At 32.0% G+C, this 243,438-nt stretch overlaps 4 protein-coding genes and 1 long non-coding RNA gene across 30 annotated transcripts; 3 read left to right on the top strand and 2 right to left on the bottom strand.

The window, feature by feature from the left end:
- The first annotated feature begins 9,076 nt into the window (after window positions 1-9,076).
- LOC134711717 (hemicentin-1-like) lies at window positions 9,077-55,007 on the top strand. 3 transcript variants are annotated; one of them, XM_063572528.1, is made up of 15 exons: window positions 9,077-9,145; window positions 15,141-15,197; window positions 15,928-16,043; window positions 30,038-30,337; window positions 30,995-31,300; window positions 33,085-33,384; window positions 34,289-34,591; window positions 38,305-38,610; window positions 38,915-39,214; window positions 40,257-40,556; window positions 40,894-41,199; window positions 51,082-51,372; window positions 53,137-53,313; window positions 54,100-54,416; window positions 54,721-55,007. In XM_063572528.1, exons 3-14 carry the CDS (start codon window positions 15,971-15,973, stop codon window positions 54,126-54,128), a joined length of 2,991 nt encoding a protein of 996 aa, XP_063428598.1. In that variant the 5' UTR covers window positions 9,077-9,145; window positions 15,141-15,197; window positions 15,928-15,970; the 3' UTR covers window positions 54,129-54,416; window positions 54,721-55,007. The 3 variants fall into 3 exon arrangements, with proteins under 3 accessions (XP_063428598.1, XP_063428599.1, XP_063428600.1); XM_063572530.1 differs by lacking the exon at window positions 40,894-41,199 and having other exon boundaries at window positions 9,079-9,145; window positions 54,721-55,000; XM_063572529.1 differs by lacking the exons at window positions 54,100-54,416; window positions 54,721-55,007 and having other exon boundaries at window positions 9,078-9,145; window positions 52,358-53,250.
- Window positions 55,008-88,162: 33,155 nt separating this feature from the next.
- Window positions 88,163-170,050, top strand: LOC134711713 (hemicentin-1-like). Of its 19 annotated transcripts, XM_063572507.1 has the most exons (59): window positions 88,163-88,307; window positions 94,025-94,157; window positions 98,172-98,474; window positions 102,317-102,625; window positions 103,940-104,251; window positions 104,912-105,223; window positions 105,884-106,195; window positions 108,058-108,375; window positions 111,272-111,577; window positions 114,406-114,711; window positions 119,295-119,600; window positions 121,751-122,056; window positions 123,447-123,752; window positions 124,060-124,362; window positions 124,624-124,929; window positions 125,761-126,066; window positions 126,370-126,669; window positions 127,710-128,009; window positions 128,347-128,652; window positions 130,045-130,350; window positions 131,471-131,776; window positions 133,565-133,870; window positions 135,027-135,332; window positions 136,489-136,794; window positions 137,951-138,256; window positions 139,412-139,717; window positions 140,773-141,072; window positions 141,818-142,120; window positions 142,890-143,189; window positions 143,749-144,051; window positions 144,641-144,940; window positions 145,535-145,840; window positions 146,650-146,949; window positions 147,390-147,695; window positions 147,999-148,301; window positions 149,668-149,973; window positions 150,718-151,020; window positions 151,547-151,852; window positions 152,453-152,755; window positions 153,816-154,115; window positions 154,623-154,919; window positions 155,605-155,907; window positions 156,506-156,811; window positions 157,360-157,662; window positions 157,859-158,155; window positions 158,653-158,958; window positions 159,266-159,568; window positions 160,131-160,436; window positions 161,122-161,421; window positions 161,919-162,218; window positions 162,837-163,091; window positions 164,194-164,502; window positions 165,030-165,278; window positions 165,754-166,017; window positions 166,327-166,449; window positions 166,864-166,936; window positions 167,647-167,697; window positions 168,342-168,377; window positions 168,744-170,050. In XM_063572507.1, the coding sequence occupies exons 2-59, from the start codon at window positions 94,082-94,084 to the stop codon at window positions 168,976-168,978; spliced, it is 16,290 nt and encodes a 5,429-aa protein (XP_063428577.1). In that variant the 5' UTR covers window positions 88,163-88,307; window positions 94,025-94,081; the 3' UTR covers window positions 168,979-170,050. The 19 variants fall into 19 exon arrangements, with proteins under 19 accessions (XP_063428577.1, XP_063428585.1, XP_063428580.1 ...); XM_063572515.1 differs by lacking the exon at window positions 108,058-108,375; XM_063572510.1 differs by lacking the exon at window positions 114,406-114,711.
- Window positions 170,051-180,174: 10,124 nt separating this feature from the next.
- On the bottom strand, window positions 180,175-222,153 carry LOC134711711 (uncharacterized). Of its 4 annotated transcripts, none has more exons than XM_063572504.1 (6): window positions 222,080-222,153; window positions 191,039-191,155; window positions 190,043-190,238; window positions 188,963-189,096; window positions 187,794-187,897; window positions 180,175-185,748 (listed from the first exon to the last, which is right to left on the bottom strand). In XM_063572504.1, the coding sequence occupies exons 2-6, from the start codon at window positions 191,045-191,047 to the stop codon at window positions 185,553-185,555; spliced, it is 639 nt and encodes a 212-aa protein (XP_063428574.1). In that variant the 5' UTR covers window positions 191,048-191,155; window positions 222,080-222,153; the 3' UTR covers window positions 180,175-185,552. The 4 variants fall into 4 exon arrangements, with proteins under 4 accessions (XP_063428574.1, XP_063428575.1, XP_063428573.1 ...); XM_063572505.1 differs by having other exon boundaries at window positions 222,110-222,142; XM_063572503.1 differs by lacking the exon at window positions 222,080-222,153 and adding an exon at window positions 194,486-194,561.
- LOC134711709 (uncharacterized) lies at window positions 210,328-219,389 on the bottom strand. Of its 3 annotated transcripts, none has more exons than XR_010106224.1 (5): window positions 219,248-219,389; window positions 217,450-217,668; window positions 216,980-217,025; window positions 216,297-216,386; window positions 210,332-211,724 (listed from the first exon to the last, which is right to left on the bottom strand). It is a non-coding gene; the product is annotated as an uncharacterized LOC134711709 (long non-coding RNA). The 3 variants fall into 3 exon arrangements; XR_010106223.1 differs by having other exon boundaries at window positions 216,297-216,350; XR_010106222.1 differs by having other exon boundaries at window positions 210,328-211,724; window positions 216,297-217,025.
- Window positions 219,776-238,159, top strand: LOC134711710 (mitochondrial import inner membrane translocase subunit TIM50-C-like). Its single transcript, XM_063572502.1, has 10 exons — window positions 219,776-220,172; window positions 222,721-222,752; window positions 223,554-223,575; window positions 223,943-224,001; window positions 225,137-225,256; window positions 227,996-228,103; window positions 228,731-228,829; window positions 229,572-229,728; window positions 234,654-234,757; window positions 235,373-238,159. The coding sequence occupies exons 1-10, from the start codon at window positions 219,788-219,790 to the stop codon at window positions 235,460-235,462; spliced, it is 1,176 nt and encodes a 391-aa protein (XP_063428572.1). The 5' UTR covers window positions 219,776-219,787; the 3' UTR covers window positions 235,463-238,159.
- Window positions 238,160-243,438: the final 5,279 nt, after the last annotated feature.

The raw sequence follows: 243,438 nt of genomic DNA, 5'->3' as shown, positions 1-243,438 counted from the left end.
GAAAGATACCAATTGGATTAAATCGGATTGAGAACGGGATTATCGGGATAAATTCGCTTGAAAACGGTTGAATATCGACGCTTCCTGAACAATATCTGATTGTTGTCGTGATTAAATTATTTGTTTTACAAAGGATAAGGTCCGGTAAGGACCGATTTAGGCCTCAAATTTTAGGTTCATCTGATGAATGATTTTGACCACTTTTTAAACACTTAAGTGTCTATTTTATTTGATTCAATTATTTTATGTGAAAGAATTTAACTGATTTAGTCATAATAAACGACCCGATTCAAGCTCAAATATGAAAATTCTACCAAATATGCCGAAAAATGTCACTTTTCAGATGATTTTTGTCAAAAATGAAAGTGACCGCATCCGTGTTCATCCTCAACTTTTATATATGTTATGTATTATCATCAAATACAATTTACATTTCGATATCAATGATGAACTTGAATGCGGCCACTTTCGTTTTACACGGAAACAATCTAAAATTCAACTAAAATGCCAGAATTGTGGAGATTTAAGTAATTTAGCATGACTTAATGGTGCCAGTACCCGATATATGTGTATTGTATTATCGAAAAAAGCCCATATTCATGGAGTAGAAGCATTCTACTGCCCAATAAATAACTAATAGTTTACATTTTCACAATTTTGTAAAACTGCTATATTTTGGGTCCAAAAAGAGGTCTTATTGAACCTATTCCTTTTACTTAAAGTTTGAATTGCCATCCACGATTCACAGGATATTGATCAGACTTTTGACAAAGGATTAGTCCGGTAAGACCCATTTTTGGCCCCAAAATAAAGCAGTTTTACAAATGTGTTAAAATATAAACTTTTATCTATTTATTGGAACGTATAATGCTTCTTAGCATCATCAAGTCATGATAAATTACTGAAATCTTCACAATTTTAGCATTTGAGTTATATTTTAGACGATTTCCGTCTCAAATGAAAGTGGACGCATTTGTGTTCATTCTTTATTTTGAAATGTAAGTTGTACTTAATGATAATACATAACATATACAAAAGTTGAGTATGAAGACGGATGCGGCCACCTTCATTTTTGACAAAAACATTTAAAAAAGTGATTTTTTTTGGCATATTTGATAGATTTTTATATCTATGCTTGAATCGGAGCGTTTATTATGGGTAACTCAGTTAAAATCTTTCACATAAACTAATTGAATCAACTTGAATAAACACTTATGTGTTTAAAAAGTGTTCAAAATCTTTCGTCAGATGAACCTGAAATTTGAGGCCAAAATCGTCCCTTACCGGACTTACTCGTTTCAATCGGGAATGGTCTTGTCAAAGACGACAGTAAAAATCGTTAATGTGTGACCCAGCTTAAGTCATTTAAATTTGTTAATATTACTTATCATTTTTTAATTTTCATAACTCGATTGTTTTATATCTCTCTATTGACATCTATTGGTGTTGCCGTTAACTGTTGGTTTTTTTTCCAAAGCAACGGAAATTCTTTTGAAAGTTGATCAAAAATTTGAAAAGACGAAGCGACAACCACAGCCACATTTTATGCATTTATGTGCGTACCGACAATAGAGAGTTACACATTTCTCTTTGTTAAAACAAAAACCAAAATTATAATCAGATTTGAACTTGGTTGATATTCGGTGGTAAAAAGCTGTTCATGTACAACTGCCGGAGTTTGTGATCAACGATGCTCCACGAACTGGTATGACATATCTTTTTTAATCTATGCTGTTGGTCAGAATATCTCCAGCTAATATCATGACTTTAACAAGCCCCCAATATAACTTTATACATATATTTTAATTACCTGAAGTAATCTAAAAATAAATGCTTGTGTGTATAAGAATATGTCTATCCACATATTAATGCCAAATATATTGTACTTGTTCTAACATGTGATCTGACGATCCCCTGTCAAAGTTCCGAACCAGCTGTTTTATTTCTGAATCAGCTGACTCTTCTTGATATAAGTTAGTAATGATGTTAGAGTGTAGAATTATCTCCCTTAAAAAAACACCGTTTCATCTTCTTTTGTAGTATCATTTCCCTCTTTGTCCTCCCAGGTCTCTCTTACGTTGCATGGGTTGCTGACTTTGGTTATGTTGACATCTAATCAACCGTTGTATGTTTGCGACTACTATCATGTGCATTCCCCGATTTATCATTCGACATTCCCGAGTCTTTTCCATATTTAACAGGTTTTTTTTACAAATTAAAGCACTCAATCTACATAATATATTTAAAATAACTACTTATACAATTATTAGTTTTAACTGGAATATAAAAGAGGGACGAAAGATATTTAAGGGAAACTCATACATCTAAAATAAACTGGCAACGCCATGGCTAAAAATGAAAAAAGACAAACAGACAAAAAATGGTACACATGACACAACATAGAAAACTAAAAGAATAAACAACATGATCGCCATCAAAAACTAGGGGTGATCTTAGGTGCTCAGGAAGGGTAGGCAGATCCTGCTCCACCTGTGGCACCCTTCGTGTTGCTTATGTGATAACAAATCCAGAAAATAACCTAATTCGGTAGGTCACATTCAGGAAAGGGAAGGGGATTGTAGTTACGACGTAAGGAACATATCCGATATCATTTGTGAAACGGTTATTCCGTAACGATCAACCAACTCGTGATGGTGTCCATAAAATTAACGAAGGTATGATTTCAACTTCACCATATGGAACTCTTGGTTTTATAGCTTCCTTATGAGTAGCAACTATCTATCAAGTAAATCATGATAGGAAATGCTACTTAGAAATGAAAAGTTCACAATTGGAAAGCTGAAATCATCTCTTTTGTCGTAAAGTTTTGTTTTCAACCGACCTTCAGTGTCAATTTCTAGATGTAAGTCAAGATATGAGGCCGACTTAACTGTATCTGTAGTATCCTTTATCTCTAGTTCGATGGGATAAATACGTTCCACATAGCCACCAAATTTTTAATTATTTAGCGAAAGGACATCATCTATATAGCGGAAAGTAGAGTTAAAGAATATTGCTAAGTTTTTGTCTTTCTTCCTAATGAAGTTAGACTCATAATAATAAAGAAACAAGTCTGCGATTAGGGGGACACAGTTTTTTCCAATAGTTATGCCGACAGTCTGTTGAAAAACACGTCCTCCGAACGTAACAAATATGGTGTCAATCAAAAAATCAAGCATCTTGATTAGATCAGTTTCAGAGAATGTTTTGTTTGAATCAGATTGATCCTTTACAAAGATTCCTCCCTAAGGCAAGAAACTTGTATCGACGTTGGCCATTCTTTTTTATGAAGCAAAGCAATACCAACTTTGTCAATTTGTCTTTTAGTTTGGAATGTTGATTAGTTGTGTAAAGAGAAGAAACGTATATCAACAAGCAGTAAATTTTGCATATTTATGAAAACAAAGAATATAATAAACATGAATCGCATGAAATCTTGTTAGAGTTCCTACAGGGCAAACCTGTCATTAACCACGTGATGATGTAAAATTTTCAACGGAATTATATGTAAAATGAAAACTTCTAGATTGTTGCTTTCAATATATTGGTTGTCTCAATGTTATCGAAATATTAAATTATAACTCAAGAAGATATACTAGCGTAGTTATGAGCACTTTTTGTCGAGATGTCGACTACGTTACAGATAAATGCTTCAACATGCTTGTAGTGGTCGATTTCATTTTTTAAAACTTTTAAATATATATATCCGCAATATTGCTATATCTTTACTCCAATAATAGCAACAATATTGACTTAAAACTATAGCCCTTTAAATAAAATGTGCTCCCGTTTTCTTCAGACATGCAAGTTAAAAAGGCAGGGTTTCGTTTAATGATTTGTGAATGGTACATCTACTGTTGATGTGATACATAAAATTGAGTGAATGAATATGTGTTACCATGGTTAAAGCGGGATAAGTCCTATGACATGATTATCAGTTCCTAGAATGATTTCAGTAAATATGTCACGAGATTTTATCAAATAATCTTTACAATTTTTAGCAATCATAGTCTTTTTGGTCATATTTCATGATGGTTTCAATAGAGTAAGCTAATTAATAGGTGTAACAAAAAATCAGGTCACTTTGCCTGGAATGCGTAAACCTTATTATATAAGTGGAGATTAAGGTCAAAGTTTACGTGAAAGACCTGGAAAAGCCAACCATTTATTAATCATATAAGTATCAAACAGATTACGTTTCCCAATCGCCAATTGAAGTAATATGAAATTATATGGATTTTCAGGCACTTTTAAAGGGCACTAGCTACGAGATATTTGAAAAACCTAATATATTATTTTTTGGCTCAATCATTATGAAATGCAAATAATGAAATAATAATTCCTTTTTAGAGGCCAATAAGGTTCAATTTTGTCAAAATAAGCAAAAAAAACATTGATTATGAATTATTCACTTTGCAAGTGAATAATTGTACCTCCTTAAAATCTATATTCATATGAACTTTAATTTAACCCCATAGCTGTAGATGGATAACACGTGCATTATATGTGTAAAGTTATTTAAAGGAAGAGTATGCACCGCGTTGAACGCCACATGCGGGGTGTCAGCTATGTATGACACGGGTGACACGGGGTGGCAATTTCGAAGCGAAGAAAAACTCAAAGAAAGTTCAAGTATCAAAATGTCTTTTTTAAGTCTTTTTTTTTTTTTTTTATCCCAGCCCATCAACTGGAAAAAGAATTTCAATTTCTGATGGAGCTGAGGACTATGCAAGAAAATGGGTAAAGCGCGAATCAGACGAACCCGAACTGGACACTTTGTCTGAATGGATCAAAGCTATTCGATCATGCATTTAGAGGTGCATACAAAAACTACGATGTAATATGCGTACTAGAGTTTCTAACCCTTTCAAGAATCCGGAGGTTGTGGATGCTTTATCCTCTTTGCATGACAAAGATGTCGTTGCTCCAGCAGATAAAGCCTCCAATAATATTGTCTTCATATGTAAAAAAACATTATTTGCAATGTCTCACTACAGAGCTTTGAATTGATAAAACTACTGGTAATCCTACATATTCTTTAACATCATTTACCACGGATGAAATTTTACAAAATCATAAATCTGTCCTTCTTTCTTTTTGGTATCAATATCAAAGAAAACGAAGAAAACTTGCCCTCATTATACTGGATACCTAAATTACACAAAACTCCATATAATGAACGATACATAGCTGGGTCTACAAAATGTTCGACTAAACATCTTTCTTAAGTACTGACTATTATTTTTTCTACAGTTAATGATGGGCTTCAAAAATATATTCTACCAGTGGTGTTAACCAGATGTGGATTCTCAAAAATTCAAAAGATCTACTGTTTAACCTTAGATCACAATCTTTGCAATTATGCAGCAACATAAAAACTTTTGATTTTTCTACGCTATATACTACTATTCCCTATGCTAATTTGAAAGATCGGCTTCATCATCTCATAAAACAGAGCTTTTTCTATAAAAATGGGAATCGTAGATATAAATTTCTTGTTTTGGGATACAATAATTCATATTTTGTGAAGAATCACACTGAATCTTCCAGAAAATATACTGAAGATGATGTTATCAAAATGCTGGACTTTTTGATCGACAATATATTAGTTGAGTTTGGAGGATTCATATTTCAACAGACAGTCGGTATTCCAATGGGTACTAATTGTGCACCCCTGCTGGCTGATTTGTTTTTGTACTCGTATGAAGCAGAATTTATTCAGAACCTTCTAAAAGACAAAAAGAAAAAGCACCTTGCGAAATTCTTTAATTTTACTTTCCGATATATTGATGATGTTCTATCATTGAATAACCCATACTTCAGCCAATACTAACATCTCACATATGCCAGTGAACTTGAAATTAAGGATACTGCTGATACTAGAAGGACTGCTTCATACCTTGATCTTTTCCTCAATATTGACGTAGATGGACGACTTCACACGTAAATCTATGATAAACGGGACTATTTCAACTTCCCAATTATCAATTTCCCATTTCTCAGCAGTAACATACCCTCTGCCCCTTCGTATGGTGTTTACATATCACAATTGATACATTATTCACGTGCTTGTTCACACTATACGGACTTCATATACAGGAGTGTGCTCCTTACGCAGAAACTGCTACAACAAAGTTATGAGGAGGACAGATTAAAATTGACACTCCGTAAATTTTATGGACACCATCACGAATTGGTGGGTCCATACGATGTGTCTTTAACAAAACTAGCTAAGAATATTTTTACCACTTGATAGATTGTGGTTTGTTATTATGTCGTCTAATCTTCAAATTACCAAACGTGACTTATTCCCGATTGTGACTGTTTTGCTGAATGTGAATTCGCATTACTATAAGACGTGTAACGGTACTTGTCTATCCCAAATTCATGTATTTAGTTTAAATGTTTAATGTTATATTTGTAATTCTCATCGGATTTTGTCAAATGTGTTGACATCTTTTTTATTATATTTATATGTTATGGAAAGAAAAAATAATCACCGCCTTCATTTATTAAATTTAATTGTGTACGATAATTTACGTTTGAAGTTGGATTCATAACAACCTAGACATAAATATATTATAGTTAATTGCTATTAATAAGTATTGCAATATGCATTGTGTTTAACTGTATTATCAGGGTTTAGTTCTAATATAATCTTAAATCAATCCTAATTCTATCTTAATTTTGAATTATAGTTTTTCATATGTGACGTCATGCTGTTTCTAAATTTCATAAAACCAAATGTGACGTACTGTTTGTGCCTTTTCGCCATCGTATGTGACGTCATTTTATTATTTATTGCGTTGAGGCCTGGACTGAATCGGGTGTGTCTATTCCGTGTTGGTCTTACATTATGTATTTGGGTTTTGTTTTCTGTAATTAGTTAATACTTCAGTTTCATTATGTATATCTCTTTCATATTCATTTGATTAAATTTACTGTTTGCAATAGCATTAATTGTTGTAAATAATAAGGATGTTCTTATCCCAGGCATAAAAACAACGCCGTATTTGGCACAACCCTTTTCAACTTTTGATCTTCAGTGCTGTACAACTTTGTACTTTTTTTCACTTTCGATCTTTTATATCTGGGCGTCACTGGTGAGTCTTGTGTGAACGAGGCGCGTTTTTGGCGTATTGAATTTTAAACCTGATGCTTTTTGTTATCTATTTATCATGTGTTTCTTTGTCTAATATGATCTCCTATTTATTTGTACTGTAGTCCTGTAATATTATGTTGTTATTTCAATGTTATATTTAAAATTGCAATTAAAGGGCGAGGTTTGGCATGCCATAAAACCAGGTTCAACCCACCGTTTTTTCCCTTTAGAAATGTCCTGCACCAAGTCAGGGAGATGGCCGTTGTTATATTATTGTTCGTTTCTGTGTGTGTTATATTTTAACGTTGCGTCGGTTGTTTTCTCTTCTTTTTGAGATATTAAGATAAGACGTGGCACGGTACTTGTCTATCCCAAATTCATGTATTTGGTTTAGATGTTATATTTGTTATTTTCGTGGGATTTTGTCTGATGCTTGGTCCGTTTCTGTGTATGGGTTAAATTTCAGTGTTGTGTCGTTTTTCTCCTCTTATATTTAATGCGTTTCCCTCGGTTTTAGTTTGATACCCCGACTTTGTTTTTTGTCCATGGATTTATGAGTTTTGAACATCGGTAAACTACTGTTGCCTTAATTTGTACCATATAATGTACGGAATGCACGGAAGGAACTTAAAAATAATCTATTTCCTGCAAGTAGAAGCAGTCGTTTTCATTGTTCTGTTTTCTCAAACACCTCTCCCTTGTTTTCTGTGTTGCAAATTTTTAGGCTCTATATGCAAACTGCTAGATAACAAACTACTTTAGACGTCTTCCTCACGTATTTTTTATATAGAATTGAATGCCTATCTTGGAATTAAACCAAATACATTTTTACTTCTTTTTCGTTGAAATATAAAGTGTCACTCGGGTTGTCAGATTTTCCGTCTCAAGGGGTAGAGACTTTTGATAAAATTAGAATGGATTTGCATATAAATCGGTCTTTATCTGAAACATGGAGGAAAATCACAGATGGCAGACCTTCATAAAAGATTTGCTGGAAGCCACCAAAAGTCGAACTCCATCAAAGTTCATCACTAGGTTCCTCTCAAAGCACCCATGAACACCGCAAAAAGAACTCACTCCAAAACAAACCTGATAACTCTCTCCAATGAAACACTCACCTGCATCTTTAATAACAATGACACAACAGCTTCAATGTAACATGAATACGATGACCCAACTATCCTTAACAATTTGAAAAAACCTTCTTCGTTTCAAAATTGCCAACCCGTGTTAAACATAGCCGACAACCCGCATGTGGCGTTCGACACGGTGGAATGTCACCATTGAAAATGAAACATTTGATTGACTGATTTGATCCACAAATAACACTTCTTATACAGGTAAAAACGATGATGAATATTTATTTTTTATCTGTAAAATGAAATTTAATAGACCTAGAATAATTCAACAGCACGTGTTTGCTTAATCTATTTATATCTATATTTATTTTTACATCGCTTATATGGGTCATCGGATGACTATAGAAGTCATTTTTATAAATAACTAGATGCCGTCTAAACTCAAATACACACAAAACGAAGCTACGTATTTGAATGCCTTTACCTTGTTTATTGTTTTGTTTAGACTTCTTAAGATAGTTTGGAGAAATATCTTACACTGTTATAAATCAAATATGAGAATTGATCAGAATCAGTGAACATGAATTATACAGCTAGTGCCCCTTTTACGTGATTTTTTCCTCGCTCTTTTGGTTCTGTTCAAAAACAGATTTTTGGATATTTTTTTCTACAATATAACAAGACAGAGATTTATTGAATGGAAAATAATTAAATGTAGCTTATATAATTGATAACACTAAGTTGAAAACATTGCATGCAAAAAGGCATTTAAAAACCTCTATAAATATATACATTTCAGATTTGAAGCGAGTCTGACATATCGGTTAATTATTTTAAAACTAACGTTTCTTTTGTAAACCGGTATTGGATCCAGCACAGTACGTCGACATTTGACCAATTGTTCGATAAAGGTAAAGGGGCGTACATAGTCACTTTTAGGTATGCAGGTGGCTAGATCTAAGCAGTAAGTTTTGTTTATATTTTTGCAATATTTGTTTTACAGCGAATTTACATTTTTTACATTTATATTTAAGAGTGAGTGATTAAAGATGAGCATCGTAGAATATTATTTGTTTTAAATTAAAACCTGACCATTTTGTTATCAAGTTTATTATGATAAGATACTGTCTCAAAGAAATATCTGCTGAACGTTAAATAAAAAGGAAGCCGATTTTTACGATTCAAAAGAAATTGGAAACAATGAAGCTGAAAAATTCTAGATCGAATAGCCTGAATGCTGGAAAAAACACTATATTCGTCTAAAAACTGTCATGCAATGCGTGTAATAAAATCGTATTACTTCAACAGAGTCAAAACTTATAAATGATAAAGTTATGTGCATTCAACATCAGCAATATGACAAACAAGATATACGATTATCTGGTAATCAGTTTGGTTTGGTATCAGGTATTAACTGACTGATATGGAAAAATCGTCTGTAACACCAATACTTTTATGTGCATATTTATAAAAGGTCTTTCCTCGTCTTAATGGTTTTTCTAATGATTTGTTAAGGTCTTTCCACTACGTTAGAAAAGACCTTATTGTTTTTCTAATGTTTTTTAAGGTCTTTCCACTACGTTAGTTTTTCTAGTGTATTTTTCTCTTTTTAAGGTCTTTCCTCTACGCGAGGAAAGACCTTATTGTTTTTCTTATGTTTTTTTTTCTTTTTCTTCCAGCCTTTTTTTTTGCACACCCTCCCACCGCTTCTATTTGAGTTATCATTACAAAATTTTAACCATCGATAGACCTAATCATAAAGTTTTACCAGATGAACTTTTGTAGGATTTCATCATCCCCTTTAGAAGTTATTTTCCTTTTTTTAAAACACTTCCCCCCTCGTTGTTTTTTTAAGATATCATGACCTTATTTTAACAATAGGTAGATCTCATCATGATGTATTACCATATAAGGCTGCATATGATTTCATCATCCATTTTGAGAGTTATACCCCCTTGAAGCAATTACTTATATTTGCATTTTTCTCAAAAAGTATCAGAGATAGAATTTAATTGAAAAGGTCACTGAGTGCAAAAAAAAATTACGCTGCAATTTCAAGCTGACATAAAAAGAAAACCATAACAATCTGCTGCATACATACAGCGTATACAATGTTCCTCTCGACGAGCTCTACATTTTATACATTAAACTAAAAAGTGTCCGACCGTCTGTTCAAAAGTTACGTCAACATAATTCTTAAAACTATAGTAACATGTGTATATCTTTTAAAAGGTAACAGACATCACCCAACTATAAACTGTAAATATGATCAGTAATTCAAGATTTTCAATTGTAAAGTTTAAGTGGTCCTGAGTTGAATTGTTTTTCTACAGTGTTGTCAATAAACTGCATATCATTTATCATTTAGCAGATTTAGGATATCTACTATAGTTACAGAGATAATTCAGTTTGAAGTTTTGCGAGCGAAGGCATGTGTTTCTGAACCAACAACAACTTTAAATTTAATGAAATTAAAGGATTTAACATGGTTATAAGTTTGACCAAATACCAAAATCATTCAATGAATAAAATACCCAATAAAATGAATTTGAAATTTTTATGTTTTGCATTGACTTTGTAAGTTTCATAAGTTTTATTCATATAATTGATATTGCATCATTTTTGACGATGTTGGGGGAATGGGGTCATCTGATTTATCAAATTGAAGGTTTTAATATACTCTATGTAAAAATGAAAATTTTAAACCCATCTTTCATCCGAGGGGGAAGGGCGAGGTCATTTAGTGCAAACATAAAATTTCTAAGGAGGTAAGGTTTTCGCATATCAAATGAAAGAACATAAAGCGTACATTTCAAATTTCCGATTGGCGTCCCCAAAAATGGATTAGATGGGGTCATTGAGTGTAAAAAAAATATCTTCTTTTTAGATAAGATTGTTGTATATCAAATGAAAGGTCATGATGTGCACATTTGAAATATCAAAGTTATGACCTCCAAAAATGAGTTAGATAGTGTTATTTAGTGCAAAAATCAAACTTTCCAGAACATGACGTTGTCGCATATTAAATGAAATATCATCAATTCTATGTTACATTAACCATACTTCCGATCTGGAATGTAGGCGAATGATGTCATTAAGTGTAAACAACGAAAAGTTTCATATGGTACACCTGTCGCCTATCAAACGGAAGGTCGTACAAAGTACATTACGAAAACATCACTTTTACAGGAAAGACCTTTAGTTGTTTTACAAACAATTGAGATATAAGTTTCTTTTTTGTTCCTTCCAGCATTATTTTAGGCACGCCCTCCTAGCGCTTCTATTGGAGTTACCAATACCATTTGAACCATCGATAGACCTCATCATGACCTTTTACCAGATGAACTTTTGTAGGATTTCATCATCCCCTTTATAAGTTATCGCCCTATTATTAATTTTTTTCAACATGCCCCCTCTAAATGTTTTAAAAGAGGGACGAAAGATACCAAAGGGACAGTCAAACTCGTAAATCTAAAACAAACTGACAACGCCATGGCTAAAAATGAAAAAGACAAACAGAAAAACAATAGTACACATGACACAACATAGAAAACTAAAGAATAAACAACACGAACCCCACCAAAAACTAGGGGTGATCTCAGGTGCTCCGGAAGGGTAAGCAGAAAGATATCAGGACTTTATTTGTACAATAGGATGATATCATTTTGATGTATTAACCATATGAGGCTGCATAGGATTCGTTATCCCGTATGAGAGATATATCCACTTCAAGCAATTTATTTAATTGCATTTGTTTTTTAAATATAGAACCGAATTGAAAACGGCAACATTTACAGGAATATATGGCAATGTTAAAGTCATAAGAAACCTCAACTTAGAAAAAATAATGCATATATTTTTATTAGCTCAATGGATAGTTTTCATTATAAAACTTATGTACATATACTTATTTCTGAAGAAAATTTCTTTATTTGTTCATATTTAGAAGACGTTTAATTTATTTCCCCCCGACATATTTTCCGTATGCAAAGTGACCTCAATGTGACCCATCTCGTAAAAATACGATGATCGCAATACGCATGGATGTCCTTAAAATAAACTATTATCTGAGTGTACATGTTAAAACACGTACTGAATATCCATGCTTTTTTGTAAATGTTGACAAATAGGTGACAATCGTTAAAATTCGGCCTAAAAACATGCACTTTAATTACCTGCCATATTTTCACAACAACACTGACCGATTGAAAAAAAAATTGACGATTATACGAAATTTATGTGGAAAAAATGATAGAATCGTGCACAGAAGACTAAGTTTATGATGAATGTATGCATTGGTTTAAGAATTGGAATAACATTTTTTTTTATCGGTCACTCGTTTCTTATGACTTTAATAAACATAAACAATTATTTTGTTTTCAACCCTTATATGGAGTTATTTCTCTTGAAAGATCATACATAAATTTTGAAAAAATCTAATTCGGGGACTGGAATTCGTAGAGACTTGAGACCTTCACCAATAATTTTTAATTCATGTGACCTTTGATAAACACCCAAGGTAAAAGGTCACTGAGTGCAAAACAAAATTACACTGCAATTTCAAGCTGACATATTAAGAAAACGATAAGAGTTTGATGCATACATATTCTGTATAAAATGTTCCTCTCGACGAACTCTACATTTTATACATAAAGCATAAAAATGTCAAAAGTTACGTCGAGATAATTCTTCAAAGTATAGATATATATGTATATCTTTTTAATGATAAAAAATATCAGCCTACTATAAACTGCAAAAATAATCAGTATTTTAAGGCCTTTAATTTGAGGTCAATGTCAGGTCATAATGAAATTAAACCTTGCCCTTTTAAGTGAATCATGACCGTGACCTTCTGATATTTAAAAGGTCAAGTGGTGCTGAGTTGAATGGTGGTAGTCCCATGTCTCTACGACTCCCGGTACTCAAGTTTTGTATTGCATCATATATTTGATGATGAATTGTGACCTTGGTGAAATTTGGAATTGTCTTATTTTGTTTCTACCAAGTTGTCCTTCAAGTGCAGATAATTTATCACTTAACAGATTTGAGATATCTATTGCCATTTTAGAGATAATGTAATTTGAAATTTGGCGAGCGGAGGCATGTATTTCTGAATCAACAACAGCTTACCACCTGCAGTTTTCAAAAATTAAAGAGTTTGACATGATTATATGTTTGATCAAATACCAAAAACATTCAATGAAAAATATACCCAAAAAAATCATTTACAATTTTCATGTTTTGCATTGACTTTATGAGGTTCATAAGTTCTATAATATTTTTTATATAATTGATATTGCTTTATTTTTGGCACTTTCCCGAATGGGAATATCAATTGAAGTTCTTAATGAGCTGTACTAGAAAATGAAAAATTTAAACCCCTTTTTCTTCCCAGTTGGAAGAGTGAGGTAATTTAGTGCAAAAAATTCTCAGATGGTTGGGTTGTCGCATATCAAATGAAAGTCCATAAAGCGTACATTACAAATATCAAATTGACGTCCCTAAAAAATGGATAGGGTGGGTAGGGTGGGTCATGTAGTGCAAAAAAATAAATTTCATTCAAGTTATGGTCGCATATCTCATGAAAGATCACCAAGTCTACATTTCATATATCATATTTCCAACCTCGAAAATGTAAGCGGATGGGGTCATTAAGTGTAAGAAGCGAAAAGTTTCAGAAGGTATACTTGTCGTTATATCAATCTAAAGGTCGTGCAAAGTACATTAGGAAAACATCACTTTAACAAAAAATACCTTTCAATTGTTTTTACAAACAATTGAGATACTAGTTATACATTGAATTCAATGAAACGACAATAAAAGGAAAACAATCCCTTTAAATATTCGACTTTATTCATATTCCGACATTCGGACTTTCAGCTATGTATAACTTTAAGTCACCACATATTTAAAATTTCAATCCAAACTTTTTAATATATCAAAATTGAACTCGTGATAACACGATAACATTAATGAAACAAACCCATTTAATAATGAAAAGAGTTTGGTACTGTACACGGAAACAGTTTTGATTTTACGCAATAGGTGGGGCCAGTTTACAACCAAAAAGTATCAACCTTTACAACGTTATCAAGTTCATCTAAACATGATAAACAGCTCGATTTTTGACAATGAGGTCTATCACGTGAGAAAATCATTGTTGTGAAAAAAAAAGTGAAATATATTTATTCTAGCGTCGAAAGTGTATAATTATATTTTTGTAATAGTTGTAAAAGAACGTTTTCTTTGTGACGTAGTGTTTTACCTGAAATCAAAATTCTATTAATCTTCAATAGAAATTTCGAAACATGGCTTAATTTTGTACTATCAAACAAAAAACTTTTACTTTATTATCTCTTTCCCATTTCTCCTTAATCACTGCCTCCCTTTACTTTGTCCAAACCTCCAAACAGTGCTGCATACTGACAAAAGTAAAAAATAGATGTATTAATGTAGATGTTCGTTTATGTCATACATGATTTAAAGCAGATTTCACGTGGCGGTAAAGTGTTTCATGTAACGGTGTGACTGAACGAAAATACCTGTTATCAAGTTAAGTTTAACTTGTTATTCTTAACTGGTCATAATTGAAAATTAAGTTTGGTACATGACTTTATCGTAGTAGAAGATTCATAAGTGCTAGGGGATGGGAGGGCATTTTTTGCATTTGTTTTTAGTATAACCTACATACCTTAAGCAATTGAAATCCGTGTCTTTTTTTGAGTCATAATATCATGATGTAGCAAATCCGATTGACAAATTATCGAAATATTCGCTTGACTGAAACAAACTGTAATCAATCAAAAGTTTTAAACTTGACGACTTATATGGAATATTTGACTTTGAGTTATAAATTTTCGTTGTAGTTCGGCATTTTTGTTATTTTACTGTCTATAGAATCGCTTCTGAAAGTTATTGTGGACGTTGATGAATTAAGTCAGATATATTTTCCTTTTTAGGATTGAAATATAATACCTTTGACAGAAGCGATACAGATCTATTCATTGGCATTTGATGTAAGAGTTACTTTGAATTTAAAAGTTTGAACATTTGTATCCCTAAAAGGGCTAATTGATGCTTAAAATAAGATTGTCTTTCGTCGATTTTTTAAGTTTTAATTGCAAGACAGTTTTAGTAATCAGATTGCTCCTATGTATCATAATGTAAGTATATGAATACAAGAACTTGTGGTATGAGACGAGTCTCCATCCAATTCACAATTTGTAACCATTAAAGGTTAAAGTATGGTCTTCAACACGTAGCCTTGGCTCACACCGAACAGCAAGCTTTGAAAGGCACCAAAAGTGACTAGTGTAAAACCATTCAAACGGGAAAACCAACGGTTTTATCGATAAAAAACCAAAAAGAACGACACTTATGAACAACACCAACAAACGAAATCTAATGAACATCAGATTCCTGACTTATGACAGATACAAAAAAATGCAGCGGATTAAAACATTTTAATAGGTACCAACCTTCGTCCTTATCTGAAACAATAGTGTAACACTACAACATAGAAAAACACACTATAAAAGATCAATTAAAATGGCTTTACTAAATCAAAATATATACAATCACAATTAAACACTGAACAAACAAATTCGATCTATTACTCATTGTAAACATGAGGGGTTAATAATTAAAGGCAACAGTGGTATACCACTGTGAGATGTTAAACAATTTCAGAAAAAAAACCTTGAACAAAATGCCGCCAAATATGTATAAATTTATTATTATTTCTAGATTTAAAACAATCAGAAATTGCCAGTTTTGGTAGTCTGACACAATGATGTGCACTACAAAGATGCTACCACTTATGATGTTAACAGAGATGTTCTTACAACCATCATATGCCCAAGGTTTGTTAGTATAAAACATATCAGGTTTAGTGTGTTTGTGTGTCAATATATAGGGAAAAGATTTTGTATTGATTACATGTTTTACTACTTTTCAACGAAAAATTTAAAGTCATGAAGCAGCCAGTTTTTATCAACGGAGGAGGCATGAGTGCCCACAAAGGACGGTCGATCATCGGTAATATAAATTAGAATGATATCGAACCTATTGTCACATGTGGGATTCGAGCTCACAAACTTGTGTTGACAAAACTAGTGATACAAATTAGATAACTTCTTTTCAATGTTATCAGACACAAACAGTTATTTTCTGACATCGGACTCTTGAACTGAATTTAAATGTGCGTATTGTTATGCGTCTACTTTTCTACATTGGCTAGGGGTATAGGGGAGGGTTCAGATCTCATAAACATGTTTAACCCCGCCGCAATGTTGCGCCTGTACCAAGTCAGGAGCCTTTGGCCTTTGTTTGTCTTGTATGATTTTTATTTCAGTTTCTTGTGTATAATTAGAAGTTTAGTATGACGTCCATTATTACTGTACTATTATACATATTTTTTACATATTAGGTGAAGGACGCCTACGGGTGCGGGAGTTTCTCGCTACATTGAATACCCATTGGTGGCTTTCGGCTGTTGTCTGCTCATTGGTCGGGTTGTTGTCGCCTTGATACATTCCCCATTTCCCTTTTTCAATTGTATTGTAAAAAGCTATTCCTCTGACAAAATACCAGTTACATTCGCAATTTTTAAATCATGTTGTAGTTCTTATCTTCATTTGTGACTCATCTGATTATGTACATCACTGTTTTCCCAGGCGTGTTGCTGACTATCATTTAATGACATACAAAATCTTCTTGAAACTGATAAAAATTCCAAGTACATCTTGCAGGGGAAATCAAAGATACCAATTGTGAAGGATTTTTGTTGAAACATAACACAAATTTAATGTTCAACGAGGTTCAAATTGTCTAAAGGCTAGTAGCCTATGCCAACTTTGAAAAAAAACATGAATTCCAAAATCTACGAAAATGAAACTTTTCCTAAATCTATGAAATTGAAAATAAATAAGTTACCCTTTTCTTGTTTACAAGATGCTGCTGAGTGCCACCTGTACACACCAATTATTATATCATATACATAATTAAAGAAAAAATATTGTATAAATTGTTATCAATGAATGACACAAAATCACTTCACACATGCACAAACAAGCAAAGGAACAGTGATCTTTATTGCTGTTATTCATCTCAAATCAACATGCCGGGGCTCCTTTAAGGGAACATAGAGGGAACACTCTCAACTCACTTAAATTCCACGCATTTCCTTGAAACTTAAGGTTACTTTAATTTGGCTGAAAACGTATACGTATGTGAAATATTTGCCTTTAAGCAAATGACGGTCAATTTAACTGTGCTTATCCAAGTTTGAGCTGTAATCTTTGTTGATTATTTGTCTCATTGTTATTGCATCTTTTCTTCACTGGAAATACATATTATTTCAATTTGTAAGAAGAGTAGTTTTTTTATGTATTGTTTTTGGAAAAGGGGTATGTTTATAACTCAACCAATAGCTTGTGTTAAACACACCATTCAACCATCTTATTACCTGAGAGACCTTCGGGTTTAAAGGAGGTACATGAAGTGTTCTGTAATATTTTCAAAATTTATCATCTTTTTAGATGTAAAAATGAACATTTATCTGTAAACCTTTAAAACTTTATTCAGAAACTTTGATTAAAATCCCATTTACGCCATCATAATGTTGGGAAATTCTTGTGTATGCATGACCTTTCTGCGAAAAGGTGGTGTAAGTTCTTCTTGTCAGTGTGTCCCCAAAAGAAAGGCATCCTTTATGTCACTACTTGAAAGATGATACATTCAAATTTTTGAGAAATTAAAAACTCTAGCCTTTAAATTTTAATTGAATCTAGAATGCAAAATTACCAGGATAAGGGAAATTTGAATATAAATTATTACAAAAGTAGTTTAGCATATATGTGATTTTCTTTTCTATTGGATATTGAATTTCTCATCCAGTTTGTCAGAAATAACAAAAGTTGTATACCTCCTTGTGAAAGTATCTGTTTCAATGATTAATATTACCAAAAGAAATAATATTAACCATCTCTAAAGAAAGCTCATGTACTGTGAAACCGTTTATGGTTATCTTGAGGAAATATTTGCAAGAAGTTTAAGCCTTCATATATTTGTGATCCACGTGAATATAAACATTAGGTTTTTTTTTATTACTTCATATTTAGATTGAGGTAAAAATAATAGAATAAACCAAATCAAATTTATACTATGATTCCTGTGAAAAAGGACACGTTGTGGTATAATTTTCAGGTCTGTTTAATAATAACTCTTATTTTTAGCTCACCTGGCCCTTTTTCTAAACACTTTGCGTCCGTCGTCCGTCGTCGTCGTCGTCCGTCGTCGTTGACTTTTACAAACATCTTCTCCTCTGAAACTACTGGGCCAAATTAAACCAAACTTGGCCACAACTATCATTGGGGTATCTAGTTTAAAATACCCGATAACCCGGTCAATCAACTAAGATGGCCGCCATGGCTAAAAATAGAACATAGGGGGAAAATGCAGTTATTGGCTTATAACTCAAAAACCAAACCATTTAGAGCAAATCTGACATAGGTTAAATTGTTTATCAGGTCAAGATCTATCTGCACTGCAAATTTTAGATGAATTGAACAACACGTTGTTGGGTTGCTGACCCTGAATTAGTAATTTAAATGAAATTTTGCTGTTTTTGGTTATAATCTTGAATAATATATAAGATATAGATACACTGTAAACAGTAATGATGTTCAGCAAAATAAGATTTACAAATAAGTCAGCACGACCGAAATGGTCAATTGACCACTTTAGGAGTTATTGCCCTTTATAGTCATTTTAACCATTTTTCGTAAATCTTAGTAATCTTTTACAAAATCTCCCCTCTGAAACTACGAGGCCAAATTAAACCAAACTCGGCAACAATCATCATTGGGGTTTTTAGTTTGAAATTTGTTTCCGATGACACGGCCATCCAACCAAGATGGCCGCCATAGTTAAAAATAGAATATAGGGGTAAAATGCATTTTTTGGCTTATAACTCAAAAACCAAAGCATTTAGAGCAAATATGGCACCAGTTAAAGTGTTGATCAGGTGAAGATCTATCTGCCCTGCAAATTTAAGATGAATCGAACAACACGTTGTTAGGTTACTACCCTGAATTGGTAATTTTAAGGAAATTTTGCGGTTTTTGGTTATTATCTTGAATAATATTATAGATAGAGATAAACAGTAAACAGCAATAATGTTCAGCAAAGTAAGATTTACAAATAAGTCAACACGACCGATATGGTCAGTTGATCCCTTAAGAAGTTATTGCCCTTTATAGTCATTTTTTTACATTTTTCATAAATTTTTGTAGAGTTTTAGAAAATATTTTCCAATGTAATTACTTGGCCAAGTTCATTATAGTTAGAGATTATTGTAGCAAAAAGAATGTTCAGTAAAGAAAGATCTAAAAACACATCACCATCACCAAAACACAATTTTGTTATCAATTTGTCTGTGTCCATTCTTTAATATGCACATAGACCAAGGTGAGCGACACAGGCTCTTGAGAGCCTCTAGTTTCTAGAAGTAACGTCACAGTCAATCGGTTCGTTTGAAAATTAAGCCTTAAAATTGAGAATGGAAATGGGGAATGTGTCAAAGAGACAACAACCCGACCAAATAAAAAAACAACAGCAGAAGGTCACCAACAGGTCTTCAATGTAGCGAGAAATTCCCGCACCCGGAGGCGTCCTTCAGCTGGCCCCTAAACAAATATATACTAGTTCAGTGATAATGAACGCCATACTTATTTCCAAATTGTACACAAGAAACTAAAATTAAAATAATACAAGACTAACAAAGGCCAGAGGCTCCTGACTTGGGACAGGCGCAAAAATGCGGCGGGGTTAAACATGTTTGTGAGATCTCAACCCCCCCCCCCCCTATACCTCTAACCAATGTAGAAAAATAAAAGCATATCAATACGCACATTAAAATTCAGTTCAAGAGAAGTCCGAGTCTGATGTCAGAAGATGTAACCAAAGAAAATAAACAAAATGACAATAATACATAAATAACAACAGACTACTAGCAATTAACTGACATGCCAGCTCCAGACTTCAATTAAACTGACTGAAAGATTATGATTTCATCATATGAACATCAGGCACAATCCTTCCCGTTAGGGGTTTAGTATCATACCATCATAACATATATGAGAAGAACATAACCCGTGTCATGCAAACAACTGTTTTTAGAATAAATGTCTTTAGTTCCGACGCAAAGACCTTATCAGTGACTCAATATTAACGCTAAAATATGCTATCTTTAATGACTTGACAACAGTATCGTAATTATATCCCTTCTTAATCAGTCTATTTAAAGGTTTTGTAAGTTTCTGAGGTGAATACTGACACCTTTGTGCTTTATAAAGAATATTTCCATAAAAAATTGGATGTGAAATACCTGAACGTATAAAAAGTCTGCATGTTGAGCTATATTTACGAATGGTGTCTTTATACCGATGATAAAATTTAGAAAATGTTTTGACTAATTTGTGATATCGAAAACCCTGTTGTAATAATTTTTCAGTAATACATAAATTTATCTCGTTAAAATCTAAAAGATTGTTACAAACACGAGCGAATCGTACAAGTTGAGATATATAAACACCGTAAGATGGTGACAAGGGAACGTCACCATCTAAAAATGGATAATTAACGATAGGAAATGAAAAATCATCCCTTTTATCATAAATTTTAGTATTCAGCTTTCCGTTAGTGATATAGATATCAAGATCGAGGAAAGGGCAGTGGTCATTATTAGTATTAGCTTTATTTAAAGTAAGTTCAGCAGGATAAATTTCATTAATAAACATACTGAAGTCGTCATTATTGAGAGCCAAAATATCATCCAAATATCTAAAAGTATTATTAAAATAAAATTTGTTTATCAGATGTTGTTTTGATGGGTCTTTGCTTATTTTTGTCATAAATTGTAACTCACAACAATACAAAAACAGGTCCGCAATAAGTGGTGCACAGTTAGTCCCCATTGGAATTCCGATAATCTGACGATATACGGAATCCCCAAAGCGAACAAAAATGTTATCTAGTAAAAATTCAAGGGCATATATAGTATCAAAGCATGTCCAATTAACATAGTTTTTTTGTTTATTGCTACTAAAAAAGGACCTAAAAGAGTTTGAACATATATATTCACATTCTGATTTTTTGAATGCCCATTTAATTAGGTGTGTGATTTTTTTCTTAATGAGAATGTGAGGCAATGTGGTATACAGGGTAGAAAAATCAAAACTTCAAAATCACCAATATGAGCATGCAATTTATCAAGTACTTCCAACGAGTTCTTGACACTCCAAAAGTAATTTATTCCACTATTTTCGAAGGCCTTATTTGAACAATTTATTATAAGGTTTTTAATTGTACCAAGTGTGCTGTCAAGAAAGAAAATAGGGAGGTTCATTGGGCAAACCAATTATCATGAGTAGAATTTTTTTTTTTTTTTTTTTTATTTACTTGCACACTTACTGTTGCGAAATAAATTGGGACATTTGATTATAGTTCAGTGGTACTGCAAACAGTGTGATTACTTTCCTGAGTAAATAAGTTTATCAAAAAACTTTCGGGAACTTCCCTGTACATCTCTTCTATGAAATTAATATTGTTAACTGAACAATATCCGAAACAAAATAATACCATGCTATATACTCTAATTAATCACAGAATCCATTTTTAGGCAAAAACATAACAAACAAATAACTATTGTGGAAATAACGGCCACAGTTCACTTAGAATGACGAGGTCTGACATGATTACAGAATGCCGACATGCTAGTTTTAACTGACAAATCTGTGCACCATTGGTAGCAATGGATGCTCAAGTTCCTCCAGGTTAAATTCTAAAGAGAACGAGGGTTATGATCCCCAAATACGTCGGGTCTTATTCGCACCACCCCCTGGTTTCAGGGGAGTAAAGATTAACATTTTTTATATTATAAAACACTGAATACATAGGCCATACTATGTATCATTAACAGTCAAGCTCGAACTGGTACCAATTCAGAACCGGCCACTCAGGGTAGACATGAGATGGTCTCAACAGAACTTCCTGCGGTACCGCAGGAAAGTAAAAACCTAATATGATCCGACGTACAATTACGGGAAACGATCATAACCCCTTAATCTTGCCACTTGAGTGTGTCTATACACACTCACCAGAATCCCCCCCCTTTCCTACAACCTAAAGGTCCATTTTGGTGAACTAGCTAAGAAGGCATTATTCTTTGTTAATATGTTTGAATCTTAGACAATCATATTTTTCCTTTTGTAATAGCTTTGTTATAAAGGTGCTGTTTTTGAAGATATCACTTCTTTCGTTGTATTAACCATGTTATATATATATATATATATTTATCATCATAAAACGCATTGTTTTAGCAGTAATACATCCATTGATAAACCGATCATGAATTACCAATGGGTTTACTAAAAGAGTTATCTCGCCTTAACCGGCTTAGTTGAACAAAATGTATTCTAAAGCACATATGTTTGGAACTTGTTAAATATTTCTAAGAGATATAATGCGATAAATCAGGAAGTTTCTTCATAAAAATAAACAGTATAATCAATAAAACTGAACATCTGTGTATACATTCGGAGATTTGGGTAATAACTAGATTGATTGGTCACTGCAAAAGTACAATGCAAGATGGTGGTAAGCCATGAATCTACTCAATTGCTTTGTTAATCTGTAATATGCACTAATATTAGTTTTCCATTTTCAATTTTATTATCCTCTACAAAGTTTACGAAATACATTACCTGTATATATAATAAGTGCTATCCTAGGCACTCCTTCAAAGTCGTGTACATTTGTATAGGCTAATCTATATACTAATTTTAAACAAGTAACGTGACCAATATTTTAGAAACCAAGGGAGTAGAACGTACACAAAAAACAACAAAAAATAAAAAATCATATCAATCAATACATAGAAAGTACCACATATCGTGTACTAACATGACTAAAATTGGCAATCACATGCATTCCTAGTAGTACTTAAAATTCGGATACAGCTAAGCAGTATGTGCCGCTTTTTTGGAAAGTTCAAACTTGAATAGTTTTACGTCGAATATATTTTGTGACCTAAAAGAACTAGGCGTTTCCTGTACTAAATTGGCTACCCCATGCATTCCTTGTAGTACTTAAAAATTCGAATACATGTTTTTGGAAATTTCTATCTTGAATAGTTTTGCGTCGAATATATTTTGTGACCTAAAAGAACGAGGTGCTAGAGTAAAATTCCATAGTATTACTTTAAGTAATGGGTAGTTGATTTATTCCGACTAGAATTAAAAAGATTGTGTCCATCAGCTTCTAGATAAGAATGCTAAATGTTCCCTTTGATAGAAGGAAATAGATCAAGAGTATTTGAAATAAATTTAAAAATTCATCGAGTTTCCCATCTGGATAATATGCGTGTTCGTTTGTAAAAGTCCTTAACAGTAACTTATATACCGCATATTTGTTTTGTTTCTAAAAATAGATGTGGGGAAGCCCATAGTTCGTGCCGACATGTAAAATAAATATGATAGTAAAATACAAACGTATTAAAACATCAATGTTCACATATCTGAGTAAGATAAGACAATCAAAAATAATCTAAACAATACATGTACATGTATCATGTGTATATATACAATTACATTATCGCACTTCAAAGTATAGAGGATGTTGTGTACCATGCTCTGTCTGCTGCTTCGTGAGTTATAAAGTAATTTGATAATTGTGTGAAAAGTGCACATAATTCTCTTATTTTCTCTAAGTTGACTTGTTGGTCAACTAATTGTCCTGTCCATGAGCATGAGTAAGCTATTTGAAACCTATACAGACTATTGCTTGTATAACTATATTTGCTTGTATCACTATATGAACTATATTTACGCAAGTCAGAAAATTTAGGGTCTGGCTTCACGCTTGGTATGTAGGATTCAACAACGTAAACATGAGCTCTGCAAATCTCTCACAAGTTCAACTGACGTGATATTTCATATCAAAATCAAATATCAAATTTAATATAAGCATATTTTACAACAGGAACACATGCATAATGTAAATAGCTAGACAAACATGCAAAAATTAAAACAAGCAAGCTAACAAGAAAATAAACGCAAATTGAAAAGTATAAATATATACATGTAACTGAGAAGCTCCCTCGTGTAAATAGAATTGGTATGATTCAATTAGACAACTCTTCACAGTAGAACAAACGGCAAATAAAATAATAACAAAAAGTCATTTCACTGCCTTCAACGATGAGCAGAGCCCATGCCACATTAACTATAATTATTAGTTGTCACTTTTCTGCCTTCATTTATGAGCAGAGCCCATGCCACATTAACTATAATTAGTCACTTTTCTGCCTTCATTTATGAGCAGGGCCCATAACTGCATTAATATCAATAAGTCAGTGTACTGCCGTCAACCATGAGCAAAGCCCAAGTCGCATTAATAACATTTAGTCACTTTTCTGCCTACAACAATGAGCAGTGCCCATACTGCATTAAACGAAGTCAATGTACTGCATTCAACAATGAGCAGAGCCCATGATACTGCATTAAAGAGTAATTAAAAACCAAATAGAAAAATGTAAAACAAGTCAAACGAGAAAACAGTAGGCATAATTTATGTACATTTTTTTTTATATAGTAATGCCGATTTAAGTGTATCAAACAGTTTAGGAAATATTTAAGACTACATGTTCAAAGGATTTCCACTTGTAAATATTTTAATCTAAGCCATCGACTCTGATGGATTTAATCTAAAACTATCGCGTCATCCGCCACAAAATTTCTCTTCTAACTCTCATATAGTGTATTTCATCTATTACACGTCAGCTGAGCCATCTAACACATAGTGTAAAATTGTGTATAATAGTGGTAGAATCTATAAAGTAAATGACGATGAGGAATTTGCACTTATAGCCCTCGTGTGTATCTTGTGTGTAATAAGGTGCGTCTTCAAAACGACTGCATGGTTATATAATTTATGTACATTAAAGCAGACATGTAAAAAAGGCCACGAATTAAATATATGACATCAAATTATAATAATAAATAATCCTTTCAGTAATCTTATCTTATCACCATCAGATTATCTTATTCCTAATGATAGAATAATTATACACCACAAAACATCAACTTTTTTTTTTTTTTTTTTTTTTTTTATATATTTATAGATTATCGTTGATCATCTCAACGAGATTGATTTTCTCGCTTGAGCTGGAACAGCGAAAGTGAGAAAAGCAATCGAGTTGAGATGACCAATGATAATCTATTTATCGCTATTTTACCTATGACGACGTTGTCAATTTCATGTCAATTTCGTTAGTAACGCCACGTGCCTGCTTAGTTTCTAGTGATAATTTTTCCATCTCAAGCGAGAAGCATGATATGAAAATTATCACAAAAAAAGATCTAAAGAAAAATGCACAAAATAGCGATAAATATAAATTCAACATACCGAGGTTTAAGCTTGACGAAATCTGCAAACCGCTGGAAACAGGTAGTGAATTCTTTGGATCAGTGGTTTTCCTTCTTTTAAATCGTGTTTCCTTACAAGTGCATCTTGTGCTGTGTGGAATTCTAAACGGGAGCTCCTGGTGTGAAGATCTTGTTCTGCCATTAAATTGATCACCGGTCAATGAGCCACTGACAAATTGGAAGCTGTCCCTGTCATTCGAGCATTGTATAACTTTTATGGCGAAGATACATTATTAAATTGTTCTAATAATCTCACAAACATAAACATGTCGAAAGAAGCTGGATGTGTTCCTCGTGTTGATGACTCGGTTGATGGCATCGGATCGTGTGGTGACAGTTCGGTTTACCTTTTAATATCGTCGTTTGCTGACCCTTGCAAATGAAAATCCTTTCTTGGAGAATTGTCTTGTCTCTACGATAGTTTCATTTCAAAATATTAGAATATGATATGCGGATGTCAAAGATATTTTACGATTAAATTTTTTGAAACTTTTACATATCTACAAGATTGGCTAGTGCAATGTAATGCTGACGAGTCATGTGACGTTGATTGGCGGGAAACAAGAACCGGATCCGAATGAGGCAATAATCATTTCTCTTTAATTAAATTGGTTTATCTTATAAAAGCGATAAACCGTATTAAAAACACTGTTAGCATCCGTTTCCCGGATATTTCTAACGTGTTATAAGTTCACCATGACAAGCGTAAGCTGTTGTTCCCATGTCATCTATTATCATATAACCTTTACACGCTTCTTTAAAATATGTCTGATTACCCGCCTTCCAACCAACATGTAACAAAATGGAACATGAAGGTAAAGTCATGTATTTTTAAGATTGAATATTAATACAGATAGAGGAAATCTGTCGCGGCAGAAAACAAAAAGAAAATGAGATCTACCGACACACTGTTTACACCAAAACTGTCATAAGTCTTTGTAAAGGAGTTTACATTACCCTGAAAGCACAATTGTTTTCCAAATTTGCCAATATAAATCTTTAAAACTATGCTAGAAAGAGACACACTTTAAATGTCGAAAGTTATAAGAAAAACAAAATCTACAAGTCTCATAGGAGAAATTGTTGGTCTACTTCTTGTATGAATAATCTAAATACAATTATTTCCATTTTTGGGAGCATTTTAGTTTAAAATTTCATGTGAAAGATTTTAACTGATTCAGTCATTAAAAACGCTTCGATTCAGGCTAAAATATTGAAAAAATCTTTCAAATATGCAAAAAATGTCACTTTTCAGATGGTTTTTGTCAAAAATGAAAATGACCGCATCCGTGTACATTCTCAACCTTCATATACATGTTTGTTATGTATTATCATCAAATACAACTTACATTTAAATATTAATAATAAACACAAATGCGGCTATTTTCATTTAAGACGGAAACCGTCTAAAATTTAACTAAAATGCTAAAATTGTGAAGATTTCAGTAATTTAGCTAGTACCCGACATATGTGCATTGTTTTGTCAAAAACAGTCCATATGTATGAAGGAGAAGCATTCTACTATCCAATAAATAACTAAAAGTTTACATTTCAACAATTTTGTAAAACTGCCATATTTTTGGGCCAAAAGGATGAGTTACTGAACTTTCTCCTTTATTAGTAGGACAAGTTCTTAAAATTTGCCAAAGTATGTAAAATCATCAGTAGATTCTATATAGGGGATCAAAACCTGCAAAAAAACATAAGCAAGAGAAGACTTGAATCATGTTAACACACTTTAAATTGTCAGTAACTCTAATAGGAGTTGTTCGGTGTGAGCCAAGGCTCCGTGTTGAAGGTCGTACTTTAACCCATAATGGTTTACTTTTTAAATTGTTATTTGGATGGAGAGATGTCTCATTGGAACTCACACCACATCTTCCTATATCTAAGTTCCCTTTGATAATGGTTTTCACTCATTTTGCCTATTTTCTTTAAAACCAAGACAAGCAATGTACATGCAACATTTAAAAAAATAAAAGCAAAAACAAAAACAAAAACAAAAACAATATCAGATAATAAGTAATGTTCATTGAACAATATTACACAAAACTAAAATGATTCCTCAAAAAAGTAACTAATGGACATACTTTGAAATTGATGAAGAAATTATTTTATTCATTGTTACATTTGCTATAAATTTCAGAAAAGTTTTGTTGAGATTATTAAATCTTCTTGCAACAACTGAAGTTATTAAGTATCTTTAATCGCACATCTGGCGTTTATGTCTTACTTGGTATTCAGAAGTTACATAACACCTTTTATTTTGTGTTAATAATTGAATCAAATGTTTACAGACACACCTTTGTACTTACAATATGTTTCCAGATTCACCAATTGTAACCATACTCAACGATGCCATTAATGTGATGCAAGGAAACTCTGTAACACTTGATTGCACTGTATCCTCCCTTACCGAAAAAAAAACCAGCCTCCTGCAAATAGTTGCTGCAGGTCTGCTGCGAACTTGCATCAGACTTGCAGCGAACACAGAGCTTGTGTTTGCAGCATGTTTGCTGCAAATACGCTGCAGGTCTGCTGCAAACAATTTACCTTGCAAATGAGTGTTTGCTGCAGACCTGCTGCAAACATTTTTATGCAAATATTCTTTTTCCTGCGTGTTTGCAGCAGACCTGCTGCGTGTTTGCTGCAGACCTGCTGTAAACATTTTTATGCAAATTTATCTTTCTCCTGCATGTTTGCAGCAGACCTGCTGCAAACATTTATATTCAAATTTATTTTTTCTCCGGCGTGTTTGCTGCAAACTTGCAGAAACTACATAAATGATTATACAATATTAACCAATTAAGGCCGTGTTCACACCAAACGCCGTGTAGAGTAAACATGTTTACAATTAGTTTAGTGTAGTGTACACTGGTTTCCCATTACATTTGTTCACATCTATACACCTTGTTTAGCTACCTGTACATAGGATTTGTTCCCACTTGTAAACTATATGTCATTTAAATGTTCATTACGTAGAACTGAATTCAAAATTTTTGGAAAATATTTCTAGCGGTAAGGGAACAACCATTTGACTTCAAAAGGGGGGTGGGGGGTGGGAATGGAAATATTCCGATCCCCAATTTGATAATAAAAAAAAATGATCATACAGATGATAAAAAAAATTTATTCTGAATCAAGAGTTTCCCCATACATTATAGTGTTGAATATTGATAAAAAAGTATTTGGTCACCAGCATCGAAAAAAAAGGAATAAAAACGTATGCGCGAAAAAAAATGGGACTTAGATAAAAAAAAAAAAAATAACCCTCCCCCTTTTTTTAAGTCAAATGGTTGCTACTTTATGAAAGCCATTTTTATAATTTGCAGTAGTTTGGATATACTAGGGATGTCTCGATAACGCATTCGAAAACGATAGCTGCAACAGCGTGCTTACAGCCGAAAAAAAAAAGGATTGAGATATTAGGGATCACTACATTTTAACTTTTCTGTTCGTTTCAAATGGTTTTTCTTCTCCAAGGAGTATTTGGTAAAGGAATAGGGTAACGTTTTTTTTAATTTATTTTACGTGTCATTTAACGGATCAAAGATACTAGACAAACATATCATTTACCTCACACTTTTTTAGTCATGCATTTATGCGTGAATCGTTTTTTGAGTAAAGACCAGTGGCGAATATTTCTGTGTACGTCAAGTCGGTTCTGGAAGACCTTTTCAAATGAATTAGGCAGCAATTATTTACTTCATTTTTTGTGGAGGGGGAGGGGGCGTGAGCTATTGATTTTTTTCAGGACAAATTTTGGTGACAAGTCGAAATCAATTTTAGCATTATATATAGTGGCAGCTGAGGGTGCAACAAACAAAAAAAAATTTAGGGCCAAAAAACTGGAAACATATTTTGTTTCCAAAACAAAATCCATAGCTCACCAACCCACCCCTTGTCTTTATGTTTTATACTCAACTATAATAGCCCCCCCCCCCCCCCCCCGAAAATGCCTTATGCGTTCGGCAATGATGCTGCTTTGAGTCTTGATTAGGGGTTAATAAAGTACGTTAATTTTTTTTTTAACAAAAAAAAAATCTGTAAAATTTAGACAACTAATAATTATCAAAAATATCAATTTTACTCAAAAATAGTTTCCTCCAAAAATATATACACGATAAAACTAATGTCCTAAATGTCTAGTTTTGTGTACACTTAACCTACACAAGGCCTACATTGACTATCGACTGTGTGTAGGTAAAACATGATTTAAACTACATGTAAACATTGAGTTTTATCAATGGGAACGCAATTGTGTTTAGTTTACGTGTGAGTTACACTAACACAACACCGAATTTAGGTCAATGTGAACACGGCCTCAGATAATGATTTTAATGATACACATTTATTTATTTTTTTCACAGGTATCCCAGTAGTACAAATTTTACAATCTTCATACCAAGTAAATTTTGGCAGTTCTAGAGTTTTGGAGTGTACAGTTAGTTCAAACCCCGCCCACTCAACTGTACAGTGGCAGAAATTAGTCAACAATCAATTTCAGCCAATCAACTTTGCCAATAATAAATATGAGGGATCTTCTGTTTCCATTCCATCTTTAACAGTTAATTCAGCTGACTTAAATGATGAAGGATTTTACATTTGCACAGCTACTAATAGCTTAGGAATTGGACAGAGTTCCCAGACCTTCTTAGATGTCATTGGAAGTATGATATCCTTTATAAACTTTCATGTAGAAATTATTACATGTATTTAATGTTGCAATAATTAAAATGTCACAAAAATTTCAGAATTATGTAAAATTGAGAAAACATTCCACTAGAGACAGAAACCTGATCATGTCTGGCATGGCGTAGTTAAATTAATTTACGTCTAAGGTAGATTTCAGGAAGCTTTTTTATTTGGTCCAAAAGAAATATCTTTACACGATTATAATGTTTAGAATTACCGTGTACTTTAGGTTAATAACAATATTTGGTGAAATAACAATAGAACTTTAACGCCTTTTTTAGAACATTTTATTCTTTTAATAAAAAATAACTAGTTTTGATGATAAGATGCATTACAAGTGTTCTGTATTTCAAGAGTTGTTTGTGTTCCTTGATTATTTGGATATCATGACAGTTCACAAATTGGATATTATGTGCTCAGCCTTTGTAATGTTGTCAGAGCATTATACATACCAGATCATAATCATATTTAGTTGTCAACATGATGTAGTTATCTTCTGAAAATGATGAACATGTGTATATATTTAAAACAAAAATCAAAAGTAGGGCAGTTATTCATATTTTATAACTTCTTAAGACTTTTCCAGCTTATTTTAAATGTCAAATTATTTTGTTTTTATTTATACTTTTCAGATATTTTAACTGTTACAATTCAGCAGTCACAATATTCTGTTACGATTGGTCAGACAGTAACCCTGGGATGCACCGTGACTGGTTCCCCTGCTGCTACCAATGTCTATTGGCAGAAAACAGTAAATAATGTTGTTACAACCATTAGTAGTAACACCAACACAAATAAGTATAGTGGCTCCATTGTAAGCACACCATCACTGACCATTGTCAATGCTGACCAGAGTGATGAAGCAACCTACGTCTGCTTTGCTACCAATGGTGTTGGACTTGGTCAGAGTACACAAACTTTCTTGGACGTTACTGGAAGTAAGCTATATTTCTTGATTGTTCTAAAAAATGTTTTTGAATTTTTTCAAATATTCTTATTATAAAAATTTAAACTTAATACATGTGATGTAAGATATGGTTTGTTAATATTTGGTTTTTAACAATGGCTACAAGCCATGTCTAAAGAAAAAACAATGTTAAACCCACTTGATCTATGGCTATAGAATAATATCTTCAGACATTTATCAGCCTCTCTACAATTTTGTGAAAAAAAATATGAATGAAATAACTTGGAATAGTTTTTTTGACAGATGAAAAACTAAATATTGGAGGAATCTCACAATAGTAAAGTACCAGTAAAAGACAAAAAAGAAGACAAAATTTCTAACTTTCACCTGCATTAATTAAATTCACTATTTCGGAAAGATTGCTCATAGGATTTTGTATTAGTTCATGATATACATGATTGATATTATAAAACCTAATTTAAAAAAAAAAGAGAGTTATCTCCCTTGTGTGCATTTTTAGCAATTAAGGCATACAAACTTTTTTGATAATTAATTCTATACAAAAGCAGCAATGTCATTTCATTTGATTTAAGTACAACTTTTTTAAGGCTATAGCTATGTTTTAAACTATTTTAGAGGGTTTTAGTTGTTTCTTGTTAACTGGGTTAAAGACAGCAGTTTGTTTGATTGATTGATTGATTATTGCTATAGTGTCTACAAGATTTTGTGAAGTAGATGAAAATTGACCTTAAAACGATCATATTGACTTTTTGCTCCAAAAATAGGTAGATCGGACATATTTTGACTTTATTTAATGACTTCCTTAGTTTGAGATTAATTGTAATTATTATGTGCCTATAAGACTGAAAAATGTTGTTTTTTTTGTAAGAAAAATAATAACTTTACCTGGCAAAGCCGTGTGTTAAGTGTATTTCGGCATTTCTCTCCAAAAATGCCTTGTTGAATTAAATGAAATGTCTTATATGTAAACTTTTTCTGTTTTCGACACAATTGACTATTAAGAAATGATCTATTTTCTGTGAAATTGGAAAATTTTATGAAAATAGAAAATTGGCAATTCTTACCTTTCATGCCTATACTTTCATTGATAAAACATAAAATGGACTCATCCAGTGTCCAGTTTGAAGGTCATTTTAGTTACTGTCACATTTATGCACGTTCTGATTTAATCAATAGTCATGTATGAAAAGCATAAACAGTTTGAAGGTAAACTAATAATAACTTAACCCAATCAAATTGCGTAATATTCAATAACAATGACTGGTCCACATAATAATAAGTAATATGGGTAAGCTGGGTAGGGAGAAAATGTAAGGTTTTCAAATTATTTTTTTTGCAATAACAAATAAAAATTTGTCAACCAAAAGTTTTGCTATAATTTCATAAACATGTCGTTCTGTATTGGTACAGTTGTTGGATATTTCATTTATGTATTTAAGGCCATACAAAGTTTGGGCTTCAAAAGTCCACTTAATTATTGACTTTATACAGAATATTTGTCCTTTTAAAACATAACATGTTTCCTAAACAATACGTTACTACAAAGTAAAATTATTTCTCAAAACACTGCAAAAATTTTCATTTTAATTGGTACAGAGGTATTGTCATAAAGTGCGTTGAAATAAACAGTAGTATAGCAAACATCGAATTCCCTCACAAAATCTTGTTAGGCACGATAATGTCAGATCAGTGGAAAGCAATATGAGAATGTAAATATTAAACCTGAAAGAAAGCTAAATAAATCGAAAAATAAACTCTTAGTTTATATTAGATAATCTATTTTGTTTTATTTAGATGCACCATCTGTACAAGTTCAGCAGCCTCAGTACAATTCAAACTTTGGTTCAACTGTCACTTTGGTATGTACTGTTACCGCCAACCCTGCTCATACAACTGTACAATGGCAGCGTGTCATCAATAGCCAGAGAAGTAACATCAATGTAGGTCTTGCCAAATACACAGGATCTACAGTCGGTACGCCATCACTGACCATCAACAATGTGGAACTTAGTGATGAAGGCAACTACGTCTGTACAGCCACTAATAGTATTGGTACAGGAGAGAGCACACAAACATTCTTGGATGTTGTTGGCAGTAAGTTTTTTAAGTTAAAACAAATGGAATCGTAACAAAAAAGAGTTCATTATATACATATCTATTATAACTTGTCTGACTTGAATATTTAGAATGTTGACTTCTGTTCTCTATTTTTTCAAATCCTTAATTAGATGGAAATCAGTGCGATTTTGTCCAATTTCGCAAAGTCAAAATGTAAAAATCAATACATTCAAAAGACCTTTGTTGAACATATTAAAATTTTTTTTTTTAGCTTATAACAATGAACTTAATAATTGGGGCCAAGTATAACCCTCACCTATCTTTCTCCTTTTAAATGAACTTTATAAATTAAATAAATTATCACATTAGAAAATATTAGAAGTTTGACATACTGTTTCTGACACAAGATAATACACACATTTTATGATAGATATTGTATACAGCAATAGACTCTAATTATACTGGTTTATATTACAGACACCTTAACTGTAAAGATCGTAAAATGGTGTTTCCATTCACGTTGTTGCATTTACTCACGAAACCATTCAATCTAAGCTTTTCAAATTTTAATATGTTGATACTGATGACAAAATAGAGGTCAAATTTGATATTTACTATTTTCACTTTCACCAATCATCAGTAATGGTTCTTGTGATATTGCCAGGACACAAATAAATGCTAATAAATCCAGTTTGCTGTCGTTGTGACAGCCTCTTGTTGTAATTGATTTGTTGTTAATCACTGCTGAGAGAAGACCATACCGAAATTTTGTTACACTTAATTTCCTGAAATATTCATTCAACTTTTTGTACAGTCTCTAAGATGATTGTAGTATCTCAGAAGGTTATGTTTGGGTGAAATTTTTTTTTTAAATTGTTTTTAAATAGATGTTGATAATTGAGTAAAGATGAATATTTGATTATTTATAACATTTTTATAGATTTACCAAATGTGGTTGTTACTCTGCAACAATATAATGTTGATATTGGATCCACTGTCACACTTGGATGCACAGTAACCGCCAGTCCTACTCACACCGTGGTGTATTGGCAGAGAATTGGTAATAATAATGTAGGAACCACTGTTGACATGAACAATATTAAGTACAGTGGTTCTACTGTCAACAGTCCATCACTGACAATCAATAATGCTGCTTTAAGTGACGAAGGAAGCTACAGATGTTATGCCACTAACAGTATTGGTCTTGGACAGAGTCAAAATACTTTCTTAGATGTTGTTGGCAGTAAGTTTTTTTACTAACAATTTTTGAATGTGCATTTGTTTGATGTTACCTATCGTAGATTTGCTGAGTATAATTTTGCTGTGAAACCATATTTCATCAACTATTTTTTTACATAAGAAAATGCCTGTTCCATGTCAGGAGTACAGTTGTTCTCCATTTGTTTGATGTGTTTGAGCTTTTGATTTTGCCATTTGATTGGAGACTTTCTGTTTTGAATTTTCTAGGAGTTCAGTATTTTTGTGATATTACTTTTTACTATAATTGATTATTGTAGAATTACAAAGTATTGAGAAACTTTTCTTATGCAATAAATTGTCAAGACTAGAACCAAATTTTGGGAAAAGAAACATGCCCTTTTGTCACTTTTAACTTTAGGTCACCGTCATTCACTAGTATCTGAGATTTCTTTTTATTCAGACAAGTTTTGTATCTAGTAATCTGGGGTCTTGGCCAAACAGTTCATATACTGTATAACTAGCCTGTTAACACTAAGGTTCTGAGTTCGAAACCATGCATGTGAAAGTTGTTTCATTGGCGCTCATACCACATCTTCTAACATTAATGTGGTAGATGTTTTCTATTCCAATTTCAATTGACTTAATGATTGATAGTTTTCCTGCCAAATGTTATTATTCTCTCTGCGAACTCTAGTTTCTCCAACAATTAAACTGACCACCAATTGTACTGAAAGTGGCTTTTAAAACCAGCAATCTATCCCAATCAATCATTTAGTAATCTAATTTTTATCAATTATAAGACATTCACAATAATAGAGGGGCTAAAGGGATAAAAGTTTTATTATTGTTATTGGATATAACATTTTCTGTATGCAAAATGTTTGGAAATGGGATAAGTCAGACTTGGTCCTAACAACTGGAAAACAAAGGTTTCTAATGGTAAAAGGAGAGGGGGTATTTAATGTTTACTCCTTGATCGGTAAGCACTATAATTATACCCCCGCTTTAAAAAAGGGGGGTATACTGTTTTACCTCTGTCTGTCCGTCCGTCAGTCCGTCCGTCAGTCAGTCCGTCCCATGAAACTTTCGTCACATAATGGTATACACATCACCTTATCTTTATTACACAGTAAATTCTGAAAAGTTTGGTTACATACATACATACAATAATTCGAATAATTTATCATTTGTATAATTATCATAGCAAAGGTTTATCCCTATAAAAAATGATTTAAAGATTTCTTGTTGTTCAAGTATGTGCTCAAATGAATTGCATGCATTATCTAAAATACGAAAAAATGTTTATTTTATGTATGTATACGGCTTTTTAATTAATATTTTGACATAATTCACACTAAAATTATAACAAAACAATATTTTAAGATAAGTTATAATCTAACTTAATCTCCAAAGATTCTTGAGTGTACTGTATAGTTGTTACATGTTCGAAAATGTTTTTCAAAACTTCATGCAGGTATTTATTGAGGGGACGAATTTCATATATTTACACGTCTACGAAGAATCAATACTTTATACAACGAATGTCTTTGAAACGTTTCTATTAATTTCCACCCTTAAATACTCACTGAATACTAAAACATTTTACCAGAACATGACTCAAACACCTTCAACATTTTCAAATTTCAAATCTATATCTTCTAGGAAGTTACCAATGGGCATGCTCTTTCATTTTATGTAATTCTTGCAATGCTCTCGCAAACATATAGAATTGTCAAAGATTCCTGCAATCTAGCTGCGAACATCCCTTAAATTCTAGAGTTTCCTGCAATCTTACTGCAAACATAAAAGTTTCTGCAAACTTTCCGCAAGCTTGCAGCAAAAAGCTAGCTGCAAACTTCTGCAAACATTATTCAAAGGGTTCCTGTAAGCTTTTTGTTTACAGCAGACCTGCAGCAAGTATGCTGCAGACATGCTGCAAACATTTCAGTTCTGTAAGGGCTCCAACCTGGCACTAATTTCTGTTTACTGGCAGAGAAACACAAATGGTGCTATAACTACTATAAACCCTACTGTAAACAACCCAAACAATAAATATTCTGGCAGTACCACATCAAATCCTGCATTATCCATATCTAGTGCTGACATTGTTGATGCCAGTGATTATACTTGTTTTGCTGTCAGCAGTGCTGGAACTGGACAGAGTAATATAGTCATAACAGATACGGTTAATGCACAAAGTAAGCACATGTACAATTTATGTAATAATCATTAAAGAATTTATTTCACAAAAAAAAGCTAAAATACAGTTTAACCAATTTTATGTTGCATAAGTTGTTTTGCTATTTAGTATAAAATAATCTATTTATTAATATTCATTTTCCTTTGAGAATTATTTGTCATTATGAATTGATCCCCTTCTCCCATATTTCCCAAATTAAAATGAATTGGTAAAAATGATTAATGACAACATTTTTTTTTAAATGTAAGATTTTCAATAAAAATGCGGTGGGTTGAGAGAGGGTTGATAGGTTTGAATGCACCTTGATTTGCACTATATTGACATTATGAATAGTTTTATATCCTACAAACTATATTCAGGTGCAGGCTCAAGTGAGGAATCTCGTCTATGGCTGTCTTATATTTTATCTTCATGATTTTACTATTTGAAGAATTTGTTATTGAGGCATAGCTTTATTGTATATATTAACCATAGTTCAAATTGCCTAACTATATATACTTTTTCAGCCAGCACACAAAATTGTACTTAAATTAAAACCAGAGTCAAGATATTCATAAATTACATGAGAAACCACAATGTAAAGTCTTTAAAAGTTAAAAAAAAAAAAAAAAAATCCAAACTAAGACAAAATTAAAAATGGAGAGTTCTGCATCAAATGGCAAAATAAAACGCTTAGACATTTCAAACAAATAGATCAGAAATAAACCTCAGAGTTCTGTATTTTTTTTTATTTTACTTAATACAGGGTTTAAAAATCTAAAGTTTTGATTGAATTAATTTCAGAGAAAGATAGAGATTTAAAGTTATCTAGAAGTTCTTAAGAATCTTTTTAGAATCCACACATGTTTAATACAAGTTCTGCAAAAGGAAACAGTTTCACAGTATTCCTGAAGACCCTTTTTTACTGCTGACATAATTTTTGTCAATCATAGATGTTGTTGATGTCTGCTATTGAACAGATATATCATGTTAAGGTGGGGTATCTGCGAAAAATACCAGTCAAGAGAATGTTAAATTTCCCGAGCCGTAAGGCGAGGTAAATTCATTTTCAAGACTGGTATTTTTCGCATTTATCAATAAAGAACATGCTATATCTGTTTAATTACACTGTATGTTAACTTTCAAAGTGCAGTAATGATCGTGACATTTCAAGACTCGAGTCGGATAGAGTATTTTTTGGCAAATACCACGGCAGAGAGGGTAAAACAGGCGTATCCTTTCTGCATATACACCGCCGTCGTTAAAAAATGAACGATATTCATTTGATAACTGTTACCGTTAATTGGTGAAAAATACACTGGCTATCAACCAATCCAAACCCAGGATTCCTACATAAGGATTTTTTAAGCCAGATATACCATATAGGTTTTTGTCATTGTTGAGGGCAAAACAGTTACCTATAATTTCTTCAGTCCACTTCATTTTTTGTTTCAATAACAATATTACCACAACTCCTAATTTTTATATCATTTGATGTTTCATCAGTCATGAAGACAATTTAAATTAGATATTGAAAAAAAAGAAAAGATCTGTTATAAACTACATTTGTTTTGTAGCTGTGCCAACAGTTCAAGTTCAACAACCATCCTATTCAGTCACCACTGGAGGTTCTGTGACCTTGGGATGTACTGTGACATCTAACCTTGCTGTCACTGATGTTTACTGGCAAAGAAATGTTGGTAGTAGCATATTAACAATTAGATCCACAACCAACACCAACAAATATAGTGGCATTACTACTGGTACACCATCTCTGACTATTTTTAATGCAGACCAAAATGATGTAGCAACTTACACATGTTTTGCCAGCAACAGTGTAGGAACTGGACAGAGTACAACCACTCAACTGTCTGTTACAGGAAGTAGGTTTTACCAACACATTTATAGAAGATTGATTTTAATAATAGTGCAGTGATTTTCCCCCAAATGTATGTTGGCTTTTCAGTGTATAACAAATCTTTTATTTGATGCCTTTTATCATTTCTTAAAAAAAGATAAAAGTGAAATTTACATTTACAGTACCAATGTTTTTACACCATATGTGCATAGGGAACCTGTTTGTTTTGTCATTTTGTCAAAGGTATAACAATAATACAAAATAAACTTGGGTAGAAGGAAAATTTCTATGATTTAGTGATAAATTATACTTGTTTTGTTTCATATTAGCTGTTTCAACAGTTCAGGTTCAACAACCCTCATATTCAGTCACCACTGGTAGCTCTGTGACCTTGGTGTGTACTGTGACATCTACACTCACTGTCAACAACGTTTACTGGCAAAGAAATAATGGTGGAGGCACAACACAAATTTCAACAAACACGAACAAATATAGTGGCAGTATTCCTGGCACACCATCTCTGACTATCTTTAATGCAAACCAAAGTGATGTAGGAACTTACACATGTTTTGCCACCAACAGTGTGGGAACTGGACAGAGTACAACTACTACACTGTCTGTTACAGGAAGTGAGTAGTTATGATGATTGATCTCAATATGTTGATTATTATATGAAGTTTATAATGTTAGATAATTGATCAGTTGTCAATATTGCATGTTTGGACTTTGACAATCAAAAGCATGCCATTCAGTGTTAACAGCACAAGAAAATTGAATGGCACCCACTATCTTAATATAGAGCTACATGGAAGTAAGCTATATAACAGTGCAGTGAATATTCCTTTTTTGTATGAAGGGTCATTTATAATACAAATACACAGATGTGACCAAGTTATATATTTTATGATAGTTGTATTCCAGTGGTAAAGGAACTGTAAAATACTTTTTTCAGCCCCACCTACAGTAACTGTACATCAGCAATCATATTCTATTACAATTGGGGATTCTATCACTCTTGTTTACACTGTAACCTCCAATCTCCCTGTCACATCAGTACAATGGGAAAGAAAAATTGGTGGCTCAGTAACCACTATAACAAGCACAACCAACACAAATAAATACAGTGGTAGTACTCCTACTACTCCATCTCTGGCAATATCTAATGGAGCACAAAGTGACTCTGGAGATTATGCATGTTTAGATCCACAACCAAAACCAACAAATATAGTGGCAGTTCTACTGGCACACCATCTCTGACTATCTTCAATGCAGACCAAAGTGATGTAGCAACTTACACATGTTTTGCCACCAACAGTGTGGGAACTGGACAGAGTACAAATACTCAACTGTCTGTTACTGGAAGTAGGTTTTACCAAAACACTTAAATAAGATTGATTTAAATAAAAGTGTTGAATTTTTTCCTCAAATGTATGTTGGCTTTTCAATATATAAAAAATCTAATATGTGGTGCCTTTCATTATTTCTTGAAAAAAATAAAAGTGAAATTAACATTAACATTTACAGTACCAATGTTTATACACTTTATGTGCATAGGGAACCTGTTTGTTTTATCATTTTGTCAAAGGTATAACAATAATACAAAATAAACTTGGGTAGAAGGAAAATTTCTATGATTTAGTGATAAATTATACTTGTTTTGTTTCATTTTAGCTGTTCCAACAGTTCAAGTTCAACAACCCTCATATTCAGTCACCACTGGTAGCTCTGTGACCTTGGCGTGTACTGTGACATCTACACTCACTGTCAACAATGTTTACTGGCAAAGAAATAATGGTGGAGGCACAACACAAATTTCAACAAACACGAACAAATATAGTGGCAGTATTCCTGGCACACCATCTCTGACTATCTTTAATGCAGACCAAAGTGATGTGGCAACTTACACATGTTTTGCCAGCAACAGTGTGGGAACTGGACAGAGTACAACAACTCAACTGTCTGTTATAGGAAGTATGTAGTTTATTTATAATGATTAATCTCAATCTTTTGATTATTATAAGAAGTTTTGAATTTCAGATAATTGATCAGTTGTCAATATTGCATTTATAAAAATGTGATTGGACTTTTTCAATTAAAAGCATGCCATGGCTGTGTTTATGCCACAACAAAATTGAATGGCATTCACTATCTAAATTTAGAGCTACATGGAAGTAAGCTTTATTACAGGGTACTGAATTATTCCTTTTTTGTATGCAGATCATTTATCAGACAAATACACACAAGTTTTATATTTTATGATAGTCTGTATTTAAGGGGTAAAATGTTGTTGTAAAATTTGTTTTTTCAGCTCCACCTACTGTAATTGTACCACAGCCATCATATTCCATTACAATTGGGGATTCTATCACTTTAGTTTGCAATGTAACCTCCAACCTCCCTGTCACATCGGTACAATGGGAAAGAAATATTGGTGGTTCAGTAACCACTATAACAAGCACAACCAACACAAATAAATACAGTGGTAGTACTCCTACTACTCCATCTCTGACAATATTTAATGGAGCACAAAGTAACTCTGGAGATTATACATGTTTTGCTACCAACAGTGTTGGAACAGGACAAAGTACAGGGACAACACTATCTGTAACAGGAAGTATGTGAAGATGTGCAGACCATTACATATTCCTGCAGCATTTTGAATAGGCTATAACCCATATCCTATTTCACTTGCTTTTGTAAAAGCACTTTTTGTTTAGGCTTTTTTACATAGGAAAATCGAAAAATATAAACACAGTTTTGAGAAGCTTTTCAATTTTTTTTACATTAGCATAATTATGTCAAGTTTTAAAAAACTTAAAAGAAAAAACATTAGAGTTTTAAAAATTATTGATTGTACATTGTTACATGTCAAATCAGTTGAAATTTACATTCTCATGCAAATTATATATCATCATGCATATATGTGACCCGCCATGACATTTGCAGGCTTATGGAGGTAGAACGTCATTGTTAGAAAAATTATTAACATGATAAATATCGAGATTCAACGAAATACGTATTTGTGAAGATGAGATAAACACTTTCCTTCAAGTTGGCTTCTTTTTTGCTGACGCCGAACTATACATCATATATAAGTTTTGAAGAAGTTTTACTTTATTGTTTGAAGTGAAAAATATTTGAATCTACATTTTAAATTGATACAAAAAAAATCAAATTTCTGCTCTATAGATTTCCTTTCATAAATGAAATCTGAAATACATCCCTAAAAAATGCATCGTATAAAATGCATATAAGAGAACACCTACTTATAAACTGTTATGCGTTGCATACTAAGTATAGAGACTTGCATAATAAATCTAAATTAAAAAAAAAAGGAATTCTTAAAGCTAACTTTGACAATTTTAAACTAACTTCATTTCAACAAGTTTAAATTACATGTTCTAAAATAGAGCTAAGAATTGTTTGTATTGTAGTGAATTTAAGTCTTTGAAATTTTATTCAAATACGCTATGGAACATTACTAAGAGCCAATAAACAATATTTTTTTATTTTATAAATTAGTGCCTTCAATAAATAAAAGCCGTCATAGAACAGTCTCATTTTCATACCGATATTCGAAATGACTCGTTTCATTGCTATTACAACAAATATGTCATAATAACATGACAGAGAGTTTTGTTTCTGATTATTCTAGATAAATATACAAAAAGCAAATTTTAGACAATGTACCCTCCTAAGCCTGGAAGTGGGTAGTCACATATAGTTAACGGCGTTTTTCTCACAATGACGTTCTACCTCCATAAGCCTGAAAATGTCGTGGCTGGTCACATATGATGATGCCATAGTTCTATGTTAATGAGTGAGCCATTTTACATCAAATAGAATTGTATCAATTCTGGGAGAACATAATCTTTTAACAGTTTTATCTATAAATGTTTAGATTTTAAAAGGGAGATTATAATTTGTAATTTATTTTGGCTTCATAGTTGTCACTTTGTCAGTATAATGCTTTTCCCACAGCTTTGTTTAGATTGAGATGAAACCAAATATGTCCATAGCCAGTGTTTGTACATCTTTTTTAAGTTTATTTGTTATTCACTGCTATTATACCCTGTTAAGACATCATGGTTAAGATTTCAACAGAGATTGGGGTCTATCATTGGACTCTGTAGGCTCTACCTATTAAGATATTTAGATGCTTTTTTATTCATAGATTCTAAATACTCTTATTAATTTAAAACACTTTATTAAATAAATTGTTTGTTTTTCATTGCACAAAGCCATTAAATGAAGACTGATACCCTGATTTTGACAGTTTCAAATATACTGCATATTTTTACTGTGTGAATGGTTTGTTTATGTAATATATGCGTGTTTCTCGTTTCTCGTCTTTTTATATAGATTAGACCGTTGGTTTTCCCATTTGAATGGTTTACACTAGTAATTTTGGGGCCCTTTATAGCTTGTTGTTCGGTGTGAGCCAAGGCTCCGTGTTGAAGGCCGTACTTTGACCTATAATGGTTTACTTTTTTTTTAAAATTGTTATTTGGATGGAGAGTTGTCTCATTGGCACTCACACCACATCTTCCTATATCTACAAACATAAAGTTGTTCATATATGATTTGTAACCACAAACTCCCCGAAATTTATCAAAACACCATGTCAAGAGGAAAATATCAATAGATGGGGGTTATAGGTAAATTAACAGTAAAAATCACCACATATCTTTTTTGCCTTAAATTTTTATTAAGATTAATATGAAATAAATGTATGATAGAATAATGATAATGTCCAATGCAGTTAAAAAAAATTTGATTAAACTATTTATATATTTGTAATTTACTATCTTGTTGTCTACAGTAATTCAAAGTTGATTATAAAAAAATATTAATTAGCTCGATAAATAATGTTTTAGCACCGCCTACTATTACAGTCCTACAACCATCATATTCTATTACTGTTGGTGACTCTGTCACTCTAGAATGTACTGTTTCATCTGTCCTTCCCGTAACATCAGTCCAATGGCAGAGAAATGTTGGTGGTATTATTACTACCATCACATCAACAAGTAACACCAACAAATATAGTGGTAACACTGTTACCACACCATCTCTCACTATTTCTGTAACGGCCCTCAGTGACACAGGAGATTATGCATGTTTAGCCATCAACAGTGTAGGAACAAGAAAAGGTACAGTCACCACCCTTACTGTAACAGGACGTTTTTCATAGAAAAAAATGTAACGCCTCTAATATATAGATAGATCATTTTCTTTCACGATTCTCCTTAAACTTTGTCATGTATGCATGCTACATATTGTTTCTAGAAACCTTAACAGTCCTAGGTTATTATCTACTATTGGTAGGCTTAATTCATTGTCTTGTGTATTGGTTCCTGAAATATTTTACGGATTCAAAATGTCTATTTATACTTGTCAACCTTAATGCCCGCGTCACACTGTCCCGATTTTTACGCCGATGGCAACAAGATTATGGAAATTTTCAAAATCGGGACTGATCGTATCCAGATCGGGCTATTCGTAGTGCCATCTTTAACCATCGTAGAACCATCGGCCACTTTTTCTAGCCTTCGGGGACAACTTTGGGAAGGGTTCTAAATTTTTTAACATGTTAAAAAATCTCCGAAGGTGCGTCCGATGTTGAGGGTTCGTATTGAGTTCGTATCACCATCCTCATCATCGTAATGCACCTTTGAACATCGTATTGCATTCGTGTTTCCATCGTTTCCATCGGGCAGTTTTGACATGACGATGTCTACACGAATGAATCACGAAGCTACCCGAAGGTCTTACGATGGCAACACGACTTCGAGAAGACCTCGTAATCCCGTCGTGTTGCCATCGAATAAAAGTACGAAGGTGACAAGATGGAACTACGACGGCAATAAATCCAGCTAAATGTAAGACATGTAAGTTAATGTTGGAGCTTAAATACATTTAAAGTGCCATGCGCGATATACACTGGTCAGTGTAATACGACAGTTAAGAAAGACGTTCACAAAACATAGAGCTGATATCATTGGATTCTATGAAAACAAGAAAGGTGACAGCGTTGTTTCTATTAATTCAAATGGAACAGGAACAAGCAGCTATTACAGGCTCAGGATTTACTTTTACAAGTAAAATATATTTTTTTGTCGATTTTTCATATCAAGATATCAAGTAACATAATGAAAATCAAAAACTCGCCTCGTACACCAACACAGCAGGTACATGTATATAGGGAAACCAACTTGTTCTTCATTATTGTGTTATTTATGTTTCGTCTGAGTTGTAGTTTACTCCATAACCATTTTGTTTTCTATAGGTCATATTTTGCCGCATTTGTATTTTTCGCCACATCCTTCCTTTTGTCTTTCGTATTATTATGATATTCTCCTGGAAAGAGCTCTTTTTGAATAAAAGGGATCAACGAACCCATTACCTTAACTTTAAGATAGATCAGTAAACATGGGCATAAATATGGGTGATTATTCAGACTAGTGCACACATTTTACAGTTCAAGCAAGGCAATGTCGAGCGTGGCACCCCCTCGTATATAACATATTGGGGACAAATATGGACACTATATTTGTGTATGACACATGCAGAAAATGGTAAATTGAATATGCATATTTGATACATTAACTATTTTTTTTTAAAATCAACCAAAACATTCAGTAACTGGAAATACCTTTAATATTGTCTTTAGAACCAGCAGGTAAAAAAATGAGCAACCAATTTCCTGTGTATTATGCTATTTCAAGGGGGAAAAAACAAGTCCATCAGCATGACCTTGACCTTGGCCTTGAAAGTAAAAAATGTCATATCATTACAAGGAGGAACAATATACAAAATGTGGTAAAAATCTTTTGAAGCATATCGGTTTTAGAGTGTCCACAAGGGTGATATTGCCTTGTATTACAACTGCCACTGTGACCTTGACCTTTGACCTTTAAAGTCAATAGCGCTTAAGATATTCTTAACGAGTGACACCATACCAAGTTTTGAGCATTTTGGTTCTAGAGTGTCCAAACATATTTATCTACATGTAACTTACATGTAGTAAGCGAGGGTATAATAAACTAAGTTTTATAAGAGTTAGACAAAAAGATCGATTTCCTGCCATGCATGGTAGACTTGTACAGAAACTATATGTTGTCGAAATTCTGTTCAAAACAGGTAGAACGCATTTTTAGATCGTTTGTATACTTGTATTAAGCACATACATGTATTTTACCTTTATTTTTCTTGTTTATTTTCCAGAGAAGACGGTCTTCCGTCTTATGATTAAATCAGAAATGAAATGTACAATATAATATTATATTCAATATTGATCAAACAATTCAAAACTTCGGCATATAATTTAAATGCATCGTAAGCTGTACACGACGTCTTTTATACATCGTATGGCCATCGAGCCATCATCGTAATCCATCGTGTAGCCTATGTGATCCATCGTGTAGCCTACGTGATCTATCGTTTAGGCTTCGGCTGAGATATGAAGCTTAAATACCGGTCTTCGGTTAACCTTCGTATGTCCATCTTTTACTATCGTATATAATTTCGGCTCCATCGTATAGACTTCGTTATTCATCGTACTTGCTTCGGTCAATTTTTGGTATTTTAACGAGATTGGGACCAACTTCGTACGAACTTACATTTTTTGCATTCGGGTGTCCATCGTATATAAAAATCGGGACAGTGTGACACGGGCATTATTAATGCCCGCGTCACACTGTCCCGATATTTACGCCGATGGCAAAACGATTATGGAAATTTTATCCAGATCGGGCTATTCGTAGTGCCATCTTTAACCATCGTAGAACCATCGTCCACTTTTTCTAGTCTTCGGTGACAACTTCGGGAAGGGTTCTAAATTTTTTAACATGTTAAAAAATCCCCGAAGGTGCGTCCGATGTTAAGGGTTCGTATTAAGTTCGTATCACCATCCTCACCATCGTAATGTCACAGGGAATGCATCTTTGAACATCGTATTGCCTTCGTGTTTCCATCGTTTCCATCGGGCAGTTTTGACATAACGATGTCTACATGAATGAATCACGAAGCTACTCGAAGGTCTTACGATGGCAACTGCCATCGAATAAAAGTACGAAGGCGACAAGATGGAACTACGACGGCAATAAATCTAGCTAAATGTAAGTTAATTTTCGCGCTAAAATTAAAAATACATTTAAATACTGATGTAATTTATTTCACCCTTCTTTATATTTTATAAATGAGGTACCAAAAGAAAGAAGAAAGATTAATCTTTCAAATTGTGATAATTCCCTTATGATATAATTATTACATAATTTATTACAGCGTTGTTTCTATTAATTCAAATGGAACAAGAAGAGTAGCTATTACAGGCTCAGAACTTACTTTTACAAGTAAAATATTATTTTTTGTCAATTTTTCATATCAAGTAATATAATGAAAAGCATAAACGCGCCTCGTACAACAACACTGTAGGTACACGTATATAGGGAAACCAACTTTTTCTTCGTTATTCTGATTTTTTATGTATCATCTGAGTTGTTGTCACACGAATGTTTACACCATAACCATTTTGTTTCTTTATGTCATATTTTACCGCATTTGTTGCTTTCCCCACATCCTTCATTTTGTCTATATTATTATGATATTCTCCTGGAAAGAGCTCTTTTTTAATAAAAGGGATCAACGAACCCATTACCTTACCTTTAAGATAGATCAGTAAACAAGGGCATAATTATGGGTTATTATTCAGACTAGTCCACACATTTTACAGTTCAAACAAGGCAATGCCGAGCGTGGCACCCCCTCGTATGTAACATATTAGGGACAAATATAGACACTATATTTGTATATGACACATGCAAAAAATGGTAAATTGAAAATGCATATTTGAAACATAAACTATTTTGTTTTTAAATCAACCAAAACATTCAGTAACTTGAAATACCTTTAATATTGTATTTAGAACCAGCAGGTAAAAACATGAGCAACCAATTTTCTGTGTATTATGCTATTTCAATGAGAAAAAATAAGTCCATCTGCATGACCTTGACCTTTGGCCTTGAACGGAAAAAATGTCAGATCATCACAAGGAGGAACACTATACCAAATGTGGTTAAAATCTATTGAAGCATATTGATTTTAGAGTGTCCACAAGGGTGATATTGCCTTGTATTACAACTGCCACTATGACCTTGACCTTTGAACTTTAAAGTCAATACCGCTTAAAATATTCTTAACGAGTAACACCATACCAAGTTTTGAGCATTTTGGTTCTAGAATGTCAATAACAATTTTATCTACACGTAACTTACATGTCTTTTAGACATCGTATGGCCATCGCGCCATCATCGTAATCCATCGTGTAGCCTTCGTGATCCATTGTGTAGGCTTCGGGTGAGATATGACGCTTAAATACCCGTCTTCGGTTTACCTTCGTATGTCCATCTTTCGCCATCGTAAATAATTTCGGCACCATCGTATAGACTTCGTTATTCATCGTACATGCATCGGTCACTTTTTGGTATTTTGACGAAATCGGGACAAACTTCGTACGAACTTACAATTTTCGCATTCGGGTCTCCATCGTATATAAAAATCGGGACAGTGTGACCCGGGCAGCCAAAACCACTGATAAGTCCAAGATACTGCTATATTTTATAATATCAATGCGATATTTTTCAAATATCATAGCGATGATTTATTAATATCAAAAATTTATGAATGCGATACTTTTCTAATATAACTGCTATAGTTTTCTAATATAAAATGAATACGATGACTCGTCACAATGCATGTCAAGAAAACTGCAAACATAATTCACAGACTTATATCATGACCGGTTTAATGTTTTAGGATCAATATCACATAAAGTTCGTAACTGTAACAAAATTAACGCTTACATGAACTTATCATTTCAAAAATGTTTTTTGACCCTATTGATAGTTGAAAGTGTTAATAATCTGTTCAGTCTTTTGTTTTCAATCATATGGTTAATGCCAACTAACTAACATGTTTATCCCCGCCACATTATTTATGTATGTGTCTGTCCGAAGTCAGAAGCATGTTATTCGTTTGTTTATGTGTTACATATTTGTTTTACGTTCTTTTTTTTTTTATATAAATAAGGCCGTTAGTTTTCTCGTTTGAATTGTTTTACATTGTCTTATCGGGGCCTTTTATAGCTGACTATGCGGCATTGGCTTTGCTCATTGTTGAAGGCCGTACGGTGACCTATAGTTGTTAATTTCTGTGTTATTTTGGTCTCTTGTCGACAGTTGTCTCATTGGCAATCATACCACTTTTTTTTATAATTCTATTTGAAGTGATGATGCAATGGCGGAATTTAAATGCGGTTGCAAATACGTCTACCGACCTATTAGATTATATTATACTGGTCACACTGATATAGCATATACCTTGGTAATATCGAAATAGACAAGAAAATATCATTACTTAAAAAAAACATTAATTCAAACAATCCAATCCAATATAGCTCCAAATTACAATAAATAGTCAAATGGTAAAATCAATAATCCAAACAAATTAAAATGTACAAATGCTGATGTCCCGAACTTTGAAGATAACAACTGAGTAGCCTCAGACTATAAATTGGACAACTTAAGATACAACGAAAATCAAAAATCTTGTCAAACAGAAAATGTATTTTCATATTATTAACATAGAAAAAGATATTGAGAAGAAAACCGGTTCTTTTTGGATATCAAAGACTTTTCCCGTTGGTAAATCGATATCTCTATGAACATAATCAGCTCGCCGCGTGGACGCTCTTTTACATCGCGATGACCGTGAGGGTATTCCGATGTTTAATTGTTGCCACAGAGATTTGAATTTCGTTTTTGGCTAGTAACCGATCGTATAAATACGCGAATTTTTAACTTTTCTTAGTGCAAAATAACAATCCGTATCGCTTGATATAAATTAATTTTTTCAATGAGTACTAAAAACATGTTTAGAACACAAATAAGTAAGATGTAAATGTCTTTTTACGTTAGAAATGTATATATATCTTTTCTATATTCATAAATTTAGATCGTTCAGTTGGAAGACCGGAAAGCCGTTATTTATAAGGGAAAATTTTAAAGATTTATAGATATAAGAAGATGGTGCATGAGTTCGAATGAGACATTTCCATCAAAGTTATAATTTGTTTAAAGTAAACCATTATAGATGAAAGTAGGTAATTAAACACGAATCCTTGGCTCACAGCGTACACCACGCTATATAGGAACAAGAATTTTGCTGGTGTTTAACCATTCAAACAGCGTTCATTATGACATTTGCTAAATGTTATATATGTGAAGAATCATTTTGATACTTATCTATGTGATTACGGCATTGTTTATTAAACCCTTATTTGATCAGTACTGCTTCCAAAACTAATTGAGAAATGTGTAAGATGTTACCAAAAACAATTTGAATTTAAGCAATGGCCTTAAAACTGCTTATTTACATACAATACTACTAAGAAGTAAAATCACAAAAATACTGAACTCCAAGGAAAATTCAAAACAGAAAGTCCCTTATTAAATGGTATAATCAAATGATAAAACACACCAAACGAATAGATAACAACTTTCATATTTCTGACTCAGTACTGGCATTTTCAAGTTTTGAAAATGGTGGATTGAACCTGGTTTTATAGCGCTAAACCTCTCACGTGTATTACAGTCTCATCAAATTCTGTCATATTTACAACGATGCGTGAAAAAAAAACAGACATCATAGGTAAAATTGTCAAATATGGGTACAACAGTCTAATATTAATACTAATCGGTACTAATATTGATATAACAAAAACACCGCTATGATATTTTAAAAGTATCGCATTGATATTTTAAAAGTATCACATTGATATTTTTAAAGTATCGCATTGTTTATTTATGTATATAAGAAAAACACAGCACTTCAAAGTTTACACGGACACAAACTTTAGCTTCTAACTAACTTCTGAATGTATATTTAGATTCAATTGTTGTTTATATTAGAACAATAAGTTTTAAAGTTGGTCTTTTTCCGCATGGAATGTCTGCATATTTACAATTGATATTAGACAATATCGCTATGTGATATAAGAAAAGTTTTTATCGATACGCTTCTTCCATAGACTGAATACGCAAATTATCTTTTTTGTGGTTGGAGAATTTTATTATGGAAAGTATGTATAACTGTTAGCAAATTAAATTACTTAAAAAAAATCAGACCAAAATTCATCGTTTCTTTTGTATTTCAAAGTTTTAAACTGAATCAACGTCCTACGAAATTCCAAATGTACATGTATAGATCAGTGTGTAGTAATTTCTTATATCATTAGTTATAAAAAGACTACAATCTATCAGACGTTGTTTTGGCAATACAGGACGACACATCGGACGTTGATTAGAGGATAAAAATATTGGACGTCGATTTGAGAATGTGACATCAGATTTGGACGTCGATTTGAGGAACGGACGTCAATTAGAGACCGAACGTCGATCTGAGTCTAACATATATATAAAATTTATTATTGTTTCAGATGCACCTGTAGTCACCATTACCCAGCCTTCATACTCAGTTAACTTCGGCGGAACAATTACTATTACGTGTACAATATCAGCCGATCCTGCACACAATACTGTGTATTGGCAAAAAGTTGGTGTTTCCCAATCAGTCACAATTGGTAACAGATATACTGGATCAACCGTTTCAATTCCTTCTCTTACTATCTCCAATGCTCTCCACAGTGACGAAGGATTCTATGTATGCTATGCTACGAATAGTGTTGGCACAGGAAACAGCCAGCAAACTTTCTTGGATGTTCAAGGAAGTAAGCACAAAATTATGAAATCCGTGTTTAATTTGTCTAAAAATGTATGGTCATTTTTTTATTCTTACAGGTATAAAAAGGTATACTGCGGATTCATTATTTTGTTAGTATAAATTTTTGAGGACAATTATCCTCCAAAATTCAAATGAAGTGAAGGTAAGCAATAATACGCAATCATTCGACCTTCAACAATGAGAAAACCCCATATCGTAGGGTCGGTTGTAAAAGGCCTCGAAATGATAATATGAAACAATTCAATTGAGAAAACTTACGGTCTTATCTATAATAAAACAGGTTATGAAAATCAATAATGATAGACATGAACCAACTACAACAACTGAACTAAATGCTTTTGACTTGGGATAGGCACATAAGACAATCTTATCTTACAGAATTTTTTCTGTAAATTATACCTTTTCTAAAACTAAAAGATTCTTGGTTATAATTCAAGAAACATTTACAAAGATGTTTGTTGTGATTTTGTAAAATATTCTTTAAAGTTAAGGAAACTAAACAATGTGATACAATATATTAAGGGTCGGAAAAAAAACAGAATTGCTTCAGAAGTCATATTAAATAAACAGAGACTTACAACTGTCAAAGGATGTTTGATTGGCGTGAAAATTATACTATATTTGTAAATAAAATTGAGAATAGAAATGAGGTATATGATATGTATAAACGGACATTTTTTTGTAAAAATATTTCAGATCTAAATAAATATGATTTGTTTTTCCAATAATATGTATATTGTTGGTAGATGCAAATAAATTGTCAAAACGGTAATTTTAACACACTGTTTAGTATTTAATTATAAAAATGAAAATAGATATTAACAATGAAATAAAACGAACACCATATTTCGCTGGACAAACCAGCTTCATTGGACGTGTATCTCTCTAGGTGAAATCGGATTAAGAAACGTTTCATTTTGCTGCATGATGAATTAATTAGATGAACTTCAATTGTTTTTGATATATTTCAGTATTGTAAGTTTGAGACTTCCATTGGCCATAATCACAGAGATATGAACGACTATTTCACATTATAAACTTATTCTTTATCTTTCCTAACCTATACTTTTTCTTTGAGACCATCAGGTTCTAAAGTATGGAACTTGTGGATCCAAAACTGTTCTCTTCTTAATATAAATATATATTGTTCATTAATAGATGCATGAATCAATACAATATTTTGTTTTTGGTTCTTTAGCTTAATGCATGATAATATTTTTACTGCTTCAGCTTAGTGCATACATATAATGTTTTGGTGCTTTAGCTTAGAACATTAATATTTTGTATGTGTGCTGTAGCTTAAAACATATATAACTTATATGCTTCTTAGTTTGAATTCTTTGAAATGTATATGGATTGTGTATTACGTATTGCTATATGTATGATTTTAAAATGAGTATATTTATCTCTACTGTGCATAATATGTTATATATGTGTGATATGCATTAATGTGAAGTATCTACCTCAGTTTTAAAAGCTCTCATGATATGTGTGTGTATGGTTTTATATTTAGGTACAGAGGGTATATAAAGATTTGGTTCGATTCTATTATTTCTTTTAGAAAGAAGAGTTCCTGATAGATAATTTGTTCTTGCTTCCAGGTAAAAAACTCAATCGGGAAAAAAATGTTTTTTAAAAGTATTTTAAGTTACGTTTAATCTATCTAAATTGTTTCAAAATAGAATCAATTGCTTGTTATAATCTTAAAAGGGACATGTATTATAAGCTTTTTTTTTTTTATTTGAGTTAGGTATGTCTTTTTGTTGTCTTTCGCCACTCTTTCACATCAACACCAACAGTGGCAGTACTTTCGGCAAACGTACCTTAGCATATGCAGCACAAAGGCATGAAGGAAATTACTCATGTTTTGCCATCAACAGTGTAGGATTAGGACAGAGTACAACTATTCAGCCGTCTGTTTCTGGAAGTAAGTATTATTGTTGCATTATCACACAGTATCTTAACTTTTTTTATAAATGGCAATGGTTTTCTTGATCAGACCCAAAAAGTTTTTATTGTGCATATTACTGTATGTTTGTTTATTTTAAATTGACTAGATATATAAGGGGAGAGTTGAATTATAAAAAAAACATGTTAATCCCACCACATTTTTGCGTCGGTTCCAAATCAGGAGCCTCTTGTTTTTGTAAGAATTGTATGGTTTTTTGTTTATCCAAGTTCATTTACATGTTCAGGGGTTTAGTATGACGTCTATTTTCACTGAACTTGTACCCACTTGTAGGGACCAGCTTAAGCCAGTCTCCGGATGCGGGATTTTATCGCTGTGCTGTAGACCCATCGTTAACCTTCGGCTGTTTTCTGCTCTTATGTGGGGTTGTTGTCTCGTTGACATATTTCCATTGTCAAAATTCATTCGCAGCTTTTCTAGGTTCAATTAAGAGGTTTACATTTTGTATGAAGGGTTGACTCTTTCATTTATTTCGATAGAAATTTCAGCGACGGCTTCCTTACTTTTATGTTTAAGAGCTAGAGCATTTCAGACTTATAACTTATTACTAAGAAAATAATTAAAAAAAATCCCAACTACCATTCTTATATTTTCCTCAACTCCTTTTTATGAGAAATGGCAGTTTTTTTAACCTTTTAAATTTGTCTATGTTATTGTTTTAGTTAAATTTCTAGATAATAATATTAACGGCACCATTTTTTCTGTATCATGATAATTACAAGTCGGTGTAATGTTTTATTATAGATCAAGACACCCAAACTTTGACAATTTAACAGTCATATTACTATGCAAACAATAAAGACGCAATTTGCTTTGATGTGCTCCGAATGACCCACAACAACTGTAACAAGTGTTATATGATAGAGAACAGTCAATGGTGTTATCACTACAATATCATCCAATACCAATACCAACAAATACAGCGGCAGTACTATCTACTCCATCCCTCACCATATTCGATGCAGATTCAAATGATGTAAGACAAAATATATGTTTGGCTACAAAAAAAGTGAGAACTTCACAAAGTGCGACAGCAACAACTGCGAATAGTATTACAAAAAGTATGTATAATATTGTTTTATAGTAAAAAAAAAAAAATCCTGCAACATTGGAAGTCATGGTAAATAAATGATATTCACAAGGTGCTATGGCGCTATTTTTCAATAATGTTTGTTTTTTCTATTTAATAATTACATTCTCTTCAAAACACTGATGAATACAGGCAAATATCATAAAGTAAAATCTCCGAGAGCTTAACAATAACCGTACAACAAGAGATTTCAAATTTTCCAACTCCTTTAAAACTTTATGACAGACAGAGTAAATAATGCCAATGAAATTATATTTTCTATTGTTCTCTTACAGCTTTTAAGACAGTGCCTATAACACAGATATCTTATGCAGTCAATTCAGGAAGTTCCGTGACCTTGTCATGTACTGTATCGTCCAATACAACGGTAACGAGTGCAACCTGGCACTACAATAACAAATACAATACCAAAACCAACAAATACAACGACAGTATTTAATCTTGTCATATTTAATGCAATTGCAGCCGATACTGGAAATTACTTTAGCATTAGATGCAATATTGTGTAGTAAAATGATTTTATTATTATTAATAAATAAAGTTTGACTAAACACACTCTGCTTAACAAAGAAAAACTAAGATGACTATTCTAAAAAAAAAGATAACACAGGTACATCCAATCAATGGATAATTAGGGTATACTCGATAAAGATAGTACAAAATTTCAGCTGAAAAACAAAACATGATTATTTCATATCATACTTCAAATCAGCACGGTACTGATATACCTTTAAATTTATGTTCGTCTGTGTTTTGTCCATGGCTGCACCATTTTTTCAACATCATTCTGATTTCTACCTCAACTTTTCGGTAAAATCTTAAAAACTCTACCTCTTTTGTCAGATTTTTAATGCTGAAAATCTTCACATGATACCTGATGATCCATAATTGTACAAAATTTAGCAATTACATGCATGAAAATGTTAATCTTTATGTTAATCACATACCAAACCTTTGATTAAAAAATTTGGTAAAAGGGCATTTTGTACAGCTGAACTATCTATAAATCTAATATATGCCAAAATGTAACATGCAATCTTGATAATAATAATAATAATTTGATACATTCACAAGAAAAAATTCAACAGAGTACAATTATAAGCCTTGTGACAAAATCTCTAATTCTGGTTGCTAAGAACTGTAAACAATAAAATCGACATGTTTTGTCATGCTTAAACACTTAAAACTATCACACTTATAAGTTGATTTAGAGTCGAGATATGGTATGAAAAGTCTAAAATTGTACAATTCTGAGCGTCGTATGTATGCCATATGATAGCAATAAACAGTAAGAAAAATTTAAATCTACCCTCATAATTTTTTACAAATAAAATTGAGAATGGAAATGAGAAATGTATCAAAGAGACACCAACTCGACCATAGAAAAAAACAACAGCAGAAGGTCACCAACAGGTCTTCAATGAAACGAGAAATTCCGGCACCCTGAGGCGTCCTTCAGCTATATACTAGTTCAGTGATAATGAACGCTATACTAATTTCCAAATTGTACACAAGAAACTAAAATTAAAATGATACACGACTAACAAAGACCAGATGCTCCTGACTTGGGACAGGCGCAAAATACGGCGGGGTTAAACATGGTTATGTGATCTCAACCCTCCCCCTATACCTCTAGCCAATGTAGAAAAGTAAACGCATAACATTACGTACTTGTTGACTTGCAAATTAAGTCACCTGTTTTTGTCGTATATGTGCACATGTATGTAATCAAAATCGTCCATAGATTTTATATCCAGTAGTAAAATTTGAAATGTTATTGTTTTTGTGTATCCATTGCAACAATCGGAATTTATTTGTTATAAAATATTACAAAAAAAATGAAGTAGAATTTCAATCGCTTGATGTAATACTTTTTTCTGAAACTGTTTACATATATCTATGAAGAAATCAAACAATAATCATAATGTCTTTCGTCTCATTTTTAGGGCGAAAATGCGTAAAAAATTGTATGTAGAAAACAAGTGTTTTTGAAAACATTACACTAATTTATGGACCAACGGACGGTCTAGCTTTGAGTATACGGAGAGTCAAACAGAAAATGTAAAAAAAATAATCTTGAGGTTCTTAAAAATCACCTTTGAAGGCTCAATTAATACTCAGCTGTCTAAAAAAAAATTATTGGAAACTAACTTTTATATTTGTCAAATCCAACGGGACCAAAATGCAAAACCAGACTCTCATAACTGTAGAAAAAGAAGATGTGGTCTGATTGACAGTGAGACAACTGTCCACAGGATACCAAAATGACAAAGACATTAACAACTGTAGGTCACCGTCGTCCTTCAACAATGCGTAAAGCCCATACCACGTAGTCAGCTATAAAAGGCCCGATATGACAATGTAAAACAACGAACTATAAAAATCAGTTGAAAAAGGCTTAATTCATCCGATTGACAAAAATACAAATGGATGTGGCCGTGTACTTGTACATCCCAAGAACAATAAAAAAAAAAACAACTAGGAACAGATCTGAGAGTACCCGCTATTATTTGACAGATAGTTCAAAGCCACTCGAGATCACAACTAATGAAAAAAAATCATGCATATAAGACTAAACATCTGTACACATCTAACATCCAATGGATTTAGTGTCAAGTCGTCATAAACAGTCAGAAAAAAAATGACCTTGTGCAATGGCAAGTTACAGGTATCGACAGGTTGTAGATCCATGAATGTGTATATGTATTTAACATATCAGTAATATTTAGTTTGCTTTTAGTTACTGATAACAAAATCAATATTTATACCAATGAAAACAGTATTCAATGATCTTATTACAGTGTTGAATTGGTAACCTTTTAGAATAAGTTTATTTAAAGGAGCGATTATTTTACAAGGATTATTTCTAAATTTCTGGGCACGGTTAACAACATTTCCGTAATAATGTGCTATCCCGTTTGAAATTCTACAGGTATAACCAAACTTCAAAACCGAATCTTCATATCTATGGAAAAATTTAGTAAAAGTTTTAAGTAATTTATGGTAACGATATCTCTGGTTTAATAATCAACCAGAAGTACATATATTGCGTTTGTTAAAATCAAAAACGTCCAACAGACACGTGCATAGCGAACGAGCTGTGAAATATAAACACCGTAAGATGGTGCCAAAGGGAAATCACCATCTGAAGGAGCAATTTGAAAATATCTTTGATAATAAGATTAACAAAATGTTTTATTTTCATGTCAACGTGTCAGTGACTGTTTTCTTTAATTTTCCATATTAATTTTTGTGACATTTGACAAATCAATTTAACTGAAACAATCTGGGTTACATACCAAAACTGAAGGAAACACGTCAACTATAAAAGGAAACAAAAGAGAGCAACAAAAACAATTAACTGTAACCAAAAAAAACCCATGCATAGTCACGGACTATTTGATAACACCACCCATGTTCCTGACTTGGTAAAGGACATTTTAAGAAAAAAAGGATGATGCGTTGAACCTTGTTTAATGGTAAGATAAACACATATTGTTATCTGAAAATGTTATAATCATGTTTGCATCTACTCTTACAAAATATTTTGTAAACATTAATCTATTGAAGAGGGGCGAAAGATACCAGAGGGACAGTCAAACTCATAGATTAAAAAAAAACTAACAACTCCATGGCTTAGAATAAAAGACAAACAGACAAACAATAGTACAAAGACAAACAGACAAACAATAGTACAAAGACAAAAAGACATATAAAGTATTATAATATTTTTTCGTAGTCATTTGATTGGCTGAACAATGAGCTGATTATAACACGGAGAAAGGGCGTCAAGACGTGTGTTTTGGGTACAAATGTGCAGCTGGGATTTCAAAAACAACCCCACATTTTTTTTTATTTTAAACATATTTTATTTATAATCACCTGTTACTCTATCTGTAGGTTGACAAGGGAAGCAACTTACAGGGCACCGATTTTTACAGTCTCGTTTGTCGGGGGAAAAGCAAATGAATAAAACATTTTCATTATAAATTATTAACTTCTATTTTAATAAATATCATCTATCCTTTTACAAATATACATGTACAAGCAATTGTTATCGATCTATATATTTATACATCACACCATATATAATTATTGAAATAAAGTATTCCTTCTATCTGTTTTGTTTATTCACAAGAGCTACCAGTATTTATTAAGCAGTTTCAATGTTATAGAACATCAAACCTTTCTTTTGTTATGCTTATAGAAATTATACTGCACTCGTTTTATTTGAGCAGTCAAAATGCGTTGACTGTATATTTCTATGGCATATACAGTCAATGACCCGATATCACTTTTCCTCATGAATATTCAAATAGAAGTTGCCAAAATAATATTTAATTATTTATACGACCTCTTCAACCTGTTCTTATTTCCAATGCATACATCGATGCGCGGAACGACTCAACCTTGTTTCTTTTGCAATTATGGAAAAACATATTTTATTTGTTGATATTTTTTGTTTGCAACCTATAAATCATTATGTTGTATGCTAATGATGGATATCTTCGTCCATAATCAAACGATCTCGCTCACCATCGAGAGTTTGGTCCAACAGGTAAATGAACATTTCATTGTGCTGTACATTTCTCCGCCTGCATGATATGAGGACTTTTTAAAGGGGATTTCTCCGAATATTTAAATCAAATAAATAACCTCAACGCATTAAACAACAATTGAAAATGTTTTTATTTAGATTGCAGTACAAAGACAATAATAGTGCCTTGACTTGACATATCAACGATATAAGAATTCGGCCCGAAACGGGGAAATAGCTCGGCACAGTCTCGCATTTCCCCGTTTCTAATCCTCATCCTTATATTGTTGATATGTCAAGTCTAGGCACTATTATTGTCTCTTTATACTGCACTCGTTCTATTTGAGCAGTCAAAATGCGTCGACCGTATATTTCTATGTCATATACAGTCACTGACCTGATATCACTTTTCCTCATGAAAACAGAAATTGTCGAAATTATATTTAATTATTCATATGACCTCTTCAACCTGTTATTGATTCCAAAGTAAACAACGATGCGTTTAACGACTCGAACTTGTTTCTTTTACAATTTTTTGGGAAAACATATTTCACTTATTAATACTTTTTGTTTGCAACCTATAAATCATTATGTTTTATGTTTATTGTTGATATTTTAATCTGTAAACAAACGAATTGATCCACCATTGATTGCAACAGGTAATGATGTCATTTCATCGTGTTGTATATTTCTCCGCCTGTGAGATATGAGGCCTTTTTAAAGGTGGATTTTTCCCAATATTTAAATCAAATAAATAACATTAACACACTAAACAACAATTGCAAATGTTATTTTAGATTGCAGTATAAAGACAATAATAGTGCATTGACTTGACATATCAACGATATAAGGATGAGGCCCGAAACGGTGAAAATGCTCGGCACAGCCTCGCATTTCCCCGTTTCTAAGCCTCATCCTTATATCGTTGATATGTCAAGTCAATGCACTATTATTGTCTATTTACATCAAATTTCTCTGGTCGAGTGATATTTTGTCACGTGCGACTCGTTAAAAATTATCTGAAAGTAAATGTGTAGTACATTCATAAAAGTTGGATTAAAGATTTTGTTTTCCAAAAACGATTTATTTCATAGATATGATGAGTAAATATTTGTTTATAATATGTTCCTGTTGATATAACATGTCTTGTTACAATTATATAATTATATTAGATGTATGTTTCATTATAATACGTTATTCTGATTGGCAAACTAGCAATCTCGTGGTATTCCTTAATCAATTGCATTACACAATGCATCTTTTCACTCATGATGACACGAGGTCCCACAATAAAGTGCACAGGTAAACGAAATAAAAACGTAATAAAAGGCGTTTTTTCATGATCATATAGGTAAAAATGTAATTATAAGTATTGAATGCTCTTTTTTGTAACTTAATAGGGTTGTAAAAGCGTTGACCGTGTGCAAATTTTTAGTATGAAGCGCTTCCGCGCTTCATACAAAATGTACTTCGGTCAACGCTTTTACACTCCAATAGATTTACAAAAAAGAGCATTCAATTCTTAAATAATATATATGAATTACATACACAATAGAAAATACATATAGGGAGTTGAGAGCAAATTATGCATATTTGATAATTCATTCAGTATTAGAGAGGTTATTACACTGACCTGACCACGCAATATATTTATTTATATACAAAAAATGTCACACATAGTAGAAAAGGCTTCATTGTTCGTATTTGGTTTAAGACAATTGAGCAGAAATTGCATTTCATGTTTTAACAATTTGAAAATCCTTGATTTGCTTATCCCTTTCTTTTGATATTTTGCGATATTTCTAGTTTTCCAAATAACCCATATCGTGGTTAGAAGCACCGTATCTAGAATTTGACAATAAGAAACATCTGCATTCATGGCACCCAAAATGATACTGGTTTCCCATTTTTGAAATGTTTCGATATTTAATTTTGAACAAAATTCCCATATTTTCTTTTTAAAAAAATCCGCAAAACGTCTCTCACCAGTTAACAATTAATAAGATGAAATAGTGATTCTTTTTTCATTACAAAAGTGACACTTTACGTTTGAACGATTAAATTTTTTTTTTTGATTTTTCTTCCGTGTAAATTATATTATGATGTAATTTCCATTGGAGTTGTTTAGTTTTCCTATTAGTTTAATTCTAATTTAAAGTGTCCCATAAATATCCCCATGGTGGTTCCTTACCAAAATGTACATTCCACCTAAACTGACTATTTGGAGTTAATTAAACTATCTAATACCTAATAACGACAACTTCATTTTTTTTGTAAATTGACAAAAAAAATATTATTTTTATTGGTCTATCATAATAACTTTGTATGATAGAGTCTGTTTTCAAAACGGCAATTTGTTAAGGTGTTAATACAGATTTCATGCGGCTTTATTGTGCCATCAAATTCCTTATATCTTAAGTTTATTTAAAATATCAGAAGAGCTTTTAACGGATTTATTGTTTAAGTCCCATACATCTTTTCATTTTTTTATTCCAATGGAAGCGAAATTTAATGCATGCCCCTTGAACTTTAATTTACAATTGCCGAATATATTTTCTATTTAAAGAGGGACGAAAGATACCAAAGGGACAGTCAAACTCATAAATCTTAAACAAACTGACAACGCCATGGCTAAAAACGAAAAAGACAAACTGAAAAACAATAGTACACATGACACAACATAGAAAACTATGGAATAAACAACACGAACCCCACCAACAACTAGGGGTGATCTCAGGTGCTCCGGAAGGGTAAGCAGATCCTTCTCCACCTGTGGCACCCGTCGTGTTGCTTATGTGATTACAAATCCGGTAAATAGTCTAATTCGGTAGGTCACATTCATGAAAGGGAAGGGGATTGTAGTTACGACGTAAGGAACATATCCGATATCATTTGTGAAACGGTTATTCCATAACGGTCAACCAACTCGTGATGGCTGATTTCAACTTCACCATTTGGAAATTATGTTATTATTGGTGTTTCTTTGTCCTATATATTCTCCCATTTATTTGTATTGTAGTCCTGTTATGTAATTTTGTCATTTTAATGTTATATTTAACATTGTCATTAAAGCGGGAAATTTGGCATACAACAAAACAAGGTTCAACCCACCATAATTTTTCTTAAAATGTCCTGTACCAAGTGAGGAAAATGGACATTGTTATACTATAGTTCGTTTCTGTATGTGTTTCCTTTTTATGTTGTGTTTTTGTTGTGTCGAAATTCTCCTCAAAATACTTATATTTGATGTGTTTACCTCAGTTTTAGTTTGTAACCCGGATTTGTTTTTTTTATCAATCGATTTATGAATTACGATCAGCGGTATACTACTGTTGCCTTTATTTACAGATAATGCTTATAGTTAGAATGACCTTGACTGCAGTCGTTATTCGATGTGTGATCGGCATATAGTGATGAAATCTTTCATTTGGACATAATTTCTCGTTAATTATATAGCAATGAAAGTATACTTGTTAATGGTGTTATCGGCGTTTAAAAGTTACAGTATATAGGTTCTGTTACTGATTTTGGTAAAAATCTTGCATACAACTCTGGCTACTTGGACTATAACTAAAATCGATTAAAATAATGCATTTATCTCCTTTATAATCTAAAATATTACTGATTGAATTGTTTCTTAACAGGTAAACATTTCTATTGAAAACACAAACTCTTCTTCTTTAAGTTTTCCAGTTTTCCATCTGAATAAAGATGATTAATAACTGGTGCATACGTGGCCTATTTATTTACAAACGGTGCAAAGACCAGATGTAGTGATTAAAACTATGTACAGAAGATGAAGTTTTTTAAATAATGGTGGAGAGAACAGCATATGTAAGCTGCTCTCTGAAAGAGTCGACTGTCTGTGTATTTACTACTGAGGTTGGTAAAAGATTCCATTGAGTTATTGTGTATGGGAAAAATGAAAATCTGTACGAGTCTTTTGATGTATAAATGTGTCTGAAGGTGTGAGAATGGTGTTTTCTGGTTCTGGAGTCTGATGGAATGAGAATTGTGCTAGATGGTATAGCAACAAGATGATGTGTGATCTTGTACATCATAACCAGTCGTGCACGAAGTCTGCGTTGTGTTAAAATAGGTCAGTTTAGTGTGTTCAGCATGTTTGATACACTACTAGTATTATGAGTAGTGGCTATTGGCGAAAAACCTTCTTAGATTTCTCTTTAAATCTTCAAATCTCGAATTTCTAATACATTGATTTTTTTTTAAAAACTATATGTTGTTGATGCATAAATTTTCGTTTCAATCATGTAAAATATTGATAGGGTCGCCATCTCCGTTTTTAAGGTATGTATGCATCATTCCAAGTGGTGTTCCATGTGAAAAATACCACATAACGGCGAAATAAGCGTAATGTCATCACGTTCCAGGCCGTAAATTTTTTACATTTTCAGTACCAGCGATAACAGTTTATTAATAAAAATAAAATAAAATCGCTGAGTATTATGATTATCAAATATCATCAAAACAGAAAATCATGTATAAACAATATACAGTTTTTTTAAGAAAAATCTGTGTATTTAAAATAACAGATTCGATGATTTTAATACATAATTAAGTGCCGATGTTATATTATTTCTAGACAAATGTTTAGCTATTTTGAAAGCATTCAATCAGTAATTTCTCAGATAAAAAAAGATATTAAAGCATCATTAATTTTCTTTTTTCAATTATTAATAGTTCAACGAGCCAAGTTTGTCTGCAAAACGTTTTGACCTTAACGTGTCTGATTCGGACTTTAAATAGTTTAATTGCAACTGAATCGATCTAATATCAATAAACTGCATCAAAATTACCTACATTACCATAATACTGAATATATATGTTTGTTTCAGATTGAATGTGCAAGTAGAGACGGATACCTTATTGAAGTAGATAATGATCAATAGGATTTATGGTTGGTTTCAATGCTGAAAGGTATTGTTTTGCAATATTGTCATTACAATTATACCTGCCTTAAATGCCTGTACTAATGGTGTATTGGTTCTGGTACAATGTAAATGTAAATATGTAGAGAGTAATGTCGATACCTCAAAATGAGACTATTTGACAAAGCTATTCCAACATCGGACTCGAACTTTTTTTGAAGTTTGTTTCTTCCACATTGGATAGAGGTAAAGGGGGAGGGTTGAGATCTTACAAAACATGTTTAATCCCACTGCGATTTCGCGCCTGTCCCAAGTAAGGTACCTCTAAATTTTGTTAGTTTGTACGTTTTGTTTTATATTTTTGTTCAATTGTGTTCTTTAGTATTTAGTCTTTCGTTCAATTCGTTGTTATTGTCCTCTTGACTTTTTATAACTATGTCTGTCCTTCAGTCCATCAGTCCATCGGTCCATCAGTCCGACAGTCAGTCAATCCGTCCTATGAATATTTTTCATCGCATCTTTCTCAGAACTACAATACAAGAATTTCTTACATTTTGTTACATATTTGATATAAGTCAGTTATACTGTGTGATGCGTTTCAGATTCATCACTCAACAACTTCCTTAACGAACACTTGTATCATTTTACACATGATAGCCAAGTTGAAAATTGTCGTCACACTTTTCGCAGGAACTACAATACAAGGACTTCTAACATTTGGTTTCAGAGTTTATATAAGTCAGCTATTAGTATACCGTGTTATGTCTATTCAGATTCATCACTCAACAACTTCCTGATTGCCAATTTACACATAACCGCCAAGTTGAAATTTTCGTCACACTTTTTTTTGTAAAATTTGGTTTCAGGATTTATATTAGTCAGCTATACCGTGTGATGCGTTTTTAGATTCATCACTCAACAAGTTCATTACCGAACACTTGTATCATGTTACACATGATAGCTAAGTTGAAAATTGTCGTCACATTTTCCCGGGAACTACAATAGAAGTATTTCTGAAATTTGGTTTCAGGGTTTATATAAGTCAGCTGTACCGTGTGCTGCGTTTTTAGATACCACAACTTAACAACTTCCTGTTAATTGTATACTTTTAGGAAACGGGGGTATCATTAGTGAGCAGTAGGTCACAGATTCACTTGATAAATCTTCTACATCAGTTATGTAACAAGTAACGAAAGGTAGAAATGAAACACGGAATAAATTGATACAAAACTTATTTCAAATTTACATTTGTTTATTGTTCTTTTCTTATCAAGGCGAAGTATGGATTGGCTTTACCGGTAGGCATAAGGAAGGACGATGGCACTGGGATACTTGGCTTCTAGTACTTATACCCATTGGCAATCTGGTGAACAAAATGGTGGCAGGGGAGAATACTGTGCAAATTATTGTGAAAAGAATGCCACAAGAGCTATTATGGTTTTCCTACAAATACTGCCATTGGTCCTTCGTAAAGATTCGAAGCATGATGTCACCATTGTTTCGAAGTTTGAATACAGCTATCATATCAGATCGGAAGTGGTATTTTCTGAACAGGAAATTGGCAATTATCGACCTTATTTCAGGCAAAAGTATGCAGAAATCATATATTTGCTGAATCAGTAAGAAGAAACCTAAGATTGAACACTTAAAGTGACATTATGTAAACCAGAAGTAGCCTGCTGTCACTTATTTAGAAAATTGATGTGGAAAGAACAATTGGTTTTTGATAAATGATAATGTTTCTGACTTGTGCAAGCCACAGGGTTTAAAAAGAATCATAGAAAATGTTAAGTTTAAAGTTTAAAAAATGAATTCTATAGGATCTGAATCATAGACAACTGAAACCCAAGTACAAGGACAACAAAGCCAAATAATTCTATGTTAAAGAATACTCACCGTTACTCACTGTTACTCACAGTTACTTACAGTTACTGAAAGCAGGCTCGAAGTGCATAACCTCTCGATATAGGGCTTAGTATAGTCGTCTTGTTTAACATACTCAATTTTAGCTGATGTATATCCGCGTCATTTCATGTACCAACGTGTTGATCTGAGGTACAATAACACACTCTTGTGATCTTTATAAACGAATTTTTCAAAAATGGAGTGGGAATCAAAGTTTTCTTAAATTCTATCATTGTTACCACAATAAACTATGTTTGTAATATATAAACTTAAGAAAAAGTTTGAATTACTAACAATTTCTGTATCCCAGTTGTGGTCTTTTATAAAAAAAAACATTATGATACCATTGAAATCTGTGAAATCAATGAGAGCGTGCACATATCGGATCAAAGTGTTCAGCTTAAACAGAACTCCATCATCAAGGAAAGGAAAACAAACATGTCACTTGGTTTTCATAAGCTTTCATATGTGTTTTAGCATACATACATACTTACTGTATGAAATGGATAAAACGGGAAAAAGCTGACAAAAAATCTTTGGACTCTTTTTTCTATTCAGTAATGAAGATAGTTGATATACATATTCAACATTTTAAAGAACATTTTACTATTAACAATAACCACAATAAACCTATTTCTCGTATCAAACATAAACTAAAAAAAACTAGCCAAGGAATTTGTTTTTGTCCCGGCCGATAAAGCTGCTAATAATATTATTATTGTTTGACGTAAATTTTACATTTAGGTTCTGAAAAAGGAAATCACCAATTCACCAACATTCCAACTGACTCTATTTTCAGAAAATGAAATCTGTAACAAACATAAACTTTTAGCCACCGCTTTACAAGCAGAGCCAAATACAATGAAAGTCCCAACTATGTATTGGCTTCCGAAGCTACACAAAACCCCTTACAGATATAGATTTATTTCGTCTTCAAACCATTGTTCAACTACTAAATTGTCTATTCTTCTTACCAGCACACTTGGTACAATTAAAAACCTTATAATAAATTGTTCAAATAAGGCCTTCGAAAATAGTGGAATAAATTACTTTTGGAGTGTCAAGAACTCATTGGAAGTACTTGATAAATTGCATGCTAATATTGGTGATTTTGAATCTGTTCAAAGTTTTGATTTTTCTACCCTGTATACCACATTGCCTCACAATCTCATTAAGAAAAAATTCACACACCTAATTAAATGGGCATTCAAAAAATCAGAATGTGAATATATATGTTCAAACTCTTTTAGGTCATTTTTTAGTAGCAATAAACAAAAAAACTATGTCAATTGGACATGCTTTGATACTATAAATGCCCTTGAATTTTTACTAGATAACATTTTTGTTCGCTTTGGGGATTCCGTATATCGTCAGATTATCGGAATTCCAATGGGGACTAACTGTGCACCACTTATTGCGGACCTCTTTTTGTATTGTTATGAGTAACAATTTATGACAAAAATAAGCAAAGACCCATCAAAACAACATCTGATAAACAAATTTAATAATACTTTTAGATATTTGGATGATATTTTGGCTCTCAATAATGACGACTTCAGTATGTATATTAATGAAATTTATCCTACTGAACTTACTTTAAATAAAGCTAATACTAACAACGACCACTGCCCTTTCCTCGATCTTGATATCTATATATATCACTAACGGAAAGCTGAATACTAAAATTTATGATAAAAGGGATGATTTTTCATTTCCTATCGTTAATTATCCGTTTTAAGATGGTGACGTTCCCTTGTCACCATCTTACGGTGTTTATATATCTCAACTTGTACGATTCGCTCGTGTATGTAACAATGTTTTAGATTTTAACGAGAGAAATTTATTTATTACTGAAAAATTATTACACCAGGGTTTTCGATATCACAAACTAGTCAAAACATTTACTAAATTTTATCATCGGTATAAAGACATCATTCGTAAATATAGCTTAACATGCAGACTTCTTATACGTTCAGGTATTTCACATCCAATTGTTAATGGAAATATTCTTTATAAAGCACAAAGGTGTCAGTATTCACCTCAGAAACTTACAAAACCTTTGAATAGACTTATTAAGAAGGGATATAATTACGATACTGTTGTCAAGTCATTAAAGATTGCATATTTGGTGTTAATATTGAGTCACTGATAAGGTCTTTGCGTCGGAACTAAACACATTTATTCTAAAAACAGTTGTTGGCATGACACGGGTTATGTTCTTCTCATATATGTTATGATGGTATGATACTAAACCCCTAACGGGAAGGATTGTGCCTGATGTTCGTATGATGAAATCATAATCTTTCAGTCAGTTTAATTGAAGTCTGGAGCTGGCATGTCAGATAACTGTTAGTAGTCTGTTATTATTTATGTATTATTGTCATTTTGTTTATTTTCTTTGGTTACATCTTCTGACATCAGACTCGGACTTCTCTTGGACTGAATTTTAATGTGTGTATTGTTATGCGTTTACTTTTCTACATTAATTAGAGGTATAGGGGGAGGCTTAAGATCTCACAAACATGTTTAACCCCGCCGCATTTTTGCGCCTGTCCCAAGTCAGGAGCCTCTGGCCTTTGTTAGTCTTGTATTATTTTAATTTTAGTTTCTTGTGTACAATTTGGAAATTAGAATGGCGTTCATTATCACTGAACTAGTATATATTTGTTTAGGTGCCAGCTGAAGGACGCCTTCGGGTGCGGGAATTTCTCGCTACATTGAAGACCTGTTGGTGACCTTCTGCTGTTGTTTTTTTATTTGGTCGGGTTGTTGTCTCTTTGACACATTCCCCATTTCCATTCTCAATTTTATAATGGACAAAAATAAAATAAGAAGATGCACTGCAGTATAATTATATTGCCAGTGAGACAACACTCAACCAGAGGCAAATTGACATTTAAGTTATCAATTATAAGTCAGCGTACAGTCTTCATCAATGAGCAAAATCCATACGGCATATTCATCTATAAATGGCACCGAAATAACAAATTAAAAACAATTCAAACGAAAAATTAAAATAAACGACCTGATTTATGTACAAAGCAATGAGCGAATTAAGAAATAATTCATGGAAGCTATAGATTATTGGAAATTTACACATGGCCTGGGCCGTGATATTCGAATTTTATCCTGAGCGTTAGCGAGGGATAAAATCAACGAATATCACGGCCCAGGCCATGTGTAAATTTCCAATAATCTATGGCTTCCATGAATTATTTCGATTCTAATAGGACAAATACGATCATTAAAAAAACTGAAGCGAGGGTGGGTAAAGCTATGTGTATGGCTGTTCTTTTTTACTCCCTGTTAGATAAAGCTCATCATTTTAATAGATCCGTAGCTTGCACGGATTATTTCGTGAACAACCGCTGAAAAAAAATATGTTTCATTCTCAAAACCAACAATTGTCATGTTGATTTATATGTTTTTCCCGTGAGCTACCGTCAAATCCAAAGTTGACATTTCGTAACCAATGAGCCGCCATGTTTACTTGCTGAAACCAGTACATATGCGAATAATGCAATAGAATAGAAAATCAAACATAACCTACCTTGATAATCAATTTTAATACAATAGTAAACGACATGTCAATAGTTAACGTAACAGAAAACGTTCAACTCTAGAGTTTTCATTTGTATGACGTCATGTTTTGAAATGACTTAAATGCGCCAAAAACATTAATAGACTTTCGCGGAATTTTATTTTATTTTTATATTGTTGGTTTCTCCGAGCTCTTATGCATGACTTCTTTTTATTATGCATCCGAATAAGAATAAAAGTGATTTTGTCTTTTCTGAATTGCAATTTTTAAAACAATTAAATCGACAAAGGGTTTGCAAATAGGTTTCAATACATGTGGATTTACGTGGGAAGTATATTGTAACAGCCATTACTATGTACACCACGGAGTCTGCGCTAAGTATAGATATATCGAGAATTTTATCACAGTGTTGTTTACAAAGCGAAAGAAGCACGTCATATTAGAATAACAAATATAACATGCAGAAACAAACGACAACCACTGAATTACAGGCGACAGGCACATACAGAATGTAGCAGAACGACTGCATTTATCACTATCAGACTAAATTAAGATGAATGCATTGCATTGATAACTTTAGTTCATCCTGGAATACTTAAAGGGAAATGTTGTCTTAAAATTATCAAAATTGTCTATAATCTGAGAATTTATGTTTTTTATCTTTGCTTGCAATACAAGAATTTGACCTTATTTTGGTCTATATGCACTTTATAGTTATGTATCTCCCTCATGCAAAGCTCTGATTCCTTTCACGGATTTGACTATACTTTTTGGACCTTTTGGATTATAGCTCTTCATCTTTTATATAAGCTTTGGATATTTCAAATATTTTGGCCTAGAGCATCACTGAAGAGACGTGTATTGTCGAAATGCGCAGCTGGCGCAAGAAAATTGGTACCGTTAATGTTTATTAGCCCTTTAATTGAATATGGATTATATGTGTGCTGTTCATGTTCACTGTAGATCGCTGTTAGAGACAAACGCCAGTTGAAAAGTGAAACTATAAAGACAATATCCAGAGGACTGATTTCGTTTTTTGATTCAATCCGCAAAAAAACAGTCTAATTTGGGTGTCAGACAATCTATAATCCATCTATTCCAATGAAGAACATGAAAATAGCCATACTCGAACAAAATATAACCTGCATTTGATGTCATTGTTTACTTAAAACTAACTAATGAACTTATCTAAGATTTCCAGAAAACCAGGAATTATTTTTAGCCGTAGTTGATTTCCGAACGGTCGAATTCTATTAAAACTTGAAGACTTTAAACATTTTCTGAACATTGGCATACAGAAAGGTGATTTTTGTACAATTGAGGATATACATGATATCTATAAAGGTAAAATATTTAGAAAGCTGTGGAGATTGGGGAAAATGGTTAATTTTACATGGGTTTAGAAGGTCGAATGATGTACATTTGATTTTTATCTTTAAATCTATGACGTGAGACTAAGGATTTATATATTAGTACTTGATATAGATCCAATAAACTCATCATATATACTAGGACTAAATTTAGAATATACGCCAGACGCGCGTTTCGTCTACAAAAGACTCAGTGACGCTCGAATCCAAAAAAATTAAAAGGCCAAATGAAGTACTAAGTTGAAGACCTTTAGGACCAAAATTCTTAATTGATAAGACTAAAAAATTACAAACTAAGAAAATCGACATTATGCATATACTTATCCGTCTATGCCAATGTTCACCTGCCTGTTTATATACTTTCAATTATAATGGGGTCACATTCCTTTCGATAATTTCCATTGGTCATGTTGATGTTATTACTACCCAGTATAAAAAACAAACGATGCTGATATTATATAACGATCATATTACGAGACAATTTTTCGAGTTGGCTTTTTGTTCCGAATTACAATACAATATATATTAAATCAAATTCCATAATTTGAATCAATACTGTGGGCATGAATTTGGCAGCTCATTCTTCCTTTAAATACCTATCATTGTGATACAAGGTCGTTTACATAAAAGGAATTTCAAACAACTAAATGCATAAGCAGTTTTTTTTTAACTGATCTATTATATTTAAAATGAAATATAACCTTCCTTAATTGCGTAGTTAAAATAATATAGATATGGTTCTTAATTATTTCGCACATAATACATTAATAATCAAAATATACTCTGTTTCATCAGATGTTAACTTGGACAGGAAATAATTCTCTTTCAAATTGAAACGGTGAAAGATAAGATCCATGTGATTTTATTATAACAGGGAACTGCAACATTGTTCGACCAGAGAGGTTATAAACTTTCTGGAACAGGACATAAATATCGTTCGTCATCAAACATACATTGAAAAGAGTGTCTCCAGGTTATTAAAGATATTATTTGATCCTATTGAAAAATGATATAAACGGAAGAATGTGATTTAAAAAATCACTTGATTTCAACAGGAACATATGTATGACATATACTGTTCCTAGATTTCAAAAAACGTAAATGTATGAACATTGTGATTATTTGAAGAACATTTTTCGAAAATAATTTAGAAATTACAAATCGGGTTAATAAACTTCAAGTACTATTAAAGCGTTTTAGTTTATTGACAGAGTCAAACACTGTTAAATCATATAATAACTGAATTTCAATGAAAGGCACCTTCTGACATTTTTAACTGAGATCACTGAAGAGGTCGCATCTTCGCTAGACAAGAGTTACGATCCACGTGAGGGAAGTGGATCCGCGTAACCCTTGGCATACCCCTTGGCTAGCGAGGATGAGGTGGCCGAGACTTCATAACATACCTTTTAAATTTCGTTTTCAATTTCGGTTTTAAAATTTATCATTCTGACTCCTTAATCAGCTCCCTGATGAATATGGAAAAAAATATCATTACAATTTGTGGAAAAGCATATGAAAATAATTGTTTCTGGAATATAAAAAATGTCTTTTGGTTTTGTAGATAAATTTTGTGCTTTTAATGATCCTTTCATTACCTTTTACGGTTATGGCTTTTCGACTTTTTGCGCTATTCTTACAAATAGTCTTATTTAATCAAATAATAAAAATATGATTGCCAATATTTATGGGCTAAACATGCAAAGTCTTTAGACAGAGTGAACAGAAAAAGAACAAATCTCCAACATTAATACTTTATTTTTGCGAAACTTGGTCTAGATAGGCAAAAAAGGGGGTAATATATATGATTTGAGAGTGGTTAACCCACACTACAAGTTGTGCCGGTACCAAATGTCAAACTTACAAGGCCTTATTCTGTTTTGATGTTGTTTGTCCTTGTTTATGCGTCTATTTTTTCCTAAGGAATCTGGTGTTGGTGACTGGTATTGACTTTTCACTGAACTGGACTAGTACACATTTTGCTTAAGGTCCCAGCTGAGTCCCACCTCCAGGTACGGGATTTTCTCGCTCTGTCGAAGGCCCATTCGTGGCATTTAACTGTTATCTGCTCTTTGGTTGGGTTGTTGTCTCTTTAACATAGTATTCCCCATTTCCATTCTCAATCTATGACGACAAAACATGAAACAATTGAACAGACAACAACCGGATTTATACTAAATAAACTGAATGACAAAACATACAGACAAACGACAATCAATGACAACGACTCGATTACAGGTTCCTGCCTTGAGATATGCACGTGCTTTGACTATCGGTATAATGGTGTACTTTTTAACCGGATTTTTGTGACAAAAATGTCGGTTGTTGATTTGGGGATGTACGGCGGTCGGTCAGCCGGGCGGTCGGCCGGGCGGGCGGGCGGCGGCAATCAAATGTTTTCCGTGCATTAACTCATGAACCGTTCAACCAAAGCTTCGCAAATTTTAATATGTTGATATTGACAACTATTAAATGAAGGTCAATTCAATAATGGCTATTTTGACTTTTACCGTCCAGGAGTTATGGTTCTTGAAAGATTGAAAAATGGAGTTTCCAGTCGTGTCCGTGCATTTTCTCATGAACTGTTCTACCAAAGCTTCCCCAATTTTAATATGTTGTTACTGATGACTAAATGGAGGTCTAGTTCAACAATGACGATTTTGACTTTTACCATTCAGGAGTTATGGATCTAGAAAGATTGAAAATGGAGTTTCCAGTCGTGTCCGTGCATTTACGTATGAACTGTTCTACGAAAGCTTCCCAAATTTTAATATGTTGTTATATACTGACTGACAAAATGGATGTCAAGTTCAATAATGACGATTTTGACTTTTACCGTTCAGGAGTTATGGTTCTTGAAAGATTGAAAAATTGAGTTTCCAGTCGTGTCTGTGCATTTTCACATGAACTGTTCTACCAAAGCTTTCCAAATTTTAATATATTGTTACTGATGACAAAATGGAGGTCATGTTCAATAATGACGATTTTGACTTTTACCGTTCAGGAGTTATGGTTCTTGAAAGATTGAAAAATGGTGTTTCCAGTCGTGTCCGTGCATTTTCTCATGAACCAATCAACCAAAGCTTTTGAAATTTTTATATGTTGTTACTGATGACAAAATAGAGGTCAAGTTCAATAATGACGATTTTGAGTCATGACTTTTACCGTTCAGAAGTAATGGTTCTTGAAAGATCGTAAAATGGCGTTTCCATTCACGTTGTTGCATTTACACATGAACCATTCAATCTAAGCTTGTCAAATTTTAATATGTTGATACTGATGACAAAATGGAGGTCAAATTTGATATTGACGATTTTCAATTTCACCATTCATCAGTAATGGTTGTTGTGATATTGCCAGGACACAAATAAATGTTAATAAATCCGGTTTGCTGTCGTTGTGGCAGCCTCTTGTTACAAATTGTGACCAAATTGTGACTGCGATGGAGAGTTGTCTCATTGACACTCATACCCTCTTCTACATAAAGACTGTTACTTGGTTGACATTTTTCTTGGCGCTCAACCCTACCATAAACTGAGAATGGTGATACAACTCAGCATAAAACAAACTAAGGATTTGATTCATCAGGTTTGTTCTTAGTAACAACAACAAAAATCAAACAAGTAACAAATAGATGAGAAACTAAATAAATAAATATCCGAAAGTACTAACTGTTACTGAAAGGTAGTTCGAAGCCCAAATTTAACACAAAAACTAGACATGTTCTCAAAGAATAAAATGTCCATCTCCGACGGATTAAGTGCAAAAAGCTGTCTAAATCAGACTTAAAAAAGCATGACCAAGTACAATGCCAAAATATATGTAAAAATAGATATAGAACCATAAGTGATAATTCCGTGATAATAATATAGATATAACGATTAGGGGGGAAAAGTATGACCAAGTACAATGCCAAAATATATGTAAAAATAGATATAGAACCATAAGTGATAATTCCGTGATAATAATATGAATATAACGATAAGGGGGAAAATCGTCGCATTTGTCATATATTTCCGGATTCAGTTTCCCGTGTGAAACTGGCATACCAAAATTTATTGATGTTACTGTTCGATTTAATTACAGGAACAGATTTGCTATTAAACGGTCGAAATTGATGACCATAGAAAAACCTACAATTAGCTAGTCAATAAATGTTAATGGCGAAACGATTTAGAATATAGTTGTCTAGGGGGAAATGTTACATTTCGGTGTTTGTGTTTCTGTTGTGTCGTAGTTCTCTTATATTTTTGATACGTTTCCCTCAGTTTTAGTTTGTAACCCTGATTTGTTTTTTCTCTATCGATTTATGAATTTTGAACAGAGGTATACTACTGTTGCCTTTATTTAGCTCTATTCATCTCAGCACATTTCATCACAGTACGGCCGAGTATATCTTACTTGTTCATTACAGAAACAAGGCTTTATCTGAATTAAAACAAATAAATTTGCATTCAGACTTTGACAAGCTTTTATTAATCTGCTTATGACTTCTCTCTCAAAACAATAAGTTGGTGCAATCCCTTTGAACAAGATTTTTCAAAATTTTTATATTAAACCTCTGTGGTTGGGCGCTTACAATTATAGATTATCGTTGATCATCTCAACGAGATTGATTTTCTCGCTTGAGCCGGTGTCCTATAGCCATTCTTCCCCCATGCCAAAATTTCCGGGGGGAAATACTGGATCGATCCAATATTTCCCCCCGGAAAAATTGGCATGATCCCACTTTTCCCCCTCAGCGTTATAAGGGGAAAACTAGGATCAGGCCAATTTTTCCCCCGTGAGTAGCATGATAAGCTAAATTTTCCGCCTTGTAATATAACGTCGGCGACGTCACGATAAGATTTTTTAAATGATAGTAACTTTTTCTCAGTTTATAGTTACCAAAGCTTCATCGTGTGAATATACAATTGATATGTATTTATATGTGTTTTTCTCTGTAGTGATGTTATACTATTGTTTCAGAAAAAGGGAGAAGGTTTAGTACCATTAAAACGTTTAACCCCGCTTCAAATATTTGCACCTGTCCTTAGTCAGGAATCTTATGTACAGTAGTTGTCGTTTGTTTATGTCATTTATACGTGTTTCTCGTTTCTCGTTTTGTTTTGTTTTTATACACTAGTAATTTTGGGGCCCTTTATATCTTGATGTTCGGTGTGAGCCAAGGCTCCGTGTTGAAGGCTGTACATAGACCGATAATGGTTTACTCTTATAAATTGTTATTTGGATGGAGAGTTGTCTCATTGTCACTCATATCACATCTTCCATATCTATATACATGTTATATATTTATTCACAGTGACACGAAGCACATTCTGATCATATCCATTCTCTTTCGTGGACCCTTGGTATCATTGACCAAATACATACAATTACTTTAACCACTTCTGGTCAGTCAGCAGTTTTTTCCTTGCATACGGACATATAGACAGTCATTAAAAAATTTAAAAAGACTAGGGGACACATAGAAAGACTGTTGAACAGAAAGACAGACTTGTTGACTCATAGACAGACTGATTTTGTGTTTTTATAAATAAATCTAATTCTAACACTGTTCGGTTTAATTTCCAGACTCTATATAAACATAGTGAAATCTATAACGGGGGAAAGATTGGCATGGGGGAAAAGTTACTATATGTATACGTATTGTCAACTTTCCGCAGGGGAAGAGTCACAACGATCCAAAATTTCCCCGGGGGAAAAATTGGCTCATGCCAGTCTTTCCCCCGGGGGAAAAACTGGCACGGGGGAAGAATGACTATATAACACCGGTACAGTGTGGACCAAAAAATAAAGAGTAACAGAAATTTAAAACGTATTTTATTTCTTAATTTATAGGGAAGCTATACAAAATTTTAATTATGTAAGGGAACGACCATTCAACTTAAAAAAAAAGGGGGATACAAAAATATTCTGAAGCCAAATTTGATGAAAAAAAATAGGCTAGTCATATTCTGTATGCAAATTCTCCCAAAATCTTTAAAGTGTTAAAGCTTGAAAAAATAATCTGGTCGATTGCGTTCAAAATTAAATAAATATGTAAAAAAAATCGGAACAAGGCCCCCCCTTTTTGAAGTTAAATAGTTGTTCCCTAGTTGCGGATCCAGAAATTTTTATAAGTGGTGCCCACTGACTGCATAAGAGAGGCCGCTCCGGATATGCTTCAGTGATTCCCTATATAATCAACCATATGTTTTCCAAAAAAGGGGGCGAGCCCGATGGACCCCCTAAATTCACCTCTGGTCCCTAATGAAACAAACTTGTACTATTTCATATTAAATGAGTGCCAATTAATACGCTGTAAAACACAGATGTGCAACTTCGATCTGAGCATATATTTTTTTTGGACAGCCGGTCCGACGCAAAAGATGCGGACTCTGTACTTATCTTATAGATGCTAGAGATTTGCATTTGAACTTTGATACATTTGTGAGCTGTGAAAACTTAATCATTTTATTTTGTATCAAAATGTAACTTTTTATTTTTAGTGTTTTTTGTCAAAATTAAAATGAACAAGCATTAATTAAGTCTATTCATAATAATTTCAAAACATGTAATATTATTTTTTAGTTATGTTTTCATTCTTTTAATATTATTATCATATTCATTGGTTGATTTTTTATGCATTTAGGTTTTTGTGCTAATTTCTTGTAGTAAACCACTTACGATTACGGTTATGTCAGAAAACCCGGAGATTCGATACGCTTGCTCAGACATGTATTGTTACAGTTTTTAGTCCATCTTAAATCATACCCTAGGGTTGATTTTATGACACCAACGATAATCAGGCCCATGTGGATATCCTAGTTTTTGTCGAAATACATGTACAATTCGTTAAGAAGGACATATTTTAATAGATTTCTGATACCAATATGATAGTATATCTTATAAAGATTGAAGTTCAAGTTCAAGTTCATAAGGTTTATACACCGACAAGGCAATTATACAGAAAACAAAAGCTCTATTGAATCATTACAAACAAAATATTTAAAACATGCACGTTTAAAAGAAATCAAGTATGCTACCCACAACAGAGTTACACAATACTGATCATTTCATTGAAGTATGCATATAACAATACATGACTTGAAGCATGCATATACAATATACATGACTTGAAGCATTTAAATATACTGAACGGCTTTAGAAACGCACACTCATTTGGCTGATTTTTGTTACCAAATCTTTTTTGATTCTCTTACAACTACTTTTCATGCTTATCATGCTTCTTTCTCCTGACAAAAAATAAAAATCTGACTTACCTGTGGTTTTTGAACGTACCGAATTTTTGAAGTTGCACGAATTTCTTAAAGCGAAATTTTTGACCCATGAAAGATTGTTTCAGGTGTTTTTGCTTTGTGAAACAGTTCTTTCAATCCTTTGCCTTACGTAAATCAGTTTTAAAATGTTGCAACTCCATTTTGCCAAGACTGAGAAATAAAAACAAACAAAAATGAATTAGCCCTTAAGAATAAATACTACAAACATGAAAACATAAATGTTCTGCAACCATACCGTATGACTTCCGAAACTCGTCTTACTGTCCTTCCGACAACGATACAAGTAGACAAGATGTGTTGCTGGCAATCAATGAACAGATCAACGTGTAGTGACAATGGATTATGCAACGTCATTTGCCAGACATGTTTACGGCCGCAACGTCAACTGCTAACCAAATTGCCGAGTGCCATTGAGTACAGATTCGTGCAATAAATGTTTCCCATGAACTACATTGCAAAGAATTGACTGAAGAAAAACCTATAAAGCCCTCAAGTTGCAACCGCATAATTACCAAAACAAATTAATGGGTTGAACAAATGCAAAATCAGAAGGTGTAAAACAGAACCAAAAAAATGTGAGACAGAATTTGTTGACCTTTCTGACAATCATTTTGGCGTTTATAACAGGCAGTCATCACTTTTGACGTTGACACATTCATTCAAACATAACACAAAAATAATCTAGTGTTGCGTTTCTAAAGTCGGTCAGTATATATGTTATACAAAGCAGAGATATTAAAAGTAACATAAACAACTTATTATTAAAACATATGTAAAACACTTTAAAACACACAAGGAATTATAGCAAATTAATAAGCAGGAAAAGAACGTTAAAAATTAAAGCATTAATTATTTACAGGCATTGCAATGGCATGAACTAACATTCAAGGTAACAATAAGTTTAAAAAAATAGTTACAGCCGGCTCCATTGAGTGTGTAGGCAAAGGGTAATATCTTTGGTTGGCTTGCTTGCTAGCTGAACCATGAAGTCATTAATAGGTTCTAGGTAAACTACCCTCCTTTAAGAGTAGAATACCCAAAATAACCACTGTATCTGTCTGTAGGACTAGCCTTCTTCGAAAGGAGGATAGTATACCTTAACTAATAATGACTTCACGGTTAAGTTATCAAGCAAGCTAACCTAAGAAATAACCTTTGTCTTCACACTCAATGGAATCGTCTGTAAAATTGTTTTCATTGTCTGAAACTCTGGGGTAGTTCATTCCATAATTTTGCAGCTGTGTATTTAAAAGAATTGATGCCATAGCATGTTGTTCTCACCTGGGACTGTGCAAATGTATTTTTAAATCTGAAGTAATATTTGTGCTTTTTTTATATTACTAAAATGTAAATAAAATAGACTCTTTGGTGTATAATTTTAACTTGATTTTATATATCTATTGCTCGCAATCTTCTAATTTCAAGGATGGAAATGTTGCCTTGTGTAAAAAGATCTTCATATGAGATATCTTTATAAATCTTCATAAACAAACCACAAGGCTTTCTCTTGGATTTTTTTCCATCTCAACTGTGTGTGGGTTTTTTTCCACTTCAAAAATGCCAGGTGACTGGGCAATGATAATCATTAAGATTAGACAAAATAAAAGAATAATGAATTGTTAGACAACCAAGTCTATTTAGATAGCTATCAATACATTGAAGAACAATAAGTTGACGCGAAGCTACCTTGTAAATCTCAGATAAATGTTATTAAATCAAAATTGTATCTGTAATCTAGTGTAACTACATGTAGCTTTACATCATTTTCACATTCTATTCTATTTTCTTAAACATTAGAAAAAAATCAAGTTTAAACGTTTGTTTGACAATTGCCAGTGCTTGAATTTTATCTGGATTAGCTTTCATTAAATTGTAATCAAAGTAGTCCAACATTTTTAGACTATCACTTTTTGAATTTTTTGACATTCTGTATATCAAAACATCATAGGATAAAGTGTCATCCGCATAATATTTACTCATTGTTGTCTGTTTTGTGAGAGGCTCTTTTATAAATCTATCAACGATTTGATGTTTAATAATAAGTCGAATGCCATTGATAAGTCCGCCCATATTGCTGCGACAAAATTGTTATCGTTCAGTGCTTTCTTCTAATCCTCAATAACTTTAAGGCGGGCAGTTTGACTCCCATATTCTGATCGAAATGCAGACAGAGTGGATTAAAACGTTAAAAAACCTAAGCTAGTTGATTAAAAAAGCACGTTCGTAGAATTTGAATATACTTGGCAACACACTTACTGGGCGATAGTTTCTTTTTTCTCAGCATATTGTTTTAAAACTGTAATTGATTTGTGTTCTAATAGGACTAATAATTATAGGATTTGCCAATTTTACCATTTTGTGCCGAAGTGCCATCATACCCTGCAGACTTTTTAGCATTTAGCTTATCTATTTGCTTTCTGAAAAAGTAATCTGTCACAGGGTGGAGGGTAAGTTCTTTGCCTTCGTTTAATTTACTTGATACTAGGATGATCAACAACAGAATTAACATTAGTGCCATTATTTTTTGCCACATTAATGGAGTAGTCGTTAAAAACATCAGATATTTGATTTGGGTCATTTTAGCAGATTGTAATACGTTTTATAAAAAAAATCAAAATTTTCATATGATGTTGTAATACGTTTTATAAAAAAAAATCAAAATTTTCATATGATGTATCAGTGCCAGCATGTTCAATTATAATTCCTCGTTGTTCTGATTAAAGATCCTCCAAAAAAAGTTTATGATAAAAATTTCTACAACTTCTATATTTAACAGGTTCATTTTTTTTTATCTGGATCGACTGATTTTATGTTGTGCACATCACTCAAGCCACAGTTAAAACTTGGTACACTTTGGTAATTTTAAGGCTCGTTTGTAAGTGTGGGTGGACACTATTTCATATCTTTTGCAGTAAAAAGCTGTCAATTTGAGGAACACTATTCCATGGAAATGGGAAAAATAATACCTAAATTCTATGAAAGAGTGTCCACATGGACACTTTTTCACAGGACCCTTTTATGTCTAACATAAGGACTACTTCATTTAATGTTGGCAATGCGTCTTTAGAAAAGCTTACATGGCATTCTTTGTAAAGTTAAATTTATTGCCACATAGTAAGCTATAAGGTTCATGTGCGAACAATAAAGACGAAAAATAAAGAAGGTGCCTTGCATCTATGCAGAAAAAATACGGACGGTAGAACAAGATTTTAAAGGACATTTTTGATGCCTTACACATGTTTATTAAATACTCCTGTCTGCGTTTCAATGAAACCGTACTACTAGATAAAGTGGTGTTTTTAAGACTAACAATCAGTTTCTGTGGTCAGATATTTTGTGAGCGTAGGTTGGAGATTAATCAATATGTAAAATAAAAATTACATTAAAAGGTATGAACATCTAGGTATAACATAAGTAAATATCCAATTATCCTTTGAAAAATGCTCTGGATGTATGAAGTTTATAAGACCAAGCCCTTTTACTCATATGATATTGTTCTATTGGATTAAATATCATGTAATAGTTTACTACTTTATATTTAGTCCATGATTATCATTTAAATCATTGACCAAGTCTTACAACTTTGCCAAAAGCTGTTTAGTTTAATATTTCTAAAGCTTAACTCTTTGTGAAATCATGTTTTATATTAGCAGGGCGTTGTCCATTACAGCGGATGACAGTTTGGCGTATTGATATAACGAAAATAATTGGACGTAGCAAGAGTAGAACCCAGTTTACCGCCATTTTGGGGGAAAGTGAAATAAATTATTATTGTCCATTTTAGCAACGGATATTAATTTAAAGCAGATTAACTAACAAATGTATGTGATATGAAAAATGCTAATTATAAAAATATCTTGTCTGTTATTTACAGTACTAAATCTAAAGTAAAGTTAGCTCACATGTCACAATTCCGTTTTAGTCTGCAATGTATGTAGACTGACGAGTGCTGTCCCCTGACTCGATACCTACGCTCGACCAGATTTGAGACAAATAAAATCAGTCTAGCAATGTATATCACATTGGACGTACGCAATGGGCTCTTGGACTACTCTTTCAATATGACTATATAATGTTCATTTAATTGTGATAGGAACTGTTCCCTCATCATGTCTATATTTGAATGCAGACTCATTGATACTGCTTTTATTTGTATTTGTATGTTAGTTGCTGTATGTAGTTTTTTGGCAATATTCAATAAACCATCTTATATTGCTTCTTAATTTCATTTTGTTTCAAAAACATTGTTTCCATTTTTAACCAAATTGTAAATTGCTTTACAAACTGTTGCTGAGCAATATGGATGGGTGAAGATGCAACTCTATTAAAAGTTGATTTTATGCAAATAACATCACGTGTTAATTTTGATTAAAAAATGAAATGTCCAATTGGCTTGTAAGTAACTTTGGTGTAAAACAAGGTGACAGTTCATCTCCGACATTATTTCTATTTTTATTGATGATATAGTAAATGAAATCAATAACTTGGACATGATATAACAATCGGAGCATCAAAATGTTCATTATTACTCTTATATGCCAGTGGCGGATTCAGAGGGGGCGTAGAGGGCGTACGCCCCCCCCCCCCCTTTTGCTCGGACTTTTTTTTGTAAAATGATTTATCAGACTAGACTTCGTGAACTTTGCCATTTCCCGAGTATTTAATTTTTATACGACAATTCTTTTCTTATAAATATATTTTTCGCTGGTATTTACTGATTGTCAAAGTCATGTGATTTGCTATGATGGAGTTGACCAGTGCGTTGAAAAAACGGAATTCGGTCATTTTGAAATTCAAGTTACAGTAATACACATTGCTTAGGCTGAGGATTTCATGACAATCAGGAAACCTTCAAAGCGATACAGGATTGAGCAAGAACGTTTGGACTTCTATTTCACTATTCCATCGAACAGAAAGTAATAGTTAATACTCTATAGACTATTACACTCTCATGGAAAAAAAAGTGCCATAATATTATTTACCTGCGAAAACATGTTAACCCCAAATGCCCCAGCTTATTTTATAAATAACAAAGTTGAATAATGATCCCTCGTCACCCCGCCGCATTTTTGCCCCTGTCCCAAGTCAGGAGCCTCTAGCCTCTGTGTTAGTCTTGTATTATTTTATTTTAAAATTTTCTTGTGTACAATTTGGAAATTAGTATGGCGTTCATTATCACTGAACTAGTATATATTTGTTCAGGGGCCAGCTGAAGGACGCCTTCGGTGCTGGAATTTCTCGCTACATTGAAGACCTGTTCGTGACCTTCTGCTGTTGTTTTTTCTATGGTCAGGTTCTTGTTTCTTTGACACATTCCCCATTTCCATTCTCAATTTTAGTATAAGCTCTAGAAAAATTTCAAGTCTCAGGTACGAACCATTTGATTTGAGGAGGCAGTCTTGAGATATTTGAGAGAAAAAAAATGACTCTGATTCTTGCCTTAAACAAAAAATCTGGACGTATCTGGATTGAAAACAATAGTCTTGTCTATTTTTTTGCTATTAAAAACGAAAATTTTCAACAAAATTATTTAGCATGAAATGAACATGATGAATAAAAACGGGCGTATTTTTTTGTGGCCGGGGTTTGCATGTCTGACTGGAATGTCTGTTTCGCCGAACTTATATATACTGAATACTTTTTTCAAGACCAGACTGTAACCTGCCTGGTACGGGGCGCGGAATGGGACTCTTGTGGTTTTGTACTCAAAATTCAATTTTGTACGGACAAAAGTGACTTTTGTTCAACAAAAATGAGTTCAGTTTAACAAAATTTGTATCATACTACAAATTTGAAATTTTGTCATACAAAATTATCTCTCAAAAGTTGAATTTTGTCATCACAAAAATGAATTTTGTCGTCACAAAATTGACTTTTGTCTCAACAAAATTGACAAAATTGACTTTTGTCTCAACAAAATTGACAAAATTGACTTTTGTCTCAACAAAATTGACAAAATTGACTTTTGTCTCAACAAAATTAACAAAATTGACTTTTGTCTCAACAAAATTTACAAAATTGACTTTTGTCTCAACAAAATTAACAAAATTGACTTTTGTCTCAACAAAAATGACAAAATTGAATTTTGTCTCAACAAAAATGACAAAATTGAATTTTGTCTCACAAAAGTCAATTTTGTCTCACAAAAGTCAATTTAGTCTCACAAAAGTTAATTTTGTTTCATAAAAGTCAATTTTGTCTCACAAAATTGAATCTTACCGTACAAAATTGACTTTTGTGATTTAATTTCCATATCAGGTAACAAAAGTCAATTTTGTATGCAAATATGTTTATATTTGCATACCTTTAAGACAAAATTGACTTTTGTCATGACAAATATGAATTTTGTCTACAAAAATGAATTTTGTCATGACAAAAATGAATTTTGTCTACACAAATGAATTTTGTCATCACAAAATTGAAGTTCTCACAAAACAAGTCTGTAGCACATAGTTTTGTAAGACAAAAATGATTTTGTTATGACAGAATTGAATTTTGTACAAAACCACAAGAGTCCCATTCGGCGCCCCGTACCTGCTGGGTGTGACCTTTATGTCTCTATTTGTCGACCGTCATTCATAACTTCGTTGTCATTTCAGACACTTTCGTAGTCTTTGGTGGATTTGGAACCCCTCACTTCGGTTCTCTAAGTTATGTTGAGTGAAACATATCAATCAAACATTTTGATACAAACTGCTTGTTTGTCTTTTTTAACTCGTTTCGGTCGTATTCTAAATTACATCGAATTTCCATGTCTATTTTTTACTGACAAGTCCTACATCAAATATATCAGTACATAGCTTTGGATCAATACTTTCATTTTATAATAAACAATAAATATGGAGAATACAGCATAAAAAATATACAAGCCCCAATCCAGAAACCGTTTAAATAGTGCATATTACACTTATTTAATGTTTTTTCGCCCAAAAATTTTTCGCCTCGCTCCGCTCGGCAATATTTAAAATCTTCGCCCCCCTTTCCAAAATCCTGGATCCGCCCCTATATGCGGACGATATTATTTTGATGACCGTGACTGAATGGGATATGCAAAAGAAGCTTAATAAATTACATAAGTGGTGCAATCAATGGAGAGTCTTACGGAATGGACAAGTGAAAAGTTGTCCATTTCAGAGCATCTTTTACAAAACGGAGTGAATTTCAATTCAGAATCAGAGGAAATATTTTTCAAATTACAGACAAATAAGATAAGATAATAAGATAAGATAAGATAAATTTTATTTTCCAAATTAGGTCCCCAGGGGGGCATATACGCATAACATATACAACTGATACATCATACAGTATTTTACCGGATTTATTTTCAATGAGAAAAAATACTATACATCAAATGCTGAAAATACTTGAAAAATACCGCTGTTGGAAGATCACTCGAAATTATAAGTCAAAGATACGCAGTTTCAAAGAATTTGCCTTAAAGTCTTATGAAAAAACAATACAGTTCTTATAATGTGCCTATAGTTGACTACTGTTCTTCAGTTAGGGGTTATGGAGACTAATTGTGCCGACACTGTTCAAAACAAGGCAATAGGATACTTTCTTAGACTTCACAAGTTTGCTCCAAAGCTATTTATCAATGGCTATAATGGATGGTTACCTTCAAAATAACGAGACTGGTGTAATATGATAAGGTACTGGGACCGATTGATGGATATTGACAATACTAGACTTTGTAAAAGGGTGTTCTGAAGAGACTACGAACTATGTCGAACTATGTACGAACAATTGGTCATCTAGTGTAAGAACAATAATGGCATTAGATGGTAATGATAATAACTTTCAACAAAGCTAAAATGTGATGTTAACAGTGTCAGAAACAATCTTATGAATATATTTGCTACAAGATGGTATGAAATGGTATACACATAAACAAACATTCCGAAACTGCGTACACACAAAACCTCTAAATCTACATATTCAACAGAATCTTATATCAAACTCAAATTAAAACGCAGTGAAAGATCGATACTGGTACAATTTATATGTGGTATTCTACCACTAAGATTGGAAACAATACGTTTTGTTGGTGAGTCAGAATAATAACCAATTTGCAGAATGCATATGACTTCAGTCAAGTTGAATATGAATAACACTTTCTGGTTAAATAGTTACAGCGGTCTACGCGATCAACTATTCTCTGGATTTAGTGAAACCATATTGAATTTGTATAGCAGTGAAAAGTTTAATTTATTTTTATCTGAATGTCCTCGGAAAAAGATCGATACTAATATCACATACGCAACACGACGGGTACCATTTTGTCATATGTACTATTGTTTGTCTGTTTGTCTTTTTTCATTATTAGCCATGGCATTGTCAGCTTATTTTCGATTTATGAGTTTGACTGTCCCTTTGGTATCTTTCGCCCCCTTTTTAGAACAATTATTAACAAAATGCAAACAACACATGATTTGAAATAATTCACATACTAGTATGTATATATACTGTCGTATAGGTCCAATAGGCAGGTGTAATTTAATTGAAATATCTCAATATTGTACTTTTTTTGGACATACACAATTTCACTATAATAAACATATTTGTATTGTATTGTAATGTATTGTATTGAATAGATGTTCTATTTTCAATATTAGTTATCCGACCAATACAAGGTTAAATAAATATTAAGAGTCCATACTTACATTTATACTTATATGGTTGAACTGTTTCATTGAATTCATGTACTATTCGGCTATTAATTTCTGATGTCCAATGCGAGGAGATGAAATAAAAAAATGTTATTGGTTATATTCACAACTTGAAAGCATTAACATATTTTCTGAGCAGATATTTTAAAATACACAAAAATAAAAACTTAAACAAAAATGCAGTGCATGTGTTTTCAATAAACAAATTGAATATAAGGCGGAGGAAACCCTTCAAAAAACAAATTGCTATACCAGGTGCTTGGTATATAGACCTGAAGACCTTAAATTTAACGTCTGGAATGTTTTATTTGTTGGGTCTTCGATTATTATATTATACTTTTGGGAACATCAGATTAGAAGGTTTACGAAAATCTCTGTTGTAATATATATAATTGAATATGATTATAGCTTTAAGTGTGTGTATTAAATCTATAGCTATTTGACTTTTATAATATAGTATTAAGGATTATAACCCCAAAAAAACTAAAATTATATTTTTGTAGTAATTTAATTTGTTATATTACCTATTGTTTATAAATGCCTTTTTCTTTTGTTATGAAACACAAAAATTGTAGAACCGTTCAACTAAGGTATATATATGCCTTCAGTCAAGTTGAATATGAATAACACTTTCTGGAGCACATTCAAGTTTTGGGTCGGGCATATGGAGTATCAATAAATAGGTGAAAAATTGTCGCTTTAACTCGTCAACTGTTATAGACCGAAACTACAATAATAGAAGATACGAGTGTTTTAACATGATCTAAATTTCTAAACATGGCTAAAAAAAAGGGTCCGGTCGATATAGAGTTAGTCGAAAATTCGGGCTATTTTATGTTTGGAACTTATTATAGCTACATCTTTAACTTTGCCAAATACAGATTTAGTTATTTACTACTATTTTTATGTGTTTTTTTTTACTGACTAAGCATGATTTATATAGCCAATGTCTTGTAGCAAAGAAATTATTATTCAAGCAAGCACATTTAGCCTCATCCATCTCAGCTTTTATTGTAATTTTCAGTTTTTATTTTGTTGAATAGAGTTCATAGTCATGGTAAGTATTTTGTCATTTGTTTTCTTCTGATGGAACCTGAAGTATTTCTCTGTCGCTATCTACATGATAGTACCGACGTCAAATGTTCCGTTTCCAGTGAAATGTTAATCAACCATCCAAACCTTAAAAATAGTTGGTCTCTAAATCGTCAATCATTAGTGAGGTTATATAACATTGCATGGATACTTAAGCATTTTAAGAAGCTTCTTTCTTATCTCTTTTTGGTTCTGTTCAAACAGCTATTTTTTCTTTCAAAATATATTTTTAAAACGGAGATACCTTGAATTGAGAATAATTAAATACAGCTGGTATAATCACAAAATAAAGGACCTAATTACACTAAATAGAAGATCAGAACTAGTGTTACGTAAATCTTTCCGCAAGAACATTTAAAAACATTACGAAATAAATAATCCTTAGATTTAAAACGAAGTTGAAATACCTTATACCCACTACATTAAAGTTTCTTTTGAAAACTAGTATTGGATCTAGATCTATATATTGTCATTTGACACATTGTTTGGTGAAGGTATAGTGGGCGTGTATAGTCACTTTCAGGATCAGGTATTTAAATTCACAGTCATCGGGTGGTAGTCGGCTAGATCTAACCGGTAAGTTTTCTCTAAATTTATACAATCATTATTTTTAATAACGGAATTATATTTTTACATTTGTAATTAATCGTGAGCTATTGATTACCACTAGATAATTATTTCAGTTTTTGAAAATCTGAGATCTACGACTCCTCAAAATTGGCTTAATGCATTGCAAAATTCAATGAAACTCAATCTGTGAGACAGTACTGGAAATAAATGGGTCTTAAAACTGAAGATGCTATCTTACTCTGTTTCAATATTTTAGGCTAATGCATTTTTTTAGTTAGCTATATATTTTTTTGGTAAAAGCATTGCAAACAGTTAACACTACAAACTTCCACCATTGTCATTAATAGTATTGTATTATGTGTCTGTTAACATATATATATAAAAATGGGGAATGTATCGTTTGCTTTGTAAAAAAAATATATAGTAGCGTTTGATTCCATGAAACAGAGGTAGAAAGTAAGCATATAAAATAAGTTACTATTGTCTATTTACTTACATTTGCTAGTGGTATAAATGGAACTTGTTAGATAAGATAAAATGTAAACAGCTAATAAACAGACAGGGAAAGTACTATTTTAATTGGGTCTTTGCGCGAGCAAAACAAACGCTAGGAAAAAAACAATAATAACTTGATGTAACAACTTTGGACTGTCTTGTTTATGTAAAGTATAATTTGAAGTGTGCTGCATAATCGAGTGCATTTACAAGTAATCAGCCATTTTCTCCTACTTGATCAAATTTGTACTTTTGTAGTTTTTGATTATAGTAAAATTTGCATGTGTGAAGCAGATGGCTTTTTTTTTTAAAGATTTTTAATCGTATTCGAATATAATTTTGTTTGTAAGAAAGCAGCCTTTCAATTATCAAGTTCAATTTAACAGTGTATTATTTCAATGATTCTACAAATATTTGATATTGGAAATATTTGTTGAAAGGAAGGAAAACCGGTTTTTAGGATTTAATAGACATTTAAAATTTTGTTCTGGCTCAATGAATTTGCTCTATTTTAGTTTCACTGACCAGAATGCTGACAAATCAATTAAAGTTTATTTGAACTGTGTCATTTAATATGTATATTTAAATCTCATTACATCAGAAGAAAACACAGAAGAACCCCCAAATAACCGATTAAAATCCAATGAAGACTGATTATGTACACCCAAACTATGTTATATCATAAACAAGGTATACTCGCTTCTGAGATGCGTAATGGCTGGGTATCAGGTACTAACTGCATGAGATGGGAGTGTCTGTGAAGTATTGCCTTTATATAGGTGCATGTATTTCAACATTAAGTATTTAATACAATCTGAGCAGGAATTGTTGTAAAAAATATTATTAACTTTAATTGAATTCGTGCTGGCGGCCATTCTGATTAAACGGGAGTTAGATTTTTTCATTTTCTCCATTAATTGAAATCTACACTGATCATGAACGATGATGTGTTACTGCCTAGCACTTTTAATATTTTGAAAAATATCAGCAAATTGGAAATCTTTAACGCAAGTGTTTTTAAAGAGATGTAAGGCTGAATATCTATAAATACGCAGGTATATTGTGGACAAGCTGGTTGTTCCTGATTTTGTATCTTGTTGCTGAAATACTTTTAAAGCCTACGTCATACTAAGTGTTTTACCTCACGCAGTAAAAATAGCCATACATAAGTATGTTTGATCTTATGATCCAATATACATGTTGTATCTCGAAATCCATAGTCACACCAAACCCCGTATTCAGCATTTTGCTTCACGTTTCAAAAATAAAGCCATACATGATTTTTATCCAAAATATCTGAGAAATTCATAAACAAACATATAAAGGCAAGCTTGGTTACAAAACCCAACCAAGTAATAACATAATAGACTTGTCTAAAGGAATGCACGAAAAACAGATTGAATTATATAAAAAGAGGAATTTCTGTTATTGAATGCAATGCTAAACACTTTTTCTCTGAAGAAGGTTGGTTTTCTAACACCGCATTGTAATTATTTTTTTAACATGCTGGTTTTTTTTTTTATTATAAAGTGCTGAAATAAATAAATGAAAGATATAATAGTACTAAAGTATTTGTTAAATTATATCTTATTGAATAAGTCCACAATACAAATGAAATAGAAAGTTATCATTTTTGAATGAATATGAATGAAAGCAATCAAATATGTACCGTTTTTTTTTTGTTTTTTGTTTTTTTTTTATCAAAAGCGAATTTATTGTATTTATTACTTAGTATTACCCCCTACTATTTTTGTACTGACAAAGTTAAGAATACATGTCTTGATATGTCACTCAAAAATCATCTGCCTCATTGTCACGATAGGTCTTTAAAAATGACCAACGTTAAATGTTAGGATAATCAGAAGTACAAATGTTGAGATATCTTCTTATTTGAATTGTCTTTTTTTTTTAAATCATTAAAGCTGGCCATAATTGAAATTGAATAAGTTTGTGTAGATGACTTTTTTGTACTAGAAAAATTATTTTAAAATAATGGCCACCGTTCTAATTGTTCCAGTTTTTATTAAAAATGAAAAGAAGATCTTGCATATGTAAATACATGTTTAACGCTTTATAATTTTGATCACCACTTACAGACATAAAGAGACTGAAAATCGTATCTGTTTCATTTGGTTAAAATACGTATCAAACGCAGCACAATTTGTGACATAAAAATGTTTATTATTGCATTAAAAAAAAGGGTTTTATATATAGAAAAAAGTAAAATCACAAAAATACTGAACTCAGAGGAAAATCAATTTGGAAAGTCCATAATCACATGGCAAAATCAAAAAACAAAACGCATCAAAAACGAATGGACAAGAACTGTCATATTCCTGACTTGGTACAGGCATTTTCAAATGTAGAAAATGGTGGATTAAACCTGGTTCTATAGCGCTAACCCTCTCACTTTAATAACAGTCTCATCAAATTCCGTTACATTTACATGATGCGTTAAATAAACAGTCACAATCAATAAAATAGTCAAAATATGGGAACATCAGTCATCATCGTATAACAATTTAATAGGACACAACAACATCTACTATCTACGAACACATGGATTGATTTGAGTGTCTGACGTCAGACATGCAACTAGCTAATAAACTGTACATATGTAATCATGAGTCTGTATGTCCGTGGTTACTGTGTGTTGCTGTAAACCGATTTAGTTTTTCGTTTATTGTTTTGTTCATAGAAAAAAGAAGATGTGGTATGATTGCCAATGAGACAACTAACCACAAAAGACCAAAATGACATAGACATTAACAACTACAGGTCACCGTATAGCCTTCAACAATGAGCAAAGCCCATACCGCATAGTCCGCTTTTGAAGGCCCCGATAATACAGTGTAAAACAATTCAAACGAGAAATGTAACGGCCTTATTTATGTAAAAAAAAAATAACACATAAACAAACGGCAACCACTGAATTTACAGGCTCCTGACTTGGGACAGGCACATAAATATATAATGTGGCGGGGTTAAACATGTTAGTGGGATCGCCCCCCCCCCCTAACCTAGGACAGTGGTATAACAGTACAACATAAGAACGAACTATAAAAATCATTGCACTGAAATATACATACTTCTCTCTCTCGAATTATTAAAGCATTTGTCATTTCGGTGCGTTTTCAAGCACAGCTAACTAAGGTTTTGGTCAAGGCTGAAGGCCTTATATTGACCTTGAAATGTTTACTTCTTCTTTATTTGGTCTCTGGCGAAGAGTTTTCTGATTCAGTGGCAATCATACCACTTCGTCTCATATATATGATTTCAATCAAGTTTTTTTTTATTGATTAGACCGTTTATTTCACCTTTGAATGGTTTGACACTATAACTTTTTGTGGCCCTTTGCATCTTACTGTTCGGTGTGAGCCAGGGCTCCGTGTTAAATACCGTACCTTGATTTATAATGGTTTGCTTTTACAAATTGTGACTTGGATGGAGAGTTGACTCATTGGCACTTACAGTCATACCACATCTTCCTATACCTACACGTGTATCATGTATATACAAATATGGTAGCTAAACATAAATGAGACAGCACCAAAACGACACAAGCAAATAATGACTGGCTACATTCTGTTTATGTTATGGACGTATTTACAATTTCAAATTCAGAAGGAAATAACTTCCTACAAAAGTAAACTAAGCTTAACTGTGAATTCAGAAGTTGATAGTTTGCTTTCAATTGGTCCACTGTCTGGGTGAAAAAGTAGCGAGTTTGAATAGTTGTGTCACAATTTGGTGTAAAATGTGTTGTAGTATCAAGATTAATATTTCCTTTATTCAAACAAATCAATTATAACAGATTGTAATACGGGTTTACTACAAATAATGATTGATATATTTCATCAAACAACAGTAAAAGATGGAAGAATCTAAATACGATAATCAATAGCGAATACTTGCAGAATTATTAGCTTCACCGTACTTAATAATTATATACAATGTATTTATTTACCATGTTTTAATCTTTTTTTTATTTCGTGAAACTATGTTAATTCACCAAAATCATTGGAGTTTAAACGTCTAGTTTTCATTGTTTAATATTATAGTTATCAATTACTTGTCTTAAATGTCACAGACTTTCATTGATACTCTATTTACTACTATATATTGATTGTGTCCAGTGCTACTTAAATAAAGTGCTTGCTTTCATATTAGATCTAGTCCCAGGGTCAAACTATGGCTTTCAACCATATATTATGTATGGAGGCGTATGTATATATATACAACTCGTCTAAACATCAACCCAACAATGTTAGATCTGTAAATTTGTTTTCTTATACACTTATGATCACTTATTGCCACACACTTATTGTTCCTCACTGTACTCTCTATGTTACGTCTTAAGTTAAATATCGGCAAACCATGTGACCTTAACGATTGAGAAAAAGATGTGTAATCAATATATTTTCTTCGAATGGCAAAAAATCTATTAGAACTGATTATATATCACATAATTATGTATTATTTTGTTCGCTCTTCTTAAAAAAAACCCAGGTTGACAGTCATCTTAACAAACTTCAATCATTATAAGTCACAATTTCCTAATGTATAAACCTTTGCGGTATTTTCAGTATTTGTATTGTCGTAAGTACTTATACCTTCCATTTTAACTTAATACGCTCGACATGTTTGCGGACATTTAACGCCCCTTAGAACTGGTTCTTGAAGTAACGGTGGGCGTTGTTGAATAGAGTAAGACAGATTTCTGTTTGGGTAAACGGAGTCGGATTTCTATATAATTAATTTTACAGCGGTGAATAACAAAGTTATATTCATTGGTTTTCTTCTGACACCAAAATGTATGAATCAATTATAATCATTCAATAGAGAAGCCAAAAATTAGGACGTTTGTATCTTATAAAAGCTTATTCATACATAAAAAAAAATCTTGTGTTTAATTGATTCGTCCAACTTTTTCCGGCACCCACATGCACGAATTTTTTTTAGTTACATATCTATAAGTAAAACAAATTGGGACGTTTGTTTTTATAAAAGTGTTCATTATGCACAAAACAAAATCGTCTTTAACTGAATTAAAGTTTATGTCCATTTTAATATTCCAAGACAATTTTAGGTTAGTCCTTTGTATCATAAAATACGTATTTGTATTTTATATATATATATTACTACTTTTTGTGAATGTAAATTCTATGTTTCTATGCAAATCAATGTTCTTTTTTCTTAAACTATAAGTCCCTTTCTCTACCTTTTAGGTTAAAGTGCTGCGAAAGAAAGAGGTCAGAAATTGTCATTTTCGATAGTCTGACAAAATGGTGTGCACTACAAAGATGGTGCTGCCACTGGTAGTGTTGATAGGGATTTTCTTACAACCATCATATGCCCAAGGTAAGTCGTACCAACAAATACCAGATTTAATGTGTTTGTATGTATAACTCACAGTAAATCGTATAATCAATAAAATTATCAGGGAGTATGTATATTCAATGGTAACTTTAGAGCTTATGCAAGGCAAGGAGGTCATATAACCTCAACGAGTCCTTGTGTAATACAGTATAGCTTAAATTTTAAGGAATTATGTATATCATTAGAAAAAAATGTCAGGGATTATGCATAATAACTACAATGAGACGATGAATCAGTTTAATAATTTTTCTATAAAATCATATAAAATATCTTTGCAAACAATGATATTAAAATTTTAAAGCACATAATTCTATTACAAATTATTTATTTAAAAAAAAAATCAAGGACGATTTTCGTTGTATGTCATAACAATTCTGATCCATCGTGACTCGCTTATTTGTTGAAGCATAATGAAATCACAGAATAGTCACAATTGTTTGAAATGTTTTAAATATTTTTCCTAGAAAATTACGTGGTAGAAGTATTGTTTAAAAATGTATGCACATATTCTATAGAAATTTAAAGATTTTAAAGTTTAATGGGTTATTTTTAATAATAGAAGTTGAAACTAACACTACATCCTTTCTATATGGTGTTGATAGTTTGGGTTACCATTCGTTTCTTTGTGTGTCATGGTGGCATCCGTCCAGTAGATGTAGACTTGCCAAACCCTAAACTTTGAGTCAGACCGCATGTAAAGTCACCGGGTGCATGTTGTAAAATAAATAATAGTGCAACTGTTCCGAAGTAAATAAAATTGGGAATAGAAAAGGGGAGTTGTCAACGAAACAACAACCCGAACAAAGAGCACACAACAGCCGAAGGCCACAAATAAGGCTTCACTGAACGCGGCGAGAAAATCCCGCACTCGGAGGTTGGCCTCAGCTGGCCTCTAAATAAAATTATATACTAGGTCAGTGAAAATGAAGCATATAAAATTTTTAAATGATCTAAAATAAAAAAAAAAACAACATACAAGACTATTGGGACAGGCGTAAAAATGTGGCGGGGTTAGTAAGTAAATTTTATTTAGAGTCGTCAAATATATATATGTACATAACAACATACAAAACATGAGCTCTGGTTAGCTCTTTAACTGACTATCACATAAAAAATCATACAGCATACGGTGCAAATACTTACAAATAAATATTAAAACGGCAAACATGCAAATATAATGAAATCAAATCTATTTGATTTGCGAGCCTATGGAGTCAAAGTTCATGTGGCAAGCGCCTCTTTAAAACATTTCAAACCTTTAGCCAATGAATAAATGCTGTCGAACAGACTTGCACGTTCTGTTTATATCACTATTGGTGTGATAGCCTACTCTCTAAACGTCCTCAGTAAACGTCAGTTCAACGCGGTTCAACATTCACGATAGTAAAAAAAAAATCCGATAAAAAAAGTTGAATGTAAATGATATAAACCTGCGGCGTGTTATATAGGACTAAGCTTGAAAGGAGCTGAGACCATGAAAGATATTATTAAACTAGCGGCAACGTTAATAGGAGAATCATAGGATTCAATGACGCGGAATATTGACTGCTGAACCGTCTTTGAGTTTGCTTATTAGAAAATAGATTTCCGGTTGGTGAAAAAGTGTTGTAAATAAAACGGTATTTAACTGTATAAATACGATGCACAGAGCTGTGTTTTGTCGCAGCAAGCAAAGGTCAACCAGGACCACTGTGATAGATGAGAGCCGTTGTGTAGTGGTTAGTGCATCGGACTACTAACACAAAGGTTCCTGGTTCGATTCCCGTTTGGGATGAAAATTTCAGGAATTCGATTTTCGGCTCTCCTTTGACACCATTTGCGAGTATGGTCTTAAGGAAACGAGGATGGTCCGTCGGAAGGGGACGATAAATGGCTGACCCGTGTTAAGAGAGAGTAATATCTCTTGCACGTTATAGACACCCTTGTAGATTTCGAAATAGAGTAGGCTAATGCCACTACAAGGCAGCACTCGCACCCGCAAAGTGGAAAGGGATTAATATAAGTTGCAAAACTTGTTTCCCAATCCACTATAAATAAATATGTTTAAACTAATAGATGGCACAAAATGTACAGTGCATGTATATTATCTGCATGCTATGCAACAGTCAGGGGGACAACAACAATTGCATGAATACACTAGTCCAAGATTACTCTGATGTCCAAGGACTGTTTTTCAGACAAGCTGGGGCCGTGGGACTTCGCGATCGGCCACAGCTTGTCTGGCAAAACAGCCATTGGAGTCAGAGTAATCTCGGACTAGAATACACCTTATCACTATAATCCCAGCTGGCCACTTGAACTTTTGACGCATACAACAATTTTTTTCCATTGTGGCGTCAGATATTTTGTTTTGTGACGTCAAAAATTTACGGGAACCTTTGTGATATCCAGTAATGGCGGACAAATAGCGATAAGGTGTATTGGCTTGCTAACTACCATAGCCAGAAATTAGTAGACTAGTTCTTTTGCTGATTAATATTCATATGTAATGGTTGTCACTTTGTTTACTTGTTTATTCTATCTATTTGGGGAAATTGGTTAACTTTAGAATTACTTATAGTTCCGTAACTCTTTCTTCCGATAGCAGCCATGAAATTATCCTTGTCGGGACTTCCTGTTCTGGCCTGTGCCCAGCTGGGCTCGTTGTCCCTAGGAACTATAAGTATGACGTCACTCACCAGGTTCTGGGCAGTCTACACTAAGGATTTAAAATGAGCAGACGCTCATACTTTGGCTTGCGAATAAGGAACCTTTATTTATACAAGTAGACTAGCCACCACCGTATATGTTTTCATTTAATCATATGTTCAACCATAATTTTTGTCTTCTAATAAACATCTTGTTTATATTTACGTTGTTTTACGTACTTTGTCCGATATCCCAGAACTTGGGTAGACAACGGGAAAACGAAGCCAGTGGAAATTCCGCTCAAGTTACACATAATATGTAAATGAGAAATATACCATGTGATAATAGTTTGAACTGCACTGGCTTGATATCATTCAAATCTTTGTAACATGGATATTATAAGTTGCTTGCACAGGGTCCTTCGTTTATAATCACTCTGATATTCCCGTAAATTGTCAGGCCGTCAAAATCAAAACAATGAAAGCGAATTTAGTGAATTTTTCGTGTGTTGTGAGTTTATTCTTCTTGAATAGGGGCATTTTAACTTTATACGGGAACCTAGAGTTTAACAACTACACATACAAGAGTGGCCTTATGGGGGGTCTTATCATGATTCATGAGTTGAATTTTTTGTCAATCACATTTTACAGAAAATAAATTTCCATGATCACAGATCACGAAAATATAAAAAAATGAAATCTGTAGAAAATGGATCATGATTGAGAAAATGCGTAGATCATAAAGAACGAAAATAACCCATCAGGCCCCTTATACAAGGTTTGGACTTGCTTATTCTATGTTCTTGCGAGTTTCATTCTGGCAACCTGTATTTATACAATTTAATTGAATTTTTAATGACCTTGTTAGCCAATTTTCAACACGAAGATTGCTAATTTGACGTTTCAGTCATTTTAGCATGTATTTATACTGCAATGTTTAAAGCCTCTTGCTTTCATTTTAAAAATAACTACGGAACCTTAATTTTTGCAACGACAGTCATTATGTTTCATTTAAATGATGTATACTGTTGCGTACAATTATTTTCTGTCCCCACAACCTGTCTTTCACTTAAATTAAAAATTAAAAAATTCCCTTTCATTTTGAAATAGCTTCCATGACCGGTAACCAATTTCTTTAGTATAATATAATATTCAAATAAGCAAAGTGGATTTGATTTCTAGATATATGCAGTATCACGATAATCGACTATTATACAAAATGTATCTGGTTCATTCGCTCCCAAAACACATACTTGCCCAGCCCCCCTCTTTTTGTGGTAAAATTTTTTTTATTTTGGAAGAGTCATTTAATGAAACATTAAATTATTTAGGAAAGCTTTTTCATTTAATTTCTTGTTTTTTGTTGTAGTTCCAGCAGTCTCTCTTACACAGACATCTTACTCTGTAAATGCTGGAGGACAAATAACATTAGGTTGTTCAGTAACGTTATCATCTGCACTTAACCAAGTATTTTGGCAGCGAAATGTCAATGGATTTGTCTCCACCATTACTTCCAATACAAATACAAACAAATACAGTGGTTCTTCTACATCTGTACCATCACTTACCATATTGAATACAGACAATAGTGACCAGGGCACGTACCAATGTTTCGCAAGTAATGCCTTTGGAACTGGACAAAGTTCTACTATTGCAGCCTTGACTGTAAGCAGTAAGTATGATTTTGTTTACATTAAACTTTTTTTAGTAACCATTTTCTTGTTTACCAGATTCTACTGAGTGCCACCTTTACCCACCAATGAATCAATAGTTATTATATTATAGACACAATTAACGAAAGGATATTTTATAAATTGTGTATCAATGCATGGCACAAAATCACTACATACACATGAAAACAAGCAAAGGAACAGTGATCTTTATTGCTGTTTTCATCTTAAAGTCACAGTAGCTCCTTTAAGGGAACATTATATATAATTAAGGTAACATTCTCACTTCACTGAAATTTCAAGCATTCCTTGAATTTGAAATATTAAGGTTTCTTCAACTGGACTGAATACAATTACAATGTTCATGTAAAATATTTGCCTGTAAGCAAATGAAAGTCAATTAAACTGTACTTATCCCAGTTTGAATGTTAAGTGGATCAGTACAAATGGACAATTATAAAGAATTACAAAATGTAGTTGTAGGCAATTAAATATACATTGTATCTTTGTTTTTTTTATTTTTTTGTCTTCTCATTGTTATTTTATCTCTTCTTCTCTTGAGTACCAGCTTTTTTGCATATTTTATAAAAAGTCGTACATTTTTCATGTATTTTTTGGAATGGAAGGGCGTGTTTATCACATAAGCAATATCATGGCTTTGGACACATTATTAAACCATCTTGTTAACTGAGATACCATCAGCTTTAAAGGAAATACATAAAGTGTTGTAATCTGTGATAGAATCAGAATTCATTATATTTTTAGATGTTAAAATGAACATCTACCTGTATTACTGATCAAAAGTTCAAAAGTGAAGCTTTGGTTAATTACTTTATTCAGAAATCCTAGCTTTTCATCCCATTAATGCCATTAAAATGTTGGGGATTTTTTTTGTATGCATGACCTGTCTGCAAATTTGAAGGTTTAAATTTTTCTAGTTTGTGTGTCCTCAGAGTAAAGGCATAGTTATATGAAAGAGAAATCATTAAAATTTTCGTAAATAAAAAACTCTAGCCTTTGAATGCTAATTATATCTAGGACATAAAATTACCAGGCTTAGGGAAAATTGAATATAAAGTACTACAAAAGTAGTTAATGCATATTTGTCATTTTCTTTTCTATTGGATATTGAATTTCTCATCCAGTTTGACAGAAATTACAAAAGTTTTTTTCCCTCCTTGTGAAAGTATCTGTTTCAATGATTAATATTACAATATAAGTAATATTAACCATGGCACCTCTCAAGAAAGCTCATGTACTGTGCAATTGTTTATGGTTATCTTGGGGAAATATTTGCAAGAAGTTGAGACTTTCAGATAATTGTGATCCATTAATTATAAAAATTAGTTTGTAATCAGATGAACAGTTTTTTATTACTTGATATATTTAGATGCAGGAGGTCACAAATTAAAAAAACTAGAAAATAAACCAAATTAAATCTATGCCTGGATACCTATGAAAAAGGAATGTATGTGATAATTTTAAGGTCTGTTAAATAATAACTCATTTTTATCTAGATGTTAATCTAGAACGTCACAGTCTGTTCTTTTGAAGAGAAATTTGGCCTTGTAAAGAAAGCAAATAAGAGGTCCATTGGAGCAAACCTATTATGATATAATTTTTTTTTTATTATTAAACTTGAATACATGCTGTTTGGTTTGTAGAAACTTCTATTGTTGAATAAATCAGGACAATTTCTTTATAGTTCAGTGAATAAGGAAAAAATTGTGCTTACCTGTCATTCATATTAACTATGTTCATTTAACAACTGGCCTGAAGCAAAATGAACTCCCTTTTACATCTCATTTATGGATGTAATGATTGTTTATTACAGCTGATTATCACAGTTAAATATACAATATCTAAAACAAAATAATATTATGTTTAATTTATATACTGTAATTTTTAAAAAAGCTGCAAGCATCTTTATTTTGACATTTCTAATGAGTTTTAAGTTCACCGTGACAAGCTTAAGCTATTGTAAGCATGTCATCTATTATTGTATAACCTGCACACGCTTTTTAAAGATGTGTCTGATGACCCGCCAACATGTCTGAAAATAGAACACAGGGGAATAATTATGTGTTTTTCAAGATTGAATATTACTATAGAGAAAATCTGACACAGCAGAAATTTTTAAAATGTAAGATCTACCAACACTCCTTTTACACCAAAACTGTTGTATATCTTCTAATAGGAGTTTAAATTGCCCATTTATTTTTTTCCCCCAATAAGTATAAATCTTGAAAACTATAATATTAGTACTAGAACATATTTTTACCTTCTCTAGGATTGAGTGAGTGCACAATATTTAATAACGCACACATTTTCAATCTTTAATAGATGGTACTGAGGTATACTATTGGCAGCATTGCCAATCTATGGGAACCTAAATCTAAAACAATAGGTTTATAATTCCTTCATCATGGGTAGGGGATTTTCTTGGAAAAGACATTGTTTTCATTGTTATGTTCAGAGTAAAGGTAATTTTAGTATTTCCATTTACCAGTAGATTTAAATCTTGGAAAATCCACAAAATGTTGTGGTGTTATAGAATATTCAAATTAAAAGAAATTCGTTCATGCATTGAAAGACATTTTATTACCAAATATTTTAGATTTAAAGGAAAAATGAAATAAAATAAAAGATGATAATAGCTAGCCTACCTGAGGCTTAAAAAATCTTTATATTGAACAATAAATTTCCCCAGCTCTTTAAATTTTTTGGTGAAATATTTTTTATGAAGTATTTTGAAGTCTGGCTTTGTTAAAAGACTTAGATATAAATGGTACAGAATTTATTATTGACATTTATTGGAATAAAGATTGGTACAAACTAGTACATTACTAATGTAAACAAAATATTTTTCAAGGACATATGGAGATGTCAAATACCTTAGAATTACTTTATGCATTATGAAATTTAACACTAGTTACTCTATGTTATTATGAAATATATTTTTTGTTAGATGAAATGAAAAAAGTGCAAGATATCTTCTATTCAAATGTTATTATTTAAAAAGACCATCAACATTTTGAGGCAGAATAGGTCATGTGACCTGTTTATTACAAAATATCCTCAACCAGAAATAAGAACTTATATTATATATATTCATCTAATACTTAGAAAATTTTGATAAAACATTTTTTAATTAAGGAACATTTTGGAAAAAGTAAATGTTACTCTGATTTATTTCTGATCTGATTTTTTTTTGAGAAAGAAGTTTTATTATTTTATTTTAGACATTATATTTTAAAAAGGACATTATGATAAAAAAAAACATAGAATAAACTGTCTATCCTGTGACTATGGTTAAAGTTAAAGTATAAACTATTTTTATACATAAGTAACTTTGTATAGTACATACATACATATATATTTGTAACTACATAATGAAATGTTTGATTATTTGAACATCTTTGCTGGTCACAACACCTTTATCTTTGACAATTAAGCACACACAATTAGTAATAGGAAACACAATACAAAAACAGGATAGAACAAAACATTGAAAGTCAATTAACAATCCTTTAATTCACAGAAAGAAAATAACAGGAGTTTTGTTCTTAAAAACCAATATAGTTCATAATCTATTTTAGTATGGCCCAAACTTCTTTGGAAAATGAAATATAGACCATTTACCAAAGAATGATTTTACATATATTCTTGCATGGCTCAATAAAGATTTGTATGGTTATCAAGATGTATTGATTGTTTTGATTTTCTTATAAAGATGATAATTAAAACTAGTTACTTTTATTTGATTATGCAGTTTCAAACTTCAAGTTTTTTTTAAATTCACTAATATCCTTTTTAAAGTTTTAATCTTGTTATTAATTTCTAGCTCCAGGCACCCCAACTGTGGCAATCCAACAGACATCCTACTCTGTAAACAATGGAGGATCAATTACATTATCTTGTACTGTATCATCCGCTACAAGTGTTACCTGGCAGAGAACAGTTGGAACTTCTGTCACTACAATTACATCCACTACTAACACCAACAAATACAGCGGCAGTACTCCATCTACTCCATCACTCACCATATTCAATGCAGATTCAAGTGATGCTGGAACATATAGATGTTTGGCTTCAAATAATGTGGGGACTGCACAAAGCTCTTCAGCAACAACTCTAACTGTTATTACAAATAGTATGTATTAAAACTGAGATTGAAATAAAAAAAATCCTGCAACATTGGTGGTCATGGAAAGTAAATAATATTCACCATTAGCTATGAAGTTGCTTTGTCATATTTTTTTAGTATCATACCCTATTACCAGCTATTGGTATTGTAGATGCAAATGGTAACATATATGCAAAACTTATAAATTTCAACATTTTTTTTCAATTGGATGAAAACCGTAGTTGTTAGAAGCAGATATTGATTTAGATTTGTAAACTTCTAACAAAATTGTAAAAGGCAAAGTTTTTAAAATGATAAAACAGTAAAATGATGCCTTTGAGATGTTTTAGGTCATTGGTGAGTTTTCATAGATCCAGATAAGAGATACACATGTACAATAATTATTGTTTAGTTTCATCAATGGTTGAGTAATCTTTTTGCATACTTTACAGTCCTATCTAACTTTAATCTTTTCATTGAAGACGCATTATTATTTTTGAAGGCATCATTGTTTCTTTGGTATATAATTGACAAAAAAATAACTTCTTTTTTTATTATTAAAGTGCAGATATTGATAAATGCTAGTTATATAGTACTAATGTATTTGTTAATTGTATATTATTGAATCAGTACACAGTACATATGAAATAGAGAGTAATTATGAATGAATATAAATATAAGCAATTAAATAATACTGGGTATAAAAAGTGAAATTGTTGCATGAACTACTGCTTTTAGTTTTGCCCTAATACTACATTTGTATGACAGATTATTTGCCTCTTCCCCTCATTTATGATCTATTGACATTGAATAGTGTGCTTGGACTTAATTTCCAAGTTTGTGATCTAGTCAGTTTAAGATAAACCACAAATGGTAAGACAATGATATTTGTTATGCATTTGTATAATCAATTGCGGGTATCATTTTCATGAATATTATATGCCCCCTCTCCATTATCATTGTTCATTGATTTTGTAAAGTATGGATAGTTAAATTGTTTGTTTATGTTAGTTTTAAGGTAATCACTCATAATAAGTCAATAGTAATGGTATTTGGAAAGCAAGTGTGTTGGCATTAGCATTGCTCTTTTCTCATAAAGAGTGTTTCCTCTACACCCTTAGTCATGGTTTATTGACCTTGAAGTTATAGCATCATTTGCATGTTAAAGTATTGCCATGTTATTTCAGTTCAATTTCTCATTTGACCCTTGGATGCAAAAAAAAATAAAATTTTAAACAGAATAAGGGGTCAATTTTGCAGTAAAATGATTTAAGTAATTACAGTTCAGTTGAATTTTCTAAAAATCAAAAAAAATGCAATATTTTGTTTGATTTGTTACAGCTGTCCCATCAGTGACCATCACACAGACATTCTACTCAGTCAATTCAGGAAGTACTGTGACCTTGGCATGTACTGTATCGTCTACTACCACTGTGACAGGTGTTTCCTGGCAGAGAACAGTAAATGGTGTTATTTCTACAATCACATCCAACACCAACACCAACAAATACAGCGGCAGTACTTCATCTGTTCCTTCCCTCACCATATTCAATACAGATTCAAGTGATGCTGGAACATATAGATGTTTTGCTTCAAACAGTGCTGGAACAGGACAGAGTGGTCAGACAGCAAGTCTGACTGTTACCCCAAATAGTAAGTAACTTTGTTATTTAATCTGTACTATTTTATGCCACAAAATATCATATAGCACTTTATTAATATAAATTCCAAAAAGATTATGTTAACTCATTGCGATTTTTGAAGACAAAAATTCTGAATTTAAGGAAAAAATGTGCATACAGATATATGGATAAAATATCAAAGTATATGTACTTATTATTACGATCATTGCCCAGTCAAATTATTCACATTAATAAAAACCTGGCGAAGTTTCTGAATTGATAGTATCCAAATTTAGTTCTAAAAATGGCTGAAATGTCTCATTTTATCTTTCTCTACACAACAGCATTATATTCAGGGATGTTTTGAAGTAAATAGATTAAATTAGTTTCAGATCAGTAGAATTTAAAACAATATTTTCAAATAGCTTGACGGAAGGTCTATTTCCAGCTATTGTTGTGTGTCATTGTAATTGCTTTTTGCACATTTTCATTTTTCTCTTTAATTCTGTTTGGCAGTCTAAAAACATTTCGTTGGATAATTGTAGGAATGAAAGAATTTTTAAGCATGTAATGTGTCAGATAAATACAAATTCTTCCAGAAGGCATAAGTTGAATGTCCAAACTTCATAAAAACTTTATTTCACACAGAGTCCAAAATTCCTATGGAAATGTTTTGTTTGATTTGTTACAGCTGTCCCATCAGTGACCATCACACAGACATTCTACTCAGTCAATTCAGGAAGTACTGTGACCTTGGCATGTACTGTTTCGTCCACTACCACTGTAACAGGTGTAACCTGGCAGAGAACAGTAAATGGTTTTATCACTTCAATTACATCCACTACCAACACCAACAAATACAGCGGCAGTACTTCATCTGTTCCTTCCCTCACCATATTCAATACAGATTCAAGTGATGCTGGAACATATAGATGTTTGGCTTCAAACAGTGCTGGAACAGGACAGAGTGATCAGACAGCAAGTCTGACTGTTACCACAAATAGTAAGTAACTTTGTTATTTAATCTGTACTATTTTATGTCACAAAATATCATATAGCACTTTATTAATATAAATTCCAAAAAGATTATGTTAACTCATTGCCATTTTTGAAGACAAAAATTCTGAACTTAAGGAAAAAATGTGCATACAGATATATGGATAAAATATCAAAGTATATGTTCTTATTATTACGATCATTGCCCAGTCAAATTATTCACATTAATAAAAACCTGGCGAAGTGTCTGAATTGATAGTATCCAAATTTAGTTCTAAAAATGGCTGAAGTGTCTCATTTTATCCTCCTCTACACAAAAGCATTATATTCAGGGATGTTTTGAAGTAAATAGATTAAATAAGTTTCAGATCAGTAGAATTTAAAACAATATTTTAAAATAGCTTGACGGAAGGTCTATTTCCAGCTATTGTTGTGTGTCATTGTAATTGCTTTTTGCAAATTTTCATTTTTCTCTTTAATTCTGTTTGGCAGTCTAAAAACATTTCGTTGGCTAATTGTAGGAATGAAAGAAATTTTAAGCATGTATTGTGTCAGATAAAAGCAAATTCTTCCAGAAGGCATAAGTTGAATGTCCAAACTCCATAAAAACTTTATTTCACACAGAGTCCAAAATTCCTATGGAAATGTTTTGTTTGATTTGTTACAGCTGTCCCATCAGTGACCATCACACAGACATTCTACTCAGTCAATTCAGGAAGTACTGTGACCTTGGCATGTACTGTTTCGTCCACTACCACTGTAACAGGTGTAACCTGGCAGAGAACAGTAAATGGTTTTATCACTTCAATTACATCCACTACCAACACCAACAAATACAGTGGCAGTACTTCATCTGTTCCTTCTCTCACCATATTCAATACAGATTCAAGTGATGCTGGAACATATAGATGTTTGGCTTCAAACAGTGCTGGAACAGGACAGAGTGGTCAGACAGCAAGTCTGACTGTTACCACAAATAGTAAGTAACTTTGTTATTTATTCTTTACTATTTTATAGTTATTTTTTAGTAGTTATTATAAATATTTAGCACTGAATTTCATTTTTTTATCCTTTTATGCACTACACTTACATTATAATAAGTTTCAATTCGACAGAATAAAAAAATATGTATTTCATCTCAACTTGTACACAAATCATATTTTCCTGCTATTGTGCGTCACGGGGATAACATTTTGCATATAGGAGGGATAATTTATAAAAGGATCTTTTAAAATTTGTATATTTCCTCGTCTCATGTTTTTTTTTTGCCTTTTAACAAAGCATTGTGATTTCACAACTTCCACAACATGCTTATAATGACATAAGATATCTTATGATCTTACAATAAAATCAAAGCCACCAGAGGCAATACTGTTGTAGGTCTTATTGGTTTTCTCTTGATTTTTCAAGATGTTATCAAATGACAAAAGATATAAAAAAGTTCAATAGATATAGGAAGATGTGGTGTGAGTGCCAATGAGACAACTCTCCATCCAAATAACAATTTAAAAATTAAACCATTATAGGTTAAAGTACGGCCTTCAACACGGAGCCTTGGCTCACACCGAACAACAAGCTATAAAGGGCCCCAAACATTTTTTTTTAAGTCATTAGTATATTTTTATGCAATAGCCTTTGTTCATAGTTTTCTAAGAGCCAGTGTTTTTATAGTTCAAAACAGTTAATGTTTGTAACTTTATGGCAATAAATTCCTTCCTTTCTTTTATGTTTGATTATTTTTGTATAATTTAATTTTGGATGCAGTATGACTTCTGAAAGGCTGTAAGTTTTTGGTCTATCAGCTCATTGACATAAAGTTGTCATGTGACCATGATGTCATCAAAGTTTTTTCATGATTTACTCCTTAAAAATGGACTTTACAATTTAATTATAAGAAAGGACTGTAATATTATTTTGTGTATTTGAATAAACCTAAAAAATCTTGTGTACACTATTAAATATCCGGCTACGACTGTTATTAAGTATGCACCACATTTTTGATGTTATTTCTTTACAGACAGAAAATTATTTCAGTCATTTCTTCATTGGTAATAAACATATTGAAAAAAAATATTGCAGCTATTAATTGAAAAATGATAGATATTTATAATTATTTAGAATCCTGGGTAAAAATTATGAAAAAAGAAAAAAAGTGATGAAAGGGAAATAAATTTTATTTAATGATGATGTTCCCCATCAAAAAGTTTTGAACAAATGTATTTATAATTCACACTATTTATGACTGTCTTAATATTATATTCTCTCCTTCCTTATGCACATAATTTTACTGTTATAAACCCTTTCATACATTTTTGAGCATGCCCAGTAAGTACTATGAGGTGAATGCAACATTTTTAAAAATTAAAAGCAAAAACAAAAAAACAACATTAGATAATCAGTTATGTTCTTTGAACAAAATTACACAAAACTACAGTGAATCCTCAAAAAAGTAACTAATGGGCATACTTTGAAATTGATGAAGAAATAATTTTATTCAATGATCCATTTGCTATAAATTACAGAAATTTTTTGTTGAGATTTGTTAATTATGATTTGTTTTGTAAGTTTATATGTACTATTCTTTAGTATCATATATCATATAATCATATATTTATAAAAAGTGGAACAAACAATAATTTCCCTTGTTATCAGACTGTCCTTGTTTGCACAATTCATTATTAAATCTTCTTGCAACAACTGAAGTTATTAAGTATCTTTTATCGCACATCTGACGTTTATGTCTTACTTGGTATTCAGTAGTTGCATAAAACCTTTTATTTTGTATTAATAATTGAATTAAATGTTTGCAGACAAACCTTTGTACTTACAATATGTTTCCAGATTCACCAACTGTAACCATACTCAATGATGCCATTAATGTGGTGCAAGGAAACTCTGTAACACTTGATTGCACTGTATCCTCCAATCTGGCACTAACTTCTGTTTACTGGCAAAGAAACACAAATGGTGCTATAACTACTATAAACCCTACTGTAAACAATCCTAACAATAAATATTCTGGTAGTACCACATCAAACCCTGCATTATCCATATCTAATGCTGACATTGTTGATGCCGGTGACTATACTTGTTTTGCTGTCAGCAGTGCTGGAACTGGACAGAGTAATATAGTCACAAGACTTACAGTTCTAGCTCAGAGTAAGCACATGCACCATTGATGTTATAAACATTAAAAAATACTAACCTTTTTATTTACATAATTATGTATCACCCTATACTCGCACATTGTCATTTGTTGTCTTTTTATCACTTCTGACATAACCTAACAAAGTGGCAGTACACATTTTATAACCTGCTTTTATGTATCATGATTCTTGTGTTTATTTGCATAAATACTATCATAAAGTTGAATATACTGATATAGTTTTAATACTGTAGTCCTTGTTTTAGCTATCATTGATAAATATTAAACTTTTTAATTCCAAATTATTAAACTTATTAATTCCAAATTATTAAACTTATTAATTCCAAATTATTAAACTTATTAATTCCAAATTATTAAACTTATTAATTCCAAATTATTAAACTTATTAATTCCAAATTATTGTCATTTCAGAGAATGTGTGTTTTACAAAAAAAAAATGAAACTTTACAGTTTGACCAACTTTATTTTACATAAGCGATTTTATTATGTAGTATAAAATTTCAACCCATTAAACTTCCATTTCCTTTGAGAATTTATTATGAAAAGACCTCCTTCCAAATTGTCCTTAATGAATATGAAAAAAATGTTTAATGACTCAAACTTCTTTTCAAAATTTAATTTTTGAGGTTTGGGTTGGGTTGGGTTTGGGGGGGGGGGGGGAGGAGGTAGGATAGAGGAGGAGTTTAAGAGGTATGAATGTACCCTTATTTGCTCTTAATTAACTAAAAAGTAAGATCTCCTAAATACAGTACTTTGAAGAGAATTCAATACGGAAAGTCCCTAATTGACATTAATTACCACGATGAAAAGTTTGAGATCTCAGAAACTATATTCAAGTGCTTGCCTGAAATCTGGATTGTCATCAGGGCTGTCTTTTGCTATATCTTAATGCTTTTGCTATATCTTGATGCTTTTGCTTTTGGAGAATTCAGTGTTTAGGCAGATTTTGTTAACTGTATTTGGGTGTAAAAGCGTTGACTACAGTACATTTTGTATGAAGTGTGGAAGCACTTCATTATAAAAATGTAAGCATGGTCAATGCTTTTTTAGCTCACCTGGCCCAAAGGGCCAAGTGAGCTTTTCTTATCACTTGGCGTCCATCGTCATCCGGTGTACGTAAACTTTTACAAAAATCTTCTCCTCTGAAACTACTGGGCAAAATTTAACCAAACTTGGCCACAATCATCATTGGGGTATCTAGTTTAAAAATTGTGTCCAGTGACCCAGCATACCAACCAAGATGGCCACCATGGCTAAAAATAGAACATAGGGGTAAAATGCAGTTTTTGGCTTATAACTCAAAAACCAAAGCATTTAGAGCAAATCTGACATGAAGTTAAAGTGTTTATCAGGTCAAGATCTATCTGCCCTGAAATTTTCAGATGAATCAGACAACCCATGTTAGGTTGCTGCCCCTGAATTGGTAATTTTAAGGAAATTTTGCTGTTTTTGGTTATTATCTTGAATATTATTATAGAAAGAGATAAACTGTAAACAGCAAATATGTTCAGCAAAGGAAGCTCTATAAATAAGTCAACATGACCAAAATGGTCAATTGACCCCTTAAGAAGTTATTGCCCTTTATAGTCAATTTTAAACAATTTTTCGTAAATCTTAGTAATCTTTAGAAAAATCTTCTTTTCTGAAACTGCTGGGACAAATTAAACCAAACTTGGCCACAATCATCCTTGGGGTATCTAGTTTTAAAATTGTGTAAGGTGACCCGCCATACAAATTAAGATTGCCGCCATGGCATAAAATAGAACCTAGGGTTAAAATGCAGTTTTGGGCGTATAACTCAAAAACCAAGCAGTTAGAGCAAATCTGACAAAGGGGTAAAATTGCTCATCAGGTCAAGATCTATCTGCCCTGAAATTTTCAGATGAATCGGACAATCTGTTCTTCTTCTTCCTTGCTTAGGACTTGATTCGTAAAAGAATGTTACAAATCCACTAGACGGAGATGTTGTTAAGTTGCTGCCCCTGAATTGGTAATTTTAAGGAAATTTTGCTGTTTTTGGTTATTATCTTGAATATTACTATAGATAGAGATAAACTGTAAACAGCAATAATGTACAGCAAAGTAAGACCTTAAAATAAATCAACATGACCAAAATGGTCAATTGACCCCTAGGGAGTTATTGCCCTTTTTAGTCAATTTTTATCAAGAGCAGCAAGAATGTTTAGAAAAGTAAGATTTACAAACACATCCCCATCATCAAAACACAATTTTGTCATAAATCCATCTGTGTCCTTTGTTTAATATTCACATAGACCAAGGTGAGCGACACAGGCTCTTTGGAGCCTCTAGTTTTTTAACATTCCAATGGATTTGATTTACAAATTATGGTACTTGTGCTGCACTGGATCAGTAGATTTTCAAAAGCGTCCATTGCACTATACGTGTTGAGTATGATTCATGTTTTTTTTATAACATGATAATGAAAAGTTAGTAATTTGGCTTTGCTTTGAAAAAGATTAATGAATTATATATTGAATTATATATAGTTGTATTTTCTTTATTCATAAGACATTGACATACATTTTGGGGTGGAATACCTTTGTTTGATGAGTGTAATATTTAATGAACATTAATGATATATCTTATTTTTTTACACTATTAAGTAAAAAGAGTTCATTATCAAAAAAAAATTCTTTCTCCAAGTATTAAATTCAATTAGAAAAAAAAAGTTGCTTATAATATTTTTTGAAAATTACTACCTTTATATTTTAAAACTTGCAAAATTTGAACAATTGATGATTCTTTTGATTTGAAAATTCACTGAATTTTTACAGGATTGTGCTTTTATCTTGAATTGGTTGTTTTATTTGATTTATTGGTTGTTGTTTTTTTAACTTCTAAATTATTGTACATTTCATCTCTCTAAAGGTGTACCAACTGTTGCTGTACAACAACCATCCTATTCAGTCACCACTGGTGGTTCTGTGACCTTGTCATGTACTGTCACATCTAACCTTGCTGTCACTGATGTTTTCTGGCAAAGCAATATTGGTGGTAGCACATCAACAATTAGATCCACAACCAACACCAACAAATATAGTGGCAGTACTACTGGCACTCCATCTCTGACTATCTTTAATGTTGCCCAAAGTGATGTAGGAACTTACACATGTTTTGCCACCAACAGTGTAGGAACTGGACAGAGTACAAATACTCAACTGTCTGTTACAGGAAGTAAGTGTTTTATATCATAGTTTTTGAAAGATTTGCATGCTTAGTAAGTAGTCTGGTATCTTTAATGAGTTTGTATGCACTTTTTAGCCCACCTGGCCTAAAAGGCCAAGTGAGCTTTTCTCATCACCTGGCGTCTGTTGTCCGTTGTCTGTCGTACTCCGTCGTCGTCCTTCGCATTTAGAGCAAATCTGACATGGGGTAAAATTGTTTATCAGGTCAAGATCTATCTGCCCTGAAATTTTAAGATGAATGTGACAACCCGTTGTTGGGTTGCTGCCCCTGAATTGGTAATTTTAAGGAAATTTTGCTGTTTTTGGATCTTATCTTGAATATTATTATAGATAGAGATAAACTGTAAACAGCAAAAATGTTCAGCAAAGTAAGATTTACATATAAGTCAACATGACCAAAATGGTCAAATGACCCCTTTAGGAGTTATTGCCCTTTATAGTCAATTTTTAACCATTTTTCGTAAATCTTAGTTAACTTTTACAAAATCTTCTCCTCTGAAGTTACTGGGCCAAATTTTACCAAACATAGCAAGAATTATTATTAGGCTATCTAGTTTAAAAGTGTGTTTTGTGACCGGGCAAACCAACCAAGATGGCCGCTACAGCTAAAAATAGAACATAGGGGTAAAATGCAGTTTTTGGCTTATAACTCAAAAACCAAAGCATTTAGAGCAAATCTGACATGCAGTATAATTGTTAATCAGGTCAAGATCTATCTGCCCTGAAATTTTCAGATGAATCAGAGAACCAGTTGTTGGGTTGCAGCCCCTGAATTGGTAATTTTAAGGAAATTTTGCTGTTTTTGGTTATTATCTTAAATATTATTATAGATAGAGATAAACTGTAAACAGCAATAATGTTCAACAAAGTAAGATTTACAAATAAGTCAACATGACCAAAATAGTCTGCTTCCTCTGTTTAAAATTCACATAGACCAAGGTGAGCGACACAGGCTCTAGAGCCTCTAGCTTAATTTTAGAAAAATTTCAAGTGGTGACAAAGTTTTGTTATATGCCGCTTTATATGCTGTCAACCCCACTTGGGTACTTGGGTAGGATTACTACAGATGATTCCGACAACAATAGTAGGCTTTTTATACACCATTGTGAAGACAAATCAATTTAGATTTACGGCATAACAAGTTTTAGTAGGGTTGACAGCCGATACATTGCATTTTTAATGGAATTTTATCACCACATGACATTTTTCTAAATTTGAGTTAAGTACCTTGTGTAATATAAAGGTGTATAGGGAAACAAATTTCTGAGACAAGTGCCTGTGCTCTCAGATGGGAGATTAATGTAATTTAAAATGTTCATGTGCCTTTTTTTATAAATTGCAATCAACAGTAAGAAAAATGTTTGTTAAACTTTACCCCATTACTTTTTAATACGATATCTAGGTCTAATTTATATATTTTTGACATGATCAAACACTGTTACCACAGGTTTTCAGAATACAATATTAAAGAGGTATGATAACCATTACTATGCACACAATCAGAATATTTCATAAAGATATAAATTCAGAAAAGTCTTTTTTATGATAGGAATTTAAGTACTTGTTAACTAATTTTTAAAATTGATTTCAACTTCTAAAATATGTGCGTCACATATTTATTGTGCAATAAGAATGTTCTGGTAAATGTTTGATTTGCCAAAGAATTAAGAAACAAAATTATTCAATGTTTAGCATTTAAGATTTTAAGGTTATGAAATAATTTTAGTTAGGCAGAGAAAAAACTTTATGTTAAAAAAAACCATACATGAGCTTGTTTGCAGAGTGTTTTTTTTTGTTTAGCTGTGATATATTTTTTGTATAGAATAACAGTGTTTATGGTTTTCATAGAATAAGAGACACTTGTTAACTTTAAGAGCTAATGATTTGAGGGATTTACCAGTAAAACCATTTATGCTTATATCCTTTTTGGGATAGATTTTTTTTAATGCATTACTTGAATATTGTGCTTTTACTTTGTAAACAAATACATTTGTGTATCTGTAAAGGTGATAAAAATTTACATCTTTGAAAATTACAATCACCAAAAATTTATTTATTGGTAACCCAAAGTTTTGTTTTTGCACAAAAAATCATAAAGATAGACAACCCAACAAAAACAGCACTTTTAGTTAAGATTCCACCATGTAGTAGTGTTTTTTGTAGTGTTTTTCTTTTGCTTTAATATTGTTATTATTACCTGCTTGCTTACTCACTCCTTGCATGTGCAATGTTTTTTTGGCTGTGACAACTTTTAGAATTAAAACATATAGATATATATATATATATATCTACAACTCCTCTAAACATCAACCCAACAATGTTAGATCTGTAAATTTGCTTTCGCAAATTTTTGGTTCTTCCCTCGCCGGGATTCGAACCCATGCTACTGTGATATCGTGACACCAAATCGCCTGCACTGCAGCCGTCCCGCTAGACCACACGACCACCTGGGCTCTCGGGACGGCTGCAGTGCAGGCGATTTGGTGTCACGATATCACAGTAGCATGGGTTCGAATCCCGGCGAGGGAAGAACCAAAAATTTGCGAAAGCAAATTTACAGATCTAACATTGTTGGGTTGATGTTTAGACGAGTTGTATATACATTATGTACACAGCCATGTATCACCATCATTGATGGCGATCCGATGGATACATCTGTTGTAGGGTTGTCACTGACTCAGACGTACTTATATATATATATCTATATATATATATTGTTCAGCAATGAGAAAAAGGAATGAAGATGTTAAATGCTTGCATAGTAATCCACAAGTTTCCCATCTGATAATGCTTAGATTAACATGTGCTTTATTTTAGCTGTACCCACTGTTCAGATACAACAACCATCCTATTCTGCTTTAACTGGCAACATTGTAACCCTGGTGTGCTCTGTGACATCTAACTTTGCTGTAACTAATGTTTACTGGCAGCGAAATGTTGGTGGTACCATAGCAACCATTTCAGCTTCAACAAACACTAACAAATATGGTGGCAGTTCTTCTGCAACCCCATCTCTAACCATCTTTAATGCTGCCCAAAGTGATGTAGGAACTTACACATGTTTTGCCACCAACAGTGTAGGAACTGGACAGAGTACAACTACTCAACTGTCTGTTACTGGAAGTATGTGATGTTATTCTTTTATAGCGAAATACATTTGCACCTGAGAAGAGGCATCTTTTTTTAAGAGTAATCATCTGTTACATTTCTCTCAAAATGATGATTTAGATATATAGGTCAATATTTCTTCATTTAGGTATTTGGGGTACTAAGCTGATACCAACTTATGACATATGATGTGTTTATGCCCCACCTAGAAGATAGAAGAGGGGCATTTTGTTTTCTGGTCTGTGGGTCTGTTCCTCTGTGTGTTCCTTCATTCATCGAACCCTCTGTCTATCCATCTGTCTGTCCAATTGCAGATTAAAGTATTTAGTCAAGATAGTTTTTGAAGAAGTTGCAGTCCAATCAAATTGAAACTTAGTACACATGTTCAGTATGATATGATCTTTTTAATTTCAATGCCAAGTTACAGTTTTGATTCCAAAATCAAGGTCCACTTAAAATAGAAAATGATAGTGCTAGTGGGGCATCCATGTACTATGGACAAATTCTAGTATTTCGATGTTTTTTTCATTGTAAAATTAAAATATACCACTAAGCAATCTCCATCATGTTTGCAATAATCTATACTATGCAAAGTTGATAATGTTCAGATAATATTAGATTCTAGCAATTGATAAGAGTTGTATGGGAATTCAGCTTTTGCATGATGAACCACTCAGTAATTTGATCTATTATCACTTTATATTTTTATATATAACCCTTAGTCTGTTGATAAGCAAAAAATCTGTATCTGATGCTTAACCTTTTCATTTTAACATTTTAGACAATGTTGACAGAATATGACAACTTAAATTTTAAAGAATGGCCTTTTTTTCTAAAATTAACCTTAAGGGCATACGATACAGTTACAGGGGAGGTAATGACGTTGCTAACGTAAAATGTTATTTTCGCGACGTCAAACTGTGACATATCGGGAAAAGATGCATTTTTCGACTTATTTTTATCATTCAAACTGATTTAATTTGAAAACGAGTTCATGGACCCCTATTTTTCAAAAACAGTAATTTGTTTCATTTTGAAGGGAGATTATGTGACCCAAATTTTATAAAACTGTAAATAGAGGATTTTTTTTAATTTTGATAAACATGCAGCAAAACATGACGTATTTTCCTCAATTCATAAACATTTGATAAATATGAGTTATTTCTGAATAAAAAATGCCTAATTTTTTTAGATACTTATAAAATACAGAAATTATGATTATTTAACAAAAAACAATTTGTATTTATCTTTTATAACCAAAAAGTTATGTCTTTCTTTCGAAAAAGAAATTACGGCCACAAATCTGAATATTGAGCAAATATACAAAATTTCGACCTCATTTTACTCAAAAAGTAGCACATGAAGGTATATTTTTCATTACATATTTGATTTAATCAGGTAAAAAATAGCCTATAGGCAAATTTTCACGAACTTGTAAATACAGGATCAAAACTGTATCGTATGCCCTTAAGCAGGACTGCTGCTTGTCATGTAAATTGTTTAAAAAAAATTGTGAATATGAAGGTTATCAAAGTTTTTTGTATGCTAGATATTTAGCTCTCTGTATATATTTTCAATCCCTGTTTTTCAATCTGATTGAACAAAAATGATCCTGTGTCAGCGCTTCACTTACTAGAATTTGGCAGTGCTCCTTTACACTAATGTTCTGGGGACCTTCCATGATTCTTTGGTTTACTCTTGATCATACACACCCTCCAAAATTTAATAATTTAATTAATAACAGAATAGGAAGAAGAATGAAGAGTTTTCAGATCATTGTAAGCACTGACAAAGGATCTGTATTTCAACCACAATCCCGTCCCCTATTCATGAATGTGACCTAGATTTGTTACCAAGTTTAAACTAATATTAGCAACTCTGCAACATGCTGACCAGGATCGGCTTACCTTTCTGGAGCACCTGAGATCACCCCAAGCTTATTGAGGGTTTCCTGTTGCTTAATGTTTAGTTTTCTATGTCGTGTTTAATGTACTATTATTTGTCTTTTTCTTTCTTAGCCATGTCATTGTCAGTTTACTTTCATTTTATGGGTTTGAATGTTCCTCTGGTATCTTTTGCCCCTCTTTTCCTTGTCAATTATTGTCCTAGTTACTTAGAAAACAATTTTAGAAATTAGGACTTAACTTAAAGAAAACGTACCTTATATTAATGCAATCCAGTTATGTTAGGTATCAGATTTTTGTTCTTTCAAGAGTCAAATTTAAACTATGTAACTGTAACTGTGGAAACATCCCCTGCACTGTGTATAGCTTCCTAGACCACTTGTCCATCTATAAATATATATATTCTACCTGAAAAATACTATAAATAATTTATTTCCATTTTTGAGTTTTTGAAGCAGATTTATTCAAGCTCTTTCCAGTTTCTTTTTGGTATTAACAACAGTTATGATACAAAAGTTCTAAACATATTCCCTTTTTTTGTTTGATATTTTTGCCGTCACTTGGTTTTGAATTAAGCAGAAGTTGATTCGTTTTTTGAGATATTGCAGCTTAATCATAATTTCCACCATATTTTGTGATGATCTGTAGGACCAGGTCAACAGTGACCTTCGTATCAGACACAAGTGAGTGTCACAGGCTCTCTTAGCCTATAGATTTGGCTTATTATTGCAATTTTAGTTTTAGAATTATTTTTAATTGTTTCATACAGCATGCTTAACTTTTTTCCTTTATATAGTTACATTTGTGTATAATCATTTATTGTACATTGATAAAGTTTTAACAGGAGATAAATATAAAAGAATAGTTTTACTGATTTCTTATATACAAAATATGCAGTCTGTATTTAACCTAATGATGTTAATTGCTAAGAGGATAAATCAGTTTAAAAAAAAAAAAAAATTGTTAGAAATAAAGGCATCAGTAGTATTCTGCTGTTCGAAAGTCAAATTGATTCAGAGAAAATAAATCCTCGTTACAAACTAAAACTGAGAGAACCAACTATAAGAAGAAAACAATGAAACAATAGAACATTGTATTAAAAAGGAAATAGGGGTATACCTGAATTGACATTTTATTTTGTTAGAACTCATATATAGATCTTTTCAATTATTTTCTATGTAAAATCATCAAATGAGATATTAACATGGTATTACTATTTATTATAGTTGTACCATTATCTTTACCTTTCAACCAAAATTTCAATAGGTGAGAGGTGGCGCTACATATGGAATCATAAGATATGTTGATAAAGGTGACAGTTTCAGAAAAAAATAACCATAATGAGATCATTGCATTTTTCACTCTAATATATTTATAATATAAGAAGCAAGCATACTATATTATTATCATTCTTAAAAATAATACATTAAGCAATAATACATACACATTAGATTTACTCAAGCAACTAGAGTTTTAAAAAAATCACATTTACAGAGCCATTAATTTGAGTCTTACCTCTACTCTTGGGGATAGAATCCTACTCGGTGTGCATTGTTACAAACATAGTTCAAATTGCCTTACTATATATATTTTTCCAGCCAACAAACAAAATTTTACATAAATTGAAACCAGAGCCAAAATATTCATAAAGTACATGAGAAATCACAATGTAAAATCTTTAAAAGTGAAAAAAGACATAATAAAAAAGCAGAGAGTCCTTAATCAAATGGCAAAATAAAATGCTTAGAAGTTTCAAACAAATACATAAGAAATTTCCTCAGAGTTCTGTATTTTTTAGATCACCTAGCCCAAAGGCCATGTGAGTTTTTCTCATCACTTTGCGTACAATGTCCGGCATCCGTCTTTTAAAAAAATCTTCTCCCCTGAAACACTGGGCCAAATTAAACCAAACATGGCCACAATCATCATTGAGGTATCTATGTTTAAAAATGAGTCCTGTGACCTGGCCAACCAACCAAGATGGCCGACATGGCTAGAAATAGAACATAGGGGTAAAATACAGTTTTTGGCTTATAACTCAAAAACCAAAGCATTTAGAGGAAATCTGACACAGGAGAGAGATTGTTTCTCAGGTCAATATCTTTCTGTCCTGAAATTTTTAGATGAATCAGACAACCAATTGTTGGGTTGCTGTCCCTAAATTGTTAATTTTAAGGAAATTTGCGGTTTTTGGTTATTATCTTGAATATTACTATAGATAAAGATAAACTGTAAACAGCAATAATGTTCAGCAAAGTAAGATCTACAAATAAGTCAACATGATGGTCAGTTGACCCCTTTAGGAATTATTGCCCTTTATAGTCAATTTTAAACAATTTTCATGAAATTCTTAAATTTTAATTAACATTTTCCACTGAAACTACTGGGCCAAGTTCAATATAGATAGAAATAATTGTAAGCAGCAAGAATGTTCAGTAAAATAAGATGTACAAACACTACACCATCACAAAAACACAATTTTGTCATGAATCCATCTGCATCCTTTGTTTAATATTCACATAGACCAAGGTGAGCAACACAGGCTCTTTGTTTTAATGGCAATATTACCACAACTCCTAATTTTTATATTATTTGATGTTTCAGTTTTCAGCAGTCATGAAGACAATTCAAAGTAGAAATTGAAAAAAAGGAAAAGATCTGGTATAAACTACATTTTTTTTGTTTTCATTGTAGCTGTGCCAACAGTTCAAGTTCAACAATCATCATATTCTGTCAACACTGGTAGCTCTATTACCTTAGGGTGTACTGTTACATCTAACCTTGCTGTCACTGATGTTTACTGGCAAAGAAATATTGGTGGTAGCATATTAACAATTAGATCCACAACCAACACCAACAAATATAGTGGCATTACTACTGGCACACCATCTCTGACTATCTTTAATGCAGACCAAAATGATGTAGCAACTTACACATGTTTTGCCAGCAACAGTGTAGGAACTGGACAAAGTACCAATACTCAACTGTCTGTTACAGGAAGTAGGTTTCATTAAAACACTTATAGAAGATTGATTTTAATAATAGTGTGTTGATTTTTCCTCAATAGTATGTCGGCTTTTCAGTGTATAACAATTCTTTTTTTTGGTGCCATTCATCATTTCTTAAAAAGATAAAAGTGAAATTAACATTTACATTACCAATGTTTATACACTATATGTACATAGGGATTTAGTTTTAGAATTAAGAATTTAATGGTTTCATACAGCATGCTGAACATTTTTCCCTTTAAATAGTTATAATCATTTATTGCACATTGATAAAGTTTTTACAGGAGATCAATATAATAGAATAGTTTTACTGATTACTTACCTACAAAATATGCAGTCTGTTTTTAACCTTATGACGTTCATTGCTAAGGGGATAAATAACTTTAATAAAAACTAAAATTTTGTCAAAAATAAAGGCAATAGTAGTATTCTGCTGTTGAAAACTCATCAATCTATTTTGAGAAAATAAATCTGGGTTACAAACTAAAACTGAGAGAACCAATTATAAGAAGAAAACAAAGAAACAACAAAATATTGTATTAAAATGAAAATAGGTCTATACCTGAATTGACATTTTATTTTGTTAGAATTCTTATATAAATCTTTTCAATTATTTACTATAGTATGTAAAATCATCAAATGAGATATTAACAAGGTTTTACTATTAATTATAGCTGTACCATTATCTTTACTTTTCAACCAAAATTTCAATAGGTGAGAGGTGGTGCTACATATGGAATCATAAGATATGTTGATAAAGGTGACAGTTTCAGAAAAAAATAACCATAATGAGATCATTGCATTTTTCACTCTAATATATTTATAATATAAGAAGCAAGCATACTATATTATTATCATTCTTTAAAAATAATACATTAAGCAATAATACATACACATTAGATTTACTCAAGCAACTAGAGTTTTAAAAAAATCACATTTACAGAGCCATTAATTTGAGTCTTACCTCTACTCTTGGGGATAGAATCCTACTCGGTGTGCATTGTTACAAACATAGTTCAAATTGCCTTACTATATATATTTTTCCAGCCAACAAACAAAATTTTACATAAATTGAAACCAGAGCCAAAATATTCATAAAGTACATGAGAAATCACAATGTAAAATCTTTAAAAGTGAAAAAAGACATAATAAAAAAGCAGAGAGTCCTTAATCAAATGGCAAAATAAAATGCTTAGAAGTTTCAAACAAATACATAAGAAATTTCCTCAGAGTTCTGTATTTTTTAGATCACCTAGCCCAAAGGCCATGTGAGTTTTTCTCATCACTTTGCGTACAATGTCCGGCATCCGTCTTTTAAAAAAATCTTCTCCCCTGAAACACTGGGCCAAATTAAACCAAACATGGCCACAATCATCATTGAGGTATCTATGTTTAAAAATGAGTCCTGTGACCCGGCCAACCAACCAAGATGGCCGACATGGCTAGAAATAGAACATAGGGGTAAAATACAGTTTTTGGCTTATAACTCAAAAACCAAAGCATTTAGAGGAAATCTGACACAGGAGAGAGATTGTTTCTCAGGTCAATATCTTTCTGTCCTGAAATTTTTAGATGAATCAGACAACCAATTGTTGGGTTGCTGTCCCTAAATTGTTAATTTTAAGGAAATTTGCGGTTTTTGGTTATTATCTTGAATATTACTATAGATAAAGATAAACTGTAAACAGCAATAATGTTCAGCAAAGTAAGATCTACAAATAAGTCAACATGATGGTCAGTTGACCCCTTTAGGAATTATTGCCCTTTATAGTCAATTTTAAACAATTTTCATGAAATTCTTAAATTTTAATTAACATTTTCCACTGAAACTACTGGGCCAAGTTCAATATAGATAGAAATAATTGTAAGCAGCAAGAATGTTCAGTAAAATAAGATGTACAAACACTACACCATCACAAAAACACAATTTTGTCATGAATCCATCTGCATCCTTTGTTTAATATTCACATAGACCAAGGTGAGCAACACAGGCTCTTTGTTTTAATGGCAATATTACCACAACTCCTAATTTTTATATTATTTGATGTTTCAGTTTTCAGCAGTCATGAAGACAATTCAAAGTAGAAATTGAAAAAAGGAAAAGATCTGGTATAAACTACATTTTTTTTGTTTTCATTGTAGCTGTGCCAACAGTTCAAGTTCAACAATCATCATATTCTGTCAACACTGGTAGCTCTATTACCTTAGGGTGTACTGTTACATCTAACCTTGCTGTCACTGATGTTTACTGGCAAAGAAATATTGGTGGTAGCATATTAACAATTAGATCCACAACCAACACCAACAAATATAGTGGCATTACTACTGGCACACCATCTCTGACTATCTTTAATGCAGACCAAAATGATGTAGCAACTTACACATGTTTTGCCAGCAACAGTGTAGGAACTGGACAAAGTACCAATACTCAACTGTCTGTTACAGGAAGTAGGTTTCATTAAAACACTTATAGAAGATTGATTTTAATAATAGTGTGTTGATTTTTCCTCAATAGTATGTCGGCTTTTCAGTGTATAACAATTCTTTTTTTTGGTGCCATTCATCATTTCTTAAAAAGATAAAAGTGAAATTAACATTTACATTACCAATGTTTATACACTATATGTACATAGGGATTTAGTTTTAGAATTAAGAATTTAATGGTTTCATACAGCATGCTGAACATTTTTCCCTTTAAATAGTTATAATCATTTATTGCACATTGATAAAGTTTTTACAGGAGATCAATATAATAGAATAGTTTTACTGATTACTTACCTACAAAATATGCAGTCTGTTTTTAACCTTATGACGTTCATTGCTAAGGGGATAAATAACTTTAATAAAAACTAAAATTTTGTCAAAAATAAAGGCAATAGTAGTATTCTGCTGTTGAAAACTCATCAATCTATTTTGAGAAAATAAATCTGTGTTACAAACTAAAACTGAGAGAACCAATTATAAGAAGAAAACAAAGAAACAACAAAATATTGTATTAAAATGAAAATAGGTCTATACCTGAATTGACATTTTATTTTGTTAGAATTCTTATATAAATCTTTTCAATTATTTACTATAGTATGTAAAATCATCAAATGAGATATTAACAAGGTTTTACTATTAATTATAGCTGTACCATTATCTTTACTTTTCAACCAAAATTTCAATAGGTGAGAGGTGGTGCTACATATGGAATCATAAGATATGTTGATAAAGGTGACAGTTTCAGAAAAAAATACCATAATGAGATCAGTGCCTTTTTCAGTCTAATATATTTATAATATATAAAGCAGACATATCATATTATTCTCATACTTTAAAAATAATACAATGAACAATACATGCACATTAGATTTACTCCAGAACATGCTATACCTTTTTAATTACACCGAATGTTAACTTTTAAAAATGCATTAATGATAGTGATGTTACAAGCGTCCAGTTGGATAGAGTTTTATTTGGCAAATACAACGGCAGGGAGGGTAAAAAAGGCAAATCATTTTTGCATGTACCCTGACGTCATTAAAAATTAAACTCATTCCTTTAGTAACAGTAGATTGGTGAAAAAAAACACTGGCTATCAACCAATCTAAACCCAGGATTCTTACATAAGGTGTTATTAAGCCAGATATACCATATAGATTTTTCTCATTGTTGAAGGCAGTACAGTTGTCTATAATTTCTTAAATTTACTTCATTTGTTGTTTCAATGGCAATATTACCACAACTCCTAATTTTGATGTTTCAGTTTTTATCAGTCACAAAGACAATTCAAAGTAGATATTAAAAGAAGGAGAAGATCTGTTATTAATTATATTTTTAATGTGTTTCATTATAGCTGTGCCAACAGTTCAAGTTCAACAACCATCCTATTCAGTCACCACTGGTGGTTCTGTGACCTTGGTATGTACTGTGTCATCTAACCTTGCTGTCACTGATGTTTACTGGCAAAGAAATGTTGGTAGTAGCATATTAACAATTAGATCCACAACCAACACCAACAAATATAGTGGCATTACTACTGGCACACCATCTCTGACTATCTTAAATGCGGACCAAAATGATGTAGCAACTTACACATGTTTTGCCAGCAACAGTGTAGGAACTGGACAGAGTACAACCACTCAACTGTCTGTTACAGGAAGTAGGTTTTACCAACACATTTATAGAAGATTGATTTTAATAATAGTGCTGTGATTTTTCCCTCAAATGTATGTTGGCTTTTCAATGTATAACAAATCTTTTATATTATGCCTTTTATCATTTCTTTAAAAAAAGATAAAAGTGAAATTTACATTTACAGTACCAATGTTTTTACACCATATGTGCATAGGGAACCTGTTTGTTTTAATATTCTGTCAAAAATATAACGATAATCCAAAATAAACATGGGTAGAAGGAAAAACTTCTATGATTTAATGATAAATTTTATTTGTTATGTTTCATTTTAGCTGTACCAACAGTTCAAGTTCAACAACCCTCATATTCAGTCACCACTGGTAGCTCTGTGACCTTGGTGTGTACTGTGACATCTACACTCACTGTCAACAACGTTTACTGGCAAAGAAGTATAAATGGTGGTGGCACAACACAAATTTCAACAAATACGAACAAATATAGTGGCAGTATTCCTAGCACACCATCTCTGACTATCTTTAATGCAGACCAAAATGATGTAGCAACTTACACATGTTTTGCTACCAACAGTGTGGGAACTGGACAGAGCTCAACTACTACACTGTCTGTTACTGGATGTAGGTTTATATATAATGTTCAGTATTAATCTATTTGACAGTTCTTCTGATTATTTATCTACACTTATATAAATGACCTTCACTTCAAAGAGGATAAACAAGTATAAAAAAAACTGGAATTCATAATAGAACACTTAATTAAATAAAAGATTGTTTAACTGATGAATTTTATTTCATTGAGTTCTTTTGTATATCTCTTCAGTTATTTACAATTTAAAATCATTGAATGTAATATTAACATATTATTATTATATATTATAGCTGTACCAACTGTTCAAGTTCAGCAACCATCCTATTCTGTTACTACTGGTAATACTGTAACCTTGGTATGTACTGTGTCATCTAACCTTGCTGTCACTGATGTTTACTGGCAAAGAAATGTTGGTAGTAGCACATCAATTATTAGATCCACAACCAACACCAACAAATATAGTGGCATTACTACTGGCACACCATCTCTGACTATCTTTAATGCTGCCCAAAGTGATGTAGGAACTTACACATGTTTTGCCACAAACAGTGTAGGAACAGGACAGAGTACAACTACTCAACTGTCTGTTACAGGAAGTAAGTGTTTTATGTAATGTAAAGTATTATTTCTTTTAATAGTTTTACTGATTTCTAACCTTACATCAATACCTTCATTGCTAAGAGGATAGATAAGTTTAAAAATTGAAGTTTGAATAGAAATTTGAATTAAGAAAAAAAGGGTATATTTTTGAAATTATGTTGTATTTGTTGAGACTCTCTGTGTTGTTTACAATGTCAAATCATGGATTGAGATATTTCAGCACATTTAGTTGAGTGCATTGTTAAAGGAAGAATTGTTGATATGCTTGCTTGCTAGCTGAACCATGAAATCATTATAAGCTTACATTTTACCTCCTTTTGTCACTTTTTCATTTTAATCAATTTCCGCAGACATCTGTTCATTTATAATAAATTCAAAGATAAGGTTTATCCTTATTGTATATATACTTTTAACATATATGATAAAGGATGTTAATGTTGAATAAATAGATAAAATTAATGAACAGTAGAAATTTTACACATGTAAATGATCAAGTTATAAATGAATAGAGTTTGATTGAAATGATATTGTCAAAAAAAATCCCACATAAAACAAGCTTGTGGAATAGCTTATAATTGATGTAAGTTTTTAAATGATTTTTTTTTTTTAATTTGATTTGTAAAACAGGTTCCACAATATATGTATATACTGTCCCTACTTTTGATTGGTTCCCTGTTTAACTAGTGATGCTGCCCAAAGAAAGGTAGAACCTTAGATAAAACTGATTTCATGGTTCAGCTAGCAAGCAAGCAAGCAAACCAAAGATTCTACCTTTACCTTCACATCCTAGTATATGTGCTGTAACATCGTATCATTATTAATTACAGCTGTACCAACTGTTCAAGTTCAACAACCATCCTATTCTGTTACTACTGGTAATACTGTAACCTTGGGATGTACTGTTACATCTAACCTAGCTGTCACTGATGTTTACTGGCAAAGAAATATTGGTAGTAGCACATCAACAATTAGATCCACAACCAACACCAACAAATATAGTGGCATTACAACTGGCACTCCATCTCTGACTATCTTTAATGCAGACCAAAGTGATGTAGGAACTTACACATGTTTTGCCAGCAACAGTGTAGGAACTGGACAGAGTACAAATACTCAACTGTCTGTTACTGGAAGTAGGTTTTACCAAAACACTTAAATCAGATTGATTTAAATAAAAGTGTTGTAATTTTTCCTCAAATGTATGTTGGCTTTTCAGTATTTAAAAAATCCAATATGTGGTGCCTTTCATTTTTTCTTGAAAAAGATAAAAGTAAAATTAACATTTACAGTACCAATGTTTATACACTATATGTGCATAGGAAACCTGTTTGTTTTATCATTTTGTCAAAGGTATAACAATAATACAAAATAAACTTGGGTAGAAGGAAAATTTCTATGTTTTAGTGATAAATTATACTTGTTTTGTTTCATTTTAGCTGTTCCAACAGTTCAGGTTCAACAACCCTCATATTCAGTCACCACTGGTAGCTCTGTGACCTTGGTGTGTACTGTGACATCTACACTCACTGTCAACAACGTTTACTGGCAAAGAAATAATGGTGGAGGCACAACACAAATTTCAACAAACACGAACAAATATAGTGGCAGTATTCCTGGCACACCATCTCTGACTATCTTTAATGCAGACCAAAGTGATGTAGGAACTTACACATGTTTTGCCACCAACAGTGTGGGAACTGGACAGAGTACAACTACTACACTGTCTGTTACAGGAAGTGAGTAGTTATGATGATTGATCTCAATATGTTGATTATTATATGAAGTTTATAATGTTAGATAATTGATCAGTTGTCAATATTGCATGTTTGGACTTTGACAATCAAAAGCGTGCAATTCAGTGTTAACAGCACAAGAAAATTGAATGGCACCCACTATCTTAATATAGAGCTACGTGGAAGTAAGCTATATTAAAGTGCAGTGAATATTCCTTTTTTGTATGAAGGGTCATTTATAATACAAATACACAGATGTGACCAAGTTATATATTTTATGATAGTTGTATTCCAGTGGTAAAGGTACTGTAAAATACTTTTTTCAGCCCCACCTACAGTAACTGTACAACAGCAATCATTTTCTATTACAATTGGGGATTCTATCACTCTTGTTTACACTGTAACCTCCACTCCCTGTCACATCAGTACAATGGGAAAGAAAAATTGGTGGCTCAGTAACCACTATAACAAGCACAACCAACACAAATAAATACAGTGGTAGTACTCCTACTACTCCATCTCTGGCAATATTTAATGGAGCACAAAGTGACTCTGGAGATTATGCATGTTTAGATCCACAACCAACACCAACAAATATAGTGGCAGTTCTACTGGCACACCATCTCTGACTATCTTCAATGCAGACCAAAGTGATGTAGCAACTTACACATGTTTTGCCACCAACAGTGTGGGAACTGGACAGAGTAAAAATACTCAACTGTCTGTTACTGGGAGTAGGTTTTACCAAAACACTTGAATAAGATTGATTTAAATAAAAGTGTTGAATTTTTTCCTCAAAAGTATGTTGGCTTTTCAATTTATAAAAAATCTAATATGTGGTGCCTTTCATTATTTCTTGAAAAAAATAAAAGTGAAATTAACATTAACATTTACAGTACCAATGTTTATACACTATATGTGCATAGGGAACCTGTTTGTTTTATCATTTTGTCAAAGGTATAACAATAATACAAAATAAACTTGGGTGGAAGGAAAATTTCTATGATTTAGTGATAAATTATACTTGTTTTGTTTCATTTTAGCTGTTCCAACAGTTCAAGTTCAACAACCCTCATATTCAGTCACCACTGGTAGCTCTGTGACCTTGGTGTGTACTGTGACATCTACACTCACTGTCAACAACGTTTACTGGCAAAGAAATAATGGTGGAGGCACAACACAAATTTCAACAAACACGAACAAATATAGTGGCAGTATTCCTGGCACACCATCTCTCACTATCTTTAATGCAGACCAAAGTGATGTAGGAACTTACACATGTTTTGCCACCAACAGTGTGGGAACTGGACAGAGTACAACTACTACACTGTCTGTTACAGGAAGTATGTAGTTTATTTATAATGATTAATCTCAATCTTTTGATTATTGTAAGAAGTTTTGAATTTCAGATAATTGATCAGTTGTCAATATTGCATTTATAAAAATGTGATTGGACTTTTTCAATTAAAAGCATGCCATGGCTGTGTTTATGCCACAACAAAATTGAATGGCATTCACTATCTAAATTTAGAGCTACATGGAAGTAAGCTTTATTACAGGGTACTGAATTATTCTTTTTTTGTATGCAGATCATTTATCAGACAAATACACACAAGTTTTATATTTTATGATAGTCTGTATTTAAGTGGTAAAATGTTGTTGTAAAATTTGTTTTTTCAGCTCCACCTACTGTAATTGTACCACAGCCATCATATTCCATTACAATTGGGGATTCTATCACTTTTGTTTGCAATGTAACCTCCAATCTCCCTGTCACATCAGTACAATGGGAAAGAAATATTGGTGGTTCAGTAACCACTATAACAAGCACAACCAACACAAATAAATACAGTGGTAGTACTCCTACTACTCCATCTCTGACAATATTTAATGGAGCACAAAGTGACTCTGGAGATTATACATGTTATGCTACCAACAGTGTGGGAACAGGACAAAGTACAGTGACCACACTATCTGTAACAGGAAGTATGTGTAGATGTGCAGACCATTACATATTCCTGCAGCATTTTAATAGGCTATAACCCATTTCCTATTTCACTTGCTTTTGTAATAGCACTATTTGTTTAGGCTTTTTTTTACATAGGAAAATCGAAAAATATAGACTCAGTTTTGATAAGCTTTTTTAATTTTTGTTACATTAGCATACTTATGGCAAGTTTTTTAAAAACTTAAAAGAAAACACTAGAGTTTTCAAAACTATTGATAGTACATTGTTACATACATGTACCACATCAATTGAATTTTTCATTCTCATGCAAATTATATATCATCATGCATATATGATGATGCCATATTTCTATGTTAATGAGTGAGCCATTTTACATCAAATAAAATTGTATCAATTCTGGGAGAACATAATCTTTTAATTGTTTCAGTTTTATCTATAAATGCTTAGATTTTAAAAGGGAGATTATAATTTGTCATTTATTTTGGCTTGATAGTTGTCACTTTGTCAGTATAATGCTTTTCCTACAGCTTTGTTTAGATTGAGAAGAAACCAAATATGTCCATAGCCAGTGTTTGTACATCTTTTTTTAAGTTTATTTGTTATTCACTGCTATTATACCCTGTTAAGACATCATTGTTAAGATTTCAACAGAGATTGGGGTGTATCATTGGACTCTGTAGGCTCTACCTATTAAGATATTTAGATGCTTTTTTATTCATAGATTCTAAATACTCTTATTAATTTAAAACACTTTATTAAATAAATTGTTTGTTTTTCATTGCACAAAGCCATTAAATGAAGACTGATACCCTGATTTTGACAGTTTCAAATATACTGCATATTTTTACTGTGTGAATGGTTTGTTTATGTAATATATGCGTGTTTCTCGTTTCTCGTCTTTTTATATAGATTAGACCGTCGGTTTTCCCATTTGAATGGTTTTACACTAGTCATTTTGGGGCCCTGTATAGCTTGTTGTTCGGTGTGAGCCAAGGCTCCGTGTTGAAGGCCGTACTTTGACCTATAATGGTTTACTTTTTTTTTTAAATTGTTATTTGGATGGAGAGTTGTCTCATTGGCACTCACACCACATCTTCCTATATCTACAAACATAAAGTTGTTCATATATGATTTGTAACCACAAACTCGCCGAAATTTATCAAAACACCATGTCAAGAGGAAAATATCAATAGATGGGGGTTATAGGTAAATTAACAGTAAAAATCATCACATATCTTTTTTGCCTTAAATTTTTATTAAGATTAATATGAAATAAATGTATGATAGAATAATGATAATGCCCAATGCAGTAAAAAAAAGTTTGATAAAACTATTTATATATTTGTAATTTACTATCAATGTTGATTATAAAAAAATATATTAATTAGCTTCAATAAATAATGTTTCAGCACCACCTACTGTTACAGTCCTGCAACCAGCATATTCTATTACTGTTGGTGACTCTGTCACTCTGGAATGTACTGTTACCTCTGTCCTCCCTGTAACATCAGTTCAATGGCAGAGAAATGTTGGTGGTATTATTACTACTATCACATCAACAAGTAACACCAACAAATATAGTGGTAACACTGTTACCACACCTTCTCTCACTATTTCTGTAACGGCCCTCAGTGACACAGGAGATTATACATGTTTCGCCACCAACAGTGTAGGATCAGGACAAAGTACAGTCACCACCCTTACTGTTACAGGAAGTATGTGAAAACACCTTCTCAGTTGCCATGTTTACTTTTATCCTCACCACCTTCATCACAACTCCCTAAACGTTTGTTTTGTACTTCTTTTTATGATTCAGAGGAATTATAAATTTACATATACTTATTTTCTTGCGTTCACATTGACTTTTATCCAATTTGTTATGTCACAGTTGCATGCTGACTTTCAGTTAAATTCATTTACCTTGCATGTCCAAACCTATCACATTCATTTCTTTTTTATTTAGTTTGCTTATTCCCCAGAAGCATTTCATAACAGTTCATACAGGTAGAAGAGTGTTCACTTCTACACCCAAAACCATTATGTATATACTTTTCTTATCAATTTTTAATGCTTCAGTTGCATGTATATTTTTGGTTTAATGCACCCACCTTGCATGTCCCAAGCTATCACATTCATATTTCATCTATGTTTTATGTTTTTTATAGAATGTATGTGTATTTTTCTTTAATATTTGTAAACAGTTTCTGATTTTTTTTAAATGAATTGCATCAGTTATTATTGTTATATGGATTGATTGATTTGCTTATATAGAGCAGTTGTCAGTTAATCAATCAGTTAAGTAACTTATTTAATTGACATTTATCTTCATGGATGATATTCAGAAATGACTGGGTCACAACTTAAGTTGTATTTTTTTTTTTTATAAAAATGTTTTTATTTGCTATCAATTAGTTTGTAGGAACTACATGTGATACATCAGTGATATTATCTATAATTTACAATTACTATCAGTATGATGACCTTTTTCAGGCCCTGCCACCTTGTTCATTATCAAGAAACTTTGAAATAGTTAGCAATTAAACTATCCATCAGGTTGTCTTTTCCTGAATTTCGTGTGAATTGACAAGATATATTCTTTTGTAAATATTTATTTTATTTTGTGTAGTAAATTCCACCTTTTTTTTAAAATCATATTCTATGAGTGTTTATAGTGTTTTGTTATTTTAAGTTTGTATGGTTGTACTTTTATTCAGTCTGCATGCTAATTTATCTTAATTTATGAATTAACTGAGAGAAAGAGGTAGAATATTTTCATACCTTATGAAAAAAATGTTTTGTCCGCATCTAATAACTTTCATTCACATCGTGTTTCAGCACCACCTACTGTTACAGTCCTGCAACCATCATATTCTATTACTGTTGGTGACTCTGTCACTCTGGAATGTACTGTTACCTCTGTCCTCCCTGTAACATCAGTTCAATGGCAGAGAAATGTTGGTGGTATTATTACTACCATCACATCAACAAGTAACACCAACAAATATAGTGGTAACACTGTTACCACACCATCTCTCACTATTTCTGTAACGGCCCTCAGTGACACAGGAGATTATACATGTTTTGCCACCAACAGTGTAGGAACAGGACAAAGTACAGTCACCACCCTTACTGTAACAGGAAGTATGTGAAAACACCTACTTTTCATATTTGCTTGATCACACCTGATTATTATTATTACCTGTTATTCACTGGAATCAGATTTATATATTTACCTACCTTCCTGCTGTGTTCACATTGGCTTATATTTCCATTTGTACTGTCACACTGGCTTTATTTCCATTTGTACTGTCACATTGGCTTATATTTCCATTTGTACTGTCACACTGGCTTATATTTCCATTTGAACAGTCACATATTTTACATGTATTCAGCATATTTTATTGTTTACCAATGCTACTCCCTGGCCTGTTGTCCCATATAACTGTATTTGTATTATATCTTACCTCCTATATGCTTAGACCAAAGGTGATATTTTTAATCTGAAAAACCATATCCTTCGGGTTTATTTAAACTTTTTATTAAGGTTTAGATCTTTTTATCTATTTTATAAACTCATGTTGAGGTATGCGACTTATTGAAAGCACTTATTCCTCATTGTGGATAGTAATTTATTTGGATTTTTTTTTTTTATATTTTGGGAGAATTCATTTTTTGAATATTTTTTTGTACCAGTGAGAGGTTTAGCTAGCTATAAAATTATAATCTTTGGGACTGCCAACCATTAAAGACTAGATGATTATTCATTTGTCTCTCTTCTATTGAATGAAACTTCATTGTGTAAATATCCAAAATACTGAATATTTCTGACTGAGTTTGAAGAAAAATAGTAAAAGATGTCTATTAATCATCTCACTTCCAAAGAAGAGTAAGACATAGCTATTTTATCATCAAATTGTCAACATTTTGGGTTCAGTTTGTTGGTTAAATTTTTTTAGACAATCATTACTTCTTCAAACTTTCTTGGAATTTTGCAAAATATAGCCAGAAGCTTATTCACACAAAACAAAAACCATCATCACAAGCAAAGGTTGTAAAATGGTTTTTTTTAATATTATATGTGTGAGTAAATTGGCTTACTATTATTGATTTGAATTTATCATTTTTTAGTCTGTATTTCATGTTTTTAGACATAAATAACTATATATAAAATTCATGAAAGTTTACAAAATTTATTTAGAACCTTTTTCATGATCAGGAGATAGTTGGCAGAGGAAAAAAAAAAAAATTCTATCTTCTGCTGTTAAGTGAACTTCCTGTTTAGAGCCCCAATTGATTTATCTGCTTAAGACTTGTTCATCTGTCTCAAATAGTTGCCACAATGGTTTCTTTGCAAATTTTATGTCACTACACAGGTAGTAGTTTTTCCATAAAAAAATATTTGTATAAATTAAGCACTTCCTATTACATGTAGTACCTTAGTGCTTATTTTTAACTAAGAATCGCTTCTAGAGGAAATCAACATACATTTCTGTAGAAGCTTTCATTATTTTATTTTATCTTTTTATTATTTAATTTATTTTCATTTTTTCATTACATTATCTTGTTTTTATTGATTCATCTAATTAATATTAGCAGTTATCATATATCATTGTCTCAGTTTTTCTTTCTTCATGTATACAGTTATATATTTATGATTTGAATGTTAGTGAAAAGGGCAGTAACTATAATTTTCTTCTGATTAGTTGCAGCAGATTGAAAAATATCTAAGGGTAAATTTGTAAATGGTGTGAGCAGTGATACTTCCTCTGATGATGAGTTTTTTGGTAAGGAGGTCATCTTATTAATTTGGCTAAAGAAATTATAAAAAATTGACTGTCCAATGTAAATTGTTTGGAATTAAGGACCTCCTAAAATAATTACATTCATATTTTTTCAGTTTGTTTAATATTTCACTTGAACATATTTCAGCACCTCCTACAGTTACAGTCCTACAACCATCATATTCTATTACTGTTGGAAACTCTGTCACTCTGGAATGTACTGTTTCATCTGTCCTTCCTGTAACATCAGTTCAATGGCAGAGAAATGTTGGTGGTATTATAACTACCATCACATCAACAAGTAACCCAAACAAATATAGTGGTAACACAGTTACCACACCATCTCTCACTATTTCTGTTACGGCCCTCAGTGACACAGGAGATTATACATGTTTTGCCACCAACAGTGTAGGAACAGGACAAAGTACAGTGACGACCCTTACTGTAACAGGAAGTATGTCATAGAAAAGAAACCTCAGTTTCCTGTTTTTCCTGTTTAACAGTTGACCTTATCCTGACACCTTTTTTTAATAACTGACCTCATTTATCATTTCATTACCACACCTGGATAAACTGGATATGTTTTTCTTTTCTTCCTCTACACTATATACCATGTTTTTATTTACAGCATGTAAAGCCTCTAATATAAAGATATATCATTTTCTTTCACAATTCTCCTTTAACTTTGTCATATATTCATGCTACTTATTGTTTCTGGAATCTTTAACAGCCCCAAGTTATTACCTTCTACTTTTGGTAGGCTTAATACATTTTCTTGGGTATTGGTTCCTGAACTATATTACGGTCCCAAAATGTTTATCTTCAATTGTCAAACCTTAACAGCATGTAAAGCCTCTAATATAAAGATATATCATTTTCTTTCACAATTCTCCTTAACCTTTGTCACATAATCATGCTTCTTATTGTTTCTAGAACCTTTAACAGTCCCAAGTTATTATCTACTATGGGTAGGCTTAATACTTTGTCTTAGGAATTGGTTCCTGAACTATATTACAGTCTCAAAATGTCTATCTTTCATTGTCAAACCTTAATAGATTTCATAAAATTGAGAAAGGAAATGGGAATGTGTCAAAGTGACAATAACTGAACAATAGAGCAGACAACAACTTGTTTTAAGAAAATAAAAAGCAAAAATGGTGTCATAAAACTTGTTTTCTTGCTACAAATAAATAAATGAAATAAAAAAATCATTCCAGTATATTTTTTTTTACTAAAAGAGTTATTTCCCCTTAAAAGGCTTAGTTGAAAAAATGATTCTAAAATAAAAATGTTTAGTATTTGTTTAAATATTTTGATTAATGCAATTAATCAGCAAGTTTTCTTCTTATGATTAGATAGTGTAACCAATAAAATTGCACATCTGTCTACAAATTTGCTGATTTAAGCAAATAACTAGACTGCTTGTGTACTGCTAAAGTGCAATCCAATATGGTGGTATACCATGAATCTACCTTGATCTGGACAAAGAAATTATAAAAATAAGACTGGCCCATGTTTATTGCTTGGAATTAAGGACAAAACACCTCCTTGAATGATAACATATCAACATTTTTTCAGTTTGTTTAATGTTTGACTTGAACTTATTTCAGCACCACCTACAGTTACAGTTCTACAACCATCATATTCTATTACTGTTGGAAACTCTGTCACTCTGGAATGTACTGTTTCATCTGTCCTCCCTGTAACATCAGTTCAATGGCAGAGAAATGTTGGTGGTATTATAACTACCATCACATCAACAAGTAACACCAACAAATATAGTGGTAACACTGTTACCATACCATCTCTCACTATTTCTGTTACGGCCCTCAGTGACACAGGAGATTATACATGTTTTGCCACTAACAGTGTAGGATCAGGACAAAGTACAGTGACAACCCTTACTGTAACAGGAAGTATGTCATAGAAAAGAAACCTCAGTTTCCTGTTTTCCCTGTTTAACAGTTGACCTTATCCTGACACCTTTGTTTAATCACTCATCTCATTTATCATTTCATTACCACACCTTGATCATCTGGATATGTTTTTCTTTTCTACCTCTACACTTTATACCATGTTTTTATTTACAGCATGCACAGCCTCTAATAAATAGATATATCATTTTCTTTCACAATTCTCCTTTAACTTTGTCATATTTTCATGCTACTAATTGTTTCTGGAATCTTTAACAGTCCCAAGTTATTACCTTCTACTTTTGGTAGGCTTAATACATTTTCTTGGGTATTGATTCCTGAACTATATTACAGTCCCAAAATGTTTATCTTCAATTGTCAAACCTTAACAGCATGTAAAGCCTCTAATATAAAGATATATCATTTTCTTTCACAATTCTCCTTAACCTTTGTCACATAATCATGCTTCTTATTGTTTCTAGAACCTTTAACAGTCCCAAGTTATTATCTACTATAGGTAGGCTTAATACATTGTCTTAGGAATTGGTTCCTGAACTATATTACAGTCTCAAAATGCCTATCTTTCATTGTCAAACCTTAATAGATTTCATAAAATTGAGAAAGGAAATGGGAATTTGTCAAAGTGACAATAACCGAACAATAGAGCAGACAACAACTTGTTTTAAGAAAATAAAAAGCAAAAATGGTGTCATAAAACTTGTTTTCTTGCTACAAATAAATAAATGAAATAAAAAAATCATTCCAGTATATTTTTTTTTACTAAAAGAGTTATTTCCCCTTAAAAGGCTTAGTTGAAAAAATGATTCTAAAATAAAAATGTTTAGTATTTGTTTAAATATTTTGATTAATGCAATTAATCAGCAAGTTTTCTTCTTATGATTAGATAGTGTAACCAATAAAATTGTACATCTGTCTACAAATTTGCTGATTTAAGCAAATAACTAGACTGCTTGTGTACTGCTAAAGTGCAATCCAAGATGGTGGTATACCATGAATCTACCTTGATCTGGACAAAGAAATTATAAAAATAAGACTGGCCCATGTTTATTGCTTGGAATTTAGGACAAGACACCTCCTTGAATGATAACATATCAACATTTTTTCAGTTTGTTTAATATTTGACTTGAACTTATTTCAGCACCACCTACAGTTACAGTCCTACAACCATCATATTCTATTACTGTTGGAAACTCTGTCACTCTGGAATGTACTGTTTCATCTGTTCTTCCTGTAACATCAGTTCAATGGCAGAGAAATGTTGGTGGTATTATAACTACCATCACATCAACAAGTAACACCAACAAATATAGTGGTAACACTGTTACCATACCATCTCTCACTATTTCTGTTACGGCCCTCAGTGACACAGGAGATTATACATGTTTTGCCACTAACAGTGTAGGATCAGGACAAAGTACAGTGACAACCCTTACTGTAACAGGAAGTATGTCATAGAAAAGAAACCTCAGTTTCCTGTTTTCCCTGTTTAACAGTTGACCTTATCCTGACACCTTTGTTTAATCACTCATCTCATTTATCATTTCATTACCACACCTTGATCATCTGGATATGTTTTTCTTTTCTACCTCTACACTTTATACCATGTTTTTATTTACAGCATGCACAGCCTCTAATAAATAGATATATCATTTTCTTTCACAATTCTCCTTTAACTTTGTCATATTTTCATGCTACTAATTGTTTCTGGAATCTTTAACAGTCCCAAGTTATTACCTTCTACTTTTGGTAGGCTTAATACATTTTCTTGGGTATTGATTCCTGAACTATATTACAGTCCCAAAATGTTTATCTTCAATTGTCAAACCTTAACAGCATGTAAAGCCTCTAATATAAAGATATATCATTTTCTTTCACAATTCTCCTTAACCTTTGTCACATAATCATGCTTCTTATTGTTTCTAGAACCTTTAACAGTCCCAAGTTATTATCTACTATAGGTAGGCTTAATACATTGTCTTAGGAATTGGTTCCTGAACTATATTACAGTCTCAAAATGCCTATCTTTCATTGTCAAACCTTAATAGATTTCATAAAATTGAGAAAGGAAATGGGAATTTGTCAAAGTGACAATAACCGAACAATAGAGCAGACAACAACTTGTTTTAAGAAAATAAAAAGCAAAAATGGTGTCATAAAACTTGTTTTCTTGCTACAAATAAATAAATGAAATAAAAAAATCATTCCAGTATATTTTTTTTTACTAAAAGAGTTATTTCCCCTTAAAAGGCTTAGTTGAAAAAATGATTCTAAAATAAAAATGTTTAGTATTTGTTTAAATATTTTGATTAATGCAATTAATCAGCAAGTTTTCTTCTTATGATTAGATAGTGTAACCAATAAAATTGTACATCTGTCTACAAATTTGCTGATTTAAGCAAATAACTAGACTGCTTGTGTACTGCTAAAGTGCAATCCAAGATGGTGGTATACCATGAATCTACCTTGATCTGGACAAAGAAATTATAAAAATAAGACTGGCCCATGTTTATTGCTTGGAATTTAGGACAAGACACCTCCTTGAATGATAACATATCAACATTTTTTCAGTTTGTTTAATATTTGACTTGAACTTATTTCAGCACCACCTACAGTTACAGTCCTACAACCATCATATTCTATTACTGTTGGAAACTCTGTCACTCTGGAATGTACTGTTTCATCTGTTCTTCCTGTAACATCAGTTCAATGGCAGAGAAATGTTGGTGGTATTATAACTACCATCACATCAACAAGTAACACCAACAAATATAGTGGTAACACTGTTACCATACCATCTCTCACTATTTCTGTTACGGCCCTCAGTGACACAGGAGATTATACATGTTTTGCCACTAACAGTGTAGGATCAGGACAAAGTACAGTGACAACCCTTACTGTAACAGGAAGTATGTCATAGAAAAGAAACCTCAGTTTCCTGTTTTCCCTGTTTAACAGTTGACCTTATCCTGACACCTTTGTTTAATCACTCATCTCATTTATCATTTCATTACCACACCTTGATCATCTGGATATGTTTTTCTTTTCTACCTCTACACTTTATACCATGTTTTTATTTACAGCATGCACAGCCTCTAATAAATAGATATATCATTTTCTTTCACAATTCTCCTTTAACTTTGTCATATTTTCATGCTACTAATTGTTTCTGGAATCTTTAACAGTCCCAAGTTATTACCTTCTACTTTTGGTAGGCTTAATACATTTTCTTGGGTATTGATTCCTGAACTATATTACGGTCCCAAAATGTTTATCTTCAATTGTCAAACCTTAACAGCATGTAAAGCCTCTAATATAAAGATATATCATTTTCTTTCACAATTCTCCTTAACCTTTGTCACATAATCATGCTTCTTATTGTTTCTAGAACCTTTAACAGTCCCAAGTTATTATCTACTATAGGTAGGCTTAATACATTGTCTTAGGAATTGGTTCCTGAACTATATTACAGTCTCAAAATGTCTATCTTTCATTGTCAAACCTTAATAGATTTCATAAAATTGAGAAAGGAAATGGGAATTTGTCAAAGTGACAATAACCGAACAATAGAGCAGACAACAACTTGTTTTTAGAAAATAAAAAGCAAAAATGGTGTCATAAAACTTGTTTTCTTGCTACAAATAAATAAATGAAATAAAAAAATCATTCCAGTATATTTTTTTTACTAAAAGAGTTATTTCCCCTTAAAAGGCTTAGTTGAAAAAATGATTCTAAAATAAAAATGTTTAGTATTTGTTTAAATATTTTGATTAATGCAATTGATCAGCAAGTTTTCTTCTTATGATTAGATAGTGTAACCAATAAAATTGTACATCTGTCTACAAATTTGCTGATTTAAGCAAATAACTAGACTGCTTGTGTACTGCTAAAGTGCAATCCAAGATGGTGGTATACCATGAATCTACCTTGATCTGGACAAAGAAATTATAAAAATAAGACTGGCCCATGTTTATTGCTTGGAATTAAGGACAAGACACCTCCTTGAATGATAACATATCAACATTTTTTCAGTTTGTTTAATGTTTGACTTGAACTTATTTCAGCACCACCTACAGTTACAGTCCTACAACCATCATATTCTATTACTGTTGGAAACTCTGTCACTCTGGAATGTACTGTTTCATCTGTCCTCCCTGTAACATCAGTTCAATGGCAGAGAAATGTTGGTGGTATTATAACTACCATCACATCAACAAGTAACACCAACAAATATAGTGGAAACACTGTTACCACACCATCTCTTACTATTTCTGTTACGGCCCTCAGTGACACAGGAGATTATACATGTTTTGCCACTAACAGTGTAGGATCAGGACAAAGTACAGTGACAACCCTTACTGTAACAGGAAGTATGTCATAGAAAAGAAACCTCAGTTTCCTGTTTTTCCTGTTTAACAGTTGACCCTATCCTGACACCTTTGTTTTATAACTCATCCTATTTATCATTTCATTACCACACCTTGATCATCTGGATATGTTTTTCTTTTCTACCTCTACACTATATGCCATGTTTTTATTTACAGCATGCACAGCCTCTAATAAATAGATATATCATTTTCTTTCACAATTCTCCTTTAACTTTGTCATATATTCATGCTACTAATAGTATTTAGAATCTTTAACAGTCCTAAGTTATTACCTACTACTTTTGGTAGGCTTAATACATTTTCTTGGGTATTGGTTCCTGAACTATATTACGGTCTCAAAATGTTTTAATATCTTCAATTGTCAAACCTTAACAGTCTTCCTGAATTTCCTTTCTAATGGCTGAATATTTTAGGTCATGGGTATTGGTAAAGGACTGATCTATTTAACAAGATAGGTTTTCTGAACTTCTTTATCAATGACTTGTGACTTCGTCTGTGGCAGTTTGATACTTTCATGTCTTGTTCTATTGACAATAATCATTGTTCTTATCATCAGGTTTGCTTTGAAATAAAAAATTTCACATAAATGAAGTTTGTGGTTTCTTCTAGTTTGACAATGTCATTATTACAGAAATTTTCAATGTAGTTTACACTTTTTGTTTAATGAAAATATATTTTTCATATTAAGTAAATCATTTCTAGTTTACTGTTTTATATTGTTTGAACAGATTGATTTCTTTTTAAATTTTGAAATATTTTGGGCAGCAAAGTGTTAGATTGAATCAAGATATGCTTCATGAACTAAATGACAATTTGATTTCAATGCAAAGATTTGAGAAGTATTGCTATCAAATTGTTCTGTGAAACAAAATAAGAGCCAGTTCTTGCATGCTGGTAAGTAGATTGGTATTTTGGGAAATACCAATTTGGGAGTAAATCTATCAAAAAGTGTCAATTGCGTACAAAAATGATGTCTGCATTATAACTTTAAAGCTGAGGACACATTACTTTTATTAAATTTTTTTATTGATTTTTAGCTCCACCAACTGTAACTGTGCAACAACCAACATACTCTGTTACCACTGGTAACTCAATTACCTTGGGGTGTACTGTGACCTCCAACCTTGCTGTCATTACTGTTTACTGGCAGAGGAATATTAATAATGTACAAACAACTATCACAACAACCAACAACAAATACAGTGGTAGTTCTGTTTCCCAACCATCTCTTACCATCTTTAATGCTGCCCAAAGTGATGCTGGGGTTTACACATGTTTTGCCACCAACAGTGTAGGAACTGGACAGAGTACAACTACCTCACTGGCTGTTACTGGAAGTATGTGTTATTTAATAACTGATAACCAATTTCTTGTGCAATTTGTATCAGTTTTTTCTCTTTGAATATTAGTTTAAATTATTCAGTTCACCAATATCAATGTTTAGTTCTATTCAACAGCAGAAGAAATTGTTATCCATAGTAAGTCCTCAAATAACTATCTCTGTTATTGTTATCCATAGTAAGTCCTCAAATAACTATCTCTGTTATTGTTATCCATAGTAAGTCTTCAAATAACTATCTCTGTAATTGCAAGTTTCCTTAGTAGATCCTTAGAAAACAGTGTCTGTTTTTGCCTGTTATCTGTAATGAGTCCTCAGAAAACCGTAAAGTCATTATTAGGTTAGGTAAACTATCCTCTTTTAACAGAAGACTAGTTCGATAGATAACAAATCCATCTGTCTGTAGGACTAGGCTAATTGGAAAGGAGGGTAGTATACCTTAACTTATAATGACTTCACGGTTCAGCTAGCAAGCAAGGTATTTTCTGATGTTTGTTTCAATAAAAAACTGAATAGTGTATAGTAACCTTAACTATTTGTCCATATATTTCCATGATAAAAATTTACATACATACAAAATTAGCTACAAGATATATATAAAAAAAATCATGTTTCTCAGTTGTTAATGCAAGTTAAAAAGTAGAAAAAAATATGGGTCTATGCATTCAATACAGTTTTTTAGATGATTAATTTAGTAACAAAGTACATTAAGTAAATACCAAACCCTTTTCTCTTTTTTTCAGGTATTCCTGTAGTGACTGTATCACAGCCAAACTACAATGTTGTCATAGGTAACACTGTTACACTGGAATGTACTGTTTCGGCAAATCCGTTCCAAACCAGTGTTTCCTGGCAGAAAATTCAGAATGGTGTTACAAATAATGTCAATACAGGACTTGTCGTTAAGTATTCTGGTTCCACAGTTAACAATCCATCCTTGACCATAACTAATACAGATACAACAGATTCTGCAAACTATGTTTGTACTGCTACCAACAGTGTTGGAACAGGAACCAGTTCTCAAACTTCACTATCTGTTACTGGAAGTAAGTCATTTACTTAAAAAAAGATCAATATTTCTCTTTGAATATTAGTTTAAATTATTCAGTTCACCAATATCAATGTTTAGTTCTAGTCAACAGCAGAAGAAATTGTTATCCATAGTAAGTCCTCAAATAACTATCTCTGTTATTGTTATCCATAGTAAGTCCTCAAATAACTATCTCTGTTATTGTTATCCATAGTAAGTCCTCAATAACTATCTCTGTTATTGTTATCCATAGTAAGTCCTCAAATAACTATCTCTGTTATTGTTATCCATAGTAAGTCCTCAAATAACTATCTCTGTTATTGTTATCCATAGTAAGTCCTCAAATAACTATCTCTGTTATTGTTATCCATAGTAAGTCCTCAAATAACTATCTCTGTTATTGCAAGTTTCCTTAGTAGATCCTTAGAAAACAGTGTCTGTTTTTGCCTGTTATCTGTAATGAGTCTTCAGAAATTCGTAAAGTCATTATTAGGTTAGGTAAACTATCCTCTTTTAACAGAAGACTAGTTCGATAGATAACAAATCCATCTGTCTGTAGGACTAGGCTAATTGGAAAGGAGGGTAGTATACCTTAACTTATAATGACTTCACGGTTCAGCTAGCAAGCAAGCTGACTTAAGAAATTACCTTTGCCTTCACACTCAATGCAATCGGCTGTAATGGTTTTGCAAACAAGAGTCCTCTGATTTGAAAATCATGATTTTATAAGATGTAAAGAATTTTTGGTATTTACCTCATGTATACATATTTTTTTTTTCTTTCAGGTATACCTGTTGTACAAATACCACAACCATCATACACTGTTAATCTTGCTCAAACTATAACAATTACATGTACTGTAACTTCTAACCCTACACATACCAGTGTCCAGTGGCAGAGAACACAGAATGGTGTCACTACAAACATTGGTGTTGGATCTGGTAAATACAGTGGTGGATCTGTAAATTCACCATCACTTAGTATCAACAATGCTGACCTGAATGATATCGGACAATATGTTTGTTCTGCTACCAACATTGTAGGAACTGGAACCAGCACAGCTACTACTTTAAATGTTGTTGGAGGTATGATTCAAAAGTTAAAATATTTCATTATATAAAATCAGTGTTTCACACTGTGTAGTGTCAAAAGTAGGATTTGTAAAACCTTTCCTCAGCTTTTTTTGTTGTTTTTTTTTGTTTTGGGGGAAGGGGGGGGGGGGGGGGGGGGTAACAATAAAGTTTCAATAAAAGGAAGTATCTGGATTCCCATCTGTATGGCATAGGAAGACTCTCCATTTTTGAGGCATTAATTTTTTATATAAATATGAAGTTTGATGAGAAAACATGTGGGATTACAATTCTGACATTCAGCTGTTTAAGCCTATTGATCTTAAGTTACTTGTGATTAACTATTTTAATTAGGCGAATATGGTTCAAACTCCTAGATTTGTACTATAACCTGTGAGTTAAGAGTTGTAATTAGGGCTTTTGTATATTTTTGTAGTGATAAGAGCATGAACTTTTATGATTCCCTCTAAAAACAATGTGAATATGTTTTTATAAAAGAGAAATTTAAAACAAATACTGACTTATAAAAAATCCATGGTAACAATTTGATTAATATAATACAATAACTTTACAGATCCACCATCAGTTGTTGTACAACAACCATCATACAGTGTGTTAGTGGGTAACACCATTACATTAGTGTGTACTGTAACATCTACCCCTGCCGCTACTTCAGTTGTTTGGCAACGAACCACAAATGGTGTTACAACAACAATCAGTTTAGCAAATGCTAATAAGTATAGTGGATCTTCTGTAAATGTCCCATCTCTGACCATCTTTAGTTCTGCCGAGAGTGATGAAGGAAGTTATGTTTGTCGGGCAACAAACCAGTTTGGAACTGGACAGAGCACAGCAACTACACTTACCGTTACTGGCAGTAAGTAAAATACTTCAATAAAAACTTGTTTTAGGCATAAACATAAATAAATGTTGTATTTAATTTTTATTGATTTTTTTTCATGGTTTCCTATGGATTTATGACGTTTTTATTTTTTATGCAAATATCAGTTAAATGAAATTTTGTTATTGAGATACAATGTAGACATTAGCAGGCTTGACACATTGAAATATTTAAAAGATTGTTTCTAAATATTTTAACTTTAAATATGGTTTTATTCCAGGAGTTTAAAATGTTTTGTATATGAAATTTCCTTTAATTTTTCTCTATTATTTTGTAAAGTTTTATAATGACTGAGTTGTTGGTAAAAGTTTCTATTGACCATTTTCAGTATCACATTGGCATTAATTATTGATGAAAAACATTTAACATTATTTGTTTTTAAAAATGTGAATATTCTCTAAATGGAATTTTTTTTTGAAAGTGCAGAACTTCAATCCAATTGACTGAATATCTTCATGTAACTTAAATTGTCTGAATGTAGAATCTGGGAATTTATCTCTGATAATAGTATGGTGTAGACTCAGATAATGATTTTAATGATACACATTTATATTTTTTTTCACAGGTATCCCAGTAGTACAAATTTTACAATCTACATACCAAGTAAATTTTGGCAGTTCTAGAGTTTTGGAGTGTACAGTTAGTTCAAACCCCGCCCACTCAACTGTACAGTGGCAGAAATTAGTCAACAATCAATTTCAGCCAATCAACTTTGCCAATAATAAATATGAGGGATCTTCTGTTTCCATTCCATCTTTAACAGTTAATTCAGCTGACTTAAATGATGAAGGATTTTACATTTGCACAGCTACTAATAGCTTAGGAATTGGACAGAGTTCCCAGACCTTCTTAGATGTCATTGGAAGTATGATATTCTTTTTAAACTTTCATGTAGAAATTATTACATGTATTTTATGTTGCAATAATTAAAATGTCACAAAAATTTCAGAATTATGTAAAATTGAGAAAACATTCCACTAGAGACAGAAACCTGATCATGTCTGGCATGGCGTAGTTAAATTAATTTACGTCTAAGGTAGATTTCAGGAAACTTTTTTATTTGGTCCAAAAAAAAATATCTTTACAAGACTATAATGTTGAGAATTACTGTGTACTTTAGGTTAATAACAATATTTGGTGAAATAACAATAGAACTTTAGCGTCTTTTTTAGAACATTTTATTCTTTTAATAAAAAATAACTAGTTTGATGATAAGATGCATTACAAGTGTTCTGTATTTCAAGAGTTGTGTGTGTGTTCCTTGATTATTTGGATATCATGACAGTTCACAAATTGGATATTATGTGCACAGCCTTTGTAATGTTGTCAGAGCATTATACATACCAGATCATAATCATATTTTGTTGTCAATATGATGTAGTTATCTTCTGAAACTTCATAAGACTTTTCCAGCTTATTTTAAATGTCAAATTATTTTGTTTTTATTTATACTTTTCAGATATTTTGACTGTTACAATTCAGCAGTCACAATATTCTGTTACAATTGGTCAGACAGTAACCCTGGGATGCACTGTGACTGGTTCCCCTGCTGCTACCAATGTCTATTGGCAGAAAACAGTAAATAATGTTGTTACAACAATTAGTAGTAACACCAACACAAATAAGTATAGTGGCTCCATCGTAAGCACACCATCACTGACCATTTTTAATGCTGACCAGAGTGATGAAGCAACATACGTCTGCTTTGCTACCAATGGTGTTGGACTTGGTCAGAGTACACAAACTTTCTTGGACGTTACTGGAAGTAAGCTATATTTCTTGATTGTTCTAAAAAAATGTTTTTGAATTTGTTCAAATATTTTTATTATAAAAATTTTAACTTAATACATGTGATGTAAGATATGGTATGTTAATATTTGGTTTTTAACAATGGCTACAAGCCATGTCTAAAGAAAGAACAATGTTTAACCCACTTGATCTATGGCTATAGAATAATATCTTCAGACATTTATCAGCCTCTCTTCAATTTTGTGAAAAAAAATATGAATGAAATAACTTGGAATAGATTTTTTTGACAGATGAAAAACTAAATATTGGAGGAATCTCACAATAGTAAAGTACCAGTAAAAGACTTTTTTTTTAAACAAAAAAGAAGACAAAATTTCTAGCTTTCACCTGCATTAATTAAATTCACTATTTCGGAAAGATTGCTCATAGGATTTTGTATTAGTTCATGATATACATGATTGATATTATAAAACCTAATTTAAAAAAAAAGAGTTATCTCCCTTGTGTATATTTTTTAGCAATTTAGGCATACAAACTTTTTTGATAATAAATTCTATACAAAAGCAGCAATGTCATTTCATTTGATTTAAGTACAACTTTTTTTTAGGCTATAGCTATGTTTTAAACTAATTTAGAGAGTTTAAGTTGTTTCTTCTTAACTGGATGACTGGGTTAAAGACAGTAATTTGATTGATTGATTAATTATTGCTAATGTCCGATAAGTGGACAGTAATACGAGATTGTAAATATTAAACCTAAAAGAAAGCTAAATAAATCGAAAAATTAACTTAGTTTATATTAGATAATCTATTTTGTTTTATTTAGATGCACCATCTGTACAAGTTCAGCAGCCTCAGTACAATTCAAACTTTGGTTCAACTGTCACTTTGGTATGTACTGTAACAGCCAACCCTGCTCATACTACTGTACAATGGCAGCGTGTCATCAATAGCCAGAGAAGTAACATCAATGTAGGTCTTGCCAAATACACAGGATCTACAGTCGGTACGCCATCACTGACCATCAACAATGTGGAACTTAGTGATGAAGGCAACTACGTCTGTACAGCCACTAATAGTATTGGTACAGGAGAGAGCACACAAACATTCTTGGATGTTGTTGGCAGTAAGTTTTATAAGTTGAAACAAATGGAATCGTAACAAAAAAGAGCTCATTATATACATATCTATTATAACATGTCTGACTTGAATATTTAGAATGTTGACTTCTGTTCTCTATTTTTTCAAATCCTTAATTAGATGGAAATCAGTACGATTTTGTCCAATTTCGCAAAGTCAAAATGTAAAAATCAATACATTGAAAAGACCTTTGTTAAACATATTAAAAAATACTTTTTTAGCTTATAACAATGAACTTTAAAATTTGGGCCAAGTATAACCCTTACCTATCTTTCTCCTTTTGAATGAACTTTATAAATTAAATTATCACATTAGAAAATAACTATAGAAGTTTGACATACTGTTTCTGACACAAGATAATACACACATTTTATGATAGATATTGTATACAGCAATAGACTCTAATGATACTGGTTTATATTACAGACACCTTAACTGTACAGATTCCACAATCAACCTACTCTGTTCTTCTTGGTCAATCCCGAACACTGGAATGTTTGGTATCGGGATCACCATCGGCAACATCTGTCTATTGGCAGAAGATTCAGGGTAGCACAACAACCACTATAAATAGTAACACCAATACAAACAAATACTCTGGAGGAACTGTTGGTACACCATCTCTAACTGTATTGAATGCTGTACAGAATGATGAGGCTAATTACATCTGTTATGCCGTAAATGCCGTTGGAACTGGCAATAGTCAACAGACTTTCTTGGATGTTACAGGAAGTATGTTTGCTTGTTATATAAGGCAATACCAATTTTTGTCCCCATATTTATTATCTGTAAGTCTTGCCATGAAATCTAATTTTATAATGGTTGAAAAAAATGCATGTAACATATTGTTGTAGTATTTTTTCATCATATATGTTCACTGGTTAAATCTGAAAAATTGAATCAGGGAACAAAACTGATAATCTAATAAACTGAATCAGGGAAAAAACTGAGATGTCAAACATTGTTGAATATTTTCTAATTTGTATTCCTTCATCCATGTTCTTGAAGTTAAGAAATCTTAATTTATTATTTCAGATGTACCATCAGTTGTTATTGGACAAGCCCAGTATACAGTCTTGATTAGTAACACTGTGACACTAGGTTGTACAGTGACAGCCAACCCAAGTCACACTACAGTTTACTGGAAGAGAGTTATCAATGGAGCCCTTACAGATATTACTGTTACAAATAATAACAAATACAGTGGATCTACAGTCAGCTCTCCATCATTAACAATCTTCAATGCAGATAATTCTGATGAAGGAAATTACATCTGTTATGCTGATAATTCTGTTGGAACTGGACAGAGCTCTCAAACTTTCCTTGATGTTTTTGGAAGTAAGTGATGATTTTATTAAACAATGCAGATATTTTTTTGGGTGGGGGATTTATAGACATGCACATATCCATCTGTAACACTTAGGTGATATTTATTTTTCAAAATATACAACTGTGTCTCTTTAATTACAAAAGTAAATGTCCCTGTGCTGGGATATTAGAATGAAATTCAAAACAGTGTGGCTGTGGCCATTGATTGACACATTAAATTCATCCTTTGACTGGGACAATTTAGGTGAACGTTTGTCTGTAACGAACACTGTTAACGACGTACCTACGATAGACATTTAAACTGTGGGGTCACCAAAGGTTTCTTAACGCCTTTAATTATAAAATAATTCGAAAAATTAATCAGGAATAACCTTTATGTTTTGATTTATATAATTGGTATAAATCAAACATCGTGTTATTTCTGATTAATTTTTCGAATTACTTTATTAAGGTGTTGAGAACCTTTGGTGACCCCATAGTTTAAGTGTCTTTAAAAAGTACATAGTGCGCAGTGGTCGTTACATACAAACGTTCACCTAAATTGTCCCAGTCAATGGATGAATTTAATGTGTCAATCAATGGCCACAGCCACACTGTTTTGAATTTCATTCTATTTCATGACTTCCCATTTTTATTTTATACATGTTTGGAAAAAAAAAATGTCTTTTAATTCTTATATCAAACAAAGATTTACTTGACTACAAAAATTCTTATATCAAACAAAGAGTTACTTGACTACAAAAAATGGATCTCCAACATACATGAAGTTTTTCTGAGATAAAATCAGGTGCATAGATTATCTTCTTCAATATTTATGCAATTCTATATAGTCTAATGCAAAGATATACAGTGAAAGAGATTGATACAATAGGGACATTCAAACTCAAAAGTCAAAAATAAAATGACACCATGGCTAAAAAGACAAACAGACAAACAGCAGAACACAAAATGGATGAATCTAATCAGTATCATAATATATTTACCAATAATTGAACTATAGTATTTGTCTTTTTTTATGTCCCTTTATGGGCATTATGTTTTCTGGTCTGTGTGTCTGTCCGTCCGTACATGAGCTGTCTGTCTGTTCGTTTGTCCGTGCGTCACGCTTCAGGTTAAAGTTTTGGTTAAAGTTTTTGGTCGAGGTAGTTTTTGATGATCTCAAATCAACTATGATATTATCTTTCTAATTTTAATGCCAAATTAGAGATTTTCCCCCATTTTCACGGTCCACTGAACATAGAAAATGATAGTGCAGATGGGGCATCCGTGTAATGGGGACACATTCTAGTTTTGTGGTAATTTTCATTACACTTGAATGTCATCTCTGATGGGTTTTTTCCTCATCATTAAAATATGTTTTTCTTCTTTAAACTAGATGTACCAGTTGTAACTGTATCCAGCTCATCCTACAGTATCAATCTAAATAACCCTGTCACTCTTGGTTGTACTGTCACAGCCAACCCAGTTGAGACATCTGTGTTCTGGCAGAAGATTAAAAATGGTGTGACCACAACAATTAATTTCAATACAAACACCAACAAATATGGAGGATCTAGTGTACAGAATCCATCATTACAAATCTTTAGTGTAGTGGATGATGATGAAGCCACATATGTCTGTTTTGCTGTCAACAGTGTTGGAACTGGACAGAGTTCACAGACCACCCTTACTGTTATTGGAAGTATGTATAATTTGAAGTTGGGGCTACCTGCATCACTTATATCATCTTGAAAGATGAAGAAGCATCTGCAAAGATGAAGAAGCATCTGCATGTGATATACTGTTTTAATTTGTTTGGATCCCAGTTGACTTTCGTTGTTCCATAGTGATAAAATAGAATTTAAATATGTCCTATTGAATTTTTTGACCTAGTAGATTACTAAGTACCCTATTGAACCTTAGAAAATATTGCACCATTTTAATTTCTTATAATGCTAGTTATTTACAGAGAAAGTAGGCTTTAACAATTTCAATATTGAAAAATATCACAAAGGTGGACTCTCATACATGTCCTAAATGCATAATTTCAAAAAGTACAATGCACTATTTTCCATTGCACCATACTATGAAGAGTAAATTCAGAAAGAAAAAAAAACTGACATGTATTAAAAAAAATTGAACCTGGGATACATTTTTATTATCTCATAGACTTAAGTACATGAAGTACATATATTGTTAAAATAAGTAAAATCACAAAAATACTGAACTCTGAGGAAAATTCATAATGGAAAGTCCCTAGTCAAAAAGCAAAATCGAAAGATAAAACGCATCAAACAAATAGATAACAACTGTCATATTTCTGACTTGGTACAGGCATTACTTGCAGTTACTAGTATTTCATAAGGACCTAGATTCTAACAGTTTTAAAATTAGAGTTCTATGTGCAAATCTAATAAATTCTTAATCATGTTTATAATATTTTCAGGTATCCCTTCAGTTGTCATTCCACAAAACCAGTATCAAGTCAATATTGGTAACACTATAACATTGCAGTGTCAGGTAACAGCTACCCCACAACACACTGTAGTAGAATGGAGGAGAACAATTAATGGAGTCACAAATACCATTTCTGTTACAAACACCAACAAATACAGTGGTTCTACAGTTGCCACTCCATCCCTGACGATATCAACTTCAGCAAGTAGTGATGAAGGATTCTACACATGTTATGCTACAAACAGTATAGGGACAGGCAACAGTCAACAGACATATTTAGATGTTGTCGGCAGTAAGTTTGTATGATTTATGTCTCAATAACAAAAAATTGACTCACTCAATAAATATTTTTTATAGTTTCTTTGATTTGATATACAAATACATCTAGCTTTTAAAAAAAAATATAAATAGATTAACAATGCTTGCATCTTAGATAACTAATAGTATGGCAGCTTTCTTCCATGTGGTCCCTGTTTAACTGATGATTGAAATTAAAGCCACCTTCTGGTTATTATGAAAATAGGAAGATGAGATATGAATGCCAAAGAGACCACTTGCCACAAGAGACCAAATGACACAGAAATTAACAACTAAAGGTCATGGTACAGAACAGCCTTCATATTGAATATTTGCTGATATTTGTCTTTCTTACTTTAAAATAAAAATTAAAAATATAACTTCATGTGTTCGAACAGGTAAACACTTTTATATACAATGTTATTGCTATTGTTTTTAGATATTTCTAGATAAATAAATCCTAAATTTTTAATTTAATGCTTTCTTATTTTCATGAGTTATATGTTTGTGTATATTTCCAGCTCGACCAACGGTAACAGTACTTTCCAACCAGTACACAGTTATCTTAGGTAATACTGTCACATTGGAATGTCAAGTTGTTGCCACACCTCAACACACCTCAGTACAATGGACAAGATTGGTCAATGGTCAGACAACAAATATTAACATGGGAACAGGAAACAATAAGTACAGTGGATCCACAGTGAACGGTCCATCTTTGACAATCTCAGCAGCAGCCAATTCTGACGAAGGCTACTACATATGTACTGCCACCAATATTGCTGGAACGGGATCCAGTCAACAGACATACCTTGACGTAACAGGAAGTAAGAAATTATTTTATTGTTCACACTGTAAACCCACGAACTTATCATGGATACCATATGATGGTTTATTTCTAAACAGTTTTGAGGTGTTTCAATACATCCGAAATTCAATGTTTTGCATTTTCATGACTTGAGTTTAACCATCGTTTTTGTCCTATCAACTTTGTTCTAGATAAATTAGATGGTTAACAAGTATATCCACTTATGTGCAGCTAAAATGACTTTAAGGTGCTTTAAGTGCTTTTTTCCTGACATTTGATATTTATATTTGTAAGTTATATATGATAGCAATTGATATCATGGTGATAAATTAATAGGAATATATAGAATAGTTCTGTAGATGGGGATTTATCTTAAATGAAACTTTTAACATTTTTGTAATTGATTTGTTGTTAATCACTGCTGAGAGAAGACCATACCGAAATTTTGTTACACTTAATTTCCTGAAATATGTATTCAACTTTTTGTACAGTCTCTAAGATGATTGTAGTATCTCAGAAGGTTATGTTTAGGTGAAATTAATTTTTTAAATTTTTAAAAAAAATAGATATTGATAATTGAGTGAAGATGAATATTTGATTATTTATAACATTTTTATAGATTTACCAAATGTGGTTGTTACTCTGCAACAATATAATGTTGATATTGGATCCACTGTCACACTTGGATGCACAGTAACCGCCAGTCCTACTCACACCGTGGTGTATTGGCAGAGAATTGGTAATAATAATGTAGGAACCACTGTCGACATGAACAATAATAAGTACAGTGGTTCTACAGTCAACAGTCCATCACTGACAATCAATAATGCTGCTTTAAGTGACGAAGGAAGCTACAGATGTTATGCCACTAACAGTATTGGTCTTGGACAGAGTCAAAATACTTTCTTAGATGTTGTTGGCAGTAAGTTTTTTTACTAACAATTTTTGAATGTGCATTTGTTTGATGTTACCTTTCGTAGATTTGCTGAGTATAATTTTGCTGTGAAACCATATTTCATCAACTATTTTTTTACATACGTAAATGCCTGTTCCATGTCAGGAGTACAGTTGTTCTCCATTTGTTTGATGTGTTTGAGCTTTTGATTTTGCCATTTGATTGGAGACTTTCTGTTTTGAATTTTCCAGGAGTTCAGTATTTTTGTGATATTACTTTTTACTATAGTTGATTATTGTAGAATTACAAAGTATTGAGAAACTTTTCTTATGCAATAAATTGTCAAGACTAGAACCAAATTTTGGGAAAAGAAACATGCCCTTTTGTCACTTTTAACTTTAGGTCACCGTCATTCACTAGTATCTGAGATTTCTTTTTATTCAGACAAGTTTTGTATCTAGTAATCTGGGGTCTTGGCCAAACAGTTCATATACTGTATAACTAGCCTGTTAACACTAAGGTTCTGAGTTCGAAACCATGCATGTGAAAGTTGTTTCATTGGCGCTCATACCACATCTTCTAACAATAATGTGGTAGATGTTTTCTATTCCAATTTCAATTGACTTAATGATTGATAGTTTTCCTGCCAAATGTTATTATTCTCTCTGCAAACTCTAGTTTCTCCAACAATTAAACTGACCACCAATTGTACTGAAAGTGGCTTTTAAAACCAGCAATCTATCCCAATCAATCATTTAGTAATCTAATTTTTATCAATTATAAGACATTCACAATAATAGAGGGGCTAAAGGGATAAAAGTTTTATTATTGTTATTGGATATAACATTTTCTGTATGCAAAATGTTTGGAAATGGGATAAGTCAGACTTGGTCCTAACAACTGGAAAACAAAGGTTTCTAATGGTAAAAGGAGAGGGGTTATTTAATGTTTACTCCTTGATAGGTAATTAAGCACTATAATTTCTGGTGTATTAACTGTTCTTATATTGTGTAAGCTTGGCATCCATGAACTATGGACACATTCTTGTTTACTGATACTATTAAATCACTGCATAATTTTTTTTCAGATACCCCAGTAGTAACTGTTCTGAGCAACCAGTACTCTGTGAATATTGGGGCCAGTAGAACACTTGAATGTACTGTAACAGCATCACCCACTCATGATAATGTATATTGGCAGAGAAACATCAATGGGGTATCTACCACAATTACTGTCAATAACAATAAATACAGCGGTTCCACAGTTAGCAATCCTTCACTGACCATTAATAATGCTGATAATAATGATGAAGGATTTTACATTTGTTTCGCTACCAACAGTGTAGGACTTGGACAGAGTGCCAACACATTCCTGGATGTTCTTGGAAGTAAGTTTATATACAATTATAACCAAAACAATACATATTTTAACCAATCTTAATGCACTCATCTTAGACGGGAAACATTATGTCTGTTTATCAAAGTGTATGTCAGTATGATAACTCAAATATCATTCACTTTTTGCAAAGCTGCTTATTTTTTTCTTCATTCCATCACTACCGACCATCAGTTGTAATTTTGAAGATAGTAGATGTTGAAATCAGATGAAAATGATTTTTTTTATGAAGTCACATGAAGTAAGGTGTTCTTGTATCAGCAATTATTTTAGAAGATATTTAATTTCACAATTTCTATGATGATATCTCTTTGCAAGGTTTTATATTTGCCTTTTCTTGCTCATGATTCTAATCTCCTTTAAACAATAAATTCACACAAGAAGAAAAATTCTATATTTTATATTCAATTAAGAATTGAATGCTTCTTTTTGTAAATTTATAGCGGTGTAAAGTGCATATGTAGGGTATTATTTAACAATGTTTAAATGTTTTTTCCAGGTACACCTTCTGTCGTCGTACCTCAGCCTACATACTCAGTTAATTTCGGAGGAACTGTAACTCTTACCTGTACAATATCAGCCAATCCTGCACATACCAGTGTATATTGGCAGAAGGTCGTTAATGGTGTTTCTCAACCAGTCACTATTGGTAACAGATATACTGGATCAACAGTTTCAAGTCCTTCTCTAACTATCTCCAGTGCTGTCCAGAATGATGAAGGATTCTATGTTTGCTATGCTGTAAACAGTGTTGGTACAGGAAACAGTCAACAGACCTTTTTGGATGTTCAAGGAAGTAAGTAAAATATCATGTAATCTGTGTTGAATATACCCAGTATCTCTTAATGTGTTAACTGGAATAATTCAGTCCCTACCTGTTATCAATCTCTCCGACTTGTGAGGGCCTGAATTCCTAAAATGATAAAAACTCTTCATGAATTCTCTATTTTGAATGGTGCCCTGTAGAAGAGGTGACCGATCAGCAATCAGCACAATTTTATCAAGATAGGTAAATCCTGAGCTAATTCCAAATGATAGATTGAAGATTTTTCTTTGTCTATGCATTCAAGTGTTAATGTCAGAAGTAATTGTGGATCAGTGGAATATAATGAAAGAATTATTCAGGTTATAAATGTGTATAAAACTTTGTTTAGTGCCGGTATACTGTGAATTCGTTTATTTTCTTTTATTTCAATTTTCATGGATTAAGACAAAATTTATATTTTGAGGGTCTTGAATTACATGGGTTGAATCATAAGATATTTGGTTCTAGTAATGTAGCTAAAATTGTATTTTGTTGAGTTTTTGAATACATGCATATGGTTTCCCCTATCACACAAATATTTTTGAATCCACAGTATACAAGGTAAAAACTCTTAATAGTGTACTTCGTTCTTAATTATTTTTTTTAAGAGTTGTGTCTTTTTCTTAATTGATAACCAAAAAAGAGAGCTAACAATGGATTTTTATTATAATTGTAGATATACCTGTTGTTCAAGTGCAGCAAAACACATACAATGTTCAAGTTGGAAATGTTGTGACCTTGCAATGTACAGTGACTGCAAATCCTACACACACTTCAGTACAATGGCAGAGATTGGTTAATGGTCAAACAACAACCATCAACCTTGGCAGTGTTGGCAAATACTCCGGATCTTCTGTCAACACACCATCTCTTACTATAAACAATGCTGCTAACTCGGATGAAGGCTATTATATCTGTCAGGCAACTAACTCTGTTGGTACAGGTCAAAGTTCACAGACCTACCTTGATGTAACTGGCAGTAAGTATTGAATGTATTTGAAATTTGTGAGAAATGCTATACATTTTGTATTGGTAATCCAAACCATCAGTTCAATAAATAGACATGTTATCTGATGATATTCACACTGAGTTATTGAAACTTTGTTAGAGGTGACCAATTATGTGACTGGTGTTTAATTCCATGAGTCAGACATTTTTTTTTAATAAATGAAGAATATATCTTTAAATGAGAAAGAAACCAGCTAACCCTTTCCTCCATAACAACGCCTCTATGTGGTACAAAAATGTATTATAATTGAAAAGTTCGAAATATTTTAAGTCTACTGTAAGGTTACCATTAGTTGCTAATATCTTTGTCATTTGGTCTCTAGGTGAATAGTTGACTAATTGGCAATCATACCACATCTCCTTGTCATATAATTATAAAATTTGAAGCTAATAAAAAAGGATATAATTGTTGTGTTACAATTTACAACAATTTACTGTTTTTAAAGAAAGTTGCATTACAATTACCAATAAATTGATTCTTTTTAAAAGTGTATTACAATAACCAAAAAATTGTTTCTTTTTAAAAGTGTATTACAATTTTTATACTAATTACTTTTTTCTATTCAAAGGTGTATTAACAGTTGTTGTTGCTCAACTACAGTACAGTGTTAACTATGGAAACGCCATTACCCTTGTATGTTCTGTCAGTGGTTCACCATCGGCTACATCTGTGTACTGGCAGAAACTGAAAAATGGACAAACAACTACCATTAATTCTAACACAAATACAAACAAATACTCAGGATCAAGTACACAAAATCCATCACTGACGATTAATAATGCTGATGATACCGATTCTGCTACGTATACCTGCTTTGCTGTTAATTCTATTGGTCTTGCAAACAGCCAGCAGACATCCCTCTCAGTTGTTGGAAGTAAGTATTATTAAAACTTATACATTTTATTTTATTTAGGTTAATTTACTTGATATGAATTCTCCATTACTGAATCTGATGTATAAACAAAATCATACTCAAATTTATTTGTTTTGATGGGTTAACAACAGTATATAATGTTTTACAAATGTTTACAGTAGAATGCATTGCGTGTGTTGGTAAAGTTAGAACCTTTGGTTAGTTTGCTTGTATTTTTTACATTTTTTTAAACCTTTTGATGTTTTTTTTGGATTGTTACGAAACTTGGACAGAATCTCATCTTCAACTTCAAGTTCAAAATTAAGTATCTTAAAAAATGTTGGAGTTTTATTTAAAATGTACAGTCAACATTCCACTTTAAACACAGAAACAGCGGAACCCTTTACCAATTTTTGAGAAAAGTTAGATCAGGAATGGAGGTTATAGTTTGACCTACTGTATGATGAAAAGGGGTTACAAACACCTTAAACTGTTTTCTGGAACACATACAAAAATTATGTAAAGAAAGATCTCTTCTATTAACATACATATCTCATTTATCTTCACAGATCTGCCAATAGCCACAATTGGTTCAAATCAATACGCTATCATTGTTGGAGGATCTGTAACACTAGGATGTAGTGTTAGTGGCAACCCTGCTGTCACATCTGTACAATGGACAAGGGAAGTTAATGGACAGAATCAGAATATAGTCATAAGTGGTAATAACAGATATAGTGGTGGTTCCGTCAACTCACCATCCCTGGTCATCTCAAACGTTGCCAATAGTGATGAAGGATATTATAGGTGCTCAGCTACAAACATTGTTGGAACAGGTGTATCTCAGCAAACATTCTTAGACATAACTGGAAGTAAGTCAACAATTATACACTGTTAATTCAGAAATTATTGAGGCTTTTTATCATTTTGCATAATGATACTTAAATATTCACCCAGTATAGTTTTTAGCTGCCATTCATATAATAGTTGTGTGTTTTTATTGTGATTTTATGTTAAGAAAGAAAGACTTCAAGGTAATAATTATAATATTTTTTTTATCCTTTTAAGGCATACCAATTGTCACTGTTCAACAAAGCCAGTATAGTGTTACTGTTGGAAACAGTGTGACCTTGACTTGCACAGTGACCTCTAACCCTGCACATACCAGTGTCAAATGGGTAAAAACATTGAACAATGCCAACAATGACGTAGAAGTGACCGGCAGGTTCAGTGGCGCTACAGTCAATGGACCATCTCTGACCATTAGTAATTCTGTCAATTCTGATGGTGGATATTATACATGTTATGCTACAAATAGTATCGGAACAGGACAGTCTCAGAGTACCTTCCTCAATGTTATAGGAAGTACGTCTTATTTATCTATTACTTGCATTTAAAACTTCCATTGTTATTTTGCACTATTGCAATGGTAACAGAACATGAGAGAGTGGAACCATTTACTTTTCAGTTTTTCATATCCACACATAATGATTTATTTCTAGTATTCAATGTGCTTCTTTATCATCAGTCAGAAAGTATCTTTTTAATCAAATTAATATATTTATGTACATGTATATCAAAATATGAAATTCTTTTGTACAAGGCTTAGAATAGAATATATATCGTTCTGCTGAGAATATCTTTTCTGTTTCGAGAACAGATACAAATTAAATTTATGTTTTGAGAGAAAATCTATGGTTGTTCTCTTTAAAATGCAGCTCTCAAAATTTGTTAAAGTGAAATATCTTTGGTTAAAACCATAATTTTTTAATTGATTTTGAAACAGTAGCAGTGCTCCTACATAAATCCCATTTCCAAAAATAGATATACAAAACTATAATGATACACTGATTTATTTGCAGATGCTCCACAGGTTAATATTCTCGCTCCCACATACAGTGTTAATGTTGGAAGTTCCGTTACACTCCAATGTTCTGTATCAGCCAACCCTATACACACATCAGTCTACTGGAAGAAGATAGTTAATGGTGTTGCTCAAGATATAAACGTGGGCACATCTAACAATAAATATGGTGGATCAACAGTAAGCTCACCATCACTGACCATTAGCAATGCCGTTGTTGCAGATGAAGGATTCTATGTGTGCTTTGCTGAGAATTCTGTAGGAACTGGCCAGAGCTCTCAGACTTTCTTAGATGTCATTGGAAGTAAGTTGTTCTAAATAAAAAAGTAGAGCATTTTGACAATACATGTCTCTTTAGTGATGCTTGTGGCCAAAATATATGAAATCTAAAGCTTATATAAAAGCTGTTCTGGATTTTCTATGATGTTGGAAGCAGTTAAACATTTAATTTGATCAGAGTTTTTGAAAGGACCACTGAAAATACTTTATAGCAATTATTGTGGAATCTTGGATTAAAAAAAATACAAAATTCACAACTAAATAAATGTTAAAACTCATAATTTAATAATCTATATACTTGTACTACATGTGTATTTCTATTTGTATTTCAGATGCACCTATTGTCAATGTTCTTCAAATATCCTATTCTATCAACATTGGAAGTGCCATTACATTGGGATGTACAGTCACATCCAATCCTGCTCATACAAGGGTATTCTGGCAGAGGATTGTAAACGGAGCTGCACAAGAGATTACTGTGACCAACACCAATAAATATAGTGGATCAACACTGAACACACCATCTCTCACTATAACTGGTACCACAGCAGCTGATGCTGGCAGTTACAGATGTTTGGCTGAAAACAGTGTTGGTACAGGACAGAGTCAGATAACTGTTCTCAATGTAGCAGGAAGTAAGTTCTAACAGTTACTATGGATTCATTTTTATTCGTTGGATACTGATTCAATTAATTTAGTGGGTAAATGCGAACGGCAAATTTAGATTTTTTTAACAAAGTACAAATTTTCTATAGGCATGATGGCAGACTTTGACAAAACCACTGAATTAAATATCCAAAGATTTTGAATTTTTTTTCTCAATCTAAGAAAATTGGTACCCATGCAAAATAAATGAAACCGCAGTACCGCTTAGTTATTATTGTCCTATGTACTCTTTCCAGTTTAAAAAAAAAACCAAACAATTTTGGATTAACACTAAAATTTATGAAAGAAATACTATTCGACATAGAAATCAGGGATATTAAGGAATTTTTCACTTTTGATATTTAACATGTGTTGAATGATCATTGGAATTGTGATGATTTTGGGGTTTTAAATGTTTCATACTTCAGTCAATTTGAAGAAAATTAAATTATTCCATGTGAAGTTTCCTGATACTTACAGTAAATTGTATCATTTAATTAGTTCCCTGTATTACAAGTGAAACTAACAGAACATAATTTTTAACATTTTCAGATGTTCCAACTGTTGTACTTACTCAGACATCATACACTGTTGGTTATGGCGACACTCTGGTAATTGGATGTACCGTTACATCATCTCCTGCTCATACCAGTGTATACTGGCAGAGAATAAGTGGTAATGGTGTTACACAGACCATCACTGTACAAAACAACAACAAATACTCTGGTTCTACCGTACAGACACCATCCCTCACTATCTTAACCGCTGATGGTAATGATGTCGGAGAATACATTTGTTTTGCAACCAATTCTGTTGGAACAGGTCAAAGTTCAAGAGGAGCTGTAGCTGTTACAGGAGGTAAGTGCCTTTTTTTTATTTAATTTTTTTTCGGGGGGGGGGGGAGTGGAGGGGGGTTTGCTTTTCTTATGTGTTATAACATGCCTATTCATCATCATACTGATATAGTAAAAGAAACGAAGCTTAACAGATTTTGACTTTATAGTATCAAATTTGTAAAAATTCCAAACATACACATTTTTTTTAGGAACAAGGTATATTCTTATTATTTGTATGAAGCTAAGTATCTGCTAAAAGTGAAGTGTACCGGTAATTACAATTTAAAATTGAGAATGGAAATGGGGAGTGTGTCAAAGAGACAACAACTGGACCATAGAAAAAACAACAGCAGAAGGTCACCAACAGGTCTTCAATGTAGCGAGAAATTCCCACACCCGAAGGTGTCCTTCAGCTGGCACCTAAACAAATATATACTAGTTCAGTGATAATGAACTCCATACTAATTTCCAAATTGTACACAAAGGAGCAAAGACTGGCGTCCAGAATATGAACCAGCATACAATAAATTAAGTTATGTAAAAATGATAAATCTGTTCGGCTAAAAATGTCAAATATGACTGTAAGAACAAGATACAATAGTCAAAAGGAAACTTTTATCACTCAGATGCCATTCTTGATATCTTTTATGAATGTGACTTATATAACATTAAGTATTGACTATTTTTTCTCTCTCTCTTACTAACAGCTGCTCCAACAGTTAGAGTTCTACAGAGCTCCTACAGTGTACAAAGAGGTAATCCCATCACTCTAGAATGTGAAGTCACTTCCTCTCCAACTCATACAAGTGTTTACTGGACCAGAATAGTCAACAGCAACACTGTTACTCTCACCATGACAGGAGCTAAATATGGAGGTTCAACTATTCCTTCACCATCATTGATCATATTTAATGTGGAAGACAGTGATGAGGGAGCTTATATTTGTCATGCTACAAATGGAATTGGAGCCGGTCAAAGTTCACAGACTTTCCTCAATGTTGAAGGATGTAAGTAAATTGTTGTATGAGTTTGCAAATGGTTGTGATTTTGATATTGATTGTCTTATTTGGCACCTATAAGAATCAGAGAAATACCGCAACCCCAACCTCCAAAATTCAAAAAATAATGTATGTGAAATGTATTTAAACAATCTTCATGCTTGTCATTTTTAGACAATATTGAATGCTTCAGTGTCAGACATTTGTCTTATAGAAAGGGTCTTTTATATTTTGTAAGGTATGGTCAGACATACAGAAATGTGTAGTCTGCAATGTACAAAAATTTAAATAAGCATATCTTGTAGCAATGGAGTTAATTATTTTTCCTTCAGTATCCATTGATCTCGAAAAAATAAAAAATAAAAAATACCGAACTCCAATTAATTGTAAAACAGAAAGTCCTTTCATTAAATGGCAAAACTAAAAGCTCAAACACTTCAAAGTAAGGAAAACAACTGTCATATTCCTAACTTGGTAAAAACAAATATTTTGTTTAAATTTTTCAGATGTACCATCTGTACTTGCCAGCATTAAACCAACAGTTAATGTTGGAGAATCTGTTGTTATTAACTGTATTGTCACAGCTGATCCTAAAGAAACTACCATCACATGGCAAAAGGTGGTCAATAATGTTCCTACAACCCTGTCTATCACTAGTAACAATAGATACTCAGGTGGAACTGTCTCAACTCCAGCACTGACCATCTCTAACGTAGAAGACAACGATGAGGGACAATATATATGTCAGGCTACTAACACTGTAGGAACAGGATCCAGTAACAGAGTCTACTTAGATGTTGTAGGAGGTAAAACCTGTTTTTTTTTGTGATATTGAAATGATATAGAAAAGTAGATGTGGTATGATTGCCAATAAGATAACTCTCTCACCATTGATTTTATTTAAAGTTCGATAAATTAACTAGCTGTGACCTGTAATATCTTAAATCTAATTTATCTGGACTTTTTTGCAATCATTTGAAATCTCCTTATTTTAAGTCACCAGGTATATTTGATAATATTTTTGTTAACGGTTGCATTGTTTTGTTAACTTAGATGATGATGAACAAATTAGTAAGGCATTCTTTCAATAAATAAGTAAGACTTTTTAACATCAGATTTAGGAAGACATTTTATAATAAATTACTAGAAGTAAGGCATTCTAACAACAAATTAGTAAGACATTCTTACAACAAAGGAGTAAAACATTCTAACATCAAAGGAGTAAGACATTCTAACAACAAAGGAGTAAGGCATTCTAACAACAAATTAGTAAGGCATGCTTACAACAAAGGAGTAAGACATTCTAACAACAAAGGAGTTGGACATTCTAAAAACAAATTAGTAAGGCATTCTGACAACAAAATTTGATTTCATATAATTTTTTGTTTGTAAAAGTTAAAACTTGACTAATTATGGTATTTTAGAGCCTCCAAGACTTACCTATGTAACACCAAGCAGAATCACAGTGACAGAAGGTGACTTAATCCTTGCCACATGTGTCAGCACAGCTAATCCAACACCTACATATACCTGGTATAAAGATAACAGTGTACAAGCTTTCGCCACTGGTGATAAATTGAGAATTGAAATCTCTGCTAGAACTGACATGGGAACTTACACCTGCCGTGCACGTAACAACTATGGTTTAGATGAAGCAGCTCTTACTGTTGATGTTCAGTGTAAGTTGTTAAATACTTAAGATGATAGGGAAATGCTATTTAAGATGGTTTTTATGCCATATATGTATGTAGACATTTTCATGATAAAATGAAGTCATAACTGGATAGATGAATCATTAGTAATATTTTCAGGAAAATTGATGGATAGTGTTTTGCATTGATAACTATGTGGGAAACTTTTGTATTTCTTTGGTCAGATAACTGTTTTTTACTGAAATATAAGTCAACTTTAGGAAATAACATTAGTATTGACACTCTTAAAGTGTAACCATCCTCTTTTTGTGACTTTCTACCAAATAAAGTGTAATATTTGTGTCATACAGGTTTATATGTATGATTTGGATATCTATCATAAACGAGTAGGTCTGGTAAGGGTTCATTTTGGCCTACAATTTTCAAGTTCATCTAACGAAAGATTTTAGACACTTTTTAAACACTTATGTCTCTATTTCAATTAATTCAATTAGTGTATGTGAAAGGTTTTAACTGATTTAGTCATTAAAACGCTACGATCAAAGCTTAAATATGAAAAATCTATCAAATATGCCACAAAACATCACTTTTCAGATGTTTTTTGTCAAAAATGAAAGTGGTCGCATCCATGTTCATCCTCCACCTTTATATATACTATGTATTATCATAAAATACAACTTTTATTTATATATTATGAATGAACACGAATGCGGCCACTTTCAATTAAGACGGAAACCATCTAACCTATAACTAAAATGCTAAAATTGTAAAGATTTCAGTCATTTAGCTTGATGATGCTAGTACCCGATATATGTGCGTAGTATGGTCAAAAACAGCCCATATATATTTAGCAGAAGCATTCTACTTTTCACTAAATAGCTTAAAGATTACAATTTCACAACTTTGTAAAACTGCTATATTTTAGGGGCAAAAAAGGGTCTTACTGAACCTACTCCTTTGGTTCCTAATAATTGAAATGGTGAAATATATATATTTTTAATTTTTTTTTTTCCCATGCCAACATTCTCAATATATTTGCCAAAACAATTGCAATAAGGGACACTAAAATGTCACATGTGTTCCATAAATTTCTGTGAGCATTATCTAATACCTATGAATTTCATTACAGATAAGCCTGATGTAACTATTTCAACCTCAACTTCTACATTTAATGGTGTTGGTGGTGGTTCTGTCAACATTCCATGTACACATCTTGCCAACCCTGCAGTAACAGCAGTTAGTTGGAGGAAGGTGTCTGGTGGTGTTACAGAGACAATTTCTGTCGGTGGAAACAAATATGCTGGAGGTGGATTATTCCAGTCTGGTCTTACCATCTACAATCTACAGGCTAGTGATGTCGGTACATACCAATGTTTGGCTACAAATCTGGTTGGTACAGGAGAGAGTGAAATCGTCACTTTGAACGTTAATACTCAAGGTTAGTGTAAAGTAAATGTTGGAAACATATTTTTATAGTATACTGTAAACCAACTTATTTTCGCGAGTAGAAAAATAACGCGAATATAAATTGTCACGAATATGTCAATCTTTGATCTTTCCTTAATAAGCTTCATCAAGTAAATCAGATAATCGCGAAATTAAATAGCCACGAAGAGGTCAAGAAAGGGTAAAACGTAAAATAAAGTATCCGCGAAAATAATTTGGTTTACAGTATATTGTCATAAGGCTTCTTTTTTTTTACTGTCATGTTCAGTAATTAGGATACTGATATGTTTCTTTCAGATTATTTCATAACAGGAGTTATATTTAATTCAATTCAACAGTTCAGTAGCTGAAGGGTGAGAGCAATGTTTATTCAACAGATTCCTTAACAATATTATTAACTATTACAAATGAGAGTTAGTATATTATTACTTCATTAAAGGAAAAGTGAAACTGAGAAAATATGATTTTCTGTATATATACATTATAGCAATTTATTGACTGTTATTTGTATTTTTCCAGCTGCACCTTTCGATGTTAGAATTAATCCAGTATATGTGGATGTAATTGCTGGAGCTAGTTTCGATGCCACCTGTACATCTAAGGGAGATCCTGCTCCTACTTTTGCTTGGTACTACTCTGACAGAATGATTCAAACTGGACCACAACTGACTGTTACAAGCACTGTCAGTACTGATGGTGGACTGTATACCTGTGTAGCCACTAACTCACAGGGAATGGCACAAGCTAGTATGGATGCTAATGTTAGATGTAAGTATTACTTCAAATTTGTATGGACTAGTTTGATATATCATGTCCTTTTAAATCTGTATCTTATAATTTACAACCATATCCCCATGTAAATTTCAATCTGTATTTTTCGGTAATTTATAAGATAAACATATTCTACCACTAATATTCCTATTGACAAATACAGGTATCTACTGTTGAATAGTCAAATTATGAAATTTCAAAAAAAAAATGATATCCTTATCAATGTATAGATGTGATAGTTTTGTTACATGAGTCTTTAACTAAAATGAGCTGATGGCTTTGTTATATGTACAAATAAACTTGACTAATGCCATCTGAGATATTATCATTCGGTTGTAATTGCTCCTTTTAAAGAGAGAGACTATACTGCTTAATCTTTATGCAAATTCCTAACTCATCAGAGAACATTGACATTTTATTGATCCCAGCAATAGAAACTTGTTTAAAAGTATGTGAAAATTGTCTTTTGTAGTTGCACCAATCAGCACTGTCACAACAACAGAGTTCAAGAGGACTCTTGGTGATCCTGTTACTTTACATTGTTCCACTAGATCTAATCCTGCTGCCACAGAGTGGTCTTGGACAAAGGATGGAACCACACTACTCAATCACTACTCAGATACATTCTTAGTAGATATGGACAGTCTACAGGATGTTGGTACCTACACTTGTATGGCTAAGAATACCGTTGGACAGTCATCTCTTATAGAATTCTATGTTAAGGAAGGAGTAAGATGTATGTATCATTTCATTCCCTCTTATTTACATATTCCAATATTTCTCATCACTTGATTATATTGAGTAATTTGTTCTTTGTATGTCTAATTGCAGAAAATGTATAAATTATTTATGTTTTTATGCTTTTGCTCCTATTTTTTTTTTAATTGAGGTTTTAACCATTCCTTCAATACTTAATTTCATGCACAATTTAGTTATTTCTTTTCTTCTTATTTTCCTGGTTTTTTACCATGTTCAATATATTAGTTGCTTGGCACATCTTTGACACCTTTGTTATAACATGCTGATGTTTTTATAATTTTTTTAGCAACCGTAGTTACTGTAGAATCATCTGAAAAACTGACAGCAGCAGAAATAGCAGCTGTTGTAGTTGGTATCTTACTTGCCATTGCCATCACTGCAGTTATCATCATCTGTTGCTTCACAAGAGGTCAGTAATTATATATGCTCAAGGTCACTAATGATAAGCTGCTTCTTTAGACTCATTTGTTTGCATGTTGAAAACTTTTGAAAAATTTATTGAAATAATTGACATGTTTTTTAAACAATTTGTTTGCAGATAAAACTACAAGCAACAATCTTCATTTGGGCATGTTAATACACTCTGGGATCGTTAAAAGTAGTATAAATATTGAGGGTAAAGAATACCTGCATGGTAATTTTATTATCTTCTGTAAAAATGTAAAGCAAGTTTTGTACTGTAAATTATTTTGTAAACATTTTGATTTTGATGGCATAAACACTTAAATCTATCATATGTCAATCTGAATTGGTCAACTTGGATGCCAAATGTTCAACATTTTTTGTAAGTTGTATTAAAGAAAAAACTTTTTTTTATTACTAGGATTATGTGCCAGGAAAGCTTCTCCAAGGATGATTGAGGAAGTACCAGTCCAGAGGCCAATGACTACTGTCAAGTAAGTACTGTAATCTGGAAATAAGTATCAGCAAAGTTGTGATATATATGTTACATATTAAACCCAGTAAGTAATCATCTCAATAAATCAGTCTACTTCATCAGTGACGGATCTGGTGCTATTGTCATGTTAGTTAATGTACAAGGAGTAGGAGTTGATACAAGTAGTAGTAGAAGTTAAAACATAGAGTAGTAGACAGTGCATATCTCCATTTGCAATACATGTATGTTGCTAAGGACTGTTTGAAAAATTATGTTTTGGAAGGTTGAGTTTCTATTGAAATGAGTACAATTATGTATTCTATAACCACCATTTGGATTGATTTTATCATGGCCCTCTATTTCTTAGAGAGAGACAATTTTTTTTCCTGTCTATATTGTCTGTATGCTGTCTAAAAAAGTTTGTGAATGTAAAATCGTCTGCAGCAGTTTACTTTGAATTAAATGAAACTCGACAGAATCAATTTATACTTTCTGTATTTTTTTAGATAAAATATAGAGTTTTTAATACCTGTATATTGAGAAGTGTTTCAATGCAAAATCTCTCTCAGTTTCTAGAAGAATGGAATGAAATATGACATTATATAATTTGATCAGAAGATTTTTTTAATTTTTTTTTAAATATTTAAAGGACTTTGTAATAACTATACATAAGAAAGTAGATCAACATAAATTGAAACTCTATAAATGTGTTTTGCACTTATTTTTTAGGGATCCAATTTACTTTAAAGACATCAACTTACAAATGGTTCCTCAGTACAAGTAAGTATTTATTTCTGTCTATAAGATCTAATATCACTATTGGTTCATTGAAGAGAAAATTGTCTTGAAAATGTGAGCCTGATTACCTCATAAGGTCAAATTATGAATATATGAGTTATAATATTTGATAAAATTAGTATACCTTTACATTAAAATTATTAAATTAATTATCTACATCAATTTTTTTTTAAAAGAAACTATAGAGGTGACTACTTCACAAAACACCAACAGTTGCTTATTGGATAGACAAGCTGCTTTTTAAACATGTAAAAAAAAAACCAAACTAATCTTTAATTGTATTATCTTCATGTGGATTTGTGACACTATACAAATAAAAGATTAATGAGACAACTATCGGTCACCTTACTATCTACCAAAGACCAAAGGTGTGCTGTAAACAGCCAAACTAGATCTTTTTGTGGATTTTGAAACTAGTATATATATGTAATTTGACGGGAATAGCATTCACCATATGTTTTATGAAATCATCAAAATTCTCTGAAATGATCAAAATGACCCAAGGTCTGATGCCCTTTAAAACGTAAATAGGATGATTTTTGGAGACTCCAAACTCAGAGCACTTACCCCTGTTGGAATGAACACTTTACTTTGAGTATTTCTAATTTGTGCCTTTTATGTTACAGAACTATTGAATATGTGCAACAAGAACCACAATATTTGTAAGTATCATGTTTATCGGTCTTTGTATTTCTACAAAAATATATCTATTAAATGAAAGTTAAATCACTGTGGATAATGATATGTTGTGGATTTTTAGAGATTTAAGAAGTTTTTTTTACTCAGCAAATGAATAGGTTAAGAATAGAAGCAATAGATACAACTTTGGAAAAAAGTTTATGCTTTGACTTTTAATTTTTTGGTAAACAGCAAAGGTGTTTTCATATGTTTGTTTAAAATTATGTAGGACAACTAGCTAATAAACATGAAGTTATTACTCCAAATCTGTTCTTTGATGCCAGCTGACGTAAATGGATGGTTTCATTATCACAGAACATATAACATAACCTGTAATTTATGTATTTTAGACAATATGACAATCCAAGAATGGCACAGACCCAGTACCTTCCTGCTGTAGAATATATGCCTGATTACGATGAGGAACGAAGGAGGAGAAGGAAGAAGAATAGGAAAGCAGAGCAGGTTGTCCTCGAGGAAAGAGTTGTCTCCGGTGGTGATGTATACCAAACAACCAATGGAGGCAGCAGCGTTTACCGTACCGTAGATCGTTCAGGAGATGTGTATATAGATACCACACAGTAATCTCATTAGACAGTTTCAGATAGGAGCTGTTTAAAAGCAGTTTGCAAGACTCATTGAATGAAAGAACATTTTCAAAATGTGGTATCTAGTAGTGGATGAATTCACGACCGAATGCGCATTGAGAAGACCGTTTCAATTGCTGTTTAGAATGATTCCATCATAAGTTGGCCTTGTTAAAAAAAAAAATTTAATTTAAAATTTATTTTATTTTTTACAAATTTGATCAATTAAAAATATGATCTATTTTTTCTCCACAATTCATTTGAAAAAGAAATTATTTGTTAATATGTTTACCCGTTCAGAAATTATTTGGATTATATTTTTACCCTTTTTGTACAAATTTGATATTTTTTAGATATATTATTTTGTTTGTTTCGTTTTTGAGAAATTTATTTGGGTATAGATCATTCATTGGACCAAATTAAGGTCAGAAAGATGGATAAATTTTAATGTTATGTACATATATATATATATTTAGTATTGTATAGTATTGTATAGTAATCATAGTTATATGATCTATTATAGTAAAAGATAATAGATCTTGAATATGTAACACATAATCAATAAATGATATATTATCAAACATTTTTTATATACATTTACACAATTTATATATTTTTTTATTTTTGTATTGACCAGTACTTATTGCATTGCATTTTAACATATCCAAGTTTCTTTTTATATTCAATATTTACAAACATTTGAGTTAGATTCAAATATTTTTTTTGGTTCATCCCTTTATTTACAAATTCTGTTGGATTAAATGTGGTCATTGTATTCATCTTTTATGTTATATTTCAAAAAATCAAAAAGTCATACTTCACTTATATATACATATGGAATTTCAAGATTAAATATAAAAAAATAATATGAAACTTGCTTGTTGTTGAAGGCTGTCTTTTTATGTTGTTGAAAATGTTATATTCTTCACAGAATACTGACTAAACAATCAAATCTGTTACGGACTGATCTCTTTTTATGAAAAAGTCTTTGTTATAACATTCTATTGATATTCATTTGTTGTTATTAATACATTACAGGTATTTTTTAATAAATTTATACTCATTTTGTAGTTAATTTTCAATTATGTTTTCTGTTACAAGTCTGCATATATAAATGCTAAAAAAGTTTTTGTCTCCCCTCAACAAAGTGGAAAAAGGAAGTCTTAGATGTTCTGATTCCAGCTGTTGCATAATCATTGTATTATTTTGTGTGTTCAGATCATGTCATTGGGAACCACTGGTTCTAGGTCAATGATATTTGGTATACAGTTCAATCAGCATTGGAATATTTCATTTCTAAAAAGATTATGATGGCCATCCCCTCTCTCAGTCATGGTTCATTGACTTTAAAACTTTAGTTTAGTTTTCATATAAAAAGGAAGATGTGGTATAATAATTGCCAATGAGACAACTCTCCACAAGAGTCCAAATGACACAGAAATTAACAACTATAGGTCACTGTTCAGCCTTCAACAATGTGCAAACCCCATACCGCATAGTCAGCTATAAAAGGCCCTGAAAAGACCAATGTAAAACAATTCAAACAAGAAAACTAACCATCATAGTTATGTACAATAAAAGTTGACCATCTTGATCTACATGATTTTTGTCGAGCCTTCGACTTTAGTCGAAAAAGCGAGACTAAGCGATCCTACTTTCCGTCGTCGTCGGTGTCGTCGTCGGCGGCGTCCACATATATTCACTCTGTGGTTAAAGTTTTTGAAATTTTGATAACTTTCTTAAACTATACTGGATTTCTACCAAACTTGGACAGAAGCTTGTTTATGATCATAAGATAGTATCCAGAAGTAAATTTTGTAAAAATAAAATTCCATTTTTTCCGTATTTTACTAATAAATGGACTTAGTTTTTCTGCAGGGAAACATTACATTCACTCTGTGGTTAAAGTTTTTAGAATTTTAATAACTTTCTTAAACTATCCTTGGTTTGAACCAAATTTTGACAGAAGCTTGTTTATGATCATAAAATAGTATCCAGAAGTAAATTTTGTAAAAAAATAAATCCATTTTTTCCGTATTTTACTTTTAAATGGACTTAGTTTTTCTGAGTGGAAACATTACATTCACTCTGTGGTTAAAGTTTTTAAAATTTTAATAACTTTCTTAAACTATCCTGGGTTTGTACCAGACTTGGACAGAAGCTTATCTATGATCTTAAGATAGTATCCAGAAGTAAATTTTGTAAAAAGATAACTCCATTTTTTCTGTATTTTACTTTTAAATGGACTTATATTTTCTTCCAGTTAACATTACATACAGTCCGCAGTTAAAGTTTTCAAAACATTAATTAGATTCATTAACTATCCTAGATTTTTACCAAGCTTGGACAGAAGCTTCTTACAATCAAAAGATAGTATCAAGAGGAATGTTTTTATTGATTTTTTTCCTCATTTTTTGTTGAGCGTGCGATTTACAGCAAAAGTAGGCGAGACACTGGGTTCTGCGGAACCCTTACAAATTTTTTTGTTTTTTTTACTATCTTGATGTTTCTATATATTCCACAACGACTGATTTCAGAGCCAGGGTGATCAGCTGGGTAGGGGGAGGGGCGGGGGGGGGGGGGGGGGTGAATGATGAATTATTGACTGTCAAAGATAAAGGCTACTTCATTAAAATACAGAACAGCTTGCCCTCTGGTAGCATGTGAAACTCACCCATCCACTATGGGTTTCAGAAAATTTACTGTACAGAAGTCTCAAAAACAAGAATGTCCTTGAACCATCTGGGTAGCATAGCATGTTGCAGCAAACACATACTGTGGATTTACTATTATTCGTTGAATACCAATTTCTGTGGTTTTCCTTGGTACAGGTGAACAACAAATTCAATTGTTCAACAAACAACACATTTTATACAGGCTTTGTAAGCAGAGATTGGCAAAACCAGGAAATCAAATATCCATGAAAATGCTGGTTTACTCAATCCAAGAAAAATCTATACTCATAAAAATAAATGTATCCACAGTAATCAGGAGCTGATCCAGCCCATCCTTTTGGCTGGAAGGACTAAGACTTGACAAATGCGATAGTGTGATCCATGATGGAATGTATTAATATAAAATATAGTTGGCTTATCACACTGAGTATCTAAAAAACACAACTAATCACAAAACCTTAACCTAAACTATGAATATTGAGATTCAGTGCTGTACATCTAACAATCATTCTACACCAAATATAATTGACCTTTTATTCAGTTATTATAAAAACCTAATGTCAACTGATGAACCAATGAAAATAAAGTTCACCTGAGATGAACTTTGTCAGAAAATTGTACACCTAACAATCATTTTATACATAAAATAAAGTTGAACTTTTAATCATAGTGACTGACAAACTTACTTTATCATGAGAACAGTATGCAACTATACCTATAAATTGTGTTCAAGGTCGGATGAATACCATCAAGAGGAATTGTACACTTTTTTTTATTCTATACACCAAATATAGTGGATATTTACTCATAGTGATTAGAAATAATCAGCCACTTTCTTCCAACTTTGTTAGATAATTGTCTCACTAACAATTGTACCACATCTTATTTTTAAACTAATCGAGAAATATGAACGTCAACCAATAGACTACTTTCTTCTTACCGACTTTTGACTCTCAAGTTTATATTTTTTAGACAGGTTACCTAGGACATCCTGGTACCAAGTCAAGTTAGAGCAATGTAAAGAAGTAAAATCAAGCTTTTAATCTGAACTATTCTTGGAGGAAATATACTGCTTCATTTTTTCTGTACACGACAAACTCCTCATAAAATAGTAAAATTTCCCCTCAAATTACATCAGATTTAATTTTTGATTTTACTTATTATGATTGCTCTTAATTGATCTAGTACCAGGATTTCGTAGGTAATCTGTCGAAAAAAAATATAAACTGTAGTCAAAAGTCGGTAATATGAAAAAAGTTTATTAAATCATAGCCCCTAGCAAAAACTACTCATTTAAATACATCATAAAATATTAAAATGTAAAAGAAGTGCTTGTTATCACTAAATGGTAAAGATTTTTTTAATTTATCAGTTGGTAGTAAAAGTGAATATACATTGTATATTGCATAAACCAATGATTTAAGTTGATTCAACTACTATTCTGGACAAAGAAAGATAACTCCAATTGAAAATTTCTTGCTATTGCACAATATTGTGCAATTAGATATTTCTTGCTATTGCGCAATACTGTGCAATTGAAAATACTTGCCATTGCACAATACTGTGCAATTGAAGATTTCTTGCTATTGCGCAATACTGTGCAATTGAAAATACTTGCCATTGCACAATACTGTGCAATTGAAGATTTCTTGCTACTGCGCAATACTGTGCAATTGAAAATTTCTTGCTATTGCACAATACTGTGCAATTGAAGATTTCTTGCTATTGCTGAATACTGTGCAATTGAAAATTTCTTGCTATTGCTCAATACTGAATATAATAATTTTGGATCCTGATTTGGACCAACTTGAAAACTGGGCCAATAATAAAAAATCTAAGTACATGTTAAGATTCAGCATATCAAAGAAGCCCAAGAATTCAATTTATTTGAAAATCAAACTTAAGTTTAATTTTGGACCCTTTGGACTTTAATGTAGACCAATTTGAAAACGGGACCAAAAATTATGAATCTACATACACAGTTAGATTTGGCATATCAAAGAACCCCAATTATTCAATTTTTGATGAAATCAAACAAAGTTTAATTTTGGACCCCAATTTGGACCAACTTGAAAACTGGGGCAATAATCAATAAAGGGCTGCGCTTTAGCACATGATACGCCCGTTGCTCTTTTAACTTGTCTTTTATGCTTTAAATGAATTTATATGATCAACTAGAAATAGTTGCATAAAATTTGGTGAAAGTGTTAGTTATTGTCCCAAAATTGTAAAATCCCCCCCCCCCCTTTTTAAGTATAAAAATTCATAACACGGAAACGTAAAATCTGAAATTTATAAAAATTGAAAGATAGCTTACATCAGTAGATATAAACAATTCACTCAAGTTTCATGGCAATTGGTGAAAGTATTTTTGAGTTATTGTCCGAAGTGTGGACGAAGGACCCCCTTTTTTTATGAATAAAGCCCCATAAATCCAAAACTTAAGATCTGAAATTATAAAAAAATAAAGGGAGCTTACATCAATAGATATAAACAATTCACTTAAATTTCATGGAAATTGGTGAAAGTTTTTTTGAGTTATTGTCCGAAGTGTGGACTACAGACCCCCTTTTTTTTATGAATAAAGCCCCATAAATCCAAAACTTAAAATCTAAAATTAAAAAAAATACAACAGGGAGCTTACATCAATAGATATAAACAATTCACCTAATTTTCATGGAAATTGGTGAAAGCGTTTTTGAGTTATTGTCCAAAATGTGGATGATGGACGGACAGACGGACAACGGTATACTATAATATATCCCGTCTAAAAGACGACGGGCGTATAAAAATCTAAGTATATATTTAGATTCAGCATATCAAAGAACCCCAAGGATTCAATTTTTATTAAAATCAAACTAAGTTTAATTTTGGACCCTTTGGACCTTAATGTAGACCAATTTGAAAACGGGACCAAAAATTAAGAATCTACATACACAGTTAGATTCGGCATATCAAAGAACCCAAATTATTCAATTTTTGATGAAATCAAACAAAGTTTAATTTTGGACCCCGATTTGGACCAACTTGAAACTGGGCCAATAATCAAAAATCTAAGTACATTTCTAGATTTAGCATATCAAAGAACCCCAGGGATTCAATTTGTGTTAAAATCAAACTAAGTTTAATTTTCAACCCTTTGGACCTTAATGTTAACCAATTTGAAAACAGGACCATAAATTAAGAATCTACATACACAGTTAGATTCGGCATAAAAAAGAATCCCAATTATTCATTTTTTGATGAAATCAAATAAAGTTTGATTTTGGACCCCGATTTGGACCAACTTGAAAACTGGGGCAATAATAAAAAATCTAAGTACATTTTTAGATTCAGAATATCAAAGAACCCCCTTATTCCTAAACTGTTGGGACCAAAACTCCCAAAATCAATCCCAACCTTTCTTATATGGTCATAAACCTTGTGTTTAAATTTCATAGATTTCTATTTACATATACGAAAGTTATGGTGCGAAAACCAAGAAAAATGCTTATTTGGGCCCCTTTTTGGTCCTTAATTCCTAATCTGTTAGGACCTCAACTCCCAAAATCAATCACAACCTTCCTTTTGTGGTCATAAACCTTGTGTTAAAATTTCATAGATTTCCATATACTTATACAAAAGTTATTGTTCAAAAACCCAGAATAATGCTTATTTGGGCCCTTTTATGGCCCCTAATTTCTAAACTGTTGGAACCAAAACTCCCAAAACTATCCCAACCTTCCTTTTGTGGTCATAAACCTTGTGTCAAAATTTGATAGATTTCTATTTACTTTATAAACTAAAGTTATAGTGCGAAAACCAAGAAAATGCTTATTTGGGCCCTTTTTGGCCCCTTATTCCTAAAATGTTGTGACCAAAACTCCCAAAACCAATCCCAACCTTCCTTTTGTGGTCATAAACCTTGTGTTAAAATTTCATAGATTTCTATTCACTTTTTCTAAAGTTAGAAGGCAAAAACTAAAAGTATTCGGACGAAGACGACACAGACGCCGAGTTGATACCAATATACGACCAAAAAATTTTCAATTTTTGCGGTCGTATAAAAATTAGTTAATGACAGAAGACCCTGTACACCGTAATACTAGTCTCCAGATCACATCTAATAAAAATTAAATCTTGGTTGATGAAAGGGAGATCTAAAAAATTGACAAGCATAAAAATTGAGAGAGTGTGGAGACTTAGTTTTCAATTTAACTGGTTATTTGAAAAAACTGTCCAAAACATGAAAACTTGAACTTCTAATAAACCGAGAAAATGTGGCCAAGATCAGGACTTGTACACCTTATTTCACAGACCACATAGAGTTGACCCATTAACGCTTTGTATCTGAGAAACTGACCTTATCTTTAAATACTTAACTTCCACTCTTGAACCATGAAAAGGGGGGCCAAGGTATTATGGTCATGTACACCTTACATTATTCAAAATAGCAAAAAACAGTTGACCTATTGCTGAGATAATCCTGGAAGGAGTAACTTATTGAATTCAGTCATAGTGACTTATTTGTAGATCATGTTTACAGTTTAAAGTTTCTGTCCATCAAGAAGGGCAATAACTCTTAAAAAGAGTCAACTGATATTTTCTGCCATTTCACTTAATATAGTATCCATGGGAATGAGATGTGTCAATGCTAATAATTCTGCATTCCAACTATCATCGACCTTCAACTAGTGGTTCACAATAAACAAGATCTAATCACAAACTAATACATAGTTCACTACACTAACTTCGCCAGAAACAGCATATCTATGTTTCACTTTTTGACAATGTCAAGCCGAAACAAACTTTGTTTCCTTGGATGCCTTGTCTGACTTTTTAATGTTGTTTTGTTTCCGTTTCATTGATCTGTTTAGATATAAGAAGATGTGGTATGAGTGCCAATAAGAGTACTCTCCACCCAAGTCATAATTTGTAAAAGTCAAAGGTCAATATGGAGCCTTGGCTCACACCGAACAGCAAGCTATAAAGGGCCCCAGAAATGACTGATGTAAAACCATGCAAACGAGAAAACCGACAGTCTTATCTATAAAAAAACAAGAAACGAGAAACATTTATGAACCACATCAACAAACAACAATCACTAAACATCAGGTTCTTGACTTAGGACAGGTGCAAACAAATGCAGCGGGTTATTTTTATACATGATAATCTTTTTGTTCACATTCAGTGATAATCAGTATTGAAGTAGTATTAACATTAGTTATCTGCATACTGTTCTGTTACTCTTGGTAATCTGCTGCAACTGTATAAAGTCTATATAAACAATTGTGGACAGAATAAACACATAAAAGTAACAATATTTTCTACAAATTCTTTTATTCTGTGACTGCAACAATAAAAACTAGAGGCTCTAAAGAGCCTGTGTCGCTCACCTTGGTATATGTGAATATTCAACAAAGGACACAGATGGATTCGTGACAAAATTGTGTTTTGGTGATGGTGATGTGCTTGTAGATCTAACTTTACTGAACATTCTTGCTCGTACATATATCACCATCTATAATGATTGGCCCAGTAGTTTCAGTTGAAAGTGTTAGTAAAAATTTACAAATTTTATGAAAATTGTTAAAAATTGACTATCAATTTGTCTGAAATTTTCAGGGCAGATAGATCTTGACATGATAAACAATTTAACCCCATGCCAGTTTTGCTCTTAATGCTTTTGTTTTTGAGTTAAAAGCCAAAAACTGCATTTTACCCCATGTTCTATTTTTAGCCATGGTCGCCATCTTGGTTGGTTTGACGGGTCAACGGACACAATTTTTAAACTAGATACCCCAATGATGATTGTGGCCAAGTTTGGTTAAATTTGGCCCAGTAGTTTCAGAGGAGAAGATTTTTGTAAAAGATTAATCAGATTTACGAAAAATGGTTAAAAATTGACTATAAAGGGCAATAACTCCTAAAGGGGTCATTTGACCATTTCGGTCATGTTGACTTATTTGTAAATCTTATTTTGCTGAACATTATTGCTGTTTACAGTTTATCTCTATCTATAATATTATTCAAGATAATAACCAACCAGATGCTTCGCAGGGCGTAGCTTTATACGACCGCAGAGGTTGAACCCTGAACGGTTGGGGCAAGTATGGACACAACATTCAAGCTGGATTCAGCTCTAAATTTGGATTGTGATTAAATAGTTGACACAGCATAGGTTTCTGACACAGAATGAATGTGTTCTAATGAACTTAAAATTTTTGTTTTCTCTTAGAGCAATTCACTATGCTGTTCAATATTAATCCTATGAAAATAATTTTTGAAGAAATTTTCTTTTTATTTATGAAATTTCAAATGAGAAAAATTGAACCCAATTTTTTAATCACATCCCCCTTTCCCTTATTCCAAAACTAATCTCAATTGAAATATTCTAATGGAGTTTGCAACAATAACTACTCATTTAAATACATCATAAAATAAACTGTAAATAAAATGTAAAAAAACTGCTTGATATCACTGAATGGTAAAGATTATTTAAATTTATCAGTTGGTAGTAAAAAGTGAATATACATTGTATATTGTATATAACAAAGATTTAAGTTGATTCTGGACAAAGAAAGATAACTCCAATTAAAAAAAAATTCTTGCAATAAGATATTTCTTGCTTACTATTTTGGACAAAGAAAGATAACTCTAATTAAAAAAAAATTTGCTATTTCACAATATTGTGAAATTAGATATTTCTTGCCATTGCACAATACAGTGCAATTGAAAAGACTTGCTATTCCACAATACTTAATATAATAATTTTAGATCCTGATTTGGACCAACTTGAAAACTGGGCCCATAATCAAAAATCTAAGTACATGTTTAGATTCAGCATATCAAAGAGGCCCAAGAATTTAATTTTTGTTAAAATCAAACTTAGTTTAATTTTGGACTCTTTGGACCTTAATGTAGGCCAATTTGAAAACGGGACCAAAAATGAAGAATCTACATACACAGTTAGATTTGGCATATCAAAGAACCCCATTTATTCAATTTTTGATGAAATCAAAAAAGTTTAATTTTGGACCCCGATTTGGGCCAACTTGAAAACGATGCCAATAATAAAAAATCTAAGTTCATTTTTAGATTCAGCATATCAAAGAACCCCAAGGATTCAATTTTTGTTAAAATCAAACTAAGTTTAATTTTGGACCCTTTGGACCTTAATGTAGACCAATTTGAAAACGGGACCAAAAGTTAAGAATCTACATACACAGTTAGATTCGGCATATCAAAGAACCCCAATTATTCAATTTTGATGAAATCAAACAAAGTTTAATTTTGGACCCTTTGGGCCCCTTTTTCCTAAACTGTTGGGACCAAAACTCCCAAAATCAATACCAACTTTCCTTTTATGGTCATTAACCTTGTGTTTAAATTTCATAGATTTCTATTTACTTATACTAACGTTATGGTGCAAAAACCAAGAAAAATGCTTATTTGGGTCCCTTTTTGGCCCCTAATTCCTAAACTGTTTGGACCTAAACTCCCAAAATCTATACCAATCTTCCTTTTGTGTTCATAAACATTATATTTAAATTTCATTCATTTCTATTTACTTTAACTTAAGTTATTGTGCGAAAACCCAGAATAATGCTTATTTGGGCCCTTTTCTGGCCCTTAATTCCTAAACTGTTAAAACCAAAACTCCCAAAATCAATCCCAACCTTTCTTTTGTGGTCATCAACCTTGTGTCAAAATTTCATAGATTTCTATTAACTTAAACTAAAGTTATAGTGCGAAAACCAAGAAAATGCTTATTTGGGCCCTTTTTGGCCCCTTATTCCTAAAATGTTGGGACCAAAACTCCCAAAATCAATACCAACCTTCCTTTCATGGTCATAAACCTTGTGTTAAAATTTCATAGATTTCTATTCACTTTTACTAAAGTTAGAGTGCGAAAACTAAAAGTATTCGGACGACGACGACGACGACGACTGACGACGACGACGACGACGACGACGACGCCAACGTGATAGCAATATACGACGAAAATTTTTTCAAAATTTGCGGTCGTATAAAAACAGCAAAATTTCCTTAAAATTACCAATTTAGGGGTAGCAACCCAACAACAGGTTGTTCGATTCATCTAAAATTTTCAGAGCAGATAGATCTTGACCTTATAAACAATTTTACCCCATGTCAAAATTGCTCTAAATGCTTTGGTTTTTGAGTTATAAGCCAAAAACTGCATTTTACCCCTATGTTCTATTTTTAGCCATGGCGGCCATCTTGGTTGGTTGACCGGGTCACCGGACACAATTTTTAAACTAGATACCCCAATGATGATTGTGGCCAAGTTTGGTTTAATTTGGCCCAGTAGTTTCAGAGGAGAAGATTTTTGTAAAAGTTAACGCCGGACGCAGGACGACGACGGCGACGGACGACGACGACGGACGCCGGACGCAAAGTGATGAGAAAAGCTCACTTGGCCCTTCGGGCCAGGTGAGCTAAAAATAAACAAAAACAAAAACATAAAAATATAATATTCTTTATGACTTGTAATATCTGATTAGTTTAAAAAAATCTTTAAATAGAAAGCAACAATGCACAAAAAAACAAAAACACAGATATGATATTTTGTAAGTTTCCTTGACTGTTTACATGTGTTTTAGTCATTTCATAACTCCTAAGGTTCATATATATAAAAAAAAAATCATACATATATTCTTCAAACAAAAAACATGAGAACAACTTCATTTAATTTTACTTATCTAGATATTTTAAGGAACAAGATATTTGTGAAACTAGAGCTTCACAAAAAAGCAAAGATCTCCTTAGATATGTGGCTATATATAGATATAGGACAGACAAGTATTTAGAAAAAAGAAAGAAACTTTACCATGAAAGTAAGAATGTTTTGCTTCATAAGGTTAAAGGTAATGCATGTAGGTGAGTAAATGAGACCCCTCACATATTTCATTCAAATTTCTAAAACCCTGTCCTACATATTGTTTTAAAATAAAATGCTATTGTCACTAAAAACATTTCTATTTTCATTGATGCAAATTTTGTAGGTAGTCCGTGAAATTTTTTTTTCTTCTTAAAAATCATAAAAGTGAATGTGACATATCAGAACACTTAGAAGGATAAGATTTTGATGTAAAATACAGTCAGTATTTCACATATTTCATTTGTGCTTTTTGATTTAAATGTATGGATAAGATTCAAGTATTTATACTTTAAAAACAAATTTTGTGATCCTTACATATTTTATGACAATAACAAGAATGTGTCCTCAGTACACGAATGCCCCACTCGCACTTTCATTTTCTATGTTCAGTGGACTGTAACATTGGGATAAAAACGCTAATTTGGCATTAAAATTAGAAAGATCATATCATAGGGAACATGTGTACTAAGTTTGAAGTTGATTGGACTTCAACTTCATCAAAAACTACCTTGACCAAAAACTTTAACCTGAAGCGGGACAGACGGACGGACGAACGGACAGACTGACCAGAAAACATAATGCCCCTCTATTATCGTAGGTGGGCATAAAAAGAAACATTTGGTGGCAAAAGCTTCTATTATATAACTTGTAAACAATAAACTGCACTGTAACTTAAACATGTATAAATCTGACTTTAAGTACATTGCACTTTATTTATATAAAACAATAATATTCAAAATCAACTAGAAAACTGAGATTAACAAATATACATATATAAACTTATCATTGACTAACCAATATGAAATAGTCCTGTAAAGATTGCAAAGAGTCCTGTAAAAAGGGAGAGAACAGGTTCTCACTATTCCTACCCACCCCTCCCCAACTCCCATCTTACTCCTCCTTTTCTCCAAGACCAAACTCTGTCTATTAAATTTTTCAAACATGCAACTATTTTGACTAACACTTTTCCCCTGTTATTCAAAATTCATTAATTTCAGACAAATTTATTATAATCCATACAATTCCAACTACAAGTGAACATTTGAAACGAGTTTAAATTAAATTCCAATGAATTTTCTGAAAAGACATAAGTGCATAACATGTTCTCAACATATTTATTTTTGTTTTGCAAGTGAAAGCATAAGTCACTAATTTGCTTACAAATTATTTCAAAAGAATTCCAGTTATTAAATACTTTAACCTGTATTGCTTGATGTTTTTTTGTTAAGATTCTGACTCAAGTACTTTAAAAACGTTTTATTTTCTAGTACAGACCCAACTAGTCAGAATCTGCCATTGCTAACAGTCAAAGTTCTTTAGTTTTTATGTATTAAATGATCAATCAAAATAAAAGTAAAATGCCAAAGTGATAATGATACACATATAATCATACAATGATACAATGTCCAAAAAATCTGTTGAAATCAGCCATCAAGTGACGGCGACAAGTAAGATGGTTTTCATTTAAAGTCAAATTAAAAATTCTAAGTGCAAAAGCAATGCAGTTGGCTAATCTAGTCGAAAATGCCTGAATATTAATGCATCATTATGATGTAATTCTTTGAAGCTATGGTTAATATGATTCATTTTCCTATAAATATATGATTCATTCAACAAAGTTTTAAAATTAAATATCATATCCATGGACAAAAATCATGCTTGCTTCCTCAGCATGTTGAGCATCATACAAACATTACAGTCACTTACTCACAACAAAAATTATCTTGGTGACTTTCAAAAATTATGACATGATTTTGAAACATGAGCTCAAATATTCTTGATCAATACCTGTTGACACACGCATATATATAGATATAACAATATACAAAATATTTAATGCACAACATTCAATATGTAAATAAAAACTAACAAAACATGTAAATACAAGACAAAAATATAAATATTAGTTCTATTGCACTTATTTGAGAAAAAAATAAAAATAAAAAATGTAAAGTAAACGTAAACTTATTTAAAATGAGATTCAATTGGCCTCCAAATTTATAAAGGTATTTGCCGATTATTGTGTTTCGACAAATTTGTCATACATTTGCACCATTAAACAAATTATGTTTGCACAAAATTAACCTGTTGAAAAGTAACTACGTTTGCTTGGATCAATCAAAAGTTTTTTGAAAACAATATTGTGATTTCCAAAATGTATTCTGGGTTTTATTCATCACTGTATACTTTAGATGTTTCTATATCCATGATATTCACTATATTCTATTTAAAACTTTTTTTACATAAAGGCAGTGCTTTTTTATGTAATATAATAGAATAAAGACTTCTCTTATATATATTTATCCATAAGAAATAAGACATAGTATGATTGCCAATACATGCTCAATATATAGAATTGTTTCATTGACACTCATGCCACATCTTCTTATTTTTATCAAAACAATAAAGAAAAACAATTATGTTAGATAACAACTAACGAGATATCTCATTTTCCTATAAAAAGAAAACAACGTAAAATTCAGGTTATTCTCACAGGAAATATCCAGGTAAATAATAGGTTATACCATTTCTTTGCACAAACATAATTTCTTTGCACAAACAAAATGCTTGTAATATTCAAATTATCGTCAATTTAGATCTTCCTCTTCATTTGTTATACAGATCAATAGACATTTTCATGCTAACAAGGGATAATGTATTTTAAAACAACCTTGAGGAAAATACATTTTCCTGAAAATAAAATGAAGAAAAGGTCTATTATATAGTAAAGCAAACATCTTCCTATATCTATATAATATATATTTTTAAAAAGTATAAAGTCTGACAAATATTACACCAAAAAACTATCTTCATAATCTATTCTAACAAAAAAAATCTACAATTAACAATGATCTATTTCAAAATATTATATTAATGATAAATCTGTTCTTTAAATATTTTATGCTTTACATGGGTTGATGAAACTAGAGGCCCTATGAAAGAGCATTAAAGATGATATTTCTTGTTCCAATTTCTCTAATATTAAAGCCAAATTATCTCCCCCTGAAGCAGTCTGACTAGAATTATTCCCCTTTATGCACAACTTCAAAGAATTGTGCTATAACAGATGGAAGGACTGTGTATGCTGACTGGAGAGGATGATTGAGATATCAAAAGATAATATGGTCAACTCAAAATGCACCTTTATTTATCATTATATTCCAAATACACTTTGGCATAAGTCTCTTTGATAAGTATCAAATATCTCTTTTCACTTTTAATCATAATTCATTGTTGCCATACAACCTATGTTCCAATGCACCATACACAAACATATACTATTATCAATATCATTTATAAACAATTTATCACAAATAATGCTTTATAATGTTGAAAACTATAACTGCTAGTGAAAACACTGAGGAATGCACCAGCCCCTAAACTGTTTATTTATTGAGGTTAGTTTGATTTGTTTTCTCCTCTGAAAACTTGCAAGACCAGGATCCAATTCTTTATATGTAAGGTTTCATCAATATCTGTCAAGCCATTTTGTTGGAGTTTTCCTTACAAGACACATGGACAGACAAGACAGATTAATATAATTAAATTTGCTTTTTTTTTTAAATATTGCACATACCACTGTAAATTTATCAAACCTTTTTACTCTTTCATTACAAAATTAATAAAAGAAAAGTAATGAGAGGCACTTTAAAATTTGTTCTATACCAATAATAATTGTACTTAGTGAAAGATCTAAGAAAAATTGTAGGGTGCCAGTAGGGTACTGCAATTTTGTTTTTATATTTTGAAGACTTCTTTCTAGAAAAACCAATACAGGCAATAGTAAAATGTTAACATTATCTGACTGTAAGTGAATACAAAATATTCAATCTTTAAAATTACAGGACAATAAAAACTTATAAACAGTTTATAATTCATAATCAATGTGTTCAACAGTTATCAAAAAGGCTTTTTACTCTTTGGCTTAGAAGGGCGTTGTTAGATTTGTACTTTTCAAATCATTTAATAATTTATACAAATCTTATAAGGTTTTAATTTCTTACAACCTGCTGGTTTGCTTTTCAGTGATCTTTATGGTTAAAAATCAATTTGGACAAGCTTGTGACATAGTGATAGTATAGAAGACCATTTTTTGGCTGGCATTACAAACTAACAACATTTTTTTGGTAAATATTCTGAAAAATCACAATATTTGACTATACAACAACTAAAAGTTAAAAGAGAAACAGATCAGTAGTCTCAATTATTGACCCAATATTTTTAGATTTCAAAACACAATAATTAAAAAAAAATCAGTTGAGAATTATCATATTCCATAGTATAGTGAAGCAATCAGTTATGTATGTTTTTGCTACATGTAGTATCTTAATCATAGGTATAAACAAATCTAACAGAGACAAAGTAAAAGATACGATTTGTGATGAGACTGTATCAATAAGAGAATACACTACACATTGTCTTAATGAATACTACTTCAATTAAACACTTAAAAAAATATATAAAACATTTCTTTTGACAACAATTAAAATAGATTTGACAATTAATTCATATTTATAATTTACACAAGTTACACAAGTTACATAAGTTACTATTTCTATTTTTGATATGTTGCTTGTAATACTTGTAAATGAGTTGCTGACAGAACTCATGATGACACATCATTCATATACATCAACAACATAACAAAAATTGGTGTGCATAAAAATATATATCCTGTAAGTGATTGACAAAGTCAAATAACTTTATGCTGGAAAACTATAGTCAATTTCAAAAATGTTCATGTTTCTCTATAGATTACAACTTTTATTAGGGAATAAACAATTTACCTTGAATGTCAGAGTATAAAAAAAAACCCAAAGATAATGTTTTCTATTGGTGACTTTTTAAATTAACATATCCACTAGTCGGATTTTTCATTGTTATTTTACATTATTTGTGATTAACTCACTTTACATTACAATAAACACTGAACAAATTATCAGTTGCAACACATCATATAACATATTGTATTTGACTTTTCCAATCACTCAGGCTTTTATTTTTAAATCATAATCATCCTGGTTGCCTTTCCGACATTTCTACATCACTGATGGAATGTTGTGAATCTTCTATTGCCTCTTCATAACTTGGTGGAGCCTCATTTTCATCAGGACTTACAACTGGTACCACTACAGGGGGCTCTATACAACTGGTATCTGTAGCTTCTGTATAAGATGGGGGAGGCACACTCTCTTCTTGGTCTGGGTCCCTATTGTTAATATACAGTCAAACTCTAGTTACATCATGCTGCATATATACTTGACTTATAGAGTGTGGAAAAATACAACAGATTACTTAATGACTTACAAGAGACCATTATCAAATATTGCCTTTATTGAAGTAGGACAATTAGATTATCTCCCCTTAAAATGTGGGTCAGTGATTATGTTCCTTTAAGTTCTTCCTAAAGTGTTCTTGAACTATAAAATGTTTCATCAGTAATCATATATCTGAATAAGAGGAGCTGTGCTTACTTGGGACTGTTATCACATATTGCAATATTGAATAAATTTGGATTATCTCCCTTTAACATGTAGGAATAGGGTATATTCCTGTATGCACATTCTCATGTACTGTTCAACATCAGTGTGGAGTTTCATCAATATTCATTTAGCCATTAAGGAGGAGATGAGCTTACAAGGCACACAGACATACAGTTGAATGCCCAGGGTATTTCCCATATACACCAGATACTTTGTTTGAAGGGAATTTTAAACTAGAGGCTCTAAAGAGCCTGTGTCGCTCACCTTGGTCTATGTTAATATTAAACATTGTACACAGATAGATTCATGACAAAATTGTGTTTTGGTGATGGTGATGTGTTTGTAGATCTTACTTTACTAAACATTTTTGCTGCTTACAATTATCTCTATCTATAACAGTAATTTCTGTGGAAAATATTGGTGAAAATCTACAAATTTTGTGAAAATTATTAAAAATTTACAATGAAGGGCAATAACTCCTTAGGGGGTCAATTGACTATTTTGGTTATGTTGACTTATTTTTAGTTCTTACTTTGCTGTACATTATTGCTGTTTACAGTTTATCACTATCTATAATAATATTCAAGATAATAACAAAAAAAACAGCAAAATTTCCTCAAAATTACCAATTCAGGGGCAGCAGCCTAACAACCGATGATCCAATTCATCTGTAAATTCTAAGGCAGATAGATCTTGACCTGATCAACAATTTTACGTCGTGTCAGATTTACTCTTAATGCTTTGGTTTTTGAGTTATAAGCCAAAAACTGCATTTTACCCCTATGTTCTATTTTTAGATGTGGCGGCCATCTTGGTTGGTTATCGGACACAATTTTCATCGGACACAATTTTCAAACTAGATACCCCAATGATGATTGTGGCCAAGTTTCAATTAATTTGGCCCAGTAGTTTCAGAGGAGAAGATTTTTACTAAAAGATTACTAAGATTTACGAAAAATGGTTAAAAATTGGCTATAAAGGGCAATAACTTCTAAAGTGGTCAACTGACCATTTTGGTCATGTTGACTTATTTGTAGATCTTACTTTGCTGAACATTATTGCTGTTTACAGTTTATCTCTATCTAAAATAATATTCAAGATAATAACCAAAAACAACAAAATTTCCTTAAAATTACCAATTCAGGGGCAGCAACCTAACAACGGAATGTCAGATTCATCTGAAAATTTCAGGGCAGATAGATCTTAACCTGATAAACAATTTTATCCCACGTCAGATTTGCTCTAAATGCTTTGGTTTTTGAGTTATAAGCCAAAAACTGCATTTGACCCCTATGTTCTATTTTTAGCCATGGCAACCATCTTGGTTGGTTGGCGGGGTCACCGGACACAATTTCTGAACTAGATACCCCAATGATGATTGTGGCCAAGTTTGGTTAAATTTGGCCCAGTAGTTTCAGAGGAGAAGATTTTTGTAAAAGTTAACGCCGGACGCAGGACGACGACGACGGACGACGGACGCCAAGTGATGAGAAAAGCTCACTTGGCCCTTTGGGCCAGGTGAGCTAAAAAACGTCAAAATTATTCAATTCTCTGAAATCATGATTTTTTTTTAAATATGTGAGGATTAATGATATCCAACAGTATTATATCAATGATGTACCCTTAGCTATTTGGTTCTGAATACCATCTTGGGTTAAAAAAAAAAATAACCATTAAATGTAAATAAATAAGTGTGCTCTTGTAACCTTTTTATGCTTTAAATTATCTCCCTTCGTTATCAGCATGTAGTGACTTTTTTTTCTATACTTACCTCCAAGCATTTCTGAATTGTAAACTATCCATTATAACTGTAATAGCACCACCTTCTCCATTGTCTTCTTCTAAAACAACCCCTACTGTCTGAGAATTAAAATTCTGTAATAATTAACATTTACAAATATATAGCTTGTAATCATACACAATGTATATTATATATCTTTATTTTCTTAAACAAAAGTGCTGCTTTAGAGAAATAAAGCTTGCAATAATAAACAATCTGATCATGACGACAATCAAGTAAGTTACTCAGTACTCATGTTGAATAGCATGTCATCAAAGTGCAAAATCATTTCTGATCTGGTATTTCAAAATTTATCAAAATAAACCTCTTTTCTGATAAGACTTTTTTTGAAACCAAGATGATTGATGCAAATATCTAGGTAAGTTATTTCAACAACTAGGTCATACATAATGAATTAACAAATTATGGCTTTTATGTAATTAAACACAAAGAGTGCTAGTCAAATTGCTTTCTGGTGAAAAATAATAGAGATGCCAATGACTGGGAAAGGAAATTTAAAATGGTTTTATTGTCAAATAACAAGATTTTATGTAACAGTGTAATCTGAACAATTTTGCAGTTTCTGACTTTCTAGGGCCATCAAATACATACAGTCCACGAACCCTGCCTTTTACAGTCACTGTGATTGTCTTTTCATATCTTCAAATTAGTTCATTGTGCAAATAAAATCACACTTGTAAACTTTAATTTCAAATATCAAATCATTTATTGTAGCACCATTTCATAAACATGAAAAGTGTGCATTTAGTAGCTCATTTAAAATACTGTAAAAATCTATATTTAACAGGCTATTATTTGAACTTGGAATTATTTTTAATTATGGAATTTGCTTGATTTCTTGTTTTAATTTTTTTTTTTAATAAATTCCATGATATTCTGTACTGAAATGTTCTGTGCTGCGCACAACACTTTCTATTACAAAAAAAAAAGTATACTTTCAATAGAATGTACTGTGCCGCGCACAACACTATCTAACCAAAATACATTGTATGGAAAGAGTTATTAACCACTCAAAAGATTATAATACGAAATAAACATGAAATTTATTATAAATTTTAAATTCAAGAAATCATGCAAATTCCATAATTAAAAATAATTCCAAGTTCAAATAAGAGACTGTTATTTGTTGAATTCCTCACCTGTTGTTCATTTCTACTTTGTGCTATATGTTTCTTGGCTTGTACAAATCTCTGGATAGCAAGGAGTATTAATATAAAGGCTAAACCTAGAAAAACTGGTCCTGTTACTCTGTTGCCAAATATATCCCTGAAGGCTGAAACCAAAAAATCATATATTGGTAAATTCTGTATAACAGTATAATTAAGTACTGGAAAACTTCTTTACTGATGCATTTAGAAAACCATGTGATTTGCTTCCTCTTCATGCAACTTAAAAGTAATGTTTGAAAAGTGAAACACAGTCAGACACATGATATTCTTAACTTATACCATATTATGTAAATTTGGTTTCTTTTATACATACTAGAATCAGATAACTTCAAACATGAGGATTAAGATAAGATGTCCTTTTGCATGATCATTTCAAATTCTGATAACATTCAGTCTGAATAAATTTTAAACAATTGTGTCCACTTAATTGTTTATGTAATTACATGTAACTGTACATTAGCTGAATAGCATATATATATTTACTATCATTGTTTTTGGGAAATGTTGTGTTGTTGTGTTGCTGATTCAAACATGCATGGTACATGTACACTATACAAATCCATACATGTGTTTTCATGTACACATGTACATGTAAAAAAAGAAATGCATGCATAAAAGTAGATATTGAGTCACCAACATCATTGAGAAAAGATAAAGTTCTAAAAAAAATCCATAGAGACATAGACAGATGATGAAGATGAATGTCTACTTAACGTCCAGCAGCAAATTAATATGCATATAAAGGATGAGAAATTTGAATATTAACCCTGCTTTGTACTAGATTCACATGCTGAGCTGAATTTTCTAACATGCCAGTTGACAAAGTAATTAATCTCCTTAACAAGACACATTTGTCTTAATCTGAGACAACAAGTCTTTGCTCTTACTCCTTAATGTTGTGTGTTTAGCAGAGAAGCAGCAAATACCAATTTTAAAGTCTTTGGTTTGACTCTGCTGGGGTTCGAACCCACAAACTCCCACACTCTAGGAGAGACCCAAATAGATATCATTGCACCAATGTTTCTTGTAACTACATGGAGACATACTTACCAAGCCAGGTTAGTATACTGCCAACCAAAATAAATACAGCCGCCACAATACAGAGAATGATGGCTCGGCGTAATGTCTGTTTTCTATGTTGTACAAGACCAAAAAATGTGTGTAGTCCAGACCTGGTGTTATGAGCTCTAGCCACACCAGAATGTGTGTGAAACATAATAATTACACTATTTGTCTGCATCAAGTCCTTAAATGAAAAATATATATATACAGTCACATCAAAACTTTACCATAATTGACAAGTATTAGAACAAGAAGCACAAGATCTTTTTTTGAGGAATGTTCTTGTTCATTTTGCCTTGACATTCAGTATCAAATGCACCTTTATTCCCATTCTAAATTTACAGTACAAATTCAATTAACTACATGTACAAAAAAGAATCATATATGGACTCAATATCTATTGTTAGTGTAAATAGTATCTGACACAGATGTAAACATTTAACTGTTGCAATGATGCAGGTTAATTGTTTTGAAAGTAGATTTTTCATTAATAATTTAAATACATGTAAGCATGTTTTTCCTTCTATCAGTTCAGCTTGATATATTAAGCCTACTCACAGTTTTCTTTTTTGTTTTCTAGAGGTGTGTCTGAGACGAAGGTTTTATATATACTCATATATATATATATATATTTTATATATACTAATATATGAAAACTGTTGTTTCTTATTTGTGTTTGTAACTATGTATACTGTATTGTTTATTATATTTGTAAAAGAATAATATTATAATGATATTATATTATGCTCCTTCACCTTGTCATCTTGTGAGTCCATTTTATGGAAATAAATCATTGTACACTGAGATGTATTAGTTTTCTGCTGACCCTATCATAAGGGTTTTATTATAAAAATTGAATAACACAAACTTGACTGTAAATTTGATAATCTTTGTAAGTGAAAACTGTCCAGTGTGAACTATTTTTAGTAATGGTACATGTATGATGTATTAAAATTGGGAGACAATTCAATATATTATACTTACATCACTCATGCAATCATTTTCAAATTAAAATTAATTCAGTTATATATAACACAGTTTCCAGTTTAACAATTCCATCTCTGCCATGATAAACTGTTTTAAGACATGAATAAAAAAAACCTGAAAAAAATAATCAATGTTAAGTGTGTTAATTGTACAGATGACTGTGCACACAACAGTTTAAGCTAAGATTTAAAATTGAAATTGATTGCTGTTACCTACATTTTGTATTTAAGCAGCCTACCCGGAAAAAAAATATACTGAAAAGCCTATATTTTCAGTATAAAATTAATAAAATCTAGAATTCCCCCAAAATTCGTGAGATTTATGGAAATTGGTAGACATCTAACTGAAAAACTCTGAACTGCTCAATAAATTAACAAAATAATTCAAATCTAAATAAATACAAGTTTTATCAAAATGTAGATACATTTTTTCATATAAAAAGACCATTTTTTTAACTTTGATTTATTTGATTTGAAGTGTTTTATAATGGTTTGTTAATTAGGGAATGAATCTGCACCATTTTTTGTATCACCCTGTTTGCATTCTGTATCATTCTGTAATGAAATGAATGCAATTTTAACAAATTTGTAGTGAAAGAATACAATTTTGATACACTGGCAAAACTATAAAAGCTAGTAGCTTGAATGACATTTTATTGATAATATCAGAAATTATTAGCGAGTACGTTTTGAACACATGTCCATTTCATATGGTATCTTTATTAGCTATGACCCGACAAGAAAATAGACGACAACTTGTGGTTATTCCCTGATCTGTAATGCTGTAAAAAGGACAAATAATGTTAAAGATTCTTGCTAAATGCATGACAATAAAATGTGCACTTCCTTATAGACGATAAATAAATCAAATAATTTTCCAAAAATAACAGTAAAGTCCAAAGATAATATCTGAAACCTCTGACGATAAGGATATTTTGAACAATCACGGTAAAATTTAAATCAATTTGGCTCTTACAGTAGCCTAAAGCATTTTTTTTTGTGTTGAATAAATCGTTAATCATGTTTTGGATAGTCTATTGTTAAAAATAAAAATTCTTTCTAAATAAAGTGAGATTCTGTCAACATTTGATTTAGTGTTGAATAACTCTTAATCATGTTTTGGTTAGTGTATTACTATAACTTTGTTTCATCAACTTGTTTCAAAATAAAGTGAGATTCTGACTATGTTTTTTTTTTGTGTGTGTTGAATAAATTTTATCATGTTTTGGTTATAATAGTGTATTGCTATATTTTATAGTTTCAGATCTAAGGGACCAAGCTGTTTAAAACAATTATCTTTAGTGTGTTTCATTTAAAATCTTGAATGTTTTACTTGTACACCAAAGCAATTTATAACAACAATCATGATTTTCAAATTATTCAACTGGAATTTGAATTAAAATTAGGCGAGAAAGTGTAGAGTGTGGACAGACTTTGGGTGTGAATGTGTAGGGTGCGAAAGTGTATTGGGCGCGAACAAACTTGATACCTCATAAAATGGTCAGCTACAAAAGTTGTAGCCAAAGACCTGAGTAATGCCTATGGTCAATGATGGTAGGGTTTGACAAGAAACAGTTTATATTTTTTTTATAACAGGCTATTTTTTTATTTTAATTCTAAATGGCATAAATTTCTAGGCAGTGGCTATTTGACCGGCACCGGCTAAATAGCAAATTTGCTATTTGACCGGCACCGGCAAAATAGCAAATTCGCTATTTAGCCGGCACTGATTAAAACTGTTCATTGATGTGATTAATAGAGAATAAAAAGCTTCTTAATTATAATTTAAAACAATTTTATCACAATATCAAGCATTAAAAATATAGAACAATAAAAAATAAAATATTGAAGATGTAAATAATTTATAACTTTATAATATCAATTAAAAGTATGAAAACACATTTATATGTACATTTTAAATTTACTAAATATATCTTTTCTAAAATATTTATAAAAAAGTTGATGTCCAAATCTGTGTAAAATATCCTGCCATGCAATGAAAATAGTGATTTGTAAAACTACGTACATCATAAAAAAGACAATATTAAAGTCAGGAACTGTTTTTCAGTGGTTGTCGTTTGTTTATGTGTTACATTTGTTTTTCGTTCTTTTTTTTTACATAAATAAGTTAATTAGTTTTCTCGTTTGAATTGTTTTACATTAATTGTCTTATCTGGGCCTATTATAGCTGACTATGCTGTATGGACTTTGCTCATTGTTGAAGTCCGTACGGTGACCTATATTTGTTAATGTTTGTGTCATTTTGGTCTTTTGTGGGTAGTTGTCTCATTGGCAATCATACCACATCTTCTTTTTTATATTTGCTACGAATTTCAAAATGACACATGATTTAACATTTGCAATTGTTACAAAACCAATTTTACCGCCACTCCAAACATGAACTACACATTACACTGGCTTGAGCCTTCCTTTGAATCTGCATCATATGTGCAAATGTGTCATATGTAGATAGGGTTCTTTTTCTTCTCTTTATATACGCCCTTAATAGCTTCCCATGCATATTTTTGACAATACTTTTTGATTAAATCAATGTTCACAATTGAGTCCAAACAAGAGGCAGTTAAAAGTTATGGTCTTGCTTTAACTTGTTCTCGTTATTGAAATGCTGTTATTAACAGCATGTTTGGATAGTATCCAGAAGTAAGCTTTGTTAAAAAAAATAATCCATTTTTTCCGTTTTTTACTTTTAAATGGACTTACATTTTCTGCCAGGAAGCAACACATTTACTCTGTGATTAAATTTTTAAAAAATAATGACTTTCTTATGTTTTTTTCTAATTAGTACGAAACTTGGACAGAAGCTTGTTTATGATCAAAAGTTAGTACCTAGAAGGAAATTTTGTTTATTAATATTTTGTACCTGTGTATCTATATCTTACTTATACATGAACATTTTCTTCCAGTTAACATTACATAGTCTGCAGTTAAAGTTTTTAAAACATTTATTAGATTCATAAACTATCCTGGATTTTTACCAAACTTGGAAAGAAGGTTCTTGCAATCAAAAGATAGTATCAAGAGGAACATTTTTATTGTTTTTTCCTCGTTTTTGTTGAGCCTGCCGTTTACAGCTAAAGTAGGCGAGGCACTGGGTTCCGCGAAAATCTTACATTTTTTTTTTCTAAATGAGAGTTATATTTTGATTTTTAGAATATATTTAATTTGAAAGTTAAAAGTTTTTTTTATTGTACTGTATTTTTAATGCTTGATATTGTGATAAAATGATTTTGGATTATTATTAAGCTTTTTTTATTCTCCACTTATCATATCAATGAACAGTTTTATTCCGTGCCGGCTAAATAGCAAATTTGCTATTTTGCCAGTGCCGGTCAAATAGCAAATTTGCTATTTAGCCGGTGCCGGTCAAATAGCCACTGCCAAATTTCTATCGTCTTTAAATTGACACCCCGTGCAAATTGGTTACCTGTCTGCTATTAGATGTTTATCTTCTTACTTTTGGAAGGCTGGGTCTAAAAAAAGGTTGTGTCTAATAATTAACCCTTAAAATGATGTAACCACCTAGGGTAGGTAATGCATATTCATGACTACGCGATGATTGACAGCTATGTAGATAAAAGAAAGCTTCGTAGTTCCGATCATAATAACAGTCAAAGTATGAAAATAAAGTAAGAGCAGATATACTAATAAAGAAGTAATAATAAGAAAAATAAATGGAAATACATAAATTCTAAATTATAATGAGGATAAGCAGAGACAATAAACCGCTGCGTAATGAGCGCATGATACGCCCGATCTGTTGTGTGGAAGTTTTATGCAACAAAGCATAAAATGTTTCTGAGGAAGTTTTAAGAAATAACCATTTATGATTTTTGAGACACGGCGGGACATGTGCCCCCCCCCCCCCCCAAAAAAAAATATCACTAAAATAAAATTTTGAGTCATCACAAGTAAACATTTTTTTTTTTTTTTTTTATTAAAATTAATTTAAAAAAGACAAACATCCGGGTATTTTGATAAAACTGTGAGACATTTTTTTCGGCATTTTATTTTAATGCAATCATTCTACTATCAGACTATGGAATGTGTATCCAGTAAAAAAATATATGTGTATACATTTTTCGGCACGAAGATCGATTGATTGATTAATTGATGGTTCCAGTGGCAAATATTTCATAGATATAGGAAGATGTGGTGTGAGTGCCAATGAGACAACTCTCCATCCAAACAACAATTCAAAAATTAAACCATTATAGGTTAAAGTACGGCCTTCAACACGGAGCCTTAGCATGTTTATGACGATCAAGAAGAATTTGTATGTTAACTATAATCAGAATGTATTTAAAAGATATTAGAAATTAAGAACAAGATGTAAGTATAAATCCAAGAGAAGACTAGTCTACTGGGGTATGATGTATTTGAGCTTCTTCTTTGTTTTATTTGGTAAGCTAGATTGAGGTAACGAGCAGGATTCATGAGGTTTTATATAATACGCCTTTATTACGAGCAGTTTATTCTTTATTATAACTATCATGGTAATTGTACGTCTAACACTGTATATATATTCCTGACTTAACTTTTGTTTACCTAAGAGCCCTGTAGATGAATTTCTAAAACAAAATTAGTCTGGGCACCTAAATATTGTCAAGAAATTGTATAGTAAAACTTACTATAAAAATCCTTGATTTTATTAAAATATTGATGCATTTTACTAGTAGCCGTACGGTGACCTAAAGTTGTTAATGTCTGTGTCTCATTTTTGGTCCTTTGAGGATAGTTGTTTCATTGGCAATCATATCACATCTTCTTTTTTATATTCACATACCAATTCCTGGGCGATTTTTTTTTTTTTTGGGGGGGGGGGCTATTTTATGCAGATAATTATATTTTTTTTTCAGACATTGTTCCTGTAAGCACATGTACTCTACTAGAATGCGTCACTGGTTAGATTTTTGTTTAATTTCAAAATACCCAGCAATTCATTTAATTATATTTCAAACAAAATTTTAAATAAATGTTTTCTCGAAATTCACGAAATTGAATGTAACTCATTTATTTAATGTAAAAGCTTCCCACCAATCTTATATTTGACATAAAATAAACGGTCCCAGCACAGCGGCACTTCTGTATAAAGGAACTGAAGTGATCCCTTTTCCCAGCATTTCTAAAATACGGCCCCGTCACAGCGGCACTTCTGAATATAGGAACTGAAGTGATCCCATTAATGCATCGCAGGGGATATCATCGAAATTCCTGGTGAACGTCCATCTGGTCTTGTTTGCACTCTCATGTGTACGATTCTTGTCAGATTTTTATATCATCAGCAATGACAGTTTCAAAAATAAGTCCTAAGCTTTGACCTTTTGAAATATAAATAATAACGGAAATCTCTTTGCATTTTCTCTGAAGCTTTTATTTCTCCATTAAAAATAAAAGGAAATGAAAAAACATGATTTTTTATTAGTTATTGCCCTTGTTGTTCCTTGGTTAACAAAAAATTATGTGAAATACAGGGGACATATGCACTTTGTTCTTTTATTGATAGATTAGTTTTTTTCACGTCGTCCTTCATGTCATAGGAAATGATATCAGGATATGGTGCTTTAGTTGTCAGTTATGTTGTTAGTCAGTTGTAGAAGCCATCGCTCCGCTAGGCCGCTCAATTTCAGATGAAACATGTCCAAGGATCTGTGCCTCATCCTCTGCACTTGCTGTAGCCGACGCCGTAATCTTTTTACGAAAAAAAATCGGGAACACTTTTCTGCGATTTATCCATCTTGTTTTATTAAATGAACTAAATTATCCTTAATAAAAGATCACGCATACTTCATCGGAAATAATTGGAATCTATCCTCATATCCTAACCCTTGTTACATATGGATATCTCCGAATTTAACTGCTGCGAACATATCTTTATTTATATTTTTTTCCTGTCAAATTGATGTGCATGGATGCTTGAGCATCTGAGCATACATGCAAGCTACGCCACTGTGTCAGACAAATATATCCTAGTTTAGAGAGCTACCATTTATTTATTTTTTATAGAAAAAGGGGGGGGCTAGGATGAAAAAAATATCGTGCATTTTTATTTAGTTGTAATCTCGGTCTTGTCTTTTTATTTTTCGCTCTATTCGGTCTTGCATTTTTTATTAGTTTATCCTGACTTTTTTTTACATTATTTGTCATCATGCTTTTTTTTGCCAAGTTGCTCATCCTGCCTTTTTTTTTTTACATAAATTGTCATCCTGCAATTTTTTTGCCAAGTTGCTCATCCTGACTGTTTTTAACTCAAAACTTCTGTCCTGCCATTTTTCATTTTTTTTTTCATCCTAGATTTATTGGCAACAACTACTGTCTTTTTTGGTGTAAAGGGTCCGCTTGTTTCTAGTTATAAAATGGCACAAACAAAGAAAGCGACATAAATAAATTGTTTCATTGAAGATAATTGATTTCTTTTAGCTAATAACATGATTTATCTTCTATTTGAGATGATCATTAGGTCTGATAGGAAAAAAAGATTCTAGTCCTGGACCCACGAATCAAGTCCATTAAAAAAAAACCTACCATCTTATCAATGGGATATCGACCGAGATGAAAATTATAAAATGATGATTAAACTTATGATATATCCAAAGGTTAATCATCCAACTTTTTAATGCTGTTTAAATTGAAGTCATTTTGAAATGTATAGTGTGGATGATTGAAAAATCCATTCAAATAACCACCAGAATGAGGTTTTATATAATATGAGCTTTTTATTGGTTGTACTTAGTACAATAGATCAAGGTAACCACTAGGATGAGGTTTTATATAATATGAGCTTTTTATTGGTTGTACTTAGTACAATAGATCAAGGTAACCACCAGGATGAGGTTTTATATACTATGAGTTTTTTATTAGTCATACTAGTATAATAGATCAAGGTAACCACCAGGATGAGGTTTTATATAATATGAGCTTTTTATTGGTTGTACTAGTACAAGAGATCAAGGTAACCACCAGGATGAGGTTTTATATAATTTGAGCTTTTTATTGGTTGTACTAAGTATAATAGATCAAGGTAACCACCAGGATGATGTTTTATATAATAAGAGCTTTTTATTGGTCATACTAGTATAAAAGATGAAGGTAACCACCAGGATGAGGTTTTATATACTATGAGCTTTTTATTGGTCATATTAGTACAATAGATCAAGCTAACAACCAGGATGAGGTTTTATACAATATGAGCTTTTTATTAGATGAACTTAGTACAATAGATCAAGGTAACCACCAGGATGAGGTTTTACTAATATGAGCTTTTTATTGGTTTTACTAGTATAATAGATCAAGGTAACCACCAGGATGAGGTTTTATATAATTTGAGCTTTTTATTGGTTGTACTAAGTATAATAGATCAAGGTAACCACCAGGATGATGTTTTATATAATAAGAGCTTTTTATTGGTCATACTAGTATAAAAGATGAAGGTAACCACCAGGATGAGGTTTTATATACTATGAGCTTTTTATTGGTCATATTAGTACAATAGATCAAGCTAACAACCAGGATGAGGTTTTATACAATATGAGCTTTTTATTAGATGAACTTAGTACAATAGATCAAGGTAACCACCAGGATGAGGTTTTACTAATATGAGCTTTTTATTGGTTTTACTAGTATAATAGATCAAGGTAACCACCAGGATGAGGTTTTATATCCTATGAGTTTTTCTATTGGTCATACTAGTATAATAGATCAAGGTAACCACCAGGATGAGGTTTTATATAATTTGAGCTTTTTATTGGTTGTACTAAGTATAATAGATCAAGGTAACCACCAGGATGATGTTTTATATAATAAGAGCTTTTTATTGGTCATACTAGTATAATAGATCAAGGTAACCACCAGGATGAGGTTTTATATACTATGAGTTTTTTATTGGTCATACTAGTATAATAGATCAAGGTAACCACCAGGATGAGGTTTTATATAATAAGAGCTTTTTATTGGTCATACTTGTATAATAGATCAAGGTAACCACCAGGATGAGGTTTTATATACTATGAGCTTTTTATTGGTTGTACTAAGTTCAATAGATCAAGGTAACCACCAGGATGAGGTTTTATATAATAAGAGCTTTTTATTGGTCATACTAGTATAATAGATCAAGGTAACCACCAGGATGAGGTTTTATATAATTTGAGCTTTTTATTGGTTGAACTAAGTATAATAGATCAAGGTAACCACCAGGATGAGGTTTTATATAATAAGAGCTTTTTATTGGTCATTCTAGTATAATAGATCAAGGTAACCACCAGGATGAGGTTTTATATAATAAGAGCTTTTTATTGGTCATACTAGTATAATAGACCAAGATAACCACCAGGATGAGGTTTTATATAATAAGATCTTTTTAATGGTCATACTAGTATAATAGATCAAGGTAACCACCAGGATGAGGTTTTATATAATATGAACTTTTTATTGGTTGTACTAGTACAATGGATCAAGGTAACCACCAGGGTGAGGTTTTATATAATAAGAGCTTTTTATTGGTCATACTAGTATAATAGACCAAGGTAACCACCAGGATGAGGTTTTATATAATAAGATCTTTTTAATGGTCATACTAGTATAATAGATGAAAGTAACCACCAGGATGAGGTTTTATATAATTTGAGCTTTTTATTGGTTGTACTAAGTATAATAGATCAAGGTAACCACCAGGATGAGGTTTTATATAATAAGAGCTTTTTATTGGTCATACTAGTATAATAGATCAAGGTAACCACCAGGATGAGGTTTTATATAATAAGAGCTTTTTATTGGTCATACTAGTATAATAGACCAAGGTAACCACCAGGATAAGGTTTTATATAATATGATCTTTTTATTGGTCATACTAGTATAATAGATCAAGGTTTCCACCAGGTTGAGGTTTTATATAATATGATCTTTTTATTGGTTGTACTTAGTATAATAGATAAAGGCAACCATCACGATGAGGTTTTATATAATAAGAGCTTTTTATTGGTCATACTAGTATAATAGATCAAGGTAACCACCAGGATGAGGTTTTATATAATAAGAGCTTTTTATTGGTCATACTAGTATAATAGACCAAGGTAACCACCAGGATGAGGTTTTATATAATATGAGCTTTTTATTGGTTTTACTAGTATAATAGATCAAGGTAACCACCAGGATGAGGTTTTATATACTATGAGTTTTTTATTGGTCATACTAGTATAATAGATCAAGGTAACCACTAGGATGAGGTTTTATATACTATGAGTTTTTTATAGGTCATACTAGTACAATAGATCAAGGTAACCACCAGGATGAGGTTTTATATACTATGAGTTTTTTATTGGTCATACTAGTACAATAGATCAAGGTAACCACCAGGATGAGGTTTTATATAATTTGAGCTTTTTATTGGTTGTACTAAGTATAATAGATCAAGGTAACCACCAGGATGATGTTTTATATAATAAGAGCTTTTTATTGGTCATACTAGTATAAAAGATGAAGGTAACCACCAGGATGAGGTTTTATATACTATGAGCTTTTTATTGGTCATACTAGTACAATAGATCAAGCTAACCACCAGGATGAGGTTTTATACAATATGAGCTTTTTATTGGATGAACTTAGTACAATAGATCAAGGTAACCACCAGGATGAGGTTTTATATAATATGAGCTTTTTATTGGTTTTACTAGTATAATAGATCAAGGTAACCACCAGGATGAGGTTTTATATACTATGAGTTTTTTATTGGTTGTACTCAGTATAATAGATCAAGGTAACCACCAGGATGATGTTTTATATAATAAGAGCTTTTTATTGGTCATACTAGTATAAAAGATGAAGGTAACCACCAGGATGAGGTTTTATATACTATGAGCTTTTTATTGGTCATACTAGTACAATAGATCAAGCTAACCACCAGGATGAGGTTTTATACAATATGAGCTTTTTATTGGATGAACTTAGTACAATAGATCAAGGTAACCACCAGGATGAGGTTTTATATAATATGAGCTTTTTATTGGTTTTACTAGTATAATAGATCAAGGTAACCACCAGGATGAGGTTTTATATACTATGAGTTTTTTATTGGTCATAGTGTAATAGATCGTTCGTCCGTTCTGTTATGGGTATGTAGTTATTCCCTCATAGTTTGAATTTTGGTAAGTTTTCACTTTGCTGGCTATTTATACATATATTGAAGGTGTGCATGTGGTCAGAGTTTTGATTTTTTTTATTAATATGTACTCTTTTGGGAGATAGTTGAACTTTGCCACCTCTGTGGTATAAACGGTTAAATTTTATAGTTATTTAGAATAACACTTTGCATCTGCAGGGGCATCAATTGTGTTACCCAGACACAATAATATCTCAAAGAAAGTCCTACACTGACTTTGTTATGAGATAGTTACTTAACAGTGGAGTGCGGGCATCACTTTGTCTAGTTTTTATTAAAACAATTGAATAATACATATTGGTATATATGTAGTTATGGAAACGCATTATCCTACATCCTGTCGATACATATATTGTGGCATTGCACAAGGTAACACGCGTTTTTCGTACTAATAATGAAGCTCTACACTAGACTGAATATGTTGTATGCGTACGGATTGTTACTTTAGTCTGGGATAGAACAATATATTTATTAGTTGTTTATTTTGGATAGCTTTTAGTAACATGAAGTACTCTTATTTCGGTGATTTCATTTCTATTGATTTTATCTTTTGACTTGAGGCAGTTGCTTCTGATTCCTACATTGTGTTCTTATGTTGCGCTGTTACACCAATATCACAGGTAAGAGGGGTTTGAGTGCTTACAATAATGTTTAACTCCGCTACATTTTGTATGTGACTCTCCCAAAACAGGAGCATGCAGTTCAGTGACAGTGGTTCTCATCTGTCATTTTTTTGTTTTCGTAAATCGGTTTGTTATTGATCATGCTTTTCGTTTTCTCGTTAGAATTGTTTCACAAGTTTTATTTCAAATCTTTCATAGCCGACTATACGGTATGGGGTTTTCTCATTGATGAAGGCTGTACGGTTGCAATGTATATCTTAATGGCTTGTCTTACTTCCCATTGTACTTTTTGTCTTAGTTTATTGTATCTGTCTGGGTCTCTTTTCTTTCTGGTTTTCCTATCTTTCTTGTGTGTTTTTTGTTTTTTGTTGATCTTGCGTCTAATTGCTGTGTTCACCAATGGGCAAAGGCGTGCCTAAATTGAGAATTTTTTGTTCGTACTCGCTTCTCAGTGTTTTTTTTTAATTTCTGATTTGAAGCTTTGCCACACGGATTCTTCATTTCTGTTGCTAAAGTTTTTAAGAGATGTCTTGGATGTTTCGAGGTCTTCCTTTATCTCACATATATATCTGCTTTTTTCCAAAGGTATATCTTTCTTAATACTGGTTTTGGCTTAAAGAGGGACGAAAGATACCAAGGGGACAGTCAAACTGATAAATCTAAAACAAATTGATAACACCATGGCTAAAAATGAAAAAGACAAACAGAAAAACAATAGTACACATGACACATCATAGAAAACTAAACAATAAACAACACGAACACCACCAAAAACTACGGGTGATCTCAGGTGCTCCGGAAGGTTTAGCAGATCCTGCTCCACATGTGGCACCCATCGTGTTGCTTATGTGATTACAAATCCGGTAAATCGTCTATTTCGGTAGGTCACATTCATGCAAGTGAAGGGGATTGTAGTTACGACGTAAGGAACAAATCCGATATCATTTGTGAAACGGTTATTCCATTACGGTCAAACAACTCGTGATGGCGTCCGTAAATTTTACGAAGGGATGATTTCAACCTCACCATTTGGAACTCTTGGTTTAATAGCTTCCTTGTGAGCAGAAACCCTCTATCAAGAAAATCATGATAGGAAATGCAAGCACGGGAGTATTGTATCAATTTAGAGATATATACTCCGTTTGCAGGTGCTGCTGGAATGTTGCTACTTAGAAATGGAAAGTTCACAATTGGAAAGCTGAAATCATCTCTTTTGTCGTAAAGTTTTGTATTCCACCGACCCTCATTGTCAATTTCTAGATGTAAGTCAAGATATGAAGCCGACTCAACTGTATCTGTAGTATCCTTTATCCCTAGTTCGATGGGATATATGCGTTCCACATAGTCACCAAATTTTGAATTGTTTAGTGAAAGAACATCATCTATATAGCGGAAAGTAGAGTTAAAGGATATTGCTAACTTCTTATCTTTCTTTTTAAGAAGTTCCTACATGAAGTCAGCCTCATTATAATAAAGAAACAAGTCGGCAAGTAGAGGGGCACAGTTTGTTCCCATTGGAATACCGACAGTCTGTTGAAAAATTCGTCCTCCGAACGTAACAAATACCTTGTCAATCAAGAAATCAAGCATCTTGATTATATCAGTGTCAGAGAATTTTTTGTTTGAATCAGAGTGAATCTTTACAAAGTAGGATTTATCCCTCCCTAAGACAAGATACTTGTACCTACGTTGGCCATTCTTTTTTATGAAGCAAAGTTATACCAACTCTTTCAATTTGTCTTTTAGTCTGAAATGTGAAATACTTGTGTAAAGAGTAGAAAATTCAAATGTTTTAATACTGTTACAAGATGAAAGAGAGTTAGATTTAATGTACTCTATAAGATCTTTGGCTTTTTAAGTATCCACATCTGATTCACGCCACCTCTAGAATAGGTAGTTTCACAATAAATGTGAAGCCCATCTTTGATTGCAGATAAAATAGATGTTTATAATTTAGAAAGAGGTTTCGTGGAGCACTTGGAAGACCCAGCAATATACCATTGTGTGTAAGGACACTTATGTAGTTTAGTTATCCAATACAGTGATGGAAGATCCAGTTCTTCATCTTTGGTTGAAATTCCAAAGGAACATAGAACAGACCTATGATTATCCAGGATTTCCTCTTTGATAAGTGTCGTGAGGGTATATGTAGAGTTTCCAAGTGAATTGTCAATACCTAATTCGTTTATCAAGCAGTTAATGTAATGACTTTTACACACAAAAACGATGTTATTTCAGGCTTTATAGGCAGGGACCACAACATATTTGTCATGGAGGTCGAATAGGTGTTTTGCAACATTTGGGTCTTTAAAGATTGACGTAGCTTAGGCATTGATGGACTCATTCAGTTTCTTAATTCTTATTTGTATCAACGACCTCACTGCCTTAATCCATTCGGAAAGAGTGTCTACGTCTTCCTTCACGCGCTTTGTCCATTGCATGGCATAATCCTCGACTGAATCCATCAAAATTTTAAAGTTGTATTTCTAGGTTTACATGATATATCAAGTAAGACGATGGTTTACATGCTATCATCAAGTAAGACGATGTCATGGTCGCCGTTTCCTATTAATGGTTAATGTTTACATCTTAGTTTGAATGATGGATGAGAGGCAAGTATTAAATCCAAGGTGTTTTCTTTGCGTGTTGGGAGGTCTACCCTTTATCAGCTATTCAAAAGGTACGGACTTTACTTGAAAAGTGTGGTATGAATACAGTTATTTGTTTGTATCTATTGCGGGGCTCTTGAAACAAACAAAAATAAAGACCGGCGGTCAAAGACAATAAATCTGGTGGTTTAGCGAAAATTTGAGTCTTGTATTTGCAGTACATTTTTGCCTTAAATTATTGCTGTAAATATAACACAATAATGAATAGTGCTATCGAAAGGTGGCGATTACAGTAATTTATTGTTATAGTGTGTCCATAGTATGACTTAAAATTTGTAACCTTATTATTTTTAAAGCTTTTTTTCCATTTGATTGATATTAATTGCTGATATGGTTTGTGTTACATTATAAACACTACATTTACAAGTCAAAGCTTGTATACATCTGCTAATTGTTGAAGACCGAGCTGTATTACCCGTAATTGTATTTTTGTTTGTTTGTGCTGTTGTATTTTGGTATCTCATGCTGTTGGCAAATATTTTTTGGTCCTTTCCTGTTTTTGACACGACGTTTTCAGTTTATTTTCGACTTAGACGTTTGAATCTCACTTTGGTATATTTCTTTCATCTTTGTGCACATTTTTAAACATAATCACATGTTGTTATGAGTCAGGATACACACACGCTTGATATGAAAATAAGGAGATGTATTGTAATTTCCCAATGCTTCCTATATCCTGTAATCAAAGACTAATAGACATTAATGAACACAACTGAAGAGCACATATTGGACGTCAAAAATCACAAGCAATACTAGTAGTTCAACATGTAAAGCTGTCTGGTAGTGATCATCTAACCTTGACCAATGAACATGTTTCATTCGGCAAAGTGGCCTCGATGGTAAAGTGGTTTAAGTAGTTGAACTACTGTATCTTTAGTCTGACTGTTCAACATAGAAGTTCGAATCCTGCACGTATCAGGTAGACTCCACTCCAGTTAAGTCGGCTTCATATCTTGACTTACATCTAGAAATTGACAATGAGGGTCTGTTGAAAACAAAACTTTACGACAAAAGAGATGATTTCAGCTTTCCATTTCTAAGTAGCAACACCTGCATACGGGTTATATATCTCTCAATTGATACGATATATCCGTGCTTGCATTTCCTATCATGATTTTCTTGATAGAGGGTTAATGCTCACAAGGAAGCTATTAAACCAAGAGTTCTAAATGGTGAAGTTGAAATCATCCCTTCGTAAAATTTACGGACGCCATCACGAGTTGGTTGACCGTTATGGAATAACCGTTTCACAAATGATATCTTATATGTTCCTTACGCCGTAACTACAATCCCCTTTCATGAATGTGACCACCCGAATTAGACTATTTACCGGATTTGTAATCACATAAGCAACACGACGGGTGCAACATGTGGAGCAGGTTCTGCTTACTCTTCCGGAGGACCTGAGATCACCCCTTGTTTTTGGTGGGGTTCGTGTTGTTTATTCTTTAGTTTTCTATGTTGTGTCATGTGTACTATTGTTTTTCTGTTTGTCTTTTTCATTTTTAGCCATGGCGTTGTCAGTTTGTTTTAGATTTATGAGTTTGACTGTCCCTTTGGTATCTTTCGTCCCTCTTCAATCACAATGGACAAGGATTGTCAGTTTTCCTACCAAAGGTCAGTGGTTCTCTACGGGGACTCATGTTTCCTACATCAATAAAAACAGCCTGCCATGAAATAGCACAATAGTGCTGAAAGTGGTATTCAACACCTATCAATCAATCCATAAGCAATTAAAGTAAAATCACAAAAATACTGAACTCAGAGGAAAATCAATACGGAAAGTCCATAATCACATGGCAAAATCAAAAAACAAAACGCATCAAAACCGAATAGATAAGAACTGTCATATTCCTGACTTGGTTCAGGTTTCCATAGTGATGTTTATTTCCTAGATTATATAGGCATTAAGTCAACTGTACTATATTCAATGACTGGAATGACAGTAAGGTGTACATGTCTGTCTGGCAGATTTCATATGTCCTTGACCTCATTTCCATGAGGGTCTGAATGGGGGGGCCTGTTATTCTGTAAACATTTAATTTTCACCCCTTTTTTCTCTAATCTTCAAAAAATAAGTCTATTCTTTAAAAGTAATTTTTACGCATTATTCTCTATTTTTTCCGCAGTTTTCTTTAATCTTTAAAAAAAACTGAAAAAACATTCTTTTAAATGAATGAGAACGGTGATTTCCAAACAACAGCAAGGCTTTCAGTTGTTTCTCAACAATGACGTGTTGATGTGTATTGTTCTGCGTGATTAAAGTGCTAGTTCTTTGAAGTAACAAGTCCAAGTTCTCATCAGTTCTTTCCAGTCTCGTTGACTACATATAAGAAGATGTGGTATAATTGCCAATGAGACAACTCTTCAAAGAGACCAAATGACACAGAAATTAACAACTATAGGTCACTGTACGGCATTCAACAATGAGCAAAAGCCAACCGCATAGTCAGCTATAAACAGAGGCGAATTCAGGGTTCTTGAAAGAGGGGCCGTAGTTTGTAAAGATAGCCGAGCGGATTTTTTTTGTTTTCCCCTTTTTAGGACTCAAAACATAACATAAGTGAAATATGCACTTTTTAAACGGTTCCTGGCGTGGGGCAGGCACATTTTGTAGTTGCTGGTAAGGTGTAAGGGTTTGACATTTTAGATGCTGTATCTCCCTATTCATTTCTATCATTTAATGATAGTTTGGATCCAAGAGCTATGTACTGATACATTTAATGTGTGATTTGTCAGTAAAACATAGGCATGGAAAATTCTCGCACGTTTGTTGTAAGTTAAGTAAGAATAACCTCACAGAGTTCTTGTTGTTAACAAGATATACGCTGGGCTATTCGATTGAATTTGAAATACGACCGACACGAGTTAAAAAAGACAAACAAGCAATTTTTATCCAAATGTTTGGTTGATATGTTTCACCCAACAACATTAAGGGAAGTAAAGGGTTCCAAATCAATCAAAGGCTAAGAATGAGTCTGAAATGACAACGAATTTATGAATGCCGTTCGACAAATGGAGACATAAAGGCCACACCCAGCAGGCAGGTTGCAGTCTGGTCTTGAAAAAAGTATTCCATATATTATATATCATTTCGGCGAAACAGACATTCCGGTCAGACATGAAAACACCTGCCACAAAAAAAAATACCCTCTTTTATTCATCATGTTCATTTAATGCTAATTAATTCTGTTTGGAATTTTCATTTCTAATAGCCAAAAAGTGGACAAGATTTTTGTTTTGCGTCTAGAATTTTTGTTTAAAAGGCAAAAATCAGAGTTTTTTTTTCTCTCTCAAATATCTAATAAAATAAAATAAGACTGTCTCCTCAAATCAAATGGTTCTTTTTTACGACTTTAAATCTATATAGAGCTTATACTGACTGGGGATCATTATTCAGCTATGATTATTTTAAAATAGGCTGGGGCGTTTGGGGTTAAACATGTTTCCGTAGTTAGATACTATTGCTGTGGAACCTTTTTTTCACCCTCAGCCTACGCAATGTGTTACTGTAATTTGAATTTCAAAATGACTGAGAGACGTTTTATTCGACGCACAGCAGGTCCACTCCACCATATCGAATCACATGACTTTGATAATCAGTAAATTCCGGCGAAAAATATCTTTATACGTCAAGAATTGTCGTATAAAAATTAAATAGTAGTACACGGGAAATGGCAAAGTTCACCATGTTCACGAAGTCTAGTCTGATTAATCATTAAAAAAACAAAAGTCCGAGGAAAGGGGGGGGGGGGGAGGGCGTACGCCCTCTACGCCCCTCTCTTTATCCGCCACTGAATTAAAAGTCCGAGTAGAAGTATCGGAAACCAGTTCACATTGGCTGAATCCTATAGTCTGTTATCACGAAACCAAAAAAGGTTTACCAAGTTTGTTTTCACTTTTATCATATTTTTACAATGATAATTTTGATAATTTTCTTTAAATTTCAAGAAGGGAAAATTCTGTTAACAGTAAATTTTTAGCGTTTTCTTTTATTAATCATTCAATATTCATTATATTTTTAGACAACGCATTTCTCTAATCTTTATTTTTTTGGCCCATTATTCTCTAATCTTCATTTTTAAGGGCATTATTCTCTAATCATTTAACCCCATCCAAACCCTCTTCCATGGTTCATTAGGCAATGTAAATTGCATGGTTATTATGTATAAGATACTGTAAGCAATGTTTGAACTATATTTGGTGTATGGAATAATCGTATGATTTACCTTGTTGTTTAGCATGATTCATCTGACCTTGACCTCATTTTCTTGGATCATGTTAAGTTTATGTCATAGTTGGCTACAGATGCACATTAGTTTCTCCATAGGCGGTGATGGTAACGTTTTCTTCTGTTGCTCAGTCCATATCGTTACCTTGGATATGTGTGATAGCTCGTTTCGAAGCTGAGACATTTTGACATATGTGGTTAAATTTTCGGGGTACGAAGTGAGATTACTTTTTCTGTAAATTAGCAAACCCCGAGTATCCTTTTGTGATGCGGCTCCTCATGGTAAATAATCCCATTTTAAACACAATAAGTTCTTTGAAAATGTAATACTTTAAACACATTTAAAGACCATAGATTTTACACATTTATTCTGTGTTCCCCTACTTTCTAAATTAACTCAAACGGTTAAGCTCAGTCACTTGTTTATCATAGAAAAATGTCAAATATCACTACACAGAGAATTTTTATTTACACGTGACTTTTGAGTTCCTCATTTCAAGGTGCATTAGGGATGTTGTCCCAGTTGTAGTAAAGCTTTATATTTAGGACTATCAACATAATATCAATGGTTAGTAAGGAAGGCGAGAAATTTAAAAATGTGAGACATTTCAGCAATGCACTCTTGTGACAGTTAAAGTTGTGGTCAAATTTATACCAAAGTTAATCATGATGTGCCTTATGTTTTTATATTTGAAATTTATATGCCAATTTATTGTTGTCATCTCATTACCAGACAGTTATGAATGACTGAACATTAAATAATTATTATAGTGGAAATGTGGCAGGATTTTTTCAACCAGGCTAATTGAATAATAAAAAAAAAAATAGTCAGCTTTCTATGTCAACATATCTATGAGTTCCTACGATAATTCAATAACTGTGGGAAATAGTTTAATGTAGATCAGAACTAAAAATATACTCAGATAGAACCTTATACTTTGCATTCAGGAAAACACATATTTGTGGAGGGAAAGAAATCTATTGTATAGATTTTTGTCTCTCAAAATTGCTAGAAGATATCTTTTATAATGTACTTTTAGAAATCTAGAAGAAAACATGGTATCACTGAACTTGTTTTCTTGCTATGAGTAACAAGAGTGCACTCATTGAAATGGCCGGCCTGCTTTACTTATCAAATTGTATTGGTGTTTAAAGTGTGTCATATAAAAATTTCAAAGTTGCACTTAAACTTAACTTAATCAATGATCAAAGAATGAAAATGAGTTCAAGGTCAAGGTCAGATGAACCATGCCAGGCAGTCATGTACACCTTACAATCAATCCATGTACTAAATAAACCTTTTGCCTATAGTATCTAAGAAACAAAAATAGCTATGAAAACTTAACATTGACCAATGAACCACCAAAATAAGGTCAAGGTCAGACGATACCTGCTAGACAGACATATACAGCTCAAAATCCTTCCATACAACAAATAAAGTTGACCTATTGCTTATAGTTTTACCAAAAACCAGACCAATACACAGAAACTAAACGCAGAGCAATTAAGTGCTTTAAATGAGGTTAAAGTCAAATAAACCCTGTGAGACTGACATGTACATCATAAAATATTTCCATACAGAAATTTTTAAAGTTGACTATCATAACTTTTTCGAACATGAAAAATTTCCATTTTTATTACCTCTCAATTAAATCTTTACAGTTGACACCAATACAACAAACAACAATATAACTTAGCATTTAGTAAGAATAATATGTAATTAGGTAAACTGTAGATTTTTAAGAATATGCAAGTTTATTTGAAAAAGTTACAGAAATTTTTTAGTTGACTATCATAATTTTTTCCGACATGAAAAATTTCCATTTTTTAGTTGACACCAATATAACAAACAACCATATAACCTGGCATTTAGTAAGAATAATAGGTAATTCAGTGAACTGTAGAGTTTTAAGAATATGCAAGTTTATTTGAAAAGTTACAGAAATTTTAAAGTTGACTGTCACAACTTTTTCCAACATGAAATTTCAATTTTTTTTACCTCTAAATTAAATCTTTACAGTTGACACCAAAACAACAAACGACCATGTAACCTAGCATTTAGTAAGATTGATATGTAATTAAGTAAATTGTAGAGTTTTAAGAATATGCTAGTTTATTTCAAAAAGTTACAGACATTTTTAAAGTTCATATCATAACTTTTCTGACATGAAAAATTTCCATTTTTTTACCTCTCAATTAAATCTTTACAGTTGACACGAATATAACAAACTATTATATAACCTAGCATTTAGTAAGAATAATATGTAATAAAGTAAACTGTAGAGTTTTAAGAATATGCAAGTTTATTTGAAAAAGTTACAGAAATCTTTAAAGTTTATTGTCATACTTTTTTCTGACATGGAAATTGCAGTTTTTCCCCTACTGATGAAAAAGTTAAAATTGACCATGATACAACACATTACCAAATAACTTGACATTTAGTTGGATCAATATATAATGTTTTGAAAAAGTAACAGAACTTTTTAAAGTTGACTATCTATTTTTGTCATAATTGAAATACTAGCAATTTTTACCTATTCATTAAATTATTTAATTTGACACCAATATAAAAACTACAAAGAAAACCACTGGCATTTGGAAAGAAAGATTAATCTGTAAAAGATTTAACTGTAGATGTTAATTAAAATCTGCAAATCAATTGTACTTCTGATTAATCTCAAATACAAAAAAAACCCAAAAAACTCTGATTTCCAATGACATTGCAAACATTTTACATTGATTAGACATAAATATTGCAACCCCTTAAATGGACACATTGATCCATTGTAGTTAAAAATAAAATGATCCAAATATTGGAAACATATAAAATTGTCAGAAGTGTAGCCAACACAGATCTACTACTTTGGATGTTTCCTCTCCAATATATTTACTACATGCTCTTCTGTAGTAGAACATAATTCACCAAATTCCTCCAAAAACACACCAAGCTCCTTCCAGCATGGAAAAAGTAAAGATTATCATCAGCTATTCTGAAAAAGATAACAAAAATGAGAAATAAAGTAATACATAGTCTTGTTTTCAAATTGGTAGCATTTTTTTTTACTTTTGTAGTCTAGGACCATGGTGTGGTGTATAACTTGATTTATTATACTTAGTACATCCAATAAAAAGCTCTTATCATATAAAACCTCATCCTGGTAGTAACCATGAACTAGTACACTTAGTGCAACCAATAAAAAAATCAAATGATATAAAACCTCATCCTGGTGGTTACTTTAATCTATTATACTAAGTACAACCAATAAAAAGCTCTTATTATAATAAACACCATCCTGGTGGTTACCTTGATCTATTACACTTAGTACAACCAATAAACAGCTCTTAATATATAAAACCTCATCCTGGTGGTTCCCTTGATCTATTATACTAAATACAACTAATATAAAGCTCTTATTATATAAAACATCATCCTGGTGGTTACCTTGATCTATTGTACTAAGTTCATCCAATAAAAAGCTCTTATTATATATAAACCTCATCCTGGTGGTTCCCTTGATCTATTATACTAGTAAGGCCAATAAAAAGCTCTTATTATATAAACCTCATCCTGGTGGTTACCTTGATCTATTATACTAGTATGACCAATAAAAAGCTCTTATTATATAAAACCTCATCCTGGTGGTTACCTTGATCTATTGAACTTAGTACAACCAATAAAAAGCTCATAGTATATAAAACCTCATCCTGGTGGTTACCTTCATCTATTATACTAGTATGACCAATAAAAAGCTCTTATTATATAAAACCTCATCCTGGTGGTTACCTTCATCTATTATACTAGTATGACCAATAAAAAGCTCTTATTATATAAAACCTCATTCTGGTGGTTACCTTGATCCATTATACTAAGTTCATCCAATAAAAAGCTCTTATTATATAAAACCTCATTCTGGTGGTTACCTTGATCTATTGAACTTAGTACAACCAATAAAAAGCTCATAGTATATAAAACCTCATCCTGGTGGTTACCTTGATCCATTATACTAGTTTGACCAATAAAAAGCTCTTATTATATAAAACATCATCCTGGAGGTTACCTTGATCCATTATACTAGTTAGACCAATAAAAAGCTCATAGTATATAAAACCTCATCCTGGTGGTTACCTTGATCTATTATACTAGTATGACCAATAAAAAGCTCATAGTATATAAAACCTCATCCTGGTGGTTACCTTGATCTATTATACTAGTATGACCAATAAAAAGCTCATATTATATAAAACCTCATGCTGGTGGTTACCTTCATCTATTATACTAGTATGACCAATAAAAAGCTTTTATTATATAAAACCTCATCCTGGTGGTTACCTTGATCTATTATACTAGTATGACCAATAAAAAGCTCATAGTATATAAAACCTCATCCTGGTGGTTACCTTGATCTATTATACTAGTATGACCAATAAAAAGATGATAGTATATAAAACCTCATCCTGGTGGTTACCTTGATCTATTATACTAGTATGACCAATAAAAAGTTCTTATTATATAAACCTCATCCTGGTGGTTACCTTGATTTATTATACTATGTACAACCAATTAAAAGCTGATATTATATAAACCTCATCCTGGTGGTTACCTTGATTTATTATACTAAGTTCATCCAATAAAAAGCTCATAGTATATAAAACCTCATCCTGGTGGTTACCTTGATCTATAATACTAGTATGACCAATAAAAAGCTCATATTATATAAAACCTCATCCTGGTGGTTACCTTCATCTATTATACTAGTATGACCAATAAAAAGCTCATAGTATATAAAACCTCATCCTGGTGGTTACCTTGATCCATAATACTAGTTAGACCAAACGATTGTAAGGGTTCCGCGGAACCCAGTGTCTCGCCTACTTTTGCTGTAAATCGCAGGCTCAACAAAAAATGATGAAAAAAATCAATAAAAACATTCCTCTTGATACTATCTTTTGATTGTAAGAAGCTTCTGTCCAAGTTTGGTAAAAATCTAGGATAGTTAATGAATCTTATTAATGTTTTGAAAACTTTAACTGCGGACTGTATGTAATTTTAACTGGAAGAAAATATAAGTCCATTTAAAAGTAAAATACAGAAAAAATGGAGTTATCTTTTTACAAAATTTTCTTCTGGATACTATCTTATGATCATAAATAAGCTTCTGTCCAAGTCTGGTACAAACCCAGGATAGTTTTAGAAAGTTATTAAAATTTTAAAAACTTTAACCAGAGTGAATGTAATGTTTCCACTCAGAAAAACTAAGTCCATTTAAAAGTAAAATACAGAAAAAATGGATTTATTTTTTTACAAAATTTACTTCTGGATACTATCTTATGATCATAAACAAGCTTCTGTCAAAATTTGGTTCAAACCAAGGATAGTTTAAGAAAGTTATTAAAATTCTAAAAACTTTAACCACAGAGTGAATGTAATGTTTCCCCGCAGAAAAACTAAGTCCATTTATTAGTAAAATACGGAAAAAATGGAATTTTATTTTTACAAAATTTACTTCTGGATACTATCTTATGATCATAAACAAGCTTCTGTCCAAGTTTGGTAGAAATCCAGTATAGTTTAAGAAAGTTATCAAAATTTCAAAAACTTTAACCACAGAGTGAATAAATGTGGACGCCGCCGACGACGACGCTGACGGAAAGTAGGATCGCTTAGTCTCGCTTTTTCGACTAAAGTCGAAGGCTCGACAATAAAAAGCTCTTATTATATAAAACATCATCCTGGTGGTTACCTTGATCCATTATACTAGTTAGACCAATAAAAAGCTCATAGTATATAAAACCTCATCCTGGTGATTACCTTGATCTATTATACTAGTATGACCAATAAAAAGCTCATAGTATATAAAACCTCATCCTGGTGGTTACCTTGATCTATTATACTAGTATGACCAATAAAAAGCTCATATTATATAAAACCTCATGCTGGTGGTTACATTCATCTATTATACTAGTATGACCAATAAAAAGCTTTTATTATATAAAACCTCATCCTGGTGGTTACCTTGATCTATTATACTAGTATGACCAATAAAAAGCTCATAGTATATAAAACCTCATCCTGGTGGTTACCTTGATCTATTATACTAGTATGACCAATAAAAAGATGATAGTATATAAAACCTCATCCTGGTGGTTACCTTGATCTATTATACTAGTATGACCAATAAAAAGTTCTTATTATATAAACCTCATCCTGGTGGTTACCTTGATTTATTATACTATGTACAACCAATTAAAAGCTGATATTATATAAACCTCATCCTGGTGGTTACCTTGATTTATTATACTAAGTTCATCCAATAAAAAGCTCATAGTATATAAAACATCATCTTGGTGGTTACCTTGATCTATTATACTAGTATGACCAATAAAAAGCTCATATTATATAAAACCTCATCCTGGTGGTTACCTTCATCTATTATACTAGTATGACCAATAAAAAGCTCATAGTATATAAAACCTCATCCTGGTGGTTACCTTGATCCATTATACTAGTTAGACCAATAAAAAGCTCTTATTATATAAAACATCATCCTGGTGGTTACCTTGATCCATTATACTAGTTAGACCAATAAAAAGCTCATAGTATATAAAACCTCATCCTGGTGGTTACCTTAATCTATTATACTAGTATGACCAATAAAAAGCTCATAGTATATAAAACCTCATCCTGGTGGTAACCTTGATCTATTATACTAGTATGACCAATAAAAAGCTCATATTATATAAAACCTCATCCTGGTGGTTACCTTCATCTATTATACTAGTATGACCAATAAAAAGCTCTTATTATATAAAACCTCATCCTGGTGGTTACCTTGATCTATTATACTAGTATGACCAATAAAAAGCTCATAGTATATAAAACCTCATCCTGGTGGTTACCTTGATCTATTATACTAGTATGACCAATAAAAAGATGATAGTATATAAAACCTCATCCTGGTGGTTACCTTGATCTATTATACTACTCTAGTATGACCAATAAAAAGTTCTTATTATATAAACCTCATCCTGGTGGTTACCTTGATTTATTATACTATGTACAACCAATTAAAAGCTGATATTATATAAACCTCATCCTGGTGGTTACCTTGATTTATTATACTAAGTTCATCCAATAAAAAGCTCATAGTATATAAAACCTCATCTTGGTGGTTACCTTGGTCTATTATACTAGTATGACCAATAAAAAGATAATATTATATAAAACCTCATCCTGGTGGATACCTTGATCTATTACACTAGTAAGACCAATACAAAACTCTTATTATATAAAACATCATCCTGGTGGTTACCTTGATCTATTATACTAGTAAGACCAATAAAAAACTCTTATTATATAAAACATCATCCTGGTGGTTACCTTGATCTATTATACTAGTATGACCAATAAAAAGATCATATTATATAAAACCTCATCTTTGTGGTTACTAAGTACTTTGATCTATTATACTAGTACAACCAATTGTTAGCCAGGTGAGCTAATCTTGTGTAAAAGGTCAAGGCTTTTACAACCATAGGTGCATTTTAATAAATGATCTACTTACCGGATTTATTATCATCAACTTTATCTTTTGAAGCTTGCTCATGGTTTTCTTTTCCTGGATTTTTATAAAAGGAGCACTTCATACATTAATCTATTCATAAGTGTGCAAAAATATTAGTAAATATTAAGTATATATATTACATATACAGTCTATAACAAAGAACAAACTTAGTTTACCTATCTTAACATTTACTACATGAATACATGCATGACCATACACTTCTTCTCTTAGTATGATGGCTTATTCTTATGAGCAAGTAAACTTAGTAACAATAAGCCTTTTTATTTTCTTGTTTAAATTGTTTTATCTATGTCATTTTGTGACTCTTTATAGTTTGTTAGATTTGTATCATGTATGGTAAGTAATAAAGTTGCTGACACCAACCACTTGTGATCTCACATGGAGAGTTGTCTCATTTGCAATCATACCAATTTTTCTTTTTATATTAAAACCTTTTTTTTTTTGGTTAACGAGGAGGTTCGTTAATTGTCAGCACTAGTTAGTATAACTTTAAATTAATTGTTGCAGCATTGGACACCATATTTTTCCTCTTATAAATAAACAATAATTGATGCAAATTCCCTTTTTTATACATAACTTTAATGTAAATCATGTGAAAAATACTACATATGAAAACATGTAATCGCAATAAGTCAATCCTAAATGTGTAATTTTATAATTACCGGTACTTGTATTTATTGCTTCTGTTTGCTTTCTTCCATCCTCCATCTAAATCAAACAACATAAGAAGATACAAAACATTGTTAATAAGAATGGATTTTTTACTGATTGACTTTAAAATACAAATGATGTTACGAAGAACATTCAGCTTAAGTTTAACTGCTGATGGCATACAACTTTTATCAAAGGTACAATTTTTAATTGAGTTTCCTCATTAACACTCAATGTAAGAGTAAGACTACATTTACTTGCTACTTAACAAGGAAAGTACAATGTACATGGTAACACTGTTTAAACTCATTTCAGCTTTTGTATCAGTACATAGTAGTTGAGCTATGATATTTGAATATTTCATTGCTTACCGTAGCTTTGTGTTTAATTTGACACAAATATATAAAAGTTGACAAACTGATATTTATACTGAAAAAAATGATTCAAATCATATCAAGGTTATTTTTTAATTTATAATTACCTCACAATTACAGCTTTTATCATGTTTAAAGTACATGTACTTAGGCTAATCTGCTTTATCTGCATCTGTTTTTTTTTTCCAAAACAAAATGGATGGACAACATTGTATCACAGGAACAAAACTGCCAATACAATTTTTCATTGTCTTCATTTTTTTTTACAGAAATATGTAGTGTAATCCAGCAATAATGTTGGAAAAGATAAATGATGATGGTCGTTTCTGTAAACAACAAAAATACATAATTTATTCATTATTTATCAAGATCTGTCATGGATAGTTGTCATAGAAATATGACCTCCTATATATAACAGTAAAATCAACATTTATCAAAACCAGCCCTAGGTAGTTATCATGATCATATTCCAGTGGATTTTCTCTTGTTCCTGAGAAAAATATAAAGATAGGAAATCAAACGAGAAATAACCCTACTGAGTTCTAAAAGAAAAAAAAAATACAGACTCAGTTTGTGAAGAACATAATAACACGCTTGTGGGGGTATTTATCTTTCACCATGGAGTTAATAAACAGATACTTATTTATTTGGCAGCATCACAGTATTAACATTCTGGTCAAGTTCCTGTTAATATAAATGATGAATTACGTAGTGAATCATAGAACTTTAAAGACTCGTTAAATTAATGCCAATGTGACAATGGCTTCAACATATTCCTTGGGTGTGGAGATTAAGATGGAATGGTGGACCACTTTATTGTACAAGGTGGAGAAGAGCCCTGTTGTTATGGGCAGTGTGTCTGAAGAGTGGTATTGCATGCCTCTACAAAAACATGTTAGCGCCCATTCACATTCTCCACCTTGTACTTTCCCACCCTTCTTGTTCGCACCCTTTTTATATTGATTTTTTTGTCTAATAACTTTGTAATCAAGTTTTTGCAAGTTAATTGCTATAAATATTTTGTTTTCGATGCTTCAAATAAAAGTGAGAAGTTTTTTTTGTGCTGATAAATCTTTGGTCAGTCATGTTTAAATAATTTAATTTAATTTAAATGTTTTGAATAAATTTTAATCATGTTTGGTAAGTGTATTGTTATCATTTTTTTGTTGTCATCAAAGGGGCAAATTAAGTAATCTGTTAAAAACAATTATATTTCGTGTTTGTCATTTAAATCTTCAATGTGTTACTCATACCAAGCTAAATACATGCAGTATTTACATGAAGCAATACACCTTATCGCTATTTGTCCACCATTACTGAATATCACACAGGTTCCCGATAAATTTTGACGTCATAAAACAAAATATCTGACACCACAATGGAAAAGTGATTGTTGTACATGACAAAAGTACAAGGGGATGGATCAGGGGGGATTGACAATAAGGTGTATTTAAAACTACAATCTAATTTCCCAAATATTCAACTGGAATTCAAATTGGGTGCAAACGGACCTAGAGTGTAAACATGTCAGGTGCAAACGTGTAGGGTGCGAAATGGACCTGAGACCCTACAGAAGCAGCATGCATTACCTTATCTAGCAATTGGTTCAAATTGCTTGTTTCTACCAGGAATTAACATATATATTGACATACTGTTCTTAGTTCCTACAAACTATGAGTGTTTACAAATGGTTTATATTGTGGTGTATCAGTGGCAAATCCAGTTGAGGGTTAGGGGGTTGAAACCCTCTTTTTTGGACGATCAATGCATTTGAATGGGGACTCATAGGTGGACCCCCATCTTTGTCCTGGGTTTGGACCCCCCCCCCCTTTTTTTTTAATGGCTGGATTCGCCACTGCTAATAGCTGTCTGGCACTTTCATCCCTTTGGAACATCCCTACTTACAAGTTTTTGTATAATCAACAGTCAATTTGTCCATTATTATTGACGATTAAGCTCCTGTAATGACAGCCAAAAAAATATTGTTTACATTTTCCCACTTTCTTTTAGTAAAATAAAATAAGTCTTACAATCCCGGAAAATACAACGCTTTTTGTACCTTTAAATAAAAGATCCGTTTTTGGGGCGTTAATTTATGAAAAGAGGCGTGTCTTAAAACCTCACTGTGCGGGTTACCTCACTGTGGTGGTTAACTATTAGATTTTTCCCTAAAAAAATTCAACCGGAAGCCAGTAAACTAAAAAGTCGCTAAAGAACGGAGAAAACACGTTTCAATTCCGGAACAGATTTCATTTCAAACTTATTCTATCTTAAATATCAAGGTGAAAATATATCTGCATTTCAGTGAATGCGATATTCAACCACAATGTCTTTGTTTAGTTGCTGAATATCTTCAAGTTGAGCTCAAGTATATTGATATGAAGTGTGGCGAAATGAAGGGACGAGTTACCTGGGACGAATTAGTACCCACAATTCAGTATAAACATGTCAGCTCTCAGTACCCACACATGTATTTTAAAAACATTTATTCGTCTACAGTCACATAAAACATATTCACGCACGTTTTGTGCAAAATTTAATGGAGAAAATGTTGTTTTAAAATGGACAAAACGAAACTCGTATCCTGTCATAACAAATATACCATGTGTTTGTTATTCCAAACAGACGAGTTCTGTGACTGATGAATTTTTGGGTAAAGCTGCGCCTTTCGATGCCACTACAGAGGCAGAAGAAACTAATAAAAAGAGCGATGAGGATAAAAAGGAAAAGGAATCAAAATGGAAAGGACAGAAAAATGCTTGGAAAATAGGATTAATATCTCTTGGAGCAACAGCCTTACTTATCGGTGGCCCCTTTGTTTATTTGAGGGGTAATTGCATCATAAACCCAAATTGGGTTTACTTAACCATTTAAGTAAAACAAAAAAATCTTTGACTTATGTATATATAAGAGAAAACTAGTTTACCTTTTGAGCAGCCCACTTTTCTGTTTGTAGCCATGGTAGCCAATGTAGGCTTTCAGTAATACACCTTATTGCTACTCCTGGTTCAGGTTGACCCCAGGATGGGTCACGCTCAAACTATTGACGTCATACAACAATCACTTTTCCATTGGGCGTCAGATATTCTATATTATGACGTCATAATTTTACTGGAACCTGTGTGATGTCCAGTAATGGCGGACAAATAGCAATAAGGTGTATTGTCGAACTGTGTGTTGTCTTACTGAAGAGGTCAATAACAATACGTTATACATTTGTACACTAACAGTCTAGTTAAACCAGCATAAAAATTAAGAAATTGCTTGATTACAAATGTACCTTCTATGTTGTGTAATGATATCAGCTTTCAAATTCATTTAGGGTCATCAAACATGTCAAAATCTCCTGACTGCAGACAAACTTGTTCAACTAGAAAGTTTTAAGGAATGGCTGATCCTTTAATCATGATAATTAAAAGTCAAATGCACTTTATATTTAGGAAATTAAAAATCTGTATCTGGATGTTCAATTTCTTTCAAGTCAGCAGAAGTTGGAATAATAAAATAACATAAGGCCAAAAAAAAAAATAGGTGTGTTTCCTGTTGCATGCCCCAAAAAATTAGGGTCGGTAGGTAGGTATTTTTTTTTTTTTTTTTTTTTTTTTACTGGCCTGCTTCGGTTGTTTTTTGTGTATTTTTATAATCAGTTTGTTATTCTTTCAGGTTATTTTCATCAGTTCATTGTATAAAGTATACAAGATATGAATAGTCCATGTTCAAAAGTTGCAGAAGACTTGGCCAGGACTTCCAGCTTATAAAATTTTCAAACTTTTCAGAACTGATACGCCATCTGTACGGGTCAGGCTATAGTCTTACACAGAAAGCCCATCAAAGTCTGTCTTAGCAAAGACCTGTTTTATAATCAGTTTCTTTCAGACAATTTAGTTCACAGAACTGATGCCAGATTTTCTACAAATACCAAATATTAATAACATGATAGAGGGATGGGTGAAAATCTTTGAAATTTTGATTATATACTAGCTGTTTAAAAGAAAATCAATTACAAATTGAGTTTTGGGGCTATGGTTGAGCAAATATCAGATATTAAAATTAAATTTAATCCTAAATTGAACGTTTGGCTTCCCTCTTGTATTAGAAAAGACTGTGGGAAGTAAATGCCAAAACATTGTAAACTTGTTATACTGTCAATTTTATTCCTATAAAATTCTGAACAAATTATAAACATCGATGGCCATAGCAGAAGCCATGCCGTTGTTTGACTTCAATCTGTATCACACAAATGCTTACTGTATTAAAATTTTATTCGAAATCAAACGTTTAAAAGATGCCATTCAAAGGCTATACTAAACAAAAACCGTTTCCGGAAAAAAACGAAAAAAATCCGGATTTTTTTTTTTTTTTTTTTTTCCGGGAAAAAAAAGTTAGGGTCGGCGCCAAAAAATTAGGGTCGGTCGGGCGACCGGAAACACACCTATTTTTTTTTTTGGCCTAATGTGACTTCATCTTTATAAATGTATGGCCAAGCATTTAAACAGATGTGAATCATCTTTTGTTGCCCAGCTATCTATATATTAACTGTATATACATGTATAGCTATTGTCGGCTAAACAAGGAATTATTTGAATATGGAATAATTTTGAATTCTGGAAAATTGATAAGAAATGAATGGTGAAAACTATTAACACAACTAAATAGGGTTAGCCATGCACCCATGGCTAAGGTTAATTTTACTTTCACGATCATTTCAGTATGAACTAACTAACCCCCTTTAGTTACCTGTCTGCTATTAGATGTTTATCTTCTTACTTTTGGAAGGCTGGGTCTAAAAATTTCAACCGGAAGCCAGTAAACTAAAAAGTCGCTAAAGAACGGAAAAAAAATGAGAAATTTATGATGAAAACTAACCCAACTAAATAGGGTTAGCCATGCACGCATGGTTAAAGGGGGTTAGTTAGTTCATACTGAAATGATCGTGAAAGTAAAATTAACCTTAGCCATGGGTGCATGGCTAACCCTATTTAGTTGTGTTAATAGTTTTCACCATTCATTTCTTATCAATTTTCCAGAATTCAAAATTATTCCAGATTCAAATAATTCCTTGTTCCTAAGAGATATTGCATTAAAACTCTAGTTTTAACTAAATGTTTATAATGGTTCATTACTTTGTTACTGCTAATAAAGTCTGTTACATTTTTGTACTTATATATTATACAATGTAAACATTTGTCCTCAATAAAAGTACAATTTAACTTCAGGAATTCACATTGTGTGTTTGTATGCAAGTTCCTTGTACAGTGTACAGTGGACATAATTATGAATACATGTATATCAAGCCAAATTTAAATATAACTACATACTGAAGGATTGACTGTTTAACATTTGAAATTCTACAGAAGTTTCTCTTTATTTTTTTACAGGAGCACCTATGGTGGATCCAGGAGGGCAAGAGGTAAAATTCTCTATTTAATATTTATCTGGATAAGGAATATGACTGCAGACAGAGTATTACATAACACTGGTGAATGCCAGCCTGAAGTGTTGGAAATATTATGCTAATAACTTTCTTGAAAGACCGATTTTTTTTAATTTTTAACAATAATCAGACTTACATAAGTCTGTCTTTACCAGTAACTTCTAATGTCAAAACAAACTAAAATCTACATCTAAACTAAATAAACTAAGATAATCATTAGCAAGGCTCCTGAATTCATGACTGCTGTATGTTGATGTGTGGCAGTTTTGTTAAGACTTACTCTTTTCTCTCTTAGAAGTGAAATTTTAAAAGTTACAGAAAAAAAGAACACCTTTAATTCAAAGTAATATAGAAAACAAGTGAAATTAGACAGCTTTCTTGTTTAAATTTCAGGAGAAGCTGTTTGAAATACATAAAGAATATTTTTATACCGTAAATTCTGTCTGCACTGCAAGAGTGCAATTAACTATTTAACTAAACTTACACCACTTAAAATGTTGCAAATCTAAAATCCACACTAAGTAAATACAGCTTTATTAAAGTTACATTATCTTAGTTATCTTCCCTGATATTACAAACTTTGCAAAATTCAAATCAATCGAAAAAATATTCTATATTTGAAGAAAACAGTTCTGAAATATTATAAATATTATTTTTGTGTAGTTGTTAATGTGTATATATTTTGCAAATTAAATTAAATTGAAAAAAGGACTGCTTACCATCATGTTGATTAGATTTATATCACTAACATCAATTTCTATTCTGTTTTTTTTTCAGATTGAAGATGAGTTTTCTCAATGTAAGTACCCTTTGTTTGTTATTATTTTTTCTTTGCAGACTTGTAACAATTGGTAGTTTTTTATATGCCATTACTAAAATAACTGATCAATTAGTCTGTTCATTAGTTCTACCCTACATGTACCATTTGACAGAAATAAATTTTCAATAGTGAAACAAAGTTGAATACATTTGTTAAATGTACTAGCAAAACAACTTGTATATATTTCTATTTTTCAATAACATACATTACACTTCTTTTTAAACTTAAAAAAAAAATCCAAAACTACCTTTTTAATGGGGAAGCAAAATACTATAGATAGGTTATTTTAATGAATAAATGTACAGCATTATTAAACTTATTTCTTTCATGTGGTTTTCTTTTTTAGTACCATTAGCTATAGCTTATTTGAAGAGATCTTGGCTTGAATTGAATAAAGAAAAACAGGTAAAAGTTTTTATTTATCTATTATTTGTTAGTTGGATACCACTAATATTTAGCTTTCAAATTTAAAGCTAAAAACATTCATCTTTTTTAAGCATGTTATACATCTACTGTTGTTTCCTAACTTAATTAATAACCCTTAAAATATTTTGCGGTGTTGAAGATGACAAGGTATTACAAATAGCATTGATGCAAATATGAAACTGTTTTAAATTTGATCTGTGGGGCAATTGACTTTTTGATATACCAACATTAATATTCCTCTGACTGTTGATCATTGTCAGTTATACTGTTATACATGTAATTGTATTTTTCGGTAGTTAGGGTATAAGTTTTCTCAACTGTGCCTCCATAAATCCATATTTAGATTTGTGATTTTAAATTACTGAAGGTATGTAGAGTAAAACTAAATTGTTATAGGGTGTTTTATGTAATTACAGTATCTGTAATCATAAAGGAGTATGTTCTATAAGGTCCTAAAATGGCCCCCTTTTTTATCATAAATTTCAAATTCGGATTTATCGACCAATATCGATAAATTATAGCTAATACATTGACTATCTAGGATATAAACCTTTTTGTTGAAAATTTTACGTTTCTGTGTTTCATTATGACGTCACAAGTTGTACTCATATTGATTTTTCACGAAAAAATCAATGAAAATGGGTGAATTTCCATAGATTATTGGACAGGAAACATAGAGCGCATACGTCGACAACAAAGATCTTTTAAAAAAATGTTTGTGAAGACATTTCACATGTCTTGTTTCAATCTGAAGCTTTTCGACGCCTGCGCTTTTATATTTCCTGGTCCTTTATTTGGTTGAAATCTAGCTGATTTTGTCAAATTTCACCAAAATCCCTTATCTTGACCTTTTTTTTATGTAAAAAGCAACGTGTTAGAATTAAACTTAAAAATACCAGTTCTGTTTAACTTTCTAACATGTCTTTAAGGCAACTTAAAACATTCATTGTCTTGTAACTATGAACTTTATAATTGGGGCCAAATATGGCCCTTACCGAACTTACTCCTTTGGTAATGATCTATCTAGTAACTACATGTATCAATCTATAACTGTTATAACTTGCATAATTACTAAACATTACATATATATATAATAATTCATTCTTTTCCTTAGGCAATAATTGAACCTTCGAGAGAAAAACTTCTACCTGATCCTGTAGAGTACCCTTATTATCAACCACCATATACTGTCGTCATGGAGATGAATGATGTATTAGTTCACCCTGATTGGACTGTAAGTGTTTAAAAGTTTACACTGTATACTAGCACAAATCTCATACTAGAGTTGATTGCTTGATTTTCTGCTGTGTGTTGTTTGTTTTTGGTGTTGATAGATGTTAGAAGGCTTAAAAAAATAAATAAAATTAATAGGTATGAATATATGTTAAGTTTATATCTTTCTTTAATAAGATACTATGCAAAACACCATTATCATCAAATGCCCTGTATGACACTCTAATATCATGAATATGCTAAATATTATTCTTTAAAGTGGTAGTTTATATAAATGTCTACATAAATCAAAGCTATTAATAACTTCGCAGTGTTTAGTAAAAGTCTATATGTAACTGCTTGTCATAGAATAGATAGTAATGAGTGATCATACAAAGATAGTGTTCTCTGGTTTACACAAATATCTCTACAAATAATTTATCACTTTACATTAACTATTTTACTATATTATAAGTATATTGTTTTTTTTTATACGACCGCAAATTTTGAAAAAATTTTCGTCGTATATTGCTATCACGTTGGCGTCGTCGTCGTCGTCGTCGTCGTCGTCCGAATACTTTTAGTTTTCGCACTCTAACTTTAGTAAAAGTGAATATAAATCTATAAAATTTTATCACAAGGTTTATGACCACAAAAGGAAGGTTGGTATTGATTTTGGGAGTTTTGGTCCCAACATTTTAGGAATTAGGGGCCAAAAAGGGCCCAAATAAGCATTTTCTTGGTTTTCGCACTATAACTTTAGTTTAAGTTAATAGAAATCTATGAAATTTTGACACAAGGTTTATGACCACAAAAGAAAGGTTGGGATTGATTTTGGGAGTTTTGGTTTCAACAGTGTAGGAATTAGGGGCCACAAAAGGGCCCAAATAAGCATTATTCTTGGTTTTTCGCACAATAACTTTAGTTTAAGTAAATAGAAAATAATGAAATTTAAACACAATGTTTATGACCACAAAAGGAAGGTTGGTATTGATTTTGGGAGTTTTGGTCACAACAGTTTAAGAATTAGGGGCCAAAAAGGGACCCAAATAAGCATTTTTCTTGGTTTTCGCACCATAACTTTAGTATAAGTGAATAGAAATCTATGAAATTTAAACACAGGGTTTATGACCATAAAAGGAAGGTTGGTAATGATTTTGGGAGTTTTGGTCCCAACAGTTTAGGAATAAGGGGCCCAAAGGGTCCAAAATTAAACTTTGTTTGATTTCATCAAAATTGAATAATTGGGGTTCTTTGATATGCCGAATCTAACTGTGTTGGTAGATTTTTAACTTTTGTCCCTTTTTCAAATTGGTCTACATTTAAAATAAGGTCCAAAGGGTCCAAAATTAAACTTCGTTTGATTTTGACAAAAAATTAATCGTTTGGGTTCTTTGATATGCCGAATCTAAAAATGTACTTAGAGTTTTGATTATCGGCCCAGTTTTCAAGTTGGTCCAAATCGGGGTCCAAAATTAAACTTTGTTTGATTTCATCAAAAATTGAATAAATGGGGTTCTTTGATATGCCAAATCTTACTGTGTATGTAGATTCCTCATTTTTGGTCTTGTTTTCAAATTGGTCTACATTAAAGTCCAAAGGGTCCAAAATTAAACTTAGTTTGATTTTAACAAAAATTGAAATCTTGGGGTTCTTTGATATGCTGAATCCAAACATGTACTTAGATTTTTGATTATGGGCCCAGTTTTCAAGTTGGTCCAAATCAGGATCTAAAATTATTATATTAAGTTTTGTGCAATAGCAAGTCTTTTCAATTGCACAGTATTGCGCAATGGCAAGAAATATCTTATTGCAAAATATTGTGAAATAGCAATTTTGTTTTTAATTAGAGTTATCTTTCTTTGTCCAGAATAGTAAGCTAGAAATATCTAATTGTAAGAATTTTTTTTATTTGGAGTTATCTTTCTTTGTCCAGAATCAACTTAAATCTTTGTTATATATACAATATACAATGTATATTCACTTTTTACTACCAACTGATAAATTAAAATAATCTTTACCATTCAGTGATAACAAGCAGTTTTTTTACATCTTAATATTTTATGATGTATTTAAATGAGTAGTAATTGTTGCAAACTCCATTAGAAATTTTAATTGAGATTAGTTTTGGAATAAGGGAAAGGGGGATGTGATTAAAAAAATTGGGTTCAATGATCTCATTTGAAATTTCATAAATAAAAAGAAAATTTCTTCAAACATTTTTTTGAGAGGATTAATATTCAACAGCATAGTGAATTGCTCTAAGAGAAAACAAAAAAATTAAGTTCATTAGAACACATTCATTCTGTGTCAGAAACCTATGCTGTGTCAACTATTTAATCACAATCCAAATTTAGAGCTGAATCCAGCTTGAATGTTGTGTCCATACTTGCCCCAATCGTTCAGGGTTCAACATCTGCAGTCGTATAAAGCTTCGCCCTGCGGAGCATCTGGTTTATTTTCCTTTCAGATACTGTTTAAAGTTAAATTTGTACAAGAATGTTTTTTTTTTAATTTGAATATAGCTGAGAAAACATCCCCGCTTACTGTGAAGTTACAATTTTAATTGAACAACAAAGAACAGAACCAGGAACAAGAAATTCATTAAATTATAACCTCTTAAACAGGTCTGACACAAGAAATTGTGAAATCTAAATGTGAAAATAAACTGCTTAACACAGTATTGCTCAAAACGAAAATGAAAAGAGTGTAGACAAAAATAGTATGTACCCGGTATACAAGAATAAATTTATAATTGCAGTATAACACTGGATGGAGATTTAAGAAGAGACCTCATATAGAATATTTTCTACAAAGTATAGCTGCACCTTTGTATGAAGTTGTAGTATATACACAGGATTCTGGAGCAGTAAGTATATATTACATTGGCATGTAGTAGAAATTCTTATAGGCCCAAAAGGAATTTTACATGCCCTGACTGGTGGACTGATAGCCAAGCAAGAAGACAGATGTGGACTGTTGTCAATACTGGTATATTGAGAATGGAAATTAAGATGACATTTTTTAACTTGAAAAAAAGTATAAAATCCCAAAACAGAGAATGTGAGAAATATTTTGAATGCAATAACAACATGATCAGACATGATGTTATATGAGTGTTATATGCAGTTACTTGTATGATTAAAATTGGATAACCTCTGTACTATCAAGTAGACATGTTTAAAAGACAGCTTCTGGGTTTTGATGACACTGGAAAACTAACCATTTCACTATAAATTATAAACAGATACATGTAAAATTACTTTTCAAAAGATTTTTTTTCTTATTTTCTAGCAAGCAACACAACAAACATGTTCATTGTGATCTCTGTTGTGTAAAAGTCTACACCAATAGCGTGCAGCCCATGTTTTATAATATTAAAACATTGCTTTATTTCCAATGTCAAAGAAAAACGTCATATTAGAATAGATAATCCATTTTGGGAATGGATTATCCATATTTTCATTGAATTGATACTTGTAAATAACTATTTCAGAATGCAGATCCTATTCTATTCAATTTAGACCAGAAGGGATATATAAATTACAGATTATATCGTGATGCAACAAGATACACCAATGGACATCATGTTAAGGTTAGTGAATTAAACCAATAATGGCATAAATATGATAGGGATGAATGGTTATTTAAACTCCAGTAGGTTGCTCTTTTGGTTTGACCTTTATACCTTGACTCCGGTGTGGGTGTTCAACTGCATTTACCATGTTTGTCTGTCTGTGTTTTTCTCCATACTTTTTAATATGTATCATTCAGCATATGTTATAACAATCAACTTTTTTTATTGTTGAGTTGTAGAGTGTCAGTGATTTTCAGATCTGTCACTGTCAGGCCTAAAATAAAATATTGTTTGTTTCCCCAATCCCGACTGACCCTGCAAAAACAGTGCTACTCATAAAATTTTATTGTCAAAGCTAAGTCAAATATTATTTTATTCATTTCCAATTTCCTGGCTTGCCGGATTGTACGATATTGTTAAAGCTTTTTGGAAAAATAGAATTAATTCCCTACCTACCTACCAACACCTGGCTTGGCAGGGTCAGGATTGGGGAAACAAACAATATATTAATTAAGGCCTCAGGTAAGTTACTCCCTGTTTGACGATACTTTAATTATACATTGCAACTTTTATAGCTCCATATGGAATTTTTGTCAAAGTCTTATAAAAAAAAACCATTATACTTCCCATAACCATTAATAATATCCAAGCAACATCTTGAAATAAAAAAAAAGCTGAGTTAATGTATTAGATGACCCTATTATCTAGAAGCACAAAGCATAGTCATTTGTTAGTGAGTATATATCTTTTAAATTTGCAGGATCTTAGTTGTCTGAACAGGGATTTATCTAAAGTGATCTTTATAGACTGGAATGAAAAGTCCTTTTCTCTGCAGCCAAGGAATGCTCTCAAAGTAAACAGGTGGACAGGGGACGATGATGACAGGTCATTGATAGACCTAGCAAACTTCTTACAAGGTTTGTATATCATACGAGATCTTTATATATACAGGTCATTGATAGACCTAGCAAACTTCTTACAAGGTTTGTAAATCATACAAGATTTTTAATTTAATTTTGGATGTAACAGGTCTATAAATGAACTTAATCTTATACTTAATAGAAAAATACAATAAAAAAATGGGGTCACTGTTCATTTAGGCTCACAATCTGCCTTCAAATGGAGCATACATTTTTGTTAAGCTACTTTATTTCTGTTGAACTAATAGGAGAAATAGATGTAATATCGAAATAAAAAAAGAATTAAATTACAGAAATCACTGACAATAGTTTAGTTTAGGTACAGTTTATTTGAAAATGAAAATAAAAAATTAAAGTCACTAATGAATTAAAAAATATGTTTTAATTTTAATGCCAAAAGCATGGCATTTTTGCACCAAAGGGATATAATTTGGAGCTTTTTCAATGATATTTACATTTGGGGCCAAGACGAATTGATTATTTTTAATGGTTTTTATACGCCTGTAAAAATTTTGACAGACGTATTATGGTACACAAATGTGCGGTGTCTGTCCGGCATAAACATGTCGCACCGTAACTTGAGACCGACTTATCCAAATTTCATGAAAGTTAATATAGTTGTTTCTTATGATGGTCAAATGATCAGTATACTTTTTGAGTTACGGCACTTTGTAAATAAAACAGGGGTGTGTTTTTTTCAAATGTCGCACCGTTTCTCAAAAACGATTCTTGATTATGGCTTAAAACTTTAAACACTTCTCAGTTATACTAATCTTAATATCTGTATGACAGTGAATACACCTTTTATTTAATTAAGCTTTTTAGAGAACTTTATGAGATGTTGTTCAAACAAATTTCTCATGAATCCAAGAAGTAGTTGTTATAGAATTGTAAAAACATGTTCTGCATAAAAATTTGTGAAAATAAAATATATAGAACAGAGTTTTACCTTTTTAAAAAAATCTGTGAAAAAAACAGTGTAACAAGAAGGATAACTCTGTAAATTAAGAGCTCACAGATTACAAATTGCAATTGTGTTTTAGTCTTCCTTTTTCTAATCATTTAGATCAATAAGACAAATAGCAGTAAAAGTTAAATGGATACTAAAAAAGAGGCTCTAAAAGCCTATTTCTATATGCATCTTCTACATTGTAGACCAAGATAGTAAGTGGTAAATTGCACATAGTGATTTCTGTATTTTATTTAACTTTTCTGGGCGGAATTAAACCAAAATAGGCAACTTGCCAATTCCCATAATTGACCCTGTAATTAATGATATCAAATTTACCTGTGCGTCATGTGAGTAATCTTAAAGGTTTTAGGGAAAGACGGCTTCAAGCCGTCAATCCCCTATGGGGTTGACCAGAGTGACATTCCCTCACATCATTCATTTTGTTTTTATTGTGTGGAAAACCCCCAACAAATCTTACTGAGATTGATGAGATGGGGAGACACAAATGAAAAGATTGACTTTAAAAACTTTTTTACACATTTCCCTTCTGTTTCTCTCGAAGTTATCCTATATTGAGCTCTCCTTTACACTATTTACGTTTCTTTTACAATCCGTAAAATCAGTTTGACGAGATGTTCTAAATATATCCAACCTCCATTATATTTTATAGTGACGTCATTGTTTGAATGCCACACTATGCAGAAGCAGGGATATCCTTCACTGGTTATTTAAATCATTCTCAAAGATTGTACACTAATAAAAAAATGGTATTTGTTACTTTCAAACATAATTATGTTTGCTGTAGATGATTCAAACATCAACATGCAATACTTTAATTTGTACGTCAACAACTTTCAAAGTAAACAAAGTCTGAGGGGCTACATGAGATTGGGGAGAGAAATGATTTTTCATTTTTTCAGTTAAACTCTGTTTTGAAAATCTCCCTCCAATTCAGGAGCACCTTTTATGAGTAATTATCCACTAAAATAAACACTTAAAATGTGACATTTAGTACATGATAAGTAGTCTTCAATTAAAACCAAATTTTGTTTACCAACATAATTATTGTAATGGTAACAAAAGAAATTAAATTACAAATGTTGCATTTTGTTGTAGTTTAAACCTATTTATTCATGAAATTTTAGAAATATTTCAAAATGTAGGATTTGGAAACAAGCTTCACACAGTTTACATCAATCATATTGGTTTTTTTTTTATTAGTACCTGTATCCCTGTGATGAGAGTTGTAACTGGGAACTTTATTAATGGAAATTGAAAACTGAATAGATTTTTCAGTCCTAAAAAAAATAAAAATCTTAAGAGTACTGTCACAAAAAATGGAAAATGGCCCTAGCCTGCAGTTCAGTCGACACTATCAATATTTCAAAAAATATTGTAGTTGTTGTTAAAAGACAGAATTCAACTAGTTGAATTTTAGATAATTAATTACCAACTTTAATTGAATGTTTAGATTTAGAAGATGCAGATCTCTTCCATTGGTCTAAATTGAATCCCAAAGTAAAGAAATGAAATTACATTAAACAACAATTGATTTCAATATTGTCAACCTTTCTACATGTTCTAGATTGTTCTTTTTTTAATTCTTTATATGAAGACTATCAAAAGATACCCCCTCCCCCCTCAAAAGTGAAATAGAAACAAGGGCTGTCTTTCCCCTCAGAGAGCTATTCAGCTCTTTGATTAAATCTTATGATTACATTAATTTGTTGTTCATCTAAATACGTTTGACATCAGATTTTTTTTTAATGAAAAATAAGTTAAACCGACTATACATTACTTTCAATTCATCATGCTTTGCATTGGTAAATGCCAATTTTGTCCGGTATGGAACCAGTTGACGATTGACAAAGGGAAGTTATTTGTTTAAAAGGTGGGTAATAACAGAATCAAATAGGTAATTGGCAAATGTAATATTGGCCTCAATCATTGTAATCTTATCTAACACTTAATTTTGGTTTCAACCTTATTTTACATGAATTCCAAAACCACTGTAGATATAGGTGAGTAAGAAAGGGTTTTGAAAGACTTTTTTTGTCATTCAGGAGTTGTTGTCCTTGATTTCTTTAAGGATCACATTTTAAATTGTATGAAAAACCAAGTTTACTTTTATTTTGACAGCCTCTTGTTTCTATAGATATATATTTGAAATCTTTTATAGACCAACGGCACTAAAAAATTGAATCTTATAATACTGTAATTACAGGTACTCGGTACTACATGTATGAATTAAATTACATTTGATAAACTAATCATTGTCGACTTATGATGTATTGTTATTGTGCTGCCCCTGATTTAACCCTTTATTCAGAAAATGTCTTGCATGTGCTTCAAAGCATTATCACAAGACTGCTATACTCTTTAATTTTAATCATCAAGCCTAGAATTATTTTTTTCTAGTCTTCACAATATTTGATTTAAAGTCTAAGATAAGTATTCATTATGGTTTCTAGAAAGAAATAAGTGTAATTAAAATGTTCGCTAAAATTACTGGATAATAATGGCTTTCCTCAGGAAAAGTCAATTAGGGCTTTTTACATAATTCATTGATTTCAAACATTATTTAATGGTAGGATATCACATGAATGAGATAGACAAGGTTGTATAACAAAGATTCATAGATTAAAAAAATAGTCATAATTATTGCCAGTACCTTGAAGCGTGATCAATTATTTATTTTGCATTGCTCTTTGATATTTGGAAGCTAATTGAGTATTATTTAATGATGTTGTTTACCTTTAAATTTGACGGTATTCACAGTATTGTGTACGTCATATCTCATTTAATTTCCGTAGCTTTTAGAGATGAACAAGATATGCAATTTATTACATAGCACTTGGAGATAAAAGTGAAAGTAGCATGCAGAAAATTACATAATCATCAACAGAGGATGACATTTATCTTAAGTTGATTAGATTTTATAAATATCTTATTTGTATTATCATTTTAACTCAGTGGATGTATAGATTTTATGTTCAATGTTATTTGTACTGATTTATTACTTCATGGTAGAAAGAATATGAAGAATTGACAATTTATATTTGAAATGTTATTTTTACACTTTCACTTTCTCTCTTTATTTTCTTGTGAATTCTGCTACTTGTTAACATTCTGACATTCAGGTACACGTTTAAATTGATGGAGAAAATTTGATTTATGTATTAAGCTTAAAGCTCTTTCTTCCAAAGTTAGAATCTACTTGTGGTTTAACCTTTTTGACTCCACTATTTATAATTTAGTGTTAGAAAAAGAATTTGTCAGAACAAATCTGGAATTCTTTAATCAATTTCTTGCCCTTGATTGATAGTGTGAATGAAGATACATCAACACTGAGTAATAACTTATCTACTTAGGTTCACTCAAAATAAGCACATCTGATAGTCTATTGAAATTTGTTAAACACTTATATAAACATTGGTTTCATGTCTAGTTTTGTACAGAATGTGAGACTCTGACCCTCAGTCAATCCCAACAGAATCAGTTAGTCGTTTAGCAGGCAGAGGCATTGTTATTATTAATATGACACTATAGCTCTTTTGAATATGGCCATTGAACAAGTACTTATTCTCAAGAGTAAAATTATAAAATTGAGAATGGAAATGGGGAATGTGTCAAAGAGACAACAACCCGACCATAGCAAAAACAACAGCAGAAGGTCACCAACAGGTCTTCAATGTTACGAGAAATTCCCGCACCCGGAGGCGTCCATCAGCTGGCCCCTAAACAAATATATACTAGTTCACTGATAATGAACGCCATACTAATTTCCAAATTGTACACAAGAAACTAAAATTAAAATAATACAAGACTAACAAAGGCAAGAGGCTCCTGACTTGGGACAGGCGCAAAAATGCAGCGGGGTTAAACATGTTTATGAGATCTCAACCCCCCCCTATACCTCTAGCCTTATTTCTATGAAATTATACATAGACATTTTTTATTTCCATTATAGCAATTGCTGCAACTAAAGTAGATGATGTTAGAGAAGTCTTAGACTATTATAAAAACTTTGATGATCCTCTTGAAGCATTTAAAGATAACCAAAGAAAATTACAAGTAAGTATTACTAATTACTTTGATTAAAGTTTCGTGTCATATTTGCATTTACATGTATCAAGAAAAGGTACAGCAGAATTTAAAAAAAAATCCATCTGCATTTTGAAAGTTGTTTTTCTAATAATTAATTATAATTACAGCAATTCTGTCCACACAGTAAGATTGAAATAGTTTTTATCGTCCAGTTGATTGATTGATTTATTGGCAGATATTTAATTGTGACCTGAAATATTACTGGTAAAAAGATGTCAAACAATTATTATGAAGTATTAACAACTGAAACTTATTAAATCTTTCAAAAATATAAGAGTATATAGACAATCTCATTTGTAATAAGATACTTTATACATGTTACCCTATTTTGAAAGTAGCTTTTTGGGGTATGCTTGAATGGAACAGCCATGTTGTGCAGATGTATAAGAGATACGATGGGCTAAACTGGTTTTCTCAACACTGACTAACCCCACTCAGTAAAGAGTTATAAACAATGATCTACTGGTATGAACTCTTATACTAAAAGAGATAATTCAACATCCGACAGAGAAAAAGTTCTTGGCAAAGAAAATAGCAGAACTTGATATCTTTCGCTATAGTATTTCTTAATTTTTATTTCAGGAAGAACAAGAAAGGCAGTCAAAGATAATGCAGGAAAGAGAAAAGAAAAAGCCAACTAATTTTGGACTAAATTTTCTTGGCAGAAGATAATAAACTTTGTAAATAGTTAGCTTCATTGAATCAATTGTACTTGATGTCATGTGTGACTTACAATAAGTTGAAAAATGACTGTTTCTTAGAAAAGTATGTTGTGATATTATTTGAAATTCACTTGTGTATTTTTGTTTTATGATTCAGAATTCCTTGTCTTTTCTCTTTATGAATGAGCTGGCTACATCCAAATTCAATAGTATTTGTTAACTAGCTGACATTGAAACTGTAATACAGGTCTGATAAAATCTGTATATGTGTTGTGGCTGTGTCATACTTGTTTATGTGATAAGTCAAACAAAGATGATGCCAATGATTTTTTATATAAGAAGGCTACACAGATATGAAGCTAAGCTAATGACATCAAATTGTATATGTTCCGGACCATACAAGTATTTGGACCATACGCGTATGGTCATGACCATATGGGTATATACTCATATGGTCCGACCGTACGTGTATGGTCGGGGTAATTAACACTCTGTTACAGTTTACTTTTAATACCTTTAAACTCGTCATATACTATGACCGTCCATTAAAAAGACGCTATCATATAGGTAGTTTTATTAATCTATATTATAATAAAAAGATTAGCTAATTTTATAAATACAAATTAAAAGTTTAACATAGTTAATTTTACTTACTTGTCAAAACAATAATAAACACATTTTGTACCGATGGTCATAACCAATGTGTTATTACGAGTGAATGGCGACTGAAAAAAATAAATTGCAAAAATTTCTTAATGAACTGTTACACAAGAAGTCTCTGGAAAGTAAAATAGTTTATATAGTTGTCTTGTTAATAAATTGAAAATACCGTAGAAATATGAAAAGGATCGTGCACAACCAAGACTTGCAAACGCAAATATATATGATACCATATGAAAGTAAATATCACCCCAAGCCAACATGCAAGAATGTAATTAGCGATTAAAACTGTAGCATCAATATTTGATTTTTACAAATTATTTGAATTATAAAAATAATACATTGTCATCATTTTTTTTAGATAAAAGTTTTTCTACTATTAAAACTTTTATAATGTAATTTAAAAAAATACCTATATAGTCCAAATACTTATATGGTCCGGCCCGTTAATAACCATACGAGTATTATACTCATATGGTCGGACCATACGCGTACGGTTGTAGCATATGAGTATGCATATATGGTCATGACCATATGCGTATGGTCCAAATACTCATATGGTCCGGAACATATACATAAGGACTGGAATCCAAATTAGTAGGTTTGATAATGATATAAACATAGACTACACATAATATTGATAACATCAACATAGAGTATGGAATGTCTAATCCGCAATTTGACCTATCCTCCCCATCACCCTAAAGTCAGGGAATTAAGAAATGAAATTAAAAGTCATATTTTAGTGATTACAAATTACATTCACAGAAAATGGCAGTACAACTTTCTATGGACAAATAAAAGATAAGTTCAGTTTCAACTTTATTTTGTTTCTATGAATAGAATTTTTCTCCTTGAAAATGCATGAAACATTCTTTTGAATATTCATTGTCTCCCCTTATCTAACCTTTCTAAACCATATATAAATATCAGACTAATATTAAGATTTTATATAATCAGGATCGATATTTGATAATCTATATACATTAATACAACTGCTTTACTGAAACCTATATCTTTGCATGAATAATGTCTCTCTTCAATGAAGAGAAGCAGATTGTGTTAGAATCTTATGTGACTGGGTTGCTGTCTCATTAACCTGTTGAGATGGAATTTTTTTGTTGGTTGTCATTTCTTGATTTCAATGTCTGAACTTTTCATGTGATATTTAAATTCACTGATCAACAATAAGTTTTCAATCAATATTACAACTTCCAAACATGTCCTCCTACACTCTTTATAGCAGTCAAGCTTTTCTTGAAGGTACATTAGATATAACAACATCATCAAAAAATCGTACAGGAAGACCGGAGTCGTGTGCAAAATGCATGTTTCCTGATCTTGCATATTATATTTACTGTAGGTGTACAATTCCTACAGATAAGGATTGTTAATAGGAATCAAATAATCCTATCATATAATCTGTGTCAATGCAATCCAATAATGACTTATTAAATCTGCCCACCTAAATCAGCACTTTTTAATACATTGTTCATGTACCTGTGGTTTTATAAGTTTTGAAAAAATCACAAAATTCATTACTTGAAAAAAATATTAGACATTTTATAATGGAATTATGAATGATTAATAGAAAAATGACACAATCAGTTAGTATTCTAAGATATATACATGTAACACTTATTGAAACTAGATAAATATTTTATGAGTTATCTACATAGAAATGTGCAAATTTTCAACTAAATAATGTAAAATTGATTTTATGTGGGATGAAACTGCTTTCTGAACCCTACACCATTTCTGCAGAAGTTTTATTTCAGATTCTTAGTGTTAACAGAACTTCTCAGTGAAATATTGTTTGTGCATATATAAGAATTACAGTACAAACTAAATCTTAATTATATATGCTCACCACCATGGCTATATCACAATGAGACTTGTATAAAAATGTTCAGATTTTAGATGAGCATGAATAAGAGGGGATTACCTGCTAATGGTCTTTGTTATTTATGAATATTGTAAAGTAATGTTTTGTATACATGTATATAATTAATATCTGAGCCTAAAACAAATAAATGACTTTATAGAATTTTTTATTTTTTTTATAGTTTACACTCATGTCCTTTTTACCTTACCTTATCCAAAATGACCATTTGAGTGGGCTCTTTATAGCTTGTTGTTCGGTGTGAGCCAAGGCTCCGTGTTGAAGGCCGTACTTTAACCTATAATGGTTTACTTTTTAAAATGTTATTTGGATGGAGAGTTGTCTCATTGGCACCCACACCACATCTTCCTATATCCATTTCAGCTATTACCCGGTACTTGTTATTACTTGACCAGGTTTGTACAAAATATATTATAGCTATTGATCCACCAAAGGTTTCCAGACTGCTTACCTAATAACCTAATAAATGCTATCTTAAGTATATCATATATTCCTCAATGACCCCTGCATTAAAAGACTGGGTATTGGATTATTTCTGGTCCCAACATTGAGTACTGGAGATCTTTTATATTTTAGTTCTTACCAATTTTCTTGGGCAAATGACCAGAAATATAATTCTACAAATAAATGAAGAAGGTGTCTATAGGGACACAGATGATGCCCTTGCTAGCATATAAAGGGATGTAACTCAAGAACTGTAAAAGTGACACAACCAAAATTTGAACATACACTTAGCTTTATGGTAATAAGTATTATATATATATATATATACATTTCATAACATTTAGTTGGGACAATTGTATGTTCGAGAACTGAAACAAAAATATCAGCAAATTTTTCAATGTGAAAAGAGACATAACTCTAGAACAGTAATCAAAGTGCTTGAAATGCCTGAAAGGTAAAGATTGCTTTAATTTATCAGTGGGTGGCAAAACTAAACATTGCATTGAATAAAGCATATATTACATCAACTACAATCATAGACAAACGAAGATAACTCCAATTTTAACCAGCAGCCTTATACGACCGCAGATGTTGAACCCTGAACAGTTGGGGCAAGTATGAACAACATTCAAGCTTGATACTGCTCTGAATTTGGATTGTGATAAAATAGATGACACATAATTTTCTGACACCAAATGAATGTGGTCTAATGAACCTAAACATTTTTTTTTGCTTTTGAGCACTACACTATGCTGTTGAATATTAATCCCCACAAAAGAGTTTGCAACAATAACTACTCATTTATATCAGTGTTGTCAATTTGTACACTTTTGCCTAACCGGTTACTCGGATAATCGTTCGACCGATTAACCGGTTAACCGATAATTTAAGTTGGTGTTTGAAAGCCTTATCAATAGAACCCTACACATAGATATAAGATGTGGTATGAGTGTCAATTTGACAACCTTTCATCCAAGTCATAAATACGCTTTTAAAATTAATTTTTTCCTTAGCATTATAAGGCTTGTCTGTGAGGGATCCTGGCAAAGTTTGACTTTGAATAATCAAAAACACCGTATCCAACTATAGCGTTTGTACCAACTTCAGATTAAAAAATAAAAAAAACAATTTTAATCTCGTAGAACTGAATATGTCATATCTCTGAAACCGATTATTCTTTCCCTTTCTCTTGTTGTCTCCGAAAATAATGGGGTGTGTTTTTGGATTTAAAGACTAACCCTTGCACTACGGAGGTTGCACATTTAAATTTAGGTTTACACAATATTAGATCGAAAACGAAATAATGAAGTAATTAGTAAAACTAAATCTCATTACTGATTTAAAGTTACTGTTAAAAAAACATGTTTACTAATTATGTTTTTCTAAGATCCTACCCCGAACTCTAATTAATTTTATGTTTTTAAGATTAACAATAGCAATCAATATACTGGACAATTGATCTTTCAAACTAATAACCACGACGAAAATTTTAAATAAAACAACTATTTAATGATCTGATTTTCAACACAAATTTATATCAAATCTATCGAAATTGAAAAAAGTCCGGTTAACCGGGTAAAGGTTTTTGGTATTCGGTATTCGGTCGTTCGACCGATTAACCGGTTAACCGGTTAACTGTTGACAACATTAATTTATATACATCATAAAATATCAAAATATAAAATGACATAGTCCTGGTAAACATTAATATTAATTAATAGTAACTTCTAAAATGTCTAAATACAAATTTACAGCTTATCATATCATTTCTTAATACAAAATTTTCAAGCATTATAAGGGAGGTAATAAAACGTATATAACAGTATTCTTGAATTGGAATTGACAATTCCCTTACACTGCTTTTAAATTGTCTAAATTGTCCTTTAATCAGAAAAACCTTTGTTTCCCCTTTTTTGCCCCTAATTGCTGAATGATTTGAGCCATAACCACCATAACCATCCCTTTATAGTATGGAAAAGTGTGGAATAATTTCAGAGATTTATACTCTTAAAAACAAGTTAATGACTGGAAACTACAAAAATGCTTATTTGGTCCCCTTTTTAGCCCCTTAGGAGCATATGCCTTGATTAAAGGATGCTGCTTGAATTGCTATAGTAGTATGGTCAAAAATAGATTATTGTGTCCAAAAGTGGCAAATTCTATTATAAAATAATGAAGTCCTCTGTTTAAAATTATTGTTAAAAGTTAAAAGCATCTATTCACTTGGCACTATAGTGCAGAATAATAAATCATCGGGTTCCATGGAGGAGTCGACAACCTATTGGTATTTTTTACCATATTTCACCATAACAATTGACAGGAAATCTATCACAGCGTCGATTTTAATGTGATACATGGTTTGACAACATGTTTGATTGAATTCCACCTTACAATTACGTAACAAGATAACACATTGATTGGAACTTTCTTGGTAACTAATTTATAAACAGTGTTATCTTTGTCTTCATATAATTCATTCTAGGATTTTAGATAATAAACAAATCGAACTCAGTCTAGACATTCATTTATAACAATTATTTCAACATGCAGGTTTGAATTATAGCCAATATGTTTTGTCCAAATGACTGTTAACCTTCCTGTAGTATTTGATTTCAGACTAGTTCATCTGCACTTGACTAAGCTGATTTTACTACATATTTTTTAAGCAATATTGTTGGCTGATCCGGACTAAAGTAAATTCTTGCAAGACTTCAAACCATATATGGCATAAATATATGGTTTGTAAAGTTTCTAGACATTTTTAAGCCCAACTCAAAACAGCATTGTTTTTCAGTCTGTGCGTCCATTCATCCTGAAATATACCAGAATCTCCACAATAGCAAGTCAAATTGGTTTTATTTCATGAAGCTTTGACAAAGTTATTGACTTAGGAATAACTTTAACCTTAGATTAAAATCATAACTAAATGTAATATGAAGAAAATAAATGGTGAATGTGTCCATAGGAAACAGATAATGCCCCTATTGCATATAACATCAAAACAGGGCCATAACTCAAGATCTGTAAAAGTGATGCTACCCAAATTGTACTTCATCTGAGTTTTATGGTGATAAGCATTCTATATTTGTTTCATAACATTTGGTTGAGGCAAACTTCAGCTAGAGAACAGATACAAAAATATCAGCAATTTTCCATTAGTGTTTTTTGGATATAAGCATTGTGTACACTTTTCATAACTTTTGGTTGAAGCAAAGTAAAGTTAAAGAACAGAAACGAAAACTTCACCAATTTTTCCATTTATAAAGGGGCATAACTCTAGAAAAGTAAAAGTGACCAAAAACTTGATCTGTGTTTTGTGGTATGTGGTATAATGAGCATTGTGTACAAGTTTTATATTATTTGGTTGAGGCAAACTGAAGTTCAGCAATTTTTCATTTGTAAAGGGCAATAACTCTAGAATGGTAAGAGTGACACCACTCAAATTCAAGCTTGGACTCTATGTTATGTGAAAGCATTGTGTATAGTTACATAACATTTGATTCAGGCAAACTAAAGTCAAAGAATGGAAACTAATCATGGGACATACTTATGTATGTACAGAAAACCTAGGGTTAAATTTAAGCTATTATGGATAAAAAATGAAAATTTATGCTCTTGAATCTGGATGCTGTGTGCTAATCATAGAACAAGATTATGTCTGGGTTTTACACAATCACACAATTGTTTTACAAAGTTTGATGATTTATAACACTTTTAACAACAGAGTCAAACATAAATCTTTATGCAGCAGATGACCTTTGCAGATGACAGAATGAAGGATGGCTATGTTTCTCTTTTTGCTATATAATGTTGCAAACCTGCCAAAAATTAACTTTCATACCAAACCTTTTAAAATATAAAATTTCTATAAAGCAAACTAGTTTATCAATTGTCCTTGAAATTAAAAAAAATGAGATTTTTTTTTTTAATTAAACTTGTTTTACCCAGCCAAATTTTGTATGAGTCTGTATTACAGTGGTTGGTATTGTTAATGTGGTACTACTATGTGGTAAGGATTTGCTCCTAGTTAAAGGCCTTACAACAGTCTATATTTGCTAAAATCTATGTCAATTGGTCTCTAGTGGATAGTTGTCACATTTGTAATCATACCACATCTTCTTGTATATTGTTGTTATACTTTGTGGTTATATTATTGTTGTTCAATCAAAAAATTGGTCTTTCTTTTCTCAATATGAAAGAAAAAGAGTTGTCTCCCTTTTATAACAGTTTTAAGTCTTGATCAAACTTTATATTTTTGTAAGCTTATTTTTCAACAGATAACAGTTAACACAGTACATCAGAGTAAATTTCATCAATACTATGGACAAATAAAAGTTTATACCGTTATCTTACCTAAAAAAAGTGATTAGGATATAAGATGCCATGATTTTATAGTTCTGAGCTTACTTCACTGTAACTGCTAGTTATATTCTTGATGATTGTATTGTCTGTAAATGTGTTTTGTTTTACTTTGTGGATTCATTAATATTCGTTGGATATCAATTTTCATGAATTTTGTGGGTATAGGGGAACCACAAATTTAAATGTTCAACAAATTAAAATGTATGCAGACTTTGTCAAAACAATGAAATTAAATATCCATGACTATGCAAGTTTTCCTCAAACCACGGAAAACAGAACACACGAAGATAAATGAATCCACAGTATTAAACCTATACCATAGAGTTTTCTTATGTATATATAAAAAAGAAGCTGTGGTATGATAGCCAATGAAACAACTCTTTACAAGAGACCAAATGACACAGAAATTAACAACTATAGATCACTGTACGGTCTTCAAATGTTTTTCCATGTATCTTTTGTAATTCTGCTGAATTAAAAAGGAGACAAAATGAAATATGAACCTGATGTTCAGCGGTTGTCGGTTGTTGATGTGGTTCATAAGTGTTTTTTATTTCTCGTTTTTTAAAATAGATTAGACCATTGGTTTTTCCATTTGAACGGTTTTACACTAGTCA

Source organism: Mytilus trossulus, chromosome 3, assembly GCF_036588685.1.
Source record: "Mytilus trossulus isolate FHL-02 chromosome 3, PNRI_Mtr1.1.1.hap1, whole genome shotgun sequence".
NCBI lineage: Eukaryota > Metazoa > Mollusca > Bivalvia > Mytilida > Mytilidae > Mytilus > Mytilus trossulus.
The sequence above is the reverse complement of the archived record's forward strand: the minus strand, read 5'-3'. Positions and strand labels throughout refer to the sequence as shown.

Bases quoted from the DNA above. Each gene is read 5' to 3' on its own strand.
- LOC134711711 (XM_063572504.1), bottom strand. The intron at 187,898-188,962 runs GTGAGGAATTCA...TAATTATTACAG, and splicing joins AAAGTAGAAATGAACAACAG to AATTTTAATTCTCAGACAGT. The intron at 185,749-187,793 runs GTAAGTATAGAA...TATTAACAATAG, and splicing joins CAATTCAGAAATGCTTGGAG to GGACCCAGACCAAGAAGAGA.
- LOC134711713 (XM_063572507.1), top strand. From the start codon at position 94,082: ATGGTGTGCACTACAAAGATGGTGCTGCCACTGGTAGTGTTGATAGGG. The intron at 166,018-166,326 runs GTATGTATCATT...TAATTTTTTTAG, and splicing joins TGTTAAGGAAGGAGTAAGAT to CAACCGTAGTTACTGTAGAA. The intron at 167,698-168,341 runs GTAAGTATTTAT...TTTATGTTACAG, and splicing joins CAAATGGTTCCTCAGTACAA to AACTATTGAATATGTGCAAC.
- LOC134711710 (XM_063572502.1), top strand. From the start codon at position 219,788: ATGTCAGCTCTCAGTACCCACACATGTATTTTAAAAACATTTATTCGT. The intron at 229,729-234,653 runs GTTTGTATATCA...TTTCCATTATAG, and splicing joins CCTAGCAAACTTCTTACAAG to CAATTGCTGCAACTAAAGTA. The intron at 234,758-235,372 runs GTAAGTATTACT...TTTTTATTTCAG, and splicing joins ATAACCAAAGAAAATTACAA to GAAGAACAAGAAAGGCAGTC.
- LOC134711717 (XM_063572528.1), top strand. From the start codon at position 15,971: ATGATGTGCACTACAAAGATGCTACCACTTATGATGTTAACAGAGATG. The intron at 33,385-34,288 runs GTAAGTTTTTTA...ACATTTTTATAG, and splicing joins ATTCTTGGATGTTGTTGGCA to ATTTACCAAATGTGGTTGTT. The intron at 51,373-53,136 runs GTAAGCACAAAA...TATTTGAGTTAG, and splicing joins TTTCTTGGATGTTCAAGGAA to GTATGTCTTTTTGTTGTCTT.